The 214,943-nt window shown below is 36.5% G+C and overlaps 22 protein-coding genes, 2 long non-coding RNA genes and 1 pseudogene across 51 annotated transcripts in view; 13 read left to right on the top strand and 12 right to left on the bottom strand.

The window, feature by feature from the left end:
• Positions 1–1,030: 1,030 nt before the first annotated feature.
• On the top strand, positions 1,031–2,816 carry LOC147552464 (F-box protein At1g67340-like). Its single transcript, XM_086670855.1, has 4 exons — positions 1,031–1,123; positions 1,345–1,477; positions 1,581–1,743; positions 1,921–2,816. Exons 2-4 carry the CDS (start codon positions 1,350–1,352, stop codon positions 2,068–2,070), a joined length of 441 nt encoding a protein of 146 aa, XP_086526981.1. The 5' UTR covers positions 1,031–1,123; positions 1,345–1,349; the 3' UTR covers positions 2,071–2,816.
• A 120-nt stretch (positions 2,817–2,936) lies between these two features.
• Positions 2,937–7,569, bottom strand: LOC147552463 (uridine/cytidine kinase UKL1, chloroplastic-like). Its single transcript, XM_086670854.1, has 15 exons — positions 7,359–7,569; positions 6,990–7,172; positions 6,770–6,861; positions 6,599–6,668; positions 6,404–6,522; positions 5,677–5,773; positions 5,414–5,493; positions 4,806–5,000; positions 4,619–4,702; positions 4,468–4,528; positions 4,157–4,217; positions 3,873–3,969; positions 3,704–3,776; positions 3,341–3,423; positions 2,937–3,253 (listed from the first exon to the last, which is right to left on the bottom strand). The coding sequence occupies exons 2-15, from the start codon at positions 7,135–7,137 to the stop codon at positions 3,107–3,109; spliced, it is 1,407 nt and encodes a 468-aa protein (XP_086526980.1). The 5' UTR covers positions 7,138–7,172; positions 7,359–7,569; the 3' UTR covers positions 2,937–3,106.
• A 483-nt stretch (positions 7,570–8,052) lies between these two features.
• Positions 8,053–11,069, bottom strand: LOC147552462 (protein NRT1/ PTR FAMILY 5.10-like). Its single transcript, XM_086669648.1, has 3 exons — positions 10,541–11,069; positions 9,291–9,841; positions 8,053–9,117 (listed from the first exon to the last, which is right to left on the bottom strand). The coding sequence occupies exons 1-3, from the start codon at positions 10,922–10,924 to the stop codon at positions 8,283–8,285; spliced, it is 1,770 nt and encodes a 589-aa protein (XP_086525774.1). The 5' UTR covers positions 10,925–11,069; the 3' UTR covers positions 8,053–8,282.
• A 4,132-nt stretch (positions 11,070–15,201) lies between these two features.
• LOC147552461 (protein NRT1/ PTR FAMILY 5.10-like) lies at positions 15,202–24,776 on the bottom strand. Its single transcript, XM_086665661.1, has 3 exons — positions 24,044–24,776; positions 16,413–16,963; positions 15,202–16,337 (listed from the first exon to the last, which is right to left on the bottom strand). The coding sequence occupies exons 1-3, from the start codon at positions 24,458–24,460 to the stop codon at positions 15,509–15,511; spliced, it is 1,797 nt and encodes a 598-aa protein (XP_086521787.1). The 5' UTR covers positions 24,461–24,776; the 3' UTR covers positions 15,202–15,508.
• A 6,894-nt stretch (positions 24,777–31,670) lies between these two features.
• On the bottom strand, positions 31,671–36,147 carry LOC147552460 (uncharacterized protein At4g06598-like). Of its 3 annotated transcripts, XM_086665665.1 has the most exons (6): positions 35,827–36,021; positions 35,626–35,656; positions 33,496–34,239; positions 32,933–33,008; positions 32,648–32,774; positions 31,671–32,273 (listed from the first exon to the last, which is right to left on the bottom strand). In XM_086665665.1, exons 3-6 carry the CDS (start codon positions 34,209–34,211, stop codon positions 32,074–32,076), a joined length of 1,119 nt encoding a protein of 372 aa, XP_086521791.1. In that variant the 5' UTR covers positions 34,212–34,239; positions 35,626–35,656; positions 35,827–36,021; the 3' UTR covers positions 31,671–32,073. The 3 variants fall into 3 exon arrangements, with proteins under 3 accessions (XP_086521791.1, XP_086521790.1, XP_086521792.1); XM_086665664.1 differs by lacking the exon at positions 35,626–35,656 and having other exon boundaries at positions 35,827–36,147; XM_086665666.1 differs by lacking the exon at positions 35,626–35,656 and having other exon boundaries at positions 33,496–34,234; positions 35,827–36,015.
• Positions 36,148–43,639: 7,492 nt separating this feature from the next.
• LOC147552459 (uncharacterized) lies at positions 43,640–44,679 on the top strand. Its single transcript, XR_015237863.1, has 2 exons — positions 43,640–44,006; positions 44,387–44,679. It is a non-coding gene; the product is annotated as an uncharacterized LOC147552459 (long non-coding RNA).
• An 856-nt stretch (positions 44,680–45,535) lies between these two features.
• LOC147552458 (protein NRT1/ PTR FAMILY 5.10-like) lies at positions 45,536–47,923 on the top strand. Its single transcript, XM_086665662.1, has 3 exons — positions 45,536–46,147; positions 46,224–46,768; positions 47,042–47,923. The coding sequence occupies exons 1-3, from the start codon at positions 45,797–45,799 to the stop codon at positions 47,862–47,864; spliced, it is 1,719 nt and encodes a 572-aa protein (XP_086521788.1). The 5' UTR covers positions 45,536–45,796; the 3' UTR covers positions 47,865–47,923.
• Positions 47,924–48,056: 133 nt separating this feature from the next.
• Positions 48,057–59,866, bottom strand: LOC147552457 (phospholipase D delta-like). The gene is made up of 11 exons (XM_086665660.1): positions 59,573–59,866; positions 58,227–59,354; positions 57,919–58,035; positions 57,629–57,823; positions 57,182–57,448; positions 56,998–57,066; positions 56,729–56,876; positions 50,429–50,577; positions 49,752–49,919; positions 49,173–49,370; positions 48,057–48,601 (listed from the first exon to the last, which is right to left on the bottom strand). Exons 2-11 carry the CDS (start codon positions 59,178–59,180, stop codon positions 48,308–48,310), a joined length of 2,559 nt encoding a protein of 852 aa, XP_086521786.1. The 5' UTR covers positions 59,181–59,354; positions 59,573–59,866; the 3' UTR covers positions 48,057–48,307.
• Positions 59,867–63,676: 3,810 nt separating this feature from the next.
• On the bottom strand, positions 63,677–67,421 carry LOC147552456 (C2 calcium/lipid-binding plant phosphoribosyltransferase family protein). The gene has a single exon (XM_086669557.1). The coding sequence runs from the start codon at positions 67,061–67,063 to the stop codon at positions 64,052–64,054; it is 3,012 nt and encodes a 1,003-aa protein (XP_086525683.1). The 5' UTR covers positions 67,064–67,421; the 3' UTR covers positions 63,677–64,051.
• Positions 67,422–71,665: 4,244 nt separating this feature from the next.
• Positions 71,666–72,513, top strand: LOC147552455 (uncharacterized; annotated as a pseudogene).
• Positions 72,514–87,112: 14,599 nt separating this feature from the next.
• LOC147552454 (uncharacterized) lies at positions 87,113–92,745 on the top strand. Of its 2 annotated transcripts, XM_086670103.1 has the most exons (3): positions 88,805–89,772; positions 89,860–91,466; positions 91,988–92,745. In XM_086670103.1, the coding sequence occupies exons 1-3, from the start codon at positions 89,070–89,072 to the stop codon at positions 92,312–92,314; spliced, it is 2,637 nt and encodes an 878-aa protein (XP_086526229.1). In that variant the 5' UTR covers positions 88,805–89,069; the 3' UTR covers positions 92,315–92,745. The 2 variants fall into 2 exon arrangements, with proteins under 2 accessions (XP_086526228.1, XP_086526229.1); XM_086670102.1 differs by having other exon boundaries at positions 87,113–91,466.
• A 2,955-nt stretch (positions 92,746–95,700) lies between these two features.
• On the top strand, positions 95,701–99,843 carry LOC147552453 (uncharacterized). Of its 2 annotated transcripts, XM_086666274.1 has the most exons (4): positions 95,701–95,860; positions 98,436–98,540; positions 98,738–98,900; positions 99,237–99,843. In XM_086666274.1, the coding sequence occupies exons 2-4, from the start codon at positions 98,474–98,476 to the stop codon at positions 99,388–99,390; spliced, it is 384 nt and encodes a 127-aa protein (XP_086522400.1). In that variant the 5' UTR covers positions 95,701–95,860; positions 98,436–98,473; the 3' UTR covers positions 99,391–99,843. The 2 variants fall into 2 exon arrangements, with proteins under 2 accessions (XP_086522400.1, XP_086522399.1); XM_086666273.1 differs by lacking the exon at positions 95,701–95,860 and having other exon boundaries at positions 98,273–98,540.
• Positions 99,844–107,695: 7,852 nt separating this feature from the next.
• Positions 107,696–109,867, bottom strand: LOC147552452 (uncharacterized). The gene is made up of 3 exons (XR_015238195.1): positions 109,734–109,867; positions 109,036–109,101; positions 107,696–107,969 (listed from the first exon to the last, which is right to left on the bottom strand). It is a non-coding gene; the product is annotated as an uncharacterized LOC147552452 (long non-coding RNA).
• A 1,334-nt stretch (positions 109,868–111,201) lies between these two features.
• Positions 111,202–134,467, top strand: LOC147552451 (TOM1-like protein 5). Of its 4 annotated transcripts, XM_086666271.1 has the most exons (11): positions 111,220–111,334; positions 112,215–112,341; positions 113,005–113,083; positions 113,648–113,746; positions 113,862–113,972; positions 114,527–114,684; positions 115,128–115,203; positions 116,131–116,216; positions 116,432–116,593; positions 116,928–117,080; positions 117,792–118,245. In XM_086666271.1, the coding sequence occupies exons 2-11, from the start codon at positions 112,220–112,222 to the stop codon at positions 117,805–117,807; spliced, it is 1,062 nt and encodes a 353-aa protein (XP_086522397.1). In that variant the 5' UTR covers positions 111,220–111,334; positions 112,215–112,219; the 3' UTR covers positions 117,808–118,245. The 4 variants fall into 4 exon arrangements, with proteins under 4 accessions (XP_086522396.1, XP_086522395.1, XP_086522394.1 ...); XM_086666270.1 differs by lacking the exons at positions 116,131–116,216; positions 116,432–116,593; positions 116,928–117,080; positions 117,792–118,245 and adding exons at positions 125,034–125,119; positions 125,340–125,501; positions 134,193–134,467 and having other exon boundaries at positions 111,202–111,334; XM_086666269.1 differs by lacking the exons at positions 116,432–116,593; positions 116,928–117,080; positions 117,792–118,245 and adding exons at positions 125,340–125,501; positions 125,830–126,400 and having other exon boundaries at positions 111,202–111,334.
• Positions 123,380–149,031, top strand: LOC147552449 (TOM1-like protein 5). 14 transcript variants are annotated; one of them, XM_086666263.1, is made up of 12 exons: positions 123,385–123,554; positions 139,888–140,054; positions 140,223–140,339; positions 141,523–141,682; positions 143,058–143,136; positions 143,375–143,473; positions 143,576–143,689; positions 144,249–144,406; positions 144,821–144,896; positions 146,410–146,495; positions 148,008–148,172; positions 148,343–149,031. In XM_086666263.1, exons 4-12 carry the CDS (start codon positions 141,582–141,584, stop codon positions 148,695–148,697), a joined length of 1,233 nt encoding a protein of 410 aa, XP_086522389.1. In that variant the 5' UTR covers positions 123,385–123,554; positions 139,888–140,054; positions 140,223–140,339; positions 141,523–141,581; the 3' UTR covers positions 148,698–149,031. The 14 variants fall into 14 exon arrangements, with proteins under 14 accessions (XP_086522392.1, XP_086522386.1, XP_086522382.1 ...); XM_086666266.1 differs by lacking the exons at positions 139,888–140,054; positions 140,223–140,339 and adding an exon at positions 123,860–123,976 and having other exon boundaries at positions 123,380–123,691; positions 141,563–141,682; XM_086666260.1 differs by lacking the exons at positions 139,888–140,054; positions 140,223–140,339 and adding an exon at positions 123,860–123,976 and having other exon boundaries at positions 123,380–123,691.
• On the top strand, positions 134,630–137,990 carry LOC147552450 (uncharacterized). Of its 4 annotated transcripts, XM_086666275.1 has the most exons (7): positions 134,636–134,972; positions 135,257–135,292; positions 135,457–135,504; positions 135,927–135,991; positions 136,249–136,341; positions 136,979–137,076; positions 137,484–137,990. In XM_086666275.1, exons 1-5 carry the CDS (start codon positions 134,734–134,736, stop codon positions 136,257–136,259), a joined length of 399 nt encoding a protein of 132 aa, XP_086522401.1. In that variant the 5' UTR covers positions 134,636–134,733; the 3' UTR covers positions 136,260–136,341; positions 136,979–137,076; positions 137,484–137,990. The 4 variants fall into 4 exon arrangements, 1 of the variants encoding a protein (XP_086522401.1); XR_015236977.1 differs by lacking the exon at positions 135,927–135,991 and having other exon boundaries at positions 134,777–134,972; XR_015236978.1 differs by lacking the exon at positions 135,927–135,991 and having other exon boundaries at positions 134,779–134,972; positions 135,457–135,534.
• A 559-nt stretch (positions 149,032–149,590) lies between the features above and the next one.
• On the top strand, positions 149,591–152,207 carry LOC147552448 (transcription factor bHLH80-like). The gene is made up of 5 exons (XM_086666272.1): positions 149,591–150,656; positions 150,771–150,899; positions 150,996–151,061; positions 151,578–151,646; positions 151,751–152,207. The coding sequence occupies exons 1-5, from the start codon at positions 150,153–150,155 to the stop codon at positions 151,796–151,798; spliced, it is 816 nt and encodes a 271-aa protein (XP_086522398.1). The 5' UTR covers positions 149,591–150,152; the 3' UTR covers positions 151,799–152,207.
• Positions 152,208–154,580: 2,373 nt separating this feature from the next.
• Positions 154,581–160,524, bottom strand: LOC147552447 (transmembrane 9 superfamily member 1-like). The gene is made up of 12 exons (XM_086666252.1): positions 160,302–160,524; positions 158,957–159,149; positions 158,760–158,864; positions 158,584–158,601; positions 158,383–158,480; positions 158,130–158,282; positions 157,728–157,862; positions 157,432–157,598; positions 157,110–157,204; positions 156,511–156,884; positions 155,585–155,858; positions 154,581–154,891 (listed from the first exon to the last, which is right to left on the bottom strand). Exons 1-12 carry the CDS (start codon positions 160,395–160,397, stop codon positions 154,824–154,826), a joined length of 1,776 nt encoding a protein of 591 aa, XP_086522378.1. The 5' UTR covers positions 160,398–160,524; the 3' UTR covers positions 154,581–154,823.
• Positions 160,525–161,270: 746 nt separating this feature from the next.
• LOC147552446 (gibberellin 20 oxidase 2-like) lies at positions 161,271–164,256 on the top strand. Its single transcript, XM_086666253.1, has 3 exons — positions 161,271–161,946; positions 162,287–162,608; positions 163,816–164,256. Exons 1-3 carry the CDS (start codon positions 161,441–161,443, stop codon positions 164,089–164,091), a joined length of 1,104 nt encoding a protein of 367 aa, XP_086522379.1. The 5' UTR covers positions 161,271–161,440; the 3' UTR covers positions 164,092–164,256.
• A 4,863-nt stretch (positions 164,257–169,119) lies between these two features.
• On the bottom strand, positions 169,120–169,725 carry LOC147552445 (uncharacterized). The gene has a single exon (XM_086668634.1). It carries the CDS (start codon positions 169,723–169,725, stop codon positions 169,120–169,122), a length of 606 nt encoding a protein of 201 aa, XP_086524760.1.
• A 2,697-nt stretch (positions 169,726–172,422) lies between these two features.
• Positions 172,423–176,761, bottom strand: LOC147552444 (uncharacterized). The gene is made up of 2 exons (XM_086668633.1): positions 176,056–176,761; positions 172,423–172,946 (listed from the first exon to the last, which is right to left on the bottom strand). Exons 1-2 carry the CDS (start codon positions 176,759–176,761, stop codon positions 172,423–172,425), a joined length of 1,230 nt encoding a protein of 409 aa, XP_086524759.1.
• A 1,420-nt stretch (positions 176,762–178,181) lies between these two features.
• Positions 178,182–179,248, bottom strand: LOC147552443 (PRA1 family protein G2-like). The gene has a single exon (XM_086672185.1). The coding sequence runs from the start codon at positions 179,158–179,160 to the stop codon at positions 178,522–178,524; it is 639 nt and encodes a 212-aa protein (XP_086528311.1). The 5' UTR covers positions 179,161–179,248; the 3' UTR covers positions 178,182–178,521.
• Positions 179,249–180,155: 907 nt separating this feature from the next.
• NFU2 (NIFU-like protein 2) lies at positions 180,156–182,827 on the bottom strand. The gene is made up of 4 exons (XM_086666251.1): positions 182,441–182,827; positions 182,222–182,336; positions 181,219–181,529; positions 180,156–180,519 (listed from the first exon to the last, which is right to left on the bottom strand). The coding sequence occupies exons 1-4, from the start codon at positions 182,540–182,542 to the stop codon at positions 180,331–180,333; spliced, it is 717 nt and encodes a 238-aa protein (XP_086522377.1). The 5' UTR covers positions 182,543–182,827; the 3' UTR covers positions 180,156–180,330.
• A 673-nt stretch (positions 182,828–183,500) lies between these two features.
• LOC147552441 (RNA helicase family protein) lies at positions 183,501–208,155 on the top strand. 4 transcript variants are annotated; one of them, XM_086666249.1, is made up of 35 exons: positions 183,501–184,086; positions 184,498–184,600; positions 184,781–184,980; positions 185,474–185,527; positions 185,898–186,051; positions 186,135–186,550; positions 187,148–187,366; positions 188,097–188,208; positions 188,347–188,532; positions 188,912–188,991; positions 191,182–191,304; positions 191,451–191,537; positions 192,541–192,641; positions 193,424–193,481; positions 195,895–195,960; positions 196,531–196,613; positions 196,711–196,894; positions 197,480–197,632; positions 197,765–197,866; positions 197,978–198,130; positions 199,576–199,680; positions 200,865–201,005; positions 201,110–201,199; positions 201,301–201,357; positions 201,592–201,675; positions 202,061–202,159; positions 202,258–202,398; positions 202,621–202,691; positions 203,651–203,720; positions 204,021–204,110; positions 204,552–204,761; positions 206,300–206,392; positions 206,743–206,865; positions 207,165–207,258; positions 207,706–208,155. In XM_086666249.1, the coding sequence occupies exons 1-34, from the start codon at positions 183,781–183,783 to the stop codon at positions 207,240–207,242; spliced, it is 4,392 nt and encodes a 1,463-aa protein (XP_086522375.1). In that variant the 5' UTR covers positions 183,501–183,780; the 3' UTR covers positions 207,243–207,258; positions 207,706–208,155. The 4 variants fall into 4 exon arrangements, 2 of the variants coding, with proteins under 2 accessions (XP_086522375.1, XP_086522376.1); XR_015236975.1 differs by having other exon boundaries at positions 183,589–184,086; positions 204,552–205,445; positions 205,611–206,392; positions 207,711–208,155; XR_015236974.1 differs by having other exon boundaries at positions 183,589–184,086; positions 204,552–205,445; positions 205,611–206,392.
• A 1,453-nt stretch (positions 208,156–209,608) lies between these two features.
• The window catches only part of LOC147552440 (elongator complex protein 2-like), a 10,698-nt gene continuing 5,363 nt past the window's right edge, over positions 209,609–214,943 (top strand). The window contains exons 1-7 of one of the 2 annotated variants that reach the window (XM_086666246.1): positions 209,609–210,658; positions 210,743–210,882; positions 210,973–211,060; positions 211,804–211,889; positions 212,050–212,203; positions 214,363–214,523; positions 214,731–214,943. The exon at positions 214,731–214,943 is cut by the window's right edge and continues 456 nt beyond it. In XM_086666246.1, the coding sequence (XP_086522372.1) occupies positions 210,766–210,882; positions 210,973–211,060; positions 211,804–211,889; positions 212,050–212,203; positions 214,363–214,523; positions 214,731–214,943 (819 nt within the window). In that variant the 5' untranslated portion in view covers positions 209,609–210,658; positions 210,743–210,765. The remainder of the gene's footprint in view (positions 210,659–210,742; positions 210,883–210,972; positions 211,061–211,803; positions 211,890–212,049; positions 212,204–214,362; positions 214,524–214,730) is intronic. The other variant, XM_086666247.1, reaches the window with a different exon arrangement.

Genomic DNA, 214,943 nt, shown 5'->3' with positions numbered 1-214,943 from the left:
ACTATAGAGGTAATGTTGTTTGGTTTGTGCGCCCACACACACACACACACACACACAGACACAGAAGATTTAGGTTTGGAAGAAATAGGATTAACTTATAATGTTATGTATACAACTAGTTATGCAAGTATTAAACTTGTTATCTTATTGGAAATTAACAATAAAATTTATGCATTTTATATTAATATAATTCAATAAATACATGATTTTGATAACAACAGTGTAACATTTTTTCTCACTGCCAATAACCCTTGGCTCAAGTGGTAAGAGGTAAGTCTTCCAATTTAAAGGCCAAGGGTTCGAGGCACAAGCTTACCAATTCAAAAAAAAAAAAACATTTTTTCTCACCCAACCTCTCATTCTAGCTTGAGATCTCTTCTAGCTTTATAAAATGTTAAAATAACATACCAAACTACTCAAATGGATTAGTGAACACTGTCATGTAAAGACTAATAAAAGAGTTCTTAAAGTAAACTGTAAGTAAACTATATGTGTAAACATACGACACTTGCGTGATGAGCGGAGTGGTCATGTGGCAGGTAGCTACCACGGTGCCGCCCATGGGCACGGTTGGACTCTGGCAGATATGGGGCCGTCTTCTCAGCCCTAAATCTGGTCAGCCAATTTCAATTAAGACACTAGCGAATCCATTTCAAGCCCCTCTAAATTGTCTACTTTTGTTTTGTTGCAAGTCTAAATCGTGTACTTTCGTTGTTAAGTAGTAGTTTCTGTAAGCTTTAGGTCATTTAATTCGTCAGCTTTAAGCCATTTCATTCGTCGGGTTTTAGACCGGTAATATTTCGTCAGTTATCGTGCTCATCAATGGCTTTGTAATGACCATTGTAGTCAATCCTCAAAAGAAAAAAAAAAAAAAAGTAGTAGTTTGTTGTTTGCATGTGAACTTAATAGTACCACTTCGGAGATTTAACGAAAATATAAGGATATTTTCGTCATAGTAATTTTGCTTCACAGTTTTCGACCCAGTTTTCTAGTCGTCTATATATAGACTTCCAAATCACAACTCCCATTTCCCTCCAAAATTCAAAACAAAAAAACTGAAGAAGATTTGAAGCTTCTGCTAAGAAATTGAAGGAAGAGAGAAGATTCTAGACTAATTCTTCTGGTAATTCATGATTTCATCTCAATTTCCTTTTGATTACTGCTAATACTTCATTCTTAGCGATTCTATAATATTTTGTTTTCAGTTTTGCTCGTCCCAATCAAAATCTTATTTCGTTAGTTGTGAATCAAATTGATTGTTTGTTTTATTTTCTCATACTAATAAGGTTTTGATTCTTATTAAACACTGAGATTTTCTGCTTTTTGTGATATGAAAAATAACAGAAGATATGGAGATGATCATCGATGATGAATCTTTTTTCCATAATGAAATGCCTAAGGAAATTATATACTTGATCTTAGAAAAAATCATCTCTACTGCTACAAGTTACTCAGATCTTGAAATTTTGCTGTTGATGTAAGTTTCTACTGCTACTAGGTACTCTGTTTTCTCTAATTTCTATAGATCTGTTGATTTCTTCATTAATTTCGAGTTTTTTGTTGATCTTTGGTTCAAATAGATGCAAGAGAATTACAAATCTTATTCTGGAACCTGTATTTTTGAAAGATCTTCCTTCTTCTTTGTTTCCGCTTAATGGAAGAACTTGCTCTGTTTCTGCTGGACTGTTTTTGCTTGACTGCATTGAGGCCGGAAATGTCGAAGCATCTTATACAGGAGGAATGGTACCTCTCTCTCTCTCTCTCTAGACTTCTCACTCTCTCTCTCTAGAATTCTCTTTCGTTTTGTGGAAATTTGTTTATGTTTCAATGAAATCAGTCATAATAACAATTGTTAGACCTTTTGAATACATAAATACTAGATTCAAGTTCTCATATGGAGTAATTCATTTTCTTGTGCAGATAATGGTTTACTGTTTGGAGAATACTAAAAGAGGAGAAGCTCTATTAAATAAAGCAGCTAGTTCTTTCTATGCCCCTGCTATTTACGCCCTAGCTGTGATTAAGTTCAACAATGCAAAAGGCCATGAAGACGAAGTTGCTGGAATATAGCTCTGTGCACGAGCAGCAGAACTACTTGATGTTAGAGCAATTTTAGAACTAGGTTATAGGTTCAAACTTGGCATTGATGAAGATCGTCGAATGGGGAATATGTTGATTGCTCGCGCCAAATCCTTCCTCAAGGAAGCTATAAGACCTGAACCACCTGTTGTTCATGGGTTTTTGGTTGAGTGGTTCTCAACCAGAGGAGCAGGAAGCAGACCATCACTTTCGGCGCATAGGAAGATATGTAAGTTAGTAGGTTGTGGACTAACTGAAACAAAACCACTGCAGTTTCGACTTTGCCCTACTTGTGGAGATTGCTATTGTTCATTAGCTTGTCAGAAGTTGGACTGGATGCTTGGACACCGCGAGAAATGTCTTCATAATGCCGCCGATGAAGACAAGGAAATGGAAGATGATGACGAGGAATTCAACGATACTGACTTTATAGAAATGGATACTTTGATAAGGACTCTTGCCGTCGTCGAGTAATAGAGGTAATCTCGTTTTGTTTGTGCATATAGTTTTGAATAAGGAAACAAGTTAGGAGATGAATTAGAAAACTCATAACATTTTGATGAACAAATATCATGTGTCTATTACTTTTCCACTCAATTTGCTTTCTTCTTGGCCTCTCGAACAATACTACTTCTTCATTTAGGTGGTTCATTTTTCTTGATTGTAATCGAGCAGGTTACCTGCTTCTGTTCTTGTTTGTTGACTACCTTATAAAAGAATGAGCACTTCAGTTGGTCTCTCTCTCTCTCTCTCTCTCTCTCTCTCTCTCTCTCTCTCTCTCAACACACACTCACAGATTTAGGTTTGAAAGAAATAGGATTAACTTAGTGTCGTACTGTCATGTATACAACTAGTTATGCAAGTATTAAACTTGTGATCTTATTGCAAATTAACAATGAAATGTATAGTCATCTAGAAGAATAGGCATACCGACTTTTCTAAGAACCTATTTAAGGATTTTACTCAAACTAATTGGTAATTATTTCTCTCACATGAAAAAATTCCCGACTTCATAAAGACCATCAAATTAATCATCGGTAGCGAAGTAGCGATCATGAAACTCCCCTAGTCCGGGTATGACTTGATTCTCTTCATTCAGTGATTCATCAATCTCGGATGTCACAATTTTCAACAGTGGGAAACGTCTGGAAACACAGTGAATCCCCTCTGGTGCCTAGAACATAAGAACAGTATTAAATGATACACGTCTAAAAAATTTATAGTTATACACCAACACAAGTCAGATGGGATGAATACTCACGGAGATGAGGTTTAGGAAAATTATGCTAGACTCTCGAGCTCCTTTCTGTATCAGGAATTGAATTGCTTGACTTGCAGAATTACCTTTTGACAGAAAGCAAGAGAATATATGTAAAAATCAATCCGAATAGATGAAACAAAGAAACATGATATATTGATGTCAAGAAATTCCGATATTAGCTTTCAGTCTCGGTAGCCACATTTGACTTTGGACAACGAGGAACCACTACGATGTTGATGGTGGTGACATGAAAGTCCACGCGATATGGGTTCTTGTTAACTGACATTACATGTTGGTTCGAATTTTGACACCGAATGTCAGCTTGAACTAGTCGGTTCAAATGGTTCAATAAGAAAGATTTACCTGTAGCAAGAACTGGGTCTAGAACTAATACACGACGTTCTGAAATATCTGTGGGAAGATTCTCACATGTAACCTGTTTGCAGTAAACAAATAGAAATGGGGGGTGAGAAAATCTTTCACATTGTCATTTCAACTGAAAGTATGACAATATTTTTACAAAAAGATTCACCTGTTCTCCGTTGTTTCCTCCGACTCGCTGAATCGATATTTTTCCAATTTTTATTCCTTTGCAACATGCACTTAATGCATTTTCCATGCTTTCGCCGCTGCAAAAAGACAAGCGCTTGTCAACCAAGTTACTGGCTACCACTATGTAAAGTTGTGTTAGTGGGGATGGGGTCACTGGAAGAAGTGAAGAGAGCCCTTCCGTGCTTAACCAATTCCCGACTAAATAATATGTTGATCAAATTTTTCAGAACAACAAAAATAAAGGAACCAAAAGTCACAACTTACCTTCGAGTAATCGATATCCCACACAGTTTCTTACAAAATTCAACTCCTGAATAAACTGATCCTGAAGCAGAAGAAAAGCATGATTTCAATATACTGATCCAGAACAGAAGAAAAGATATAATCCTATTCCTATAGTTGCAAGGGCTGCAATTTCCGTTATCCTGTCACACACGCTTCTTATTGGTCTTACATCAAATTGGGTTTTTGTGTCGCTTATATGTTGGAAAGATATGAGTCCACTAGGCGTTATCCTGAGTTATTCACAAGATAGTTGGTAGAAAAGTTAAAAAACGGTTTACTTAGAAAGATACCTGTAGGAGTGACTACTTGCTTCTCCGTGAACGGCAAATGACCAAGACCATGTTCAACGATCTGGGATGGTATACATTGATCAGTACAAAACCTCAAGCCGCAACTGTACAGGAAACAGTGAATATATCGAAGTTGTTTGGAAGAACATACCAGACGAATAAGCCGATCTGAATAAAAGACAAAGTCATGCCTTGATATTTCACGGTTTCGGATTAGTGTATGCATTCCTTTTATCTGTGTCATAAGATGTCTCCTCATCAGTATAAAGCCATACTATAACATCAATTAGGTGAAGATAATCAATACCGTAGCAAAGTAGAACACGAAACAAAAGTACCTGAAATGTTGATTGAATAACATGTAGATTTGGATATATTTTGCATAAATTATGCTGACCAAGCTTTGTATGGATATGTTGCACAATCAAATCAATTGCAACATGATTATCACCTCCTCGTGGTATGATCACATCAGCATATTTCTTCGATGGTAGAACAAAATCATCAAAAGCAGGCTTCACAAACTTAGCATACTGCACAACCAACACCCAATAAAACATTTACCAAGTAAGGTGGTCACTCTTGATAAGGCAGAAATTTTGAAAATTATCATTCTACTACCCCTTCGGTATCGTCCATCCTGCATAAACAACAAAACATTTGCATTTCGTCTTAACCTATTGCCAATAATAGGACCTATTCTTTTTTTCCTACTCGTGGGACAGCCAAAAAAATGTTGCCCTGAGTCCCTGACAGAAACTGCTTGTGAGGCCACACATAGCTCTGGGGAGGTTCATAGGCCATGACGCAACCACCTTTTTAAGATTGTGTGGAAAAAGTGACCTACTCCAACGGAGTTCGATGAAGAGTTGGTTACCAAATTTTGTCAAACAAAAATAACATAATTGTAGGTCATCAAGATGAAGAAATACAAATTTCCACTTGCCTGTTCAAGGACAGACTTTATGTCTCTTCCCCTCTCAACAGTGTCGCGCCTTATTCTACGAGCAAGCCTCACATCAGCATCTAAATATAGTAATCAACAAGATAAGAAAACCAAAAAAGAAAAGCGGGAGAAAACAAAGAAACAATATCAGAACATTTTGAGATGATTCATGAACGAAACCATGAACTGTAACCAAAACATCAAAAGTTTGCTGATATTTTTCTCGCAAAATCATAGTATTAGCAGGACAGAAGAAGGCGTGCCTGTGTCAACAAATATTTTCATATTCATCAAGTTGCGGACATTTTGGTCATGGAAAACCAATATCCCCTCCAAAATAATGACATCCGATGCATTTACCTGAAAAAAGTTATTTAGATAAGTAGTCACAGACTGTACATGCACGGCACACAAAAAACCATATTTATCAAGTTGCGGTTACGTCAGCCATGGAAACCAATATCTCGAAAAGCTTAAACAAACGACAACAGATGCATTTACCCGAAATGGTTATCCAGATAAGTACAAACAGAGATGTCTCTGAAGAGAACAAAAGAATGAGTTGTACCTTACGGCTTACTTCGCCTCAAGATTTTGTGACGTAATCGTCATACTAACTGAGGGTCCGACCTTTTATAACTTTTTATTACTCAGTAACATTAGCAAGTCCTTGAAAGGATTCTAATTAAACTGGAAAACAGATAAGAAACCAAGGAGGTGTTTGTGGAGTGACTGTGTCCATTTTCACTCTGTGTGAACACATGGCAAAGCACTTCTAGCTTCCCATCACACATGAGTCATCTTAAATGGAGTTTCCTCACTTTATACAAGTGAACTTTATAAAACAAAAGAAAGTTTTCCACTCAACGGAGATTCAGTTATGCCGTACGACGGTACAAGTAGCAGGTTCTAATTATCGCAATCGCAGGTCACTTCAATAAAAATATGCGCCCGATAATAGGCATTCAATTACGATGAATTAAAACATACCTGCCTATAAGTTTCAGAGCACCGTCGATGGTTTTTAAAATCATAAATTGGAACATGGACAGATTGTCCGCGCTTGAGCTTTCCAATACAATCAAGTAGTTGTTCAGTGTCAAAGGCATCTGTGATGAAACTACTATTAAATTTAAAATGTAGATACACACCACTGAATCTATTCAAATTCATAAGATGAATTACCGGGATGATCAAAATTATATTCATGTACACGTTCAGATTCTTCGGCAGTCAAACCCCGGTAAAATGAATCCTGAGCAACAAATAAAGATTTAAGTCTAAACCTATTCAAATGATTAGTAATTAGTTTTATTGAGTGAATGACAATCAATATAACACTGAAAAAGTATAAACCTGATTAACAAGTACAACCCGCTGATCGTGAAGTTGTTGAACAATCATCTCGCAAACAGTGGTCTTACCAGATGCTGTACCTCCTGAAACTCCTACACAATTTCCACCCAAAAAGCAAAACAAACACCTCTAAATTAGCTTAGAACACAAAAAAATTACAGAGAACGAGAACGAACAATACAAGACGGGTAGAAGATTTAAGTTATGTAATGGGAATTACCAATGACGAACGGTTGCTTGTGAGAATTATTATTGTTATCAGTTAGAGTAGCAGAGGAAGACGAAGTTAGCGAAGTAAGAGAAGTTGATGAATCAAGACGTAAACCGGAGAAATGTGCATCAGCTGCTGCTTCCATTATATAATCCATTCTAATCTTTGAAAAACCTTATGAGTTCTCAGAGCCTAAAATGTCCATAAATTATAGTTTAGGTTTTCACATTCTTTACAATAGACATTTTCATGATTCAAAATATAAATATAAAGATCATACAATAACAATATAAAAGGATAAGATCAAATAACTATGTGAAGAATACACCCATTGAAGAACAATGAAAACCCTAAAACAAAACCTATCAAAGAACTAACCTTTTAACTTGGATTTTGATTCTTGAAGATTATGATGAGTAACAGTGGGTTTCCTTGGATTTCTATTGATTCCCACATACAACTCCCGCGGAAAAACCAACCCTAAATAAAATACTATAATAAAGAAACTACGAAATTACCCCTGATAATGTTAACAAAATTACAAATCTTAGTGGGCCCTCCCCTCGTGAGGGATTTTCTGGTGACCGTCTCCGGCAGGACAAGGTATGCAACTCTCATAATGTTTGAAGAAATAAATAATTATTATCATCCATGTAACGATTGTGATTCAATCACGTATGAATGAATATGGTTCGCTTGGTTTCAAAAAAAAAAAAAAAGGAAATTGGTGGAATTGATTTTTCACGGGGGAATTAGAAAATTTTGGTTTAACTTGAGGGAGGGTGTGACCCATGTCTTAGCGATTATCGATATTGTGTCCGTCTTAGAAACCCCGGACCCAAACCCACAGATACGAGATTTTACTCTTGACAAAGGCTCTGTGAGTTACCCAAAAGTTTTTGATATTGACGAAGACACACGATTTCCACTAACCGAAGAGGCAGAGGCAATTAGGGAATAAACCCTTTAGTTTTTGGTTTGATTTTCATATGTGAAATCTTAGCTGTACTTTTTTCATGGTCTTTATCATCTTCAAATCCTCACTTAAACTATCATAGTTTAATTCATTTAATTTTAACTTTACCAACTTCATCAAAATTATATATAAAAGAGGATAGAGACTTAATGTGTTAAGAATAGAGAGACACATTACTTCATCAAGGACAATGCCCTCTTTCATGATCTTATAATGAACACTTCATTTCGATCACGAGCAACAGGTAAGGGCATGTAATATCTCACTGACATATCTCATGTAACTCACCCTACTTAAAACGTAAACGTACATATAGGACATAAATACTAACAAACATTCTGTTTATAGCAATAAGATTTTGAAACATATAAGAAGGCTAAAAACTCTACCAGGCTTAGTCCACCAAGAAGCCAATAGAAGTAATCAAGATGTGATTTGTTTAGATTGTTCAATAACCATCCATGTTCACCATTCCCACTTGTAGTTAACCATTCAACGAGGAAGATGAGAAAACCACTAAGAAAGCTTCCGATGCCAAACATAGTCGTGTACATAGACAGACCCAAACTCCGCAATCTTATCGGAGCTTGATCATAGAAGAACTCTTGCAAGCCAACCAGAATTAAGAAATGAGCAAGGCCACATAAGACATATTGAGGAACCAACCACCACGCACCCATTGGAATTGTTGCGTTCGCGATATCAGTGAGACTGAAATCTTCAGCAATTTGAATCCTCCGTCTCTCGACCATAGCTGCAACCACCATGGATATGGTAGAAATAAACATACCACTACCAATTCTCTGAAGCGTTGTTATCCCATTGGGTTGAGAAGTAATTTCTCTAGCCAAAGGAACTAGTAGACGATCGTAAATTACAGCGAATATAACAACAGAGAAGTATATAAAGATTTGGAATGAGGCAGCTGGAATTTCTATATGTATTCCTATTGATCTATCCATGGTACTAGCTTGCTTAGTGAAGAAGGTAGAGAATTGGGCAAACACAATTGCATAAACCAAACATACAATCCATATAGGAACCAATTGCAGTATCATTTTGGCCTCTTCAACTTGAGTACTAGTACATGGTATTCCTCCATCGTTTAAATAACCTTTGGAATCTTCATTTGACATATCAATTAAGGCTTTGTCCAAAAACCTGCCGAAGAAACAACATATATAGGGATTTAGAACATGACCAAAAGGATAAGTTTATACTCCGCCCCTATCGATAAAAAAAAACAGTTTATACTCCACCCCTTTCTATAAAAAAGAAAAATAGTTCATACTTACTAACGAACTCCCAAATTACTCTTACTTGAATTTACTTACTTGAATTTCTTAGCACAACCATGTCTCGAATGGAACTTCCCCATTGCCTCCTCTTGGACAACAAGGGAAGTTGAGGTAGCTCTCCAATTTCGTGCAGCTGCAACAAATACTCTGGTTATTTCCATAAACGGATTTTCCTTTTCTTCTTTCACACTGTACCGGTATGTTTTTATGCCGAACAAGAAAAAGGTTAAAGCTATAATCATGAAAATGCAAGGGATGCCAAATCCAAGTGTCCAACTCATGTTATCCTGAATATAATTCAATATCAAGGAAGCCATGGTACTACCAATGCATAATGCCACAAGCCACCAATTGAAGAATGAGCTCTTTGATTGGGATTCTTCTAAGTTTTGTCCATCAAATTGATCAGCCCCGAAAGCTTGCGCACACGGCAAATACCCGCCTTCCCCAAATGCAATTAGATACAAAGCAGAGAAGAGTAAGATAACTTGGAAGGAAGAAGAGGAAGAGCTAGTGTTCTCCTCATTGTCGATCGACTTGCTTGAAATAGAAATAAGCACAACCGATAGAGTTAAGAGCCCAAGTCCCTGCAAAATAATAAAATTAGAAGTAGTTTACAAATCATACTCAAATAATGTGAAAACTTCTTTTTAGTTTTACGTCAACAAGAATAAATTACACGTCTAGAATGAAATTATTTATAGATAAAAATGTTTTCTTAATTAGTCTAAAATATTTATTGAAGTCTGGATTCAAATTTCAATCAACAAATATTACATTATACAGCAAAAAAAAAATGTTTTGTCATTCTTATCATTTTTTTTGTGCTAAATTTTAAAGAAAAAAATGACATCTGTAGAACAAATCAGAATGGTAGTTTGTTAATGTTTATAGCCCTGTTGGAACAAATTAATGAAACTTGATCCAACATTATAAATGTCAAAAGAACTAGTTTTATTAGTCTTGAATGATATAAGATTTCATAAATTCTATAAGCTTTAAGATGTCTTAAGATTTTGGGAGGAGGGAGATTGTTTTGTGATGAATTGAAAAACTAGACAGACTGTAGACAAAAATATTATCTCGGTTGCTGTGATTTCTGGTTGACTGGATTAAAATCATTGAAAACATGAATAATCATGACCAGTCATGTAAGATTTTTGTCTATTTTTTCTTGTTTCCTATCATTTTTCTTTCTAAATAACTCCATAAATAACAAAAACCACATTTTCATATATGTAAAAGGAGAGAGAGAGAGAGAGAGAGAGAGACGGCGAGAGACTAACCATAATGTAGAGAAGACAGGAGACTAGGACAGTACGAAATCGACCAAGATAAGAGTCGGCGACGAAAGCACCAAAGACGGGAAGAATCCATACGGTTCCCATCCAGGCGTTGACATTAGCGGCAGCTGTGGTGGTTGGTTGGCGGAGTGGACCATCAGTAAGATAGGTTATGAGGTTTGAAGAGACACCAAAGCTAGCAAATGTTTCAGCAATTTGAGTAGCAATCAAGAAAGTTGCAGATCTCCATCCACCATATTTTGATCTATCAATCACTCTCTCTCCTTTATAGTCAACCATACCTTCAAAAACAACACCATTATTGTTGTCATCTTCTCCATTAATCAATACATGGTATTCATCAACATTATCGTCTGATACATTCATCTCTCTCTCTCTCTCTCTCTCTCTCTCTCTCTCTCTCTCTCTTTCTCTCTCTTAGCCTTTAGGTGACAGACGATGAAGGCTGAAACAAAGACTAGAGATGACATAAATTGAGAGATCAATTACCTGATACGGCTGTTAATTAAACAAACAATAAATCGGATACTATTAATTAAATAATGGATACTGCTTCCTATCAATTAAAAGGAAAATATAATATACTATGTAATATCTGATACATCCATATTCATCTCTCTTGCTACAAAAATAAGACAATTTCTATTCTATCCCTCTATTTTGGTCATTTCCCCAGCTCTCCGACGATGTGGTGAGAAAATGGTGAAAAAATATACTCCAGTGAGATACCCCCACAACAAGGGGAGGGCTGGGGGAGGGACCAATAGAATCACATAAAAAATCAATCAATCGATACCACTAACAAACACTTGCCCAACTTAAATTAAATAAATGTAAAATTATCATAAATTAGGTCGCACGTCCATTTTTTTTTCTTTTTTATAAATTGACTTTTTGTCCTTTTAAGTAGGGGGGTGATTGATGAAGTTCTAACATGTTATCCGAAGTAGACAATTTTAAAGAGAAGAAGTAAATTTTGACGAATTTCTCGGATGCAAAATTTTAAAAGCAAACAAGTCATCTTCTTCTTCCTCATTTCTTACCACCAACTCCGACTACCACCACCTCTAACTCCGGCCACCACTTCTAATTCCGGCGACCAACATTTTTTTCCTCTTCTTCTTCCTCTCCCCTCCTTCCAATAATACGTGTAATTATGACAGACGCTTAACACTTTCTCTCTCCCCGAGTCCTCTAGCTAGACCTAGACAACAACGCCCCCTAATTGAAATAAAAGAAGTCTCTCACCTATCCTATGACTTCCGCTCAATTCTCTACTACTGTTTTAGTCTCTCTCTCTCTCTCTACTTTCTCTCACTAAACCCCAAACCCTCATTTGAAACACCAAAGCTTCCTCATTACTTCACTCTCTCTCATCTATATTTACTCAACTTCTTTAGTCCCATTTAGAAGTCATTTTTTGTAGCCTTTTCAGTTATAGAACTTCGAAAAACTTGGTCATTCTAAGAATTTCAATCTGGGTTTCTTTTTTTCAATATTCTAAAGGTGAACAAAAATGTCTTCTTATTCCTCCAATAATCTTCTGAAACATTATTAGATGAAGTTCAAGAGCCATTTGTACTGAAGAATTGCATTGATGAAAGACGTTATCAACTTAAATTACCAGTTGACAAAACACAGTTACAGATGAAAAGAAGAAACCCATGCCAGAAAGAAAAAAAAAACTTCAATCAAAATGGTTTCCCTCTCCTTAACAGAAAGAAAAAAAAAAAAATGGTTTCCCTCTAACCATTAGAAAGAAACGAAGTCAACTAAAGTGGATCAATTTTTGAGAAAGTCTTTGCACTCCGAATACTTTTCTTATTTCTCCAAATCACCCACCTTTAAGTACTAGAAAGTTTAGAAATGCACTTACAAGGACAATTTTAAAATAACTCATTTTTCAATACCGAAAATATCCCTTATATAATCTAAAATTTCAGAAAAACTAATATTTCAAAGCACCCATTTTGATTTCTATGGATAAATAATAATGGAAGCAAAATCTTCTATTGTTTCAAAGTCTAATTTTACTTTTTGATTTACTAATTTTCATTGTTTTAACAATTCTATAGATAGAAAAGTACTTTGAACTTCTAATTATTTTGTGATAGCTGAACAAATGTTGGTAGCTATAGCTACTGCAAAGCAGTGCAAACTCATTGGAAAGCATTGCAAACTTGTTGCAAGCATTGCAAGACACTCAAGCTCATTGCAAAGCAGTGCAAGCTCACTGCAAAGCAGTGCAAAATTGTTGCAAGCTCTTGCAAAGCTTTGAAAATCTTTTTCGAATCAGACAGAAACTACTTTGAAAGTCACTGCAAAAGCATTGCAATGCTCTGCAAAACCAATTTGCAAAGCACTGCACACTCATTGTAAAGTCACCAAAGCTTTGGAATCCTTTTGCAACTTAGATGAAAATTAAATTACTTTTGGACATACTTGCATAACCTTTAATGCAGAGGAACTCAATTTATGTACATCACGTGTGTTAAATTTTGATGAATTATAAACTATTTGTATTACGTATTCAATGATAATAGATCATTCTTTAACTTCGGATGATTAAGCGAGAATATCAACATTTTAGAAGAAACAACAAAGTTGTACATTTTTTTATTTTAATCTTTCCGTCATCTTCGGAATCTATTGAAAAAAATTTAAAGAAACATGTGATATGTCGTGATTATTTTTCAAAAAAGTATTTGCAATTGATTTGCAAAACAGTGTAAATTATTGCATTTTAGCCAATAAAGTCGTCTTTTCCATCTGTTAAATAATTTAAAAAAATGTCACAGGGAGTTGAAGCCTATAAAAAATTAATAAGTTCTTCTTAACCAAAACTCAATTGTCTTAGGGGGTTTTGGTCAAACTTCCCATTCAAAATTGACAGTACAAAGAAGATAACGTTAAGTGTATTTGGCGCAGTGGAAAGGAGGTTAGAACTTGAAGAAGAAATCAAAAGTGAGTCTTTTATACTAGAGGGAGATTCAAGATCAATGGTGGATTAATCATCTAAGGACACAATCATCCCACCGTGGAGCCTATCTACAAACATAGAAATATTACATGTACGACTGAGATCAAAAGAGGTGGAGCTTCAATACTGTCTACGAAATTGCAATACAGCTACTCATGATATCGGGGGTTGTGCACTACCCCCCACCAGCTGACCTATTTGAATTTAATCCTTTCAGTTAACTTCTTTTGAGAGTAGTCATCTTTTTCTTTCAATCTGTTAGGAGTCTTCAATTGTAAGGACCGTTTCTCATTGTTCATGAATGAAAATATGATTTAAAGAAAACATTGAACCTTTCATTTTCCATGAAATTATTTGTTTATGCCCCTTGTATTTTAACTAGATAGCATTTTGGCCCTTATTTTTTTCCTGTTGACTTTACTTTCAAGTCAAATCTTTTTGTTTATGCCCTTATATTTTAACTAGGTATCGTTTTAGCCCTTATTTCTTCGTTTTGACTTTATTTTCGAACCAAATCTTCTTTTAGCTTTAAGTTCAACATAAACCCCATTAACTTTGTTGTGACTATTTTTTTTATATCATTCTTATGTTTTCTTTTTATTTCAATATTCATGGCAATATTTGTTTATGCCCCTTCTACTTTAACTAGGTATCGTTTTTGCCCTTATTTGTTCATTTTGACTTTTTTTTCGCATCAAATCTTCTTTTATCTTTAAATTCATGCAAAACCCGTTAACTTTGTTGTCGCTATTTTTTCGATATTATTTTTATGTTTTTCAATTTCAGTTTCTTATATATATGTGTGTGTATACATAAGTATATTCTTTTTTTGTTTACGTATTTTTTTTTTCTAAAATCAATCATCTCTCTATCTATCTCCTTAGCTTTTTCTTGAACTTCAATTCTGACGATCATTTTTCAAGACATAAAAGGTCTCATTTTTCAAAATAAATTTTATACATTATATTTTACATAATTCGAATGTGTATAAGACTAATTATAAATATTTGAGACTGCAGTCAACCCAACTCACAAGTCAGTAATAGCCAAATTGGTTGAGAATGTAACTATATGATCTACATATTGCTCGTTTGGACAACACATCAAGATTTATTAGATAATTTTACAATTGCTTAATACAACTAAAAGTACCCCCACAAAGAATATTTTAGGTCCACCACCGACGGGTACTAAGAAGTTTGCAAACAATAATGTGGTACCATTTTGATATTGGTTACATAAATCAATTGCTTAAACCTACTTATTAACAAAATTGCCACGACTCTTTGCTTGCTTCAACAACTAGTTTGAAACAGAGCCGAGAGAAGAGATTGAGTTATATGAAGATGAATAATGTAATAGTCTGGAAGATAGATAACCCAGAAACAAAATTATTAACAATAATTATTAACAAAAATCAACAGTCAAGATCTCGAGCTCATACATGAGTGTATGAGCTCGAGTTCAATGAATCAAGGCCCATTATATTGTTGGGATTTTCAATTAGAGTGGTATAAGCTCAAGCTCAATAAATCAAAGCCCATTATATTATTCGGATTTTTGATTAGAGTCTTGCAGTGGAGATGTTCTTAGTTGGAATTTATCTGCTCAAACTCTAGAGATGCAAACCAATTTTACATCTTATATTAATGTAATATTCATATTGCTTTCAATAAAAAAAAAAAGTAATATTCATATTGTAATTATAAGGAAGAATGTTTCACTCACATATGTTTGTGGTTCACTTAACCATTTACAATTTATTTTACAAATAGCACTATAATGCCAATATACCTGTAATTTCGGACGCTATCTTATTTATTTACAAATATGGAATTTCGATCTCCTCACACATACAAAGCCCAATCATTAAGCTTATAGAGTACCAATAATTCGTACCCTCGAGTCTCATCGATATATATACAAACTTCACGAATGTAAGTGAAAACATCATCATCGCTATCTAGACCTCACACGGAATGACCTCTTTTATATAAATAAGATTTTGAGAAATAGATGTGTGTGACTAACTCTATCACGCTAAGTCCAGCAAGAAGCCAATAGAAATAATCAAGATGCGCCCTATTTATGTTGTTTGGAAACCAACCATCTCGACCATCCCCACTAGTTACTGCTTGGATGATTGAGATGAGAAATCCACTAACAAAGCTGCCTATGCCAAGTATGCTCAAGTATATGGAGACACCTACACTCCTCAACCCATCCGGTACTTGATCATAGAAGAATTCTTGCATACCGATCATGGTAAAAACTTGAGTAAGACCGAACAAGACGTATTGAGGAACCAACCACCATATACTCATCGGTACAATTGCGTCTGGCATGTCAATTAATCCAAATTGTTTCACAACTTCTAGTCTTTGTTTTTCAATTACCGCGGCTACTACCATTGATATTATTGTGAAAAACATACCACCCCCCATTCTTTGGAGTACGGTTATTCCATTATGTTTGCCAGTAAATGCTCGAGCAAAAGGAACAAAGAGACGATCGTAAATTGGAATGAAGAGAACAAGAGACATGTATATAAAGGTCTGTAGTGATGCAGGTGGTATCTCGAAGTTTTTCGTTATTGATCTATCCATGGTACTACCTTGTTTAGTGAAGAAAGTCCAAGATTGAGATAACACAACTGCATACATCAAACAAGTAGTCCATATCGGAAACAAACGTAATACCGCCTTAGCATCTTCCACTTGACTAAGGCTACATTTTACGCCATGTTTTCCCGAACCAACTGTCCCATCTGAGACATCGATCAACGCTTTGTCCAAGAACCTGTATGGTGAAAATGAGAAAGAGTTAACATTAACTTATATACATACAAACATGTATATGATTGTGTGATCTTACTTGAATTGATTAGCACCAACTCGAAGCGACTTTCCAGTTTCTTCATCTTGGATAATAGGTGAGGCTGAGGTTAATCTCCTGTTCTTAAATGCTAAAGAAAACACTTGGACTATTCTCAACAAGGGATTTTCTTTATCTTCTTTCAAACTGTATCGATATGATTTCGTTCCAAGTAATAAAACAACGACTGCGAGTGCCATGAAAATAGCAGGAATACCAAACCCAAGAGCCCAACTCAAGTTATCTTGAATGTAGATGATAATCAAGAGAGAAAGGCAACTACCAATACACACTCCAAAGTACCACCAATTGAAGAATGAGCCCTGGGATTTCGCTTCTTCTGGGTCTTGTCCATCAAATTGATCTGCCCCAAAAGCTTGTGCACAAGGCTTGAATCCAGATTTCCCAATTGCTACCAAGTACAAAGAGAAGAAGAAGAAGATGACTTCAAATGAAGAAGGAGGCTTGCAGTAAGTGAATTCTCCTGTCTTTGAAGTAGTAGAGCACTCATGTGAAGGAAGCATAGCTGATAGAGTTACAAATCCAAGTCCCTAAACAGAGTACAATATTAGTAATTAGGTTATGAGGTGTTTATTGATCAATGAATCAACAATAAATCTAGATCAAGGTTGACCCCCTATACTTGACTGATTGACTCCTTATTGAGCTGTTTTGACGATGAATAAGCAGACGAAGAAAAGCAATAGTAGAATTAAACAATTACATAACACATATGACAGTTACGTAGTTCGGTTGGTGATGCCTATTCCAATGAAAATCTTAGCGCCATGACTTTGCAACATAAATGAAGAACATGATTACGTTTCTCAAAAACTTTATACTTTAAGTTAAGTGTGTAGTCATCAAACTTAAAAACAGTTAAGTAGAGAGTACTAAAATATTATATTTTTGGTTACTAAAGTACTTTTTTTTATGTGAGACCATTCTCACACGTCCTGTCACGTATAACGTCGTTTAAGCCTAAGAAAATTTTCTTTTGTGACGTCAAACACATGTTGTCACTAAACCTATCATGTGTGAGCCTAGTTGTGATACCAACTTAAAAAGATAAAGATTATTTTTAGAAACAGACCTCACCTAATATTTAGATGAGGATATACTGCAGGTTGCAGTTAAGATGTATAGTTGCCTTAATTACTTTCCATCAAAACCTAATTAGAGCCACATAATTTTGCCAATATATCCATAGTCAAGTCACTCTAACTGTCTAACACCTAATATGATTGTTTCAACAAAAAAAAAACAGCTAAAATTATCAAACATAGTAATATGGTGAGTGGTTCATAAGAAGAAGAAAGAACCAAATAATGTGACCATGATGTAAGGTATGCAGTATACTTAGTGGTCTATTCCTAGTGGACCTTCATTGATGTGAGAAGTAAAAAATATCCCAAGAATATTAAAAAAAAAAAAGTATCCTAGTTAAGGGATAAGCACAATCATAAAACAACAACAATCTATACATAAATCAAATTTATCCACACAATAGATATGGGTGCAACAATTATATCTTCTACTATCTATATACTTTAGTTTGCAGGACATGACAAATATCATTCCATAAATTTAGATAAGGTCAAGGTTCAAATAATTGTTCTTGCCAAGGACCATTTTAAATTATCAACGATTAGAGTCAACTCTAGTCAAGTAACTCTCGGCTACACCACACTTACACCCGGTGGAACTAGTCAATTAACTAATTGGCATAATATCTTGATGTATCTTTTACTTAATCTTATGTAAATCTTATATAACCATAACCTATATATACCTTTGTAACCACATTGATTTGATAATAGAGAATTGAGTTTGAATCTCAACTTTCCCTCTCTTCTCATACTCGGTTTTCTCTCTCTCTATCTATCTCACAGAGACTCAACCGAGTCTCTCTCTCATCTCTTCTTGTTAATTCTTATGGTATTAGAGCAAATCACGATTTTTTTTTAAGCTATGAGTTCATCCGACATCTCGGGCACCACTGTCACCCCTCACCAAACCGCCACCACCATGTTTGATGTTCATCATTCCGACTCTCCAACAACCATTTTGATCACTCCTTTGCTTTCCGGCGACAATTATCCTTCATGGTCTCGTGCCATGAAGATGGCTCTTCGCGCCAAAAGCAAGTTCGTCTTTGTTGATGGAACTATTCCTCGTCCATCTTCTCCCACCGAATTGGAATCATGGGAACGATGCAATGACTTAGTCACTAGTTGGCTTCTAAACTCCGTTGAACCGGACATTCGTCAATCAATCTTGTATGATGAAAGCGCGGCAGAAATATGGAAAAATCTTCATGAACGTTTTCATCACACAAACGCTCCCAAAATCTTCCAACTCAAGCGTGCCATTTCTTGTTTAAAACAAGAAGGTTCTGACGTATCGGCTTACTTCACGCGTTTGAAATCCATTCAAGACGAACTTAACTCGCTTATTGCTATCGAACCATGTATGTGTGGACATGGTAAGTCAATTTTCGAACGCTACAATCAAGATCGTTCAATGGAGTTCCTCCAAGGTTTACATGATCGTTTCTCTGCGATTAGAAGTCAGATTCTTATTATGGATCCATTCCCTTCCCTTCTTCGTATTCACAGCTTGGTTAAGCAAGAGGAAGTGCAACAAAACTTAAGTAACGATTCCTCCATGAATCCCGAAGCTGCTGTCCTTGCCGTTAACAATGCAAACCGTGGTTCTTTTCACCATTCGGATCGTCCCGAACGATTCGAGAAACAACGAACCAAGAGGCAACGTCCATTCTGTGATCACTGCCGTGTCCATGGTCATTTCATCTCCACTTGTTACAAGCTTCATGGCTTTCCTGATCGTCATCGAAATCAAGCCACTGCTGCCTCGGTTCAGCCTGTCGGTAACCCTAATGCGGCGCCTTTAGCGACTTCTTTTACACCCGAACAGTACAACCATATTTGCAATCTTCTGGCCCAGCCGAAACAGTCTGCAGGCACCCCTCCTACACCACCTCCTTCGACTCCAACAGCAACAGTCAAGCTCGGCCAGGATGCTAGTGTGAACCTCACGGGTATGTCTACTACCTCTTCGCCTTGGGTCATTGACTCGGGCGCTTCTAAACACATTTGTTCCGATTTGTCTTTGTTTTCTACTTATAACCGAGCACCTCCGGATTATTTTGTTCGACTTCCGGATGATACACGGATACAAGTCCTTCATATTGGTAGTATTTACTTCACTAATAATTTTTATCTTCACAATGTTCTCCACATTCCTTCATTTAAGTTTCATTTAATTTCCGTATCGGAAATTTCTCGTTCACTCGCTTGTGACGTTATATTCAATTCTTTTTCATGTACCTTTCAGGACCCAGTGACGGGCAAGAGGATTGGACATGGTGATCCCAAGGATGGTCTCTATTTTCTTCACACGGAACCCAAAATTTTATTTTCTGCTTTTCGTACTTGTAATTCCGTCTCGGATTTATGGCATTGTCGTTTAGGACATCCTAGCTTATCTCGTTTAAAATTCTTGTCTAGTAAATTTCCTTATGTTTCTTTGAATTTGAATAATAAAATTCCGTGTGATATTTGTCCGTTATCTAAACAGACTCGTTTGCCATTTCCTATTAGTACTAGTACTTCTTCAAAACCTTTTGAATTAGTTCATGCAGACTTATGGGGACCATTCTCTGTTCCCTCCTTTTCCGGCAATCGTTATTTTCTTACGCTTGTCGATGATTTCTCGCGATGTACGTGGGTTTTTCTTTTGTCTCACAAATCAAATACTAAGAAATACCTTTCTAATTTTCTTAATTATGTCCGTACACAATTTAGTACTGACATTTCTTCTCTTCATTCGGGAAATGGTAGCGTAATTTTTCCGAAAATCCAAACACTTCGTTCCGATAATGGAACCGAATTTTTAAATAATGATGTTCAAAATTGGCTACACACTAATGGTATTTTACATCAAAGATCATGTCCCTACACACCCCAACAAAATGGGGTGGTAGAACGTAAACACAGACACATATTAGAGGTGGCTAGATCTCTTAGATTACAAGCACATCTACCCCTCGAATTTTGGGCTGAATGTGTACTAACTGCAGTATACATAATTAATAAATTACCTTCACCTTTACTTCATGGGTTATCACCACATGAAAAATTGCTTGGTTCCCCCCCATCTCTAACTCATCTAAGAGTGTTTGGTTGTCTCTGCTATGCTCGTCATCCGTCCCCGAAAACAAAAATGGATCCACGTTCCATTCCCGGCATATTCATTGGATACCCACACGGCCAGAAAGGCTATAAGATTTTTTGTTTTTCTTCTAAGAAAATCATCGTCTCTCGCGACGTTATCTTTCGAGAAGATCGTTTCCCCATGAGTACCCTTCTTCCGCCTTCTCCAAATTCCTCTCGTTCCTTCATCAATATTCATGATGACGGCTCTTTTCATTCTCCTCACGGCTCGACGTCAACTCCAACTTCGGATCCACACTTACACAACCCGGTTCCGTCTTCTCCCATTGTTCCTGTTTCCTCTACAGGCACACCGGTCACTGTCCCTGGTTCCTCTACAGGCACACCGGTCGCCGTTCCTGTTTCCTCTACAGGCACACCGGTAATTGACCCATCGGCATCACTTACCAAACCCCCTGATTCTTCAGGCACCACGACCACCACTTCTTCTACAGGCACCTCAGCTCCCCTGGTACCTGCCGACCACTCAACTCCTCCTTCCGCCTCTACAGGCACCTCTCCTGCCTCCAACAGTGAGATAACCGTCCCATTACATCACTCTCGTCCAGCCCGGTTACGTCGTGTTCCAACACGCCTTCATGACTATCACTGTAATGCTTTACCAACGCCGGATTCTTCCTCTTCTATCACTTATCCGTTAATTAATCACATTTCTTACGACAACTTTTCACATGATCACAAAATATTTCTCACTTCCGTTCTCTCTCAAACGGAACCTCGCTCATTTTCCCAAGCAATGACCTCTTCTCATTGGCGAGACGCAATGTCTAAGGAAATAGCTGCCTTGGAATCTAATCATACTTGGTCTCTTGTTGATCTTCCTCCTGGAAAGAGACCCATTGGATGTAAATGGGTCTATAAAATCAAACATCGCTCCGATGGTTCAATCGAAAGGTATAAGGCACGTCTTGTGGCCAAAGGTTACACCCAGATTGAGGGATTAGATTACACGGATACCTTCGCGCCAGTTGCAAAATTGGTTACAATCCGTGTATTACTGTCCATTGCTGCCGTCAAGGGTTGGTCCCTCCACCAACTTGACGTCAATAATGCCTTTCTCCAAGGTGATCTCGACGAAGAGGTTTTCATGAAACCACCACCCGGTTTTTCTAGTAAGGGGGAGCAACGTGTTTGTAAACTTAACAAGTCCCTTTATGGTTTAAAACAGGCATCGCGCCAATGGTTTGCCAAATTCTCCTCTGCTTTGCTATCTCATGGTTTTTCTCAATCTTTTGCAGATTATTCTCTATTCACCTATTCCAAGGGTTCCACTGTAGTTTATGTTCTAGTTTATGTTGATGATATAATCATCACAGGTAACGATACTACAGCTATTTCAAAGTTGAAATCTTTCCTCGATACCACCTTCTCTCTCAAAGATCTCGGCCGACTACAGTACTTCCTGGGTATCGAGGTTTCACGTTCTACTCATGGCATATTTTTATGTCAACGTCGTTATTCACTTGATATTCTCGAAGATTCTGGTCTCACTGCTTCCCGTCCTTCCGCTTTTCCTATGGACCAGAAACTTCGGCTAAATTCTACTGATGGTGATTTACTTCCTGATCCCACTATATATAGACGTCTCATTGGTCGTCTGATTTATCTCACAGTCACCCGACCCGACATTACTTATGCAGTCAACACTCTCAGTCAATTTATGCAATCTCCACGTAATACACATCTCGACGCCGCTCACAAGGTATTACGTTATCTCAAAGGTTCTTTTGGTAAAGGAATTTTTTTATCTTCTACGAGTTCTCTACAAGTTTCGGGTTTCAGTGATTCCGACTGGGCTGGTTGCCCCACTACCCGACGCTCCACCACTGGTTACATCACTTTTCTTGGCGATAGTCCCCTCTCTTGGAAATCCAAGAAACAATCTACGGTCGCTAGATCCTCTGCAGAGGCCGAATATCGTGCCTTGGCATCTCTCACTTGCGAATTACAATGGATCAAGTTTCTCCTTCAAGACCTCGGTATTTCTCATCCTGCTCCAATGATCGTCTATTGCGACAACAAGGCTGCTCTACATATTGCAGACAACCCGGTCTTTCACGAAAGAACGAAACACATCGAAATTGATTGTCATCTGGTTCGTGAGAAGATCAAAAACAAACTAATTACGACAAGATATACACCAACAACGGAGCAACTGGCGGATGTCTTTACAAAACCGTTGGGATCTGACATTTTTCAACGATTAATTGGCAAGTTGGGCTTATCTTCGATCTCCGCTCCAACTTGAGGGGGAGTATCAACGATTAGAGTCAACTCTAGTCAAGCAACTCTCGGCTACACCACACTTACACCCGGTGGAACTAGTCAATTAACTAATTGGCATAATATCTTGATGTATCTTTTACTTAATCTTATGTAAATCTTATATAACCATAACCTATATATACCTTTGTAACCACATTGATTTGATAATAGAGAATTGAGTTTGAATCTCAACTTTCCCTCTCTTCTCATACTCGGTTTTCTCTCTCTCTATCTATCTCACAGAGACTCAACCGAGTCTCTCTCTCATCTCTTCTTGTTAATTCTTATAAATAAATGACAATTGTCTACGCCTACGTCTCTAGATAATTTGTCTATTAGCTCACTTTATAGACATAACTATCAAATATTGATGATTGGTACATAGATATTAAAAACTTGACCATTTGAATTGTTGTTGGTATGGAGAGTAGGTTGTCTATTAGTCTCTTTTACAAAAATATTAAAAGGAATTGTTAGAGTGGAGTTATTTATTTATTAAAATTAAAGAAAATGATGTACTCGAAAAGACGGTTACAACGACTAGAGCCTTCTGTGGACTGCCATGGCCGGCAGTCCTTAAACTTTTGGTTTAAGATCGTCATCTCCTCTCACCACCACCACCACCACTTTAACCACCACCGCGACTATTATTTCTCCTTCTCCGTTCTTTTCCTTTTTTTAGCTTTCTCTGTCTCTCTACCTCCCTCTCCCTTTAATTGTTCCCATAAAGGGGTCCTTCTCTTCGCTGGAATCTCCTTCGCTTGGGGTAAAGTTGTTCCTTCAAGGAGGGTTTTAGACACTCGATCAAGGAGGTTTCGTGGCCAATCAGCCAAACCTTTGGATGTCTATTCTGTTATGAGAGATGCTAGAATCACAAAAGATTTTGACAAAAAAAAGTTCCCCGCTGATGTGGCGGTTGTGATTTTCATCTCTCAACGGCCTAGATTTGGTCAAAGTTTGAAACCACACCCGCCACATCAGTTGGAACTTTTTTTTGTCAAAATCTTTTGTAACTTTATCATTTCCCTTTTGTTATGCCCCAAAGAGATGTTTACTCCACTCAATAGACAAGGTGCAACAAAACAGGGGAGAGAGAAGAGATATACGAACCAGAACGTAGAACATAGAAGAGAACAAGATAGAACGAAATCGGCCAAGATAAGAGTCAGCAACAAAACCTCCAACTAGAGGAAGCATCCATGCCACTCCTGTCCAAGCATTGATACTAACAGCAGCATCAACAGTAGATTGTTTGAGAGGACCAGTGAGATAAGTTATGAGGTTGGATGAAAGTCCATGATAAGCAAATGTTTCACCAAATTCAGCTGCAACTATTAGAGATGCAGATTTCCACCCACCATATTTTGATCTATCAAATATTCTGTCTCCTCTATAATCCACCACCCCTTTTACAAATCTGTTTTTCTCTCCCCCTCCTTCATCACTACTAAAATTACTACTACTACTTGCCTTCAATAAAGGTTCACCATACCCACTTATCTCATCACCTACATCAGCACCTGCCATTAGGATCTCTCTCTCTCTCTCTCTCTCTCTCTCTCTCTCTCCCTCTCTCTCTCTCTCCCTCTCTATATGTTTAGAAGATAGAAGTAGAACTAGACTAGCTGAGATGTTTTAATATATTATATATATATATATATATATATATACATATATGAGTATATGACCACACTAAGATAGTAATATATAAGGTTCCACCATTATTGGGAGAAAAGAATAGAAATTGACATGGCTTTCCCACAGTCAATCTATCTTATGCCTTGTAAGTACTAAATGACCCCGGCTTTTGGGGTGGAGGGCCGAAAATGACACGGCTAATCTCAATTAGTTCAAAAATTCTATTCATCCTTTTATTTTGGTCCCTCCTCCAACACTCTGCTGATGTGGCGACATATCAATGGAGTATATTTTTTCACCATTCTCTCTGCAATTACTCCACACTCAAGTGATATGTCGCCAAATCAGCGGAGGGTTGGGAGAGGGACCAAAATTAAGTTTTTTTCTCTCTCCTCACTGCTTGACCAATTGGGGCTCGCCATGCCACCTCTCGACGTCTCTAACATTGTTTTCTTAAAAGAGTAGATTGAATATGAAAACGAAATTGGAGTGTAAGCTAAGAATTTGGTCTGATGATTGATGGGTCAGTTTTGTTTGCAAGTCTTATTCATCTTTAACCTGTCTAAGTGTCCACTGTCTCTTAGATGGTAAATTAAAGGTTATAAGTTTATTTCCTGCCAATATTTATGATTAAAAGGTTTTTGTTTTGATTAAAACTGATAACTAACATTCAATTTTGTCAACTAGTACTAATATTATAAAATACTAACAAAAGAATTTTTGCTAAAACTTTTTCAAATACAACCAAAAATAGTATCATGAGTTTGCAATGTAATTGAGACCTAGGTCCCCCAATCTCTCATCCCATCTTATATGTAAGGTACTTAGTGCAAAACAACAAATCTTATCCTCTATGATATAATTATATGTTTTATCCCCACACATAAAGCCATATGTTGTGAAAATGTTTCACATACTATTACTAACTTATTAAGACGGAAAGATGAAACTACCGTCCCCGTGTCTTATTCTCTCACTAAGAGCATCTCTAAGACTCCAATAAAAAAACTCAAAGAAAAAGCCGTCAATATATAGACAATCAAATATTTTATGTGCGCAATAATTTTCAGGTCCTTTTCAAGTCAATTATGCTTGACTTAATTAACTTAGATTTAATAGGGAAAAAAATTATAAAGCCTTCAATATTAGAAAAACAGTAATTAATCTGAGAACTATAAAAATACAATAAAAAATAAAAAAACCTAAAAGTACTGATATTATAAAATCACAAAAGAATATTTTGCCTAACTTTTTCAAATACAACCAAAAATATTGTCATGAAGTTTGTAATGTAATAGAGACCTAGGTCCCTCCTCTTACTATGGACCATTGCTCACAAATCACTCCTCACCACAAATAGATTGATCAATAGAGGCTCAACCTTCCCTGACCCATTATCACCTCTTTTTTGTTCTTACTATCAAACTTGGCAAAAACACATTGAAGAACAAATAGGATTTTTCACTTAAGCATTTTCCATTTTACACTTGTAGTCTTGTAGAATAAATTAATATGTTTTGTATGTGACAAACACATTAACGAACACGTAACATTTTTGCTCAAAGTATTTTCAAAACTGCCTCGTGAAGAAAAGCTAAATATTATGCACTCTTCTTCATGCATCTGGCAAACAAATTAGTGGGTAGATAACATTTAGACTTGGCCATTTTTAATTTGTCTTGAGAAAGTTGTTTTAATATTTATGGACAAAATTATCCTTAGCAAAAATATAAGAATGACTAATATTTAAACATGAAATTGGGTCGACGACTCAATTTTAAACCTTTTTTTAGTTAAAAACAAAAGTTATATTTTTTCTTTTTGTAAATCCAAATATTCGTATTTTATTTGGTTAAAAATCTAATACTTTTAAAAAACTATTGAAAAATTATCGCAAGGTGTTGCAAAGGTATCGCAAAACATTGCAAAGTTGTCGCAAGGTGTTGCAAACTAAAAGAATACTTAAGGAGTTGAAGACCAAAAAAGATTGACTAAACATTTTCACCAAAACAAAAAATATGTAGGAAGCTTTGACCAAATTTCCATATTATTCTTCACATAATATCACAACTAAAAAAAATTAAAAACCTAAGGTTTTAACCACCATCTTAGCAACTTCTGCTTGAACATTAGTCTATCTCTAGTTCTTTTTTCCTTCTCTCACGTTCTTTGTTCATTGCAATCAATTTCATACGTTTCAAATTTTTTCTTGGTCGAGACCTTTTATTGATTTTAAATACTATTTAAATTAGTTTATCTCGTTACTATTTCATATCTTCAAAATAGACAATAATGATTCAAATATATAATAAAGTTGACGTTTAATTTATATAGTTTAAATAAAAGGATATAGTTTAAATAGACAGTAGCACACGTGATATAATCATTCATATTCCAGTAAACTTTCGAGTCTCAATTGAGACTTAACATACAAGTAATCCGATTTTTTTTTTTTTTTTGAATTTTGCATTGGAGATGTTCTAAGAGCTTTTATTCCTTATCAGACGGTCTTCTAGCTCCTATAATAAATACATATGTTATGATGAACTTTACACGAGGAGGGGTGAATAGCTAGCTCTCCAAGGATATGTTTGAGCCCTTGTTTGTACTTGCCACACCAAACTACTTGGGGGGGGGGGGGGGGTAGTGGAGCGGGACTTTCACAGACTTTCATAGACAAAATGTCCCGTAGACATTTCAAGACATTTCGGATGAGTTATTATAGACAACATGTGTTCATAGACATTTTCAAGACATTGAGAGTTTGTAGACAAAATGTCTTTATAGACATTTCAAGACATTTGATCCATAGACAAAATGTCCTGGGGACATTTTAAGATCTTGAGTCCATTGACAAAATGTGTAATGCATATTATATTTGTGCTAATCAAAAATATATTTTTCGACTTTTGTAGACATCTGTGAATATTTGTGGACATTGATGGACATTTGGTAGACATTTATTATTTTAATATTAATATTATTATTTAATCACATGAAATAATATATTAATACTGACATTTCAAAAATATATTTTTCGACTTTCGTAAACATCTGTGAATATTTGTGGACATTGATGGACATTTGGTAGATATTTATTATTTTAATATTATTATTTCTTAATTACATGAAATAATATATTTATACTAACATTTCAAAAATATATTTTTCGACTTTCGTAGACATCTGTAAATATTGTGGACATTGATGGACATTTGGTAGACATTTACTATATTAATATTATTATTATTGTTTAATCACATGAAATAATATGTTTATACTAACATTTCAAATATATATTTTTCGACTTTCGTAGACATCTGTGAATATTTGTGGACATTGATGGACATTTGGTAGACATTTATTATTTTAATATTATTATTATTGTTTAATCACATGAAATAATATATTTATACTAACATTTCAAAAATATATTTTTCGACTTTCGTAAACATCTGTGAATATTTGTGGACATTGATGGACATTTGGTAGACATTTATTATTTTAATATTATTATTGTTTTTTGATCACATGATGGACTTCAAATGTCTCTTGTTTTTTGAAAGACATTTTGGCTTCCAAATTTGTCCCAAATCCTTCACAAATTCATCAAACTATGAAGTCCACCAAAGTCTGGGACATATTTTGTCTACAATCGAATGCCTCGGACTTTCATAGACTCTCAAATGTCTGGATTTGAATGCCTCAGACTTTCGTGGACTCTCAAATGTCTGGATTTGAATGCCTCAGACTTTCGTGGACTCTCAAATGTCTGGATTTGAATGCCTCAGATTTTCGCGGACTCTCAAGAGTCCGCGAAAGTCTTGCTCCACTACCCCCTACGAAAGATAAAACAACTCTAGTTCTCTTGTAGAGATATTCAGATTTTTGAGGTTTTGGAAAACTTTTTTATACTTTAAACTAGGATCTCATTTTATGTTGTTTTACCTTTGGTTATATGGTGCCATGGTGGAGAATATGGAGTAAAGGCAACTAATGCAGCAGTAGACTGATTGATAGCTTAGTGAGATAGTAAAGGACTATGACCTCTTGACAAGACTTGTTCACGAGAGTTGAAGTGGAAATGTCAATGGCTGAGAAGGTGCAACTAAATGCACCATGTGGGGCTGCTCTAATTGGGGGTCCTCCCCTCCGGGCTCCCATCCTTAATTATGAATGTTGGGGGTTCCAAGTTCCAACTATCATAATTGGAGTGGATCTCCTTTAAATAGGAAATCCACTTGATTTTTGGAAAACAAAAAAAAAAAATTGATCTTTTTATTTGTTTTAATTCTTTTCATTTTGAGTTCTTTTGGAGGAAAGGAAATTATGTTTTTTTTTTTTGTGGCCAATACGTAGACAACTGTTTTTTTTATATGGACAACTATTTTCAGGTCCGGTGCGAGTCAATTATGCTTGACTTAGTTGACTTTGATTTAATAAGAGAACAACTTCATAAAGTCTTAAATACTAACAGTTACTAACTTGTGGACCATTAACAAAATAATAGTTCAAAATTGAAAACCTAAGTTGTCTTCTTCTTCGTCATCTTCTTCTTCTTCCTTCTTCTTAGTCTTATTCTTATTCTTGTACTGCTACTAAAAGTAAACTATAGTTTTTACCACTTCCTTTTCCTTTTTATCAAACCCTAGATAAATGAAGAAGATAATACTCATCAATCTCCACTTCCCTTATTCTTTAGTAAACTATAGTTTCTATCACTTCTCTTTGTTTTTTAGGTAACTATAGTTTCTACTACTTCCCTTTGTTTTTTATCAAACCCTAGATGGGTTTTAATCAAACCCTACATTGATAGGTTGTGAAAGAATACAAAACGATTTCAAGGCAAAAAATCGAAGTGAAGAAGAAATTCCCAGAATTTCGTAGGAAATTTACGAAAATATGCTAGATTTTCGTGGCAAGTTTCCTTCTGTCTTGCCAAATTTTCGTAGGAAATCTATGAAATTGGTAAGTGAGTTTTTTTTTTTTTTTTTTTTACAAAAACTCAGAAATTAAGATCTCTCGTGTTTTGTCGATTTTCCACGAAGCACGAGCAACTCTACTTTGTAAAAAAATCTAGGGTTTTGAAATTTTTGATTTCTAGGTTTTAAAAGTTTAACGGGGTTTAGGGTTTTTAGATCTAATCATTCTGGTTAGGAATATCCTTCAACAATTTCCTTTCCTTTGTTTGATGTCATAATCTTCACCAAAAAAAATTATCTCTCTAGAATTTTGGGTTGATGATGAAGATGAAGTAGTAGAAGAAGGCCAAACTTACTTAGGGTTTATGAGAAAAAATGGAGGTGTTAAAATAATGCATCTAATTCTAAGAGGACTTGAGCTAAAGTAATAGAGAGTCGTCCCCTTAGAAACTGGTGTCCATATAAAAAAATTAATTATTTTGGCTGTCCACATAAGATAGTTGTCCATATAAGAAAAACGGTTGTCCACATATTGGCCACCTTTTTTTTATATATCTTTTAAAATTCTCTCTCTAGAATTATATCAAATTTAAATTATATCAAATTTAAATTATATCAAGACTATTTCCAAACTATATATGGAGCCTAAAAAGACAAAAAGATAATTTATCTTTTTTAGTAAGAAAAACATGGCCACTGTTTTATATTTGGAACTAATAATTAATAGTTAGAAAATTGAAATCAAAATCTCAAACATCTACATAATTTGGATTGGGAACTCTTGTTGGGATCCTACTTCAGATAGAAAAAGTCAGAAGCTTTCAAAATTGAGTGTCCGAACTCAACTCATTGGATTGTTCTAAGAGAAAATATGACATGTCCAAGAATGACATTTCGAATACGTGATCAAATTTGCAACATGAGGGGGCTCTAAATGTTAAATTTAAGGACAACTAGTCAATTTTTCATAGGCCAAAAGTCAAGAAAATCAATCTCAACAGAAAAATCATGGTGAGAAAAGATAAAGAAGTAGAAGAAACGCTGAAATTATTTCAGAAGAAAAAGATTGTGGCGTATTGAAATTTTTTGCTATATTGTTTGGTGAGAATTTGCCCACCAATTGATATCAACATTGAGAAGTGAAATAATGATAGGGGGGCGAATATCTCAGGGCCTGAACCAAGCTGGATTTTGATAAATCTACTTCACTTTTTTCCACCCATCACATTCCATTTCATTTTTCTACCCTTCACTTCCTCTATCTCTCTCTCTCTCTCCCAAGGAACTATTCAACCGTCAAAAAGAATAAGTTGTAGGCCAATTTTTTTCGTGCGCCCGTTGAGAGGTGTATCTTTTCAGTGAGCAGGAAAGATCAATCTAATACGACAATCAACCAAAAGTTACTTTAGGTTACGTTTCATTTCCGCAAATGATCATTTGACGTCAACTTCAGTGAAGAACTCATGAAATAAGATTATGCGAGAGCGGAATGGGATTGACATGGAAACCTTACAAGAGCAGATTTGGCTCAACAACTACATGAACATACTGATACATAGATATTATGGTGTTCTTCGTCCGCTTTTCTTTCAGTGCAATGAAGCACCTAATGTCTCTTTGCAGACTGTCACTACAAATTTAGACATTCCAAAACTATTCCAGGTGAAGAACACGATCAAAAACCTCGTTTTACATGAAAAACACGACCGAAGTCAAATATGTTTTGGATGAAGAAAAGGAAAAAAATTGATTCTATATAACTAGTAGTCCAATCTATACATACAAACATTAGATTTATATACTCGATAAAGATGATGCGAAGAGTCGATCACTATCGAGAACTTCAGTGACAACTGCAAATCTCTAGAATGAAGGAGAAAGGGGATAGAGAAAAGAGAAAGTCGATAATTTTAGTTTTTTTCCTGTATCTTATTAGTATTTATAAAACTATTTGTGGACCAAATGCCTTACAAAAATGTAAGTGTACTATAAAGGTATTAACAAGCCCGGAATCGACTTTAGAAATTAGAACCATATCTCTCTTGTTTCAAAGTTGAAAAATAGATTCATGAAACAAGCTACCTGAATACCCAAACAACGTATTGGTCACATTTTTATCCTTCGGCAAAGCTAGTGAACATCCTGATTATGGATATGAAGAATGCAGGAAGCAAATATAGTAAGTACAAAGGACTTGTTAAAGATGAAAACACTTGACAAGGAAGCAAGGGCATGTTTGAAGCGATAGAGCCGCATGCTAGCAGTTAACTGAACAAGATCAAAGGGAAAATGGAGACAAAAACAAAAATTAAATACCAAATAAAACTAGTGTTTTCACCTCAAACGAGTCGATCGCCTATAAGATAGATGACTTATCCAGTAACTGACTCCTAGGTGCACTTAATAATTTTAGAACGTCGGTGGGCTGGATCAAGAACACAATCACCTCAATTAAGGATGGCAAGAATCTGATACTTGTGCTTGACCCAAAACTTCACACAAAGAAAAAAGAACACCACACTTCTACGACGATTTTGCTGGGGTGCGGACCAATATGTAACACGTTTTTGCTATGTAAGTTCATATACGGAGTTGACCAGTAACTGGATCTTGGCTTGAACTTGCTTCCTTGTGTTTCAAACCAAGATTGGCAAATTGGGACTCTAGGTCTCTACTACGAGTTCGACGATGAGTAGATGAAGGCTGCTGTGGTTGCATCTGTTGTTGTTGATATAGAGCTCGAAGCCTCGCAATTTCTCTCTCTAAAATCTCCTGCTCCACTGAACAACCCACCACCACCAAAGTAATAATCTCAATTAAAATAAATGAACATAGCTCTAAACCAAAAGTTTAGGGCAAAGCAAAAGTAAAATGGAGCAACATGCTGTCCACCTTAAAAAGGGGCACACAGTATGTTCTTGTTGGGACATATAGTAAGTCTTTTACGTAGTGTTTGTATTTTTTACGTCTGAATCTGACTGAACATGCATCGTAGTTATGTGTATTTAGCATATTCCAGATTTTAGAAAAACAAAAATTTCCTTAGTCTATAGGGTTTGCTTGTCAGTGTTTCTAACTCGCGCGGATTTATATACAAAAATCTTCATTTGGTTTGTCTATAACAAGTGACCAATGAAAAGAAAGAAAAACTTACAGTATTTAATTAGTTTCTCTTGGCTTAAATTCTCCATACGTTGCTTCAAGGCTTTGTTCTCCATGCTTAGTAGAAGCTTCTGCTTGTCCAGAAATTCAATCTCAGATGAAAATTCAGATACTTCTCCCTGTAAAATAACATACGGTGGAGAATTTGTAATATTATTCTATTCATAGTTTTTTTTTTAAAAAACTTATTAGACTCATAGTGTGCACATTCAACTAAATAATGCTTTCGCTTATAGGCGAAATAAGTTAGCGAACTTCAGCTTCTACTGAGACTTGCCTGTATAGCTTCAACATTTCGCTCCAGCTCCGCAATATATTGGAGTTTCCTCACGCGTGAGCGCTGCGCAAATTGCCTGCATTTGATGGAACATTTGGTTACATATATTTAGAAAGAAATAGATTATAATCTTCAGTATTTTTACCTTCAAGATTCACCGAACAGTTTAAAATATCAGATTCTCAACTCGTTTTTAGACACCAAATCGATATTTCCCAAACTATTTGTTTAAGAGCTACATTTAGTCATGTCATAGTTGCTCGCAACTATATTCTATTCATATTGAAACAACCGATGTTAAAAAAGGAAACTTGGTATGCAGAAGGTTTCCAAAATCTAATCTTTCATATACAGCTTCGTACTTGAACATCGCCTAACATTATCCGCTATACAATTGAAGATGACAGTTCACTTGTGTTCATTCTGTTGACTACCAACAACAAAAGAAACAATATGACAGCATCTGCTGATTGAGATCAAGGAGGTCAAATAGAAATAGTATTAGAAGTAAGTAAGTTCAGTATAAAAACTCAACAAGCAGAAAAGTTTAGAAGATATCGTACTGTTTAGCACGTTTTGGATCCGTCTCTGATGCAGAAGGCTTATAAGTGCCGTCTCTTCTGTCAGAAAAGCCTTCCAGATTAAGTGAACCAAATAGCTCTTGATCTTGCTTGTTGAAGGCAGTAGATGAAATGCCGTCTGTTTCGTGTGGAAGAAATAAAGATCCTGAGCTTTGGAGTCTAACATTATCCCTCACAGATGGAAGGCCTCCGGGGTAAGCCGGAGAACTCGACGCTAATTCCCATGCCTTATTAGCCTTTCTCCCAAAAGAATTTGGCTCTTGATAGAAAGAAGCCTGATGTGCATCATAGTGGTCAAAACCTTGAGATCCCCATGAAGATATACGGTTTATATTTTTCAACTTATCATCCTGAATAGATGTATCAAATCTGGCAGCATTAGTAACATCAAAATAAGCAAAAGAGTCACTTGATGATCGTCGATGGCCTCCTTTGCGCACAGGTGTCTCAGGCTCATCAAGAAGTTCATCAAGCCAAGATGGTTGCTCCTCAACAAGAAAGCTCTCAGAGGAAGTACGCTGGTGATTCCTATATCCTTCTTTAGGTTTCGGAAGACCTTTGGATCCTATTGGAGGAATAGATCCATAGTCAGCATATGCTGGAGATGTGCTAGGGAAGGGACTTTTAGGAGGACGTAGAGATTGTTTTTGAGTGTAAGGCAGGTTTTTGAAGGTTGATGGTGCTCTAGGATTCTCCATAGCACAAATGCAGCTCTGCTTGTCTAACCTAGAGAGATGAAAGAAAATCAGCAACCACTAACAAAATGGAACAAAAAACAGCAGATCATTCTTTTCTGATAAAACTCTTTCCGGTAAACTTTTGCTATAGAGAAAATAAAGTCAACCAAAAATGAAGGCCCATCTAGAAAATCTGAAAGAACAGGTTTCCCATATGACTGCAACAAAAGCTGTAACCGGCACCAAAGAAAAGTATATGCAAAAGGGTGCTTAGAAACACAGTTGAAGCGCATGTTTCAAGGATTGTCTCAATGATATTCGCCATTAATGATATTTGTCAGTTTACCAAGTTATGCAAATGCCTCAATACCACCTTGTCCTATTGTTACATTGTTCATCTTCTCTACTGAGTTTTTGATAATTTCCTTTTCTTCTACATGTTCATTGTGTGTTAAAACCATGGATCTATTAAAGCACTAAGGTAACAAAACTTAAAAAAAGAACAATTAAGGTGTGTAAAATATTTAGGTTTTGACTCTTAATGAGGCTTACTCCTTGTCCTTAGTTCTTCTCCTAATCCTATAGGCTACTTTCGCCATTATGCAAAAACCCCTGAGGCTTAAAGCTGCTTTTGAAAACATTAAACTATGAAAATGTTCCTAAAAGAGCAGATTAGCGTTTGAAATTCAAGCTGCATTCCTAAAATCAGCTACTAGTGTACTCCATCACCCCATATACTGAACACAAACAATGCATTTTTTTTTACTCTTTGATATCTAATCAACCCTTCATTTCTTCGGAAGCCAAAAACATTTTCAGCTAGTAATGCATGCCAAACAATGATCTGCTTTATTTTGACCATATTCAGATACCAATTTGATTTTCAGCTAGGAAAAAGACCCTTGTGACTTTTAAGCAAATCTACTAAGCCATCTTAACAGATTTTTTTTTTTTTGCCGAGTTTGAAGAACCTAGTTAAACCATGAATTCCTAACCAATGAGCTAACAGCTCAAGGATGAAAAAACTTCATCTTTGCGACCAGTTCTCAGTATCACAAAACAGAGATGTATACATCAGTTAATCAACATCCATATGCAATTAAGGAGATTTTCACACACTTAACATTTTCTTTTTTCATTTCGAGACAACTTTCACATTATATTTCTGTCGTCACGAGTTTGGGTATCCACCCACCATTGGTGTACTAACAGAATCCAATCAGAAAGTAAATACACATATACTGTATGAAAAGGTTAATAACACAGTAATTACATACTAAACTACATTAAATCCAACAAATAACAATTAATTCAACTTTTAAGCTCTTAATTTCACTGTTCAATCCATTTTCTTCACAAAATTTTGTAAAAGTATTAAATTTACTTAGAATACCTAATTATAATCAACCATAAGCTCAACAATTAGAAAAATTACCGTGGATTTTATAAGAGAATTCTTCAAAAACCTAAACGGAAACAAGAAATAATATAATTGGAAGATTAAAATCAGAATGAAGGAACATTACAACCACCAAATCAAAGAAATGATCAAAACTCTCAATCCAAAATCCCAATTATAAACATAGACCTATTCTATTAAGAGAAGATGAATCAGGATGAAGAAAATGGTGAGTACCTAATCGCCAACTGAAATACGTCTAATAGACCTTCTTTTTCTTCTGGATATCCCTAGAGAAGAATCATTGAAACCCTAAGAAAGAGCAAGAGAGGAGTTGGTGAAGAGAGAGAAAGTGACAGATAGACAGCGAGAGTGGAGAGAGAGAGAGAGAGAGATTGGTTCAATAGGTGGGTGAACCAACCCCAATTTTACTCCGAAAATGACAAAATATTCTCTCTGAAATATCACGAAACGTGGTACTATGTTTCGGATTGTGATGTTATAACGTCAAAAAATCGTGAAATATTCAAAATAACGGTTTTGTTTCCACGTGTGAGTGTGACTATAATTGCCATGTCATGCTTATATATAGTAATGCACGTTGTTTTGCACAGCTCATATTACTGAGTGGACTCTGACAAGTGTTAGGAGTGTTCTTTTTTTTATGAAAAAGGGTAGGTGCCTTGGGCCATAAAAGGTAGGTTAGGGTAGTGGTGGGAAAAAGATGCCAAAGACTACGGATCCGTTCTAACAGAGATAAAAAGTGTGTATGGACATCCCGTAGTTATAACGATCATCGGAAAGAAGTGACGGACAATCATGGTCAAAATTCTATGTCGACTGACCGCCTGTTAAACCGACTAACCAATATGGTCCGTCCAAATACCCGACCGGTACTAGTAACCGAATAAACAACTCCTCATTTTCAGAGGTTATAGACCGTCTGATTTTATAGACTTACGATGGTCGATAGATATAGAAGACCGAACCGACCCAAAGCCCAACTCTTTATAAATACCCCTTAGGTAACCCTAATTCTCTTTTCCTCTCTTTTCTTCCATGGTCCAAGTAAGTAACCCTAAATTCCTAACCAGAAAGGTTGTCAGCTACAAATCTAGAGACTCTTCATTCTCTCTTTGGTTTCTTCAGCTAATATAAAATCTCTGATCATCTTAGTTTTTTCCCCTCTCCATTTATATTGTTCTATCTCCGGATCTCTCTATCCATTCAAAGTTTTGCATCGAGCATTGTACTGCGAAGGTTTTTTGGACTTTGTGTTATGTTTTTCTCTGAATCTCTAGTCCTTATTAGTTTGATTCATACTTAGTTACTTACTGGTTTGATTCATATTTGTTGTTTGAGGGTTGCTTCACGAGGATGAAAATGAAGTTACAAGTTTCTGTAAATTGTTATCGGAAAGCCCGAACCAATATCGTCCGGTGTCCAACTGACCCGATAAAATAAACGGTCTTTGACTGTCGATGGACAAACAATTCTTGAAAGTGACCGCCCGAGACTGCCTAAATAAATAGGTGGTCACCAACATTTTATGTCCGATTCGACCGATCGGATGAAGTAAGAACCCGGTATCGACCTGTGCAGACCGATTCCCACCACTAAGTTGGGCCCATATTGAAGACTTGCATGGACCGTTGAGCCAAATTAACTCAGAGGACAAACATATTTGAGTCCAATAGAATGTCATCCTAATTTTCATCTTGGGTTATTTCCCAAATAGCCCCCAACTTTTTGACCAGTTTCCTGCCTATCCCCCTACTTTATCAAAAATATTCAGATGACCCCCTTTTTTCAGTTACCGTTAAATGTCTGTTACTCTCTCTCCTCCATCTCATCACCTCTCTCTGTCACCTCATCTATCACGCCACATCATCGTCTTCATCGACGAAGGTCGCCGGCTGACCAAATTTTCGGCCGACAACCTTCAAACTTCAAATTATAATTTTTTTCTCTCTCCTCTCTCTACGAAGGGAGAGTCGTTGAGGAGGTGAGGGTGGACCTCTTTATCCGGGGTTGGATGTACTTCTGTATTTCTGTCTACTGAGGAGGTGAGGGCGGACCTCTTTATCTAGGGATGGATGTACTTCCGTATTTTGACATTGCTTCGGAGTGCCCGAAGATAAATGGGTCGGACTCAGTAGCCATTAGTTCATGGGCTTGGTCACCGTGTAAGCAGTAAGCCCATTAATCGAGGATTTCTAGGGGCACTCCTGGTGACGTATTTTGGCCAATACAGTAACAAATTAACAATATATATTGGTGGATGAAACAAACGACAAACTAATGATGCCTTGAGTAAGGTATCGTCGAGTAAAACCAATGTCAATGTGTTTGTGCATTTATGAAACACTAGATTATGCTTTCAAAATCAATGTAAATTTTTAATAAAAAAACTTTGTTTCTTTGTATATTTTGTCTCCTTTAAATGCAATTTTAGGTTTAATATGTTGTTTTTGATTATTAATTTTAACTGATCACTAATTTGTCCAATGCTCTTTCATAAAATAATAAGAAGTTAGGCTTGGAAATTTAATTGTGCTTCTTTAACAAAATAATTCCAAAAAAAGTGGAGAACGAGATCCAACTAGAGCCAAAAGTGGAGACAAGAGTTAAGTTTTGACTGAATCCTAATAAATGGGCTAAATTTAAATTTACATGAAATGAAGAATGGAAAGGAGAGCTGGTCACAAAATTAATAACCATTGAATGATTTTAATCAAAAGTTAAACAATCAAGAAATCGGATAAACAAATTAAGCTGACTTAACAACGCGCTTTAGTGTCCCTTTTTCATTTAATTAAGGGTTATTTCCCTAATGGCCCCCAACTTTGTGACCAGCTTCCCACCTGGCCCCCCTACTTTACGAAAAATACTCATATGGCCCCCTTCCGTTATAACACCGTCAATCTCTCTCCTCCATCATGTTTTCTCTCTCTGCCAAGTCACGCCACATCATCTGTTACGCCACCTCATCATCTTCTCCGGCATGGGTCGCCGGCCGGCCAAATTTCCGGCCGGCGACCTTCAAATTTTTTTTCTCTCTCTCTAAATTTTTTTTTTTTATTCTCTCCCCTCTCTCTCTCTCTCTCTAAACTCCGGCGAAGGGAAACCCCTTCGCCGGAGTTTAGAGAGAGAGAGAGAAAAAAAAAAATTTGAAGGTCGCCGGCCGAAAATTTGGCCGGCCGGCGACCCATGCCGGAGAAGATGATGAGGTGGCGTAACAGATGATGTGGCGTGACTTGGCAGAGAGAGAAAACATGATGGAGGAGAGAGATTGACGGTGTTATAACGGAAGGGGGCCATATGGGTATATTTTGTAAAATAGGGGTCAGGCGGGAAGCTGGTCACAAAGTTGGGGGCCATTAGGGAAATAACCCTTTAATTAACTAATCTAAGCCATCACAGGCACACACCAAATTAACTATATGCAAATTGGAGAAAAACATAAGAGAAAAATCATTCAATTATAAAAAGGTTATTTTCTAATTGACCCCCTAAAGTGTAACCAGCTTCCTGTGTGCTCCTAGTCACGTTTGCAAAAATACCGAGCTGGTCCATTTTTGTGTGTTTGATGCATTGACTAATCACTCATATTTTAAGTTAACTTTCCAGTTGTTTCCATTTATATTTTTTTTTTCATTTTTGTTTTAGTCTCGTACATTTTTTCTCTTTAACTTTTAGAGAATTTTCCTAGTTACTACCTGTACAAGATATTTTTTAGTTACTAAAATTTGTTAACTTAAATGTCTTGTTCCTTTCCTCAATTTATTCTCTTTGTTTTTCTCTCTCTCATAGGACATCCATTAATAAAGGTATTGAACATAAAATAAATTCCTGTCCTTCGTGATCTACAAAAATAAAGTCTAATGTCGACGGAATGTCGGTAACTTTAAAAAGCGCCAGCAATGATGAATCCCGACGGCCTACAAACTGTCGGCTAAAAAGGTGTCGGGGATAGTATTGCCGACGGACCCGTCGACGGAACACAAGCCGTCGGAAGACATTATTTCCGACGGTGTCTTTAATTCTGCCACCGCTGGCAAAAGACAAGTCATTTCGCGGGAAAGCCTTTTTCCGCGAAAACACGCTATACTGCCGACAGTATGATGAAGTAATTACCGTCAGCAGTGAGTCCTCCCGACAGAGTAAATGCCGTCGGCAATATTTTGCGAGATTTCAAAAGTTAAACAAAAAATAATATCAGTAACCAATTGTTTCAGAGAATAGTTAGATGTTTAGATCTGAAATACTTTAATAGAGTTTGTTGGAAAATTAGGAAAACTAGTGAAAGGATTGTTTACCTTATCTATGAAATGATGATTGATTGAATATGTTATACAACATCAATTTCTTTAACAATCAAATTTAAAACAAAGAAACCAAATCTACTAAATTGTAATAAAATAAAAAGTACAAATGAAAACTATAAATTGTTTAAGATAATATGAAAGAATTCCTAAACTTAAAGCAACCCTAAAAAATCCAGAAATCCCTTTTCATACAAAGCAAGTTATTCAATAATTATCTAAGAAGATGACGACTAATTACCTAAGAAGAACAATCCAAATTTGAAATATTTACACTATTCGAATGGACCTGATAATAAAATCAGAGAAGAAGATCTTAATTATGGACTAAGAGAAACTTTGAAGGATTTCATCTGGAGAGAGAGTTAAATAGAGATAGAAGGGAACTAACCAAGATGAAGGATTTCTTATAGGACTTACTCAGCCAAGAGTCCAGGATTTCGTCTAGTCGTCTGAGATGACGAGCATACCAGCAAGAGAGAGAGAGACGAGTAAAACTACCATCACAGAGAGAAAGATTTTCTTAAAGGTTTTTTTGTTTTTCTAAAAAAATTTAGGGAAGCGCGAGATTTTCCACCAAAACAAAAATATCTCAGCCAAACTATCACCGACGGAGTACACAGTACCGTCGGGAACTGATCACTCCCAATGGAAATGACAACCGTCGGAAAACAGTCGAGGAATGGAACCACGGGATGTGCAGGGAGGTGACCTGTGCTGACGGTTTTATGGAAAGCCGTTGACATTGGTCAACTACAACTGACGAAAATGGGAAATGCCGTCAGCTATAAGCATTAGTGTCGACGGAATTAAAAAATTCCGTCGGTAAAATGGCGTCGGCAATAACCTTAATTTTGGTAGTGAACAAACCTAGATTGGCCTTCTCCTGGTAGTTTGACATTTGTTTAACCCAAATTGGCTTTGAATTTCTCTTCCTCATGTCTTACAACATTTCAGATGGTCAAATAACAATAAAGATATAGAAGAATTAAAACAAGAGTTTTGTAGAATGTAAGAAAACCTATTGCCACAGTTCCTATTCCACCTATATAAGTCCACGATTAACGTTGAGGTTTATATTTTCCTGCTACAAGAAGTTCGACCAGGAACACATAACTACACACTTTCATAAGACATTATATATTTAACATTTATATCCGAAAGCATGTTCAGTTAACAATGCAGAAGAAAATGATTGATTCAAAAAGAACAATATAGAAGACGCTCAAGTTCGAGAAGGTGGCCAATACGCGGACAACTGTTTTTCTTATATGGACAACTATCTTATGTGGACAACGCAAAAAAATTAAATTTTTATATGGACATCAGTTTCTAAGGGGACAACTCTCTATTATTTTCACTCATGTCCTCTTAGAATCAGATGTATTATCTGATAACCTCTCTCTTTCTCCATAAATCCTAGGTTAGTTTAGTCTTCATCTCTTCTATTACTTGTTCTTCATCATCACCCAAATTTCTAGAGAGAGAAACTCCTTGGAGAAGCATTGGTGGTTATGGCATCAAACAAAGGCAAGGGAGTTGTTGTAGAATCCCCCAAAGACAAAGGTTAGAACCCTAAAACCAACCATTAAGAAGAAGATGGTACTGATGGCAGAGAAAATTAGAGAAGATGTGGAAGACGAAGATGAATCTGTTGGTTCCGACTCTGAAAACGATGGTGAAGAGGAAGATGAATCTTGTAATTCGGGTTGTGCAAAAATATGGCATAACAGAACATCACTTGACACGAAAATCTGGCATAATCAGAAAACTTGCCAGATTTTCGTCGCAACTTAGCTTCTGTTATGCAATATTTTCGTCGGTTTTCTCCGAAAATACGGCATAACAGAAGCTAAGTTGCTACGAAAATCTGGAAAATTGTCTGATTTTGCCAGATTTTCGTCGCAAGTTATGTTTTGTTTTACCTCATCAATGTCATTAATGCCTATTATAGAAACGCCCGGAAAAACTTCTTCAGGTGCAGATTGAGGGATTTTGTCTTCTTCATCCATCTAGGGTTTGATAAAAAAAAATGGTAGAAACTACAGTTTACTTTTAGTAGAAGTGAAGAAAGAAAAATAAGACTAAGAAGAGATTTTGTCTTCTTCATCCATCTAGGGTTTGATAAAAAAAATGGCAGAAACTACAATTTACTTTTAGTAGAAGTGAAGAAAGAAGAATAAGACTAAGAAGAAGGAAGAAGATGAAGAAGAAGAAGACACTTTAGGTTTTCAATCTTTAACTATTATTTTTGTTAATAGTCCACAATTTACTAATTATTAGTATTTAAGACTTTATGGAGTTGTCCCCTTATTAAATCAAAATCAACTAAGTCAACCATAGTTGACTCGCATCGGACCCGAAAATAGTTGTCCATATAAGAAAAACGGTTGTCCGCGTATTGGCCACCTTCGAGAAGTGTGCCTAATTGGTGAAATCAATGGGTAGTACCTCGAGTAGTAAGAGACTAAAGTAGAAATAAAGAAGGAAAAAGATAAAATGGCAGAATTGAAAAGTTTAAATTTGATTTCTTAGTTAATGCATCAAAAAACACAATGAAGAGATCGTCTCGACATTTATTCAAACTTATAAGGACAAGCAGAAGCTATTCAGACTTTAGGAACCAATTGAAAATAACCCTTATTATAATTTAAGTCCTCGGGATGTATCCTCCCTTTATTTTTTTCAACCTTATTTTTTGAAAAATACTAAATGTACAAAGAATCTTTAACAAGATTCTTGACAAAATGCTAAGTGAACGTCCCGTGGGTTTTTTTTTTCTTCAAAAAAGTCAAGAAAGTCTGCTCCTATTCTTGAGAAAAGAAAGTCTGTTGTATTATAACAAAAACAAAGATTATCTATTTATCTTCCACTAACAATGTGAATCTTGTGTTTCTAAAGAACAAAACAATCATGATTTGGAAAAAATAATGCAGAGAACAAATAAACAAATCTTTTCATGTGGTCGTCCCGACACTTATTTTGTTTATAACCATCAAAACTATTACAATCTCATCCCTATACTGGCTCTTAGTGTTAGTTGTATTTTATTAAATGTTTCATTTTCTTCTTGCTATATTAAATTATTTAAGGATACAGCCATAAATCATTATCTAGAGTTTTGCCATTATTCAAAGTTCAAACATTTGATTCCTCATTATAAAATATGGTGAAATGAATACTTAATTTACTTGGATGGGAAGAAAGTTTGAGGAGTTTTCCATAGAAATTTCTGATTATACTTGGAAATCACTCTATCACTAGTTTACTAAGTAAACAAGTCCAATTGACAATGTCACCTTCAAATATATATATATTTTTTGGATATTGACTACGATAACTGCCTCATTATTATTTACCTAAAACCTAACGAAACTATTGGCTTAAAGCTCATCTAACTACTTTTATTTATATCCAAATTTAATAATTCTGAATTTGCACTTTCATAGATTAATCGGACGTGGGAACACCCGTATTGCTGAGTAAATGCAGTACCAACTAGGCTATCAATTGTTGGTCACTCTCCAATACTTAATTTGAATAGATCTAGCACTACGAAGTAAAGATCTGAAAAGGAGGCCAGTATCAATTTCTCATCTTAGTTTGAGGAGGCATTTGTGATAATCACCATCCTTGAGGGTTAAATAGTTATACAAAGAAAAGTAGGGGTGGAACTGAAAATAACCCCTCAAGATGCTCATATATAGATGCTAATTCTTGGAAGAGGTTAGAGGAAAAGGAAACAAAAAAAAAAGATGGCAAGAAGATCTTCTTCATCTATAAGTAGGGGTTTTATGGGGGTTTTGGTGGTGGTGGTAGTGGTGGTGGGATTGTGGGGAGATGGAATAAAAGTTGAAGCAGTGAGTTCAGGTGAGTGTAAACAAGAGAGAAGAATGTTGGTGAATGCATGCAAAGATGTAGTGGGAGGGAATTCTCCATCTCCTTATTGTTGCCATTTAGTGAGGGTAACTCATGTTGAATGTGTTTGTTCTGTGATTACTCCACAGTTAGCTCATCTTATCGATGTTAATAGAGCTGTCAAGGTTATTCGCGGCTGTGGAAGACATGTCCCTCGACGTTTTAAATGTGGAAGTAATCTCTCTATCTCTCAAAATTTTCATTAACTTTGATAGTTTTTTGCGTTATAAATTCTCAAATATGGTACTCATATCCCTCCCATTTTCTTTCTTAACTTCATCTATTTATCTATATCTATATATACATCAAGACTATTCGTATAACAAGTTTCGCTTTTTATGGACGTGATCTTTCAACTTCTTCCGTATTTGTAACTCGAAATTTGGTGGAACTAATTTGAACCTCAAACAATTAATTTATAATTTTATTGTTGTATCAACTATCATGTGAACTACTACTCGCTGTCTGCGAAGCATTAGAATTGTGAAGTCTTGGGCAACTCTTTTATGCACGGTGCGCACTACTAATACATTTTTTTTTTCTTTCGTTTTTAGGTGTAACAACTCCTTGAAAGATGAAAGAGATAAGTCACAGCCTGGTTCTTCAACCGCTTCATATTACCGGCCGGAAGAAAAGTTGACTTTGTTCTGTGTGTTTCATGTGGTGTGCAAGAGAATAATGATGGGAATATTTGTGTTTTTTTAATTCATTATAAGTAACAAAAAAAATGATGCCGTATTTGATATGGTCAGAATATTTAGTGGTACTACTTGGGGCATGATAATGTGTATAGAATGGATGGGTTAAATTCTGTCTATACTGAATAAATAAAGAAACTATTTGAGAACTTGACTGGGTCTTGCCTTAAACTTTATCTTTGTAGTTTGTACTCTTCAATTTTCGGTTGCAGCAAAAAAAAAAAGAAGAGAAAAGCTACAGGAGGCGAAAGCGGGAGACCTACGACTCTACGGGGGACTTACGCTTACGTGGCGTGACACGTGGATACATAATCCGAGGTGGCATGTGTTGGGCGTCATATTTGAAAGATTGCTTTTTGGTCCATGAAAATACCTCGTTTCTACTTCAGTCCTTCACCCTATAATCATGAGTTGGGTACTAGATTTGTATTCATTCTATTACCATTCAATGTCACGAATTATTCCATAACTTAATTACACTTACGGAAATTAATAAAATAAATCCATCACTCGGTTCTCTGTGGATGTGGGTCGTAAATATGCGACTGGACCACGTTAAACATTGGTGTTCATTATTTTCCGCTCATCAATGCGATTATCACCTAATCCTCAATTTAACATGTTACTTTGTGCCTTGATGTTTTCCAGGTATAGATATCCATCTAGCTTGGTACATCTTAACAATGGGTTGAAAGTTGTACTAGTAAGGTACATATGAATATGTCGAATCCACCCCTACCAGTGGAAGGAGTATGAACAACAACTCTCTAGGCCTACCCTAAATATACATGCATGTTAAGCTTGTCGTCATCCATCTCAAAACCAATAAGCAATAAGTAGAGTCGGCCTTATATTCTTCGCTAATTGATTACTATTTTTTCATGCGGGATTATTCCACAAACATCGTGGCGTACTTTTGAACCTAACACGTGTATTACTTTTGTAACGTGAAGCATGTGTAGTCATTGGACTTATCACATGTAGGTTAGTTCTGGTACCATATTAAGTTCGTGGTCAGATACATTAAGAAGATAAAAGTCGACTTAAGGGGAGAGTAGATATAGTTTGAAAATTTAATGTGAGAAAATATCATAATGTATCCTAGTAGATTTTGTTTGCTAAACTATAAAAGAATGGGTGAGATATCCTTTCATTAATTAATAACCTACCAAAGGCAAAATCAATGAGATTTGATGCTTTTAATGAGATATATAATAATTTTTAAGCCCAGATCACTAGCTCCATCTGCACAAAAGATAGTTGGCAATGGAAGTCTCTGTAGAAGATGAAGTTCCATTGTTAGTAAAAAGTGGAGTAGAAGGTATACTTGATTACAAGGGACATGAAGTGATTGATAGGTCTAAATTTGGTAGATGGAAATCTATTAGTTTCATCATTGGGGCTGAGATTGCTGGGACATTCGCGCAATATTGCATCTTTTCTAATCTTATAACATATCTAACCGGTTCACAATGCCAATCCACCGTTACCGCTGCTGAAAACGTATATATTGGGTCTGGCATTGCTTATGTACTTCCTGTTCTTGGTGCTTTTCTAGCGGATTCTTACTTGGGCCGATTTCGTACAATTCTCTTCTCTTTTGTCATCTATGTCTTGGTTAGTCTTTCTTTCTTCATAGTAATTGATGTATGATTTTGTTTGTGAGTTTATCATAGTAATTGTGTTTTTGCAGGGGCTTGGATTATTGACACTGTCATCAGTAATGCCTTCTCTTAACCTAGCAGATATCAAGAGCTCAGTGAAAAACAACTCATGTCCTTCTTCATTACAAGTATTCTTATTCATCTCATCTCTCTATCTAATATCCATGGCTCAAGGTGGAATCAAGCCATGCATGCAAGCTTTCGGAGCTGATCAATTTGATGGACAAGACCCAGAAGAACGCGAGTTGAAGAGTTATTTCTTCAACTGGTGGTTTTTCGGATTAGGCGTTGGTAATTCTGTTTCAATATTGATTGTTAACTACATTCAAGAAAACCTTGATTGGGGGCTTAGTTTTGGCATTTCATGTATTTATGTGGTTTTCGGAATGCTTATTTTTGTATGTGGAAGAAAAACTTATCGGTATCGTTATATAGATTATAAGAAAAGTGCATTTGTGAAGCTAGGTGAAGTGCTTCATGGTGCAGCAAGAAATTGGAGCCTCAAATCTCCTTCTTTCGTACATATTCAAGAGGGCAACGAAAATATAACTCGAATCAGTGCTTATCAATTCAAGTAAGATATAACTTGCATATATAAGAATAAACTAGGTATAACGCGTTCCTCTGACTAGGTTTCATTGAACACTTCACGCGTTATTACGCATAAGGGATCTCTCCTTAACCATCGGCCTTCGCTTAGGAAGAAAAGACCTCCCCTAATCATAATAGGTTGATAGTTGGGACAAAGGTTTCATCATCCCCCATTTGTTTTGTATATATATTAGTAAATGAGGAGAATCTATAAAGGGTGCTAATAAGTAACAAAATCGTTACGTATTATATGTAGGTTTCTGGATGGAGCTTTAGTTTCAGAGCAGAATGATCCAAACATATGTAACAAGATCCGTCAAGTAGAAGATGCGAAGGCGGTGTTAAGGTTGGTTCCGATATGGGCTACTTCATTAATTTATGGAGTTGTATATGTGCAATCCTCAACTTTCTTCACCAAGCAAGGCAACACCATGGATAGATCATTTATAAGACCAAACTTCAAAATATCAGCTGCATCATTTCAAGCTTTTATATTAATTGTCATTGTTCTTTTTGTTCCCATTTATAGTCGAGTATTCGTTCCATTCACAAGATATTTCACTGGCAAACCTTCTGGTATAACGATGCTTCAAAGAATTGGTTGTGGAAGGATATTATCTGTGACATCCATGTTAATAGCAGCTATAGTTGAAAAGAGGAGGCTTCAAATTGCTACAAACTGTGGGTTAGTTGATTCACCGGAAGCAACGATTCCTATGACCATTTGGTGGTTGGCCCCGCAATACATCGTATTAGGACTTGCCGATGTTTTCACCACAATAGGTTTGCAAGAATTCTTCTATGATCAAGTGCCTGATGGGTTTAGAAGCATTGGTCTATCCCTTGTCATTACCATTTTCGGTATGGGGAACTTCCTTAGCGATATTCTTGTCTCTATCATTGAGAAAATAACATGCGTGAGCGGCCAGTCTAGTTGGTTTACAAACAATCTTAACCGCGCACATCTTGATTTATTTTATTGGCTTCTTGCTGGACTTAGCGTATTAGAGTTCATCGGGTACTTGTACTTTTCAACATCTTATTTGTATGATAGGAAAGCACAAGTAATGGGGACTTGATCTTCAAGATAATGTTATAGTCTTTGTAGCTATTACTATTGGCTTAAAAGCTTCTTATGTCGATCCTTAGTGTGATGTTTGTCGATTTCGTTTGAAATTTTTAATTTTTGTGTTTGTGGATGCAAATATGTGTGGAAAGCGTGTAAAAGCATAATACATTTGGTGAAGAACGAACATTGCCTTTTGTCCCTGAACAAGCACCTATTAAATTAGCTTGGTCTGCACAGAGATATCTTAACTATAACAATATTTCTCTTTGGGTTTTGCACTTTTTCTGATACTCTGTGTTTCTTTTCGTTTTGTACATTTTACGATATATTCTCAGGTCAAATCAATACGCTTACATCAATGTTCTTCCAGTATCGCATTCCATTGTGGTAAATGAACCTTTCTTTGCGGAACTTTAAAGGTATTTGTACGTCAATCGAGATCTGAATAAGCTCCTACGTAGTTAAAGCGTCAGGAAGGGTCGTTGGTGCACCAAGAATCTTACCACCAACATCAGGAAAACTTTCATATCCAGGCAAGGACTTGACTTTCCCCTCTTTGTCAACCATTACTGGGTATCTCATCAGGTGTCCTTTCATCTCAACGTTGTTCGTCGATACAAACAGCTTCCAGTTATGTTCTGCTAGCTCATTCACGCGTTTGACACACTCGGTCGTTTGTGGTTCACGAAATGAATCTTCAAGGATGCCCAGGTGCTCGGCCCACAGTGACATGCGATACCCATACACCTGTACTCAAGAAGTTTTATTATTGCAAAAAAACACTAATTTACACTGCACCTAAACCCCCAGCCCTAAATCTTTACGCTATAATCAAACCTAAAATAATTATAACTATTTGGTCCTGTAAGGAACCATTATTAAGGTACTCAAGGTTGTACCCTAGGCTATCTTGATAGTGATTCCGTCCCTCGATGGGGCAATTATGGAGGTGATCCTGATGTGAAATGATAGTTTCATGTAGAAGGCACTTAGTTCCACATTGCTCAAAAGACATGGGTTTACAACATCATTAGGTGTCTTGCATATATTGTGTAGGCCTTTCAGTGAGTTTGGTGCTAAGATTAGTTAGATGGAGAAGCCTAGCCGATCTAGGGCATGCCCGTACCAAGGAAAACCTTCTACCATGTGAAACTAGGCTACTGGGCCTCAGTAATGCCAAAATCGAAGACAATCTGGCTACTGGCCCTCAGTGATTCCAAATCAAAGACAATCTGGCTATCCATGATTCCCGAATCGAATACAATATGGCCATGGGCCTAAGTGATCCTAGTAAACAAATTAGTCAAAAATTTCAAACCTGTCCATGTGGATGAGTCTGCTTTCCTGCCCATTTATAATGAGGTTGATATGCACCCATAGCTATTTCTGTGTCCCTTGAACCACTCAATGATCGTTGATTGATATTTGCAGATCCCATGATAACATACTCATCGTCCACTATCATCCCTTTCGCATGGACATAGATCATAAATCTACGGAACTTTTTAGATAAACCCTGAAAATTTAATCAATTAAAAAGCAATTCTTTAGCACAACCAAACAAAAGATAACCTCTTAAACCGCCTCATACTAAAACGACTTCTTCAATTATTAATACTATTAGTTCAATAGAACTAAAATTTACTTGTAAATTTAATCGACTTTTTCCCTAAGTAAAATGAAAAAACTTTTGTTTCTATTGGTAGTTTCAAATTCAACGATCCTGTCATTTTCCTCTTCGGATTGCTCAAAATTTTCTCACTAAAGTTCAGCCCATAACTTAGTTGATATACGCATCTCAATATTCTTGTTTTCCGAGTTGAACTGACAAAGAAATATGTACCCATCTGAAAATCAAGAAGTACAACAAAAATTTCCGAAGCAAAGAAACTCATACCATAGCTTCCGATTGCTGAGTTGTTTGGGATGATTTTTCCTCAGAATCGGCTTCACGCTTACCAAGACAATAGAAATTTAGGTAATCCTGTGGATGTCTTTCATCCGAAAGGCCTGCTTTTTCAAGTGCTTGTGCAATTATCCTGTACATCATATCCATTGTTTGTCCCTACATGTATTAATATCTAATTTAGCTATTAGAGTTGACAGTTAATTGATTGACAACGAAAACCTCCTCAATTCTTTGATTTACTATAGAAAGGAAGGTCTTTACGAAGGATTTCTCAACCTACAAATCCTAAATGGGTTCTCGGGCAGTTAGATTGTAGTTTGGTACTTGCAATATTTCACCCCATGCACATGGGTTGTAAGGCTCAACATGTTGACGATGAAACCCAACCACCCGTTCACTTATTCAGGGAATACGACCGTTTTTACTCCATTTCCTAAAACTGTAAAGTCATACAACTTGAGAATTGATACTTAAATGTGATAAACTAAATACATTCAAAATAAAAAATTAGAAGCTACAATCCCTAACATATCCCATTTAACTTCAAGCCTATTAGCCTAATAAAGTGACATGTTGAGATATAGTTACGAGGTACAATTTAGAGTAAGAAAAGGGCAAAGAGGACTCTTTTAACCAATAATCATACCAAGACCAAGCAAACTGACCTGCCAAAAGAGAATTTCCTGCACAGAAGCACTAGTTGGGACACCTTCAGGCCACATTGGAATTACTACATACACGGCAAAGCGCTCTTTTGCAGCGATTTTGCTCGCAATTTTCAACGCCAACTCCATCGGCACTAGATTATCCGCACCTGCATGTACATAGTAAAATCAGGAACACTAAAATATTAAAGAAAAAGATGAGCAGGTAGCTGTCTGCAGGACTCTGATATAAAAGAGATAGCTTCTTAAAGTAATTCCTATTTCGGCAATTTTAGTACTTTATGCTCTTCTTTTCAGATCAATGCTCAATGATACTCGGAATAAACTAACATGTAGACAATTCTCTATACCCACACCAAGAACCCTATTGATGTCGATCACTGAAACCCGCAGCTCATAATTCTCATTCTAGAACATGGAGATTTGGTACTTTCAGATACCCCTCCAAAATTTTGACACTTCTCTCCGAACAATTCTTTCAAAACCAAAAGTTAAACAATTTCATCCATAACAATGGTTAACTGCAATTTTCATTTTATATTGCTAAGAAGACTTTATATAATAAAAGGTTCCGCAAAAATTAGCCATCGAATATTGTTATAACTAAAAGTCGCGGAAGCTATCGAACCTATTCTAGAAATTGATCCGATTATGAAGATGAATCGAAAAGCTAAGCCAAAATCAAAATATGCAAACAGAATTTAACGAGGTTCGGCTTTAAAGCCTACGTCCTCGGGCGAACAAGAAATCTTTATTGAAGGATAGATGAAGACGACTAACACAACCCGCAAGTTCGTCCCAAGATGGTACCGTATAGTAATAACCTTCTATACTAAATCTTCGACGACCGAGAAATTTAACACCGCTCAAAAACTATGAAAAATTTCTCTCACTCTTGCTCTCTCTCTTTAGATCTCTCTAAAGAAGAGTTGTTGTTGCTTGTGTTGGTGTTTTTTGAGTTCCAATACTAAACCCTATATATAGCTTCCAAAGACTTCCAATTTGTGATCAAAATTGGAGTCGGTGCAATTTCAACCGCCCTCACCAAACCGCCTCCAATGCCACTGCCAATTGATGCCTTTTGAAAACCGTCTATACCCATAAATTGGAAACAAGGGAAACCGCCTCTTAATTCCAAAACCGCCATAAGCCCCACAAATTCAAACCTCCTCTTACAATTCTCCACCTCGTACACAATTTGAAACACCTCAAATTTTGGACGAACACCAGGATACTCCTTGTAAGATATATCTGCTTCTTGTAACGTCATCCGACTGCACCATATGACCATGGTTGCCTACGTACCCTTTTACAGGATCAAGCCTACCGTAGTTCTACCAACCCTTCACATAAAGATTACCTTGTCGCCATTACGCCCTTTCGGGCAACTTAACACGAGCCGATTTGTAGCAATTCCAGACAATGCTGAAACTTGCTACACGTCACCACTTTAGTCAACATGTCCGCGGGATTCTCATTTGTGTGTACCTTCATGACAGATGCATCACCTTCCTCTATGACATCTCGTACAAAGTGATACCTGACATCGATATGCTTAGTACGAGCATGATGAACCTGATTCTTTGCCAAATGGATTGCACTTTGACTATCACACCATACATCTACGCACTCCTGCTTAATCCCTAGATCATCCAGCAGACCCCACAACCACAATGCTTCCTTCACACCCTCGGCCATAGCCATATACTCGGCCTCCGTAGTAGATAACGCAACTGTGGATTGTAACATCGATCGCCAACTAACTGGAGCACCATGTACCCTAAATACATAACCAGTAGTAGATCGTCTTTTATCTAGATCGCCAGCATAATCCGAGTCAACATAACCTCTTACCTGACATGTGTCTCCACCAAAGCACAAACCCGTATCAACGGTACCCTTCAAGTACCTCAAGACCCACTTCACAGCTTCCCAATGTGTCTTCCCCGGGTTTGCCATAAACCCACTAACCACACTGACCGCTTGTGAAATATCCGGACGAGTACACACCATAGCGTACATCAAACTGCCAACTGCACTAGCATACGGTACACAATCCATATGATCCTTCTCCACCGTAGTAGTGGGAGATTGTCTTCCCGAGAGCCTGAAGTGTGGTGCCAAAGGTGTTGACACCGCCTTCGCATCCTGCATCCCGAACCGAGAAACTACTCGTTCGATGTAACCTTTCTGATTCAAGTACAGTTTCTTACTTGACCGCTCTCTTTTAATCTCCATTCCCAGTATCTTCTTTGCAGCGCCCATATCTTTCATCTCAAACTCTTGACTGAGTTGAGATTTCAACTTATTTATCTCCACCATGCTTCGAGAAGCAATAAGCATGTCATCCACATACAAAAGGAGATAAATAAAGTCACCTTCGCGAAGCTTCTTGATGTATACACAACAATCATAGTCACTTCTGCGAAAACCATGCTTTAGCATGAAAAAATCAAATCGTTTGTACCATTGGCGAGGGGATTGTTTCAATCCGTAAAGAGATTTCCTCAAACGACATACTTGATTTTCTTTGCCCTCAACCTTGTATCCCTCAGGTTGAGCCATATAAATTTCTTCTTCCAAATCACCGTGCAAGAAGGCGGTTTTAACATCGAGTTGTTCCAGCTCAAGTTCACTGTGAGCAACAATACTCAATAGCACCCGAATAGAAGTATGTTTCACGACTGGTGAGAAAATCTCATTGTAGTCGACCCCCTCTTTCTGTGCATAACCCTTGGCCACTAGTCTTGCCTTATACCTTGTACCCTTGATCTCGGAAGAATCCTCTTTCTTCTTGTACACCCATTTACAACCAATAACAGACTTACCTTCGGGCAATGGGACAACCTCCCATGTCTTGTTCTTGTGGAGAGACTCCATCTCTTCTTGCATAGCAACCAACCAACTCTCTTTTTCCTCCGCGGTAATAGCTTGTTTGAAGGTGACCGGCTCGTCGTCTTCCACCGAGAGTGCATATTCAACCAGATTTGCCTGCCCGTAATGCCTAAGAGGTTTGTCTGACCCTAACCTCTGTACCGGCTTATATAACCGTTTCGGCCTAGTGTGTACCGAAACATCCTGCTGTTGTTGTTGTAAAACTTGTGTACCTTCCCCTTGAACCTCCTCATGATCGGGTTCATCAATTTCCTCATCCTGAGTTTTATCCTGATGCTCCACCTGATCATGATTCCTAGAAACCCGTTGGTCTTCGGCTTCTACTTCCACTACTTGAGCTTTAGTAGACCCAACATCACCACAACTAGGCACCGTAGCTTTCGCCATAGCTACAATAGATGGCTCATCAAACACCACATCTCTGCTGATTACAAACTTCTTGTCTTCCGTACACCATAGCCGGTAACCCTTGACTCCTGTAGCATATCCTAAGAAAATTGCCTTCTTTGCTCTATTGTCAAGTTTGTTACCTTTAACATGGTAATAGGCCGTACAACCGAAAACCTTAAGTCTCCCGTAATCTGCATGTTCACCTGACCACACCTCGTAAGGTATGCCGCCATCTAAAGAAGAATGTGGAGACCTGTTCACAATATAACAAGCTGTAGCAACAGATTCTGCCCACCATTCTACGCCTAATCCCGAATTGGAGCGCATACATCTAGCCTTCTCAAGTAGTGTACGGTTCAATCTCTCTGCGACTCCATTCTGCTGAGGTGTGTTTACTACTGTCCAGTGCCTCACAATGCCTTCCTGATTACAAAACTCCTTGAATGCCCCATCCGTGTACTCGGTCCCATTATCCGACCTTAACGTCTTCAGCTTTCGACCAGTTTTGTTCTCAACCATTGCTTTCCACACCAGGAATGTGTTGAATACCTCATTCTTATGCTTCAGAAAATAAAGCCAGACAAATCTCGAATGATCATCAACGAATGTAACAAAATACCTGGAACCACCCTTGGAAGGTAACTTTGCCGGTCCCCAGACATCGGTGTGTACGTAGTCTAATACCTCTTTGCTCCTGTGCTTGCTTGTAGAGAACGTCACCCTGTGTGCCTTCCCGAACACACAATGCTCACAAAACTCCATGCAAGGCTTCTTCATGTCCTTCAACAAGCCTTTCCCGCACATCAGAGATAGACCCTTTTCTGACATATGCCCAAGGCGCATATGCCAAAGCCTCGTACTAGCCGTTGGATCCCTTCCACTGATTCCTACTGCTACATCTCCAGTAATTGTTGTCCCCAAAAGTTTGTATAAATTACCGTAACGAGTACCTCTCATTACCACCAAAGAACCCTTAACGACTTTTATGGAGCCATTCTCTATAATTATCTTACAGCCGTTCCGCTCCAACACACCAAGGGAAATTAGATTTTTCCGCAAATCGGGTATGTGTCTTACGTCCGTCAATGTTCTCACCACTCCATCGTGCATCTTGATCCGTATTGTTCCGAGTCCCACAGTTTTACATATACTATCATCACCCAGTATAACTGTACCACCATCTATACTCCTATAGGTAGTAAACAACTCCCTATTTGGGCACATATGGTGTGACGCCCCTGAATCAAGCATCCACTTATCGAAGATCTTCTCAGACACCTCTGTCACCGAGAAACATTCGTCCGCTTCTTCTGACACATATCCCGCCTCTTGCATCTCTTGTTTCTCCTTGTAGCCTTCGTTCTTTTGCTTCAACTTTCTCTTTGGACAAGCCGCTTTAAAGTGGCCAAGCTCACCACAACTAAAGCACGTTTTCTTGAAAGAGCCTCTAGATTTGGATCTAGATTTCCCGCCCTTTCCCTTTCCCCTTTCATTACTCCTCCCCCTCGTTACAAACAACCCTTGTGCTTGATCCTTGTCTACTCCACCCGACGTCATACTGCTAGTAGCAACCTTACGAAGGTCATCCGCTAATAGCGAATTTCTCGTCTCTTCCATGCTTAGACTATCTCCAACAAGCATCAAAGTTTGAACAAGGTTCTCATAGGATTTAGGCAATGAAAGTAACAATATGAGGGCTTGGTCCTCATCCTCAACCTTAACATCAATATCCTTCAAATCTGAGATAATCCTGTCAAACCTATTCACATATTCCTGAATAGAAGAACCCTCTTCCATTCTACATGTGAATAATTTGGATTTTAAGTAGACCCGATTCGTTAAAGTTTTCGTCATGAAACTGCTTTCTAGTTTTAACCACACACCCGCCGCCGTTGTTTCTCCGTCTACTAGGAACGCCACGTCCCTCTCAAGACACAACATAATGGTAGCCCGTGCTTCGAGATCTAACTCCTCCCAATCCTCATCTGACATATCTCCTGGTTTCTTTCCCGTCAACGTCTTGTGTAATTTCTGCGAGATTAACAGATTCTTCATCTGCATCCGCCAATAAGAAAAATCGTTTTTCCCATTGAACTTCTCTATCTCATATTTCCCTGCTTTGACCGTACCACTTCTCGATCCCATCTTCTCTTCGTTCAATCTCAACAAGGCTCTGATACCAATTGTTATAACTAAAAGTCGCGGAAGCTATCGAACCTATTCTAGAAATTGATCCGATTATGAAGATGAATCGAAAAGCTAAGCCAAAATCAAAATATGCAAACAGAATTTAACGAGGTTCGGCTTTAAAGCCTACGTCCTCGGGCGAACAAGAAATCTTTATTGAAGGATAGATGAAGACGACTAACACAACCCGCAAGTTCGTCCCAAGATGGTACCGTATAGTAATAACCTTCTATACTAAATCTTCGACGACCGAGAAATTTAACACCGCTCAAAAACTATGAAAAATTTCTCTCACTCTTGCTCTCTCTCTTTAGATCTCTCTAAAGAAGAGTTGTTGTTGCTTGTGTTGGTGTTTTTTGAGTTCCAATACTAAACCCTATATATAGCTTCCAAAGACTTCCAATTTGTGATCAAAATTGGAGTCGGTGCAATTTCAACCGCCCTCACCAAACCGCCTCCAATGCCACTGCCAATTGATGCCTTTTGAAAACCGTCTATACCCATAAATTGGAAACAAGGGAAACCGCCTCTTAATTCCAAAACCGCCATAAGCCCCACAAATTCAAACCTCCTCTTACAAATATATTTAAACATTGCAGGTAAGTAAAAGCAGAGGTATGGAGGCATGGGATTAAGTAGCGTCAGAGTGGAAATATAAAATCTACTATGTGAACTGTAACAAAATAATATCCTCATTCATATAAAAAAAAAGTTTTGTATTGATGACAAAAATGTGATAATTAGTAATAATAATATTGATGATGCGCTTAATAACTAGAATTTCAACAACAATAAAATTTAAAAATTATTGATTGACATTATATTTACCTGCATTCTTGTACGAAGGCCAGTAATAAGAAGATCCGAGGAAATATTGGTTCTCAATATATATAAAGTGTTGAGCAGATCTTATCGCCTTCACATATGCCGTATGTATGCTCTTGTCTACTTTCAAGTTTTTCTCGCAGACAAGATTCTGCAAAGACAAAACCAAAGGAAAGTACGACTCTCAACTCTTCATGAAAAATCAAAAAAAAAAATCTATAAGGTGTACTATTGGCCATTACGTAAACCATTCTCAAGATATCCTATCTAACCTGTGCCTCGGCTTCCTTGACATTTTTTGGGAAACCGTTGACTGATCCTGAATCAATTGACCGAAATACCTGCAAGTCAGAAGGACCACCAACTCAAGATTGACCAACGATAGTCTGATAAAGATAAGAAATACTGGATGACCAAAAAAAAATCAAATTTACAAGAATATCTTTCTCTACTAACCTGAACATGCCAATTTTCAGGATCTTCTTCCTCGAGAACACGTACATTTTTATCATCAATTGGGGAAGGAGTAAGTATCCACGAAATACGATCTAGCTTTATCAAGGCATCGTCATGCCAATATTTAACTTTATTAAGTCTGAACTCTTTCCACTTTGTAGCTTTTCTCCACCTTTGTTCAAAATTTGTTAAAATGTCATATGCAGCAGGACCCTCGATTTTGCAGTGTAAGTCATGCCATGGTTGTCTTGGACCTTGGCTCCGAGACTGTAAATAATATGACCAATCGAAAAATCACACAACTATGTAACTAAAGCAAGTAAGTCGGGAGGAGCTCGCAGTAAGCAATTTGATATATAGTGGTCTAAATTATTAAGTTTGCAAACTTCAAATTCAAAACCATAGGGTTACCCAATAGAAACAAAATTATACATAATAATCACTTACTGAGAATGTGGGATTGTGAAAATCATCTTCAAAGACAGTGTCAATATCACGAAAAAGTCGGTGCTCTGGGGTGTCATATCTTCCATCACAGAGATCCAAACCACCAATGAAAGCAGTTATTTTTCGGTTATTTCCAGAAGCTTGTGTATCAAGAATTACGCACTTCTGATGGTGAGTAAATAGTGTCCCTACAACCTGATTTAGGAAGGTTTAATCAAAGAAAATCAGTGTCATTACAAATACGACATAAACCAGAATACTATAAATTTAGTTATTGACGATTTCTTCACCTGTTGTTTGAAAATGCTAAGCTTATTACTGGCATAACGAGGTGAAAGCACACATTGAACCGATGAATGTCTGAAAAATTTCCGTGTTTCTTCATCATGGGTTTGCATCACTCCTTCCTGCAATCAGACTGCTTAATTCAGTGTAATGTTTTTATTTCTCGAATTATACAAATATGATCAACGAACTAATGGATTATACATAAGACATTGACCTACAAAATACAAACTATTCATCTTATAATGAAGAAGAAGAAGAAAAATATAAACAAGAAGCAACTGATAATAGACGTAAATGGTAGATCACTTACTGTTTTCAAAAGAAGTTTGTCATGTGAGGTTTTATCATCCCAAATAAGCATCGTTACACGAACGCCTTCCTGTGACTTGAACTTCAAAAGTTCACCTAGAGATAGATCTCCTCCAGCAGGTAGTGGCTTCGTTGGCTCCCTTACAATCTTTACACGGTGATATATCGACCAACCAACAATATAAACCATATGATGTGCTTCTAAAATGGCATGGCAAATATCTTCCCAACATTTACCTTGCTGAAAAACTTTACCCCTCTCTAACGGAATTTCCGGTAGCATATTATCCGGTACATGAGCATCTTGATAAAGAGTCAAGTTCCCTCCTTTCCGAAGTGGAAAATACGTGTTAGGAACTCCTAAGTAATCCGGTCCAGCACCAATACCATCTTTATACAAAGGGTTCTCTTTAATAGGTTTAAATTGCAAAGAAAAACGCAACTCTGGATAAGGTTTCAAGGGATTACCATAAGGACCAACGATAGGAAACCAACCGCTTATTTCATTTCCGGATATCACTTTTTCTACCGATATATCCACAACTCCTATTAGTTGAGCACCAAGAACATCATTATCCTTGACTTGAAACTCAACTTTAGAAATAGGATGTGCTACCGGTACATTGAAATGCTCGTCCCAAGACGGGTTCTCACTGTTAGAGATGACTCTAGTTCGAGCTATGGTGGCTCCGGCCACACATACCGACACATAAGGATCACTAGTAATAATATTATGACCACCTGATTGACTATACTTTTTTTGGAGAGGAGATGTACAAGAGCTAAACATGGTAAAACATCTTCTCATCCTCTCAGAAGCTAAATCCATATTTGGAAGAGATTTCGCTTCGAAAATCCATAAATCCAAATCTCCATGTAAAAACATAAACTTCTTTCCAACCTCATTTTCTTTCTTATTATTATTTTCTTGTACTTTCGCCGAACTATCACCCATTAAGATTAAACAAAAGCTTAGACTAACCAAGCATGAAAATGCACATCCAGTCTATCTTCGAAAAAGGAATCTGCTGCAGAATCCTCAAAGGTGGAGAAATTTACTTGTTATCAATTTAGCATTTCATAATAACAATTCAAAGTCTCCAATTTATAGACATAAGACCCAAACTTTCTGCAAAAATACAAAATTGGGGGAGAAGATCAAGAATGAGATTCTTCCAAAACATGATCTACCCAAATAGAGGAATAATAATTCAGATGAAATTGAAAACTCTAGATTGTAATATAAGAAAATGAAGAACCCCAAAAAAGAACCCCAAAAAAGAAAATCAATCATAACAAGAATAAATGAATGAAAATTGAGATACCCATTTCAATGTTATGACATACCAGGATTTTGAGAAACACAAAACCCTCAAAAAAGTCTGGGATCATTGATGAAGGCCCATAGACGGTTAAAATTAAGATAAACAAGAAAATTGAGATTTGAATGGAAAAACAAATCCCAAGCTTCATTATTCTGTTGTAACATTTGAGATAATGACAATCTGGCGGACAGAGTTGCAGAGCGAAAATGGCGGGAAATGGAGGGGTGTTTTTGGTTAGGGAGAAAACGAAGGAGCGGTTACCTAGCCGAAGTAAGCGCGGGAATTCCTTTAGGATTTGGTGGGTAGAAATCGGGCCGAATCGAGTAATCACAAGCTTACCCTCTCGGCCTCTCCTCTCATTAGGTCCGGAGGGTTGGTCGGACCCTACAATTTTAACGTTTTGGGGAAAGCAGAAAAGTTTTCGAGGAAGACGGTGGAAAACCAAAAAAAGTCAAACCAAACACTCCTCAAGTCGCTGGACTGAAGGTGCCGACCAGAAATGGCCGGCTACGACGGATTTCTCTCCATCTTCTCTCTTCCCTCTCTCTCTTCTCCTTTCTCTTCTCCTTTCCCCTATCTGCCTCTTTATCTCTTCTTCCCCTTTCCACTTTTTTTTTTTAACAGTTCTGGCAAAGGGGTTTTCCCTTCGCCGGAACCCTTCGTCTGGTTTCCAGACGAAGGCGTCTTGATCTGGTTCTTCCAGATCCAGACGAGTTTCCAGCGAAGGGAGATCCCCTTCGTCGGAAATTTAGTGAGAGAGGGAGAGAGGATAAGATGAGAGAGAAAAGAGAAAGAAGAAAGAAGAAAAAAGAGAGAAAAAAGAAGAATGTTGATGGTGATCGTCAGCATTAACGGTGGAAGTCGTCGGAATCCGGTGGAGGTCGCCGGAGTTTTAGTTGAGATGAGAGGAGAAGAAGAAAGAATAAAAAAAAATTAAATGGTCATGTTTGGAGGAAACAAAAAAATTTTGTTTCCACCCAAAACTTATTGCCCCGAAAATTTTGTTTATTTGCCCAAAACCTATCCAAACCCGTTTAGCCGAAGTCGAACAATCCAGATTTTTTTTTGTTGAATTTGACGATCCAGATTTGAGTTTACACCATCCAAAAGAAAAGTTTCATTACGTGCTATTCAAAGAGAAACATTTATTTCAAAATCGCTATGTTCGACACGGGTGATGACATTAACGAGACGGGAGGAGGATATCAGGTAATACTTCAAAATCCGAGCTCGACACGTTTATTTCACTAGATCGGTCAGGTTCCATCCAAGTTCGGGCTTTAGGTGTCCATGCGAATTTCATGTTCTCGAACACTGCACCAAAATCCTGGAAGTGTCCAGGTTCAATTCTCTTTGAAAGTAGAAATTCATTATTTACTGAAACTGTATTAAGAAATAAATAATGGCTTGTAAGACAATTTGTATGCCCTTTAGGGTGTATGAGCCTTTACCTAACTATCTATAGGAGTCAGTGAACATATTCAATCGCTATGACGTATCAAAGTCAAAAGATGAGTGACGTATGATGTATGATGCATATAATGGATGATCGTTTATTGTACTCATGTATCTTTTGTTACAAAAGAAACTTTTGTATTCATAAATTTCTTCTGAAATCAGTCATATAAGCCTGAAAACTCTTTGCCAAAAGAGTGAGGATACAATGGACTTAGAGAGATTTAGCGGAGAAAGGGGAAAAAGGAGGGAGAAAAAATAGAAAAGCAATTTCGGCGGTGGCGGTTGCAGGAGGAGGAGAGAGAAAGGCTCTGCAAATGAAAAAGAACTAAAAATTGATGTCAATGACGGTTTACCATCATACAGAATAAATGGTGTTTTTTTTTTGAACCAAGGGAACCAATTCCATTCATAAGTGATAATATCACAAAGTTTACATTGGATGATGATACATTCTTATTTCTCTCTTCTGAAAACTTCATGAGAGTTACATACTATGCAAAGTGCCTCATGAAGAGAAAGAAATGGGACTAGACACCGACACAATACAAGACCCTAAAGGTCGAAAATGAAAGGACCCTAAAAGTCGAAAATGAAAGGATCACGGATGAAATGACCCTAAAGGTCGACAAAATAACAGGTGAAATAGTGTTATGGAAACAAAAGGAAGACATTAAATAAAACATCACTTAATTTATTTTTTTTCATTTTTTTAAATTCTCCAAAGGGTGTCCTAAATGAACTAGAGACCTTGCGTTGCAAAGTTTTATTTCCTAAATATTTTAAGTTCCACTACTTTGAAGTTCTCGTAAATGTTTGTGATGGTCTTTAGAGATCCAAGTATCGATGTAATGGCAGTGTATATGCTACGTAAGATATCACATTGCATTTTATTTTGTGTAATCGAAATAAAAAAAAAATCTTTATAAATGAAAAAGAGAACTTCTTTTTTTTTTTTTTTGAAATAAGAAAACTTTATGTAATGCCTATAAATTACAGTATTACACTATTACACCAATAAATTTGAAGAATAAACAAAACTTTAGTTTGTGCCTATAAATTACACCAATAAACTTTAGTTAGATTGCCCCCAGTCAGGGTTGAACTAAAATTGAAACTTGAAAGGGAAAAAGAGAAGGTGTAAATGGAAGAAGAACCAAAACAAACACAATATCTTGAATCTAGGGCATCCATTTAAGTACCTCCTCAATCATCCATTCTTGATTGCTTTTTTATTTCTGAGTTTTTTTGTGGTCCATTTCTCTACTCCTTGTATCACTAATGACCATCAAATGCTTTCACATTAGCTTTGCTAGTTTTCCATTCTTCTTCCTATCATAGTTATCACTAGTTCTTCATTTATAAGTGATCTTTTTATAAATTAATTAAGTTATATCACTTAGAACTTGTGTTCTAAAATCTAAAGTTAAGGTTAAGTTATTTTTTTTCTCTCAATTATGAATGCTATTGAAAACATCTAGTTTTATGCTTTACCCTAATGTATATAATTCTTTATATAAGTATTGAAAATTTATTCCAACTACATGCTTTATGATTTTTTTTTTATTTAAATTCAACTTTAGCATAATGTAGCAAATGTTTGGGGATATAAGAAAACCACTTTTTCTAATTATTGTGTGAGGGAATTAGGTAGAAAATTTATTTGATCTATGTTGCAATTGTGGGTTTAATGGGTTGTGTAATCGATTTCATTCGAGCCTATCCATTAAGGTTGTAAAATACATTTGAATGTTGAAAATTGAGTACATGACCATGGTGAAAACTAAAGATCCTCTCGTATTGGTTTAGGTTCATTCGTAAGTTCTGAAATCAGTCCAAAATAGTACAGCTGAAGTTGTCGTTTCATTGAATGTGACTTCTAATTTCTTTTCCTTATATCTTAAACCGAGTTTGGTCATTTCGAATAACCCATTCTGCAAACTACACTAAACATGCATAATCCATCAGCTTGAAGGTGGCTACTAGTGCTCACGAAAAGTTTAGATTCCAATCAACTGTAAAGATTAATCATATTCGTGTTCAGAGGAGCTCGAATTTAATTGGTCTGTAGTACAAAACTTTGGATAACAAAATGCTCCTCGAAAGCATCAACGGGAGATGTGATAAGGTCTGAAAAGTCGAGATAATGCCTGTTGATGAATGAAGTTAAAAAGTGAAATCTCTCTGGACCAGGAAGAAGAAGACGGGCTGGTAGTTGGTTCTCGATAACGCAAAAGAAGATGGTAGGCAAAGTTCAACACGCATGAGACGGATAATCATTCACTTACATAAACTAGATAGATTAGTTTTTCAAGCAATATACGTTAATTAGAGAAAACTTATAATGCTAGATTCGTTACAAAATTACGGTTATTTTCGTTGAATGTGTGTTAGTTGGAGACCGGACCTGGAAGTTCTTCGACATTTTAGCACAAATAAGCTTGTTCTGTCACAAGATTAGAGAAATGAGCTATATTTTGGTGAACCCAATCCTTAGATTCTGAACTATATGGTCCTAAGTTCTAGTTAACAAAAAGCAAAGAAAAACTTGTACAATTATCACTGTTTCATTATTTTTTAATCATTTTTGTTGTCGACTGTCAAAAACTAGTCAATAATATAACTATTACTTACTATTTTTAGCTTTATTTATGGATCATATCTTCGAATATTGTTCCGAAATCAATAGTTTTATTCCTTTATATTCTCTTGAAATTAGTGAACCTGTAAGAGAATCTTAGACAAGAGCCAAACAATGAAGCTTCTTTGTCAGAACAGCAAAAAAAAAGTGGTAAGGAAAGATTTGTAGGATATGCAATCTTCTTTATGAAAAGGTTGAGATTCTTGTGTGGTTTTGGTTGTAGGGGACTAAGAAAAAGAAGCTGTCTTTTTCCTTTTTCCCTTTTCAATTTCGTCTCGTCCTGTTAGTTTTTTTGTGGGTTTTGGTCGAAATAGTTTGTTCTTTGTTTATTGAACTTAAGTTTATTATAGTACTATTTGATCTATATTACATATTTCTAAACAAAAAAGGGATCCGATTGTTTCCTCAGAGAAGCAAGTCTGACTTGGCAGGCAATCTCTTGAAGAAATTGAAAGGTACAGACGGCATCTTGCTTCTAAACCGAGGATGGCGTAAGAAGTACAGGCCCAGCAGCAATGCCACTACTTGAAACGGTGTTACGTACAGAATCACAGCCCATATCAAGGAGTAGGTGATAAAGATAGCGGTAGCCCGTGGATCTCGCCAACTCAGCAGTGCTTGAACTCTCTCTCCTTGTGTTGCCAGGTCACCAGCTACTGTCTGAACTCTCCCTGCAACACTTCGTAACCGCTCATACCTAATTCTCACAAGATCTGATGGTCTTGTAGATGGGAAGGTATCAAATTCTTCGTCGAGTTCATCAGGATGGGCCTTATCTGCATAAGACAACTTTGGATCCATATGGGCCGGTTGCCTTGGCCTAAACCGGTAATTCCATATACCGATCACAAACAGGTAGAGGAAAATAGTGGGCAAGATCAACTCTGGGTAGCAAACCAAAATCAAGAACAGGACATACACCAAACAAGTTGTCATTGGGTTCCTCCAATTGCAGATATCATCAAGCCATCTACTAATTCCCATTATTCCAGATAGAAGAGACATGATTCGGTTAAAATTTGCTTTGCTTCTCCTCAGACTCCACATATGAATGTCCACATCCAACATATACTCAACGATTTCTCTTCGGAGTGGTGGTTCTGCACGGGCTAGCCGGGCAGCAACTATAAGCATGGCTTGGTGTCGAAGCATATCTAGTTGATGAACTGAGATTGGTTGAATATAATGCATTTTGGGTAGCAATGGCTTCGAGTACTGGTTCACCATATTAACCCATCCTGTGCAAGTAAATCGAATAGCCAATTGGAGTTCACCTGTTTTCTTCAGACCATGTTGAAGGACTAACAATGGATAGTAATGGATATAAACACGATCGCTTTCCAATGTTGATAATCGGATTCTTAGTTTCCCAATCCTTTGGTCTTTCGATTGTTCTTCTTTGTTTCCATTAATTTGGCAATTATCGAATACACCAACAGTGATAACTGTACAAGGATCATAAACTTCCCAAGTATATTGCTCATTCCAGCGAGGTGATTGTGTGTCTAAAATGGTTCGTGTTCGAATCCATTTATTCCCATACTTTGCAACACAATAAGCATCTGTTATCCTACCACTTCTTGTCTTCATCGGAGCAAGATTTCGAGCACTTAAAATCCCAAGTTCAAGAACTCCAATACTTGGTTTCTTTAGGTGTTTAGCCGAAGGCTGAAGATCGCTACTGAAATGAGTTGCTTCATCAAGAACATGGTAACCGAGATCTAGACAAAGACGGAGATGAATTTTGCTTGAGAATTTGACTTCTTTTTTCTTCTCATTTTCATCTTCTTTTTCAGATGAATGCCTATCAAGATTGAACCATTTAGGAATTACCACCTTATTGTCAAATCGTGGAGTAGCAGCATAAACAGGTATAATCAACCTTCCTAAGATTTCAAACTTATCGGGTCCAACTCTCTCTTCGACTGTTATACTTATTCTCTCATCCATTTCAGATGCCACAAGCATATGTTCCTCATTCCATGTCGGATTAACAGAACGAATTGAAGAAGGACGAGTCATCCTAAACTGGTTTCCTATTTGTATCTTCACAAATGTCTCAGGATTTCGGCCATTATCAGAAGGCACAAGATCTTGAGCTTCAATAACATGAACACGAAGATAAACAAGTTTCGGTGAGAAATAAACCTGTGAACGAGTATGTGAAAGGCTATCGGTATGAACAGAGTGAGCATCAGAATGCCAAGCATCAGGAAACGATTCGTCGGCTTGAGTTCCCATCCAAACAGCAATCATCAATTCACCATTAATCTTTTCCCCATTCTTATTCTCCAATTTATACCATTCTGGTGCTAATGGACTATCAGGAGGAACTCGAAGAGGAACATCAGTAATATCAAACACAACTTGACCCACATAATCATCTTTGCCGAAATCCTTATCTTTGATCACTACTTCAAGTAAATTCGACTGTAAACGTTCTTTAGAGAAAGCGAAAATTTGGTTCCAAACAGGATTCTGGTTCTTCTCAAGGTACTTAGTTTTCCCTCGATAATTTCCTAGTTTTACTTCAACATATGGGTCTAAACTTCCAGTGATGTCCATGGAAGGAAGATCTCTTGCTTTTACAACATTGACATACAGAAAATACATTTGCTCTACTAGATCATATGTTGTTGCAGTTTTATATCTTCCTCTGTATCCCATTCGAGCTGCCACTGGTGGGTTTGTTTCGATTAACCCATATTCAGGTTGTCCTGGAAATTGCATATGCATCATAGTTGATTGCCCCATTCGAGCAGAATCCGTTCTTACTTCCGTGGTTCCAGTTTTTCCAGGTTGAAATCCATGGCCAGAGAAGGATAGAGATGGAGTAGAATTGCCATTAGTAGTTGGCATACTAGTTCCAATTGAATGAAATGTCTTAACTTCTTTATCTTTATTCTTCTTCTTTTTCCGATCGCTACTCCTTATTTCTTCCTCCAATTTCTTATTGTTGTTTTCAATTTCCAGATTCGGAGACTCAATTACTCGGTCGAATTGCATTTGAGCTGTATAAGAAGTATCACAGATTACATAGACTTTGAGAGCAATATCGCCACGAATATAAGAAAACAGGCCTCGTTTCTCAAGCGGGTAACGTTGAATTGTTGCTTCTGATTCAGATAAAGGTATTGAACTACCTGAAATCCTAACTCGTCCGAGGAAATTCTTATGATGATTGCTTTTTTGATCATTATAAACAGTAACTTCGACGACATTGTTAGGAAGAGCTTTTGGGTCTGAAATATTAAACACAAGCTTCTCATTCCATGATGGATTAATATCCTTGTTTTTCGTTTGAGTTCGGTGCCGTTGTTTATCAAAATCGACCTCAACGAACGCACTAGTTGAGCCGTGTCCGTCTTTGGGCATAAGATCACTAGCATCAAGAACTTCAACTACTAATTTTGCCATGGGAAAAAGTTCAAATTGTGTGAAGTTTAGATATGAATTGTTTGAGATTGAGGACTATAGAGGGTGAAGAAAGAATAGGAGTTTGAAATGTTAATGAAATGAAGGGTGGTGGGAGGATAGAAAGAGAGGTTGAGAGTAAGAGTTGGCGGTGGATGAGAAAGGACTATTTTTAGGAGTAAGAAGACAGTAACAGAGGTAAGAGAGAGGGGGGGCCGTTTGGTGGGAGTGAAGTGGTAGGACCCATGATTTTGGTTGTAAGTTTGATTGAGAATGAAGTATTTTTGGTGGGGACAAGCTTTTTCTTACGATTTTGAGTTTTGCTTTCTTTGTAATTATATTGTAGTGTTCATAAATCAAAGAAAAATAGAATTTATCCTCTGCATTTTAGTGTAAACAGTGCCTCTGATCCGATCGGTTTTACACTGTTAATTTAAATACGTATACGGGGATTTTAAGGATCATTAGTGATGGTATAATTAGGTTATCGTAATGAAAAAAATATCATAGCAACAATTTCTTCACCATATTTTTTGAAATATATTGTTCTCATTTTCCTAGTTACATTTTGGGTTTGCAACCAAAAGAAAGTTACATTTAGGGCTCCACTTGACATGTATTACATGCCAAGATCTTCAAAAAACAAAAAGAATACTCTGTTTTTGCTACATTAAATGGGTTATTAATTCAAATTTGCCCCCCATATTTGTTTAGCATATTAAAATAGCCTCAAAGACAATATTTCAGTTAGTTAACTTTGTCGGTCAGATTTTGTTTCCCTTTTTATCCTTGGTTTCAAAGCTATTTACCTCTTGGTCTTTCTTCTTCCTTGACGAAAAATGGTGGACGCCAAACGGCCGATGACCTTCTTAAAAAACGTTGTCGCCGCAAGAATAAGGAAGAAGACTAATATGAATGACCACAATTTTTCTTTAATCACAACTTTTTTTTGTTGAAGATCTTGAATCACAACTTAGGAGTCCAATTTAAATTCGTAGTATGGACATTAATCTATTTATTTTATTTTATTTTTTCTTTAGCCATCTTACTATTATTTGTCCCCCATTTTGTTGTGTGTTTGAAGTTCAATGCAGGTGTTTATTTGAACCATTGATTAATTGGCGAGAAGGAAGAGGTAAGTGATTGTTGATTGTAGCGTAGGTCCTATATATCATCCATATTGTTTAATACAATATTTGCCACTTTTTTTTTTGTTGAAAGAATAGTATTTGCCACTTAATAAGCACCATTCTACATATCATCTTATCATTACTGAGGGTGGAAATTCTTTATCTTCAAAAAGATTATAACGAAAAGATACAATAAGTTTCTAGTATAGGTTAACTCTTATCAAAAAAAAAAAAAGTTTCTAGTATAGGTTATATTGAAAACCCAAACATTACCATCAAATAGTGGCTGATTTGTTTAGTGGAAGACATAAGGCCCTATGTGTACTTTATGTGAGGTAATATTTGAAATTCATGTACCGACTTAAAGGCCACAAAGTTAGCTTTTAGTTAATATTCTACCACTAGATCTATTTTGGTAAACATCCATTGACAATGACATGCCTACTTCACTAAGGAGACTAGGAGAGTTGCATTTTGCTATTTCACCATTTCAGTGAGTGTTATTTTAATAAATTAAATTTAAAAATAAAAAATATTAAATTAATATTTTTCAAGTCATTGTATAGGTTTTGCAACAGAAAAAAAAAATCATTTTATAGGTTGAATGCGAATGCAAATACAGCAAGTGAACCCTAAGCTGCTGCCCCTTACCAAGAAAATGATTTTTATAGCCGCTGCAACCAACATCTTTCCGGCAAATAGTCCAATTGAAGCTGAAGCAAAATCGATGTTTTTGGGCATTGAACTAGCTAGACGTTTGAACACAAGAAAATGTACCTTCGAGGGAGACTCACAAAATGTGATCAAGGCCTGCACTCATCAATTGAAGAATCTCCATGGAGAATTGGAAGCATTGTCGCAGAAATCTTTAATCGTCTGAACACTTTCGAAAAATTCAGGTTCAAATTTACGCATAGAAAAACTAATTTTGTGGCTCATAATCTCGTTAAATATGCAGTTGATAATCAGGTTGTAAACACTTGGGTAGGCCAAATACCACCTACATGTATCAGTGAATCTTGATAGTCTTCACATTACTTCTTTGATTCTGAATGAATAATAGGCTAAAGCCACTTTTTCATCAAAAAAAAAGTGAACCCTAAGCTTCTATAAAGTTAGACTCTTTCTCTTAATAATGTTTTACTCTTTTTCATAGACATTTGCCTATCACCTATTTTTCATGTGTTTTTTTATGTCGAAATTCGAATTTTAGCCAGTTTAAGGTTAAATATATTAAAATTTGTGGCTAATAATGAGGTCGTAGTATCATATTTCATTCAAACAGATAGACTTGTAAGATCAAATTCTAAATTACTTTAAGATGAGTTGTCAGACTTGCAGGCTACAAAATGAAGAATTCTTTACAGATCAAAGATATATCATCCAATTCCTCATTTCTGTAATTTTACTTTATATATTTTGTAATTTAAAGTGTTTTGAAGTTTGATGCATTTACATTTTTTAAAAAATAGGTCTTAGTTGTTGACTGGTACGTAGAGAAAGCTAAATTACTTTTAGATCGTGATACAGTCCATGTTATTTGCTAGTAAAATGAGAAATAATCGAGATTATTCTTCCTATAAGTATAAAGATAGACTGAACAATTCTTTCTGTAAAGAAAAAGATAAACAATGTAGTTTTCTGTTTTATAAAAACAGAGTAGGTTTATGAATTCCTTTAAAAGAATAGACGAGCAATAACAATTTCGACTAATCTAGAGAATGTCGAAAGAACAAGAAAAATAAAATATATTAGGAAATAATATAACTTAAGCAAGTGATTTTTTTTCCTTAAGACATTAATCACTCTGTTTTATGTACAAACATTGTAGACGAAGTGCCTCCCACGACAACGGTTTTACCTTTATCATAGGAGGTATTTCTGATCGGAAATCACTCAAACATTAAGTAAATAGTATAGTCTCTTGAGTGTATTCTCTCTCAAAAATCTAATAATTTCTAAGAAATTTTTCAGTATGTTTTTTGTGGTTTTGTAAACTGGGAATAGCTATATTTTTTAACTCATGACTATTGATGGAACAATCATAGTAGCAATGGGAGGAAACAATCCAAATAATTGTTGGTCCGCCGGACCATCCTAGGCCGTTGGATGATGATCCGTGTGGTCACTAAGGAAAATATTCAAATGACCAGACTTGATTTAATCTCGTTGGTCGGATGATAATGCATCTAGAAAGAGATAAGCTCCAACACTCCTCGCGACGATGTATACGCGCATAGTGTGTATGGGCGGCTCTAAAGCGCCCAATGCGTCCTCCACACTCATCCTCCCAAGAGCGTACATTTTCTTTTTAACTATGATCAAATCTTCCTCAACAAATAACTCAATCTGTGAACAGGGGCGGATCCATGGGGGTGCGAGGGGGTGCGGCCGCACCCCCTGGATCCTCCCGAAAAAAAATAGTAGTAGTAGTAGTAATTTTTTTTTATATAGATGTAGGTATATGTGCATATGTATATAACGATGTGTTTAGATGACATGAAGAAGACTCTGGCGTAATGGTTAAGGTACGGGATTCAAGTGCCCTTGACGTGAAGGTCATGAGTTCGAAACCCAGTACCTACATTATAAGTTTTATTTCTGAAGTGCTTGTGCTTTTAAGTATATGTAAATGACCGTGCATTGTTCTAACAGAGTTGGAGAATGGCCTGATGGTAGAGATGGCAAGCCCCTTAGCGTTGGGAACCAGTGTGACATGAGCTCGAACCTAGCTGCCCCGCAATTTAATTTTATTTTTTTAAAATATAGTCAATTTAACTAGTAACCTATATAAAATCAATTCAAATATCTTAAACCCCTACAAACTTCAATTCATCTACTATACACTCTACAAACTTCAATTTATGTACCCTAAACTCTAAAACTTCAATTCATCTACCCTTAAACTCTATAAACTTCAATTCATCTACCCTAAATCCCTACAAACTTTAACTCTAACCATAAATCCTACAAACTTCAACTCATCTACCCTAAAACCTAAATCCTATAAACTTCAAATCATCTATCATCAAGTTCAACACCGGAAGTTCCGGACTCGACTCCAACGTTATTTTCTATTCCAACACCGGGGCCGACTCCAACACCGGAACCAACTCCTACATTGGTAAGTCCTCTCGAATTTAATTTATCATCTTTACCAATTGATCCGGGGCTTAGATTACCAATTTCAAATTATGAATCTAAATATAGAGATGAAATTCGTAGACACTATTTACAATGTGGTCCATTTCAACCAAAGGACCATAATTTTCCAAAAGACAATAATGGAAGACGTTTCATTCCGTCATGGTTTAATGATCATCAAGAGTGGTTAGAATATAGTGTTGAAAAAGATGCCGCATTTTGTTTATTTTGTTATGTTTCTGAAAAAGGTAAAGCTGGTCGGGATACTTTTGTTAATGGAGGTTGGAATAGTTGGAGAAAACCTGACCGGTTAATGAAACATGTTGGAAAAATGAATAGTCAACATTATAATGCTCGGATTAGTTGTATAAATTTGATGAATCAACAACAACATATGACAACGGCATTAGATAGACATTCCGAGCAAACTCAAGTGGCATACCGCACCCATTTAAACGCTACCATAGAGGTTGCTCGGTATCTATTGGAACAAGGATTGGCGTTTCGCGGAAATGATGAATCTGAAACTTCACAAAATCCAGGTAATTTCATTAAACTACTAAAGCTTCTTGCTCGAAATTGTCCAGAAATTGATGCAGTTACATTTGATAATGCTGCTGGAAATTTGAAATTGGTTGCTCCTAATATTCAAAAAGATATTGCTTATTCATGTGTATATGAAACTATTAAGTGGATTATTAGTGATCTCGGTGATGCTCCCTTCTCTATTTTGATTGATGAAGCACGAGATATTTTTCTATAAAGGAGCAAATGGCTATTGTGATTCGTTATGTGAACATCGAAGGGCGTGTTATTGAGAGGTTTTTAGGGGTTGAGCATGTGACAGATACTTGCGCTAAAAGTTTAAAATTGACATTAGATTCATTTTTGTGCAGATATGATTTATGTATTTCTCGCTTGCGAGGCCAAGGATATGACGGAGCTAGTAACATGCAAGGAGAGTATAATGGTCTAAAAGCCCTTATTTTAGAGCAAAATCCATGTGCTTATTATGTCCACTGCTTTGCTCATCAGCTGCAACTTTGTTTGGTATCACTAGCGGATAATCATGTGAGTATGAACTTACTTTTCCATTTAGTCGGGCAAATGATTAATGTTATTGGAGGATCGTGCAAGCGACAAAGTATGCTTAACATTATACAAAAAACAAAAAAATAGAAGCAAATGAACTCGGAGACCTTATAACTGGACAAGGTTTAAATCAAGAAACAAGTCTAAGGCGATCTGGAGCTACTCGTTGGGGTTCCCACTATAACAGTTTGGCATCTTTGTTAGAACCTTTCACGTTCAGTTCTGTGATGGACGTCCTTGAAGTTATTGCTACACATTCTGTTAAAGCGGATCAAAAAAGGGAAGCAATAGATTTGTTATCCAAGATGCAAACTTTTGAGTTCGTATTTTGTTTACATTTGATGAAACTTTTGTTGGGAATAACAAATGAATTGTCACAAGTACTACAAAGAAAAGACCAAGATATTGTGACTGCAATGGATTTTGTTGAGTCATCAAAATCTAGAATCCAATATGTACGAGACCATGAGTGGTCATCGTTGGTCTGGAATGTTTGTACTTTTTGTGAAAAACATAATATTGAAGTTGTTGATCTTAATGGTTCGTACATAGTTCAAGGGAGAAGCAGAAGGAATGCACAACAAATTAGAAACTTGTATCACTATCAAGTGGAGATTTTCAATACCGTTATTGATATGCAACTTCAAGAATTAAATGCTCGTTTCACTGAGAAGAATACGGAGTTGCTCCGTTGTATGGCATGTTTGAGTCCATCTAGATATTTTGCTCTTTTCGACAAAAGTAAGTTGATGTGTCTTGCTGAATTTTATCCGTCAGATTTCAGTAGTCTTGACACTATGCTACTAAGTTCTCAGCTTGATAATTACATTTACGATATGAGGCACAATGATGGTTTCTCAAATTTAGATGGAATTGGATCTCTTGCCAGAACATTGGTGGAAACTAAGAGGGATAAAGCATATCATCTAGTTTATTTGCTTATCACTTTAACACTGACTTTGCCGGTTGCAACTGCCTCTGTTGAAAGAGCTTTTTCAGCTATAAAGCTAGTTAAAACACGCTTAAGAAACAGGATGAGTGATGCGTGGCTAAATGATAGTTTAGTAGTCTTTATTGAAAAAGAAATTTTTAGTGAAATTGACAATGAGTCGATTATGCGAACATTTCAAATATGAACTCTCGTAGAGGTCAATTGCGTTTGTAATCGTTGATGTATCAATATAATTAATGAATATAAGTATTTTATTAATTATTGTGTTTGCAAAAAAAAAATTATTTAGGTATATAAATCCGCACCCCTTAAGTGAAAATCCTGGATCCGTCCCTGTCTGTGAAGGTTAATATCTCTTTCATATAGAATTGGTTTTATGTGATCTTTAGCTTGGAATTCAAGCTCGCCAGCACAAACACAACAATGTACTTTTTGAGTCGTTTTGAAGAGTAGAGTGCACTCAAATATGCAAAAAAAAAAAAACTTCCCCAGCTGAGGAAGACCGATTTTCACAGTCCCTTCACGGATTGTTAGCTCATTAGCTTGCTAGTTAAGGACCTTCGATAATGATGACATCATTGAATTAAGGAAAACACAAATAAATAAATGAACACATTTTAGTAGAGAATAAAACTAATTTAGTACCATACATGAACAACTGATAGTGAGATACCAAACATAACAATATATAAGATACTAAGAGCATCTCCAATGCAACACTTAATCTTAAAAATTTAGAGTGCCTAATTTTTTTTTAACTTTCTCCTATGCAAAACTTAGTTTGGATTTCTAATTTGTTGTTGCAGCTGTTAAATAGAGATATCTCAATAGGAAATTTTCTTTCTGGAGCGTCTTCTTGATATATCTCTAATTGTCTAACTCATCATTTTTCAAAATTGGACAAATAAAAGTCAAGTCTTTATATATCATTCTACATAAATACAACTTTAGAGATTTGCATTGGAGATAAACAAAATCTAGAAGATCTCTAATTTTCCGTCTAAGAACGAGAAGCTCAATTGAGACTTAACACGTCCACCACCAAACACATTTCTAAGATACCAGTGACTAAATAGGCAAAAAAAAGTTCAAAACACTGATATTTTCGTAATTTTATAGACAATTTTCTTTTAAAAAAAATACTGATATATTCGTAATTAATGGTGTCTTGTTTGATTATTTTGCTTTGTTTTTTTTGCTAGTGAAAATGCATTCCGGAATCAACTGTTGGTTTTTCTTTCTACACAGACTACACTCACAAACTCATATGAAGTTTCTGGTTACCCACTTAAACCAAGGCAAGGTAGATAACTTCCTAGATGATCAAAAGATAATTGAGATAAATAGATCATTGGAGAATTAGCCAATAATTGAGGTGGTTTGAGAATAAGTAGGTGGTATAGTATGGCACCCATGTGGGTTCCTCCACGTGTGAATGGAAAAACAACATATAGGGAGAGGTAGAATCTAAATTTGGAATAGATAAAGAAAAAGAAGATGTTTTGTTTGTGTTATCAAAGGCACATGCACCTCTTGTTTGTGCACTTCATTTCTATGTTGACTATTGAAGTATATTGAAGAAAAGGAAGATATCTTGAAGATATCTCCCCAAGATAGAAAGAAATACATAATATAGCAATTGTAATTTTAATTGTTTCCTCTTTGTAATATTTCCTTATTTATTATTTCTCTACAAACCCTATTGTAATCTCTATAAATATGTACCCAAGTCTATCAATGAAATTACCTTTGATAATTATATCTCTTGTTCCTCCTTCAATTTAATATGGTATTAGAGCAAAGTTGATATTTCTGGGATTTCTACTCGATAATAATTATTTCGTTTATTCGGATTTTATTCATTCTAAGGAGCTCTACGGATTCTTATTATCGTTATACTTTGAGCATCCCAACTCCATCTTCAAAGGTCAGTTACTAACACAATTTTTCTGAATTTTTTCAAATTTTTTCGAATTTTTTTCGATTTTTTTAACCTATTTTTAGGTTATGAATAGTTCTGTTCCAGAATTAGGTTAAAATTAATCCTGTTCCGATTCAGATTAGAATTTTTCCGTTCTGGTTTATCTAAAAACAGAACAGATCTAATCCGGTACATCTTTACTCCGGAATAGAGAAAACCTGGTATACTTGTATACCAGAATAGACTTAACCTGGTATTTTCCAATACCAGTGTATAAACTAAACCCGGAACACAACAAACTCTGTTCCCGATCGGAACCAAAAAATCACTTTTGGTTCCCGACACCAACTTCATCTTCTCCGGTGACTACTTCTAGGGTTTTTTTGTTTTTCCGCCGGAATTAGGTTACAGACGAAGGAAAGCAAAGTCTCCGACGTCTGACCGCGAAGGGTTTTCCCTCATCTAAACCGAGATATTATTTCCCCCGACGTTTCTCTCTCTACACCATTAAAACTTGATCGGAAACCCTAGTTTTTCTCGATCGGATTTTTTTAAAAAATTACAACCCACCATCTCGGTTTCCAGCCATCTCTCTTTGCGAAAACCTGTCCCTTCGATCACCTCACAAAAGCCCCTGTTTTTTTACTCGGAACCCTAAATTTTTGGCCGGAAATCAACCTCCCTGTTCCTTGATCGGAACCCTAATTTTGGCCGGCGAGATTTCATCGGAACCCTAATTTGGCCGGCGATAACTGACGCAACTGAGTCAAACCAATTTGACTCAACCCTGTTGCTTTGACCCGTGACTTTACTTCTGTTGACTTGACTACAGTCAGCCGACCTTGACCGACCCAGCTTTGACTTTGACTGACCCAGACTTTTGACTTTCTTTTTGTGACACCTCACGTTTGTGACGTTTTTTTTTTTCCCCACAGTCCATAAACTGTTTGGCTTATTTGTGACAGCATCTACTGTCATATTAACTTCCCAACACTTCTGTTAAGTTGTGACATTCTGGGCTGTCCCTTTTATTTCCTAACACTTCTGTTTGGACTATTTGAGACAGCACCTATTTTCTTTTTTTCTTTCCGACACTTCTGTTAGTTGTGCAAATTCTGAACCGTCCCTTACATATTATTGTGACGTTGATTTTAAAATAGATTATTTTCTTCTATTCTTTACAGAACAATGACTTCTGGACAATCTGCCAACATCAGTGATCTGAACTCGAATTCAGATGACACTCCACCGATGACAGACACTACTCCTCCTCTTCAAATATGTGAGGCTTATTATGTGCATCCTTCGGATAATGCCACTTCTGTTGGTGTTAATCCCGTTCTTACCGGTCCAGACTATGCTGAATGGGCTCACAGTATGCACGATGCTCTTATCATTAAAAATAAGCAAGGTTTTATCGATGGGTCGCTCCCTAAACCGACGGATCCTGCGCAACTTCATGCATGGACCCGTTGTGACACCATGGTGGCTGCTTGGATATCCAATTCTGTCAGCGAGGAAATCCGACGTAGCACGAGACGTTCGGCTTCTGCTTTTGATCTTTGGAAGAATTTGAAGGAGCGTTTTGCTACGTCTAACGCTACCTACATTTATCAGCTGAAGAAAAAGATTTCTGCCCTTACTCAGGAGCACCAGACTATTTCAGCTTATTATTCTCAGTTGAAGTCTTATTGGGACGAATTGGATGCTATCATCCCACCCACTTCATGTGCTTGCCCTGTTGGCAAAACAACTATTGAATATCATCTTACCTCGCGTACGATTGAATTTCTCATGGGTCTTCATGAACGTTATTCTGCGACTTGCAATAACATACTTCTCATGGAACCACTACCTTCTCTGGCCAAGGTATATAATTTGGTCATTCAAGAAGAGCAGAAAAATAAGATCAATGCTCCTTTTGACTTTCACGCTTTCAACGCTAAGATCACGGCTGCTAACAAGTTGAAAGAAAGTGATTTACCTCGCCCGAAAAATAAGCGAGTTCGTCCTTATTGTACTAAGTGCAACCTTCATGGACACATTGCTGACACTTGTAACAGAGATGTAATGTGCACTCATTGCAAACGTCTCGGTCATTCTGTTGATCGATGTTATCTCCTACATGGTCGCCCCCCTCGTCCAGGTGGTGCCCGTAGCACTTCTCAGGGTTCCAGCTCTTCTGCAGCTCCAACTCTTACCAGAGAAGACTATGACCGCATTATGGCAGTTATCAATGCACAAACTCCTTCCAGTTCTGCTATGATGTCAGGTACTTCCCTATCTCACCCTTCTGTTTGGATTGTTGATAGTGGTGCTTCAAACCATGTTTGCTTCTCTCTAGATGCTTTTAGCTCTTATGCTTTAGCACCACCATCTTGTTGTGTTCAAATTCCTGATGGAGCGACTTACTTAGTCAAATACATTGGCAGAGTCGTCTTTTCCGACTCTCTCTCTATTGACCAAGTTTATTACATTCCTAATTTCAAATTTAATTTGATGTCTGTAAATCAGACTTGTAAATCTTTGAAATCTGGTATTTATTTTGATTCAACTCATTGCCTTTTTCAGACGATCTCAAATCATCAGGAGATTGGTCGGGCTGATGCTATTGATGGACTCTACATTCTCCGTAGGAATTTTACTGCACTTGCTTTGAATAAGTCAATCGACGTCTGGCACCGTCGACTTGGACATCCTAATTTAGGCCGTTTACGTACTTTATCAGAACGTTTCCCGTTTATTTCCTTTAATAAGTCGCATGAATGCGTTGTATGCCCTATGGCAAAACAATCTAAGTTGGTTTTTAATAAAAGTAGTAGTTTTAGTACTTTTGCTTTTCAACTTATTCATGCTGATATTTGGGGACCCTTTCCGGTTCCATCTTTAACCAACAAGCGTTATTTCCTCACACTTGTTGATGACTTCTCCAGATTTACTTGGACATTCCTTATGCAAACCAAGTCTGAGACTAAAACACATTTAAACTTCTTTTTTCAGTTTGTTTCTAAGCAATATCATAAGAAGATTAAATCTATATCCTCGAGTCCTGAAAATACATTTTCAAACCCGATTGAAACATTTCGTTCTGATAATGGAGCCGAGTTCTTATCCAATGATCTCCAAACTTGGTTCCATTCTCATGGAATTCTCCATCAACGCAGTTGCGTCTCCACACCCGAACAAAATGGTGTCGTCGAACGTAAACATCGTCATTTACTCGATGTTGCTCGCGCTTTGCGTTTTCAAGCACATCTCCCTTTAAAATTTTGGGGGGAATGTTTAAAAACGGCAACCTATTTAATCAATAGAATGCCGACTCCAATACTTTCATACAAATCTCCTTATGAAATGTTATATGATTCTCCACCGGACTACTTAGCTCTCCGAGTTTTCGGTTGTTTATGTTTTGCAACCAATACCAACATCCAAAATAAGTTCGATCATCGAGCTAAACCTGGAATATTTGTTGGTTATCCGCCTGGGAAGAAAGGATACACCATTTACGATTTAGAGACACACAATCTCTATGATTCCCGGAACGTGCGTTTTTTTGAGGATAAGTTCCCTTTCGCTGAACGTCAATCGACATTCTCTGAACCTACCTCCTTCACTCCGCTTTCATCGGACGCCTATTACTTCAGTCCCATCGACGATACCCACTCGCCTCATCCGGACTTGTATACTCTCCCGTCTTTGGTCGACGACCATTCACACTCTTCCACTGACGCGACCCCCATCCCACCTATTGTGTTAGACTCCTCATCTTCCGCTGCTTCTTCCTCGGAGGAATCTCCCGAGCTTCCTTCTGACTCTGTTATTCCCTCGCAAGGTATTTCCCCTCTGCAAGGTGCTTCTCCTTCGAAAGAACCTTCACCTTCGAATTCTGACACCACCCCGGTTTCAGCTACTTCTCCCGAAGAACCTTTACCTTCTTCTAGACCAGTCCGTACAACGAGACGTCCTGCCCATCTGGCTGACTATCTTTGTTCTTGTACTACTGCACCTACGACTTCCACCAAATATCCCTTAACTGACTATGTCAGTTTTGAAAAATTCACTCCTTCCCATCGAGCATTTCTTACTTCCGTTGTCAATACGGAAGAACCCACATCCTATTCCGCCGCCAAGGCTTTTCCAGAATGGCGTGCTGCAATGGATAAGGAAATTCAAGCTCTTGAACAAAATCAAACTTGGTCATTAACTCCCTTACCCCCTGGAAAGAAACCAATTGGTTGTAAATGGGTGTACAAAATCAAATACCGCTCTGACGGATCAATTGAACGTCATAAAGCGCGACTCGTTGCCAAGGGTTATACCCAAGTAGAAGGCATCGATTATCATGATACTTTCGCCCCAGTCGCCAAATTGGTCACTGTTCGTGCACTTCTTTCCGTTGCTGCCATTAAAGATTGGCCCCTCCATCAGTTGGATGTGAATAATGCTTTTCTCCAAGGTGACTTGGATGAAGAAGTCTACATGACTATTCCACCTGGGTTTTCCAGGACTGGTGACCACAAAGTATGTCGCTTGCACAAATCCCTTTACGGATTAAAACAAGCTTCTCGACAGTGGTTTGCCAAATTTTCTACCGGCTTACAAGCTGAAGGTTTTAAACAGTCATCTTCTGATCATTCACTGTTTTGTTTTTTTGATGGTCCGACTGCCATTTACGTCTTAGTTTACATAGATGACATCATTATCACCGGCAATAATGCCTCGGAAATTTCATCTCTTCAATTACGTCTCGAGAAACGTTTTTCTCTTAAAAACCTTGGACGACTTCAATACTTTCTTGGAATCGAAGTATCTCGTTCCCCAAAAGGCATTTTCCTTTGTCAACGCAAATACACGTTGGACATTCTTCGCGACTCGGGTCTCCTCGGAGCTAAACCAAGTCTTTTTCCTATGGAACAACACTTAAAGTTATTACCTACTGATGGTACGCCATTAGACGATCCAACTTCGTTTCGGCGTCTTATTGGTCGACTTTTATATGTCACGGTGACTCGTCCTGACATTTCATTTTCTGTGAATTACCTTAGTCAATTCATGCAAAATCCCCACTCCAATCATATGGATGCGGCTACTCGAGTTGTTCGTTATTTGAAAGGCACCATGAATCATGGCATCCTTCTCTCTTCGTCCAGCACTCTAACTATTTCTGGTTTTACCGACTCTGATTGGGCTAGTTGTCCCATCACCCGTCGCTCGACCACCGGCTACTTCACTATGCTTGGTTCAAGTCCGTTGTCTTGGAAGTCCAAGAAACAACCGACTGTTTCCCGATCCTCGGCTGAGGCAGAATATCGGGCTCTAGCTACACTCACTGCGGAACTGCAGTGGCTGAAATATTTGTTTCAAGACCTTCGTGTCTCAATTCCAGAACCCTTTCAGGTCTTCTGTGACAATATGGCGGCTATGCACATTGCCGCCAATCCTGTCTTTCACGAACGTACAAAGCATATCGAGATCGATTGCCATTTCGTTCGGGAGCAAATTGAATCTGGTCTTATTAAAACGACTCACCTTCGCTCTGCCGATCAGATAGCTGACATCTTTACGAAACCACTTGGTTCAGATCCATTTCATCGGTTACTCTCCAAGTTGGGCTTGATTCAGATTCCTTCCCCTGCTCCAACTTGCGGGGGGGTATTGAAGTATATTGAAGAAAAGGAAGATATCTTGAAGATATCTCCCCAAGATAGAAAGAAATACATAATATAGCAATTGTAATTTTAATTGTTTCCTCTTTGTAATATTTCCTTATTTATTATTTCTCTACAAACCCTATTGTAATCTCTATAAATATGTACCCAAGTCTATCAATGAAATTACCTTTGATAATTATATCTCTTGTTCCTCCTTCAATTTAATATTGACTACTCTATCATATCAATCAAAGAGTGGGGATGAGAGTGAATCTTGAGGGGTCAACTTTCAGGAACTATATGTGGCCAGTGGACTCCTTCCCTATCATAACCATTAAACTTACCTTCTCAATGTTTTTAACCTTCCACACAGAGTTAATTTTAATTATCCTTAACAAAAAAAAAAAAGAGTTAATTTTAATTGGACTTCCAATTTATGATCAACTTAAAAAAATGTAGCCTCATATTATCCAATATTACAATTTGGCCCTACAATTATGACTCATTTGGTCAAATTTAACATTCAATATGTCTTTCTGTTTTTGTCTTCCTTCCAAATTATTTTTTTTCCATCCTCTCTCTCTCTTCTCGTTGGAAAAAGATTCTGACAGTACCAACAATTCCAATTAAAAAAAATTATATGCTTACTTCCGAATTCCAATCTATTTGTTTGCTACCTCCACCACCATCACCAAAACCATTACATTTTCTTTCCACTCTCTCTCTCTCTCTAAAAACCCCAAGTTGGAGCTTTAGGTGAAACTCCAATATGAGGATTCTAGAGAAGGAAAGGTAGAGAGAGGTAATAGTGGTGGTGACGATGTCTCTGGTTGAGGTGGTGGTAAAGTAGAAGAAGAAGAAAAAACAAGGAGGAAAGCATATTGAAAGGAAGGGTAAAAAGTTAAAATATTGAATAACAGTTCGACTAACAAAATCACTATCCTAGAGGGAAAGTGAGAAAAGCCGGTGACCATCTGCTAATGATTTTTTTTTTTTTTAATATGGCCATATTATGTCCTTACGATGTTGTAAGCCAATTGATGTAGGTGGTGATTTGGGGAAACAAAAACACTTTATGAGAAACACAAGAACATTTGGGTGAGAAAATATGGTTTCCGTAGAAAATAATTTTTGATCTTCTTCTTCCTCTACTCCTCGCCCCTGTTGAAAAGGGGGCTTTTAAACCAAATTTGGGTTTGGGCCCAATATAAAAGTGTGGGTTTGAGTAAATGGTTTACCAAACTAGAAGGGGTAAAAAAGTAAAAGCCTCATGAAATTAATTAAAAGGGTGTAGAGAGTTCTTTTCTTAGTCAAATTCAAGAACAATCTAGAGAGAGAAAGAAAAAAGGAGAATAGTAAACAAGAAACTTGTAGAAGAAGACATAGATCTAGTATGAATATTGTGTTTAAGGTAAGAACTAACTTCAATATCTAGTTTAATATTGTGACAAAACTTTGTGTCTCTTGTTTTATGAGATTGTGTAGATCTAAAGAAGCTTTATTATATGAAAGTATGTTGATGTGAATCTTTTGAGTTTATTTGAGTGTATTGAAGTATCTATACCTCTAATCTCCATCAAATTGGTATCAGAGCCATATTAGTTTATCAATTCAAGTTTTTTCAACATTTTTGAGATCTAGGGTTTGTGAAATTTTTGGGGATCTTTTAAGAAAATGTCAAATATGATACAACCTCAAATACCTAGGTTAACTAAAGAGAACTATGAACATTGGTGTATTCAAATGAGTGTATTATTGGGATCTCAAGATTTGTGGGATATTGTTCAAAATGGTTATGTAGAACCAACTCAAGAAGAAGAGAGTTTTATGAATGATGTACAAAAGTGTGTTCTTAAAGACTCAAGAAAGATGGATAAAAAAGCTTTATTTCTTATCTATCAAGGAATTGATAGTCCTACATTTGAAAAAGTGTCCGAAGCAAAATCATCGAAAGAGGCTTGGAATATTCTCAAGAATTCATTTAGAGGAGTTGATAAAGTGGTAAAGGTTCGTCTCTAAATTTTGCGTGGTGAATTTGAAAGATTGAGTATGAATGAAGGAGAACTTGTCTCCGATTATGTTTCAAGAGTATTGTCTAATGTTAACGAAATGAAAAGGTGTGGTGAAAAATGTGATGATGTTCGGGTGATGGAGAAGATTTTACGGTCTTTGACACCTAAATTTGATAATGTGGTTATTGTCGTTGAAGAATCAAAAGATTTGGAATCCATGACGGTAGATGAATTGATGGGAACATTGCAAATCCATGAACAAAGGGTGAATAGAAATGTCGCAACCTCTTCAAATTGTTCGGTTGATCAAGTACTTCAAGCAAAACTCACTTTAGAAGAAAAACAATATACACCCCAAAAAGAAAGAGGCTATGAGAGTTATAGTAGAGGTTATGATAATGGTAGAAGAGGCTTTGGAAACCAAAGAGGAAGAAATTTTTTTAATAGAGGAAGAACAAATGAACCAAGAGGAAGAGGTAGAGGAAACTTTACTAGAGCTTATAATAGCCAAGGTAGAGACAAAAGGGATATTGAATGCTATAATTGTCACAAGCTCGGGCATTATAGTAATGAATGTTGGTATAAAAATAAAGTTAAGGAAGAATCAAACCTTGTTGAAGATGAAGTAGAAATTAATGTTGATCCTACATTGTTATTTTCTTGTGATGGTTTTGACGAATCACAAACAAACACTTGGTATTTCGACACCGGTGCAAGTAATCATATTTGTGGAAAAAGAGAATTGTTTGTTGAAGTGAATGAAAGTGTGAAAGGGTGTGTAAAGTTCGGTGACTCCTCAAAGATACCGGTGCTAGGGAAAGGTAATATCCTCATTCAACTAAAAAATGGAAAACATAACTATATTTCCGATGTTTATTATGTTCCCGCAATGAAAAATAATATTTTGAGTTTGGGACAACTTTTAGAAAAAGGTTATGATATAAGATTGAAGGATCTTCATCTCACACTAAGAGATAGAAGTGGAACTCTAATTGCTAAGGTAAAGATGGCAAAGAATAGATTATTTCCCTTGAACATTCAACATGGTGATGCAAAATGCTTAAACTCTATTGTGAAAGATGAATCTTGGTTGTGGCATTTGAGACTTGGGCATCTAAACTTTGATGGGATGAAGACCTTGGCAAGCAAGAATATGGTAAGGGGTTTACCATGTATTGATCACCCAAACAAAGTGTGTGAAGGGTGTATATGGTAAGGGGTTTACCATGTATTGATCACCCAAACAAAGTGTGTGAAGGGTGTATCTTTGGCAAGCATCATCGCACAAGTTTTTCTAAAGAAGGGAGGTGGAGAGCATCTAATATATTGGAGCTTGTGCATACCGATGTTTGTGGTCCATTGAAGCCAATGACAAATGGAGGTAACAATTACTTTCTCACTTTTATTGATGATTTTAGTAGAAAAACATGGGTTTATTTCTTAAAAAATAAATCCGAAGTATTTGAGGCATTCAAAGAGTTCAAGAACATGGTTGAGAAACAAAGTGGTTTTATGATAAAGAAACTAAGGTCCGATAGAGGTGGAGAATACACCTCAAGAGCATTTGATATGTTTTGTAGAGAGAACATGGGATTGTTCATGAACTTACTCCGTCATACACACCACAACTAAATGGAGTTGCCGAAAGGAAAAATCGCACCATATTAGACATGGCAAGAAGCATGTTAAAAGAAAAAAGTTTGCCTAGAGAATTTTGGGGTGAAGCCGTTGCATGTGCCGTATACTTATTAAATAGATGTCCCACTAAAAGTGTCTATATGAAGACCCCACAAGAGGCATGGGGTTATTACAAGCCTAGTGTATCTCATTTAAAGATATTTGGATGTATTGCTTATGCAAAGATACCGGAAGCAAGAAGAACAAAACTTGATGACAAAGGTGAGAAATGTATCTTTCTTGGGTATAATGAGCAAATGAAATGTTACAAGTTGTTTAATCCAATTGTCAATAAAGTTCTATTTAGTAGGGATGTGGTATTTGAAGAAGATTTGGCATGGGAATGGAAAGGAAAAGAAATTGTTCAAGTTGAACTTAGACTTGAAGGAGAAGAAGAAGAAGATGTGCCACCAAGAGAATTTCAAAGAGACCCACAAACACCATCGTCCTCATCTCCATCATCCTCATCATCGGGGGGAAGTTCTAATGAAGGGCCAATGAAAACAAGAAGTTTGAGAGAGATATATGAAGTTGTGGATAATGAAGAAGAATTAAACTTGTGTTGTTTTCTCATGGATTGTGATCCTATTAGTTATGAAGAAGCCATCCAAGAAGAAAAATGGGAAAATGCTATGAATGAAGAAATTAATGCAATTGAAAAAAATAATACTTGGGAGTTGACAAATTTGCCAAAAGGATACAAACCTATTGGTGTGAAGTGGGTGTATAAGACAAAGAAAAATGCAAGTGGAGAAGTCCAAAGATACAAAGCAAGACTTGTAGCTAAAGGTTACAAGCAAAGAGCCGGCATTGATTATAGTGAGGTATTTGCTCCCGTTGCTCGTATGGAAACAATTAGATTGTTAATCTCTATAGCGGCTCAATATTCATGGAAAATTTATCAACTTGATGTCAAGTCGGCATTCTTGAATGGTATCCTTGAGGAGGAGATATATGTTGAACAACCTTTAGGGTATATTAGAAAGGGCAAAGAAGATAAAGTTTATAAGTTGAAGAAGGCCCTTTATGGGTTAAAGCAAGCTCCACGTGCATGGAATGCAAGAATTGATAAGTATTTTCAAGAAAATGGATTTGAAAAGTGTCCTCATGAGCACACTTTATATATGAAAGTGAAAGAAGGTGGAGGTATGTTATTTGTTTGTCTCTATGTTGATGATTTGATATTCACCGGTAATGATTCAAGACTATTTGATGAGTTCAAGAAGAGCATGATTAAGGAATTTGATATGACCGATATTGGGTTGATGGGTCATTTCCTTGGTATTGAAGTGAAGCAAATGGAAAATGGCATATTTATTTCTCAAAGTGGATATGCTAAGGAAGTTCTTAGAAGGTTTAAAATGGAGTCATGTAATCCGGTAAACACCCCTCTTGAAAGTGGAGTGGAGTTGAGAAAATGCTCAAGAAGAAGTGATGTCGATCCTACATATTTCAAAAGTTTGATAGGAAGTCTACGTTATCTTACATGTACAAGACCGGATATTCTTTATGGAGTTGGGCTAGTGAGTAGGTACATGGAGACACCGGATGAATCTCATCTTAATGTTGCAAAGAGGCTCCTTCGATATATTAAAGGTACGCTCAATGATGGTTTATTTTTCTCTTGTGAACAAGATTTTAAGCTTATCGGTTATTCCGATAGTGATTGGGGTAGAGACTTAGATGAAAGAAAGAGTACATCGGGGTTTGTATTTTTTATGAGTTACACGGCATTTACTTGGTCTTCTAAAAAACAACCCATTGTGACTTTATCTACTTGTGAGGCGGAATATGTCGCCGCTAGCTCTATGGTTTGTCATGCAATTTAGTTAAGAAATATGTTGAAGCATCTTCAATGCCCTCAAGTTGGTCCAACCGAAGTGTTCCTTGATAACAAATCGGCTATTGCTTTAGCCAAGAATCCCGTTTGTCATGAAAGAAGCAAGCACATTGATACACGCTACCATTTTATTCGTGAACATGTTAAGGAAGGTGATATTGAAGTGATGTATTGCAAGTCTCAAGATCAAATAGCGGATATATTTACGAAGCCCTTGAAGCATGATGTCTTTGAGAGATTGAAGTGGATGCTAGGTATGAGAAGCTATGGAAATTTGGTTTAAGGGGGGATGTTGAAAAGGGGGCTTTTAAACCAAATTTGGGTTTGGGCCCAATATAAAAGTGTGGGTTTGAGTAAATGGTTTACCAAACTAGAAGGGGTAAAAAAGTAAAAGCCTCATGAAATTAATTAAAAGGGTGTAGAGAGTTCTTTTCTTAGTCAAGTTCAAGAACAATCTAGAGAGAGAAAGAAAAAAGGAGAATAGTAAACAAGAAACTTGTAGAAGAAGACATAGATCTAGTATGAATATTGTGTTTAAGGTAAGAACTAACTTCAATATCTAGTTTAATATTGTGACAAAACTTTGTGTCTCTTGTTTTATGAGATTGTGTAGATCTAAAGAAGCTTTATTATATGAAAGTATGTTGATGTGAATCTTTTGAGTTTATTTGAGTGTATTGAAGTATCTATACCTCTAATCTCCATCAGCCCCACCATCGGCAAGTAATCATGATCACTACCACTGATCATTCTCCCTTTGTATCTTTTGGAATCTCTCACTCATCGGTCTATCTCTATAATTCCCTGTCATCGGTAGAAAACCCATGCGAAGGAGAAAATCCCTTTTCATGAAGGTATTCTAGAGTAGAACTCCTTCGTGAAATATCTATCTTCTTTATTTTCAGGATCTTCTTCATCTTAAACGGGATGGGTCGAAAAAGGTTAAGAAGGAAAAATAGTAAAAAAAAAAAAAAAGAGAAAAAGAAAAAAAAAAGAGTTTTGCAAGGATGCGCCTTTAGAGATCATTGAATCCTACCGACGCCTTTAGAAAAGAACACATTTAGCCGAATAAGAGAGGCACCTTTAGAATAGTAACAAACATCGATAGCCATTTTTTTCTTTTTGTTAAAATTTCAATAATCACTGTGCTTGTCAAAATTTGGTAGCTCAAGTGGTGGATAATGTTGACATAAACTCCAAAATCCTGAATGTTATATGTTCGATTCTTCGAAGAGGCGGATTTCATGGTTTATTGAACTTGAGTTATTAAGGTTCTGTTTGATACGTGAGAAAACATGGTTGAGAAAGTCGTTTTTGCGAGAAAGTCGTTTTTCCTCTGTGTGATTGCACTCAAAGATAAGAAAGCCTATTTCTCGTGGAAAAAAAAGATGGGAAAATGGGTGTTTTAGTTTACCACCAAAAAGGTGGTAAAACGCATTTCTTACCCACTCCCGTAACATAACGCGCTCTCTCTCATCTAAATCTCGTGACTTTTTCTCTCTATCCACTTCCATCTATATTTTTATGTCTAATCTCTCTCTGGATCAGCTTGAAGAACTCTGCGATTGTGCTAGTAATAAAAGATGGAAGGTGAGATTGAAGTTATGAAGATGGAAGGGGAAAAAAGATGAATACGATAATGTGATTGGAGATGATATTGAAGTATCTAAGTTGAATTTCATGGAAGATTGTGGTTGAATTTATTATAATCAAGAAAGATGGAAGATGATATTTGAGTTATGAAGATCAAATTTCTGCTGAACTCATATTCATAAATTTCCCCCATTTTTTTCTCGTTTGGTTGAAGTATAAAGATGATATTGAAGTTGCTAAAGCGATTGAAGCACATCAACGACGAATCTATGAAGCAATCATGTTTCAGGCTTTGAAATGGTTATAGTTAGGGGTAAGAGTTACATTCTCCTCTAAATAGATTTGGGAAGAGGAGTGAATTTTCTAAAGGCACCCTAACGAGTTCAACAAAGTGTATCATATTTTATAGGCACCCTAGAGTTTTACTACAACCTATCAAACACTTCAATTTGAAAGAAAAAGTTGATTTTCTTACTCAGATGTTCCAACGTATCAAACGGATATAAATGATGTTGTTGGACTTTAAGCCACACTTTAGTTGGAATATCTGTTAGTTCTTGTAAGAGTTTGAGTAAGACGGTTATCTTGCGTATCACATTTTTGATGTATTAATAATCATTCACAATTTCCGGAAAAAAAATAAGCATTATGCTTGTAGTTACTCTTTTATCCGTTGATAAAATCTTTCTAATTACTTTAATTTTGAGAAGAATATTTGTCCACCAGTCAATCTTTCTAAAGCAAATCTCTGTTCCACCGTTCTGATTTTGGTAAGTGTTCCAGCAACTCATTCAAAGTTCACGTGGAAGTCCAACTACATGCATGTTTGACATGTGTCAAATCCTTGTTACCTTAATGACACGTGGACGCGCCTACCAACCAAAATGAATCAAATTTACTACAGAACTCCTCAAGAAGAAGAAATCTTCTTGTCTACTTACAATTTTCTTCCATTAAAACAACAAAACCCTAAAGAGAGAGAGTAAAGTTTAGAGTTATGATGAATGTTTTGGCTCTATTGCTTGTAGTTTCATCACTTGTAGCTGGAGGATTCTTCTCAGTACAACAACCTTCACAAGAAAAGAAGACAACAAGAGAAGATTTATTAGTCAAAGAAACTCATAGACTTGTTGTAGTTGAGTATGAGAGAGAAGGACTAGTAGATAACAATCATAAATCTTCACTTGATTCTTCTTCTAATCAGAATCATAATAAAGATGATCATGGGTTTTCATCATCATCATCAAATGGTCAGATAGGTGGAAGATCAGGGGAGAATTTTGAAGGAGGTGGTAGCTCATTTGGTTTTCATTCAAATCTAGGTCAAGGAATTACTAGTGAGAAAATTGGGGAAGCTTATGATGAAGCTAAGTGTCTTGCTAAAGATTGTGCTGATGTGAAACTTCATTATATTGGTCAAGCTGCTCACAAATTGGAAGAAACAGGTAAGAAAATGCCTGAAACCCTAGGTCATGTAAAAGATAGCATTTTAGATAAAACTCATTCTGCTAAAGAGACATTTGATGATGCTAGAGAGTCTGCTACACAAACCCTAGGTCATGCAAAAGATAGGGTTTTAGAAAAAACCCATTCTGCTAAAGATTCAGTTGAAGGTGCTAAAGAATCTACAGCACAAACCCTAGGTCATGCAAAAGATAGGGGTTTTGACAAAACCCATTCTGCCAAAGAGGCATTTGAAGGTGCTAAAGAATCTACAGCACAAACCCTAGGTCATGTAAAAGATAGGGTTTTAGATAAAACCCATTCTGCCAAAGAGGCATTTGAAGGTGCTAAAGAATCTGCAGCACAAACCCTAGGTCATGCAAAAGATAGGGTTTTAGATAAAACCCATTCTGCTAAAGATGCACTTGAAGGTGCTAAAGAATCAACAGCTCAAACCCTGGGTCATGCAAAAGATGGGGTTTTAGATAAAACCCATTCTGCCAAAGAGGCATTTGAAAGTGCTAAAGAGTCAACAACTCAAACCCTAGGTCATGCAAAAGATGGGGTTTTAGATAAAACCCAATCTGCTAAAGATGCACTTGAAAGTGCAAAAGAATCAACAGCTAAAACCCTGAGCAATGTGAAGGAGAAAGCTTCAGAAAAAGGACATGATGCAGCAGAAACCCTGAGTCATGTAAAAGATGAGGTTTTAGATAGTGCACATTCTGTTAAAGAAGCACTGGAAGGTGCTGGAGGAACTGCAACCGGAACACTAAATCAAGCTAAAGAGAAGGTTTTGGATAAGACCCAATTTGCTAAAGAGAAATTTGAAGATGCAAAAGAGACTGCAACAGAAACCCTAGTTCAAGCAAAAGAAAAGGCTTCGGATAGTGCCCAGTCTGCTAAGGAATCATTAGAAGGTACAAAAGAAACTGCAAAGAGAACCCTAAATCAAGCTAAAGAGAAGATTTCAGATAAAACCCACTCTGCTAAAGAGGCATTCCAAGGTGCAGAAGAGAGAGCTACAGAAAAAGCTCAACCAGTTAGACAAGCATATGGAGATGCCAAGAGAACTGCAGCAGAAACCCTAACTCAAGCAAAAGAGAAAGCCACAGAAAAAGCTCAACCTGTTAAACAAGCATTTGAAGATGCAAAAGAAACCCTAAATCAAGGGAAGGAGAAGGTTTTGGGAAAAGCCCAAGATTTAAAAGAAAAAGCAGAGGACAAGATTCCAGAATCAGTAACTCAAGCAAAAGACAAGATATTTGAAAAAGCTCATGATCTCAAGCAATCGGTAGAAGATGTTAAAGATACTGTTCAAGAGAAATTTAGTGAAGGGAAAGATAGACGAGGAGGAGGAGGAGGAGGAGGTTATCTCAGTAGAGCTAAAGAGAAAATTCTGAATGAAGCTTCAGATATCAAAGGAAAAGCTGAAACTGCCAAAGAAACTGCAAAAGGGGCAATAGATATTGGGGAGAAAATGAGAATGGCCGGAAGTGCCATCACGGATCGAAGAACGAAAGGTGAAAAAACTACTAGTTTATTTAGAGAAGGAGGAATGAATTTCACATCATTGGTATTCAAAGGTTGGGATGCATCAAAGCAAGCAGCTAAATCAGTTGAGAATATTAGATGGGGTTTTGGCATGCTACGTTTGATTGGTTTTAGTGTAGCTTATGGAACGTCTATTTGGGTATCTTTTGCCTCTAGTCACATTTTGAATGGAGCATTGCCAAGAAAACAATTTGCCATGATACAAAGTAAGATTTATCCGATTTATTTTCGGGTTATGGCGTTTTCTGTTGCGTTATCTGTTGCGGGTCAAATCTTGAGCCGAAGGTTTTATATTCCTCAGATGAACAACTCAGATAAGATGCATTCTTATGATCTCGGAATTGCACTTTCGTTCATTCTCATCAACTTGCTCCTCTTGGAGCCTAGGGCTACTAAGGTATACTTCTAGCTCCATTCTTTGTTCTCTCGCACCTCATCTTCCTCTATATATTGGTAAGTTTAAGGTTATTGCATCCATTCAGGTCATTGATGAAATAAATTCTCTACTCTGAATGAGTAGTATTAACCATACATAACTACGCTTTCTTGATGTGAAGATCTTACATTGTCGTTACATAACATTATGATAATGCATGCATTTTCAATGAAAAATGTGAAATTGATGATGGGTGAATGAAGAGGAATTGAAATTATATCGAGTATAAAGTATTTCTTGTGCTAGTCATGGTATAAAATAGTCTAAGTTAGAAGCTTGCAGTCGACTAATCCGTCGCTTTTGTAGGGGATGCATTTTGTTAGACTGGACAATGTGGTTTGGTTACTGATCTTCACACCATTGATGTCCCTATTCATGACACATTTTGTTCATCATCCGGATTTGAAATGTAGCTAGCCATCCACATAATGTGATTATTCTTTGACCAAACTGATGAATAATTTTGGGATGATCCGAACCAGGTGATGTTAGAAAAGATAAAGTGGGAGAAAGAGGAAGGAAGAGGGCTACCTGGTCACGCTGGTACTTCAACATCAGGAGTACCAGTATCATCAGGGATTGGAACGAGCAGAACAAGAACTGTCGCTGGTGAAGAAGAAACGACGATAACAGAGGCTTCAGAAGCAGAGGAAGAAGAACGAAAAAGGGTTCATGACAATCAGTTACAGAAACTGAATCAAAGACTGAAGAAACTAAACACGTACTCGGCTCTCTTCAACGTTTTGACAGTAATGACTCTTACTTTTCATCTAGCACACTTAGCTCAGTGCTTGTATGTGAGCTGTTAAAAAGCATATCACCTGATTCTTACTTGGGAGGTCTGAGTTGATCGATGACGAAGGAAGCAAGGATGGCTTAAGAATTTTCTGTTTTATTTGTAATTTGTGTTTTTGTATATAAAGAGCAAGGTTTAACAATGTTTCAGGAGTGGTGGAAAGATGTTTGTGTTGTGTTGCTTGTTCTCAAATTGTGATCTCTGTTGTAAGTGATGATTCGGGTGTGCGGGTGAAAGTTCTTGGTTGAGAACATTGCTAGAAGAAGCTTTGTAAGGGTTGGTGCTGATTTGATGCTGAATCATGGCCGTGCCGATCTTGTTTTAGGTGAGGGTTCTCTTTTGGTCTGAGAGGATAGGGCCTTGTGAGTCTAATTTTCTTGTACAACCTGTTTCTTCAATTGTTATCTTGTTTCCTTTTGAGATTGGATAAAACTTTTACCTTCACTTAGGCTGTCATAATATGTTTTCTCTTATATACTACAACATGAAACCAATACAAGATAATCTCTAAATATTCTCTAAACTCTGGGGATATGGAAGTTATGTGGTGGTTAGTTTAAACATTGAGCTTGACAAACTTGCATGTACTACAGGTTTTAAAGATAACGGAAATGAATTTATGTGAAGTAGTCATGAACAACCTAGCGAGAAGATAGGTTTTCAGAGTTCCGCTCACTTAGGGGCGCTACTCGGTCCCCTGTTGGATTCTTATTATTGAAATGATAGCGAATAGATAGGCGCCATTGAATAGTCATTACCTGGCCAAGAGTGGAAAATCAGTTCTCATTGAATCAATGGTTTTTGGTCCCCTGTTGTATTCTTATTATTGAAATGATAGCGAATAGATAGGCGCCATTGAAGCGTCATTACCTCGCCAAGAGTGGAAAATTAGTTCTCATTGAATCAATGGTTTCAGTTATGCTAGTAGTATTTTCATTTTCCTTTATTGAGATATGAGACGGATTGAGATAAAGAGATCTGGTTGGCGATCAAGATGTGACTTTAGGAGTGGATTTCATCAGAAGGAAATACTTCGTTTACTTCCAGCAAATTGTTTATGTAAGAACTAGTGGAAAAAAGGAATTTGGAGCAAAATAATGCAACATTGATAGAGCGTTGAATGAGAATGCCCAAGAACAGAAAGAAAAACTATTTGAGCTACGTCCCTTGAAATAAGAATTATAATCTCATGGTTGCGGGTGTTGTACCAAAACAATTAACGTACTCTTCTACTAAAACATTCAGCAAATTTTGGGTTTGAATTCAGATCTAACTTTTTCTGATCTTCATCCCATAGAAGGATTACGATACAAGCTTATTGTTGATTTTAAACTTGCTGTACTATTGGAGAGATAAAAAGATCAGATTTAAACGCGGTGATAAATCTCTCCATGAAGTGAACGAATCCCTCTTCAAAATCATAATCTAAACTGGTTGGTGATCAATCCAAAAAAAAAAATGAATCTAAACCTAAACAAATCTTGGTGGTGAAGAAACTTTTGATTGGTGCAGTTGTGTTCTTGGAGAAAACTCAACCTCCCATAAATCTAGATCTAAACCGTTGGTAAGTAGATAAACAAGCTTGAACGATGTTTAAGGTATTAGTAAAAATTTAAACTTTATATATAATTACTTAGAACATTTTGGTAAGTTCAAGTTAATAGGATAGTTAATTGCTTTCTTTAGAGCATCTCCAATGCAACACTCAATCTTAGAAACTCTGAGTGCCACCTAGGATTTTTAGAGTTTTTTCTTAAAATTCCTCTCCAATGCAACACTCTATTTGGATCTCTAAGATGACGTGTCGAGGGTGGAATAGAGATATCTCAAGAGGACACTCTATTTCTAGAGTGTCCTCTTGAGATATCTCTAATTGTCTAACTCATCAATATTTGAATTTCAACCAATAGAAATCGAGTCTTCTATATTTTCTAAAATAACTAATTATTTATTGACAAAAATAACTATGCCACATAAGTAAATAAGATAAGTTTAGAGTTTTGCATTGGAGACAAAAAGAAATTAAAGATCTCAATTGGAACTTGACAGGTAGGATGAATAGAGATTTTTATCAGTTTTGCATTGGAGATGCTCTTAGTTATTATGATAATATTTTGAACCAAAATAGTCATTTTCCCCACACAAAAAAGAAAAAAAAAAAAGGTAAAGGGAGATTTTATAGGGCCCCCCATTTTTGTCAAAAGGGCCCCTCCTTTAAAAGTGCCTCTCAAATCTCCCTTTTTGGTTAGAGGGCCCCTCCCGAAAAAGGCACTCTCCCTTCTCTTGTTTGACCTAACGGTAAACTTAACGCCGTTAGGTCAAAATTATTAAAACCAAGAAAAAGTCCTTTAACCAATCAAAAGCCCCACCCCTCTTTCATCTTCCTCATAACTTTTGTTTCATCTTCTTCTTCTTCATCTATTACCTCTATCACTACCGTCATTTTCATCTTCATCTCTCCCTCATTCTCTCTCGGTTTCTCTCTCTTTCTTTCTCCTCTTTCCATCTCCATCTCTTCCTCTTTCTTCTTCCTCATAACCCTAGGTTTAGTTTTTTTCGATTTTTTGAAGCTATATTGTTTGAATACTTAAATCTACTGGTTAGCAACACAAGGAAGAAGATTTGCGGACCTTATTTGGTCTGGAAGAAGGTGAAAATCAAGAGAGGAAGAAAACCCCCAAGCGAGCTTTCCGGTTGCACCAGACCGAAAAACTACTGGTGACAAATACGGTGGGCTCGAGCTGTAAATATTGCAAAATTCGGCCTGAGCCCACCGAAAATTGGGCCAGTAGCACTAATTGCTGCTGGACCAATTTTCGTTGGGCTCAGACCGAATTATGTAACATTTTTCGGTGGGTTCGGGCCGAATTTTGTAACATTTTTCGGTGGGCTCGATCCGTAAATATTGCATAATTCGGCCTGAGCCCACCGAAAATTGGACCAGTAGCACCAGTAGCTCTGTTTCATCTTCTTCTTCTTCAGTTTATCTTCTCTCACTCTCTGTAAAATCTTTCAACTCTATCACTAACGCCATTTTCATCTTCATCTCTCCCTCATTCTCTCTCGATTTCTCTCTCTTTCTCTTTCCCTCTTTTCATCTTCCTCTTTTATCTTCCTCAAACCCTATGTTTAGTTTTTTAAAAGTTTGGTTATCACCAAAGTGGAAGAAGATGAATGTTTAGGGATTTGAGTTTTGGAGAGATTTAGGGTTAAGATGTGTAGATTGCTAATGTGGGTGATATACACCCTTAAAGTGGGTATTTTTAAACCATTGTATGGGGGGCCCTTTAACCAAACAAGGTCAATGACTATTTACCAAGTCAATGAATTAATGGGGAGGCCTTTTAACAAAAGTGGGAGGGCCCTATAAAACTTCCCAAAGGTAAAACATGAGGCAATGAAAGGGCGCTGTGGAATAGCCGCGTTATTAGTAAATGGTTGCTCAACGGACCGAGTCAAAGTCTTCCTAATACCTTAACTCTTAAGCTAGTGTACCGGCTTAAAGGCACCACTTCCTAAACTGTTCTTGTTCTTCATTCAGCAAATCGTCAACTTCTTGGTAAGTTAAGAACTATCATTGATCTAGTTGATTCTATTTATTTTGATTTCTTTGTTGTTCCTGCAACAATACTTCATTTGAGATGCTAGAGGAGATTTTTCAGTTTTAATTTCCATATATTTTGTCTATAAACTTGCGAATTTTAGGGCTAGATCAGGTGGTATCAAGTCGATTAGATTTTGCATTAAGTCCAGGATCTGCATTAAGTCCAGGATCTGCATTAAGTCCAGGAACTTGCGAGTTTTTGGTGCCAAAGATTTCTTCTGCCTTCATGAACTGTTGTTGCCTCGCTGTATAAAATTTCGCCTTCATCCGAGGTACCTGCTACACAACCCTGAGCGTTTGACAGCTCAGGACTTTTTCCTTCTTTCTTCTTGAGATTCCAACACTCCCTTTTGTAATGCCCTTTCTTTCCACAATAGTGACACTTCACATTCTTCTTACTCCTTGATTTTGATCTACTCTGCTTTTGACTCCCACTTGAGCCACGTTCCATTGATCGCCCTCTCATCATCGTCAAAGCTTCAACATGTTGTGAGCTTTCTTGTCTATCTTCTTTGTTTTTGCGTCGATTTTCTTCTTCAAGAACTGCAGCAGCAATATCATCAAAGGACAGAACTTCTATATTGGTGGTAATATTGATGATGAGTTGATCATATGAATCCGGTAGACTTTGAAGTAGAATTTCCCCACGTTCAACCGTGTCCATGTTATGCCCTATTGATGTAAGTTGAGAGAATAGAGTATTAAGGGTGTTGATGTGGTTTGTTACCGTTGTTGACTCCATCATTCTAAGAGTGTAGAGTCGTCTCTTTAAGAAGATTTTGTTGTGTAGTGATTTGGTCTCGTACAACTTTGTTAAAGTATCTCATATTTCTTTTGCTGACGTCTTCTCAGCTACACTTGATAATACTCCATCGGCTAGTGCTAGGTGTAGATTTGCAATAGCATTGCCATCTATCTCGTTCCACTTAGCGTCATCAAGCATATCAACCCGCCTATCTTCAATTGCCGCTAGACAATTATCTTTTCTCAAAATTGCCTTCATCTTCATTTTCCATAATGAGAAATTATTCCCATTGAATTTTTCTATATCGTACTTTGCCGCCATTATTTTGGTGTCTTCTTCCACTAACCAAACCGACAAGAACCTGGGCTCTGATACCACTGTTAGAAAGGTTGTGAGTCTTAGACACTCAATTGCAACTAAAGTCGAATATCCAGGAGGTACGACATGTTAAATATGCAAGATAGTAAGTCAATCATACATCTCCATCTTCTGTTGCATCAACAAGTTCGATAGAAGAGTCAATCTCTACCTCTTGTTGTGTTTCTCCTGGATAGTGCGAACGGTACCATCATACATCTCCATCTTCTCTGCTTCACTGTTAGAAAGGTTGTGAGTCTTAGACACTCAATTGCAACTAAAGTCGAATATCGAATAACACGAAGATGAACAACTTTGTAGATAGATTTATACTTAAAACCTTTAACATGTCGTACCTCCTGGATAGTGCGAACGGTACCATCATACATCTTCAGTTTGATGCTCCCAATACCAGCAATCTCCACAACATGATCATCTCCCATGTACACAGATCCTCCAGAGGTGGGTTCATATTGATGGAACCATTCTCTCCGAGGGGTCATATGCCATGTGGCTCCTGAATCCATTAGCCAAACTTCAGCAAAATTTCTTCTGCCTTCATGAACTGTTGTTGCCTCGCTGTATAAAATTTCGCCTTCATCCGAGGTACCTGCTACACAACCCTGAGCGTTTGACAGCTCAGGACTTTTTCCTTCTTTCTTCTTGAGATTCCAACACTCCCTTTTGTAATGCCCTTTCTTTCCACAATAGTGACACTTCACATTCTTCTTACTCCTTGATTTTGATCTACTCTGCTTTTGACTCCCACTTGAGCCACGTTCCATTGATCCCATTCTCATCCCATCTATTCCATCTCATAAGCAAGCCAAGTGAAGAGAAAGTGAGTTAGTATTGGAAAGAGAGTTTAGTTTCTTCTAAATACTTGTCTTTCCTTTGGTAAAGAGAGAGTTGATAGTACATCTCCTAGAATAAGAGAGAAGTTGTTCATAATTGTTATCTCCTTATTTAGAGAGAAGAAGTTGTAAGTAATTCATCTTTAAGTATAAATCTATCTACAAAGTTGTTCATCTTCGTGTTATTCGATATTCGACTTTAGTTGCAATTGAGTGTCTAAGACTCACAACCTTTCTAACAGATGAGAAATGATATTTAACATTTGTTGGTATTGAGAAGCTCTTCACGACAAACATGAAAATCTCCATAGGAGTGTCAAAGCTTCTAGGTTCGGGACGAAATTTGGGAACTTAGTAATCTTTTCTATCCTGAAGGAATTCTTTTTGCATTTTTTTCTTAACTTTGAGCTTAATAGATCAATCGTTTCCCAATTATTCCCATAAAGTAACAATCTTATGCTCTACTATTACGGCTCTTTCCATGTAGTTGATCTTCTAATAGTTGAGAAGGAAATATGTAGTACTGTAGTTCTAGTAGTTAAAGAGAAGATAACACTACTCATTGCATTTTTAGGCAGCAAACGATGGATTGACGTTGGATCTTGTGGAACAATGTACAATTCGAAAGCTACAATTAATGCATCTGGCGGAGACTTCTCGATAAGGCTTTCGTTTCCATGTATCTATTTTGAATGTTCTCTTATGCATCTTCGGAAAAAAGAAGGATTATGTATAAGAATATCACGAGTAGAACTTTTTGAGAAAATAATAATGTTTAAACTTTTCAAGTCCAAGACATCTTATAAGATGAGAAGCACAAAAAACTATTGGACTGTGCTTTTATGTTACATTACATAATTACATATAATTTGACAGGGACGAGAAAGTGGTTTCTCGGGCAATTTGAATTGAACGAAAAGCTGCATAAAGTTCTTTCCCGACATGAAGCGCTTCGTTCACCTCGAGTTAGCTCTGCTGCCTCACATTTTGTTTATGACAAACCCGAGAAGGAAGAGGATGACGAGCAGCTTCTCTGCAGGTATTCTGCCCTTGATATCCTCTCGCTGTATTAACAAATAGTCGTTATAACTTATATGTTTAGATGAAAACGTAATGCCGGAATAGTGAGTTCTTTTTTTCCTGTGAAGTGCTAATGTGGTTTTGTTATCTTAATTGACACACTTGCAATTATGTAATGTGAGAAATACTTGTAAATTTCTCTCAACATGTTCTTGTGATTGTGTCAATCACATTAATCATTACCCAATTACCGATTATACGATGCTTCTCCCATCAAATCATTAAAAAAACTGACCTAAACCCGAAATTCTCGCCAGTCTATTTAGTCTTTTCTTTTCACACACTGATATTTCAGTACAACTGAAGGAAAAGCTCCCAAGGGACCCGAAGATGAAAACCATCAAGAGAAGGGATTGGGTATTAGCAAGCCCATTGGAGCAGAAAAGAAGCACTGTCTGCTTACACGCCCAGTGTTCAAAACCAATGGAAAGCCGGGCACCTCACTTTAGTGAACAATAAAACAGTTTCGGATTTGTGGTAGCTGTTTATATTAGTTTTACTGAGACACCATTTTCGGGCTCATGGTGTGCTGTTAATAGGAGGTCTTGTTTATCTGAAGATGCATTTTCTGTCTATAAATTTACTACAGATGGTAAAATTATTATTGCATCCAAGCTATATGGATTCCCAGCTCCATCTTTGGGGTTTGGGATGTTGGAATGGCATTGTCATGGTGTGGTTTAGGTGACTTTTATATCCACCTAGACCTTTTACAGGCATGTATATATAGACATAGGTTTGTGTTTGATACGAGGGAAATAATTTCATGGAAATAAAAGAGTTCCATGGAAAATAAGAGTTCTTTCGTTTGTTAGTCATTTATTATTTTGCGAAATTACTAATTCTATTATTTGGTTGACAAACTTTTACGAATATAATATTCAATTAAGAATTTTTGTTCACTCTTTATGTAGTCAAAATGACATTTTTACTTTTATGTTGTCAAAATTACATATTCATCTTTCTATTGTCGAAATTACACTTTAACCCTTATGTTTTCAAAATGACAACATAAGAATAAAAAAGAGATTTTACTAGTATAAAAAGGTAAAATTGCATTTTAATGTAAAAATGTGGACATGTCATTTTTACAAGACAAAGGTAATGATATTCAGACCTCAGAAGGTTAAAAATGTCATTTTGATATTATCAAGGGTAAAAGAGTTATTTTGACAACATAAGGGTAAAATGTCAATTTGTATTATAAAAGAGAAAAATGTCAATTTAATATTATAAAAAGGTAAAAATGTAATTTTATCTATATAAAGTCAAAATATCACTTTGACAACTTTGTAAACATGTCATTTGATAAGAAAGACAAAAATGTCATTTGCTCTATATATGTTAAAAATGTCATTTTGATGGAAACTAATTCCGAGGGAGAGCAAGGAATTAAAAGTGGACTATTTCATGGAAATAGATTCTTTAAAGAATTAAAGTCATAGAATTATACTTCGCATCAAACGGTGAAAATACTTATTTCCATGGAATAGTCCACAAAATAAGATTTACCCAAATAGAATTATACGAATTATACTTTGTTTTACAGAAAGTTTGTCAACTCTTTCTGTAAAACAAATCACAAAATAAGATTTACCCAAATAACAATGTTGAAGACACTTGGGATTCTCCCAAAAACCCCTCATAACTGTAAATGTTGAAGACACTTGGGATTCTATTTCAAACATTTAGGGTTTTGGTTTAGAAGAAATCTCACTGATTGATATAATTAAAAGTGGAGATTTCTTTTTTTGATTTCTCATACTTCATAGTCCGTAATCTTTGAAATTGTTATTTGGGTAAATCTTATTTTGTGATTTGTTTTACATAAAAACAGAAAGAGTGAGTTAGTCGAGAAGGTTGCTTTTCCTTCCCGCAGCTATTACATTTGGTCGGGAAAAAGATATCTTTGCAGTAATAACATGGAGTTAGTCCCTTATATTTCCAGGTTATTGGAAACGATACCTTCCTATCCGGAAATTTTGGTTAAAAACCCAAATTTTGGGCCCAAATGCGAAATAAAACCCAGCCCGGAATAATAACCCACCTAAAACCCAATACTCAAATATTATCCTAAATTAAACCCAAATACGGATCTTTAGACACCATCCCTCCCAAAAACGCATCTCTAAGAACTCCTCTAATTTCATATTCCCTCTTTTAACCTCCTATATATATACTCAACAACCCACCTATTAATTCATTTTTCATTTTCTCATTCTCTCTCTAAACCAAAACCCTAAATGTTTGAAATAGAATCCCAAGTGTCTTCAACATAACTGTAAATGTCTCCAAAACCCCTCAGAATGCTTAATGACGAACATTAGTTTTTTTTACCAAGTAAAACCCCCAAAAATCCATCAACAAACCCCTAAATGTTTGAAACAGAACCCAAAATGTCTTCAACACAACTTTAAATTTTTTTCAAATCCCCAAAATGTTTAACGAAGAATAAAAGCTTTTTTACCAAGTAAAACACCCAAAAATCACCACCAATACCCTAAATGTTTGAAACAAAATCCCAAATGTCTTCAACATAACTGTAAATGTCTCCAAAAACCACCAAAATGCTTAACCGAGAACAATAGCTTTTTTACCAAGTAAAACACCCAAAAATCATCAACAAAACCCTAAATGTTTGAAACAGAATCCCAAATGTCTTCAACATAACTGTAAATGTCTCTAAAAACCCCCCAAAATGCTAAACGAAGAATAATAGCTTTTTTACCAAGTAAAACACCCAAAAATCATCAACAAACCCCTAAATGTTTAAAACAGAATGGGTTTTTTAGAGAATATCTCCCATTTATTTAGCTATATTAGGGGGACACCCCTAAAAACATTTTCGTTTAGGCGTTAACCCCCAAAGCTCATTTTCCGTTCAAATATCCGTGAAATAGTGGTCGTGCGAATCACATGCTCGCCCACTGACCAAAATGCCCCTGTTCTAATCCGACGGTCAGAAACAGATAATGCGATGAAGGGTCGTGATCTAACACATCTTTTTGTTCTCTCTCAGCAATTCCTCTCTCTAACTTAACCCATCCCTTCCCTCATAATTTCTTCTTCACATTTCAAGCATCATCTCCAAAACCCTAGAGAGAGAAAGGGAGTAAGAGAGTGAAGATGAATGGATGCAAGTGCTCATATTGGGGCAATTGGCACTACGGGCAAGAAAATGATGAACCTTTACATGGATTTGTCTTGATTGCTAGAGAAGTCAGAGTGCAAACAGATCGAAGTTTTCAGCCAGTGATTGAATCACCAACTCTTAATAACCCCTTGACTACACCTCTAAATTTGGTATGTCTGCTAAAATTTTCTTCAGCCTCTAGAAAACAATATAAGCCCTAGAAAATTGCCGCAATTTTTTCGCATTTCGTTTTCAACAAAGTCATTTGATTTTGAAATCCTTCAATTCAGACTCTCTCGTCAAATCTTGTTTAAAGAAAACAAAAGAATTTTCTGAATTTCGTTTTTCATTCAAGAGATCTCACATTTGAAGAAACCCTTTCTCAAAATTTAGAATTTCTAATAATGGCGATGGCGGCGAGGATAGGGATGATGGACAGTGCTTATTTTGTAGCCAGAAGTGATTCCCGCTTGAATCAATGCCACTCTCCAACTAAATCTCTCTAGGGTTGAAGAGGTATTACAATTTTAGGGAGTTTTTAATTTTTCTCCTCTACCTGCTTGTTCTCAAAATACCTTCTTCTTTTGCACTCATTGAACACTCCTGCCCTGAAAACCTCTCTCTTAAACCTTCCAAGTAAAACTTCTTTAGGCTCATCTTCCTGAACAATTACTTGAATATTGTAAGAAAATGGTAATCGAATAAGCAAGATGAGGACAAACTACAGATAAGAAGTCGTTATTTGGGGAAAATTCTTCCTTTGGCATTAATGGAAGATATCCATTTCTACTTAAATGATTATCATGGCTTTGAGACGAGTAGGATAAGGCAGGAAGAGAGAGAAAATCTAAAGCAAAAAGAGGGGAGAGAAAGTGGGTTGGTGGTAGTAAGAAAGATAGAAAATTGCAGAGAGGTGATGTCGCCATGGCTAAACTTGAAGTTCTCTCCAAAAAGGGTGCTTCTAAAGGCACCTGGCCAAAAGGCTGTTAGCATCCATCTTTGTTAGCACCAGGCCCAACCGCTCCTTTCTCTATTAGCACTGTCTAACTATGTAGGCACCGGTTAAGTGGAGTTAGCCCTAACCCCTCCCTCCATCCATCTCACAAAATCTAAGAAGATGAATTGAAATTACTTTGGAGTGCATCAAACATAACCTAAAATGCCGTCATCAAGTTCCCCGCTGGAGAAGCCTCCTCCTCTTACCTAAAGAAAATTTCTTTTCTTCTTCGTCAATATTTCAACCCCCCCCCCCCCCCCCCATCTCTCAACCCGCCCTTAACTCTCCCCACTTTCTTTCTCTTCTCCTTTTAATTCTCTGGTTCTGTTTTCCCTCTCCTGAAGAACGTTTATGCTAACTTCTTCTTCCCTCGATATTCTGGGGGTTTTCCAGAAGAACAAAAAATATGATTCCCTCTCACGAACAACACCATAATTCAGTTCCTTCTGTTTTTGAAATAGAAATCAACCCTAATAGTTTGAACTTTGATGATCCGAGTTTTGGCGGCAATCGAAATTAAAATTGCCAAGATAATAAAGCTGAACCGATTGATACAACATCAGATTTGTCTGATATTGAAATTAAGATCGAAAACAAAGAAGCTTTCATCCAAGAACAAGAAGAAGAAGGAGAAGAAGACAATATCATGGAGAAGGACGATAATAATAATAATAACTCAAATTCAACGTCGAGTGATGAAATTTCTCGTAAAGAGGAAAAGATTAGTGGACCTATTTCACAGTTTCCGCAACCAGAAGCACCACCAGGTTTATACGCCTCTAATGGAAGCAACGAAGAGATTAATCAGTTGGAACGATCATAATCTGATTCAAATTCTGGATCTATTCCGGCTATCGGTAAGTTCTTCGGTCAACGAAGTATTAGTTTATCTTCTACACTTTTCGGAGGAATTTCAACTTATAAAGGTAATAACAACATAAAAAACAACAGTGATGTTACAGAGATTAATCTCTCCGGTGTTAAAGTGATTGTTGAAAAGAAAAATGATGATGAGACAGAAAATCAATTCCTCCAGTTTAACAAGAACATGAATTGAAATTACTTTTGTTTGGAAGAAGAAGACGGAAGAAGCAAATGAAGGTGAACGTCACCCACATTAAAAACTGGTGCTTATAGAGAACTCGGGTCAAAGGCCATTGACCCGAGTCAACAAAATTTCTGGATGCTAACAGCCTTTTGGTCCGGTGCCTTTAGAAGCATCCCTCCAAAAATGCTGAATCGAAGAGAGAGAATAAGATTTTGTTAACAATGTTAAAACCCATGGAATTACCCAAGATACTCCCTAAAAACATTATGTTTCTGACCGTCGGATTAGAATGGGGGTATTTTGGTAAGTGGGCGAGCATGTGATTCGCAGGATCACTGCTTCACGGCTATTTGAACGGAAAATGAGCTTTGGGGGTTAACGCCTAAACGAAAACGTTTTTAGGAGTGTCCCCCTAATATAGCTAAATAAATGGGGGTCTTGGCCTAAAAAACCCAAACAGAATCCAAAATGTCTCCATGAATAATTATCAACATTAAGAGTAACAATGAAATACTAAAACATTTTTAAATACGTTGACAACATCTGTACAAGAATTAATACCATTCACAAAAATGCATCCAACCAGGTTAGTCTAAACATTGTGAACAATGTTCACAACATATAAAACCTAATTTAGAGCCATTCAGAATGTGCAAAAAAAATTTCATTAATACAAAAAAAAAATCTGATTTTCTATGACTTTTTCCTTAATAACCGGGCCAGCTTTTTGTGAACATTAAGAGAGAGAAAGTCTGATTTTTGCCTTAATAACCGGGTCATCTTTTATGATTTGATAGGTGGGTGGTTGGTTTGTCTCGTTTTCTGTGAAAAGAGGGAAAGAAAAAAGTGACTGGGATTTGTTTGAGGGATATAAGTGGATGTCATTTGTGTAGGGGGAGTAACATGGTATTTTCATCTTTTGCCTTTTTTGAGGGGAGCTCGAACCATGAAGAGAGTAGAAAGAGAGGGAGAGAAACAGAGAGAGAGGGATGACTACGGGAGTCAGTGTCGCAGGAGCTGATGGTCGTCGGAGTTGTCGGCAGTGAAGATGGAGGAAGAAAATAAATGGGAAGTGATTGGAAGAAACAAAAACAATTTGTTTCCATCCAAAACTTTGTACCTCGAAAATTTTTCTTATTTCCCCCAAATATCGACCTTTGCTGATTTGGGATTTGTATAATATGGCGAGTTAATATATTTAGGTTTATTGGTTTGGGTTTGTATAAAAATGACAAAGTGAACTGAATCAATAAGAGATTGTTGTGGGATTTGATATAATTTTGTTGTGTGTGCTCTCTACAGTATTCTTATTATTACTAGGGTATATCTCGTGCCATAGGGCGCAAACACTTGTATCAAACAAATGTTACGAAATTTATTGTTATATTTTATTGAAAGAGAGAAATTTTTATTAGTTATTATTTTTTTGTATAATTGTTTTATTTAGTTTCTCTTAAATTAGTTATTATTTTATTGAGAGAGAGAGATTTTAATTTCTTTTTTTATCCCTTGAAATTTACATTGTTTCTTTTTTTCTTAAATTAGAATTTTTATTTTTTAGAAGAAAATGATTATTGTTTTTTAAATAGGTAATTTTATTTCTATGAAGGACTATATTTTAAATATTGAGAAGGGCTTCTAGACAATATCCTTTATTAAAAAAAAAATGTTTGTCCTAGTCATCGTTTTTTCAAGTAATGAACTTCCCCGCCCATCCATACCCGAATTACCCGAGCTTCTTAATGGGCTTGGGCGGGTAATGGGCAAGGCAAATTTCAAAATTGCCCGCCCGATTAACCCGCTTACCCTAATTGTCATTGAAATTTTACGCCGACCCGATGCTTCAAATGCCCATGGACGGCCGTACCCACCCAATTCCCACCCCTACGAAGGACCGAGTTAAAAAGTCTCCACTTTTATGATACATATATAATAGAGTTAATTCCTATTTGGCCCTCTACTTTGTGACCAGCTTCCTTCATGGCCCCCTAATTTTCATAAATTCAAATATGGCCCCCTTTTTTTAGTGTAAATGTCTTAAGTACCCTTCCTCTATATATTTTTTTAGAAATAAAATTAATTATAACACCATTAAATTCCACCTCACTTCCACCTCAAATCTCTCTCCACCTAACCTCTCTCCACCTCACCTCTCTCTCTCTCTCCACCTCACCTCTCTCTCTCTCTCCACCTCACCTCTCTCCAACTCACCTCTCTCTCTCTCTCCCCAACTCACCTTTCTTTTCTCCGATGTAGGTCGTCGGCCGGAAAATTTTCCGGCCGGCGACCTAAACATAAAAAAAAACTATTATCTCTCTTTAAACACTCCGGCGAAGGGAAACAAACACTCCGGCGAAGGGGTTTCCCTTCGCCGGAGTCCGTCTGTTCAAGAACTGTTGCAAGAATGGCTTCTTCAAAAGCCTTGTCTGGCAACAAATTGGTAAACTCTTTGTCTTCTTCATTTGGAAGCAATCTTCTCCTGGTTTTACTGTTCTGTTCAGTAGCTGGTTAATTACAATCATGGGTTTCGCGAATTCATCCTTAATAACCTGATTAGAGTTGTTATTTATCGACCTGATTCTCTTAACTCCACTTCCTCCTCCTCCCAGATGATCATGAAATTGAATTCCAGATTGATTATTCATCTCAGATGAATAGAAAGGTGTTCCAGTAACATTGAAGGAATTCTTCAACTCTTCTTTTTCTCCAACAAGCTTTGATGGAAGATTATTATTAGTAACAAATTGACGATTCTCTAACTTGGGTAATGAATTGACATTCCCATCCGAAAACCCATTTCTAGTTTTCTTTGAAAAACCAGAAGTTTCTTCTATGCAAGGTTGAGGTTGCTAAATTGAGGAAGAACCCAAGAAGGATCGAAAAGCCGACATCAAATCTATACTCGGAACAAGAAAGCAATCCAAAACTTCATCATCATCATCACTATTCTCGCAAGAAACGAAGGAAGAGGAATGAACAGACCAGATCGAAATTAAAGATTAACCCTAGAGGGAGATCATCATCGTCAATGTAGGATTGAAATCAAACCGAGGAATCACACACCCAAAACCATGGAGGAATGACATACCCAAAACCATATACACCATTGATTGATCCAAAATCTCCCACAGAGCTTTTTGATAATTCCTATAGATGTTGTATCACAATAGTTGTTGTATCTCAAAATGGATGAACTTCAACAACCAAACACAAATAGTTGATGTCCCTCAATTAAACCTAATAATTCCATAGATTGTGTGGAAATCTAATGGATGAACTTCAACACCAGTAGTTGATACACAATATCACATATTTCAAGAATTGAATCACATCTAACATTTGAAAAACCAGAAAAATTGTGGCGCTCCGTGTCCCAAAATAGACACGACCACGCCCCGGCAATTCACAGACGAGACTAAAATCCGGCAGAGTCTCCTCTGTAAATCGAACCGGTCGCACCTGCAAAACCTGTCATGCAAACCATACATTCGCATAGACAAGAAATAAACTATCGAGCGGAAGCTAAACAAACTCAACTCAGTTCGGGTCGAAACCCGAACCACAAACATACAAACGCCTCATAAAACACCGATACAACTTATAAACAACTCTAAGTTTTACGTATATATATATATATATATATATATATATATATATATATATATATATATATATATATATATATATTAGAGTTTGGTTTCTGCGATAAATACATAACTTGAAAATAACGAAAAATCAATAAACAAAACCAAAGACAACGACATAACCCTGCTAGCCTCGTCAGACAAGATCACCGGCTGGAATACACATTCCGCCTCGAGCCTACGACAAAGCACCTGCACACTGACAACTGGTAGGGGGTCAAAATACTCACCGACACGAGTTATTCTGGTAGAAGACCAATCCAAAAGCCATCACGTTTTCAAAAGTTCATTTAATAAGTTGTAAACATCATGACAAAGCGAGTTATCAAACCAGTTACCATATATACTATATACAAAACCATTTTCCTTAATCTAGCAAGTAATAGCAGTGATTAGCTGCCCACCCATGGTGCGCTCCCAATAAGAGGAGAGTTCCTCAGGAGAACCTAGAGTACGTTAGATAGTCCAGCCCATTTATGTTACTAGCTAATGCAGTACGTCTCCTCGAGAAAGAGACTTACCCTTAGCCGGTAAGTCCCTCTCCCACTAAGGGACTCCGCAATCATTGAAGAGTTTACCTCATGATACATATATACCTTAAGTATCTAAGTACGTTTTTTTTTATCACCGAGTTCGAATAAGAGAGCCGTCCCCCAATTACCATGGAAGGACCTGAACCTCATTCTCTTCGGTACCCTGTCATGCATCTAATGCGATCTTTCAAAATCAGTTTCATTCATATATCAAAACCAATATTCTCATTCGATTCATTAACTTATCAAACACGGAAGTGGAACAACCAAGAGTCATATCGCCACAAAGCAGAGGGATTCCCAATCAATGACACCTCCCAAGCGAGCGGTCAGGGTGTACGGCCCTGAGCCTCGAGCTGGAGGCACGAGCACCAATGGCCAGCAAGTGAAGCACTCTACTCCCACAGGTCTCATGACTAGTGTCACCCACCTCACCGGTCTCACACGGATCACAACCGTGTCCACATGTCATCTTACCCTCAATGGCTACGTGCCCGTAGGTTGACATAATCCGCAGTCGAGTACATACAAGAAAATCCCAATAGTTCACAATAATCGTAAAATCAGTTCGAAAACATTTCTCATATCGCATCAAAGCATTTCAAGCATATTTCAATTCATCACATAAATCGAGTTTCATGCTACCTAAACTCTAGTTATAATGGCGCATATATAACTATAGAATCTAGCATATTCATTATCTATAAAACCATGCTGGATAAAGGATTCAAAACCCTACCTCAGTCCTTGCATCACCAAAGACTCCCGCCTACCAGACGACCTTATTCCTCCTCATTCGCATACTCTGGGATAAGGAAGAATAACCAAAACCGAAAAGAAACATTAGGTTCTTATACTAAGAACCTTCGTAAATAAAAAGGATCATTAAAACAAAACCATGAAAACTTAAAAGCAAATTCGCTAACTTCGGAAGACTTCAAGTATCTATCGATTCGATCTCTAACTTCGTAACTATGTCTCCTGAATATCGAAAATGCCTACGAACCAATCAATCAACTTCCCATAAACTCTATTTTACATTTTAGAATCTTCCTAAGTTGAAGAATCATATACTGAACCCCATAATATAAAGATATAACTGAAATTGTCCATTCATATGAATTATAATAAAGTTCGGGTAACCATCTCTATTTCAATTTATTTCCAAAACTAGTTCAAATCTGAAATTCGAGTTGTAAAATAATTCGGCAGCACCCCGTCTATAAACGAACACCCGAAATATCCCATAACATCCTAAACATGATCCTGAACATTAATCATTCGACGAAACTAAAGAATAACTGCTCCAAATCATGAACCCAAAAGAAACTAGTACAACTATACTGTTATCGAAATAACCATCATAAATCCACCAAATACGGACGAAATTGAGAATTCTAAACGGATAGATATGTAGAACAAGTCGAGTGGGATTACCTGGAAGAAGTTTCACTGAATTCCGACAAACCATCACGAAAAAATCGACGAAAGAATTTCATAGCCGTTGAACCCTAAATTTCTTTCACTTCCCACGGCTAAGTCTCAATGCTGTTTATTGATTCTCAAATCAATTTGGGACAAAGATGGAAAGGGGGATAAAAGGTGGGGTGAGATAGATGGAAATTGGGACGGCACGTGTATAAGCATGCAGTGACTAGGTATGGGTTGCTTTTTTTATTTGAAAATAATTAAATATTATTATAAGCCAACATTTGGATCCATCCATTTACAGATTTTATTAAGCAATCAAATTCTTAAAAAAAAAAAAGCAATCAAATTAAAAATCCACATGCTTACAAACCCACCCGGCAAAAACCATTTTCAGAATCTGCCATATTTACAGTTTGGTCCCTGGTTTTCCATGTTCGCAAAATACCTCCCTAATTTGTCCTCTTTGTTGTTTAACCCTTCTTTTGATTTGACCTAAATGTCAAATAGTCCTTCAATTTACCTTGAAATTGTGGGATGTTACAAAAATAAATGTCAGATTTTGAAGGATCTAATACCTATGTACATATTTCTTTTCAAACTCTTGAGTACTTAGATCCAAACAGATTTCTCCATTTCAAACAAGATCATAATTATTTGCAATTACAAAGTCATCATGGAAACCATTAAAGAAAAATGGATTTTTACCTATTCAACCATCAAGAACGATGGCAAGCTTGGAATTGGGAAGCGCCTGAAAGATTAAGAAATGATCATCAAGAGATGTCTTTGAACCTAATTCTAAACTTTAGTGGTAGGAAAAAATTAGGAGATTATGACGATGATGATCTAAGCAGACAACACATAGAGGGAGATTATTGAATCCTACAGAAGTATAAATTTAGAGAGAGAAAGATTAAAGACCGGTTTAACGGATTCTGGGGACTATTTCTTGCCCTCGCTTTCTCTGATTTGATCTTCAAAATCACATGTCGGATCTGAGATAGAGTGGGAGGGAAGAGAGAGAATAACAGATTGAAGAGAGAGATAGAGAAAGCGAGGAAGAGCAGATTGAAGAGAGATAAGGGAAATGGCTCTCTGGCTGCGTGACATAGTTTCGATCACCCACAGGTGACATAGTTTTGTTAAAAAGAGAGTGTTTTTTTAATGTTTGAAGGTCGCCGGCCGGCGACCTCCTCGGAGAAGAAAGAGGTGAGGTGGAGAGAGGTGAGGTGGCGAGATGTGAGGTGGATAGAGAGGTGAGGTGGAAGAGAGGTGGAAAGAGAAGTTTGCTAATTAATTTTATTTTGAAAAAATATATATAGGAAGGGTACTTATGACATTTAAACTCAAAAAGGGGGTCATATTTGAATTTATGAAAATAGGGGGCCATAAAGGAAGTTGGTCACAAAGTAGGGGGCCAAATAGGAATTAACTCATATATAATACAGTACAGTTCCTCTTTCCTTCCGAGTTCTTTTTTTTTTTGGTTGAAACTTCCTTCAGAGTTCTTTTCTTTTTATTGAAACTTCCTTCAGAGTTCATTGGGGGAAAAGAAAATAAGTTGCTCTTGATCTTCATTCAGCAGACAGCAATCGTCAACTTATTTGGTAAGTTAACAACAACTATCATTGATCTAGTTGATTCTATTTGGTTTTGTTGTTCCTGCAAAAGTCTTCATTTGAGATGCTAGAGGAGATTTTTCAATTTCAATGTCCATATATGTTTTGTCTATAAACTTGCGAAATTTAGGGTTAGATCAGGTGGTATCAAGTCAGTTAGATTTTGCATAGTGATGAGAAATTATATTTATCATTTATTGGTCTTGAGAATTTCTTCACCACAAACATGAAGATCTCCGTAGGAATGTCAACGGGTAGAGGTTCGGGTAGTGGTTCTAATTTCTAGCGGTTCTTTTTCCGGTTCCTAGCGATTCCTTTCTGCTTAGTAGAAGTTTGATTCTATAATACAATGACACAGAACACCAGAACTCATCTATCTCTAATTCAATCAAATTATTCAAAAAAAAAAAAAGAGATAGATGATCGAATTATTAAAATTTGCCACAAATTTTATTACTATATGTTCCTAGTTGCTATTAACTTTGTTATTATATACTTATATTTTAATTATCAATCACAAATGTTTTACTAAGTGAGAAACTCAAATGACGTAATTAAAATATAATTAATATAGAATAAGTAATTTAGACCTTAAAACCTAAATGTTTTACAGTCAGGTATTGAGTACCCATCTGATTCCTGACGGGTATGGCCAATTAGTATTGAAATATAATTGGTTCAAATCGGGTAATACCCGTCGGATACTAAATTTTAAACGGGTATAAAAATGAGGACCCAAAACCGGCATAAACGGTTTTGGTTTTGTTCTGCCATAAATGGGTACCCCTAGTTCTTGATGAGGGAGATTTGGAGTTTTACTAACGTAGCAGTTGATTCATGTCGAGCTTGTGACTTGTGGTTACAACAGAACAAATGGTTGAGGGCAAAGAACAAATGGCGGCTCGGTTAGTCATTTCCGCTACAAGTCATAAACTGAAGGAAGCGGATTTGATGAAAAACTTTGAAATTTGTAAAATGGTTTTACATGAGCCACGGTATGTTCGTACTTTTTATAAATTCTATTTAATGCTTGTAATGTCCATTCATATGGTATTAGAGATAAAGTTTTGCCGGCATCTATATGTTGGTGTCTTCTTTACTAGACTCACCTACCAACCTGGACTTTGGTTCTTACTATTCCTACCTGATATCTAAATTGTTTCTAGCCATGAGTTCCCATATGACATTAGCTCCTTTGGGTGGGGTGGGCCATCAATCATCATGTGCGAGGTCTCTGAGTGCCCATCATACCACATGGTCGTTGCACCAGGTTGATCGAGACTCAAGTTTTCGGATATGGCACCTGCGCCCATCTTCCAGACCTTAGTGGCTCTATGTCCGGCCGTGTGTGGTGTGTGTGCGATTTCAACAAACGGATTGAATCGTAGAGTTGCCAATGAGAAATGTTGAACACCATGACTTAATTTAATAGAAGCAAAAATGATTCTGGAAAATAACTAAAGTAGTTTGATCTGTGGATCATGTTTAACTTCATTCTTCAATATGGATCAAGATCACATATTTGACTTGCTGTCAAGCAAGACGGCCGTAACAATTGTTTCCTTTCCACGCATGATGAGACGGATAATTGCTTAGCTCAGGAAATGGTATTTGTGTACTTGAATTTGTTTACCAAAAGTTTGTTGCTTTGTGTACAGGCAGGCTAGAAATGTCGCAGAAGCTGTTAAACAACGTCTGGGGCATAGTAACTCACATATTGCGTTTCTTGCTGTCCAAGTGAGTGCAGTTTATGTTCTACATATGGACATTTTATATCAGATAGAGTTGTTCACTTGTATGTTGTAGTGCGCCATTCTCTTAACAATGCGAGGATATAGTTTTGTATCCTTGAGATCCATGTTTTACATTTTGATAGAGGCGTACGCCCCAAGGCGCGCCTCACAGCGATTTTGTATGTTTTCGCCTTCAGGCATACACATCTATAGAGAAAACATATGGTACAAGCATTGATTAAGTTTAGGCAATATAAGAAGTAACGACATTTATATTTCTTGTTCATTAAACACTTTAAGTCTTTATATTAATGTAGCAAAGTAAAATAAAGATGATATTATGTTATCTTTTCATAGTAGGAGTATCCTTTTTTTCTTCTAAAGAATAAGTTTACGACTTTTACACTTCGAGGTCTATGCCCTGAGGCGGAAAAAACGTTCTTCTAAACATTGTTTAAGATGCCATAAACGAGTCATAGAAGAGGAAATGCGACGGCCGACGAGTATGTTTACTCTAAGGTCAAGCAGAGCTAACTTTACTATCTTGTACTTTCACCTGATTTTGCAGTTATTGGATATGCTGATGACTAATTGTGGAGAAAATTCACAAACCCAGGTGATAGATACAGGAATTCTTCCAATTCTAGTCAAGATAGTGAAGAACAAAGTGGGTACCATTATGCATCCTTACGCAGTTCCGAACTTTTGACTGGTTTTAATGCCAAATTTTTATGGTTTTCGTATTTCATTGAGAAGCTTAATTATTGTAAGTTCTGTAACAGTCTGATCTACCAGTAAGAGAGAAGATACTTCTTCTTCTAGAAGCCATGCAGACGTCCCACGGTGGTGCATCTGGAAAGTACCCTCAGTACCATGCTGCGTATAGTGAGTTGGTAGGTACAACTAGAACACTTAGTGGTTGATAAATTACATCAAATGCCATTCTATCATAGATGCTGAAAATAAAATCTATTATACAGAAGGTGTTATTGGAGTTGCCTGTAAAAAGTATTACAAACTATATAAAGTAACTTTCTGTCGTTTCTATTTCACTTTTTTTTGGAAGTTAGCTGTGCACTTCATGCGTTGACTTTCTTTTAAGCATGAGTTGCATGTCTTTCCAATTGTTTCTTGCATGCGGAAAAGCAAACCATGCTCTAGAGACTCTAGATACTCGATATACAGGTGGTGATAGTGAAATCCTGCTAAATGCTGAACTTACACCAGTAAATTTGATAAGCGCTACAAGTCACCTTGAGAAATATGTGAACTTAAAGTTGATCTATCAGTACCCTATGTCGTTCATTGTATACCTCTATGATAATAAAAATCTGGAAGCTTCATAAATGTCGTCACATCATTATCCTGCTTGAGCACTTAAGGACTACTATGACCTTCTATGAAGTATGGATAACATGTAATGAATGATTTTTTTTTTGTTTTTCAGTGTAAAGGGGTAAAGTTCACTCAAACGCTAAGGGTACTCCCCTTAGATATTTCTACTCCAGAAGCACACGTAAATATTGTATTTGAAGAGAAGGTTGTTCCTCCAAAACTTGAAAAAGTTGTGAAGAGATCAGATTATCAAATTGAGTCGGAGTTAAGGTATTACTAAAACTTTCTGTCACTTATATCATTTTTAGGTTGTTGTCCTTGCCTATATTTCATTCTCTGAGTTATTGGTGTAAGTGACGACAACATGAGTGGGGTCTGCTGCTAGAAGTTAGTAGTATTATTTGTAGTTTAGCATCCAAAGAAATAAGAGTTTCTACTTATTGGAAGTAGTAGAGAATTGTTAATAAATCAATCAAACTCTCTACAACTAGAGGGTGAGTTTTAGCTTGGTTTAGGGTCCACTCAGGAAGGTTTTGGACATCATGAACATTGGCATAGGCGCATAGCAAGGGCAGCAGCTGAACATATTTTTGTAGCCACAATTAATAACATATTTTGGATGCTTACATATTATTAAAAAAAAACAACTATAAGTTGAGTAACTCCGTTGGGAATATAGATTATTTCTTTGTTGACACTCTTCTCTCTTACAGTATAATCCAGGAAGCTAATTCCGAGCTCGAGATTCTTGGAGAAGTTTTGGATGCTATTGGTACTCGACATCTTGAGGTATCAGGATTAGTAAACTTCCTTTCAGTAGAACTGACAGATAAATCTAGCATGTGTTTCAATATTTAGAACTTTTAATATTTTTCTTGCTTCAAAATGTCTCTTGTGTTTATAATGCCAAAAGAACCTATTACTTCAGACACCGAGACTAATTATATCAAACTTGTCGATTACTTAATAAACTCAATTTCTCAAATTAGTTGAAGGGTAAAATAATTTTAGAGAAATTTTTTGAACTTCTCATGTATGAGGTGCATTATCTTAGGAGGCTTATTTATAGTCTGGCCTAGTTATTCTCAAAACTCCCCATGAACATATCGTAGTATCATTCACATGCAATTTAGCATCACAGATCTTTTAGTAGCTTTAAGGACAAAAATTCCTTCTTTTGTGAAGATTTTACTATTTTAGAGCCAAAATAGGCATGCTTTACCCGTGTGGGAATTTCGAAACAGAGCAATCTTTACAGGTGATAGAATATACTTTGGAACTTATTTCCCCTTACACTCATGCAGTAACATGGGCATTTGGGAAGTTAGAAATAGAGCAATCTTCAACGGTGATAGATTATCCTCTGAGAACATCAAATTGTGTTCCCTATCTTTGCTAATTTATTGGGATAAGAGACGAAATTTGACGTTCTCGCTGTCTTTTATTGAGCTAAGAGACGAAATTGACCACAACGCAGAAGCAATTTGGGAACTTAGTAATCTTTTCTATCCTGAAGGAATTCTTTTTGCATTTTTTTCTTAACTTTGAGCTTAATAGATCAATCGTTTCCCAATTATTCCCATAAAGTAACAATCTTATGCTCTACTATTACGGCTCTTTCCATGTAGTTGATCTTCTAATAGTTGAGAAGGAAATATGTAGTACTGTAGTTCTAGTAGTTAAAGAGAAGATAACACTACTTCATTGCATTTTTAGGCAGCAAACGATGGATTGATGTTGGATCTTGTGGAACAATGTACAATTCAAAAGCTAAAATTAATACATCTCGTGGAGACTTCTCGGTAAGGCTTTCGTTTCCATGTATCTATTTTGAATGTTCTCTTATGCATCTTCGAGAAAAGAAGGATTATGTATAAGAATATCACGAGTAGAACTTTTTGAGAAAATAATAATGTTTAAACTTTTCAAGTCCAAGACATCTTATAAGATGAGAAGCACAAAAAACTATTGGACTGTGCTTTTATGTTACATTACATAATTACATATAATTTGACAGGGACGAGAAAGTGGTTTCTTGGGCAATTGAATTGAACGAAAAGCTGCATAAAGTTCTTTCCCGACATGAAGCGCTTCGTTCACCTCGAGTTAGCTCTGCTGCCTCACATTTTGTTTATGACAAACCCGAGAAGGAAGAGGATGACGAGCAGCTTCTCTGCAGGTATTCTTCCCTTGATATCCTCTCGCTGTATTAACAAATAGTCGTTATAACTTATATGTTTAGATGAAAACGTAATGCTGGAATAGTGAGTTCTTTTTTTCCTGTGAAGTGCTAACGTGGTTTTGTTATCGTAATTGACACACTTACAATTATGTAATGTGAGAAATACTTATAAGTTTCTCTCAACATGTTCTTGTGATTGTGTCAATCACATTAATCATTACCCAATTACTGATTATACGATGCTTCTCCCATCCAATCATTAAAAAAACTGACCTAAACCTGAAATTCTCGCCAATCTATTTAGTCTTTTCTTTTTACACTGATATTTCAGGACAACAAAAGGAAAAGCTCCCATGGGACCCGAAGATGAAAACCATCAAGAGAAGGGATTGGGTATTAGCAAGCCCATTGGACCAGAAAAGAAGCACTGTCGGCTTACACGCCCAGTGTTCAAAACCAATGGAAAGCCGGGCACCTCACTTTAGTGCTATGCTCAAAAAATCGGAAATTGGGACTAGTCGGTCGACCCGGGCCTAGCTACTAGGCGGGATGACAACGGGACCAGTCGGGTTTCATCGGTTAAACTTAAAATACAAATACATATATATATATATATATATGTATATAATTGCATATATTATTATATTTTATACTATAAATTATTACCATAATAAACATGGTTTATACATTAGAAATACAAAATTATAAATAAAATCAACTAATTATGGAAGTTATAAAATAAATCAACTAATTTTATCCAGTTAGAAGTAAGAACTTACTTAGAGAAAGAAATAAGAACAAGATGTAAAAACAATTAGAGTATAGAGAGAGAAAGAGAGATAATAAACAAGGTCGAACATACTTAGAGAGTTAGAGAGAGAAAGAGAAGAAAACATAATGATAGAGAGAGAAACTTTACTTGCAATGGAGGATTGGAGCTAGTTCTTGTTAAAGGAGTGAAGGGAAAACCCTTGAAACCTAGATCTAGGAAAATCTCGTTTCTAAAAAAAAAAACCTACCTGACCCATAAACGAGTAACTCGGGGCCTAGCCAAGTCGGCTCTAGTCGGTTCAGGCGCCGCATTACTCGCTTCTCTAAAAGGACTAGAACTTTTGACCCTAGTCGAGCGGCCACATGGGGACTAGCGTGTGATCGGGGCCCAGGCGATGCCTAGGCAGGGACTTTTAAAGCATAGCTTTAGTGAACAATAAAACAGTTTCGGATTTGTGGTAGCTGTATATATTAGTTTTACTGAGACACCATTTTCGGGTTCATAGTGTGCTGTTAATAAGAGGTCTTGTTTATCTGAAGATGCATTTTCTGTCTATAAATTTACTACAGATGGTAAAATTATTATTGCATCCAAGCTATGTGGGAGCTCCATCTTTGGGGTTTGGGATGTTGGAATGGCATTGTCATGGTGCGGTTTAGGTGACTTTTATATCCACCTAGACCTTTTACAAGCATGTATATATAGACATAGGTTGTTGTGTATGATATGAGGGAAATAATTTCATGGAAATAAAGGAGTCCATGGAAAACAAGAGGTCTTTCGTTTGTTAGTCATTTATTATTCTGCGAAATTACTATTTCTATTATTTGGTTGACAAACTTCTACAATATAATATTCAATTAAGAATTTTTGTTCACTCTTTATGTAGTCAAAAATGACATTTTTACTTTTATGTTGTCAAAATTACATTTTCATCTTTATATTGTCTAAATTACACTTTAACTCTTATGTTTTCAAAATGACAACATAAGAATAAAAAAGAAATTTTACTAATATAAAAAGGTAAAATTGCATTTTAATGTAAGAATGTGGACATGCCATTTTTACAAGACAAGGGTAAGAATATCCTTCAGACCACATAAGGTTAAAATGTCATTTTGATATTATCATGGGTAAAATTGACATTTTGACAACATAAGGGTAAAATGTCAATTTGATATTATAAAAGAGAAAAATGTCAATTTAATATTATAAAAGGGTAAAAATGTAATTTTGCCTATATAAAGTCAAAATATCACTTTGACAACTTTGTAAACATGTCATTTGATAAGAAGGACAAAAATGTCATTTGCTCCATATATGTTAAAAATGTCATTTTGAACATATATGGAGACAAATATTAGATTTCAGGGTCTGAATATATTAAAATATTTTTATTTCGATTTTTGACTTTCCATGGAAACTAATTCCGAAGGAGAGCAAGGAATTAAAAGTGGACTATTTCATGGAAATAGATTCCGTAAGGAATTAAAGCCATGGAATTGTACTTCGTATCAAACGGTGGAAATACTTATTTCCATGGAAATGGGAGATATCAAACACACTCATAAGTTTACTTTTTTTTGTTGAAAGTAGACGTAGTTTTACCAAGGTCGGTGTTTCGGGGAAACAAGAAAAGTTTCCGGAGAAAAAGGTTGAAAACTTAAAAAAATTCACCAGACGCACCCTCGATTGCTAAAACCCTAAATCTCCACAGTACCTTCACCCCTTCACGATGAACAGTAAAATTCATCCTGTACTTGCATCTCCCTTCTCTTCTTCAAACCGATTTCTTCTTTCAATTATAGCTCACTCTCAATTGGAATCATGGTCATCTGTAATTGAAGCTCAAGGTCTCTCTCTCTCTCCAGATGTTCATTTTCATTATGAAAATGTTGTTTCTTTTTTTGATTTCTCATACTTCATAGTCCGTAATCTTTGAAATTGTTATTTAGGTAAATCTTATTTTGTGATTTGTTTTACATAAAAACAGAAAGAGTGAGTTGGTCGAGAAGGTTGCTTTTCCTTCCCGCAGCTATTACATTTGGTCGGGAAAAAGATATCTTTACAGTAATAACATGGAGTTAGTCCCTTCTACTTCCAGGGTATTGGAAATGATACCTTCCTATCCGAAAATTTGGGTTTTTGAACCCAAAATTTGGGCCCAAATACGAAATAAAACCCAGCCCGGAATAATAACCCACCCAAAACCCAACACTCAAATATTATCCTAAATTAAACCCAAATACGGATCTCTAGACGTCATCCCTCCCAAAAACGCATCTCTAAAAACTCCTCTAATTTCATATTCCCTCTTTTACCCTCCTATATACATACTCAACAACCCACCTATTAATTCATTTTTCATTTTTCATTCTCTCTCTAAACCAAAACCCTAAATGTTTGAAATAGAATCCCAAATGTTTTCAACATAACTGTAAATGTCTCCAAAACCCCTCAGAATGCTTAACGACGAACATTAGTTTTTTTACCAAGTAAAACCCCAAAAAATCATCAACAAACCCCTAAATGTTTGAAACAGAACCCAAAATGTTTTTAACACAACTTTAAATTTTTCCCAAAACCCCCAAAATGTTTGACGAAGAATAAAAGTTTTTTTACCAAGTAAAACACCCAAAAATCACCAACAATACCCTAAATGTTTGAAACAAAATCCCAAATGTCTTCACATAACTGTAAATGTCTCCAAAAACCACCAAAATGCTTAACGGAGAACAATAACTTTTTTACCAAGTAAAACACCCAAAAATCATCAACAAACCCCTAAATTTTTTAAAACAGAATCCAAAATGTCTTCAGCATAACTTTAAATTTTTCCCAAAATCCTAAAATGCTTAACGAAGAACAAAAGATTTTTTACCAAGTAAAACACCCAAAAATCATCAACAAAACCCTAAATGTTTGAAACAGAATCCCAAATGTCTTCAACATAACTGTAAATGTCTCTAAAAACCCCCAAAATGCTAAACGAAGAACAACAGTTTTTTACTAAGTAAAACACCCAAAAATCATCAACAAACCCTTAAATGTTTGAAACAGAACCCAAAATGTCTCCATGAAAAATTAGCAACATTAAGAGTAACAGTGAAATACTAAAACATTTTTAAATATGTTGACAACATCTGTACAAGAATTAATACGATTCACAAAAATGCGTCCAACCAGGTTAGTATAAACATTGTGAACAATGTTCACAACATATAAAACCTAATTTAGAGCAATTCAGAATGTGCAAAAAAAATTTCATTAATACAGAAAAAAGTCTGATTTTCTATGACTTTTTCCTTAATAACCGGGCCAGCTTTTTGTGAACATTAAGAGAGAGAAAGTCTGATTTTTGCTTAATAACCGGGTCAGCTTTTATGATTTGATGGGTGGGTGGTTGGTTTGTCTCGTTTTTTGTGAAAAGAGGGAAAGAAAAAAGTGACTGGGATTTGTTTGAGGGATATAAGTGGATGTCATTTGTGTAGGGGGGGAGGGTAACATGGTATTTTCATCTTTTGCCTTTTTTGAGTTATTATTCCGTTTGGGAGCTCGAACCATGAAGAGAGTAGAAAGAGAGGGAGAGAGACAGAGAGAAAGGGATGACTACGGGAGTCAGGGTCGCAGGACCTGATGGTCGTCGGAGTTGTCGGCAGTGAAGATGGAGGAAGAAAATAAATGGGAAGTAATTGGAAGAAACAAAAACAATTTGTTTCCACCCAAAACTTTGTACCTCGAAATTTTTTCTTATTTCCCCCAAATATCGACCTTTGTTGATTTGGGATTTGTATAATATGGCGAGTTAATATATTTAGGTTTATTGGTTTGGGTTTGTATAAATTAAGATGGCAAGTGAAATGAATCAATAAGAGATTGTTGTGGGATTTAATATAATTTTGTTGTGTGTGCTCTCTACTTGTATTCTTATTATTACTAGGGTATATCTCGTGTCCTAAGGCGCACACACTTGTATCAATCAAATGTTACGAAATTTATTGTTATATTTTATAGAAAGAGATAAATTTTTATTAGTTATTATTTTTTTGTATTATTTTTTTATTTATTTTCTCTTAAATTAGTTATTATTTTATTGAGAGAGAGATATTTTAATTTCTTTTTTTAACCCTTGAAATTTATTTTGTTTGTTTTTTTCTTTAATTAGTATTTTTATTTCTAAGAAGAAAATGATTATTGTTTTTTAAATAGGTAACTTTATTTCTACGAAGGACTATATTTTAAATTTTGAGAAGGGCTTCTAGACAATATCCTTTATTACAAAAGGATGTTTGTCCGAGTCATTGTTTTCCCTTCTGTTTTATTATATAGATGTTTTCATTCTCTCATATACTACAAAAGATCAAGTGAGATATTACACCTTGTCAACGCAATTGTCTTGCGTCACGAAGGTGTATAAGAAGTTGTAAAGTTGTGTTATTATTTAATTCAAAATTAGACGAAAATATTGTTAAGAGGGAGGGCATTTTCGTCCTCATTCACACATGTGATACGTACTAGCGAAATTTAACTGGACTTTAACGTTTCCGTCCATAAGGGTATAAAATGGAAAGTAAATACAAATTGGGGACTAAATGAACATTGGACACATATGTGGGCAAATTTGACTTATGGAAACAAATTGGAAAAATGAGCATTTGGTCCAAATTTTGGGGTTAATGCGCGTTCAGTCCAAACTCGAACAAAAATGCGTTTTCAGTCCAAAATGTCAGGACATCTCACACTTTTCTGGTTTTCATTTTATTTATCCCTTTTTTACCCCTCCACGGGAAATTTTCGTGTTTTCTGACAATCTGACGGACGACAACGAAGCAATTAATTCCCCATGCATGACGTAATGTCAGAGAAACATTCAGATTTTTTGAAAATTCAAAAATGACGCCATTTTTTGACGAAATTTCAGCCAATTTTTTTGGATCCCGCCCATTATATTTTGTTTCAACTCTTCTTTTCTTCTTATTTATACATCCAAAAATCTTCTTCATCATTCTTATTTTGTTTCACATTTTATCTTCTTCATCTCTTTCAATCTCTAAAAACATCAAAGTTTTATGTTCTTTCTCTCTCTAAAAGTTTTATGTTCTTATTTTTCTTCTTCATCATTCTTATTTGTTTCACATTTTATCTTCTTCATCTTTAAAAACATCAAAGTACATAACCAAATGGCCAGTGCACAGAACCATTCCCGGTACAGAAGAAAATTCTCAGTTAAAAAGTGTTTAGTACTGAACCAAATGGCCAGTACACAAAACAATTCCCGGTGCACAAGAAAATTCCCAGTACAAAAATGTATGGTACATAACCAAATGGCGAGTACACAGAACAATTCCCGGTACACAAGAAAATTCCCAGAACAAAAATGTCTAGTACATAACCAAACGGCCAGCACACGGAACAATTCCCGGTACACAAGATAATTCCCAGTACAAAAATCTGTAGTACATATCCAAAAAATGGCCAGTAAACTAAATACTTCTCGGTACACAAGAAAATTTCCTTGTTTGTATCAATGAAAAACTACCAAAAATGAAGAAATTTGTTCAGATTGGAAAGAGATAGGAAAAAAATCTGGAAAAAAGAACGAAATTTGTTGAGGTTAGAGAAGGAAATTTAAAAAGATTGGAGAGAGAAATATGTGTGGGAGAAAATAAAAAAGAAATAAACAATAAATCTAGAAAAAAGAACGAAAATGGCAGGTTGGTAAATTTTGTAATGGCAATTCTGTAAATTCGTGGAAAGTACAAGGTTTGATGTCAGGTGCGTCAGACTATTTTTCAAAAAATTTCGCATTTCTCAGAAATTTTTTGGTGGCAATTTTGTAAATTTAAGGAAAGTACACAATCTGATGGGAGGCGTGTCAGATTATTTACCGTTTCGTAAATTTCGAAAAGAAGAAGGGTGTTTCGGAAATTCCACCCCCCAGCCTGACTTGTTGGACTTGCTCGACATTCTTTATCTGCCGGATACATATACTGGGGCTAAAGTCCAAACACGCCTTGTTGGATGCTGTCTACTTTCTCTCTCTTCCTTAATTTTCTATGCTTTTTCCAAAACGGCGAAGGGCGGTGACTCATCATCCAGATATAATCCTAGTCTATATTCCTAGTCTTCAAACAAATTCATCATCATCATCAAAAGATCAAATCGACCACCGAAAAGAATATTTTAGCAGAACAGAGGAAAAAGGAAAACCCTAAAATCTTGGTCGAGTAGTCATAGGAATTACTAATACGTAGGATTTATTCTCGAAGAAGAAGAAAAAGACGATCGTAGTTTTCCTCTTTCACAAATGCCGAAGCAAACATGTGCTGATCTTCTTTCTCTTCATCTTCTCAAGTACTCTAATTATTAATTTACTTAATTGTTTTCTTTGAGATCTGAGCTTTTTTTATATCATTTTCAAGTACAATTTGTTGATTTATTTGATTGATGTTTGTTTGATTTTGATTTCCTAAACGTCTGATCTTCTCCAGGTTGATCAATTTGAATATATCTAAGGTTTAGTTCAATTGGAAACTCTAGAAAAATTCATTGAGATCCCGATAGTTTCGATACGAATTTCTTGTTTAACGACGATCGGCCGTTTTCAGGTAAGTTCAGCTAGTATTATTGAGTTCGTTTATTGTATTAGTTATGTTTCTTTGTTGTTTCATCTAATTCTTTGAGGTATGCTAGTTTTATGGCTTTAGTTTGTAAACTACTTAGGAATTAGGTTTCAAATTTAGTCAAAGCTTTGGTGGAGTTGGAGATTTTGGTTTACCTTCCATCTAAGAAGTGACATGAATTATATCAAACTCGTCGATTACTCAAAAGGTCTCTTGTTTATAATGCCAAAAGAACCTGTTACTTCAGACACCGAGACTAAATTATATCAAACTCGTCGATTACTCCTTAATAAACTCAATTTCTCAAATTAGTTGAAGGGTAAAATAATTTTAGAGAAATTTTTTGAACTTCTCATGTATGAGGTGCATTGTCTTAGCAGGCCTATTTACAGTCTGGCCTAGTTATTCTCAAAACTCCCCATGAACATATCGTAGTATCATTTCACATGCAGATTTAGCATCACATATCTTTTAGTAGCTTTAATGACAAAAATTCCTTCTTTTGTTAAGATTTTACTATTTTAGAGCCAAAACAGGCTTGATTTACCCATATGGGAACTTAGAAACAGAGCAATCTTTACGGGTGATAGAATGTACTTCATAACTTAATTCCCTTTACACTCATGCAGTAACATGGGCATTTGGGAAGTTAGAAATAGAGCAATCTTGAAAGGTGATAGAATACCTCTGGGAACATCAAATTTTGTTCCCTATCTTTGCTAATTTATTGGGATAAGAGAGGAAATTCGACGTTCTCGCTGTCTTTTGTTGAGCTAAGAGACGACATTGACCACAACGGAGAAGCAATTTGGGAACTTAGTAATCTTTTCTATCCTGGGGAAATTATTTTTGCATTTTTTGTGAACTTTGAGATTAATAGATCAGTCGTTTCCCGATTATTCCCATAAAGTAACAATCTTATGCTCCATTATTACGGTTCTTTCCATGTAGTTGATCTTCTAATAGGTGGAAAGGAAATATGTAGTACTGTAGTTCTTATAGTAGTTAAAGAGAAGATAACACTACTTTATTTGCATTTTAGGCAGCAAACAATGAATTCACATTAGGTCTCGTGGAACAATGTACCCTTCAAAAGCAACAATTGATGCATCTCATTGAGACTTCTCGGTAAGGCTTTCGTTTCCATATATCTGTTTTGAATGTTCTCTTATCCATCTTGGGAAAAAGAAAGATTATGTATAAGAATATTACAAGTAGTCAAGGAAGTAGGAAGTTTTTGAGAAAATAATGATGTTTAAACTTTTCAAGGCCAATACATCTTATAAAATGAGAAGCGCAAAAAACTATTGGCTTGTGCCTTTATGTTACATTACATATAATTTGACAGGGACGAGGAAGTGGTTTCTCGGGCAATTGAATTGAACGAAAAGCTGCATAAAGTTCTTTCTCGACATGAAGCGCTTCGTGCACCTCGAGTTAGCTCTGCTGCCTCACATTTTGTTTATGACAAACCAGAGAAGGAAGAGGATGACGAGCAGCTTCTCTGCAGGTATTCTGGCCTTGATATCCTCTCGCTGTATTAACAAATAGTCGTTATATGTTTAGATGAATACGTAATGCCGGAATAGTGAGTTCTTCTTTTCCTGCGAAGTGCTAACGTGGTTTTGTTATCGTAATTGACACACTTACAATTATGTAATGTGAGAAATACTTGCATATTTCTCTCAACATTTGTCATTGAGTCAATCACATTAACCATTACCCAATTACCGATTATACGAAGCTTCTCTCATCAAATTATTAAAAAAACTGAAGTAAGCCTAAAATTCTCGCCCATCTATTTACTATCGTCTTCTTTTTACACACTGATATTTCAGGACGGCTAAAGGAAAAGCTCCCACGGGACCCGAAGATGAAAACAATCAAGAGAAGGGATTGGGTATTAGCAAGCCCAGTGAAGCAGAAAAGAAGCACCATCGGCTTACACGCCCAGTGTTCAAAACCTATGGAAAGCCCCGCACCTCACTTTAGTGGACAATAAAACAGTTTCGGATTTGTGGTAGGTGTTTATATTAGTTTTACTGAGGCACCATTTTAGGGTTCATAGTGTGTTGTCAATAAGAGTAGGTCTTGTTTATCTGAAGGTGCATTTTCTGTGTATAAATTTAGTACAGATAGTAAAATTATTAGATTGCTTCCAAGCTATGTGGATTCCCGGCTCCGTCTTTGGGGGTTGGGGTGTTGGCATGGCATTGTCATAGTCTGGTTTAGGTTACTTTTATATCCACCTAAACCTTTTACAAGCATATATATATATAGACATAGGTTTACTGGTTTGGGATTTGTATAAGATGGCAAGTTAATATATACAGGTTTATTGGTTTGGGATTTGTATAAAGATGGCAAGTGAACTGAATTAATAAGAGATTGTTGTGGGATTTGATATAATTTTGTCGGTGATGCTACTTTCCCAAGGAGGTTGACAAGGAGTTTGACATAATGATGAGGTGGATGCCTTTCATAAGTAAGAAAGTGGATGAAAAATTTGTTTTAATCTGAGTCGTTCAATTTGAAAGGTTCAGATTTGAGTCATCCACTTTTTCACTTATGAAAAGCATCCACCTCATCATTATGTCAAACCCCTTGTCAGCCTCTTTGGGAAAATAGCATTTTCCTAATTTTGTTGTGTGTGCTCTCTACTTGTCTTCTTGTTATTATTACGTTTTCTTCTTTTAATTACTTTGTCTAATACTACAAAAGATTAAGTGAGATTTTACACCTTGTCAACATAATTGCCCTTCGGAAGGTGTATAAGAATTAAGAAGCTATAAAGTTGTGTTATCATTTAGGTTTATCTAGACATTAACTGCCAACTGTTTAGACTACAACTCAAAATGAAAATGTGTATGGCGTTGATTCTCGTTCTCGATTTTTTCGTTAAATATCAGTTAAGTGGTTCACGTGTCAATCACATGAGAGGCACAAATAACTTAGCGAAATATTTCAATTTATTTAGACATTGACCCCCATTTACTTAGCAATAGTAGGATTACCCCCCAAAAATGAGGATGTGTACAGGGTTGAGTCACATTCTTGATTTTTCCGTCAAATATCAGTAAAGTGCGTCGCATGTCAAGCAGATGCATGAGTTTTTTTTATATTTCAAGTAAAAAGTCTAAAACTAACTAAGATCTAGATTTTTTTATCTAACAATTATATATCTGAGACCTTCTCTAATCTCTCTAATCAACCAGAATTACTGAACGATTAAATACTGGTAAATTTTTTTTTTTTTGCATGTTTCCCATCAGTAGCCTATCTAATATATTTATTATTTAGCTTGATGGGTTGAACCTGTCTCGGACCCTGGATTACTTATTTTCTTTAATATTTCTGCCTTACTTGGATCGGGTTCTCGGACTAACTTCGAATTCATGTGTGAATAACTTTTTGTAGATTATGCAATTTGAGGTCTTAGATTCTTTCTTTTTTTTTGGAAATTCGACTACGATCTACCTTAGTTGTTAGAGGGCATTGATACATCATGAAATGTGATACGCACAATAACTGCCTAATGAGACCATGAATGAAAGAGGCCTAATATGGGATAAATCTTGATGGCAAACTGCTTCCACCAAGACTCGATCCCACGACCTCATGGGTTTAAGAGGGGTGTCCACCCATTGCACACCAAAGGCTGGTGGGCGAGGTCTTAGATTCTTATGTTGGTTACATTCGGATGAGTTTTCCATCGTGTAAACTATCTCTGAAAACCTATAAAAATAAAAGGAATACGAAACCGCACGCGAAGTACTTAATTGATATCTGATGAAAAAAATCGAGAATGAGAGTCAATCCTAAACATATTTTTGTTTTTGGGAGTGTAGTCATAATATCAGTAAATAATTGGGAGTCAATGTCTAAATAACCTAAATATTTCATGAATGGTATTTTTGTCACGAGTCACGCATGTGGTTGACACATGAACCACTTCAATGATATTTGCCGGAAAAATTGAGAATGGGTCAACTGTGTATTTTCATTTTGAGAGTGTAGTCCTAATATTGCTAAATAATGAGGGTCAATGTCTAAACAACTCTATTATTTAATTCAAAATTAGACGAAAATATTGTTAAGAGGGATGCCATTTTCATCCTGCTTCACATATGTGATAAGCACCAGCGAAATTTAACTGGACTTTGACGTTTTCCGTCCATAAAGGTATAAGTTGGAAAGTAAAAAAACAAATTGGGGCCTAAATGAACATTTGGACACATATGTGGGCAAATTTGAGTTATGGAGACGAATTAGGGGCTAAAGTCCAAACACACCTTGTTGGATGGGCGCGTCTAAAGGCGCCTCTCCAAAATGCTATAGGGGCCTCCAATTTCTGTTTGACCGTAGTCAACACCCGACACCTATAGGCGCCCCCCACTCGGACTGACCAGTCCGAGGCTCAAAGTTTTGCCTCGCACTGGCCCAGTCTGAAATAGGTCGGACAGTCCAGTCCGATAGGACTAGGACTGGCCCAAGCCGAGGCCATCCTTTAGACTTGGGACTGATCACTCCGAGAGAAGATAGAGAAAGTAGATCTAGGGTTTCTTCATTAATGGTTTGGGCCTTCATTAATGGTGGGGTTCTTCATTACACTTGAAATTGGACAGTAGATCTAGGCTTTCTTCATCACACTTTCGAAATTGGACAACATATCTAGGAGTTCTTCATCACGCTTTCGAAGTTGGCTGGCAAAATCTAGGGTTTTCATTATGTTTTTGAGTTGGTTTAAGATAAAGAAAGTAGAGAGAGAAGGAAACCGAAAACGATTGAAAACGGGTTTAGAGTTCAGGGTTTAATCTTTTTGAAGATTGTTAGATTGAAAATAGAGAGAGAAAGAAGAAAAACGAATAAGAGAAGAAGACGATGGAGGTGCTCAAGAGGCCCCTATAGATGTTTTGGGAGGCGCCTACAGAGGGGAGACCCCTACAGTAGTTTTGGGAGGCACCTACAGCCGCTCCCTTGTTGGAAGCTGTCTACTTTCTCTCTCTTCCTTAATTTTCTAAGCATTGTTTGCCTTTTCCAAAACGGCAACGGGCAGTGACTCATCATCAGATAACTACTCATATCTAATTAATCTTGATTTTTTTTTTTTTTAAAGAAATTGACTACGATCAACGATAGTCCATTACATTTGACATTGATACATCAAAAATGTAATAAGCTCGATAACCGCCCATTCAAATTCTAACAAAATCTTGTCTATAGTCCAACTAAATTATGACCTAAAACCCAACTACATTATTTATATATCCTAATAATCTTAATTCAAATAACGAAAGATTTCCCCTGAATAAAATTGTACCTAAGCGTAACATCTCCCAAAAAAAAATGTAATTATATCATCTCCTAACAAAAGATCAACGTTTAGGTGAAACATGAGGTAATCAATTGGCGACGTTAAAATTTAAATTGTTGTAATAATGACTTATCAGAGGACGGATTCAAAGTCTCCCCTTTTATAATACAGTGCTAGTAACTTAACTCTTAAACTTGTTACTCTGCTTAAAGGCACCACCTCCTAATCTCTCTTCATCTTTTAATCCCTCCTCTTTCTCTCAATTACCAACGTTCTTCTTCACGGAAAAGAAAGAGAATACGTTTCTTCTTCATTCAGCAATCGTCAACTCCTTGGTAAGTTAACAACTTTCATTGAATCTATTTAGTTTTGGTTCTTTATGCAAAAATCTTCATTTGAGATGCTAGAGAAGGAGATTTTTCAGTTTTAGTGTCCATATGTTTTGTCTAAACTTGCCAAATTTAGGGCTAGATCAGGTGGTATCAAGTCATTTAGATTTTGCATAGTGATGAGAAATGATATTTATCATTTGTTGGTCTTGGTGAGAAGCTCTTCACGACAAACATGAAGATATCTTACTACCCAGGAAATGAACCTATATAAAATTATGGTTCTGATTTCTAGCGGTTCTTGTTCCGGTTCCTACAGATTCCTTTCTGCCTAGTAGAAGTTTGATTCTAACAGTTTTACCACAAATTTTATTATTGTATGTTTCGGAGTTGCTATTAACTTTGTTATCATTAGGGGTGGGATTTTGGCCCAGAAACTCGGAACCCGCCCACGACCGTCCGAGTCCGAAGGGTCCGTGACCGTCCGATGCCCGAATCGGTCCGTACCCGCCCGACCGAAAGATCTTAAGCGGACGGACACGGGAATAGGTCTTTACCCGGTGGTCCGACTGAGTCCGCCCGCTTATATCGTCCGCCCGACCGAACCCGTCCACACCCGTCCGTTTATCCTACCCGTTATACCCGCCCGCCTATATGATTGATTTTAAGCCTTTAGATTTGTAGAGTTAGCTACAACCATTAGATTTCAAGAGTAAAAATAAATAACCCTAGAAATCACTTTTCTTAATTTTGCCTTCGTCGTTCTACTTCTCTAGTTTCTATCTCCTCCAAAATCTCAGTATCTCATCAATAACCCGAGAATCCACAATAAACCCGTCGTAATCCATGAGAAGAAGTATAGAAACCGATCATAATCCATGAGAAATCTCAATGCTTATCTTGCGATTTTGAATTGATTTACTTTTTAGAATTGTAAAGTGGGAGTTTTAGAAAGTTGTATTTAGCGACTAAACATTTTAAATTTCGAATAAAAGTTTCTTTATTTGTTCATTAGTGACCGGTGTCCGCCCGACCGATACCCGGTTTGCCCGACTATCAAAACGGTCACGGACGGGCACTTTGTTGGAGAAAAATCCGAAATGTCCGCCCGTTTTGTCCGGATGTCCGAGTGGACACTTAGGACTCGTGTCCGTTCCGCCCGGACCGGTTGAGTTAGTGTCCGTTTCCCGCCCGTCCGGACCGATTCCCACCCCTAGTTATTATACAGTATATAATTAATATAGAATAAGTAATTTAGACCTTAAAACTTGCAAAAGTATCAGTTAATCACCTATTACAGTCGGGTATCGACTACCCAGCAGATCCTCGTCGGGTATAGCCAATTAGTACTGAAATATAATTGGTTCAAATCGGGTAATACCCGTTGGATACTAAATTCTGAACAGGTATAAAAATGAGGACCCAAAACCGCTTAAACAGTTTCGGTTTTGTTCTGCCGTAAATAGGTACCCCTAGTTCTTGATGAGTGAGATTTGGAATTTTATTAACGTAGCAGTTGATTCATGTCGAGCTTGTGACTTGTGGTTACAGCAGAACAAATGGCGGCTCAGTTAGTCATTTCAGCTACAAGTCATAAACTGAAGGAAGCGGATTTGATGAAAAACTTTGAAATTTGTGAAATGGTTTTACGTGAGCCACGGTATGTTCGTACTTTTTATTTAATGCATGTAATGTCCATTCATATGGTATTATAGATAAAGTTTTGCCGGCATCTATATGTTGGAGTCTTCTTTACTAGACTCACCAACCAACCTGGACTTTGGTTCTTACTATTCCTACTCGATATCTAAATTGTTTCTAGCCATGAGTTCCCATATGACATTTAGCTTTTTGGGTGTGGTGGGCCATCAATCATAATGTACGAGGTCTCTGAGTGCCCATCGTACCACGTGGTCGTTGCACTAGGTTGATCGAGACTCAAATTTTTTGGATTTGGCGCCTGCGCCCGTCTTCCAGCCCTTAGTGTCTCTACGTCCGGCAGTGTGTGGTGTTTGTGCGGTTTCAACAAATGGATCTTGCATTTTCAAGTGCCAGTTAGAAACAGTTGAACACCATGACTTAATTTAACAGAAATAAAAATGATTCTGGAAAATAACTTCAGTAGTTTGGTCTGTGGATCATGTTTAACTTCATTCTTCAATATGGATCAAGATCACATATTTGACTTGCTTTCTAGCAAGATGGCCGTAACAATTGTTTCCTTTCCACCCATGATGAGACAGACCATTGCTTAGTTTAGGAGAGGGTATTCGTGTACTTGAATTTGTTGACCAAAATTTGTTGCTTTGTGTACAGGCAGGCTAGAAATATCGCAGAAGCTCTTAAAGAACGTTTGGCGAATAGTAACTCACATATTAAATTACTTACTGTCCAAGTGAGTGCAGTTTATGTTCTACCTATGGACATTTTATATCATAGGGAGTTGTTCACTTGTATGTTGTAGTGCATCATTCTCTTAACAATGTGAGGATATAGCTTTGCATCCTTGAGATCCATGTTTTAAATTGCGATAGAAGCCTCAAGGCGATTTGGTCTGTTTTCGCCTTTAGGCGTACATATCTATAGAGAAAACAAAAGGTACAAGAATTGATTAAGTTTATGCAATATAAGAATTAACAACATTTATGTTTCTTGTTCATTAAACACTTTAACTCTTTATATTAATGCGGCTTGGTTAAAAAAGACAATATTACGTTATCCTTTTCTTCATCTAGAAGAATTAGTTAATGCGTTTTGCACATCGAGGCCTATGCCTTGAGGCGGAAAAAAACGTTCTTATAAATATTGTTTAAGATGTGCCATAAACGAGTCAGGAAAGAGGGAATGCGATGAGTATGTTTACTCTAAGGTCAAGCAGAGCTAATTTTACTATCTTGTACTTTTGCCTGATTTTGCAGTTATTGGAAATGCTGGTGACTAATTGTGGAGATCATATACAAACCGAGGTGATAGATACAGGAATTCTTCCAATTCTAGTCAAAATAGCGAAGAAAAAGGTTGGTACCATTATGCATCCTTATGCAGTTCCGAACTTTTGACTGCTTTTAATGCCAAATTTCTATGGTTTTCCTATTTCATTGAGAAGCTTGATTATGTTAAGTTCTATAACAGTCTGGTCTACCAGTAGCAGAGGATATATTTCTTCTTTTAGAAGCCATGCAAGCGTCACACGGGGTGGTGCAAATGGAAAGCACCCACAGTACCATGCTGCATACAGTGAGTTGGTGGTAGGTACAATTTAAACACTTGGTGGTTGATAAATTACATGAATGCCATTTATCATAGATGTTGAAAATAAAATCCATTTTACTTGCACATGTTATTGAAGTTACATGATATTACAAACTGTGAGAATAGTCCCACATAGGAAAAGGGTGATCTAGCAACCAAGAATGTGATGTCTAGGTCCTCTCAACTCATTGCCAATTGGTTTTGAGTTTGATGACCACAAGCTTTACATGGTAGCAGAGCTAGACTTACAAGGGTGAGCTAGACTCACATAGGAATAGAGATTTCGTCATTTTGATGCCCCACAAGACTCATTTCGGAATGAGGGACCACATCCCTCTCCTTGTCTTCCTGACTTTAAGTTTTTGCCATTGAGTGATGGTCTGTTCAATCGATTTAGGAATACACAACTGGTTCTTTGAAGTGTTTGTAAAGATATCCCATAAGAGTCTCCCCCAATCACAATGTAGAACCAGATGTTCAGCTAATTCTTCAGTCTTCTTGCACCTAATGCATCGTTTTGGGCATTTGGAAATTTGGGAACTTATGTTGATTTATCTGTACCCGTATGTCGCTTATTGTATGCCTCTAAGATGATAAAAAGCTGGAAGCTTTATAAATTTCATCACATCATTATCCTGCTTGAGCACTTAAGGACTGCTCCCATGAAGTATGGATAACATGTAACCAATGATTGTTTTTGGTTTTTCAGTGTAAAGGGGTAAAGTACAATCAAACACAGAGGGTGCTCCCCTTACATGTTCTTACTCCACAGGCACACGTATATCATGTATGTGAAGGGGAGGTTGTTCCTCCAAAATTTGAAACAATTATGAAGCAATCAGATTCTCAAATTGTGCCCGAATCAAGGTAGTACTAGAATTTTCTGTCATTAATATTATTTTTAGGCTGTTTTCATTGTCAATATTTCATTCTCTAGGTTAGTTATGTACTCTGTACTCCACGACAACATGAGTGGGGTCCTTGATATCCTATCGCTGTATTAACAAATATGTTGAGATGAAAACATAATGCCGAAATAGTGAGTTCTTTTTTTCCTGCGAAGTGTTAACGTGGTTTTGTTATCGCAATTGACACAATTACAATTGTGTCAATTACAATTGTGTAATGTGAGAATCCTTGCATATTTCTCTCGACATTTACTTGTGATTGAGTCAATCACATTACCCAAGTACCGATTTTACGATGCTTCTACCATCAAATCATTAAAAAAGAAAAAAGTAAACCTATTCTAAAGTTCTCGCCTATCTATTTACTTTTGTCTTCTTTTTACACACTGATATTTCAGGACGGCAAAAGGAAAAGCTCCCATGGAATCCGAAGATGAAAACCATCAAGAGAATGGATTGGGTATTAGCAAGCCAACAGAAAAGAAGTACCATCGACTTTCACGCCCAGTGCTCAGAACCAACGGAAAGCGCGGCACCCCACTTTAGTGAACAATAAAACAGTTTCCGATTTGTGGTAGGTGTTTATATTAGTTTTACTGAGACACCATTTTCTCTGAAGGTGCATTTTCTGTGTATAAATTTACTACAGATAGTAAAAATTTTAGATTGCTTCCAAGCTATGTGGATTCCCAGCTCCAGCTTTGGGGACTGGGATGTTGGCATGGCATTGTCATAGTCTGGGTTAGGTTACTTTTATATCTATTTAAACCTTTTATAGACATAGGTTTAGTGGTTTGGGATCTGTATAAGATGGCAAGTTAATACATACATATCTTCTATATAATAAGGGAGGAGGGTATCTTTCCCCCTCCTCCCAATGGCCATGATTTGTCCTCACAAAAGATAAAAGACGGTTCAGATTTACTTGGTCAAAAGTTAATGGTTGAGATTATAAGAAAAAATGATCCAAGGGTTTTAAAGAAAAGGCAAAGCATTTTTGGGAAGATTCCATCGTTTTTTACTCTTTCCCAGCACACACCCTCTCCGCCCACCCTCTCACTCGCCCCTTCATGGCTTCATCTCCCTTTTCTCCTTCCCGCTATCTCTCATCTTCGTCAACTTCTCATCTCATCAGGTATCCCTCTCTCACACACACTCTCCGTCGATCTCTCACGCAGGTATTCATCTCTCTCTCTCTCTCTCTCTCTCTCTCTCTCTCTCTCTCCCTCTCTCTCTCTCCCTCTCTCTCTCTCTCCCTCTCTCTCTCATATTTGCTGAAATTTTAGCCGAACAACTTAGGGTTTCAATTTGGTATAACCGAACAACTTAGGGTTTCAATTTGGTATAGCCGAACCACTTATGAATGTGTATTGATTTATTTAGGGTTTCGATCCTAAATGTATGAAATCTAGGGTTTTTCCTGCTTCTGAGTTTTATGATTAAGCTCAAAAACTTTGTTTAGGTACCGTAAATGCTCAATGAATGTTTCGGTTGCAAGGTTCGTCACTTCGTCTACCCTTTTCTTTTCCTTGACTACTTTTTTTTCTTTTCCTTTTAGTTTTGTTTGATGGACTGTAGTTTAGGTTTTCGTTACTCTTTCTTTTGATGATTGCGTCCAGGTGAGTGATGATTGCTTAAATTGTGTTACCTTTAAATTTTCAGTGTTTGTGTTAGCTTTCGAACTTGGTGTGAAGAACAAAACGCTGATGGGTATGTTCTTAGCCTGAGCCACAGAACTGTGTATGATTTCCAAACTTCCAAAAACAAAATTTGCTTCAAATTCATGTTTTTATTTGTGTCATATTCAACAGCGTCGACACAACTTAATTGTTTCGCAGGTATATCACTGTCAATTTTTAGGGTTTCACCGATACGCTTATGTACACAAATTTAATTTTGCCTCGAGCTTGAGGTTTTAACATGAGCAACTTCTTAAGTTCATTATATCATTCTTTAATATCTTATCTATCTAATCGATGTTTGTAACTAGATGAGTTTCCCCAATATGCTCCCAATATTAAGCAATTTGCTACTCATTTTCCCCATCTTTTCCGACTTTACGTAAATTTGTGGTGGTACCCATGTTTGTCTGAAAAATTTAGTCTAACGGTTAGTCTTGCAAGTGGCTTTAGGTTTAACATTTGGCTTCGCAATTCAAGTCTGACTTCACTGTATCTTCATTACAAACTGTTTTATGGTAAATTCATCTTCTTTTTTCTTGGTTAACTTCTGCTTTACTTAATGGTTTATGCTTTATACTTCATGAAGTTATAAACATTGATGTCTGCATTGAAATGGGTACTATTGAATGAACTTTATTAATATTAATATACAAGATCATTTGTAGTTTGACATAGATCCTTCAGTTTTTCTTTACTGATATTAGCTTTATATCAACTTCTCTTTGTAGTTAATAACAACAATCGCTAATTTTTATTAACTGCAAATGTCTAGGTGTTGTCTGATGAACCCGTTTTAATATTAAGGTTTGGTCGCCCAACAATGAAGTTTAATTGAAGATTTTGGTCAACCAAGCTATTTATGAATGTAAGTTGTTCGTTATCATATTCGTGTATCATACTTGACTATGTTTCCGTGAAAAAGGCTTTTTGACCATCCGCGGAATTATTTGCCTCCATATTTAGATTGCTCTTTTTACTTGATCATGCCAGTTACATAAAGTCAATTTTCTGCCGAAGATATCAAATGCTTAATTATATAGATGATTTTATATATTAACAGTGTTTCTATTATAGGAACTTTTGTGGACATTCTAGAGGATACCATTCGAGAGTCTATGTATCTGTTAGGGTTTTCTTCTCTTCTTCTTCGACTCAAATGAAAAATTCCCTGTGGTTTACCATATTTTTTATACATAGTTGTTGCGTTTGCCATGGGTATTGTCTTCTTATACCTCTTTCTTGATTTTCATCGAAATTTAGGGCTTATTTTGGGAGTTTCATGTTTCTTTCCTTCTTCATTTTTTTTTCGTAGTTAGGAGTTTCAACTTTCAAGCAAATTTTGAAACTTGGGTATCTGCTCAGGTTAGTGTAATTAGGATTTAATTAGATTAGATGGTTTGATCAAGTTATATGCATCTTCTTTAGGAAATTCTGGTTGTTCTTCCTTAACGTACATAATCAAGCTTACTGTTTTCTGAACACGTTTTTGTTTGTTTAACTAGGAGGCAAGAGCAGTTAGATTTTTGTATCAGTTCAAGGCTTTTGGAGCTTTGCTTAACACTGATTTGATTCAACTCCATCTACTGCATCTTCATCAAAGGTAGTTACCAAAATTATGATTAACTTATCAAATCACTATTATTTTCTTTCGGTGATTGCATCCTGGATTCTTCATCTTTCGTTTATGTAAAACTTAGGGATGAAGGTGGTGGTTATTTTTAGACTGTGAATCTTACTCTATTTAATTTTCCGTTTAAACACCTTTTAACAATCACGTTACACTAATATGAGGTTTACTTGGTCACGAAAAGTTCATACAAGTTAGACTTTGATGCTTACGTAGGGATACTTTCTAAGACAAATGTCTCGGTGCGAAGATAGTGCTTTAACTCAACTTTTGGCGCAAATGATTAGGTGAAAATCTAGCATATTGGTCATGAAAAGCTTCTTAAGGAAGAATGATTTGTTACTTTTGCTAATATTTACATTTTCACATTTTTTTTGTAGGTGATTCTGTAGCAGCAACCTCCGGGAGTTTTTGTTGGGGAAACCTCAATCTGTCAACGATGTATGGTGGAAACTACATTGCGATCCTTTCCTCCTACGGTTCCGTCAACGTGAGCATAGTGGAAACTACATTCTGATCCTCTCCTACTGTGCCGTCAGCGTGAGCATGACACCCTCGCACCGATTAAGAATAACCCGTGAAATTTAAGTCTGTAGGTAATTTTGACTTCATCAATAACCACACCAGAAAGAAGTGACGGTTACCAGGAGTATCAACAACATGAGTCAAGATTAAGAGATTCATTTTCAATTTGTGTGGCAAAATCTCAACCATTAAGAATAATCATTTTCAATTGTCGTAAACTACTTGGACGAAGGAAGTGAAGAAAGGAAGAAGTTCAAATAAGAGATTTGTTTACAATTATATGGGCGTTGCTAAAATGTATAACTGTGAACTCTTAATGTGATTTTATAGAACATTAATAAAATTTGAACCTTTTCCATCAATTTTGCTAAGGAAGGTTAAAATCTATTGTTATACATATGTCGAATCTTAGGTTACGTGTTTAACAATACTGTCCGTGCCCGATCAACAACCAATTAATAGTAGTTTCAGACTATTAGGTAATATTTATGTGTCAATCTTTTCTCTGTGTCTTCTCACGGGTTGAAAATATTAGAGTGACTAATTCACCAGGTTAGGATGTTTTTCAAATTTACAAAAAAAAATGGAGAAGAGAAAGATGGAGAGGGTAGTTGTATATGTTGTTGTCAATTTTTGCTATTATGTTTACTTGAAAATTAGGATTATTCATTTAATATTTGGATTACTCATTTAACTTTTGCTATTAGGTCTTCATTCTTCTCCCAAATCTGGAAATGAATTTAATTCTTTCGTTAGAAGATAGTTAGCAATTTGCTTAACGCTTCAATCGAGGTTAGAGTTTCTCTTCGATTTCTTTATCTAAAATTTTAATATTGATGTTGGTTGGTCTTTGAATCATAAGTTGACTACCTATTGATTAAATGTCTCACTATATTATTTTATATCTTTGCATTAGTAGTTTTATCTTCTATTTTAATAGCTACTTTAATAGCTTATGTCTGATGAAACTAAATTTAAGTCGATATGTTCTTGCTCACTGTAGTTTTATCTCTTCAAATAAGTTCAGTAAATAGACAGATAGAATTGCTTATCATTTATAAACTTCCAAAAACCGGAGTACTGGTAATTAAAGGGTATTAATACTTGGATATCGATTCATATCTTCGTTGCAGGTCACTTAAGGGCTTTGATTTGTTTTCGTTTGTTTCATTTAGGGCTGAAATTTGTGGGTTCTAGCAATGGTCTGAACTTCTTTTTGTTTTTTGCAGTATGAGACGATTACTGGAGATATATAGTTTGTGTTTGCGCAGGAGGATCACCCTAAGTTTATATTGATCCATTTGGATGATAGGTAGCTCATCAAGACCAACTCTTGGGAAGTTGTTGACATCAAGGAATATATGAGGAACCAAACTCGATAATATGCCTGGTGGTGCATAGAAGGTTCAGTGTCTCCCGCAACGAAGAGATTAATGAATTAATTTTGACTTTTTTTATTGCTTAAATTATTATTCTTGAAGTCGAACTTCAAATTATTTAACACAAACTTTTTCTTTTTCCTATTTTTGTTGTCAATTTGTTATGTCAATTCGAAAGAAAAAAAATGCACATCTTCGCCTATAGTTTGAAATTACTGTTCGTGTCGTAGGGCACGGGTTACACCCTCGTATATATATATACATAGGTTTATTGGTTTGGGATTTGTATCAAGATAGCAAGGGAATTAATAAGAGATTGTTTTGGGATTTGATATAATTTGGTTGTGTGTGCTCTCTACTTATATTCTTTTATTAAGTTTTTCATTCTCTTATTTTCTTTGTCTAATACTACAAAAGATTAAGTGAGATATTACACCTTGTCAACGTAATTGTCTTGCCCCCTGAAGGTGTATAAGAAGCTGTAAGTTTATGTTATTATTTAATGCAAAATTAGACGAAAATATTGTTAAGAGGGAAGTCATTTTCGTCCTGCTTTACATATGTGCTACGTACGGGCGAGATTTAACCGGCCTTAACATTTTCCGTCTTCCATAAGGGTATATAAATTGGGAAGTAAAAACAAATTTGGGCCTAAATGAACATTTCGACACATGTGTGGGCAAATTTGACTATTGGAGACAAATTAGGGGCTAAAGTCCAAACACACCTTGTTGGAAGCTGTCTACTTTCTCTCTCTTCCTTAATTTTCTAAGCATTGTTTTGCCTTTTCCAAAACGGCGAAGGGCGGTGACTCATCATCCAGATATATTCCTAGTCTATATTCCTAGTCTTCAAACAAATTCATCATCATCATCAAAAGATCAAATCGACCACCGAAAAGAATATTTTAGCAGAACAGAGGAAAAAGGAAAACCCTAAAATCTTGGTCGAGTAGTCATAGGAATTACTAATACGTAGGATTTATTCTCGAAGAAGAAGAAAAAGACGATCGTAGTTTTCCTCTTTCACAAATGCCGAAGCAAACATGTGCTGATCTTCTTTCTCTTCATCTTCTCAAGTACTCTAATTATTAATTTACTTAATTGTTTTCTTTGAGATCTGAGCTTTTTTTATATCATTTTCAAGTACAATTTGTTGATTTATTTGATTGATGTTTGTTTGATTTTGATTTCCTAAACGTCTGATCTTCTCCAGGTTGATCAATTTGAATATATCTAAGGTTTAGTTCAATTGGAAACTCTAGAAAAATTCATTGAGATCCCGATAGTTTCGATACGAATTTCTTGTTTAACGACGATCGGCCGTTTTCAGGTAAGTTCAGCTAGTATTATTGAGTTCGTTTATTGTATTAGTTATGTTTCTTTGTTGTTTCATCTAATTCTTTGAGGTATGCTAGTTTTATGGCTTTAGTTTGTAAACTACTTAGGAATTAGGTTTCAAATTTAGTCAAAGCTTTGGTGGAGTTGGAGATTTTGGTTTACCTTCCATCTAAGAAGTGACATGAAACCGCAGGTGAATAGACTAAAATGTTAGATAATGTGAGATGAAAGATTTTAGTTGTTGTTCATATTAGGAGAAGATCAGCCGAATTGAGTTTAAGTCTTTAAGACCAAGTTTGATTATTTCGGCTGGTAATTGGTTAAATGTAATTTGGATTTTTCTTTTTGTCATTCAAAACAAGTAAGTCGGAGTACTTAGAGCGAAAATTTAAACTAGTGCAACAATAAACAGTGGATTCGAGGAGGTTTTAATTATCCTTTAATTTCTGTAGAACTCTCTCTTTTACTCTAATTTAAATATCGGGGATTAGATTTGATCTAGTTGATAGTACCACACTGATATGTTGATAAAAGAGTTAATGGGCACTCAAAGATCAAAATTGATTTAATGATCTTAATCAAAACTATATGGATTTTATCTGTAACAAAAACATGAGATTTCATCAATTTGAATTGAACTAATCTAGGTTATTTAGTTTGTACTCAAAATTTGCTTCCATTATTTTGGCTGATTTATCAAATAAGGTTCGGCAGTTTCACTTATTCATGCCGAACAATTGGAGATCCATTTTTGTAGTTTGAATGCCTATCTGTTCTTAGGGTTTTTTTATTTGGTTTTAGATGTTTAACTGAAAAATCGAATTTTATCAGCTTTTGGTATTTTATTTGATTCCCTTGGGATTACTTAGCAGTTTAGTCATGTGACGGTAAGATTTGTTACATCCAGCTTAATTGAGGAATAATATACATTATATAGGTATACATTTCCTCTTTATGAGGTCATGCGTATTTTAGAATGTAGAAGTTAGGAGGTGAAGATGTTCTCCATGAGCGGCATTGTCGGTGTGTGTTAGCACTCATGTTAATTGTGTTTAAATGAGTCCCTGCTTGAGGGTTGTAGATCTTAGGAGTCCAAGGAAACAAACTTCAGATTTGTGTTTTTGGGTGTTAACAGGTAGCTAATGTAGCAATTTAATCCTGTCACGCTTGATTAGCTGCATATGTTAACAAATATTAATTTTGAAGTTGAGGTAGGGTTGTCGTAGAGGAACAAATGGCGGCTCAGCTAGTGAATTCAGCTACTAATGATAAAATGAAGGAAATGGATTGGGTGAAAAACATTGAAATATGTGAAATGGTTGCACGTGATCCAGGGTATGTGACTCACTATCTAGTGCTTGCTATTGTCTTTCCATATACTATCAGCAATCCTCATTTATCGCTGTATGTTATTGTTTAGAGTTAACTCTTTGAAGTGCTCAACTGAAAATGGTTGAACACAAAGTATTTTTTTACAGCATGTACTTAGATTTGTTATTATTTCCGACTCTCAATTTACATGTGATTTTCATGCTCCTATTTGTCTAATAAGTATTATTAACAAATCCCGCTTAGGCCCCTATTGGTGTTCAGCGCACCTACGTCATGAACACTAAGTCCGTCCAACTCGTCATTTAGAGATTGTGATAGACTTAAAGATGCAGCCAGAAAACGCTGATTAGCTATTTTGCATGTCCAGATATGTCTCGCTAAGGACAAAATAATTGCGTACATCACCTTATTTAATTTTAATTTCATCTTTCTTTCTCGCCCTCCTTCCCTGAGTTCCCCCTTGCTCGCTTTCTATATCTGAGGCTCTTCCCTCCTCTCTCTTCTCTATTTCTTCTTTCTCATTCCTCACTCTTTCTCTGAAATAAAACTATTTGATTTGAAAGAGAAAGAGGAGACTTAGCCGACATTCGTTTTATTAGTTGGTTATTTCAGGAAAGAAATATATTGACATCAAACTTGAAGCAGTGCATACTCTCTTATCCCCTCTCTTCTCTCTTCTTTATTTCTCTTCTTTTCTTCTCTGTTCCTCTTTCTCTGAAAAAAAGAAGTACAGGTAAAGAAGAGAGGAAGAGGGAAGAAGGAAAGGATATGAGTACAGCTTGACTTGAAAGAAAGAGAAAATGAGCTAATAACCAATTTGTTAGGTGCCGAAAACATTTCAGCAAATATTCAAAAAAAATATTGACATAAAACCTGAAGCTGCGGGGGCCAGAAAGTCCATATGAGAGGTTGGGAAAACTTGATTTCAGATAAAAGGTTGGAACCAAAAAGTTAATTACCTCGACAGTTATAAGGGGAACTGTTCCAGTTCAGCTAAAATATCTATGCTTCCTTATCTTTTGGAAAACTGCGTTTCGGGAAGGAAGATAGGAAATGAAAGCCGGGGAATCAAATGTGAGGTTAATGAGGTTATTTGATAACACTAATGATGACTCAAACTGAGTGGGTGGTAGAGGTTTGACAAAAAACAACGATCTGGTACTATGCGTACCATGGTTTGCTTTTATGTTTATACCTTCATCATCCAATGAGTAGAACACCTGGACATATTTGACCTGGTATAAAGCAAGATCTTTAAAAATGTTTGCTTTCCTTGCATGACTACACAAGTGATCACTTAGCTAGAGGATGGGGTATTCTTTTACAAACATTTGCTTTTCTTGACCACAGGCTTGTGTTTTTTTGCTTTTGCATACAGGCAGGCTAGAGATGTTGTTAAAGCTATTAAAAAACGTCTGGGAAATAGACACTCAAATACTAAACTTTTTGCTGTCCTGGTGAGTGCAGCATGTTCTATAAACGGAGTAGATTTGTAACTTTGTAATGCGAACTCGTAGCAGTAATTCCTTTTGCATTCGATGTACTATATTTTGTTATCCTGTTGACTAACAGAAATCTGCGCATGCTGGAACCGCATCAGCAGTCATGAAATAACATATGCTACTATGCTAGTATGTTCTCTCTGAGGTTCAACTGGTGCTTATTCTATTTTTGTACTTTCACCTGATTTTGCAGTTATTGGAAATGTTGATGAACAATTGTGGGGAGCACATTCACACGCAGGTGATAGATACAGGAATTCTTCCGATTCTAGTGAAGATAGTGAAGAAAAAGGTTGATATTATCAAGCGTTGTCTTGTTCTGTTGATTGATTGCCAAATTTCTGTGATTTTACTATTCAATTGAGAAGCGTAACTATTTTATCTTTTGTTACAGTCAGATATACCAGTTAGAGAGAAGATATTTCTTCTTCTTGATGCCATGCAGACATCGCATGGTGGAGCATCTGGAAAGTTTCCCCAGTACTATGCTGCGTATTATGAGTTGGTGGTAGGTACATCACCTTAATCTTCATTCTTCAGTGCATTTCTTTGTGATGATTGCCATCTTGTCTTCTATGGTTATTTTGGACTCTGTAAACTGGGTGTTGGTCCAGTGTAAATTATATTAGATTTAAGGTTGCATAGTAGAGACCTCCTAGAAGTGGCAAACAAACAATATTCTTGACGGAATCATGTGTCAGTTTCAACTCTAATTGTCAATTATTAATATGTAATACCTCCTTCAAGAGTCAAACTGTCAATTATTAGATATTTCACTATCTTGAACACGAGTGCTTTGTAGTCTAACTTCTTGCGGTTTATAGGTTTGTTGTTAATATGTCTATTCGATATACTGGTGCTGATTGTTATATCCTGCTAAACTGAAAATAATATAAGCCTAAGCAACCGAAAATTCGATAAGCACTACTCATTATCATGAGTAAATGTGAGAATTTATGTCAAGCTATAAACTACGCTAATAAGATATATGCTCTCTTAAGCACTTGAGGCTTCTGAGCTATGAACGAGTACGAATGAGATGTAACTAGTGATTGTTTTTTTTTCAGAGTGCGGGAGTAAAGTTCACCCAGACTCAACGGGTCCTACCCTCAGATGTTCCTACTTCAGAGGCACCCAATAATAATGCATCTAATATAAAAGTCGTTCCTCCAAAATGTGAAGAAGTTCAAAAGCAATCAAATTCTCAAATTGTGCCTGAATCAAGGTATTTTCTCATTATGTGTTGTCACTATCATATTTGTATGGTTTAACCACATTAGAGCTTGATGTGCAACTCGACTTGGTGATGACATATCAATATGGTCGGCCAGTTTGTTTCCTTTCGTAGGCATGCTTTTGATCAGGATATTGATTCATGTTCGAGCTTGTTCTATACAATATTAATGTATGTACTCAAAGTCCGGAACAGGTCACCGTCTTGGGAAGCTTTTGTTTGACCCATTTTTTCTTGGCTGTGATATGTGAAAAGTCTGGTTTTAGCCAAACGTAAGGATGAAAGAAATGTGCAATTGATTCTTGAGTTTGTGATATATATGAAAAAAGGAACTGTAAGTTAGGTTACATCTGTGGGATTCCAGAATATAAATAAATTTTTTCTCGACATACTTCCTTGTTACAGTATAATTCAGAAGGCTGGTAGCACGTTGGAGGTTCTTAGAGAGGTCTTGGATGCTATTGATACTCAACATCCTGAGGTATGAGATTTAGGGGACTTCCTTTATGTTGAACTGACCGACTAATCTTATATCTATTGTTTGTTTGAACCTTTTGGTTTTGTCATTGCTGGATGTTAACTCTTGTTTGTACTTTATAGTACTAGAAGAACTTTTTTGGGTAGGACTACTTTATATTGAACTTGTCAGTTCCTTTCGGAACTAACTCAATTTTTCAAATTTACTTTAACAGTAAAACAATCAGAAATTCTTTAGCTTCTCTAGTACGAAACTCATTCTCCTAGGATATTTTGTTTCGACTTTCGAGTCTGACCTAGTTATTCTCAACATATCGAACATGCTCTGTTAGCATCCTTCTTGCTTCACCATTTGGAAACCCCAAAAATCTCATGACTTCAGCATTAAGTAACGATCTTATGTGCACCTAAGTGAAAAAAAAAATGAAATATTCATAATCTTGATTCTAGTACCACTAGCAGTATAGGTTTTGTGGCAGATTACTTTAAGGCCAAGGAATGAAACTTCCCGAAATTTCACCGAAATTTCGCGAAACGTTTCCTAAAATGAGATTAGGTGCACGAAATAACACTTACAACTATTTCCTGCATAGTTTCCACCGACATGATCGAAATTTCCACCGAAGTTGTTGGAAATATCGAAATTTCCACCGACATGATGGAAATTTCGACCGACATAGTAGAAATCTAGCAAAAAAACGGGAGAAACTAATACTAGAAACATATCCATTTCTTCTTCTTTTTCATCTTCATTTCTCTTAGATTTCTCTTGATTTTTATGTTATGTTTTGCATGGTTTTTAAATCTATTTGAATGATTTACGCCTTGCCTTAACTGCCTGAATTGATTTTTTTTTTTTGAAACTTAGAATGAATATATTAAAGGAGAAAAAGCTATATACAGAGAGAGGGGTGGCTTAAAGCGGATATCTCACGACATCCAAGCCTCCCAATGAACTACAACATCTAGATAGGATACATTCTTAAACTTATCAATTCTCCTAACCCATGAGAAAATAGTTCCCTTAACGTCTTCAATTCTGCCTAAATTGATTTTATCTTAGTAACACCTCTAATATAACTGCGTAATTGACGGTACCTTCTCAAACAAACATAGTTTGTTAATTATTATCAGTAAGAATGTTATCTTTTGGGTGTTATAGCCAAAAAATTATTCAATTTACCCCCGGAAGTAACTGTGTAATTGTTAATACTCCCTCAAACTAATAGATAACGTTAAACATCATTTTTATGCATCATTATGGTTTAATAATCTTGTTATACATAATTGCATCATATTTCTATCATTTCTGTAGATTTGTAAGATTTCCACACTGACCGAAACATTTCTACGAAACGTTTCCACTTTTGGACCGACCGAAATTTCCACCGAAACCGAAATTTCATTCCTTGCTTTAAGGTGATAGTGTGGTCAGCATTTTATCCTTAGGTATTTGGTAATGGTTCGTATTGTACACCGAGGTTGATTGACATGAATCACATGATACTTTTTTGTAGGCAGCAAATGATGAGTTTACATTGGATCTCGTAGAACAATGTACATTTCAAAAGCAACGGGTGATGCATCTTGTCATGACCTCTCAGTAAGACTTACTTTCTTCGTATCTACTTAGAATGTTCTAGTATGTATTTTAAGTATAATTGTTATATAATCAGTTGGAAAAAAGCGAAAGTATAACTATTTATAAGAAAAATTCGTTATCAATGACATAGGAACTTATTTTGAGAAAATACCTATAATGCTATATATAGATGCCCCAAACCCAGGAAAAGAATAAATTTTGTTAGACGAAAGAGCAAAGTCCAGTGCTCTAGTTAATGCTGTTGTGAACCCAGCTGTGGTTGGGAGGCCATGCCAGCTGTTCTCGATGGGGGAGGAAGTCCAACATCAGCTGTCTTTTCACACCCATATTTTATTTAATTATTGCTTAAAGTCTTCGAGTTGACTAGGTTTTCTTATTTAGGTGAGAATGAGTAGGCAGGAACAAATATGGAGTTTACACTTTGAAATAAAGATGAAAACTTCATTTGAACTAAACAAACGGTAGAAACCGAGTAAACTGAAAGTGGATTTTGAATTTTTAATTAAACTAAAAACATACTTCAATAAAGATACTATCTAGGATCTTGCTCAAAATAAAAACTAACCTAAAATTCTTGCTACCTTATTGAATAAGTTCATCAAAAGGAGACTGAAGCATATTAAAATTAGTAAAACCTGCTACCCAACATAGCTAATGCCTTCAGATTCCGTTTTGATTTAAAACATACTCAAAAAGGAGAAGTTATACAAGTACACACCTTCCTAAAACTTTTGTAACAACTACGAAAGTTACATTAAGAAACAAACCTAACCTAAACACTAAAGCAACAATTTGAAAAAAAAGTACTAAAAGTAACAAAAAAAAAAACCGAAGTAATAATAGGCTGGCCAACCTTGAGGCTCGCGGTTTGGGTTCACATTGCTTCTCATAAAATTATAGGCTCCGACGAATTTTCATGCCTGTTTCATGGATAAAATTATAATTTAGTTAAACATTTGTTGAGAACGGAAGTTGTTTTTTGTATAATAGTATCATTTTTCACCTTAACCAGCTGGAGTCTTTTGTTTCATAATCGGTGTTTGCTGGTTTACTGTAACTCATAATCTTCATTCTTATCCATCCGAGTCACTTGCGCTCTCCAAACCCGTTAGTTATCTAATTTTCCTTCCAAGGTCAAATCCCTTCAAGTTAGTATATAATCAACCAGCATTTCCTCTTTTGCATATCTTTCACCTGTTTGTTTCTTAGTTCAGGCGTGTCATACCCCTATAGAAGCAGGTTGTAACTATTCCTTGAAATTACATTGATACATACGAACAGAGAAAGCATAATGTCCTTGGAATGAGTACTTAATACAATACGATAACAAATTAAGGCAGTTTTGTTTTCTGTTGGTTCATGTTTTTTTGTTCTGAACTTTGATTTTATTGATGACTTTGGACGTTAGAGTGTTTTTAAACCTGTTAATATTCCCTTGTACCAACATCTTCTAGGTTAACATGCATGATATCAAATATATATGTTTGAGTTGTATTACCTATAATTTGATAGGGATGAGAATGTGGTTTCTCGAGCAATTGAATTGAACGAAGAGCTGCATAAAGTACTTTCAAAACATGAAGCGCTTCTTTCACCTCGGGTTAGCTCTCCTGCCTCACATTTTGGTTACGGTGGTGAAGCAGAGGAGGAAGAGGATGATGAACGGCTTTTCCGCAGGTATCTCACCCTTGATATTCCTTCCTCTCCTTTGTATTAACTATCAAGTAATTAACACATTTTCTCATATGAAACACATTTTCCCTGAACAAGTTCCTACAACAAAACTTTAGCTTTTGGTATTATTTTATCTATTTTTCTTCATCTTCTTCTCCACGCTGATATTTCAGGATCAGAAAAGGAAAAGCTTGCATGAGACCCGAAGAAGAACATCGAGGGAGGCCTTTGGGTATTAGCGAATCCATGCAAGCAGAAAGGATCCACCGTCCACTTATACGTCCACTGAGTTTAGAACCACAAGAACGATACCCTCCACCTCCTCCAACATCAGCAGTTTTAATTCCACCACCACCTTCAAAACACATGGAGAGAGAGAAATTCTTTCAAGAGAAGCAGGTAGAGGGTCGAACATTGGCAGGTCATATGAGGGACCTATCATTGCATAGCCGGAACGCAAGTAGCTCAACCAGTGGAAGCCTATATAGTTCAAGCATATATAGTGGAAGCATCGACTCTAGTGAATAATAATATAACACAGTTCCTCTCTCTAGCAATGGCTTTCAGATTTAGTTTATTACATATGTCCGAGGAGTTAGTACCCATTACTTAGGTTACTTTTTAGGTGTGGCGGTTTATGGTAGGTGTCAGATATTAGTTTTAATCAGATGCTATTTTCAGGTTTATATTTCTTCATTCTTAAGATACGAGTAATTGTTTGAAAGGGCAAATCTTGTTTGCCCAACGATGTAGCTATATAAATATATTACATATATAGAGAGGAAAGATAGTACTTGGAATAGTTTTTGGTCCTTCAGTCATCTTAATTACTCTATACTTATAATATATCTTAGTTGGTGCATTTGATTGTTCGGTTATCTAAATTTGATACCTAGTCTGCCTTGTGTGGTTGTCACTTGTTTTGTTCAGACCAGTCATTTTGGAGAACAGGGTTTGAGTTACATTATGTTTGACTTGGATAGATCTAAAATCATTTCGTACGTACGATTGGGGTTGAGTCCCCAATTACTTTCCGTTGGTCTAGTTTGTGTTGGGCTTGAACACCAGTCTCCGGACTGCTCAGTATGAGGCCCACAGAAAACACCCCTCTAGTGGGATAAGTTTCATCATCTCTTTCAAATTACTTACCATCTGTGTTTTTAGTTAATGGATCTAAAAGAGCAAGAGGTCCCCCCAGGAATCTGCTTCCAATTAAGCAAGGACAAGAAGCATAGGAAATTGGGGATCTGTGAGACATGAAAGAGATTGGATCCAAGTATTTTAATTCTATCTCCACTAAATAGTCAACTTTCTCAATCCTTCTCACCTTATCTAGATATTATTTTTGTTCTCCTTTAAATAGATACTATTAGAAAGCACTACTAGTTATATTAATTACTATTTTACATTTTATTTTATTTGTACAAAAGGGACAACTCAAAAAGCGGACAAAATCCGTAGGTTACCAATATTTTTCCTATAAATTGTTAAGAAAAGTAAGAGTTTCGATTTTTATTGTAAAATTTCTACGGGTGAGTAAAAGAGGCGCCTTTAACACTTACATGAGACGGCTCAAAATTAATAGGGAGACTCTCCCGTGTATTTTTTTTGGTGTACTTTGTCTAATTGATTCTTTTTAATAGGTCAAGAGGTATTTTAGTCTTTTCATCGTCCAATCGGCTAGCAAGGCACAAAATATTTCACTGTTGAGGAGACACTGTTGAAAATATTTTCTAAGTATTTCACTCATTGTCACTCTAGTTTGGTAAATCAGCTGATGTTGAAAGAAAAAAAAAGGAGAGAACCCAAAAGAGTGAAGCTTCCTTCTTCTTCACTCTATCTGTGAATCAATCAATGACACCACAATCAAATACATTTTAACCAACAATATCATAACAAGTTAGGGAGGGAGAGACACAGAGAGAGAGAGCCCATCAATTATAGCATCAACAATTACAAAAACAAGAACAAGAACAAAACCAAATGGGTTTTAATGGTGGTGGTGGTGGAAGTGAATCTCATAGAGGTCTTACAAGATTTTGGTCAGCTCCATCAACATGGTTAGATATATTACTACAACCTGAAGAAGAAAACGCACCACCACTACCACAACAACAACAACAACCACCTCCACCACCACTACCACCATCTCAAAGTCATAACTTACCTCCTCAACTTCCAACTCACAGAAACCCAAACAACTATTCTTCCTCTAGAAACACCTTCTATGACACCACTAGTAGTGGTGGTGGTGGTGGTGGTGGTGGTGGTGGTGCTACTAACATGGGTTTTCTAAGACAAAACAGTTCTCCAGCTGAAATTCTAGCAAGTCTCACTTCTACAGTTGGGTCAGATGGGTATATGTCAACTTTTGGAGGTTCTGGCAATTATGGTGATTATATTTCTTCTTCTCTTGAATTCCCAAATAATAAAAAGTCCAGAGGTTCAGAATTCCATCAAGAACCACCAAAAATTTCACCTCAATTGGTAAAATTTACTCCCCTTTTCCCTCAACTCTGCTTTTTGGTTTTGTTCTTCAGAATGGGTTTGGGTCTAATTGAATTGAAATTCGTTTTATTTTTTTTCATTTGGATCTTGTAGAAGTCAGAGCAAAGTGGGTTTTCTAGTTTTGATGATATGGAGATGGAGAAGCTTTTTGACGATTCAGTTCCTTGTAGGGTTAGGGCTAAGCGTGGATTCGCAACACATCCTCGAAGTATTGCAGAAAGAGTGAGTTTGAATTGAGTTTTGATCACCCATTGAGTGCAATTTAGGGTTTTATCAAATCAAGAACTAAAAAGTTTCTTACGTGTTATTGTTAATTAGGTTAGGAGAACCCGAATCAGTGATCGGATAAGGAAACTTCAAGAACTTGTACCAAATATGGACAAGGTAAAAACTCGTCGAATCTGATTGAAGCTTCATATTCCCACGCGTTAGCAGTCATCCATCTTGTCCTCCCTTTTGACCCATACCCAAGTATATGGTAGTGTCGAGACCATATGGGTGGGCTCATGGAGCCCTCGCTGGGATCAAAGCCCCGTACGCATAAGCTTGGGTCTGGGTGTCAAAAGCGTGACGTTATCGATAACTGCTAAGGCTTGAGACATTACATCCAATGAAAAATTCTTCGAATCTTATAGACTTCATTACTAATTAAGCTAACTAATTTGTACTATCTGATTCCTTTCCGGTTCTGGTAAAGATCAAGTCGGTACCTCAGTAGTGAAGTTTTCAGTAGGGCCTCTAATGCTATAGTCTTTATCGACCCGATTTACCTGAGTTGTTAGCTGAAAATTGTTTCCATGTATCCGCACTTGAAACGAAATCTACTTAATTCGAAGTGTTAATAGTCATTTCTTGATGTTTCAAATCTTGATTTTTGGTTTTGCATGTTACTGTTTGCAGCAAACAAATACTGCAGACATGTTAGACGAAGCAGTTGAATATGTCAAGTTCCTACAGCGACAGATTGAGGTATCCTTTAACTCGAAAAGTATTCACTATGCCAGAGTTTTTTTGTCTTTAATGTCGTGTAGATGTATATAATTTGAATCTTTCTGTGGCTCCAAACTTGACAGGAACTTTCTGAGCATCAACAAAATTGCAAATGCTTAGTTAGAAGTTAGTTTCGAGATTATAAGAGAGCACCCCACTTTTATGAGATTCAAATCTGGTCATGAGCTCAATATATCGTTTCTCGAGCAAGAACGGGTTCTATCTTCCTTGGTAAGTCCTTGTTAATCATTTTCTCCTTCTTATATATCCAACTTGAAAACACTCATCAAAATTCTTCCCTGAATTGCAATAATGTTACCATGGAAGCTAGTAAACTATACGAGGCTTCATCTTCTCGGTGGTTGTGGTAGAAGTTCTCTGTTATTGATGTATAATAATAGCTTTTCGATGTATTATTGTTTAACTAACACTTGCCAAATCTTTTTACCCTCTTCATTGTTCATACGGCTTCCATAAAACTCAGTTTATGTATAATATTCTGCAGTAAGTTTCAATTCTTTATTTAATTCAGTTTCTCTATTGCTTTTGTGTTCATATTTATTTTGTCAATGAAAAATTATATTTATTTATTCTTAATACGTTGGATATCTAATACTCGCATCAGACACACTTACATACTTTTATCAGACGCTTGATTCACTTAAGTTGGTGTGACTAGATTTTGTATGTACACCTTATGTTTACAGTATACTTCTTCGAGAAATGCTATTTGGCTCGAAAATATAGGACGACTTCAGCCCGAAAGCTGATGTGCTGATGTTGTCGGCTTCCACTAGTATGAGAATGTGGAAAGAAAAACGTCAGGACTAATGGGAGTCGGCACATCAGCTTTCGGGTGAGGTCAGCTCCCTTTTTCGGACCAAACAACATTTTTGTACTTCTTTGGCTTTCTGGTCTTCGTGTCTGGCACAACCCATTTAGATAGTACTTGATCTATATTTTCCTTCATATTTAGGATGAATAGAAACAGGAGGAAAGCCAAAGAAGTACAAATGGCTTTTGTTAACATTTTCAGCGAGTCCATAAGCACCCATCCTTTTTACTCGTCTCTCCCTCACTCTTAGTGCCCCATGGACTGGGCAGCCCGAGGGGGTTCGAACTGGGCCTGCCTAATACATGCTAGGCTTTAACTAAGTGGAGTCAGGCTAGTTTGAGTGCCCTCGGACTACTCAGTCCGAGGCCCACAAGGAGTGCCAAGAGAGAGGCGGCCCAGCCTCTGTAGAGGCATCCTAACATTTTCTGTCTGAAGGCAATCCATTTCCGTCCTTGCCGAATATGAAGGGAAGGCTCGCATTAGGTATGCAAAATTTAGGGCTTCTTTACACCCCCATTGCCAATTGATTCCAACTTGTAATGTACAAACTTAATGAACCCAACTACTACTACTACCAGGGTTGCTATTCTGCCTGACATTTAGCTGCAAACATTTATCCTTTTTATGGGAAAATTGACATTTCTCATTTCACTTATTGATGAGAGAATAATCTTGGTCCCTAGGAAAAATGACTTTTATCTCACCAGTAGTTGCTTATCTTTTGCCTGACTGCTTTATATTCCACCATACTTTTAGTCAATGACTGGATTAAATGTTATCTGTGGTCCAAAAGTCATCCTTTACACCCTTGTTTGATATAAGTTACACTTTCCCCAACAAAATTTTGTTCTCTCATTGTTGAGTTTCTGTCTCATGTGCGACTATTCTCACATCCCTTCCCTTTACGTGTGCCGTCTTTTGAACCCAACACGTCTTTTTTTTTTCTACAAAAGTGATGTTGAGCACGCGTGACTTTTAACGAAGACAGAAACTGTTGGTTGCTAAATCGTTGTTTCCCTTGTGAGACTATTTTCACATATGTAGAGGCAGTAACAATTCAAGAGAGTTTTTAAAGTCTGAATCGGTGCGGAGAGTTAGAACTTTGCCTCGTTAAATATAAATAATTTTTACTATCCAACCTATACCCTCAAAGAACATAACAGGAGCACCTAGGAAGAACAAACCAGCACATAATAGGAGCCCCCAGGAAGAACAAACCAGAAAAAGAATTGGTTTGTGATACGTGCACGCATAGGTCTAAATCTTGCTTGAAAACTGTTTTTTTTTTTTTTAATTATCTCACGTCTGAGTATCTGACTTAGCTAAAACCGACTCCTCTGAAGGCCAATTAGTTTGTTCTCATATTCCATTTTGTCATTGTAACGCCATCTAATCCTTCACCTCTAACTCATTCGAACCTCCACGACCAATTCCAACAAAACAATGGAACACACATCGAGGGCAAACCAGAGAAAAGGGTCATCTTTTTTGAAAATTAAAAGAAGGGTTATCTTCCTCGAAAGCAAACCAGAGAAGAGGGTTATCTTCATCGACTGGGGTTTCCCATGACATTCAACTGACCAAAGGCCCTCGCACATTCAACTGACCAAAGGCCCTCGCACATTCAACTGACCAAAAGCCCTCTCACATTCTGATCAGAATACAGGTCCTTGCCCAACACAGTAGCTAAAATCAGACAAGTTATCTGCAGCAAAATCTTCACATATTCCTCCCATCCTAACTTGCTAGACCTTCGTCGGTTAAAACTCGAACAGAGAAAAATTTCACAAAGCTTTTCACATTTCAGTCATGGTGTCACTAGCATAAACATAAACATATGGTAAACATTATTCCATATGAGACCCTCTTTCCGCTACATCTTCATTTCGGGACAGACAACGATGTGTTGAGGCGACCGCAAATTAAGATGTTTCAAAAACCTAAAACGAGGCAAAGAACTAAAAATTTTTGCACGGCAGACAATTCAATCAAGTACCTACTTAAGAAGACATTTAGAAGAAAAAAAAAGTCAGTTTGGTCTAGAGATTAGTATAGCAGGAAAAGAGAGAAGCTAAACGGAATTCAAAATCAAGTTCTTGACTATAACACAATCTTTGCACGGTAAATTTGCGAAGAAGACCTTCACTTAAGAAGTCGAGATAAAAAAGGACCTGAAAACATAAGGAAAATAGTTTCTTATCTTTTGTCGGGCAATATGATGATTTCACAAAACAATCTACTACGACAACAAAAATTTGCAAAGAACAGCTTATCTTTGTAGTTCTCTCGCGGAGCTGTGGCACATTTCGGCTCTTTATTCATTAGTCACATTTGATGTTTCTGTATATTCTCCTCACAAACAAAGTAGATCCAAGATAACCAACAGCACCTGAAAATCGAGACAAACTAAGTAAGATTTTTAACACCCACTTAGGTTAACCAAGATTATAACAAGGTCAAATGTGGTTTTAGAGCCATCAGACTTTCAAAAGTTTGGTAAGTGTGGTAATCACAGGCTATAATATTCAAGCAAGAAAACCTTTGTAAATCTGACTTTGTACATATAAATATTGGCCAAAAACACAATTTTCAACCGCAGATAACCTTACACGTGGTTTACCACTTTCCTTCCCCAAAGGTACTTTCAACCCTTCAATTACCGTCGGCGGACACAGACAACTATAGAAGAAGAAAATAGCTGGTTACTTTTGCAAGCAGTCTGACTGCAGAATCGGAAATCCGACAGTTCTTATATTCTAGTTGTTTGGTGAAAATTTACATCGAAAATGGGTTGTTTCAAAGGTTATAAAAAATCATTCCAATGTATAAAAGTTTATCGACATCCAACATGTAATGAGAGGTATATGCTTTTAATTCAAATATAAAATAAAATCAGGTAGTTGCATAAAAAAGATCATTTAGCCTATGCAGACGTTTGAACCTGAATTTACATTTCAAGAGTTGATGCCATTTTCTTCTGTTTTAGTCATTTTTTCCCCTAAAAACATGTCCTCAACTATCAAAAATGGACACGAGGTAGCAAGAATCAATTTAAGCAATACATAGAAACTGAAAAACTCACCGCAGAGAATTCCCAAACCGAGGCAAAACATTAGAGTGTATCCAAAATAGAAACTGGTCTGGAAAAAGCCGAACATCCTGGTCTTCACGTAGAAATAGTAAACTGAGTAGAGGTATACGTAGATGGCAGTTGATGCGGCTGAGAAGAATGAAGTCCATTGCCAGTTATAGTTCTCCGCATTCAGCAAGAAATATGTTCCCACGATTGTTACGCAAACAGTAACAATAATGAGAATCAGAAAAACCAGCAACATAAAGCCATAAACGTAGTACACCTGAGAGAGCAAGAACAAAAACAGAAAGGATATTAGGTCATATACAGCAAACGTTACGGCTATATAGCACTTCGGAGTTCGATATTAGAAGCATGCACCATAGTCTACAGATTAGAGAAGAAAACAATCCCAATCAACAATTTCCCTCCCAAAGGACTGACCAACATGTATAGATCAGGCAATTACTCCAAAATAGGTTTCAGTAAAGAACAAGTACAACATAGAAATGATATTGTGTCGTTGCAGGGACAAGTTCAATGGGATCCTCAGAACTGGCCTGAGGATGTCCTAAATTCAATATAATCCTTGAACTTTAATTGGGATTTCAGGAGCTACCCAGTAGTTTGGAAAATCCTCAACCGTATCTCCACTTGACCACGATAAAAACTTTAGACCAAGCTCCGGCAACTAGTTATATCAGTTCAATCTGGTCAAATGAGGTTTGGACAACTGAACCACTCACAACCCAACTTCTACTAGGCTTCTCACTCTCTAAGTCGTCATATACTCCAATCTAACCTTTTGTAACCCAATTTAAGGATCACCACTAGTGATCTTGCCCTAACGGCCTCTATGAGCTGACCGCAATTACATGGAAACCGTAGACATTTTTGTTTGAGCTTTCTAAACTTGAAAGGTGAGAGAAATATACCTTGTAATTCCAGAAGGATGTGAAGACAAAATACATCTCAATGAAAATGCTGCCGAAGGGAAGCATGCCACCCATCAATGAGACAACAGATGGTGTTAGGTACCATTTCTTTTCAGGAATTGGACGAGGGATCGTCTTTACACGACAAGGATTATTTGGTGCACCACTCCAATTCCTTCCGACAACTGTACCAAGAAGTGCTAGAGGGAAGGAGATAAAAGCCCATATAACAAAAACAACGACCATTGTGCCAAAAGGAATAGCTGCTAGAGATCCGTAGAAGATAGCGACAGTGTTCAGTACAAAGCTGATGCTGAAGCACAAAAATGGAAAAAGTGATGCTGTAAGGATCATCGATTTTATCCAGCTTTTACCTGACCAGATGGAAAAACAGTGAGATTTCAATAAAGTAGATATGATGAAAGCATAAAAAAAGAGTAAGTAATGAAAATCAGACCGATCAAAACACTAATTACCCCCAAGAGAATTGTAAAATAGTCCAAATTCATTGGTTAAGTAGATTAGAAGAGAACTTTGATGGACAAAGAGCAAAAGGTAAGAAAAGAAGACAGAAGAGTCATGGGGGAAGAGAAACGTACCACCACTGCGTGAATACAACCCACCACTCACATAACCCGAAATGAATGATGTAAGAGCATAACATACGATAAATGCTGTCACAATCGATCCACGCCTGAGCCACATAACAAAAAATAAACGGATTATTATACAAGGTAAGTTGGATAGAATATAGGTGCCAATTGAGCAAATATAAACAGGAGGTTGAGACAGTCGAAGACATAACAACCAGTCAAGCGTAGAGGATATAACAAGTTGCTAAAATAAATTTACAGAAGAAACAATATTTAGTCGAACCCCAAGCACCCAAGTGTTTATGAGGTTGAACATAGATCAACATACCCGATGTACAGCATCCCAATGATTGCTAATAGGATGACAAGGAGAACAAGCATAGCAAGCTGAGCACCTGTGCCAACAACTGCTGAAAGTAAGGCCAGGTTACGAGGAGGACGAAAGACATCTCCATGGACCAGCTTCCAGCCAGACTCCTCACTCGCATCTCTTTCCTGAAAAAAATAATGTTGGAAACAGTCACCATCATTTAAACTTAGGACTCGCAGCATTTCATTCATGAAACTTGATGTTCAATGACACCTATCAAAAAGGAAAAGAATAGTAAGCACAGATAAGCGTACCAAAGTCTCCAGATCATCATCTTCCCGAGCATATTTTGCATAGTCATTTCTAAGGGTGCGCATTAGAATCATAGATACCAAGCCAGTGAGGAAAATAACCATCATAAATGAATTGAAAATGGAAAACCAATGAATCTGCAGATAAGAGAAACCCTTATAACTTCCACAAAAGAACAATAAGTATTAATAGACTCCGACCAGTAAGCACAATACACATATAACCAAACACTTAAACCTTCACGACACTCATTTCACAACGAACCTTAACAATTGACATGGTTAGATTACTACAATATTGTACAAAACAGAGCATGTGTATCTCTTATACCAAAAGCACATTTCATTCTTAAATCATAACAGAAATATAGAAACAAATGTCTTTTCCTGACATTATCAACTCACCTGATGCTCAAAGAACGGGTAATCTAAATAAACATCAAAACGCCGACCAAAGGTGACATTCGTCTGAATCCACTTGACTGAATATGTCATGTCAAACTTTTTACCTACTTCTAAGAGTTGAGGGTTTTCTTGAGTGAGATTGACATGAATAATCTGCAAAAAATAATATATTTGGAAGTAGTTGTAGTTTAATTCCATGAAAAATTTATGGATAAAAAACTAAATAGATGATTTAAACAGTTAGGCATTAGACCTGATCACCATTGTATTTAAAATTGATACTCTTGTGTGTGTAAAGGAAATACTTGTGATTTTCATCATTTTTACCGGGATGTAGCTCACCAATATAGCCTGCCATTAATCAGATTATCCACACGAGCATAAGAAATCAAATCAAACGGGTAAACGGCTACAGATGTGAACAAATAATAGTCATAGAGTACGTAGTTCATACCCCATAGAGGCAGATCATCTGGAACACGTACACAGTAGAGCACGGCAACCAAAAGAAGTGAAAGAGTGAGCATCCAAAAACAGAAGACCATAAAAGTTCAAAAGAAGGAAAACCTAGTGTGCTTTTAACAAGGATTCAATATCAAAGAGAGCATATGGATAGAAAAGACAAGTTACCGATGAAGAATTCAAACCAATATATATTTTCGATTGCGTCCTTGAATTGTTCCACCTTAAATGCATCAAGTTCAAGTTCACAAATTGAGCTCTTGTCCACATTTTCTAGATAAAAAACAGTATTAAGACAGAGTACATTTATTTTCATACTATGCTTCAATGCTGAACATAAATATATATAAAGTTAGTTTGCATACTCCCAAACTTTATGTCAATCTGGCTATCGATGAGTTCATTTCCACCCAAAACCTCCCCAAGTCCTCCCCACTTGTGAGCTGCATTACCAGATGGCTGGCAGAATGGAAGGACATGGTAGTTATACGTTTCTTGAGGATTATTGTGTGGACCAACCTTGTTTACCCAAAGTGTAACTGGATCTCCGTGTTGATACTGCAAGTACAAAAGACAATGTCTATAAACAGAATCCAAAAGGACGCATTGTAAAACTTTGTTTTCACTTGATATGCCCGCAAGAATTAGTTCTCTACTTCATTCTCTTAATCCAAGGGCTCATATTGCTGTCAAATTACGATAAAAGGACCAGATACTACTCAAGCACCTGTCCAAATATCTATGATATATTCAACCTTTTAAGAACCTTATCAGAATCCAAATTAGGGTTTTTGAGCAAAAAAACGCCTTTTATGCTCAAGTGCTATGATTTAGATACTGGTGTATCATGAAAATCAAGGCATTGAATGGCTAAGTTGCACCAGGCAATCCACAAATTGCCAACACAAGTAAGAGGAATAAAAGGTGGGGGCCAAACAAATGCTGCCAGCTGCCTTTGGGTAGCATATAGTCACACCCAGTTCGTTTAAGAGAAGTTGGAAAGACCTAGCAAGATCATTTCTACTTCTAGGATAAGAACATCCACTACCAACAATCCTGTTGTAGACAAGCAGCATTACTTCTTTTTTCCGTATATAGGAACAAGAGTGACATAATGGCTCCTTCTAAGCTAAAAAACCTTGCACTTGTTTCCCCATTTATATCGTAATGTTTTTTTTTGGAATTGCATTATCTCCTTAGTAAGTAGAGAACTCGTTACATAAAATGCACAAGTCAATCTCCATTAGCAAGCATAATCCCTTCTGTGTTAACCCCAAACAACCGCAAACTGTTTGATGTATGCTAAATCGCTATCTATCTAATGTTACATATGACTCCTGGAAACAACTCCAAGATAGAACAATTCACAGATACACAAATGTTACGGAGAGAAAAGGGTAATTGAATCACAAAAACTTAAAACAATTAGCGAAAACTGATATCTAAATACAAAAACACAAAAACGAAACCCTAATTGTTCTAGATCTAACTTTTATGATACAAATTTCTTCCCCCAAATGAACAAAATCAAGCAAAAACCAGATAACCCATAATCACTCGAAAATAACAAATAGAACAAGTGACAAATTGTCGATTCAAGAACATAAGGAATATAAACAAAGTGGTGATTTGCAAAAACTATATGATTATAAAGCTGAAGAAGATCTAAAAAGTTTTCTGAACTAAAATGAAAGCTAAAAAAATGAGTACCTTGTGATCGTATTCGGAAGCGGAGTTGGGAGAGATGAAGAAGAGTAGAAGTGGAGAGAGAATGAAGAGAGAGAAAGATCGAACGATGGAAACCATCGAATTGGATATGTAAGAAGACGGAATCTTTCTATCGAAACCCCTCTCGGTGTAGATCTTTTTTTATCAAGGTCTCTTGCTTTTCAGTTTTTAGGGATAATTCATATATCTGGGTCAAACATATCTTTCAGATCTGACCGGAGAGTCTGACTATATAGTATTAATTAGGGTTATTTTGGCGATGGCCCTTCTCAAGTAATGCAGTTTCCCGCATGGTCCCTTAAGTTAGAAGTAATGTCTAAATGATCACCAAAGAAACAAACAAGTTTCTTTTTAGTAATGCATCTTACCGGCATTCTCCTAAGTTAGAAAGAATGCCTCTCTCATCAGAGCAGTGCTTAGGGTATAGAGTTGATCTGGATCCACCTTATCTCTTGCCTCAAGGCAGATTAGGACTCAAGGTGTCAAGGTAACTTTTACAGACCTCCCTCCACTATTTCGAGATAAAACCAGAGGTTATGGACAAAGCTGGCTCTAATCCACCTCTTTGCTTGCCTCTCAACCAACGCAGGATTCAAAGTGACTAGGAGGCTCGTGTCGACCTCCCAATAAGGGCTTAGGTAGCAAAACTATCGAAACCACCTCCCTCATGATTTTGAAGAAAATTTGCTTATGCGCATGTAGATTTTGTACATGTAATCTTAGTCAATCTTTTTTACTTCTTAACGGGTCAAAGGTGACCAATATTGGCTCAACAAGATTGAAAAAATAACTTAGAATCGAACAAATTTCAAGAAAATAAATTCCTCAAGAAGACAATTTAACGGCCCATAAATAATTTTACATATTAAGGTTTCTAAAAATTTACATTCTACTTTTGTATTGTGAATTATCTCAAAAAGATTTTTGTGAAGGCTATAAGTACATTTGTATGACCTTTGAATTGTCACCCTCTCTTACATGTCAATGTGTCTCTTCCATGAGAAATTAAAGAGTCAAGATCTTGTGAATTAAAGCCCAAACTCCTATTTTGTGTTCTTTCTCTACTAGTCTCACTATCCTCTATATCTTTCTTTCTCAACCTATTTGTCTTCACAATAACAATGAGTATTGAGTGTATTACAAAAGATGAAAAGACCTTACATTTTTATGCACTTCATGGAAAACAAATGAGCATACCCCAACAATTTGTATGGCCAGATGAAGAAAAGCCATCTTCTTTTGCACCAGAACTCAATGTTCCTTTGATTGATTTAGGTGGGTTTTTTTCAGGAGATCCTGATTCTTCCATGAAAGCTTTAAAATTAATTGGTGAAGCTTGTGAAAAACATGGGTTTTTTCTCATAGTTAATCATGGAGTTGATCCTAATCTCATTGAAGATGCTCATCATTTTATGAAATTCTTCTTTGATATGCCATCAATGGAAAAACAGAGAGCTCAAAGAAAACCAGGTGAAAGTTTTGGTTATGCTAGTAGTTTTACTGGCAGATTTTCATCTAAACTTCCTTGGAAAGAGACCCTCTCATTTCCTTATTCACCTAATCTTGATCAACCCACTGTTCAAGATCATTTACTTGGAGTTCTTGGTGAAAATTATCGCGAGTTCGGGTAAGAATATATCACTTGCTTTTACTATGTTAAGTACTTCTTCATGGTTAAATCTTTTCAAAACGAAAAATGTTTTAATAGTGGTAGATCTTCACGTGATACGACAAATGTGAGAATATTCCGTTAAGTTTGTGGTTATCCATCTCAAAATCAATTGATATTGAGTGGAGACGACTTAGACATTATATTCTTAGTTAGTAGATCACCCTTCTCCTGTGACTATTCTCACATATTCTCCCAATGCAGATTAGCTCAAACGTACACAATAATGTCTAAAATTGAGCTCATTAAACCATGGCTCTTTCTTAATTGAATCTTTCATTGTGCTTTTGATTGCTAGGAGGGTTTATCAAGATTACTGTGAATCTATGGGTACTTTGGCACTTAAAGTCATGGAGTTGATTGGAGTAAGTCTTGGAGTGGGAAGAAAACATTTTAAGGAATTTTTTGAGGATAATGAATCAATAATGAGGCTTAACAATTACCCACCATGTCAAAATCCTGAATTAACATTAGGAACTGGTCCTCATTGTGATCCAACTGCATTAACTCTTCTTCATCAAGATCAAGTTGGTGGTTTACAAGTTTTTGTTGATAATCAATGGCAAGTGATCAAAACTAATCCCCAAGCATTCGTTGTTAATATCGGGGACACTTTCATGGTATGTACTTAATTTTGTGATTAATTAAGGTTCATTTCTAGTTGAGAGAAAAGAATGACAAAGATGTAATATAATACTCAAAAAACAAAACAGAGTGAGCAAAAAAAAAGCACGAAATTTTAAATTTACGTTTCAGTTAATTAGTGCGTATAGACTAAATCATCTTTTCCAATTTCAATATATTTTGCTTAAATAAAATTGTCAATCTTCAAAAAACTTAGTTCACCAATTTTCCAACTCCTTGTTGTGTGTGCAATTAATAATAAGTACATAAGGAAAGGTGGTAAACAACGTAAAATGACACTTTTGAATGGAAAATTAGATATCTTTTTACCTAGTTAATTCTTCAAATAAAAACTAAGGTCTATATGATAAATCCTATGCTATGATCCATTTCTGAATAAATATTTTAAAGCTGTTATTATTTTTCCTTGATCAATGAATATAAAATACTCTAATAATGGAATGATTTTAAATTGCATATTCTGATTCTATATCTTCATAAATATCTATATTAAGAAAATTATTAAGAAAAAAAACATAAAATATGATATTGTTTTATTTCTAAAAAAATCTAAATCTATATTAAGAAAGTTATTCCGCTTGTAAACACAATTTTTCCTTTTTCCCAACCTGGGTTTTATTTATCTATTACATATGTAGCTGGCTTCGATTTACATTCTGATAACATTTTTGGTTCTTTTGGCAGTTTCTTTAAAGAAAATATGGGTTTGATTTGAAATATGGGGCATATTTGCAAACTAATGGTTGCATATGCAACTAAAACACAAAGTATTTCCTCTGTTGCTAAAAGTAGTTGCCTTTTACTTATATTTGTCATTTGTTCTTTTGGCTTTTTCTTAAAAATCAAAATGGTTTAAAACAAGGGGTAAATTTGCAACCGCTTGTTGCATACTCGACTTAATAATTTTGTTTATTAAGGAAAGTAGATGGCTTCTATTTCAATTTTGGTCTTACTCTTTTAGTCAGTTTACGAAATGATAGAAAGTGGGTTTGATCAAAAGGTTACTTCAGTAGTAAACATAGTTTACCACTTTTTTGAAGTATTTTTTGTCGATTACAAAAAGTTGTTCTTTCTTTACTTCTATTTTGTGTAAACATTTGATTTATTTAAGCTTGCTTCTTTAACGAGAATATGGGTTTAAATAGAGAGTGATTTTGGATTAATTTGTTTGATTATTTTCAGGCATTATCAAATGGAAGGTACAAGAGTTGTTTACACAGAGCAATAGTGAACAATGAAAAGACAAGGAGATCAATGGCTTTCTTTTTGTGCCCTAGGAAAGATAAGTTGGTAACACCACCCAAGGAATTAATTAACAAGGAAAATCCAAGAGTTTATCCAGATTTCACTTGGGAAACTTTACTTGGATTTACTCAGAAGCATTATAGATCGGATGAAAAAACCCTTGATGCCTTCTCCAATTGGATGCAACAAGAACACAAGAATCACTTATTTTAGGTTATTTGTTTTAGAGAAACTGGGCCAAAACTTATTGGGATAAATTTTGTTCGGCCAAAATAGATTTAGCCACACCTTTCTTTTTTTCTTTTTCTTTTTTACATCAGCTCCGTTAGCAATACGACAATTTGATTTGAAATAAAATGTCCCGTCTTACGAGTGTAAGAAGTCTCTCTTGACTATTTCTTTTCTTCCTTTGAAACTAAAACAACATTTTATATTGTCAATGTCTTTTTAATTGTTGTGCGTTTTTTTTTTGTTTTGTTGAGGAATTGTTGTGCGTTGATACATGAGCAATAATAACTCCGGATCTTTATTTCTAACACAAACATATTAATATGGAAAGTTGAAACATATTAATATGGTAAAAAGTTAGTATTAGATTGTCACCCGTTACAATTATTCTATTGAAGACAAATATTCTTTTAAGCAAAATAAGTTATGAAGTGGTTACCAATTTGAATTATTCTCGGGGAAGGCAACCCATTTTCTAAGAGATAACAACTACAATTATGAATGCAAAATTGAAGATTTAGTCAACAGTTGGTAGTCCAAGTGGTTCCAAGGTGTTGACATAAACTCTAGAAATCCCAGGAGGTCTCAGGTTCGAATACCAGAGAAGGTGGAATATTTGGTTATTTAAATTGAGATTATGAGAGTATAAATAATGTTGTTGGGCTTCAGGACATGGACCGACTAAAAGAAAAGCTTAGATAAGTAAAGGTGAGAGTCTTCTTATTTCCACTTTAGTCGATCAACTCTTGAGAAAAGAACGGCCCCTACTGTCGATCTCTTATTCTAGTGTCTCCCCTGCCGCTGTCGACTTCTCTTTGTGTTAGTGTTTGAGTGGGCGACTATAGGCCTGGTCTTGTTAGTGTTTGAGTGGCCGGTTATCGAGCTTATCACATCTATGTTGTATCAAATGCCAAATATCACGACGTATGTAAATCGTAGTCGTCTTCCAAAAAGAAAAAAATTCAAGATTTAGAATTGGATTATTTTGCGACAGACGCACAGATAAATACCTCCTGTAACGTACAGGGGAGTGTCTTATTATTATTTTTGTTCTGCTAAAGAAACATGGACTAACTTTGACCATTAATATCAATTAGTCGAAGTTATTATCTAACAAACTAACTAACATCGCTAGTTTTAACATTTGCCGTTCTTTTTATGGTTTTTTGAGCTTACCCCCTCGCCACTAATTGGTAATTGAGTTTACCCACCTCAATGATGGGTAATTGAGCTTACCCCCTTAAATTTACTATTTTTAATAAAAATGCAAAAGTTGTGTTTGGCTTACGTGGAATAATTGTGACTACTAAGAGCAATTATTCTTCAATATGCTTCGTAGTGGTTATTCTACCTTACTTTATTGTTTAATTTGATCGCGAATACAATTAGTAAAGATTCATTTTGTTTGTAAATTATTTAATTTATGATTTTATTATCTCATGCCAAACATGTCCTTAGTAATTTTGACAAAAATTCTAAATTCAAGGGGGTAAACTCAATTACCTATTACTGAAGGGGGTAAACTCGATTAGTAATTAGTGTAGAGGGGGTAAACTAAAAAAAACCCTTCTTTTTATAACTCTAACTCTAATTGTAACGAGTTTTTATTTATATTTTTAATATAAATCCAAAGTTTAAAAAATGAGTTATACAAAATTAAAAAATAAAATAACTTTATAAAATTTAAATACGCAATAATAGAAATGAAAAAGTAAAAGTAATTTAATTTTAGTAACGTAATGCAAATACGAAAAAAAACATATTTCCTCTAAATTAACATATAAAATATAGGTTAATTTTGTTTTGACTCCTAATTTGTGACAAACTCGTCGTTTTAGCTCATGTGAGTGTCTGACAGTTCGATTTAATTTCAAATTTAATTTCAAAAATAAAAAAAAATCAACTTTTCTAAAAGTTCCCCTAAGAGCTAAAATAGAAATAATTCTCAAAAACATTACAAACATTAAAGTCTCCTCACCTCTCCGTATCTCTTTCGTTTCATTACCTCTTTCCTCCCCTTCATTTATCTCGTTACCTCATTATCTTCTCCGACGAAGGTTGTCGGTCGATCATATTCGAATATCACGACGTATAGGCCCGGTCTTGTTAGTGTTTGAGTGGGCGGTTATAGGCCCGGTCTTCATTACTGAAGGGGGTAAACTCGATTACTAATTAGTGTAGAGGGGGTAAACTCAAAAAACCCTTCTTTTTATAACTCTAACTCTAATTGTAACGAGTTTTTATTTATATTTTTAATATAAATCCAAAGTTTAAAAAATGAGTTATACAAAATTAAAAAATAAAATAACTTTATAAAATTTAAATACGCAATAATAGAAATGAAAAAATAAAAGTAATTTAATTTTAGTAACGTAATGCAAATACGAAAAAAAAAACATATTTCCTCTAAATTAACATATAAAATATAGGTTAATTCTGTTTTGACTCCTAATTTGTGACAAACTCGTCGTTTTAGCTCATGTGAGTGTCTGACAGTTCGATTTAATTTCAAATTTAATTTCAAAAATGATTAAAAAAAAAAAAAAATCAACTCTTCTAAAAGTTCCCCTAAGAGCTAAAATAGAAATAATTCTCAAAAACATTACAAACATTAAATTTTGGGGCTAATTTTGTGTTAGTGTTTGAGTGGGCGGCTATAGGCCCGGTCTTGTTAGTGTTTGAGTGGGCAGTTATCGAGCTTATCACATCTATGTTCGAATATCACGACGTATGTAAATCGTAGTCGTCTTCCAGAAAGAAAAAAATTCAAGATTTAGAATTGGACTAGGCATAACCCGTGCCAACGACACAGACGCTTCTGTTTAGAATCCTACGGTTACTAAAAGACCTTCGAGTAAGTTGAATCATTAAAAATAGTGTACAATCTAAAAAATCACCTAAGTATTAGAAGGGTTAATTCCGTTTTGGCCCCCATAAGTGTCCGGCAGTTCGTTTTGGCCCCAAAAAATTCCTAAATGGCCCCAAATTTTTTCAACCTCCCAATTTTACCCCCATGGCATTTCTGTAATTATCTTTTTTTTCTTTTTCTTTGTCCACCTCATCTAACAATCACCACATCACCTGTCCACCTCACCCTTCTTCTCCGGCGAAAGGTTGCCGGCCGGAATAAAAAATTCCGGCCGGCCACCTTTACCCAAAAAAAAAATAAATAAATAAATTTCCTTCATCTTCTTCATTTCTCTCTCTTCTTCATCTCCTTCTTTCTCTCTCTTCTTCTTCTTTATCTCTCTTCTTCTTCTTTATCTCTCTTCTTCTTCTTTATCTCTCTTCTTCTTCTTTCTCTCTTCTTCCTCTTTCTCTCTAACCCCTCTCTCTTCTCTCTCTATAACTCCGGCGAAGGGGCGGAGCCCCTTCGCCGGAGAACCAGACCTTCAAGGTCTGGTTGTAGAAACCAGACCTTCAAGGTCTGGTTGTAGAACCAGACTCGGTCTGGTTGGAAACCAGACCGAGATCTGGTTGTAGAAACCAGACCTTGAAGGTCTGGTTCTACAACCAGACCTTCAAGGTCTGGTTCTCCGGCGAAGGGGCTCCGCCCCTTCGCCGGAGTTATAGAGAGAGAAGAGAGAGGGGTTAGAGAGAAAGAGGAAGAAGAGAGAAAGAAGAAGAAGAGAGATAAAGAAGAAGAAGAGAGAGAAAGAAGGAGATGAAGAAGAGAGAGAAAGAAGGAGATGAAGAAGAGAGAGAAATGAAGAAGATGAAGAAAAAAAATTTTTTTTTTTTTTTTGGGTAAAGGTGGCCGGCCGGAATTTTTTATTCCGGCCGGCAACCTTTCGCCGGAGAAGAAGGGTGAGGTGGACAGGTGATGTGGTGATTGTTAGATGAGGTGGACAAAGAAAAAGAAAAAAAAGATAATTACAGAAATGCCATGGGGGTAAAATTGGGAGGTTGAAAAAATTTGGGGCCATTTAGGAATTTTTTGGGGCCAAAACGAACTGCCGGACACTTATGGGGGCCAAAACGGCCAGTTGGTCACAAATCGGGGGCCAAAACGGAATTAACCCGTATTAGAATTGCTATTTTCAAAAAAAGAAAATTGAATTGCTATTTTCAGAAAAAAAAAAAAAACTGAATTGCTTACTATCATTATACAATTTAAAAAATTATAAAAAATACAAAATTTGTAACAATTGTTATCAGATACTCTTCAGCAATTTCTCCGGATTTAATTCTTCAATTGTTACTAAAATCTGCAAATTTTAATAGACAAAGAAATTAGAATTTCAAAAAGATAAAATTGGCAAGAACAATTAAATGAATTTTAGAGCGAGACCTCAACCTCCAATTCTGGATATTAAATCGATTGGAGATTGGAACAAATAAGTTGTGCGTCATTTTATTTTCTTCATTGCAATTTCTTTAGTTTCTCTATATCATAAGATAAAACTAAGAAAACCTTCTTAATCACTCCGACAAAAATTAAATAAAGTAAACAGATAAACCCCTAAAGAGATGGAACTAAAAAATTGTGAAATTCAGTGACAAAAGCTAATTTAGAGATATTTACTCAAAAGAAACAAAGCTGGTTTCTAATACCCTAGAAAAGAAAATTTTGTAAAATATGTTTCCTAAACACTGAAAATCTCTTGCCCTTTCTCATCTCTTTGTGCAGAATAACCATAAGTATGGAGCAGTGTCTTCACTAATTCACCAAATAAAAAAAAAAATAGAACTCAAATCTCCACCTTGATTTTGTCAATGTTCAATAGAAGGATTCTGAAGATAAAGCACAACATGTGAGTTCATATTTAAGTAAACCCCTCTTGTAAAGAAAAGGAAGAAAAAAAAAATGAAAGATATAAAGACTTACGTGCTAAAAATTTGTTGTTCTCTTTCTTCCAATTTGAAGAGGCACACATTTTATTTTTCTTTTAGTCTTTTTATTTGAAATTGTCAACGGGTTAATGGGCCCGACCCTTACAAGAAAGGAGGAAAACTAAAAAGAAACTAACACAGCTTATTGAGCTAAATACAATGCTTGAACTTATTAATCAATTAAGAATGTCTAATTCTAATAACACCTCGTTTATCCTCATCCAGTATCTTTTTTAGTTCTTCTTGGAGTGCTATTGGTGGCATCTCAATAATCCCCGTCAACGGTCGCAATTTCGAAAGGAAATCAGCTGCCTGATTTGTTTCTAGGTAGACATGTTTGATCGAACAATCCTCAAAATTTGTCCATAGTGCTTTAATCTCACGGTATAGTCTATTCACCTGCCATGGTGGTTGCGTCGCTATATTTGTTAGAATTGAAACACTTAATGTAGAATCAGCAGCTATACATACTCGGTTCCTGCCAAATTTTCGTGCCAATTGAAGTCCTAGTTTAATACCTTGCAGTTCATGTAACAAAACGGACTCTCTTGTTGTTCTAGCAGCTGCTGCTACTATGATGTCCCCATTCGAGTCTCGCACTATGGCACCATACCCACCTGACTCCCCGTCGAACGATCCATCCGTATTTATCATAACACATCCGGCAATCGGGGGTTGCCATTTGCATGTCTTCGGCTGCTTCCTGATTAGTGGTAGATCAAGATTCCATCGAATTAACAGTTGTCTTGCTTCTCCTGACTCAGCTATCATACCCTTCCATGACATTACCTTAATTCGAACTCCACTAATGATCTCTTGAAGAACTACCTGACTTGGTCGTGGCTCTCTTCGGAAGACCCGATTGTTCCTCTCAATCCAAATATTATAAATGTATGCTGTGAAGACTAGACAACCCAATCATCCAAGCATCGAGCTCCCTTGAAATGAGTCAACGCACCAATTTATTTCCTCTGTCCAATTACCAGTATGATTACGGTTAATGCCTAACATCTGTAACAATTCAGTCCAGATGCTAAGGGAGAACCTGCATTGAAAAAAGATATGCTCGTCCGTCTCCGACGAATCCTGACAAAATGGACACAATTCATCAATTGGAAGACCCCAAGACCGCAGTTTCACCTTTGTTTTGAGCCCGCGTTTTAGAGCAATCCAGGCTATGAATGAGAACTTCGGGATGCCCTCTTTGCACCATACTAATTTCGCCCATGGCACCTTATTCACTTTACGACGAAGGCAATTGTATGTATCTTTTACCGTAAACTCCCCTGAGGTAGTAATTTTCCAAACCACACTGTCATTTCCCACACCCCCCACTTCCACATTCGGTAGAGCCCCGAAAATCTCACTTAGGGACTGACCCACATTGGCTTGGTATACCCATTCTCCTTGTATAAGAAAGTCGAATACTAGAGCATCTTCTCTCAGGTTAGTAGCAACCTGATGGAGTTCAGCAAAATACTCAGTTAGTGAACCCAAGGGGTGCCATACATCTCTCCAGAAATAAGTGTTGCTGCCATCATGAATTAAGTATTTAACCATCTCCCTAGCGTGATCCCTACTGCCCAATATACGCCTCCAACACCAAGAGCAACTAGATGGGACGTTCATGGTCCAAATTTTTTTTCTACGGATCAAGTTCCTCTGTACCCAACGAACCCAAAGTGTCTTCTTATCACTAATGAGATCCCACACATGTCGGAGGTTCATAGCTTGGTTTATAGTTTCAATATCAAGAATCCCCAACCCTCCCCCTTCTTTAGGTAAACAAACGTCAAGCCATTTAACGGCTGGCCTATTACTTCCTTCTTCGAGCCCTCTCCACAAAAATCCGTTAAAAATTTGGTTGATCTCTTTGAAGACTCGTTTTGGGAGTACAAAAACAGAACACCAGAACACTATCATGCTGCCCAAAACTGTCTGAATAAGGACGAGTAGACCGGCGTAAGAGAGAAAACGTATCTTCCAAGATTGCACTCTCCTCTGAATCTGGTTAATTAACGGAATGCAGTCTCTATATGATAATCGGGAGGCAAGCAATGGTAACCCAAGATATCGTATAGGTAATTCACCAATCTGGAAGCCGAGAACTTGTCTAATAACCTCTTTCTGCTCATTACTCATTCCAGCACAGAAAATTGAACTTTTTCCTACATTCACTGCTAGTTCAGTACCTTTGTATAACTTGCTGATTGCCACATTTAGTACATGGGCTGAGCCTACATCACCGCGCATAAACACCATGAGGTCATCGGCGAAGCAGAGATGAGTAACTACTGGGTCTTTGCACTTGGGATGAAGTTTTAAACGACCCTGTAGGTGTTCCTGCATAATAATAGTAGAGCATACCTCCATTACCATGACAAATAAATAGGGTGAAAGTGGGCAGCCCTGTCGTAAACCTTTCCTTCCCTCGAAATAACCATGAGCGCCGCCGTTAATCATTATCGAGAACCGGGGAGTGGACACGCATTCCTTGATCCAACCTATAAAGCGATTCGACAAACCAAATTTCTGCAATACTTTAAAAAGAGCAGACCAACGGACTGTATCATATGTCTTCCGAAGATCTATCTTCACGGTACATCTATCAAGGCCTCGAGCTCTACCATAATCGCGTACTAATTCGTGTGCCAACATGATATTGTCTTGAATCAGTCGTCCCGACATAAAAGCCGATTGGTTCTCACTAACCAGTTCGGATGCAAACATTTTAAGCCTGTTCGCAAGAATCTTTGTGATGCATTTGTAGATGACATTACAACACGAAATGGGCCTGAAATCACTGAGAGAGGAAGGGTTAGAGATTTTTGGAATAAGAGATATAAGTGTGGAATTCACCTCTCTAAGTAGTTGTCCCGAACGAAAGAAACATTGTACTGCCCTTATGAAGTCAGTACCCACCACCGGCCAGCATGCTTTGAAGAATAAAGATGAAAAGCCATCTGGTCCAGGCGCTTTTTCCGAGCCTATAGCTGAAAGAGCTGCTGTAATCTCATCACTTGTGACCTGTCCTTCAAGAATATTAGCTGAATTCTGTTCAAGAGTATTAGAAAATTCGAAATCTGCTAAAGTTTCATCCTCCTCCACATTCGGTTCAACCGTGCCTAGTAGACCTTTATAGTAGTCCACAAACACTTCAGGAATGGTTGCTGCATCCGTGATCTCTATACCATCATCATCTTTGATTTTGGTGATGTTATTCCTGGCTCGTCGTTCCTTTACTGTATTGTGAAAGAAGCGAGAGTTTTGGTCATCCAAGTTTAGCCATTTAATACGTGCTTGCTGTTTTTTCATAGAGATCTCCGTTGACATTTTGGAAGAATATATTTGGACTGCCTCTCTCTCAATTCGTCGTAACTCTGTATTCATCGGATCTGCAAACAACCTATTTTGGCATTCATACATATGTGTCTTTGCCGATTCAACTTGATTAGGCATATTTGCGAATCTCGAACCTCTCCATTAGATGATTCTATTTTTTACTGCCTTAAGCTTTTTCACTAATTGGTGCATAGGGTTGCCTTCCACCTGCAACGACCAAGCTTCACTAACCATGTCAATAAAACCTGGCTCCTCTAGCCAACAATTAAAAAATTTAAAGGGGCGTTTTCCAGTTTGCTTAATCTCCTCGAGGTTCACCACCATAGGAGTGTGATCAGACCATCCAGGAGGACAAAATTCAGCTTTTACACCAGGAAACAGACCAAGTAATTCAATATTCATAAGACACCTGTCCAACTTTGAAATTATGTTTTGAGTACCCGCTCGTGAATTAGTCCATGTATACCTATATCCTGTATACGGGCAATCAAAGAGATGTGCATTCTGAGTGCACGTATAGAAATCTGTGTAGTGTATCGGTCGTACCTCATCCCCACCTATTTTATCATCAGCAAAAAGTATGGAGTTGAAGTCCCCCATGACCAGCCATGGTATGTCAAATCGTGTAGTTAAATCTTCAATTTCAGCCCATAGTATGGTCCGACCTGCCAAGAAAGTATGACCATATACAACGGCAATCATAAACACTTTAACGTTCCACTCAACCCGTACCACTAACATTTGGGTTGATACATAGACTTGAGAAACCGAGAGCACTAAGGGGTCCCACATTAGCCATATTCTCCCATCATCCCCTCCATCACTATTGTCCAAGAAAGACCAGAAAGGATTAATGCGGTGCTGAACTCGTACCTTATTTCTGTTTTTAACCTTTGTCTCTACTATGCCACATAAACTCAGTTTTTGTATGCGTATGAGGTCTCGGACTTCCATGATTTTCCTATCGTCATTCAAACCTCGGAGGTTCCAACAACCAACACTAACCATTTAAAACTTTAGGTGATTTCCGGCCTTTTGTCTTCATCTCTTCGGTGGCCCGAGAACCGTATACTTTAGAGTCTTTAGAACTCCCTCTCTTAGTCGAATCGGTAACCCATGGGTTCACCCCAACTGCACCCATTGTCTTGTTTCTTAATTTGCTGGTATTCCTCACCGGATTCACTTTCACTAGTTGATCCCCCCATTTTACATGTTGCATCATTACGTAAACTTGGTTTCTCTGGGAACTCTATCATTTGAACATTTGCATTATGTTGCTGCTCTTCACTCAATGAGTTATGTGATGCACCCGAAAAGGTTACACACCCAAGCGGAGGTATCAAGTAGTAATCCGGCAAAGCCGGGATCGATCCAAGGATAGGAAGGCAATTTGGACATCGAAGGGTCTTATCCCTCGGTATAGATATTAAAAGCTAACTTAAACTAAAAAGGAAAGGAAACAAAGATAAATGGGGGTTTTAGATTGAATAAGTAATAAGAGAAGAAATAAACTAATTAAACGATAAAAGTAAACGGGCGAGAGAGATTCGAGAGAAGAGTTCGGAGGAACAAGAGTCGGGAGACGGTAAGAGTTGATTCGGGTAAAAGTTAATTGAGACGGTTACTTCGATCCACAAGATCGACAGTGACAAATACTATGTATCTATTCACATGAAAGTGTAATTAACTTCACCCGCATTGACAATCCTAAGCATCATGTGTCTAACTAAGCATAACCGATCAAACGTCACTAAGCATCGACTATCAAACTTACACACACCATCTAATGAATTGAGAATGAACAAGTATGACACTAATAAGCATAATACGTCAAACTAAGTATAATCGATCAAACGTCACTAAGCATCGATTATCAAACTAAGTACGCATTATCAAAGTTCGTGTCAATAGACGATTACGATCAAGGCTTCTAGTTTATAAAACTAGACGAAGACAATTAAACTCACATGTAAACAAATAATAAGTCAATCATCACATTCAAATCATGCTTCAAGAGTATCCGAATACGAGAGTTCATGTATCGAAGTCCGGGAATCTATAATGATAATCTACAACTATGTATTGTCTGATTTAATGTGTCAAATACAATCGATGTTCGACTCCTAAGGTGGTGTCTATAAGGACTACGTATATCCGAAGGTCATACTTAGTCAAACAAACGTCCTAAATCGGTTAATCCCGAGTCGTCGAAAATGTCGTCTAGTCGCCTAACTATGCGAAGTGCTTGACAAGACACATGAAATACGATCAAAACGATAATCGAATCAAATGAACATCAATTCATAATCAAAACATCAAATCATATCAAACATAATCACAAATTCATCACATTTCATCTCATATAATCGACACACTTGATTTAGCTAACATGGTGAATAAGTAATAAATGAAAAGAAGATGATGAGAAATCCCCCTTTTTTCGATGTGGCTCGAGGCTAGGTTCGTCGAGAAAAATGAGTCTCTAAGTGTAGTCGATCTCCCCGTAGCAATTTTCTGGATTTCCCTTTAATAGTGAACTTTGGGTGTCCCCGAGTAAAAATCAGATTCCCCATAGCACCCACCATCATCTTCTCCATTTAGAACACAAACTCCATTAAAGCTTCATCAAGCTTTCTCTCTCTAAAGATTTCTTACCCAAAATCAAATCAAATCACATGGGAAGTTAGCCAAGGACATGGGGAGTAAAAGCCCCAAGGTTTCCGGCCAAGAAAGTTGCCGGAACACCATGAAAATCCGGCCAAAGAAAGACATGAAATTCGGCCAAAAACCATGAAATCCGGCCAACACACTTAGATCCGGGCCAATAGCTACTGTCCCTAGGCCGTCCCGTGCTATACCCGAGACGGTAGCTGCTGTTCCGAGCTTGTCCGAGCTGCAGCCGCGTCCGTGAGTAAAGTCCGAGTTGCAGCCCGAGCATCGCGATTTGCAGCTGCTTCCTTGCTGTCCGCGCGTGCTGCTGCTGCTGGAAGCTTCCTCCCGAGCTCGGGAAGCTTCCCGAGCAGCAGCTCTGTCCCGTGTAGCAGCTCCCGTGTAGCAGCTCCCGTGCTACTCTTGTTCCGGCCAAGCTTAGGCCGGCCTAGGTGATGGCCGGCCAAGCTTGGCCGGCTCCCTCTTCTTCTCTCTTGCTCTCTTTAACCAAACTCTTGCACTTGAAGAACACCAAACCCTAGCCTCTTGCCTCTTTCTCTCTCTCTCTTACTTGGTATCAAAACTTGTGTATGTTAGAATGATGAATGAAGAAGAAGATGAATAGTGTCTTTGACTCAAACCCTAGACTTAGTCAACCTTGACTTTGACTCAAACTTGAGTCCATTGGGTGCCTCCAAAATCCCTTCCTTCTTTCATCTTCTTTGGGCTTGGGTTTTAGACTTCACTTGGAAATCAAGAGGGTGCCTTCTAGAATTATAACCAAAGGAGGGTGCCTTCATAGAATCCTTGTTTTAAGACCGAACCTCGACTTCTTTCTTTCACAACTTCCACGTCCGAACTCGGAATTGACTTCCGTTTTCACCGTTGGGCTCGTCTTTGACTCCTCTTCTCATATGATTTGCTTGAAGTCTTTTTCTCTCATTTTGGGCACATGAAATGATAGTGATAATTCGCCCCCTTTATTCCGATTCCATGTTTAGCTCCAAATATGGTACCTAAACAAGAAAAACACATAAAATATTATTGATAACACTCGAAAATGACTAATTAGTCTAAGTTAGGCTCTCTAAATGTGACATTTTCGTGTCACATCATTATGCAAACATTGCCTCTTTGCTGCTTGACCCCTATCCTGACCTTGGTTCTTGCTCTCGGGTATACTGCTAATAACTAGTCCCTTTACTGGACTCTTTCCCCTCCTACGAGTAACCACAGACCATTCTTCATCTTGGGCAGACCTGATAAGAGACGCCCCCTCACTCCTAGCAATGGCTTGTTGTCGTTGGGACGTTAGTAATGAAGCTCGGACCTCGCCTTGCTTACCGTTAGCAGTCAATGTGGTGTTAGTGTTTTGTTTCTTGAGAATTTCCACCTCACCGAACTTGTGCATCTTTCTAACATGATCGTGGACCACCACAGTTCCCTCTTGTACCTCCTCCATGTGTGTATCATTTGCTGCATCATTGAGTTCAGTAGAGTTACCAGTTCCTGCTGACGGGTGTTGCATTGTGCTCTCACTACGCATTGTCTCTTGGGCAAATTCACAAACAGGTGTTGGACAGTCTTTGCTCAGATGACCAAAAGCTCCACATTTAGAGCATTTTGAGGGTTTCCAGAGGTACTCAACCTTGATTGATATCTCTTTTGTATCATTTACACGAATGGGAATGCAATCGACTAATTCTTGATGTCTACTGACCTCCACGCAAACTCGAGCAAAGTTCAACCGTGTTTGAGTAGCCGTATATCTATCCATCGACAACAAGCGTCCAAGGTAACTAGCTATCAATGCAATTCCCTTCTTAGTCATTCCTACAAACACTTAAAATTTAAGTTGTTCCACATGAATATTCACCATAATTGTAGTGTAAAGATTTGTTAGTTTTTTACCTCGAATGTCCACCTTGGTTGTTAATTCTTACTCAGAAGCATTATAGATCGGATGAAAAAACCCTTGATGCCTTCTCCAATTGGATGCAACAAGAACACAAGAATCACTTATTTTAGGTTATTTGTTTGAGAGAAATTGGGCCAAAACTTGTTGGGATAAATTTTGTTTGGCCAAAATAGATTTAGCCACACCTTTCTTTTTTTCTTTTTCTTTTTTACATCAGATCCGTTAGCAATACGGCAATTTGATTTGAAATAAAATGTCCCGTCTTACGAGTGTAGGAAGTCTCTCTTGACTATTTCTTTTCTTCCTTTGAAACTAAAACAACATTTCATATTGTCAATGTCTTTTTAATTGTTGTGCGTTTTTTTTTTTGTTGAGGAATTGTTGGGCGTTGATACATGAGCAATAATAACTCGGGATCTTTATTTATAACACAAACATATTAATATGGAAAGTTGAAACATATTAATATGGTAAAAAGTTAGTATTAGATTGTCACCCGTTACAATTATTCTATTGAAGACAAATATTCTTTTAAGCAAAATAAGTTATGAAGTTGTTACCAATTTGAATTATTCTCGGGGAAGGCAACCCATTTTCTAAGAGATAACAACTACAATTATGAATGCAAAATTGAAGATTTAGTCAACAGTTGGTAGTCCAAGTGGTTCCAAGGTATTAACAAAAACTCTAGAAATCTCAGGAGGTCTCGGGTTCGAATACCAGAGAAGTGGAATATTTGGTTATTTGAATTGAGATTATGAGAGTATAAATAATGTTGTTGGGCTTCAGGACAGGGACCGACTAAAAGAAAAGCTTGGATAAGTAAAGGTGAGAGTCTTCTTATTTCCACTTTAGTCGATCAACTCTTGAGAAAAGAGCTTTTGCAATCTGATTTACAGAGCTTTGCAAACTGGTTTGCACTGCTTTGCAATCTGGTTTAAGAGCTTTGCAAACTGGTTTGCAGAGCTTTGCAATCCCGTTTGCATCGCTTTGCAATCTGGTTTGCCTTGCAATGACTTTGCACACAATTTGCAATCTGATTTGCAGAGCTTTGCAAACTAGTTTGCACTACTTTACAATTTGATTTGTCTTACAGAGCTTTGCAAACTGGTTTGAACTCTCGTTTGCAATAAGGTCAGTTTCGTCTTTTTCCTATATTAGATTATTTACAAAAATGCCATAGGGAGTTGAAGCCTACAAAAAGTTGATAAATCATTTTTAACCAAAACTCAAATTTTTTAGGGAGTTTTGGCCAAATTTCCCTTCATTAAATGATTTCCTAAATCCCATGCAAGCAAGAGAGAGAAAACCAACTCAACATTTCGATATAATATAGACAAATCGAAAGACTTTTTTTTTTTTTTTTTTTTATGAATATCAAAAGACTTATATGGATACATTGAAATTTGAATTACATTACATTGAGGCAAAAACAATATAGAATTAAGCAAGCGAAAAACAGACCAAAACCCTTAATTCACTCAGCTTTCACACACAATAAAAAAAAACAATAATCAAACAATCCAATACATTCTTTGGTATTGACCATTTTGGTTAGCCAACCAACAATAGGAGATTTATCAAAAACCTAAAATCGCACTTTAAATTACAAAAAAAAAAAGAAAACAGCCTTCACAAAAACTGATCGTTATTTTGACGAGTTAAAGTAAGAATCACCCGATTCTCCGATTAGAATGGGAAGTAGATCCGATCAACCCACTAGAAGCAGCGTCGTCCTCATTCAAGAACAACCCATCAGGGTTTCTAAGACCGCCATGAACGGCGGAAATTATCAGCCCAATCCCAACACCGACGATCAGATTCTCAACGATCCCTGTCAACCAGAGAGTAATCACTGATACCAATATCAACCCTACCAGAATCGTTCGATCGCTAAGATAATTATTCATAAAAAACAATGGATCTTCACGAAATACATAAAGTAGTAACCAAAGTGCAAAGATCGCTGAGACGAATATTAAAGAAACAGGGGTTCCGATTAGGTAAATGAATGTGATGGTGAAGATTAAGATGCCGTAGTTTAATCGGAAATAGTTAGCGTTTTTTCGGATTCTTTCACCTGCGTTTGATAATGAATCAGGACGGTCGAATACGTCTGTGGCAATGAATTCAGGCCATGGACGTCGAAGAGAAAGGAAAGATGAAAAGTTGTAATAAGATCGAGAAATTACGTCGCTAATGGAGATCGGAATGGATGTGTAGGTGCTGGTAGTGGTGGTGGTGGTGGTGGGTGGTAATAGCCTGCCGCCGCCGTCGGCGCTACCGGATTGACCTGTCGTTGGCAATTGCATCTCTTAATTTTGAGTTTCTCTTTCTATATTTTGTAAAAGAGTTCACCCTTCAATTCATCAATCAATGTCCAAATAAAGGTGTTATATGACGGCGTTATAACTGTTTTTCCATTTGGGTTTACTGTTACATGTAAAATATTATAATGTAACGGTAAAGTAAGGTTTTCTAGGACATTACGAAAAGAGGTGACATTTTTAAAATAATGGGGAAATGTAAGAATATTGAAAAGAGAACTCCACATGGGGATGTCATGATGTAGAAAGGGTGAATCCACCTTTACACAAGTTAGTATTATGATGTCTAGGGTTTCTTGGTCCACTGGTTGAACGCTTACTTCACAGTCCGAAGTCAGGTTCTGATTCTATAGAAATGAAAATCCAAGATTTATTGAATTTACGTATAAATAAGTGGTAGATTAGATAGGCTTTTAGGCTCTAGGGATGACATTAAAAGAATGATAAATAACTTTTGAAGACTCGAGATGCCTTAAATCAAGATGTTTTAGTGTTTAATCAACTCAGACTATCAATGCTTTGTAATGACTTTTGGAGAACCTTTGAAACATATCAAAGTTCAGGTTGGAGACAAACTAGTACAACTGAAAACTCGATAAAGTTTATAAGTTGTGTAATGATCTACTAAAGGTGAGTAAAGTGGCTCCATCTAAGTCAGTGGCATTCGAGAATTGTCAATGCAGAAAAAATAGTAGTGCCGGTCAAGAGAGAAAGCAATAACAACTTTCTATCAAGAGCTAGGTCGTTGAACAACTGTTTTAAATGAACAACCCAGAAAAACTTGTCTAACTACTGGGTTGAATTTCTAGGTTGTATAGCTATTTGGGAAGATCTTTATTTGAACATGACTAGTCCTCATCTCTGAACCTGGAAGTAGTACATCCAATAAAACTTGCAATTGATCAAGAACATATACTTTGTCTGCCTTTGAATTTTGCCAATTTTTTTTAAAACAGGAAGACTCGAATTATGGCATCATGTGGGCTTCAATTGACAGATTTTCATAACTTAATTCACCCATTATTCGACGAAACATAAATTTAACTGTACAACACATTAATACACCTCATATATATCATAGAAATATCAGTTCTACACAGGACTTTTGGTCGTTTAGTGGTGCATGCGTCAAGAATCAACTTAGCAGAGAAGCACTCAAAGGAGTTGTACTGCTGCAATGACTGGAATTTTCTCTCTTAACTTCTGTGTTACTGCTACTCGGACAGTCATCACCCCTGCTGCTGGTCCTAGTATCCGTATTTTCACAATTGGCTCCTCAATTGCAACTAGCTCTAGGCCTCCACCACCAGTTCCTATTAGATATGGCCTTATCTCCTCCAGAACCTGAAAAGTGCAGAAGATCAGTGAGGTAGAGATCTCGACATTAAAGAACAGTATTTTGACCTCGCTGAAACTGCATAATTTTGATGGTCCTCTTTCGACGAGTCAAGTGAACTGCAAGATAATGACTTCTAGAGAGGATGCTGAATTGTGTCGTAAATCAGTAAATCGCCACGATTAAAACTGAACACATGGAGTTACTCATATTTTTTCCATCCCTACAGCAGCACATCTTAGTATGTAATGTTTTGTCTAAGACAAACATCAAGCAAAGTAAATCCAGAGACAATCTCAAACAAACAACATCTTCATCAACCAGTATCAAGGTTTACTCAAGATGGGCCAGAGGAAAATCCAGAAGAGTCAATCCGACACAACCAAACAGAGACCAGAAGGTGAAGCAGTGAAGGATGATGAAAACAAAACGAAACCTTGCTTAGTCTCAGAAGAGCACCTAGGTTACTATGCTTATGGCCACTGACACCAAAAACTACATAAAAAAATGTAACACATCCAGCAATAAAACACATCATTTCACTAGACGTCAGCTACCCTAAACGACCATGCCATGAGATTATGTACTACTATATAGAAGAACCAGACACTTGGTTGGCATTTTTAAACATGTCAAGGAAGCGAAGTATAAAACATCCAATATATAGATTGAAAAAAAAATCAAAGGCTCTGGTAAATCAAGGTTACCTTCTCTATATTTTCTTCATTTAGTTCAAGGCCGGTCTCTTTATCCTCAACTGGTTCAACGGCAACTATTTCTGGAATCTTTTCCATCAAACGGCGTTCAATGCCCATCTTCATAGTCATTACAGAACTCGGGCAAGACCCACATGCTCCTTGTAGCTTCAACCTGACAATATTTCCGTCAATCTCGTGTAATGCCACATTACCGCCATCGGACATGAGATATGGGCGCACTTCATCTAACACCGACTCGACATTTTCTGCAGTTAGAGGCAATTCAACTGCTGAATCTGGAGTTGCAACAGCCCTGATTACTGAAAAAAGAGAAAAAGGCGGACATATTAATTCCAAGCAAATCATATTAGACATCCAAATTGATATCTATCTTAAAAAAAAAAAAATTATCATAAAATTAGAAAATAGTAGCTTTCCTAGACCAAGCAAGCAATTCAAGACAACGATAGGTTGTCTAGAACATCACTAATTAGGATAGACCGTTATGATAGAGAGCACCGATTATGTACCACCGTTACAAAAGGTGCTTATTCATTTATCAAATATGAGTTGCAGCAGCTGGATTCAATGCCTCAATGGTAAAACAATCCCTACTTAAAGTTGGTAGAACACAATAAGTGCAAGTCGTAGAATTCTCTTGCAATTTTATTGGTAAGTTCCCAAATTCTTTTATGCATAATCAAGCTAATCTAGGACAATCTTCCTATATACTTCTTTTATTTTTTGTAATTCCTCCCCAATGTGATAATCTTGACTAGTTATGAGTACCCTTTATACTTCAAGGATTCACAAAAATATGTAATCAATCATAAAGTAGCTTGAGAATTTTGAATCTTTTAAAATCATATTATCTGCCTGAATCTCTATCATTACCAACCAATTCACAAAACAGTAAGAGCCCAAAAACGGAAATAAAAGAATTGATCATTATGAATTCCTAAAATCCTACTACCCACAAACAAAAACTACATAATAAGAATCAGGTTATTACCCCGTTCATATGTTCTAATGCCTCGGCGAGTACACAGCGAAGTAGGAAATGAATAGCTTTGACCAAGAAAACTGCTTCCTCTTAGTGAAATCTGGGTTCTACGAAATCTTGAATTCTGCAAATTTGAGAACGATCCAAGTGTTTGGAAGAGATGATGAAATTTTTAAGTTCGTATGAATCAGAGGTAGTTATTAGTTAATAAGGAAATAGAAATAGTACCTTGTGGGAGGAGGAACGGAGAGGAAACCTAGAACTTGAACATGAGGCTTCTAGGGTTTGTTGTGCCCTAAAGTATGAAGGGTTTACAACCACTGCCTGCATCTCTCTCTCTCTCTCTCTCTCAGAGGCGTATAAGGTAGAAAGTTTTTTCTGGACGGACTTCAGAAATCTCGTATGAACATCTGGATATTCGCGGAGCCTAACGTATACACGAAAAGGTCCACAGTTTATAACCAATTGACTTTTTGCTCCCTTATTACTTGTTTTAGTTGTTTGTCAAGTCCACTCACTTCACCTTTTGGTGTTTTTTGTTTCTCCAGAACTTACTCTTTACGTTTGTTTATGTCATCTTTCTGAATTTGACAGTCCTTTCTCTCACTCATGTTCTCTCCTCTCTCTAGCTCAATGGACTTAATTTAAGAGGGGCCTTCAAACTTTTAGTCACCATCTTCATCTTGTGTTTACACGCCTATACATCACAACAACAATCATGATCATTAACATGTAAAAAAAAACCTATACTAAAATCGAAGATAAATAAAGTCTCTCTTTTCGCCCGTGCCATATTCAAGGGCCCCGGGTTGGTTGGAATAGTCATGAGAATCTAAAGTTTCTGCTGGATCGAGTAGAAAATCAAGTACTCATCGAATAATCTGATTAACTGTTCCGAAAATAAACAAATATGATGCTCATATTATGCCTGAGCTAGTTGTTTCTTTGTGTCAAACAAACTCGAATTTAGACTTGGGTCTGTGATATCGTCATCCTTAGAACTTTATCCTGGAATGACTGAAGATAGTTGGAGAACTTATTTAATTTGCCAAATTCAGATTCTAGTATGTACTTTACAAAACTATTACTTATTATTAAACAATTTATACATACAAATTCTCATCAAGATGCTATAAACACATATTTATATATTTATGTATCATTATTCATCATAATCAGTCATCTTAAATCTCCTATATGTAGAGGACTACGAAAACGTTGCCCGAGGCAAAAGGACGACTCTCCCCATTGAGATTATGTAAGACCTTAACTGGATTCACATCATCGTATCACGATGGACACACTAGATAGAGGGGGAAACCACCCACCCCCTCTCTCCCATCTTAATCTTGTATTGGTCGGTAGGAAATAGAAATAAAGCCAAAGCATAAAACCTAAAAAGAAAATAAAAGTGTTAATTTGGGTATCAAATGATATAATCATTAAATTACGAGGGCAAACAAATGAACCTGTCACATACTGGGTGCTAAATGGGAATTAGCTCATTGTTCTGAAACGTCGATCGTATAAAAGCAAACTGTCTTGATTGTGGAAAATTAACGAAAGAAATGGCTCCGAAGAAAAAACAACAGCAGCAGCAACAGTCGAAATCGAAGCAGAACCAGAAGAAGAACTCTTCTACTTCTTCTACTTCTGGTCCTAAACTTCAAATATCATCTGAAAACGAGCAAAGATTACGACGTCTCTTGCTCAACTCCGGCAGACCAACTCCACCTCCATCTGTTTCTGTTATTCTCGCCGGTGAAACCATTTCCAAAGCTCAAAAGGCTAAGAAACTCAGAGCAATTTACGAGAATCTCTCTTGTGAAGGATTCACTGCTGACCAGATTGAGCTTGCTCTCTCTTCTCTCAATGTAAAAAATTATACCCAAATCTTTAAAACCCCAATTTCATTTCTTATTTTAAGCATTGTTTGTGGCACTTATTTTGACCGATTTCAAACTCACATGACTTAGTAGATTCTGTGTTATACCTATGAATGTGTTCATTATTTAGTAGAATGGAATCAAGTCATCAACAATAGAATTCCTAAAAATGATAACTTTTTGTTTATTGTGTAATTACAAAATGTGTTTGGTGTCAACTGTCAAGGACACTGATTTTGATTTCTGTTGCCGTCGGATTGCCCGAAGAGTATTCTGGTCTATTTATATGCATCCGATTGTCCCGACCCATTTGCTGCCATCTTGCATATTCTGGCTCCGCTATACACCTAGTTTTTGTTTTTCTTGAATTCATTTATATGTTTGTCATACATTTAACAGGATGGAGCAACATTTGAGGATGCTCTTGATTGGCTGTGTTTAAACCTTCCAGGAAATGAGTTACCCTTGAAGTTTTCAACCGGAACTTCTATCAGTAATGAAGGTATCATGACTGCCATATGAGTTGTTTCATGTGAAGAACTGCCCTTTATCTCAAGTGTTCCATTCTTTTAGTTTAAGTTGGTTGATAATTAAAACCCGCAAGCCATAATTTTTAAATCTGTCGAATGTGTTGATATTTTACCTTACTTTTTCTGGCATCAAATTTTACTCATTTAAACAGGGTCTGGAGGATCAGTTAGTATCATATCTACTGCTCAAGAAGGTTGGGTTCCTTCATCTACTCCAGTTAGAGAAAGTGAGGACAATGTACGCGTAGTAGTGTCTATTAGAAACAAAGGGCATGGTGATGAAAGCCTTACTGATTTGCGGCAACCGTCCCAAGCTGATTGGATTCGTCAGTACATGGAACAACAGGAAGAGGTATTTCAATAGCAAGTTGTGTAGAGCTTACAATTATCACATTAACTGACATGGGATGATATCGTGTTATTGGTAGGAAGATAGGAATTTGTAGGAATACGTACCCCATAGTATCCTTATTTTGGTTCCTTACATGGTAGTTACCATGCAAACTTTGGGGGAGTTTATTGAAGTACGTGTCTTCGTATGTTTTGTTTACTTCTTGTAAGAAAGAAAACAAAGCTGAACTTAATGGAGGAAAAGAGGGTTACAGGTGTGCCTGATTAACTTTGTTCATTCGGGCATCTGGGCAAAAATAATGGCATTACGCAACTCACAGTGCTCATTACAAATATCATGTCTGTGAATTGTGGCATGTAATAAATATAAGTTTGTGTTGTGTGTGTGTGTATATATATATTTCCCCTTTTTTCAGATGCAAACATATATTAACAGCCATAACTTATTCTGCATGATTTGGTTCAAGTTCTTATAAACCTTGCATCACTTGCAGGATGATTGGGAGACTAGGACAGATGATTTCCTGGACAAAGATTCCACAAAGGAGGTATCTGTCTTTCTTAGTGTTGAGTTACTTTCTGATGGATTCTTAGTGAGTGAATTTATGTAAGGTTTGAAAGCAAACCACAAATACCAACATTTGGATCGCCTAGTTGAATGTTACAAAGTAGAGAGGGTTGAAGCAACTCCAACGGGGAACAATATCACCAACCGTATCACAAAACATTAACAGTTATGAAGCACCATACAGAGGCACATAATACAAATGAATGAAGACTCATAATAATTCAACATTTTATTTATTTTGTCAATGACTTTAAAGTTGCGTAATACATATGCGAATTTGACATGTGCAGTCAAGCTCCTTGTTCAAGTGATGCTAAATAACTTTTTCTGGTCTTTGCTCGTTTCAATAGGTCTCTGATCCCAGCATACGTGCTGCTTCAATAGCTGAGGAATATCGTATTGCAAGGTTAGAAGCTTCCGAAGCCAAAGAGAAAGGGGACAAGAAAAATCAGGAACGGGCGGGAAAAATAATTCGCAAACTTAAACAGGAGATGTCTGCGTTAGGTGTTTATTTCCGTTCACTGTGTTATGATCTTACAGTTGATCGTCTTGTGCTATTTGTCATATCATGTGTATTTTTGGGGCAGGTTTGTCAGATGACATCTTGGCATCTGGAATGGGGAATGACTCGGCTTCCCATTCTGTTTCGCAAGATCCAGATTCTAACTCTTGCGGCGTCGCGGAGACTGCGAAATTATGTGATACGGGAAGCGTCCCAGATTTTTTAGCTGATCAGGACATTCCTCCGGATGATACAACTTATTTGGATTATAGCAGCTCTAAGGAATTTGATGGTGTTCACAATCCTACTCCAGTTCATGAAAGTACGTCAGCGGAAGAAGAGGAGCCAGAGGTAGAGCTTGGTGGTTTATTCTCCGAATCTGAAGAGCCCTCCGTTAATGCAATTTTAACTCAAGAAGCGGTGAAACTGCAAAAGAAAGAAAAGGTGGAAAAGTTTTATGGTGGGCATATTTCTTCCAAGATCGATGGAATCTGGAAAAAGGTGAAGATACTCGAATTTCGAAATGGAGTCTTGAGTCTATATCAATTTGTTCCTACTATGCTGTTAAAAATAACATTAGCCCTGCTGATACAGGGTAGAATGATTTATTTTCTTGTACATGTTTTAAAAAGGAAAAATAATAACGAATCATTGCTACTTAGGGTATCAGTAGATTTTTTTTTGAATCATTTTAATTAATATTGAAAAAATAGGGCCGTAGAGGGTTACAAGGGGAGATAAATTATATTACATAATACTGATCTCCCAATTAAAAGCAAAATCAAAGAATGAAATTGACATATGCCTTTAACCTCATCCTCCTTGATGGTGGAATCTAATTGCTATCTTTTAAGATTTTGCTGTTCCTCTCTTTCCATATGCACCACACTATGGCCGCCGAAATCATGTTCCACATATGTTTCTTTCTTTTCTTCCTGATGTGGGTATCAGTAGATTTAGTGTTTAACTTTCAGAACATTTGCATGTTGCTATTCTCTCGCTATTGTTATCCTGTATCAATTTGTAATTTGACTTTGTGGGTTCTGCTCTAAAATTTTGTTGCCTCTGTCTGCACTGTCATGCTCTCTAAAAGAACAGGGGGACCCTAGGAAGATTCCCAAGGCCGTCCTTCATCAGTTATGTCAAAGGTTAGGGTGGGAAGCACCGAAATTCAACAAATTGCCAAGGAAAGTTGATGGATTCAGTTATTCCGTCAGTGTATTACGTACGTCAAGTGGTCGGGGCAAGAGCAGGAAAGCTGGGGGACTGATTACCCTTCAACTTCCTGGCGAGGATGAATTCTTTGAATCAGCCGAGGTATTTGATTGATCTCTTTCCAGCCGTTGATATTATAGACGTTGAACATTTATATTCTCCTGTGACTAGTATTATTCATATATATATATATATATATATATATATATATATATATATATATATATATTTTTATATATACATAGATCTGTTAAGTACTTTATTGCTAACTTATACCATAGTGTTAGGTCCTACCTCCCATACCACATTCCTTTTTTTTTGAACAATTAACATTTTCTATCTTTTATTACATAGTACATACTGCGAAGAACATGAATTCTACTCATTTAGCGACAGAAGAATATTATTATACTAAAATAAGAAAGTGGTTTTAACGACTAGAAAGCATTAATAAAAGACATTATGTTTTGTATAGAAGCTCTACATGTATGATGTATACTCTACCAGTTGAATTATATTTCCTTTTCAGAGCCGAGTGAAATTTCATTTACTCTGCACTTCTTAGCTTGACTGTCGGAGTTTTGTTGCTCGTAGTTTAAAATAACCCTAGTATTTCTTCCTGATACTTTACCTCATGACCAAAGATTTTTTTTGGTCTGTTATGTATGAGAAACCATACCTCCGTTTTCTCCTTGCTTTTCTTGCGGCATGACTTAATAAAGGTACATAACACCTATCTTGCATATCTTTCTGGTCTTAATGTTCTATGAGTAATTTGCTGTTACTGTGACGCTTTAAGTTGTAAATTTAGTTCTCAAAAATTCTTGTACAGGACGCACAGAATAGAGTTGCAGCCTTTGCACTGTATAGCTTATTTCCTGAACTTCCTGTTGACCAACTAATTACGGAGCCATACTCTTCATTTGTTGCAAGACTGGAGGAAGGTAGCCTTTTTTCTATGTTCTTGCTTCGACGTTCTCAGAGGGATCTTTGGTTTGACATCTAAATATTTATTGTAATGTTCTTTTAGTAACTGTTTACAATTTTGGATTTTAACTGGTCTTAACTTTCCAAACTTACAGGAGAATCACCAATCAATGTAGAAGATAGTGTTGAAACTCGAAAAGCAAGTTTTTTGGATTCATTATTGAGTGCTGACAATTCTGGACCAACTAATTCCTCAGATGCCATGGACATTTCTGATCAGAAGCTTGAAAAGTCACATGTTCAAGATCGGGTTTCTGCTTTGGACACAACAAAACCCAAGAGTATTATGTTGAACTTTTTATCTTGTGCCAAACCCATATATTTCAATCACTATTTTTTACCCTATAAGACACCAGTTTTCTAACTTCATGTGTATATGGTTGGTCTTTCCATTTCGTGATGGGAATTCATTCTTATCCAATTCAGCATTTCATTTCGTTTCCTGAAAGAGATGTTTTCTCTGTGTCGTACTCTTTTGTATTTATATATTAAGATTACTGATCATATACCATCCAACAACCCAGATCGGTTTTTCCCTTGTAGTCATTTAAACATTTGAAGCAAACATATAACCAGTTTCCTTATAAATTAACCTGCACATTTGTTTAGTTTCTGCTATTCTGTGCTCTCACGAGTACTGCTAAATCATTGAACTTATAGGAACAAATAATTACAAGGAAGTCGAGAGTGCTCGTTTAAGACAGGAACAAGGGAATAAATTAAAGACACAGAGATACAAGGTTTGGACATTACTTGTTTTGCAATTTCCTTGAACATGTGATGTAGCATTGGCCTCCCTTATGGTTGTGTACTTATTATTATTAATATTAAATATTAGTATTAACATTCTTATAAATAATAATATTAATAGTATTATTATTATTATCGTTATTATTATTGTTATCATTATTATTATTAGTGCCTTCCTAATCTTAATGATTTTATTCAAAGAAAGGACCCTAAGTATGGCTGACTTCCCGATGATAACATGTAGGGTTCACAACTGCTATGGAAGGCCATAGTGTGGTTGACGCTGACCCTGACCCATATAAAGGCGAAGTTATAATACAAATAATGCAGGCGATGTGGAATCTAAATAAGAACTAGAAGTCGAGAATTAAACTACGAAAATCAAGATATCGTCAAAATAAACAACCACAAATTTTCCGGGGAATGGGTTTCAATACCTGATTCATAAACCGCATGAATGTGCTTACAAATTGAAAGAGCAATAAAAAAATATGTTAAATTTTGAAAGAGCCTATCAAGTTGTTTGTCTACGTAGAATACATACACGGAAAGATAAGTCCGATAATTTCAGGTTTGAATGGAGATTCTCTGGACTCTATTATGTTACCTTGATAAGATCGATGTCCTTCATTATTCCTTATCTTAATCTCAGGAAGTTAATCCCCAAGGAATATGTGCAGAGTTTGGTCAGGACTGATTCAGGAATGTGCTACTTTTCTACCAAGTTAAGGATCAGAGTGAACCTTCGGCATGTGTGGCGTGGGAAACTGATGTAGTAGCATACTGTTTTTATGTGTAGCAACACTATGGCTTTTCCTAATATTATGAACGGTTTTATTCCTAAGTTTGGTCTACTTCCGAAGGATAGGTTGTAGGGTTTCTAATTGTTACTGAAGGTCATTAGTCATATAGTGGGCTCAGCTGACCCCCGTATAGAGGCATCCCTGTAGTGTTTGTTCAGTGATGCCATTATACAACATTCTTCTTTGCTGCCTTCATTTATTGGTTTCAAGTTGTAGTTTTAGTTATTCGTAGTCATTTGAAAGCCTTCACAGCGTTATATCTTCATGGCATTTTATCGTAGCGTTTTCAGCAACATAGTTTGAAAATGGCTCTCGTTGGTTTTGTATTCTTCACTCGAAATGAGGAAGACATTGAGTAGGGGCAGAATACTCAACATTCTCCATTTGGACAAAACTTAATTTATATTGATCAAACAGGACACCAACGGTACCTTGACCTCAATCTGCATCTAGTAGTTTCTTGGTTAAGTAAGCTGAAGATCTAAAACTCTAATGTTAGAAAGGGAACATCTCAAAGTTAGAAAGGAAAAAAAGGGAGTTATCGGCACTTATTCCGATAGCACCATGTGGGCACTCTGGAAGGGTAGGAACTACAAAATCTGTAAGGACTCAAACCCTCACAGTGTCCTGGCAGTGGAGGATATTCTTGCATTGCTTTTTCATTGGAGTAGGAAGATTAATTGGGCAAAAGTTATAGAACTTGTTATGATTTCATTTTTAAGTGGGAGGAAATGACGATGTGACATACCAACTTAAACTTAAACTTAACCTCTCTGTACATTTTTTTCATGATCTATGTGTGCTAAAAATGTGGACTTCCTCCTCATTGACGTTGATATTCACTAAGAAACCCTAAACTGTGGTTACCTATTACAATGGTGGTTTACTGGGCACAACTTATGTGGCAAGGAGGAGGTGCTAAGTTTCAGACCCGAGGGTTCCTGGAATGCATCTACATGAATTAGATGGAGGCTAGTCGGCCAACTGGTTACTAGAACTAGGCCAAACTAGTCGATAGGACTAGCCAAAACTGGCAGGCAATATGTTCGCTAATACATAATTAACAAAAATGCTACATACATACATATATCTGCAATATTAACTTATCATACGACCATCACTCAAAATCTCAAGAACGGGACATTAAATTAAGGTTAATAAAGTACCGCATAAGTCCACCAATGCTGGTCTTGAATAAGGACAGTGTTAGTGTGTAAGAGGGTCAAATTATATAGAAGGCTATTTGTATTGTTTCCGCCGTCAAGTTTTCTGGAGTGTTTTTTCACTAATTAACTTTTTAGTATGTTATCCTTACGTATATCATCATTTACGGTGTACATTTTCTTTATACCTTTCTGTCTTATTACAACATTCTAGGACATGTTAGAAGCTAGAGCTTCTCTTCCTATAGCGGAGTTGAAGGCTAGTATTCTGCAATTGCTGAAGGATAATGATGTTCTCGTTGTTTGTGGGGAAACCGGTTGCGGAAAGACAACTCAGGTACATAACAACTATCAAATTAAAAAATACATCTCCTGGTACATGTTGATAGCATGTTTCTGCTTTCTAATTTTTGTTTCATTGTAAATGAATTATCTAGTTCTAGGTAATGCGATACTTTGTGATAATAATATTAAATTATGTAGGTGCCACAATTTATATTGGATGACATGATTGAAGCTGGACTTGGTGGATATTGTAACATTATTTGCACACAACCAAGGAGAATAGCTGTATGGTTCTTCCCTATTTTTGCATAAGTTAGTTGTGTATACTCTCCAAATGTGGTGCTTGTCTGCTTGTTACCAAATTATCTGCATATATGAGAATGCATTGTTGACTGAATTGTTAAGTTTGGAGAAGTTTTATTTAATGTTATGGATTCATAAAAAAGTTAGATGCAGATGTGGGACGCGGGTGATCAGTTAGGGATTAGAACGGTGACCAGGAATTGGATTTTAGCTCGGGTTCTGCTGAAACCCAGCTGCATACTACTCTAGCTGAAGTAAAATCCATGTGGTTTAATTACTGGAGAAGTTTTCTCCCCATAATTTATATCGATTGACATGCTAGTGATGGAATGCTGGCTGCAGTAGTTCGCAGCTTTCCACTCTTCGGTGTTTGCACATGTAATTTCATGATGGTATGTACATGAATGCCCAAAAGTAGGGAACTCAGCCTCAAGGAGCGTGGTACATGGCTTCCGTGAACGTGATTATGAAGAGTATTGATGCAAATTTTAAGTGGAACGCATGATTTGATTGTTCTTGTTTTTTCTGTACTATAATAGCTTATTATTAGTCAACACTCTCATGAAAGTTGACCCTTTTAAACTATTTAAATTGGTACCACCAATATAGTGCCCTAACTCCTAAGGTGCAGAAAAGCACTTGCGCTTGATGTTGCTAGTCGTTACCTAGTTCTGTGTTAACTAACCTGTGATTTCAATTGATGCATCTTTGTTGATTGTATTCTTGTTGGAAAATATTTATCTGCACAGGCAGATATAAATTCGTACTTCCCTTCGTTTTGTTTTAACCTTATATGCTTAACAAATAGTGAACTACCGCAAAGATACCATCTAAGAGCAAGGAAATAATTACTTATAGATGATAAATTGTTTTGGAATTCATTTATCGTTTCTTTTTAATTTTTATTGAAGTACTGATGATGGTTATCTTTGTAAGTAACTTTTAAGGTTGATTATGGTTGAATTACTTTTTGCATTTTGTCTAGGCAATCTCTGTTGCAGAAAGAGTAGCTGACGAGAGATGTGAACCATCACCAGGTTCAGATGGTTCCTTGGTTGGTTATCAAGTTCGCCTTGATAGTGCAAGGTGATTATGTTTTCCTCCTTTTCGTGCTGACTTTATTAAGTTAGTGCTGCTTTTACAATAGCCAGCACCATTGTTCTGTTTTAGTTGTTGAGTCTCAGGCTCAAGATAGTTTCAGTAATTATGATCCACCATAGACAATTAGCCCTGCCTTGGTGCATAAATCCAATGTTTTGAGATTGAGTTATTACCAAAGTTACAGTAAATCAACTCATAGTCGTTATCGGTTTATGATCTAAAACTAATTAATATACAAGTATTTATCTTGCACAGATGCGTTTCTCTAGTTGTTTTAATTTTCAAATTCATTAGATTTTTTACTTCCGTGGAGCCTAGGTCTCTTCAAGTATCGTTTAATGAGTTGGATGCTCAACTTTGACTATTGAATATTACCATCTGCTTCAGGTACTTCTTGGTATGTTACTGTGTTATATGATTAGAACTTAGAAGTGAAAGAAATGGTCAGCTATTCTCTGTCCAACACCTTCACACCTTTTAAGAAACTTTGTTGTTTGAGTCTTTCCAAGAAATACGATGATAAATATTTTTATTCCCTTGTCTGGACTCCTAGCATGTAGATTTTCTATTTTTCTTATCTGATGCGGCAACAAATATTTATTGTTTTCTTAATAACACTAATTTCTCCAGGTTACTTTGTTCTATATAATGGGGAATGGCTTCAATCTTCCGGATAGTATAGTTGACTTTTTAATGTAAATCGATGTGTGCTTGCATACTTCTCTCTAATGCTTCCTCTTTTTCTTTATATTCTCAATGGTATCCAGGAACGAGAAAACAAAAGTTCTCTTTTGTACAACAGGAATCCTCCTCAGAAAACTTGCAGTAAGTTGTTCTTATAATGTTCATATGGAAACTGTTCAGTGAGTTGAATTTCTGCTTTCCTGTTTCTTTGGTTGAAGTGCTTGGTTACAATGTGATATTTATTTTGCATGATATCCTGTTAATGTACTTAGAGATCCACATCAGTTGTATTTTCGTGTAACATGGATAAAAACAAATCTGGATTTCTGCCATACCAGTACATGTCGATGTGACTCGTTGCAGATGCACATTAATACAACATCCTGTATATGTAGAAGAAGAGGAAGAACCATCTAATATTTGAAGTGGGATAATGATGTAAACCGAGGCTATAGGGGTGCTCCCATAAGGGTTTACTGCTACTGCTACCAAATTTCTTCTTCAGTTCTTCTTGTTGATGCAGTTCAACGGTTCATCATAAGTTCAATTACAACCGGCTAAGAAAAAGAAAAAGAGTGACTGGATAATAAATAATAATGGCAGTTTTTTTGAACAAAATATAATAGTTGTAGCAGTAACAGTAATATAAAATGGTTATGAAGTAAGTAAATACTAATGCTAATAATAATACAGTAATAATGATGATGAGGATGCGACAATGACAAGGAGGCAATCAACCACGGAGCAAGAGAGCACCCATCTGTTCCTTTATATTTCAAGGAAAAAATTAGTGGTGTTAAATGTCAGAAATCTATATATCCTAATCACCATAGAAAGATTACATTGACAACTAATTGGAGGTGATTTTAGTCATGTAACGAATTTGTGCACTGAAAATAAGGATGTCTCCTTTCTTGGGCTGAAAGTAAGGATATCTTTTTCTATTTTAAACGACACAGCCAAAACGGATAAACCAACCGTTAGCCTCTAAATAAAAATATCCCTGAATTCCACCTTATACAAAAACACAATTTATAATTTCTATTTAAGCTTACGATTGCATGTTGTAATCAAATGATCCAGCGTATGCCTCTTTGAGAAGATTTTTTTTTTTGAAACTTTGAATGAATATATTAGAAGACAAAACTATATATTTACGGGAAATTTGGCCAAAACTCCCTAAAAACTTTGGCCTTTGGTTAAAAAGGATTGGACAATTTTTTATGGGCTTCAGCTCCCTGTGGCATTTTTGTAAATTATCTAATATAGGGAAAAGACAAAACTGACCTTATTGCAAACTAGTTTGCAAACCAGTTTGCAAACCAATTTGCAAAGCAGTGCAAACTAGTTTGCAAGGCAAACCAGATTGCAAACTAGTGCAAACCAGTTTGCAAATCAGTTTGCAAAGCTTTGCAAGGCAAACCAGATTGCAAACCAGATTGCAAACCAGTTTGCAAATCAGTTTGCAAAGCTCTGCAAGGCAAACCAGATTGCAAACCAATTTGCAAAGTAGTGCAAACCAGTTTGCAAATCAGTTTGCAAACTAGTTTGCAAAGCTTCGCAAAATCAAACCCTAACAAAATAAGTAACTAAGAAGTAAGATTATATAAAATGTGAGGGTTTTTGGAAAATCTGAGGGTGTTTCTAAAATTTTCCTTTATACAAAGGTCAATTCAGGTATACAAAATTAAGGGATTTTTAGAATTGTCCTTCAAGCCTATTTCCAAACTTTTCATGGTGCCTAGAAGGAAAAAAAGATAACTTGTCTTTTTGACAAAAAAAAACAAAAAATTGGGTCTCCAGCCCAATTTCCTGTATATTTACTAGGTGAATGGTGTGGCTATGGAATCTCTCACGATATCCATGCGTTCCAATGATTCACTACATCTAGGAAAGATACATTTTTATATTTCTCTAGCTTCCTAATCCAAGAGTAGATCGTCCCTTTGATGTCTTCAATGCCTCTTTGAGAAGATGATCATCCGGAGAATATTTTTCATAAATTTCATTGACTGCATAATGTTCCTCCCGTTTCTGTAAGTTTGCAATTATTTCCACGCTAGAAATAGTTTTGACACGATAATTCTCTTTCCAGCAAGATTGGATGATGTACTTAAATCAAAATATAAAACCTCTAAATGAAAAAAAGATATTGGTTTAAGTATTATGCAAAAAAAAAAAAAAATAACGTTTTGCGTATCTCAGTTAAATGATCCAGAGTATGATTCTTTCGCAAGATGATCATCCAAAGAACATTCTCATTAACTGCATAATATTTCCACCCTGCCTGGAAGTTTGTAGTGATTTCACGCAAAATAATTTTATTTTCAGCAAGACTGAAATCTATATGAAAACCAAAATTTAGAACTTTCTGTAAGGCTATAAATTTCCTTTAATCTGTATGTATTACAGAATGACTTATGCCTATTTATTTACTTATTATATTTGTATACATTATTAATTACTCAGCTGTAAACATACATTGTCGAACACTAGAACTTGCAGTCCCTGTGTATCTTTCATTGTTTCATTCATGAGAGTTCTTATTTTGTAGGGGGATAAAAGCTTGGCTGATATCACACATATAATAGTTGATGAAGTACATGAACGGTCTCTTTTGGTGAGTCGTCAATTGTATTCGTATCTTAATAATTTCTAGCTTTCTGCATACACCTGTTAGTCTTTCACACCTCACATTACTCATTAGTAGCGATATGCTTTACTTATATGACTGGAAGAGAGGTGAAAGTAGTTCGTTTGTTAATTGAGACATGGTCTTAGGAGCAGAGGTTTATGTGACTCCTAGTCCTAGGGGCTGTCTATATTTCAAAGAAGTAATGTAATGAAAGATTCTGCTTTGGCCTACCAAGTTCATATGATTGCTGCTACTAGCCAAAGAATAGAGACAAAATATTTTTCACTTATGGGCATAAGGCGAAAGTGATCTTGAGTTCCAATGGCCGAACTCAACATCTTATTCTGTTTGCGGCGTATCAGAAGTGGGTATTTTGAGAGCCACATACTTCTTAGCATCATCAATTGATATCTTATTTTACGAACGAGTTTGGACTTCTAATGTCAAATCCTGGAGCTTAAATGTGACAAAAGAAATCATAAAATGTCAAGGAGATTACCAGAATATCTGTCTGCACATTCAAAGTGAAAGTAATCAGTTTCTTTTCTGTAACAGGGTGATTTTCTGCTCATTGTTTTGAAGAACCTGATTGAAAAGCAAGCTGCTAATGCTACACCCAAATTAAAAGTAGTTCTTATGTATGTTATGCATCTCAGCTTATGTAATATTTTTTCTGCATCTTCGCCTAAATTCTTATGATTCATAAATTGTGAAAATTTGTGTTTCAATGCTTAGGTCTGCCACTGTTGATTCAAGTCTGTTCTCTGGATACTTTGGGAACTGCCCAGTAATTAAAGCAGAAGGGCGAACACATCCTGTATCAACGCTCTTCCTTGAGGATGTTTATGAAAATCTCAAGTATTGCCTTTCTTCAGATTCTCTAGCGTCTTTGAATTCCACGAATCCCGCAAAAGAGAAGGTACGTGGTTTGCTTTCAAAAGTTGTTTCTTGGGATGCCTAAGTTGAGCAATATTTACTTTGCTTTCCTCTTAATTCTGGGAATGTCTTAAAATCTTCTTTTATGATTCATGGTATGCTCAAGCTCATATACTTACTTCCCACAAATATGGTGGATCATAATCAACTGTGCTTACTGAAAATCTTCGTTCTTCAGTTCATTATTGATGATGATTGACATTAATATTTCTTATTAAGAATATAAATTCCATATTGAGTTTTAATTAGTCATAGGCTACTTCTAATTTCAAGAAAACGATTCCATACCCTGTCATGTTACTTGATGCTTTGTACTTCCATCTCCCGTATCACTATCTTCAAAAGTTTCGGTGCTGATATGATTTGCTTTTAGCACATCTTATAGTTGGTCAATTAGTTGTAATGTAATTGCATTAACATGCTTTCCTGTAAGTTGATTCATTATAAGGAACCAAAGGGTTTAGTTTCTTCTGCTTGTTTATGACTGCTTCTTGATGCTGAAGTGTCGACATCGAATGGTTATTTTCGCAGTAGTATGTGTTATTTTCTTAATATTTCTTTTATGCAGGTTCAAGGGCGATCAGTAGACAATCACAGGGGCAAGAAAAACCTCGTCTTATCTGCTTGGGGCGATGATTCTTTACTCACTGAACATCAGATTAACCCAAATTATGATCCAAGTTATTACCAATCGTACTGTGAGAGGACCCGGCAAAATCTTGTAAATACCTAATTATACTTATTTATCAATTACAATGAATGTGCTGAGAAGTACAAACAAAGTTGTACTTGGTTGATAGCACCAAATCGGCTTGATATATCTAAGGTTTTTGTGTGTGACATGTTTTTGCAGAAAACTTTGAATGAAGATGTCATTGACTATGATCTCCTTGAGGACTTGGTTTCTCATGTTGATGAAACATATCCTGCTGGTGCAATACTAATTTTTTTACCTGTAAGCCCTTTGATACAATTTGCATTTATATTTTTAGCTAATTTGGAAAAAATTATATTCTCCATTCCAGTTCCTGAAGAACAGTTAACTATTTGTTATTTTTTGTTATAGGGAGTCGCAGAAATTTACATGTTGCTTGATAAACTAACTGCTTCTTACCGGTTTGGTGGAGTGTCATCTGATTGGCTCCTTCCCTTGCATTCATCTTTGGCATCTGGTGATCAAAGAAAAGTGTTTTTACCACCACCTGAAAATATACGCAAGGTAATTAGTTACTTTGTGATTAATCATTTTGCTGGAGTTCCTAGTTTTCTGTCTGTCATTAATCTTCTCCAGTTGCGTAAGTTTATTAGTTTTGTTCAAGTAGCTAATTTTTCTTGTCGAAGTTTAATATATTGTTTTGATCCTGTGCTTTTTTTGAAGTTGAAAAGGTAAACATTATAGTTTCATTCTGAAACATGTCACTAATACCATTGCATAGTTACTAGACTATTTCTACCTCACAGAGTGACATCCTGAAACATTTGAAGCTTTGAAATAGTTGTCTAATAGCGTGAAACTATTTTCAAGGTGTCTTCTTAAGTTCCAGTTTTATTGGTATAATGGTGTTTCGTGTTTTCATAGTTGTTTTGGTTTGAGATTGTTAAATTATGTCTTCTGAGATTAATGTAGACAATGCGCAAGCTAACTAAACTAAGAGAACAATGAACACGATATGAAACAATAATGAAAGATAAAGTTTCAACCAAAGTGATTATTGTATTTTAATTGATTATAAAAGAGAACAAGAGGTCTCCTTTTAAAGGATATACCCAGCCTTAAAGATTAGCAATTAGTAGTTGCCAGCAAATTCTTACTTTCTTAATTAAACTCTCGTTTGTTAATATTGGAAAGTCGATATTCTATACTACTTTAAGTATCTAGAACCTCTAATAATACATCCTACTTAAAATAACTTAAAAGTTTAAACTCTTGGATTCCTGGGCTAGTAATATTGTAGTTACTGGACCCTTAACAAGTGGGTCGGCTCTTACTAGATGTGTCTCCATCAGTAATTCCTCGTAATAGAGTAACTGAGTAATATAATCATGCCCCTTTTTTCACATATCTATGCTTCCAAAATTTCCAATTAAAATGTACGGCTGATCAGCCATCAGTAAGTACCCCTATAATCGTTTAAATGAGTGGGAAATATGACCAACCAGATGCCAGATACGAGCCACCGTTATAAGTTCACAATTAAATAAGGTTATGAGATAAAAGGACCACAAAAGCAAACAAGCTTCCGCAACACTCCACAAACTCCATTCTGCCTCACCGATGTGAAGGGTACATGATTTTGTGTCTTTCTGATGGCTTGTAATGTTAAAATTCAGTACTTCACAAGTGCAAGATACACTCAATGGAAACTGTGCATGGTATCTGGAAGAATGAACCCAATGTATGGACTGCGTAGCCATAATACACCTTTGTAGCCAGTAGTCATGTAAGTAAATATTAACTTTAAGCAGAGATATCATGTCACACAATGAGAACATGTTAGTATGTTACAGTTATCTCAACTTGCGTGCTTGCTTATTCGTTAGGCTACGAAGATAAAATGTATTACAGTAAACATGGATGTTCTTTTTATTTTTTTGAAATCAGAGTTCTTGTTCTAATAATTGTGTTCCGTTACATTGAACTGGAATGTTCTTATTATGTTTCAGGTTATCGTTGCGACTGATATTGCAGAAACAAGTATAACTATAGACGATGTCGTATATGTGATTGACTGTGGAAAGCATAAAGAAAACCGATATAACCCACAAAAGGTTGTCTTTCTCTATCTTAATTATCATAGAATATTTTTTTTATATACAATGTGGCAAGCTTGGTAGTCCTAAAAGAGTTGTATGCTAGAAATTAACATTCCTACAGTTGGAGGATGGATGTATTTTTCTTACTGTGCAAAAGATTATGTGTGTTACATACTTACATTATAATTATGAAGCATAAGAATCAGATCCACAGGAGTAATCGGATTTTCTATATGAGAACTTCACATTTCTTGGTTATGTACTCCTGAAACCCTTTTTACCATGAAAGTCTTATTCTGGCCTTTGAGGTGGTTCCTTTCAAACCTTTCTGTATAGTATCACACCTTTTTTTTTCTGCAAGAAAAAACTGCACGTGATCTGATGTTTGTTCCTTAATTTACATCGCACTTTATTCTATCCTTTTGTGCCAATGTTTATTTTTGCCATGTCAATAATGTCATAGCATAGTTGCATATGTATGTGTACTTTTCTTTCAGGTTGTTCGAAACCCTAAATGACAAAAGAAAGACTTTCGTTTTCCAGTTGATCCCGTCCTCTTTACCTTACTGTTGACCACTTGTAAGGATGACCGTCATGTTGAAAGTGTCTTGAATATGGGTCAGTATCTACCCCGTTTTGCTTACCTGCAAAAAACAAAAACTTTGGAACCTTTAACAGGGCTGACCTCAGAAGCATGAATGATCTCTGAAGCAGGGCTGACCTTCGGTTGTCTGCGAAGCAGAGCTTGTATTAAGGTGGTTATCAATATTAGCTGTACCCATGTATATCTCGGATTTAGAAAGAGAGGCGGTGGGATTAGGGTCATAAGTGGGCTATATAAACTGACACCCTAGAGATATCTTATAAGTTATAACGAGAAATAACCCTCTTGTAACTTGTTCTATTCATAGTGAAAATCATCGCGCCATGGTTCGTCGTGGAGTATGTTTAATAAACTGAACCGCGTAAATCTCTTTGTGTTGTGTGTGATTCTTTACTTTCTCTATTACTTTTCTTGGTTTTTTGTTCTTCGTCGTAACACGTCAATTAGTGTGCATGGCATGACCCATGAGATCACAATCTCAAAATTTTTTTTCACAATACGGTGTCTAATTGAAGCATCTTCTAGAAGTAATCTCTACAATTCTCTATCCTGTTATAAATGAGGGGCCTAACTTCCCATGATTTTCTTTGGTCAGAAATTGTCAAGCATGATTGAAGATTGGATATCTAGGGCAAATGCAAGGCAGCGGCGTGGAAGAGCTGGGAGAGTAAAACCTGGAATCTGCTTTTGCTTGTATACACGCCATAGATTTGAAAAATTAATGCGCTCATTTCAGGTGGACATATTTTTCTTTTATAGGAAGCCGTATGTATGTTGTGACTGGAGATTATTACATTCATTTTCACACATCAAATTGAATTTCTGTGTCCATCCTAAAAGGTACCTGAGATGTTGCGGATGCCACTGGTAGAGTTGTGTCTGCAAATTAAATCGCTTTCTCTTGGATACATTAAACAATTTCTATTGAAGGTAAATGACTAATACATGATACGTTTTAGTTTTCTTTCTCTTCAACATGAAGTGTTGGATGAATTTTTTTCAAACTTATAACAAGGCTTTTGCTTTTACAGGCTATAGAACCTCCAAAAGAAGAGGCTATGTCCTCAGCACTTTCTATATTGTATGAGGTAAGGAATTGCATTTGCCTAATCAACGTCTTTAATCTTGTTGTAGCTGGCTATACTGTTTAGATGAAAGCGAAAAGCCCTAGTTTGTCGATGCTATTTATGTGGAATGTAGCATACTTAACCATATCTGCAATATAGACGTGTGTTTCAATGGTTCATATTCTTAGAATAACTTCAAATTCTAGCTTATTTATATATGTTTTCATGCAATATCCTCTGGGGACAATGTTATAGGTTGGCGCTATTGAGGGGGATGAAGAGTTGACACCACTTGGGTATCATTTGGCAAAACTACCTGTTGATGTTTTGATTGGAAAGGTACGATAATCACTTTTAGTTGCTAAATATCAGTATATCCTCCACAAGAACACTATATCCAGTAACTTACAAGTGAAAAAGGGGCACGTTGATAGTTGTAGCATTATAGGCTTAAGTCCATAACACAAAGTGTCTGCTAATAGACATAATAATATCAATTTACTTTTTTCAAGTTATCTCTTCCAGCTTCAAACACTCATGGGGAAAAATATATACAGTACTTCATTCATATCTCCTGCTTTGATTTGTTCATCAGTTAAGAATGGTTTCCTCACAATGAGTGCATATGTTTTATGTTTTGGTGAATGATGGAGGTTCTCGCAAATTATAACTTCCATCATTTGTGGGAGAACATAGTCTCAGATTTTGTCTCTTTTGGTTGCAGATGATGATATATGGTGGAATATTTGGTTGTCTCTCCCCCATTCTTTCAATTTCATCATTTTTGAGCTACAAGTCACCATTTCTTTACCCAAAAGATGAGGTCTGCTCTACAAGCGACACTAATATTTTCTTTCTTCTTTTTATTGTTTTCTCAAATGGGGAGATCAATACATGACGTTATTTGTTGTGAAATTTCAGAAAACTAATGTGGAAAGGGCAAAATTATCCTTGTTTACTGATAAGCTAGATGGTCTAAGTGATGCAACTGAGGGTGATAGGCAATCTGACCACCTGCTGATGGTGGTTGCATACAATAAATGGGCACATATTCTTCGTGAGGTTAGTAGACCCTTGTATGCATTTGCCAGGTTTTCGTTTTGCACATGCTAAATTACTGGAGTCGGATAACTATTTCAGGTCCTTCAGACAATAAATTGGTTTACTGGCTAATTAACAGGATGCTACTATCTTAAATAATAGTGTTATTTTTTCTTATAATTAATCAGAAATCCAAGTTATTGCGCTGAAAATAATGGGTACTGTCTGAATTTATCGTTGCAGAAAGGAGCAAAAGCTGCACAAAACTTTTGCAGTTCACATTTCTTGAGCAGTTCAGTTATGTACATGACAAGGTTTTTCCCATCCTTTTTTGGTTTTTTTTCTTTTCTTTCCGACATTATTTTCTACATATCATCTACTTTTTCTATTTTCTTGTTCCTACTATCCAAGGTGTTCAATTTCGAAAGATTTCGGACATTTCGCTTTAGAGGGCAGTGGACACAAAATGATGCCTACATAAGAAAGATACAGGATTTCCTACGAAATCTTCTAAATATTTCGACATACCTTGTTTATCTCAACTTAAAGCATAAAAATGCTTCAAATTCCTCTGCAAATTGATTTGAAGTGAAAGAAAGAAAAGAAGAGAGAAAGAGCATACTGAGAGATTCAGTTCTGATTTTCTTTATATCATCTTCCATATGATGAAATTCTTTGTAAAAAAGATATTATAACATCAACCCTTAACAAACAATTGTTGTTAAAGTAAGGTAACATCTTGTTTATGCTCTTTATTGTTCAATAATCTTGTTACAAAGGATTTCTTCATATTTCTATCGTTCACAAAACTTTCCCATCATTTTTATGGATTTATGAATATTTCCTCATTGACCGAGATATTTCCATTTTGAAGCCTACCGAAACCGACATTTAGTTCCTTGCTTCTATAGCTCTTCATCTATTCATATGGTAAGCTGGTCAATCGTGGTATCTAGTACCACAGAGTAATTATCTGGTACACGTCTTTACATATGCTTGATAGTGAAGCAGGCTTGTTGTCTCTTGTCTGATGATGTTTTCGTAAGTAGCCTGAGATGCATGATTGTTCGATAACTTTTTCGTAGAAATGAGAGTATTCTACTAATTTATTGTTGTTATCCCAGGTGTAAATTATATAAATCACATAAAGCTAAATTGTTATCTTTGTGTGAAACTTGGTCAGACAATCTTAATCGGAAAATTAAGTGCTTTGTAGCCATTAAGTTTTTATTTTTATTTTTTGTATTTTACCAATTTGTTATGAACATGTTAGGGACTTGCGCATGCAATTTGGAAATTTGTTAGCAGATATTGGGTTCATCAGTCTCCCAAAGTCTTTCCAGGTAAACTGTTGCCTACATCTAGATTACTTTGTCAATTGATCTTTACTTAATTCTACTTTTGTAGTATCTCTCAACTCTCAAGTACAACAAAAGTAACAGTGGTTATCTTTCTGATAGGATTTGCTGTAATTTACATTTGAATCTCCAAAATCAAGACACATTGTTAGATCAATACTGTTGCGAAAAAGATGTCAAATTTGAATGTCTTCGTATCAGTAGTCATTTATGGTGCGAAAGTTGATATATTTAAACTAATATTTAGAGTGATTTTCCTTAACTGGGAATACTTCCTTCGTGCAGGGGGGCAAAATGAAAGACAAACTTGACAATTGGTTTGCTGATAAAACCCAATCATTCAACAAGTATGCGTTTCAGTCTTCAGTTATCAAGGTAAAACCACTTCAGATGTTATTGAGGAAGTTCTATTGATTTTTGTATGTACAATAATGTTATATCAAATAAAATTACAGAACGAGCTATATCTACATTCCTTGAAAAAACATATAATTGTATGGGAACATCATCCTCGTCATCCATTGTAGTCTTGCTCCTGAACCACAAACCAGGGAATAGCTGTCTTCTGCTTGACCATCCTTTTGTTACAAAATTCTTTTGTAGTCACACTCTTAGGTTACTCTTTTGTGGTGTGTTACATAATTAACATGCTGAGACAGAGTGGTGCTTCTTATATAAGCATCCTCCACTAGAATTATTGTTCCTATGTGCTATACACCAGTGGTTCTTTTTTTGGAGTTTTTCCCAACCGTCATCCACAATCAAGTATTATTGTGTTAACAGTCTGACACATAAGTTTCAATCATTTCTCTGCAGTCAATCTTATGTGCTGGTTTATATCCGAATGTTGCTGCTACTGAGGATGGAATTGTTGGAGCAGCTCTTGGAAGCAATCTTAAGCAGACATCTGCAACAAAAGGTCGCCCACTCTGGTATGATGGAAGAAGAGAAGTTCACATCCATCCCTCTTCAATCATTAGTAGTCAAAAAATTTACCGGTACCCTTTCCTAGTCTACCTTGAAAAGGTATGCAGTTCTTCTGTCTTTTTAAAACTTAAATGGTTATCAAAGTATTTACCATCTCCTAGTTTCATCAAACTTCAGCTTCTTGAAGGTTATGCTAAATGCTTCAAGGTTAAATTGCTCTATGTTCATTTACGAGCAAAACTATAACTTTTACCTCTTTTACTTTGTATATTGAACCTTCTTTTAAAAGAAAAGCAAAATATAGTTAGCGGCATGGGAAAGACTATACACTTAATAACTTGTTTACCCTGTAAATGATTACGAACATAGTATATAGTCTATAATTCCTTCATTCGCCATGTAGATTGATTTAAATTAGCTTGCAGATGTAGCAATCTTCTTGATCTCTTTTGCTTGAATAATGGAGTTGGATGACTGTTTCCTTAAGTTAATCTCAGTTTGAACAATCCGGAGCCATATGAATACGTCTAAGTAGTTGGACTCGAGCTCATTCCACTGACGACTCGCCAACCCTCGGACTCGAGGCTCAAGCTGAACGTGATCCCAACTACATAACTCTACATTTTAAATAACCTTCCCTTTGAATATAATAGGTTTAATTGGTAATTTGGTACCATACTGTTTTAGTGTTTCTCTTATTATAAAATTTTCATGGTTATTACTTATTACTTCAATATGTGGAAGCAACAAGTTTTTCAATAAGTGTTAGATAGTTCAAATCAAGCAGGGCTGAGTCAGTCCAAGGCTGGAATGAGAAAATGAAAGAGTTCAAGGCCGAGAAACTGATCGCAAGCCTTTACCTTGAGAAACTGCCTGCACCCGATCCAACAGCAGGAAGCGGAGCCCCACTATAGAATAGAAAGGGCATCATCAGCCCTATAATCCAAGGAATGAAATTTCGGAAGTTTAGATTTGGCGGAAGAAACCACACGACAACTATTTTGTGCATAGTTTCCTCCGACATGAAAGAAATTTTGACAGAAATTGTTGGAAATTTCGAAATTTCCACCGACATAGAGGAAATCTCGACTGACATAAAGTAATCCAGCAAAAAAATCCACAGAAACTAAAACGGATCTCCTTCCTTCATTTTCTTCTTGATTTCTCATAGATACCTCTTGGTTTCATGATATGTTTTTTAAATCTATATGATTGAGTTACCCCTGACTTAACTGCCTAAATTGATTTTATCTTAGTAACACCCCTCATATAATTGTGTAATTGATGATGATACCTGATTACCTTCTCAAACAAGCAGTGTTTGTTAACTATTAACTAATATCAGTAACAATGTTATCTTTTGGGTATTATTGTCAAGAAGTTATTCAATTTACCCCCGGATGTAACTGTGTAATTTTTAATACCCCTCAAACTAATGGGATTCTGTTAATCCGTTGTATACATCATTTCTATGCTTCACACTAACAGTATGTCTATAATTTCCATGGATTTGTAAAATTTCCACACTAACTGAAATATTTTTACGAAACATTTCCATTTCCGGACTGACCGAAAATTTCATCGAAACCAAACTTTTATTTCTTGGTCCAAGTAACGAATTATTTTTGTATCCTCAGGTTGAAACCCACAAAGTATTTCTGCGAGATACTAGCATCATTTCTCCGTACTCGATACTTCTGTTTGGTGGTTCCATGAATATTCAGCATCAGGTATTACATATTTTTGTTCTTCTGTGTGTTGATTACCTATTTCTGACTATGTATACAAGATCAGGTGGTGCATGAGCATGATTAATGTGGTAGAGAAACAAACGTGGAAACCCAGTTTTTGCAGTAGTATCTGAATCGTGAGAGATCATAGATCAACTAATAGTTAGTTGTTTTGTTTAATGGATCAATCTAACTTTGCATTTCATGTTCTTCGAGGATTTATAATCAGTCTCTTGTAGTAAAATGTTACAGGGAAACTAGATACTATTTTAGTTTTTGTTGCAGCTTGGAGATGATGATGTCTGTTTTCTTCATCAGACAATAATATAATTGAGTTTTTCATATGGCAGACTGGTCTTGTGACAATAGATGGTTGGTTAAAACTTACTGCACCGGCCCAAATTGCTGTGCTGTTCAAGGAACTTCGATCAACACTTCATTCTGTTCTGAAGGAGCTCATAAGGAAGCCAGAGGTACTCGTCATTCTTTTTTTCCTTCATGCTGCTGGTTTCTCAGCATGCCTCCAATCTTCATCCAGCTAGGCATTGCATTTTCATAACCGTTTCGAAATTTTAAACTCCTTTTTAATGTATTTGGACTTGATAAACTCTTTTAGTTACTAAATCATTAAATTTGCATTCATATATGAAGTGTTGATATAGTTGATGAAGTTGCTGGTCCTTATTTTCTCTTGTATATTTTCATCCAAGGCCTTAGATAGTAACCTTAGAATGGGTTCCAAGAACTGAGGCATAATATTTCTCCGTTTCAGGTTTCGGTTGTGATTGAGAACGAAGTTGTCAGAACTATCATCCATTTGTTGTTAGAAGAAGAAAAACATCAAAACTAATAGTTTATGATAAAAGGTATGGGGTTTACACGTCTTTTCTACATTCACATCCTTCTCGTTTCTTTGTTAGGGAGCAGCATTAGTTTGGATGTACTCCATTATCAAACTGGACAAGCCCAATAAACGACACAAGTAAACGACGTAAGATCATGATATATTTAGTTAACTATTGAGAATATCTAGCTAACTCTAGTGTTGCTTCATGAAACCACCACATTGTATGTCTGGTACCATAGGACCTCCTGAGGGCATTTCTAGTGGAAGAGAGATTAACACATACCTGAATTCCAATATAAACCCTAAAATCGCCTTTCAGTCTTCATTTATCCTTTTGGGTACTCAAAGAATATACTGGTAGTACTCTGAACCAGATTGATCATGAAGCTCACTGGAACGATATCAGCTTTTCTGTTTTGTTTTTTCTTTTTTCAGTACTAATGATTTGACTATTTCCATCTATCAGTTAAGGTTGAGGAAATGAGGATGTTGTGCCAATTACCGGTGGTTAGGTCTGCACGTTGTTTGGTGGATCAGCATACTATTCCACAGCCAGTCATTGAAGAGACCCTCGCGAGGATGAAGAAAGCTCTCCAAATAACAGAGCTCATAATATTATCTCTTTCACCCCTATCCGTACAAGAAATTTGGGGCCACTTTTTAGCAATCAAAAGATTATTATAAAAGCTTTTGTATTTGAATTATAGTAATAGGTATATACAAGACTTCTCTAAATCTTGTTGAAAGGATGTAAACGAAAACTTTTGACCTTCATTACCCATCAGTTAACTACCATGTCATTTTCGTACAACTGAAGGTTTGTTATAAACTTTTAGGAGAAATGCTCAATTCAAGATGCCCCCGTTTGTATTCACATTAGATTTTCCCCTCCAATAATGGTGGATTCTGTCATAAACTATCTAGAAATTTTAATTGCGAATTGAACTTTAAGGCTCTGTATCTTTTGCCACGTTCTGACTATCTTCTTCCTTCATTATCATCTTCATTGTCCATGATTACATGTAATTCTTATTACAGTCTAATCTCTACATTCAACAATTTGACCACTTAAAAATGCCTTCAACTTATTGAAATCATTATGGAAATTGCATATTTGTGGAAATCCAGTGAATGCCAATGAGCCTTTAACGATATGAAGTTCATCGTAATGAAGGCACGGTTGTCATCGGTGTCACACATCTGCTAAATAATGAAGCTTAATGCGTAAATAGGGTGCAAGAGAAGGAAGTGGTTGTAATGGTACACTGCCTTAGAGCGTGGAAGCATAATGGAAGGGCCTCATGGAAAGGGAAGGGTTCCCATCATGAAGAGTAAATAGACAGAATGAAAGACAACCAATTTCTTGTATCTTAAAATTTTGTCTGGATAAAATCTTTGTTTTTATGTTGGCGCCACCGAATGAAAAATGACACAATGCTGGTCGGGGTTTGGGAAGATGACTGCACCCTTGTGAATGAAGGCCAAATAAAATTTTGTGTACATAAGACTTTTGTTTGTATACTGGTCACCAAAATGAGAGAATGCTGGTAGGGTTTGGGAAAATAAGAGCACCCTTATGAAGAAAGATGGAAGAAGAAATTTTACAAAAAAAAAAAACGAGGGTTGAGGTCGCCGGAGAAGAAGGAAAATAAACAATGCCCTCAAGACCACATTGCCTCTAAAGATTGCCTTTAGTGAGATTGCCTCTAACTATATTGGACATTGTGTACAAAATCTCTCAATAAATGATAACTAAAACAACAATATTACTTGGTATAACAGAAAATATGCTGAATGGCTCGACAACGCCAAGTTTCCACGTGACGTTAGCAATTTGGTCTCGCTGGGCTATTGTTGTCGGACCCGATAGCGTTTTTCTAAATGGAAATAGGGCATTACAACAACATCTAAGAATAATAGAAGGGTATTCTTCCAAAAACTTCCCAAACTAGGGGTAATCGGCCCAATTCCTTTACTGGGAGCATATCTGCTAATGTCATCAGAGCAAGGACGATTTTGTAGATACCTTATTTTATAATTACCTAAAAGGGTCCATTTGATACGTGAGAAATGATGAGAAAGAAAATCATTTTTTTTCTGATGAGAAATAAAGTCAATTTTTTCTGATGGGAATTAAAGTTTTAACTGTTTGATAGGATTGTAAGAAAATTGGGGAGTGCCTTAAGAAAGTATTATAAAATTAAAAATTTGGGTGCCTAATAGTCTTGGACTTTTATTTTTTTTCAGTATCATTCACCCATCCAGCCTCACTAATTTGGGTGGCTTTAAAATATAATACAAATTAGACTCTTTGGTTGCCCTAGCTTCATCTCTCCCAAAATATCAAGGCATATCAATTGAGAGAAATCGACTGAGAGATAAGGAATCAGATCCAGAACAACAAATTTGGGTGTCCTAGTTTCATCTCGCCCCATAGTAGATTTGATGATGGTTCCAAAGAAACCTGGTTTAAGCTTCAACAAAATAACAAATTTGATCAAGAGCCTTCTCTGATCATCTAAAAAAATCGATTTGGTCATGGTTTTTCCGAGATTTGGAGTTTGAGAGAGATAAAGAGTCTAAGAAGAGTAGATTTGGTCATTATAGCTACAATTAGTTGTTCATGACAGCTTTAAGATATGGGTTTAGGTTTTTTCAATTTGGGTTAGCTTCAACAATACAATCGATTAGCCATGGTAGCTTCAAGATTTGCGTTTAGGTTTTCCAATTTGTTATTAGCATCATCGATACAGTCAAAGTGGTCTTGATAGCCCCAACACATATTAGGTGGATTTGAGAAAGAAAGAGTGTAGATTCAGAGATGGAGATAAGTTATGGAAATGAGGGAGTCTGAGATAGTCTAGAGAAAGAGCGTGAGTTACGGGACAAAGAGGAGGGAGAGAGCGGGTTATGGTGAGAAATCGATTTTACCATCTAAAAAGTGGGAAAAACATTTAGACCATTTTCACACTTTATTTTCCGTTAGAATTCGATATTTACATCTTAAGTGGTCTATCAAACAATAGAAAACCCATTTCCTTAAGAATTCGACTTTCTCACTAGATTTTGCTATGTAACAAACAGACCCTAATTTTAAATTCTCCACCAAATTTTCAGTTCACTCCCAAAACTGGCGGGGACTTTTAGGGTTTATACAAGCTCCGGCTGTTCAACGAATAAAGCGACTGGAGTCTGGAGAAATCGAAGTTTGGAGATTTTAGAAGTTAACGCTAAAGTTTACAAACGTTTTAAAGCAAATATTCAGTACAGATAGAGTCATTGATCAGAAGATCGAGGTTTTGGAGAGGTTTAATCTACTAAACAAAAGAAGAAATTTCTCATTTGAAGTTCTAACCTAGCGACTTGCTTTATATGTCTAGATTACAATAAAATTTCTCATTTGAAGTTCTCATCATCAGGTATATATATAATTAAAATCAGCATTTGATTCTCTTTCTCAACTTCAATCACTATTGTTTTGCAAATGGTATTAATGTCTCCAGCAACAACAGATACAAGAGTTCAAATGGAGAAAGTGTTCATCGGAGCTGGTTGTAATAGAATCGTTCATAATGTCTCATGGGGTGCCTCTGGTCTTGTTTCATTTGGATCCCAGAATGCAGTTGCTGTTTTTTGCCCTAATGTGATTCTCTCTCTCTCTCTATCTCTAAATGTTGTTCTTATAGATTTTGAGGTAATTTCTTCCCCTTTCCTTTTGTTTCTCTCATTGCAGACAGCCCAGATTTTGACAACACTTCCTGGACATAAGGCAGTAGTAAATTGCACCAAGTGGCTTCCCACCACCAAGGATTTTTTCAAAGGTACTTAAGTTTCATACCCATTACAACAGAGTTCTTGGTTGGTACCATCCCAGGTTTTTCCTTCTTTTCTCTAGAGTCTAGAGTGGGAAAGGAATTCAAGGTTTGGGATTTTGTTAATGACGATTAGCGAGGAGTGAGAGATGCGCCTCTGTGAAGTATGATCTAAGACAGAAGGTCTACGCTGCACCTCGGAGTGTCTGAAAATCTATACAGTTAGACACTAACACAACATAGAAAATATTGATTAGTAACACAGTGAATTCCCTTAAGAGTCTCTTCATGGTGGAAGGACGACCAACTGATGGTTAGTTTTATGCTTTCTAGAATCCCTGCAATAATGCCTTGAGCCAATCTATTGATTGTACCTAGACTCCTAGAGTCTCTTCAGGGTTTGGTACATTTTTAAAGAGATACTATGATGCACTTTTTTGTTAAGGAGGTAAAATAAGATGATTTTCTCGTATTTAAGAAGCTGAAGACAGAACCTTTTTGTAACATTGGCTGGTTATCTATGCCTTTGAAGTCGGAATTAAAGCTATGTGGTTGACTGGGGAAGTAGGGACTAGGAGGGAGCTGTCAAGGACTAGTTGGGACTGGTCGGCCATATATATACACACACATTTGTATATGTATAGTATATAGTAAATCGTTACAGTTATATTGTCTTTTATAATAAAGAGTTTCTCAAGGAATGAATCTCTATCTTTACCAAAAAGATGAACCCCTCCCTCTCTCTCTTGCAGCTCAACTGTTGGAGAGTCATTTTCTTCTATCAGGAGACACTGACGGTGTCATTATTTTGTGGGAATATACACTTATAGATGGAAAGGTCTGGTCACTTTTCTTGGATATATACTTTTTACAAACCTTTGAATTATCTATTGGATTTGCAATCTTATAATTTGCTCATGTAGTTGGTCAAGTGATTTATCGCAGCTCTTATCTTCCTATTTTAACGTTCTTACTTTCTTATTTAATTTACTTTGCAGTGGAGACATGTCCTTCAATTACCAGAACCACACAAGAAAGGTGTTACGTGCATTAGCGGGATTATGGTTTCTCAAACTGTGGCAATATTGGCCTCTACCTCTTCTGATGGAAGTGTCCGTGTATGGGAAATGATCCTTCCATTGAAAGCTGGAGGCAAGTAAAATTTTTGTACTACTTTTTTTTTTTAACAATTTCAAAGCTTAACAAGAGGGCTAGGGTCCTATTACGAGAACCGAAAATTACACCATTTTAATCAAAGCCTCTCAAGAGATAGGAAAGCCAAGAAAGGATTAGTCCGTAATGATCTTTCTTCTTGAAAATGATTCTATTTCTATCCTTTCATATCCCCCACCGGATTGCATGAGGGATGATACTACAGAGCTCCTTTTCTTTCTCAGGCGAGTTGAGGCCCTCCCGTTGCATGATACACTGACCTATATCCGCAGCCAGCACCCACCTGATGTCCATTGACTGGACCAAAAAATCCCAAATAGCTTGAGTTTGTGTAGGATGCAGCAGAAGATGTCTATTTCTCTCGCCAGCATGTTTACACGTGCGGCACCAATTAGTCCCTACTATGCCGTTTCTGCTTAGCGGGTCTGCTGTCAGTAATCTGTCAGAAGCGCTGCCCCATAAGGTGAAAGAGATTCTGATGGGGATCCAGTGATCCACTTATTCCAGAAGCCCTTCATCTTAGGGTCTCAGTCTTACATACCAATGATACACTTATAGCACTGTTTAAGCCGGTTCCGTTGCATGTAGGGTGTCAGTCCCTATGTAGTTACGCTCAGCAGGGTAACTTGGGAATCGGCTCGGGGGATCCCAAGCTGATTCATTGCCGATCCACCAAGATAGGGTTCCCTTGCTTCTTCCTCTATCTTCTTTTATGCTTCTGAGAGAGAGAGAAACCTATACTTTTCTTTTTTGCCTTCTTCCCTCTTTGTTTTCTCTGTCTTCTTCTCCTTCTGTTTTCCTTTTCCGGTTTCAATGCTAAGGTTTAATTGGAAGCAAGTTATTACTGCAGTGCAGACAGAGAGATTCAGTTATTATTGCTGTACAACTGTACCACAACTTATAATGTACAGCTTACTGCACCCGTCAACAAATACAACACCTCTTTTATAATTTCTGTTTCTTCTACTAGTATTACTTTTTGTCCATCAGCAGAACTTCTTATCATAACTCTGCCAGTTACTAGGTTTGCTCGGGCTCCACTCGGGTACGGACCTTGGCCATTCCCAAGCCGAGTCCGAGTTTACCAGCTTAACTCGGTTCTCTTGTACCTATCTTATCTTAGATTGTGTTTAGCTGGTTTCTCCTACTGGAAACTACCTTCCTTTCCTATCGTTCCCTTGTAATCCAAGCCTTACTGTGATGTTTAATTATGTTTACTAGTGTGGTTTTAATGCCATTATAGTAGTATATTTATGCCACGCCTGTGGCATGCATACTGTGTACGAAGGCAATAGGGCATTGAGTCCAAGGGTGGCGAAGATGTGTGTAAGAGAGGTACATGCGTGGAGCTCACTTAGAAGACCTCGCTTAGTCCCACATTGCTTATGAAGGTGCCTCATCTATATGTACAATCTTCGGCTATGCAGTTACAGTCGGTCGAGTCAGCCGAGTGACTAGGGACTCGGCTCAGACTCGTGGGAAGTCCTAGCCGAGCGCGGTCAAGTTCCCTAGTCTAGGTTTTCCCAAGTGACTCGTCTGACTATGCGGAGTTTTGGTCTGACCTGGCTGACTCGTGTGACTCAGAAACTCGGAACTGACGTGGAATTTGAAGAGTATTTTGGAATTAAAATCTGACTTGGTGCATGTTATATTTCATTGCTGTTTTGAGTTCTTGAAACATGTAAGGACATCTAAAATTTTGGAACTACTAATTTACTCATTAAAAATTGTAGAAATTACTAATTTCTCACTTACACTCGGCTTGGCTCGGGCCGCATCCGAGTTTAACAGCTTAGATCCCCGGGCGTCCTCCCCTGGATAGGTGATCGGAGTAAAAGTTTCATGTCAAATGACAAGATAGGTCATTTATTATACCTGTGCAAGTAAATCCTTGGTAAGAACTTACAGAGTCAGAATGTAACTTAGCAGAAGAAATTCTGGCTAATCTAATGAGATCTGGCTTTCCTTTTCTACTATATGGCACATTTGATTTATTTTTACTGCATATAACGTATTTCTTAGTTAGGCACCAAGCACCATGTTTGATGTACACACTAATTGAGTTGTTAGTATTTTATTCTCAGTTAGTATGATTGAGCATTCTATATGGTATTGAGTCTGTAATGTGATTAATGTAGGTGAGTGTAAATTGTTTCTCCTGGATACTCTACTTGTGGGTTCGAAGTCCATGGTTGCCCTTTCTTTAGCAGAATTGCCAGGTTCATCTGGGCATATAGTCATAGCAATGGGGGGCTTGGATAATAAGGTGCACCTTTACTGCGGAGAGAGAACCGGGAAGGTTTGTGATCTTATATTCGTATGTTAGTTGTCTGTCTCTGTGTGTGTATTATATACATATATCTAGATAGATCTACAGACGCACACACTCACATATTATATATATATATATATATATATATATATATATATATATATATGTATATTTACTTTCCCTCCCCTGCACCATTTTCCTTTATGTAGCTCGATTCAATTTTTCTTGGTCCAGTTTGCGCATGCATGTGAGTTGAAAGGGCACACAGATTGGATCAGATGTTTGGATTTTTCATTGCCTATTTCCGTTGACGGCGAGAAAGACAGCCTTCTCCTCGTAAGTTCATCTCAGGACAAAAGCATACGCTTATGGAAGCTGGCTTTGCAGAATTCTTCAGCAAATTTAGATATGCCAGACAAGAAAACAAGAACAAGCTTGGCATCTTAT

Source organism: Eschscholzia californica, unplaced genomic scaffold (assembly GCF_041429995.1).
Source record: "Eschscholzia californica isolate CP2 unplaced genomic scaffold, dmEscCali1.0.p SCAF_3, whole genome shotgun sequence".
Classification (NCBI taxonomy): Eukaryota; Viridiplantae; Streptophyta; class Magnoliopsida; order Ranunculales; family Papaveraceae; genus Eschscholzia; species Eschscholzia californica.
Note: the sequence above shows the minus strand (reverse complement) of the source record. Positions and strands in the feature narration are given on the sequence as shown.

Excerpts from the sequence above, each read along its gene's own strand:
- LOC147552446 (XM_086666253.1), top strand. The coding sequence starts at position 161,441 with ATGAGTATTGAGTGTATTACAAAAGATGAAAAGACCTTACATTTTTAT. Across the intron at positions 161,947-162,286 it reads GAAAATTATCGCGAGTTCGG|GAGGGTTTATCAAGATTACT; the intron begins GTAAGAATATAT and ends TTTGATTGCTAG. Across the intron at positions 162,609-163,815 it reads ATATCGGGGACACTTTCATG|GCATTATCAAATGGAAGGTA; the intron begins GTATGTACTTAA and ends GATTATTTTCAG.
- LOC147552460 (XM_086665664.1), bottom strand. The coding sequence starts at position 34,211 with ATGGAGAATCCTAGAGCACCATCAACCTTCAAAAACCTGCCTTACACT. Across the intron at positions 32,775-32,932 it reads GAAATGTTGAAGCTATACAG|GGAGAAGTATCTGAATTTTC; the intron begins GCAAGTCTCAGT and ends GTTATTTTACAG. Across the intron at positions 32,274-32,647 it reads AGAGAAACTAATTAAATACT|TGGAGCAGGAGATTTTAGAG; the intron begins GTAAGTTTTTCT and ends TGGGTTGTTCAG.
- LOC147552451 (XM_086666271.1), top strand. The coding sequence starts at position 112,220 with ATGGTTGAGGGCAAAGAACAAATGGCGGCTCGGTTAGTCATTTCCGCT. Across the intron at positions 113,084-113,647 it reads TTGCGTTTCTTGCTGTCCAA|TTATTGGATATGCTGATGAC; the intron begins GTGAGTGCAGTT and ends CTGATTTTGCAG. Across the intron at positions 115,204-116,130 it reads TTGGTACTCGACATCTTGAG|GCAGCAAACGATGGATTGAT; the intron begins GTATCAGGATTA and ends TTGCATTTTTAG.
- LOC147552447 (XM_086666252.1), bottom strand. The coding sequence starts at position 160,397 with ATGGTTTCCATCGTTCGATCTTTCTCTCTCTTCATTCTCTCTCCACTT. Across the intron at positions 158,283-158,382 it reads TTAAATACAATGGTGATCAG|ATTATTCATGTCAATCTCAC; the intron begins GTCTAATGCCTA and ends TATTTTTTGCAG. Across the intron at positions 157,863-158,129 it reads ACCCGTTCTTTGAGCATCAG|ATTCATTGGTTTTCCATTTT; the intron begins GTGAGTTGATAA and ends TCTTATCTGCAG.
- LOC147552444 (XM_086668633.1), bottom strand. The coding sequence starts at position 176,761 with ATGACTAAGAAGGGAATTGCATTGATAGCTAGTTACCTTGGACGCTTG. Across the intron at positions 172,947-176,055 it reads TCAAGCAGCAAAGAGGCAAT|GTCGGACCATACTATGGGCT; the intron begins GTTTGCATAATG and ends CTTTCTTGGCAG.
- LOC147552448 (XM_086666272.1), top strand. The coding sequence starts at position 150,153 with ATGGGTTTTAATGGTGGTGGTGGTGGAAGTGAATCTCATAGAGGTCTT. Across the intron at positions 150,657-150,770 it reads CAAAAATTTCACCTCAATTG|AAGTCAGAGCAAAGTGGGTT; the intron begins GTAAAATTTACT and ends TGGATCTTGTAG. Across the intron at positions 151,647-151,750 it reads TCCTACAGCGACAGATTGAG|GAACTTTCTGAGCATCAACA; the intron begins GTATCCTTTAAC and ends CAAACTTGACAG.
- LOC147552462 (XM_086669648.1), bottom strand. The coding sequence starts at position 10,924 with ATGAATGTATCAGACGATAATGTTGATGAATACCATGTATTGATTAAT. Across the intron at positions 9,842-10,540 it reads CCTGTCTTCTCTACATTATG|GGACTTGGGCTCTTAACTCT; the intron begins GTTAGTCTCTCG and ends ATTATTTTGCAG. Across the intron at positions 9,118-9,290 it reads GGTTGTGCTAAGAAATTCAA|GTTTTTGGACAAAGCCTTAA; the intron begins GTAAGTAAATTC and ends TTTCTTCGGCAG.
- LOC147552449 (XM_086666266.1), top strand. The coding sequence starts at position 141,582 with ATGGCGGCTCAGCTAGTGAATTCAGCTACTAATGATAAAATGAAGGAA. Across the intron at positions 143,690-144,248 it reads CTGCGTATTATGAGTTGGTG|AGTGCGGGAGTAAAGTTCAC; the intron begins GTAGGTACATCA and ends TTTTTTTTTCAG. Across the intron at positions 146,496-148,007 it reads CATCTTGTCATGACCTCTCA|GGATGAGAATGTGGTTTCTC; the intron begins GTAAGACTTACT and ends ATAATTTGATAG.
- LOC147552456 (XM_086669557.1), bottom strand. The coding sequence starts at position 67,063 with ATGGCAAAATTAGTAGTTGAAGTTCTTGATGCTAGTGATCTTATGCCC.
- LOC147552443 (XM_086672185.1), bottom strand. The coding sequence starts at position 179,160 with ATGCAATTGCCAACGACAGGTCAATCCGGTAGCGCCGACGGCGGCGGC.
- LOC147552450 (XM_086666275.1), top strand. The coding sequence starts at position 134,734 with ATGGTTGAGATTATAAGAAAAAATGATCCAAGGGTTTTAAAGAAAAGG. Across the intron at positions 134,973-135,256 it reads TCCGTCGATCTCTCACGCAG|GTACCGTAAATGCTCAATGA; the intron begins GTATTCATCTCT and ends AACTTTGTTTAG. Across the intron at positions 135,293-135,456 it reads ATGAATGTTTCGGTTGCAAG|TGTTTGTGTTAGCTTTCGAA; the intron begins GTTCGTCACTTC and ends TTAAATTTTCAG.
- LOC147552461 (XM_086665661.1), bottom strand. The coding sequence starts at position 24,460 with ATGGCAGGTGCTGATGTAGGTGATGAGATAAGTGGGTATGGTGAACCT. Across the intron at positions 16,964-24,043 it reads CTTCTATGTTCTACGTTCTG|GGACTTGGATTTGTAACTCT; the intron begins GTTCGTATATCT and ends TACTCTGTTTAG. Across the intron at positions 16,338-16,412 it reads GTTGGTGCTAATCAATTCAA|GTTCTTGGACAAAGCGTTGA; the intron begins GTAAGATCACAC and ends TTCACCATACAG.
- LOC147552441 (XM_086666249.1), top strand. The coding sequence starts at position 183,781 with ATGGCTCCGAAGAAAAAACAACAGCAGCAGCAACAGTCGAAATCGAAG. Across the intron at positions 186,052-186,134 it reads ACAGGAGATGTCTGCGTTAG|GTTTGTCAGATGACATCTTG; the intron begins GTGTTTATTTCC and ends TTTTTGGGGCAG. Across the intron at positions 191,538-192,540 it reads CACAACCAAGGAGAATAGCT|GCAATCTCTGTTGCAGAAAG; the intron begins GTATGGTTCTTC and ends CATTTTGTCTAG.
- LOC147552463 (XM_086670854.1), bottom strand. The coding sequence starts at position 7,137 with ATGGATTATATAATGGAAGCAGCAGCTGATGCACATTTCTCCGGTTTA. Across the intron at positions 5,494-5,676 it reads GAAAATATTTGTTGACACAG|ATGCTGATGTGAGGCTTGCT; the intron begins GCACGCCTTCTT and ends TACTATATTTAG. Across the intron at positions 4,529-4,618 it reads CAGATCGGCTTATTCGTCTG|ATCGTTGAACATGGTCTTGG; the intron begins GTATGTTCTTCC and ends ATACCATCCCAG.
- LOC147552457 (XM_086665660.1), bottom strand. The coding sequence starts at position 59,180 with ATGGGTGATAGTTCGGCGAAAGTACAAGAAAATAATAATAAGAAAGAA. Across the intron at positions 57,824-57,918 it reads TTAGCATTTTCAAACAACAG|GTTGTAGGGACACTATTTAC; the intron begins GTGAAGAAATCG and ends TTCCTAAATCAG. Across the intron at positions 50,578-56,728 it reads GCCTTCGTACAAGAATGCAG|GTGCGGATAATCTAGTGCCG; the intron begins GTAAATATAATG and ends ATGTACATGCAG.
- NFU2 (XM_086666251.1), bottom strand. The coding sequence starts at position 182,542 with ATGCAGGCAGTGGTTGTAAACCCTTCATACTTTAGGGCACAACAAACC. Across the intron at positions 182,337-182,440 it reads TCCGTTCCTCCTCCCACAAG|AATTCAAGATTTCGTAGAAC; the intron begins GTACTATTTCTA and ends TCAAATTTGCAG. Across the intron at positions 180,520-181,218 it reads ATGAAGAAAATATAGAGAAG|GTTCTGGAGGAGATAAGGCC; the intron begins GTAACCTTGATT and ends TGCACTTTTCAG.
- LOC147552464 (XM_086670855.1), top strand. The coding sequence starts at position 1,350 with ATGGAGATGATCATCGATGATGAATCTTTTTTCCATAATGAAATGCCT. Across the intron at positions 1,478-1,580 it reads CTTGAAATTTTGCTGTTGAT|ATGCAAGAGAATTACAAATC; the intron begins GTAAGTTTCTAC and ends TGGTTCAAATAG. Across the intron at positions 1,744-1,920 it reads CATCTTATACAGGAGGAATG|ATAATGGTTTACTGTTTGGA; the intron begins GTACCTCTCTCT and ends TTTCTTGTGCAG.
- LOC147552458 (XM_086665662.1), top strand. The coding sequence starts at position 45,797 with ATGGAAGTCTCTGTAGAAGATGAAGTTCCATTGTTAGTAAAAAGTGGA. Across the intron at positions 46,148-46,223 it reads CTTTTGTCATCTATGTCTTG|GGGCTTGGATTATTGACACT; the intron begins GTTAGTCTTTCT and ends GTGTTTTTGCAG. Across the intron at positions 46,769-47,041 it reads ATCAGTGCTTATCAATTCAA|GTTTCTGGATGGAGCTTTAG; the intron begins GTAAGATATAAC and ends TATTATATGTAG.
- LOC147552445 (XM_086668634.1), bottom strand. The coding sequence starts at position 169,725 with ATGTCATGGAAGGGTATGATAGCTGAGTCAGGAGAAGCAAGACAACTG.
- LOC147552453 (XM_086666273.1), top strand. The coding sequence starts at position 98,318 with ATGCTCTACTATTACGGCTCTTTCCATGTAGTTGATCTTCTAATAGTT. Across the intron at positions 98,541-98,737 it reads GATAAGGCTTTCGTTTCCAT|GGACGAGAAAGTGGTTTCTC; the intron begins GTATCTATTTTG and ends ATAATTTGACAG. Across the intron at positions 98,901-99,236 it reads GACGAGCAGCTTCTCTGCAG|TACAACTGAAGGAAAAGCTC; the intron begins GTATTCTGCCCT and ends CTGATATTTCAG.
- LOC147552454 (XM_086670102.1), top strand. The coding sequence starts at position 89,070 with ATGATGAATGTTTTGGCTCTATTGCTTGTAGTTTCATCACTTGTAGCT. Across the intron at positions 91,467-91,987 it reads TGGAGCCTAGGGCTACTAAG|GTGATGTTAGAAAAGATAAA; the intron begins GTATACTTCTAG and ends GATCCGAACCAG.